This window comes from Cupressus sempervirens, chromosome 1 (genome assembly GCF_028749045.1).
Source record: "Cupressus sempervirens isolate cs-2001-9-10 chromosome 1, ASM2874904v1, whole genome shotgun sequence".
Lineage (NCBI taxonomy): Eukaryota > Viridiplantae > Streptophyta > Pinopsida > Cupressales > Cupressaceae > Cupressus > Cupressus sempervirens.
Genome location: NC_143118.1, coordinates 876,268,498 through 876,556,855, shown reverse-complemented (window position 1 = coordinate 876,556,855; position 288,358 = coordinate 876,268,498). Strand labels below are relative to the sequence as shown.

The 288,358-nt window shown below is 36.7% G+C and overlaps 1 protein-coding gene across 2 annotated transcripts; it reads right to left on the bottom strand.

Annotated features, from left to right (window-relative positions):
- Positions 1-85,151: 85,151 nt before the first annotated feature.
- LOC149580615 (transcription factor GTE6-like) lies at positions 85,152-237,912 on the bottom strand. Of its 2 annotated transcripts, none has more exons than XM_089792406.1 (8): positions 237,478-237,912; positions 177,924-178,124; positions 162,431-162,508; positions 137,447-137,671; positions 107,993-108,088; positions 107,680-107,738; positions 85,836-85,983; positions 85,152-85,564 (listed from the first exon to the last, which is right to left on the bottom strand). In XM_089792406.1, exons 1-8 carry the CDS (start codon positions 237,808-237,810, stop codon positions 85,478-85,480), a joined length of 1,227 nt encoding a protein of 408 aa, XP_089648532.1. In that variant the 5' UTR covers positions 237,811-237,912; the 3' UTR covers positions 85,152-85,477. The 2 variants fall into 2 exon arrangements, with proteins under 2 accessions (XP_089648532.1, XP_089648524.1); XM_089792398.1 differs by having other exon boundaries at positions 85,833-85,983; positions 237,478-237,911.
- Between the last annotated feature and the right edge of the window lie 50,446 nt (positions 237,913-288,358).

Sequence of the window (288,358 nt, the reverse complement as noted above, 5' to 3'; positions counted from 1 at the left end):
TAGTTAGTTCCCTTGTCTGTATGAAAGGATTGTTCATGTCCCATAGAGTCACTAGAGGTCCAAAGTCTAGAGAGACTACCAGGGTAAACTTAGAGGTTACTCATGTGATGTCACTTCTCCATATGCATCTAAGGTTTTGTATTTATATTTATATTTAGATTTATGTTTTTGTCTTAGATTGTCTTTTCATATGAGTAGTACCACTTTTTGTAGAAAGCTTTTAGGATCTTTGCCTGGGATTTATATTGTTAAGATTGTGGTTTGATTGTTCATGTGTGGATCGTACATTATCTCCCCTACACAATGGGAGTGGGAGCTTGGTTAGGTGACCATGAGGTCAAGAGGTAGTGACTTCTTAAAATTTGGGTCCTCATTAGATTGGCATATGTTGAATGTTCATTGATGCAATTGTATTATTATCATTCTTATTCTTATCCTAGAGATTCTATTCATTTGATGTATCTACACATCATATACCTTATATCCTGAGATCTTACAAGATGATGTATTGTTTATTTATGTACTTGTAAATTTTATTACATACCCTACAGCATGTCTAGAGGATATGGTTATTTGGATGTGCTTCATTGAATCAGTTGTACTTATGTATCTTCATATGAGATTATGTATCTACTATTCCTTTATGATTATGTACATTGTGCTTAAGACTATAATTAATTAATAAAACCTTCTTAAACACAACTCAACATGAAGGAACCCTTGAGGAATAAAAACTACATTTATAATTTCTTACATGTACTTGATGTGTATGTGTATATTGCATCTACATTGTTATCTTATGTTATATAAATATTATTAAAAGAAAATTCAGTAAAAGATTATAATATAATATTCTAATTTCTCTTCAGTTCCCGAGTGAGGTGGTACACCTAATACATCAATGACTAGGGATACACTCATCAATATTGATATATTAGGTTTAAATATCCCTACATTTTATGTTGCAGGCAAGAGTATCACCATTCAATCATTTGTGATCTTAATTGAGTTGACATTTGAATTGTGATACAATATTTTTTTCCCCTTTTTTTTCACTTTTCAAGTCTAATACAATGATTAGCATCCCAAATCATGTCACAATGCATGATTACTTGAGAATGTTATTTTTTGCTACAATTATTAGTGAAAAACTCATTCTAATAACTAAATTATCTACAAATACAACTAAAATAAGAATTTCAACACTTTTTTCTTGGGGTAGAGATTGGGATCACAAAAAATTCTAATAAATTGATGATTAGAGATATACTTATTACTGTTGATATACTAGGTTTGAAGAGCCTTACTTCAAACCACAAACCAATTTTCTAAATTTTCAAACTATTTGTCACTATCCAAGTGTAGTATAACCTTATAACCTTAGGCTACCACATACACTTCTTTTAGATCATGTTTAGGTAAAACATTCTTGACACCCATCTAATCAAATTGACAATCACATTGCAGTGTGATGTAGAAGCATCCTAGGGTAGTCTATAATCTTGTATGTAGGAGCATCAAGCTTGAATTTGTGGAGTTATGGTCTATGTGGTTGGGGGTGTATTCGATACATATTGGTAACCTTGTCCTAAGTTTGCAAAATGATTGGAGTAATCATCTTGGAGTTAAAGACTTTTTGGTGACTGTTGGTCACATGTTCCTAATTTTTGATTATGTTTTCTTATGAGTTAATTATGCATTTTAAACTTGGGGTCTATCATAAGTATTTATTATTTTATTTAATAGTTTTTTCCAAACTAACTTGCGGCTTGAGGGTGTATTTAATGCAAGTTTCTATTTAATGTGTAACTTGCTATTGGAAAAATAAGAGGAGTAATTGAGAGGGGAGGGGTGAATCAATTAGCACTAAAATAGATTCCAAATCCCTTAGATGTTAGTACAAAATAAACTCTCAAAACTGAATTTTGCAGATGCTCGACAAACACATAGAAAAATGTTGTAACTTGGTAAACACTGAAAATGCTCCGCAAATACTTAACATGAAAAAAATTAAGATGTTACTTGAAATTTATTATTACTTTAATTTAGGTTCAAACACATAAGAGAAATAGCATGAACACATTTGACACCAAGATTTAAAGTGGAAACCCAATTTGGGAAAAGCCACCAATTGCAACTAGTTACCGATTTTCACTCTTCTAAAGTGAGCCCTATTAGGAGTCAGCCATGTTAAAGGTTAAAAAAAACACTATTAGGTGTGACCCTATTAGAAGATTTAATCACCCTATTAGGAGTGGCCTTGTTAGAGGTCTTTGGACAATTCAATAGAAATGCCACCTTGTTAGAGGATTTACAAATAGTTGTTAAGTCAACTCTGTTAAGAGATTTAGATCACTGCTACAAGGGTTAGAGAGTAACAATGAGATGACTTGATTTCAGATGCAACTAAATTGTTGATTACAGATCTCAATTCTGGCTTGTATACTTGATCCTTCTTGATCAGATGTATCTTTTCAGCTCCACAAGGATGTTTTTCTTATCCTTTTGATTTGCTTCCTCTTAGCATCATTAAATCTTCAATTATCTTCCATGCATTCCTCTTTCTAATTCTCAACTTGACCTTATATTTGTATCTTTCATATTGTCAAGTTGACTAGAATGTAACTTAGAATAATTAATATTCATCTCCTCACTCAGCTAGAACCAACAAATAATTCAATTGGACTTAATATGCCAAAACAAGAAAATCTTTTATTAGTTGACCCTGCTCAGTAGACACTAACTTAGAAATGATTTTTCTATGTTAACAAAGTGAACTCAATCAACACTGCATATTTGCAAGGTTCCTTTCGTAGCTAAGTGAGATTAGTTAACATTGGTTCCATCTAATATTTCCTTCATCAATCGAGTGAGCTTGGTTAACACTCAACTTTTTCAAACTTTCCTTTAACAACCTAGTGAACTCGGTAGATACTATCTTCTGAACTAGGAAAACTTTGGAATTCCTTATAGACATAGGAAACTGTCTTCAATGCTGAGCGAGCTTTGCATACATTGATTGGTAATGATATGACATTTTATGTCACATCAATGACAATACACAATAATCAATTGTTCCAACAATCTCCCTCTTTGACATTGATGGAAACACAACATTCATAATGCAATGAAATTTTTAGAGCAAGAATAAAGTAATGAATTATCCTTAGTTTCATTCTATTTCTCATCCATGAGAACTCTCTCTATCAGTGTGAACTCTTTCTGCTTTCAATTTCTCCTTCTGTCAAAATTTTTTTGCTAATACAACTTCTTCTAATAGAAAACTTTTCCTTTGATATCAAACCAAGTTCATTCTCCCTTTTTACATCTTTCTCTTTTTGTTTACAAAATTTCTATGAGATATGATAGCAAACTTCTCCCTCTTTGACATCTCCTACCAAAGATAATAATTAGTGAATATCAATGTACATCAAGTACCAATTCATTTGCAATATGCCCTTGTTAATACTACACCAACTAATTGATTTTCAACACGCTCTAGTTGATGCATCACTAAACTTCATTTAGTGAGCTTCTAATAGGGGAATGGGCCCTAGCTTTCCTTTTAGATATAGAAATGCATCCTTAGGTAATGGCTTGGTGAATATGTCTACAGTTTGTTCTTTTGTATTCACATATTTCAATCTTACTTCTTTATCTTGTACTAATTCTCTTAAGAAATAATATTTTATAGCAATGTGTTTTGTTTTGGTATGCATCACTAGATTCTTTGATATATTGATTGCATTGGTATTATCACAGTATATAACTATTAGATCCCTGATCTCTATCTTCATACCTACCAACAATTGTTTGAACGAAACAATATTAGAACAATTGACTACTGTTGCCACATATTTTGCCTCTACCGTGGATTGCGAGCTACAATTTTGTTTCTTGCTTATCCAAGACACTAGTCTTTTATCAAGAAAGAATGCTCCACCACTGGTGTTTTTTCTATCATCAATACTTCCTGCCCAATTAGTATCTGTGAATACTTTTAAATCTAAATTCCCTCCTTTTTTTACCATAAACCATATTCTTCAGTACCTTTCAAATATCTCATGATTCTTTTGATTTCCATCATGTGATTTTCTTTGGGATTTGTTGAGAATCTTGCCACCATACTGACTGCTAATGCAATATCAGGCCTTGTATGCACTACAAACTACAATTTTCCAATCACTGATCTATATGTAGTCTGATGTAATGTCTCGTTTCAGGACATCTTCAAATTTTCCTCTTATCTAAATATATTTTATAAATTTTCATATATTTTTCCTCTCAATGTTAAATATAATAATTATATATATATATATATATATATATATATATATATATATATATATATATATATATATATATATATATATATATATATATATATATATATATATATATATATATATATATATATATATCTGCGTGTGTGTGTATGTATGTATGAATGTATGTATTTTTCATAGAGTCACGACCTTTCATTGATAATAATCATATTATATTAAGAATAATATAATTATATTAAATATATATATTTTTATATTAATAATAACATTAATATATATATTATTTAAATATAAGTTTAATAACATATATTATTTATATAGTGATATCGTTATTAATCATATTAGTGTTATAAATATTATTAATCTTATATGTAATAGTATTGATATATATATATATATATATATATATATATATATATATATTCAATAGTATATTATTTTAAATATCATATATATGTATAATAATATATATGACATATAATAATTTATATTTTTAATTTATATACTATACCTATTTATTATTAAATTATATATGTCCAAAATGAGGATATCACAATTCTCCCCTCTTGAATTTGTAGACAAATGAGAACACGATGCAAACAAATGAAAACATAATGCAAATAGATGAAAACACAATGCAGACAAATGAAAACACAATGTAGATAGATGAAAACCCATGTTATGCAATTCCTTGATTTTGAACTTACAACCACAAAATCATTAGTACACATTTATGTATAAATTTTTTTCTTTTAGAAATTTCCTTATATTAAAACCCTCACAAGGTATTTATACCCTTAATTAGAAATAATCAAAGTGATTTTGTTAGATAAGCATAATAAGAAATCATTCAAAAATATAATTCATCATTTAATACAATGTCAAATATTTAATCTATCATTCCTTAAGTATAGGAGGATAAACCATAATAGGGTGTCCCGTTACCCAGTCATGGGCCTCACCATTCTCCCTTATTATTATTATCTCTTTCTAACCATCAATTCTTGAGTATGGGAGGAGAAACTATAATTGGGTGCCCTATTACCCAATCATGGGCCTCACCGTTCTCCCTCATTATTGTTATCTCTCTCAATCATCATCTCCAAGATAGTACCTTTACATGATGTACCCCGGGGTATTCACTCCACCATAGGCCTTACCTAGTACCCTTGGATGATGTAACCCAATGCCCATCTTACCGCAAGCCTTACCTAGTACCTCTAAGTGGTGTCACCCAGCCCATTCCATCGTAGGCCTTATCTTATCTTGGAAGATGATGACCAACATTATAATTTATTAAACCTTCAATTCATACTATTAAAGCAATTTCAAGTCAATCAAGATTTATAATTAATTGACAAATAATAATGTTTGTAACAATCATCTCAATTATCAAATGATATTATTATTTGGAACCATTATGATGCAGGCAAGAGGATGAATAACTAGGGTCAAAGGCTCACCCAGCTATCCAAACCACCCTGCAACAGTTAACACAATGAAAATGGACACAAAGAATAGAAACCAAAGGAGGAAGAAGAGTGAATTACTTTTATTGATTCATCAAGATATCTTCTTACATGCCTAGTTGTAAAGCCTTATGGGTTACAGCCAATTACAAATACATTCACATTCAAAGATCCAACTGCAAATTCACACTTTCAGTTCTACTCTTTAATCTTCTTCCCAAAAGCTTCTCCAAAACTTCTTCTCTTCCCCCAAAAACTTACCTAATTCTAAGCCTGAACATTCTATTTATACTTGCCAAAATGGCTTACAGATCATTCTAGAATCATTACATAAGAGGAAGGTTGACCCAATAATGGTCTGGACTCATCCCAAGAAAAGATTTTAACATAAATATCGTGAATGAAATAAATCTTGCAAGTTGGCTCATAAAATCATGTCTAAATACTAACACTCAGCATACACTGGGTAACTCAACACATGAAGAAACACTCAGCATGCACTGAGTAACTCGGCACATGAAGAAACACTTGGCATACATCGGGTAACTCAGTACATGAAGAAACACTCAGCATACACTAAGTAACTCGACACATGAAGAAACACTCGGCATACACTGAGTAACTCGGCACATGAAGAATCACTTGGCATACATTGGGTAACTCAGCACATGAATGAATGCTATAGTAACTCCGCACATGAAGGAAAATAGGGTTACTAGGCACATGAAGAAAATAGGGTTGCTAGGCACATGAAGAAAATAGGGTTGCTAGGCACATGAAGGACTACTAGGCACATGAAGGAACTACTAGGTGAACAAAATGAGTAGGATAACAAGGCAACCTAGGATGCCTCTACATCAGACAACTAGGGTTGAAAGAAATGATTCTCTTGAATCATTGAGATGTACCAACCTGAGCTGAATCCAACTCAAATTGAGAAATCCATGAAGCATCTTCAATAGGTCTGTTCTTCCACTTTATCAAATATTCATAGTAATATTTTCCTCTTGTACTCTTGCCAACTCTCTGATCCAATATTTGTTCAACTTCCTCAATCTGTTTCTTAGGATAATCATCTAGTACAACAACTTCATCCTCTGACTCCTGATACTTATACAAATCAGAAATATTAAATATAGGAGATATATCCATGTCATCAGGTAACTCAACTTCATAAGCATTACCACTTTCAAACTTCTTCAGGATCTTACAATGTCCAAATTTCTTCATCTTTAGCTTGCTATATATTCCAACTAGGAATCTTCCTTTCTTTAGATGAACCATCACCTCATCACCAACTTGAAAATCATTGTGCCTTCTAGACTAATCAGCATTCTCCTTATACTTCTCATTGCTTTGTTCCAACCTCAACTTCACTTCCTTATGCAAAGACTCCATAAAATCAGCAAATTCTTCTCCTGTAGCACTTTTCTTTTCTTCACCAGCAACATCTCTCAAATCTAATATACCTCTAGGATGCATTCTGGTAACAATCTCAAAAGGTGTCTTCCTTGTACTCCTATTCACAGAATTGTTATATGCAAATTCAGCTTGTGCCAATACCATCTCCCAATTACTCGGCTTATTCCCAACTAAACATCTTAGCAAATTTCCCAAGCTTCTATTCATAGCCTTTGTTTGTCCATCTGTTTGTGGATGGAAAGTAGAACTAAACTTCAATTCAGTACCCATCTTCTTCCACAAAGTCTTCCAAAAATAACCAACAAACTTACTGTCTCTATCTAAAATAATGCTTCTTGGTAATCCATGCAATCTCACAATCTCTTTAAAAAAACATTTAGCAACATGCTCAGCATCTAATGTCTTCTTACATGGTATAAAATGAGCCATCTTAGAAAATCTGTCCACTACAACAAATATAGAATCATTACCCTTCACTGTTTTAGGCAATCCAAGAAAAAAATCCATACTAATGCCAGTCCAAGGTTTCTCAGGAATAGTAATAGGTGTATACAAACTAGTATTTTGACTCACTCCCTTTGCAACTTGACAAACTCCACAACTCTTTACAAATTTTTGAACATCCTTATACATTTTTGGCCAATAATATTTCTCTTTCAACAAACTCAATGTCTTATCAATTCCAAAATGTCCAGCTAATCCACCACTATGCTTTTCTTTAATCAAATTCAACCTCATAAGACTTCTAGGAATACACAACTAAATACCTTTGAATAACATACCTTCTTGAATGAAATACTCATCGTACTTACTTATGTGATCTGTCAAATTTGGTGCTTTGCACTCTCTCCATGCCTTAGAAAAATTAGGAAAAGCATCATATAACTCTTTCATCTCATCAAAACTAAGAACTTCAACCTTCATTTCAGTTAAAAAAGAACATCTTCTACTCAATGCATTAGCAACTTTGTTAGTAACTCCACTCTTATGCTTGATCACAAATGTAAAACTCTGAAAATATTCAACCCACTTCATATGTCTTTAATTCAATTTATGTTGACTTCCCAAGTATTATAAAGCTTTATGATCAGTATACAACACAAACTCCTTAGGCATCAAATAATGTCTCCACTTCTTCAATGCTTGAACAATAGCATAAAACTCTTGATCATACACAAAATATTTCCTTTGAGCATCATTCAACTTTTCACTAAAGAAAGCAATTGGCTTACCTTCTTGACTTAATATAGCTCCTATTGCATTACCACTTGCATCACATTCAACTTGAAATACTTTGTTGAAATCAGGTAAAGCCAACATAGGTAATTCAACAACCTTTTGTTTCAAAGTCTCAAAACTCTTTTCAGCTCCATGTGTCCACTTGAATTCCTTTTTATCTCCCATCATTGTTTCAGTCATAGAATTACAAACACCATTAAAATTCTTTATAAACTTTCTGTAAAAACTAGCCAAACCATAAAATGATCTTACCTCGCCCGCATTCTCAGGTGTAGGCCATTCCAAAATTTCTTTAACCTTCTCAAGATCCATCCTCAATCCATCAGCTAAAATCACAAATCCCAAATACACAATCTCCTCTTGCATAAAAGAACACTTTTTCAGATTAATCAGCAACCTTTCCTCTTTCAACCTCTGCAATACTTGTCTAATATGCTCAAGATGTTCTTCCTTAGTCTTTCTGAATATTAGAATATCATCCAAATAAAAAATCACAAACTTACCCAAGAATCTTTTCAGAACTTCATTCATCAACCTCATGAAAGTACTGGGTGCATTAGTCAAACCAAAAGGCATAACCAACCATTCATACAAACCATATTTTGTCTTGAAAGTAGTCTTCCATTCATCACCTTCTCTAATTCTAATATGATGATAGCCACTCTTCAAATCAATCTTGGTAAAATACTTTTCTTCACTCAAACAATCCATTATGTCATCCATCCTTGGCATAGGAAACCTATATTTCATTGTTATCCTATTAATGGCTCTGGAATCAGTACACATTCTCCATTCTCCATTCTTTTTAGGTGCTAATACAATAGGTACAGTACATGGACTCAAGTTTTCTCTGATCAAACATTTCTACAAAAATTCATGCACTTTTCTTTTAAGTTCTTCATTCTCTGCAAGTGTCAATCTATATGGTGCTTTGTTTGGCAAACTAGCTCCAAGGATCAGATCCATACAATGACTTATAGTTCTTACTGTATATGAGCAATGTTAGTATGCTAATAGAAACCAAATTTAAATAAAGCTTCTACAAACTAAAAAAAATTCATAAACTTCAAGATAGACTAAGATGAACTCTCAATTGAGAATATGAGCCATTAATGGACTCTCTCAATAAGAAGCTCTCTTGTTGAGTAGCTTTATCTAAATGGATAGGATGTATGCTCAATATGCTTCCAAAGGCTTCAATGGATGATTGTGGATTTTTAGTGTGGATAGATGGCTTTAGTATGGATTTGGCTCTCAAAATAGCATTATAACTTTACTTCATGGATTGTGTTAAAATGACTTGGGAGAGGATTCCTTAAATAGGCAAAGGGCTTGAGGGATCAAGGACTAGGATGCAAGGATGGGAAAAGCTCATGGAGGGCTTAGATTGCATGAGAAGAGAGCACATGGATTGTGCTTCCTTACAGCCAATCAAGGAGTGACACATGTCACATGGTGAGAGGATGGAGGAAAGGGGAAGGATGAGTCAACAAAGGAGGCTCAAGGGATAAAATCTTCATAAAGACCCTCATAATGACTTGTAAGAGAAATAAAAGAGCTTGGAAGAGTCATTTATGGCCTAGTGGACTTCATAAAGTTTTGTGGTTGAAGATATTTGTGAGAGATACCATGAAATTTGAATTTGAGGGTTTAGGGAGGTTTTAAGCTTGCTTAGGGTTGTAAAAATGATTAGAGGAAGGGTTAGAGATGGCTTAGGACTAGGCAAGTGGATGGCAAGTGGATTGCAATTAATGAGGGTGGGTGAAGGAGGAGATATTTGTTAACTTTGGCTTGAGTTAGCAAGTCTTAACCCATGTTTAGGGAATGTGACAAGGTTAGGAGGGGATTAGAATTAGGGTTAAAGACATCTTCTAGAAGAGTCTAGGCTTTGGATGAGGATGAAGACTTTCTAGAAGAGTCTAGAACTTCCTAGGATAAGATTTTATGAAATAAATAAAGTTTTATTTATTTCAAGGGTTTGGGTTGAGGAGATATTTATTAAAATATTTTTAATAAACATGAGGATTAATATTTAATCTTGATTAAATATTTTGAGTTGGGATTAGGGGTAGGAAATTATGAGATTAGCCTTTAATCGAAATTAAAGAAGGATTAGAAGATTTTGGAAGAGGTTATTGGTTTTAAGGAAATTGGCCAAGTTTTGGGAAAAAAATAATTTTTTTATTTATTTTGGGTTTTTTGGTCAATTTATTAATTAAATAATTAATAAATAAGGAAATAATGTTTAAATAAGATTTAAACATTTTTGGGAGGGATTTCTTAATTAAATATTTTTAATTAAGATAAAGGGATTTAATGGCATAAAAATAAATAAATAAATTAAATAATTAATTAATTAATAAATGATGATGTCATCAGGAATTTTTTAGAAAATAAAAATACTTTATTTTCTAAAGGTTTTTTAGGTGTCTACACTTACTAGAGGTAAACCATCAGGAATGTCATCAGTAATAATTTCTTTATACTCATTCAACAACTCTTCAATTTCTTCTGCCACTTGGTCAATACTACCATCTATCATTCCGTCACCACTGAGTAACACTCAATTAACACTATTTTCTTGCACTTGATCTCCATTGACAAAACTCAGTTTTCTTGGAATTATAGCAAAATAGACTTGATTCTTTTTCATTTCCTTTTCAAATTGTTTTCGATTAACCATGCAAATTTTTATAGCAGTACAATTAACCTCATCTGGACTTTCGATCAAAGGCAACAATGTTTGTTTCTTCCTATTTACCCAAAGAGTATATTGATTCAATCTTCCATCATGTACAACATATCTATCATATTTCCAAGGTCTACCCAACAAAATATGACAACAATCCATAGGCATAATGTCACACAAAACTTCATCAAAGTAATGTCCAATTTTGAAATTCACAAGGCATTGCTGACTTACCAATATCTTATGCTCATCTTTGATCCATGAAACATGATAAGGTTTGGGATGTTTCAGCCTCTACAACTGCAACTTTGTAACTAGCTCTTCTGATGCCAAATTTGTAGAACTTTCACTATCAATGATCACTTTACAATATTTTCAAGCCATCTTACATCTTGTCTTGAAAAGACTTCTCCATAAAACAAGTTCCTCATCACTTCCCTTATTACATAAGGTTCTTCTCACCATCAAACTTTCTCCAGCCTTAGGTTCACTTGGTGAACTCTTAATGTCTTCTTGAATCATAGCATTTCTATTATTCTGCCCACCTCAGAAGATCTACATTCAAAGGATCTATGCCCTTCTTTGCCACATCTAAAACAATTACCATGAAATCCACCTCTAGAATAAGAATTACGTCTTCCTTGGTAAGAATTAGTGCCTCCTCGTTAAGAATTACCACTTTTCCATTCAATCTTGCTTTTGTCATCATTCTTCCATTCAAATTTTCCTTTATCCTACACAGAACTGTCAGATCTGCCACTTTCTCCATAAGATCTACCTCTGCCTCTCTGGAATCTACCACCTCTACCTCTCTATCTTTGTTCATGCTTCTTTGTCAAGATCTCCTCAGCTTTCAAGGCATATTTATATGCTTCTTCTACACTTTCTAACTTCACAAAACTTATTTCATCTTGTATTCCAGATCTCAATCCATTAATGTACCTTGCAATTTTCTCAACATCATCATCCACATGTCTAGATTTGATGTCTAATCTATAGAATTCCTCGGTATATTCTTTTACAGTCATGTCCTTTCATTTCAAATTTTGCATCTTTCTCAACAAGCTAACTTGGTAATCAGTAGGAAGGAATTTGTTCTTTACCTTGTTCACCATCTTTAGCCAAGTTCTAATCTTCTCCTTTCCTCTCCTTTGTCTATCAGTTTGCAAGTGCTCCCACCATAGTGATGCGTGACCTTTCAACCTAGTGACTGCAATCTTCACCTTTCTATTATTAGGAGTGTTTTCATACTCAAATAACTTCTCCATATCAAAGATCCAATCTAGCACAGCATTGGTATCCAATTTTCCATCATAAGGAACAACTTCTACAACAGGTTTTGAATTTTCCCTAGACAATACTCGTAACAATCTTTCCTCATCTTGATCTTCTTTAGGTTCTAGATTATGGTTTGGTTCTACTACTTCATCATCACTCACATATTCAAGATGTACTCCTCTCCTTTGGGCTATCTCCATAGCATCTAATCTGGCTGCAATTTGTCTCAACTGATCTAATATAGCATTATCAACATTATTTCCTCTACCATGAACCATCTTTACAAATCAAGTTCTTGCTAGATCGTAACCCTCTGCAAGTTATAGGTCAAATCGGCAGATCTGCCACCCTACAACCATATCCAAATTAGGGTTCTACATGATCCAATCTCCATAAGGACAAACCTCAGGCTCTAATACCAACTGACGTAGGCAAGAGGATGAATAACTAGGTCCAAAGGCTCACCCAGCTATCCAAACCACCTTGCAAGAGTTAACACAACATAAATGGACACAAAGAATAGCAACCAAAGGAGGAGGAAGAGTGAATTACTTTTATTGATTCATCAAGATATCTTATTACATGCCCAGTTGTAAGGCCTTATAGTTTACGGCCAATTACAAATACATTCACATTCAAAGATCCAACTGTAAATGCGCACTTTCAATTCTGCTCTCTAATCTTCTTCCCAAAAGCTTCTTCAAAACTTCTTCTCTTCCCCCAAAAACTTACCTAATTCTAAGCCTGAAAATTCTATTTATACTTGCCAAAATGGCTTATAGATCATTCTAGAATCGTTACATAAGAGGAAGGCTGACCCAACAATAGTCTGGACTCATCCCAAGAAAAGATCTTAACATAAATATTGCAAATGAAATAATCTCGCAAGTTGGCTCATAAAATCACGTCCAAATACTGACATGCGGCATACACTGGGTAGCTCGGCACATGAAGAAACACTCAACATGCATTGAGTAACTTGGCACATGAAGAAACACTTGGCATACACTGGGTAACTCAGCACATGAAGAAACACTCAACATACACTGAGTAACTCGGCACATGAAGAAACACTTGGCACACACTGAGTAACTCGGCACATGAAGAATCACTCAGCATACACTGGGTAACTCGGCACATGGAGGAATTCTATAGTAACTCAACACATGAAGGAAAATAGGGTTACTAGGCACATGAAGATAATAGGGTTACTATGCACATGAAGAAAATAGGGTTGCTAGGCACATGAAGAAAATAGGGTTACTAGGCACATGAAGAAAACAGGGTTACTAGGCACATGAAGAAAATAGGATTGCTAGGCACATGAAGGAATTGCTAGGCACATGAAGAACTATTAGGCACATGAAAAAATTGCTAGGCACATGAAGGACTGCTAGGCACATGAAGGAACTACTAGGTGAACAAAATGAGCAGGATAACAAGGCAACCCAGGATGCTCTTGCATCACATTAGTTTTATATGTTTATAATTTCATGCGAATACATGTACATCTTATATACATTATAACATAATCCTTCATTTTAATAATAGAAATTAAATAGCATAATACTTAAAATAGAAATAAAAAATAGCCATACCTTATTTTTACTTTTCATATGCTATGGTGAACTTTTTTTAAATTTATCTCATTTAACCCTTGCTTGGTAGGCAATGGGTCCCACCGTACCTACTTCAAGATCATTATATGATGGTGGAATAGAGAAATCCATTTATCTCTCCCTTATTTTGTATACTTTGTATTTTTTCCACGTATTTACTTGTACAAGTATATTCCATGTCTAGTCGTACCAATGGTATTATATGCATATCATCTTAGCATGAAGAATTATTGAAGATTTTGTTTCTCATTCTCCTACTTCTCCAATTTTTCAATAGTAAAATGCACACATATCTCATACCAATTAAACCCTAGATGGAATCAAAGATAAAGCTCATGTTTCATCGATTTGTGTAGCTACATTGAGGTCCAATTTGTACTTGAGCTATTTTCAATCTTCATTTTGAATCAACCTTATCCTTATTACCTTGGTATTTTGCATTGTTGCATAGCTTTATGTTATTTGGGAAATTAGGGTTTGAGTGAGAGGTTCACAAAATTGGTTAAGTTAGCACACTTATTTACACAAAGTGATAGCTCCCACACTTACTTACACAAGGTGATAGCTTAGTTAAAATCAATTGTTCAAACATGAGCATTAATCAAATGCCTGTAATAATGGGTCATGTTTAGTACTGCCATGTCATCTTTTATTTTGGTGTTTTTCTCCTTATCGCTCCATTCGTGCCCTTATAGTAGATTTCCTTTATAGGTTGTGCAACTATATTCTAGTTTTCACATTTCTTCAACCAATTGTGTTGCATTGAAATATGAGGTACACACTTTACAAGTAAATCATGTGATTTTATTCCCTATAGCTACCACATTCAATATGATGCATCCTACATTCTTTACTTTGATTTTGGAACTTTAAATCCATAGTTCAACATTTTGTATGAATATCTAATAGCACCCATATATGTGACTGCTAACTAGATTATCAAATACATTGAGTTTTGATTGATTATATTGATTGTTGAATGTATTTGGCTAGTTGTAATGTATATCTATTTGTCAAAGTTTTATTATTCTTTCTATTGTGATCCTCATGCCCCCTTTTGTCCACGTATCTCTAAGGGTAGCCTATGTACATTTGTTGTCATGTTTCATAAATCTTTCTATTTGATTCTTACTGTGTATGGATGCTTGATTTTTCTTGGTATTATGTATACATTCAAAATTTCCTTACTTTTATCATTGATTATAATCTCCAACATTCTGCGATTGTAGAGAAGTTGAGCAGGATCTTGTGAAATGGGTAGTCGAATTGGATCATATGCAAACTCTTGATTTATCACATCCTTGTAATCCTCTATAATTAATTCATTTGAATCCATTTTCAAACAGTGATATAGGAAAATTGATGTAATAAAACTGGTGATTCTTTTTCTTTACATATAAATGTCTAATGAATATGGTTCAGTATGATTGTTTGCAGGTTCGAGCACCTCAAAAATTGTAATATCCATTCCACAACTATCATTATAATAATAAGTATACGACTTGATAATATACTCATCTCCACTCATCCATGTATGTAAGGATAGTATGAACCCTTTTTATTTTGAATTGAGGTCATTTTTATTTGTCATCAATGACCAATGCCATAGTTTTGCTATCATTGCATTCTTATATATAAGAATTTGTTTGAAATCTTCTAGTGATATTTTCCCTTGAGAATTTATATAAAGGTGTATTTTCATCTACTATTCATTTCAATAATTTATGATTCTATGGAAATGAACAATTAATAGCTAACAAATTCACACTTGCATCAGTGCATTCACATCTAATGTTAACATTTGTCATCATCTACTAAGATTTTAGCTTATATTTGTCATTTTGGAGCTAGAGCCCACTCTTCCAATGAGATCTATCATCTAAAAAGTGTTAAATTTTTGTAGAAGGGTGTGGCCATCAAATATGATAGTAACAAGCACTTCATACATGATTTCTGAGAAAATTAATTACACAATACACACATTTCCCATATTTATCAATCGATCGGTGTCTTGAGACTAGTCAAGCATGTCTATGCTACTTATTTGATTATTGACCAAGTTGTGTCATCCATCTCATTTATTAACATGTGCTTTCACTATTGAGATTAGCTTCATACAAATTATTTCTTCTTCCTCATCCAAGTTCCACTATCCTTTTTTTTCTTTTTTCTTGATTTATATTTGATGTCCCTGATTATGCCATTCGATTTTAGAAACTGCATATATATTTTCTTTTCTACTAGTGTTTTCATTTCTTGGTCTGATATATTTTAAATCATCCTTTTATGAATGATGATTTTCTTCATTGTTATCATTCCACAGGCCAGCGGGAAGGATGCTCTGATACCACTTGTAATGTCCTGTTTCAAGACATCTTCAGATTTTCCTCTTATATGAATCAATTTTATAAATTTCCATATATTTTCCCTCTCAATGTTAAATATTTTATTTATTTATTTATTTTTCATAGAGTCACGACCTTTCATTGATAATAATCATATTATATTAAGAATAATATAATTATATTAATAATATCATTAATATATATATTATTTAAATATAAGTTTAATAACATATATTATATCTAGTGATATTGTTATTAATCATATTAGTGTTATAAATATTATTAATGTTATATGTCATAGTATTGATATAAATATATATATTATTTATATTCAATAGTATATTATTTTAAATATCATATATTTGTATAATAATATATATGATATATAATAATTTATATTTTTAATTTATATACTTTATTAATCATTTTAATATTATAAAATTTATATACTATACCTATTTATTATTAAATTATATATGTCCAAAATGGGGATATCACATCTGATCTACCTTTTTGGAATCATCATTTTTGGAAATTTTATGTCCAGTAGACATAGGGGTTCCAACTGGTCTTGAATCTTCCATTCCAAATTTCTTTAGTATCTCCTTGATATATTTAGATTGAGTAATGAAGATACCATCTTTCTTCTACTGGATTTGCAATCCAACAAAGAATTGTATCTCTCCAAACATAGATATTTCAAATTCTTTATTTAGTTCTTCTGAAAATGCCTTGCACAAGTCAACATTTCCTGTGAATATAGTGTCATCCACAAATATTTCTACCAACACAATCTTTTTGTCTTGTCCTTCTTTGATATACAGACTATTGTTATCATTTGTTCTTTGAAAACCAATCTATGCCAAGTAGTTATCAAGTCTTTCATACCAAGCTCTGGGAGCTTGCTTGAGACCATATAATGCCTTCTGTAATTTGCAAACCATGTCTCTTTTGCTAGGATCTACAAAACCTTCAAGTTGTTCAATGTAGACTTCCTCTTCAAGAACTCCATTCAAGAATGTAAATTTTACATCCATTTGATAAACTTTAAATCCTCTGTGAGCTACATATGCTAGTAAAGTGCTAACACCTTTTAATCTTGCAACAGGAGAAAAAGTTTCACCATAATCAATACCTTCTTCTTGAGAATATCCTTTACATACTAACCTTGCTTTGTTTCTAGAAACGTTTTCGTCTTCATTAAGCTTATTTCTAAATACCCACTTTGTGCCAATTACATTTCTATCCTTGAGTCTAGGAATAGGAGTCCAAGTTTTATTCGTCTCTATTTGTTCTATTTCCTTATTCATTGCTTCAATCCAACTTTCATTATCCAAAGCATCTTTGATATTTCTAGGTTCAAATTCAGCAAGTAAACATGTACCTTTCAATTTTTTTCTTGTCATTGTTTGATTTGATTTGTCTCCAATGATCTAGTTAGGTACATGATGCCTTCTGACATATCTTGCCAACACAAGTTCTTTGGATTTGGGGTTTTTTTTTTTACTAATATCTTCATGAACTTCACTATTAAGCTTGAGTCCCATTATTTTTTACTCAGGTCAATCATACTCAATTTTCTCTAGTAATAGTTAGATAGCCTCTAACTGTGACTCAAGTCCTTCAAACTATGACTCAAGTTGCATAGATTGCAACTCAGTAGCTATTGGAGATTTTGGGGACTCGAGAGGTGAAGCCTCCTATATACTAGATAGATTTTGTAGTGTATTAGGTTCATAGTAAACAAATCTATTGTAATCCTTAGGCTTGTTGTTGCTTTCTTCTTCACTATTTTATGCAAAATCGTCAATTCTTGCATGTGTACTTTCTATGATTTTATGAGTAGAAAAATTCAAACATTTATATGTTTTACTTCTGTAGGAGTATGCTAGGAATATGCCTTCATCACCTTTGACATCAAATTTATCTTTCCTAGATTCTTTCAAGATATAACATTTATTGTCAAATACTTTCAAGTAACTTACATTAGGTTTGTAGCCATACCATAGTTCATAAGGAGTTTGATTTGAGTCTTTCTTCAGCCATACTCTATTCAAGGTATGTACTACAGTGCTAATTTCTTCCTTCCAATATTTGATTGCAACATTCTTTTCTATAATTAGTGTTCTTGCACAATCCATGATGGATCGGTTCCTTCTTTTAGCTATACCATTATGTTGAAGTGCACCAAGGGCTAATACTTCTCTTTTAATTCCTTTTTTAATTAAAAAATGCATTGAATTCATTGGAGATTAATTCACCACCTCTTCCTGATCTCAAACATTTCAACTTCTTTCCAGTTTCTTATTCCACTCTTGCTAGATACCACTTGAATTTTTTAAAACCTTCACATTTTTCTTTTAGATACATTGCAGTCATCATTCTAGAATATTTATCAACAAAAAGAATGAAAAACTTATCTCTACTGTAACTCTCTATTCCAATAGGTCTACATAAGTCTATATGCAAAAGCCCTAAGACTTCTTCAGAATAATAGTTCTTTTTTTTGAAGCTAGTCTTTCTTATCTTACCAATTTGATAGTTTTTGTATAGACCCATATCAGATTTCTTCAAGCTAGGAATACCTCTTTTGCTTATTTTAACTAGATCATCAAAGTTCACATGACAAAATCTTTTGTGCCATAACCAACTTTCTTCTACATGAGCAATAAAACATGAAATTTCACTAAGATCTAGATAGAATATGTTACCTTTTGTTTGTTTGCTAGATCCAACCAAATTTCTCATTCATAAAATATACCTTGAATCCAATGTTATTCAATTGTGCCACACTCAGTAGATTGTGCTTTAGTCCTTCAACCCAATAGGCATTACCACATATAATTTTGTTGGTCAAAGAGATACATCCTTTTCTTTTTATGCAACAAGGTTCATTATTTCCAAATCTCACACTATCACCATCATAATGTTCCATGTTCTCAAACTTTGTTTTGTCTCCAATCATATGATGTGAGTAGCCACTGTCAATAATCCATGTATCATTTTTTTAAACATGAGAAATAAGTGTCATTGTATCTCCTTCATCATTGAATTCATCTTTTATAATAATATATACCATTTCATCTTCACTATGATCAGAATCTTTGGCCATAAAATAAAATTTCTTACCTTTTTCCTTGTAGTCCTTGTAGTTTTCAAATTCCTTCTTTCCTTTGTACTTATTACTTTTCTTTTCATCCTTGTTTTATCAATTTGGGCACCTTATAGCAATGTGACCAACTTCTTCACAAGAAAAGTAGATTAGAGGAATCTTACCTTTGTACTTTCCTCTGCTTTTGGAATATTTCCTTACAAGTAGGGCTTCAACAACTTCAAGATCATTGTCCAAATTTTCTTCCTCTTCTTCTTCACTTCTTGATTGATTGGCCTTTGATTTCTTACTTCTTTTCTTGAGTTAAAGTTTGGCTTCAAATGGAGACTCAATACTTTTGGAACTAGGAACATAGTTGTCATAGTTATCCAACTCAAAGGCTATCAATCTTCCAACTAGAGCATCCAAAGTTATATTGCTATTTGGATCACATATCATCTCTTGAATAGAAAACACTCTAATTGCATAGATAGGAAGAAGGGTTCTAATTACTTTTCTTGCAACTATTTTATCATCAATGTCTCCTCTAGATGCTTTGATTGTACTCACACTTGCTTTGATTTTTTTCACATATTTTGCTATGTTTTCATCTTCTCTCATGTTCATCTGATCAAATTGTCCTCTTAGACTTTCTACATTGGCTTTTCTTACATTTTCATCTCCTCCATAGATGGCTTTCAGTTTGATCCACATATTATAATTTGTAGTGTAAATTTTGACTTCATCAAATTTAGCATAATTAAGAGAAAAAGCAATGTCAATCATCATGATGTTATGATTTTTCTATTCAGCAATATCTTCAACAGATAATGTTCTAGTGGGAGTCTTGTATTCAGTATCAAAATACTTACAACCTAAGTCATTGATAGTTGCTAGATGTAACTTCATAAGTCCTTTCTATGCTGGAAAATTGTCTCGATTCAAATTGGGAATCTCTCTTCTATAATACATCCTAATCTTTAGCTTAGGCCCTTGAAACCTTCTCTGCAAATACTAAAAGCTTTGATACCAACTGTTGTAAATATAAGAGGAGTAATTAAGAGGGAAGGGATGAATTAGTTACCACTAAAATAAATCCTAGATCCCGTAGATGTCAATACAAAACAAACTCTAGAATCAAAATTCTACTAATGCTCGACAAATACATAGAAAAATGTTGTAACTCAGTAAACACTAAAAATGCTCAGCGACTATCTAACATGAAAATCTTAAGATTTTATCTAAAAAAATTTATTACTTTAATTTAAGTGCAAACACATAAGACAAATAACATGAACACATTTGACACCAAGACTTAACCTAGAAACCCAATTGGGGAAAAACACCAATTGCAACTAGTTACTAATTTTCACTCTTCTGAAGTGGGCCCTGTAAGGAGCCAACCTTGTTAAAGGTTACAAAACACACTTTTAGGTGTGTTCCTGTTAGAGGATTTAATCACCTTTTTAGAAGTGACCTTGTTAGAGGTCTTTGGACAATTCAATAGAAACGTCACCTTATTGGAGGATTTACATATTATTGTTAAGTCAACTCTATTAAGAGATTTAGATCACTACTATAGTGGTTAGAGAGTAATCAATGAGATGACCTAATTTTAGATGCAACTAAATTGCTGATTACATATCTCAATTCTAGCTTGTATACTTTATCGAATGTATCTTTTCAGCTTCATAAGGATATTTTTCTTATCCTTTTGATTCACTTCCTCTTAGCTTCATTAAATCTTCAATTATCTTCCATGTATTTCTCTTTCTAATTCTCAACTTGATCTTATATTTATATCTTTCATATTGTCAAGTTGGCTAGAATATAACTTAGAATAGGTAATATTCATCTCCTCAATTAGCTAGAACTAATAGACAATTTAATTGAACTTAATATTCCAAAACAATAAAATCCTTTTTTAGCCAACCCTGCTCGGTAGACACTAACTCAAAATGATTTTCTAGTATTAATGAAGTGAACTTGATCAACACTACATATTCACAAAGTTCCTTTGGTAACCAAGTGAGGTTGGTTAACACTGGTACCATCCAATATTTCCTTCATTAACTGAGTGAGCTCAGTTAACACTCAACTTTCAAAAACTTTCTTTTGATGCCCAAGTGAACTCCGTAGATACTATCTTTTGAACTAAGAAAACTCTGGAATGCTAAGAAGACATAGGAAACTATCTTCAATGCTTGAGTGAGCTTAGCATACACCAACTGGTAATGATATGACATTTTGTGTAATATCAAAGATAATGCACAATTAATCAATTGTTCCAACACTTGCTCGGCCAACTTTTGGCTTGGTTTACTATAAGTAGAGGGTCTTGTGGAGTCTAGAGTCATCCAATTCAATAGGGGGTAGCTAAGAGGAGTGAAGTTTGACAAAGCTAGTAGAAAAGTTTAAGAGAACACATCAAGGTAGTTCTCGAGAGAAAGAGAAGAATGAACCCTATAAGAAGGATAAAAAAATTGTTGAGAATGAACCAAAACTTATTGAAAAAAGGAAAATAATAGGTAGAGGTGCATTTAAGGGTCATTGTTTCAAAGGTGGTGAAGATGGCCAAATAGATTTTGAATGTCCCAATGTTGATAGGAAGGTTGGTGATAAAAGAGTTGTTATGGTGAATGAGAATTCAATGAATGAGCCTAACATAGAAGGGGATAATTTTTTGGTTCAATGAATATTGCTTGGTAAGAAGACATTGGAACCTTATTCGAGGATGAATTTATTTAGGACTAATTGCAAGTGTGCAAGTAAATGCTAGAATATAATTCTAGATATTGATAGTATTGATAACCTAGTTGCTAAGGAGATGGTTCAAAAAATTGGCTTGAAAAGAGTGAAACATCCTTATCCTTTGAGGATCAACTAGTTGCAAGGTGGACATGCTTTAGATGTGAGGGAGTAGTACCTTGTTGATTTTCAGATTGCACAATATGTTGATCAAGTGTTGTGTGATATTGTGGACATGAGTAGTTGTCACATATTACTTGGTAGACCTTGGTAGTATGATTATAGGGGAGTTCATGATTGTGTCAAGAATCTATCTATTATTGAGAAAGGTGGCATGAAATATTCCCTGATTCCTTTCCAAAATGCAAAACTTGGTAGGGAGTACCTGAGTTTTGGTAGCCAAATATAGATGAGGGATTCTTGAGGGGTTAGAGATCAATGTGGAAAGCATACATGCAGTACAAAGAAAATAGATGTGAACAGTCAAAGAAAACATATGATAGTTGTGGGAAAAGATTTGCAGAAGACGAACAAAGACAAGACTATATGAGTTGATCACTTGGAGGATATGTATGTGAAGAACCAGTTTGAGGTTTACATATTGAACCCTGAAGAATGTTTTACCAGCTATTAAGAACCTCTTTTCTTTGCACTTGGGTTGTGTTAGCCCTACTTTTTGATAGGTTAAAAATATTTTTACATGTCTTAGAGCTAGTCTCCATTTCTTGAAGAAGGTTTTTATTCATATGAGCTTCATCATGTTTTACACTAATTTTAAAACCCTAGGTCTTTCTTATGTCTCATATTAATCCTCAAATTTTTTATTTTTCCAACCCTTTCCTTAACATTATCTTTTCCATAGTCCACAAATTTGCAAGAGGTATAGGGTTTTGAATTTTCTAGGTTGCAAAGTAGTAATGTTCCTTTGATTGTAACATCTTTGGTCTTCTTTCAAAGCTTGAAACTATTATTATGATCTAGCTATATGAAGGATTGTGTAACTTTATAAGCTGTATTTGGTCTTCTAAAATTCAAGTTGCAAAGTGGTGATTAGCAGTTAGTTGTAACATCTCTGGCTTCTTTAGACAATCATATTCAAGGTTGTGAAGTTGTGACTTAAGGAAATAAGAGTGAGAGTGCTACATCACTATTGATTTCCTAAAAATGATCTCAATGTAGTGACATTGTGATGCATTGTGTTGTTATGATGTCATGACTTCTCCATAGTTAAGTGTGAAAGGTATAAGGTAGCTGTAAAGTGGCAACATGAATCACAGTGGTTAAGCACAACATCTCCATGATTAATCCCATAGTGTGTTTTTAAGTTGTGAGGTTGCAATGGTCTATAAAATACATTGAGTGGTATGGTCTATTCAAGAAAAGGAAATTTAAGTCATGAAGTAGCGACAAGATATTGTGTGCAACTTTGTAGGGTTAGTTATGAATGGACATGTCAACACATGGATGAATTAGATCAACTAAAAATAGAAGATCAATGGTGGAAAATAATACTTGTCAAATCATGTGGGCCATTCTTCTTGGCAACCACATGTGTTTACATTGTTATGAGCATTGTTAAAGTTTTAAGTTGCAAATTCATGATGAGTTGTAAAATGCATTGAGTTCAACATTGTCGGTTAGACCTCGTAGTTAAAATTAGGCATAACATCTCCATTTTAAAATGAATTAAGCTCCTCGCTGTCATGATGTCATGATGAAGATTTGAAAAGTGTTAAGTGAAGCTTCATGAGTATAAATTTTATTAGTGAAATATAGTTGTGATCTAGAGACATAAGGATGAGTGTGACTTCACAAGATAAATTGTATGGTAAGACCATGAGGTTGCGATGCTATGCTGTAAAGAGAAAATGTTAAGCACACCTTTGCAGGTTCCTCACATGGTTTGCAAATAATACTAGTGAAGTGGGGATTAATTTAGTAGCATGACTATGCAAGGTTATGAAGGACAATAATATTCAAGGTTGTGAAGTTACAACGAAGTCAAAACTATTAGGGTTGGTAGTCAATTGCTACATCTTAATAGTTAAGGGTCACAGTTAAACACTAGTTGCAAAGTGGAGATGAATATAAAAATGAGTAGAGTGTAACTTTATAGAGATAAAAAGGAAGTTTGAGATACATAGTTGTGAGGATGCGACTAGGTTAAAGGAACTGTTAAAAATAACTGTAAGGAATCAAGAAAAATGAAACCAATAAAATAATCCAAGAGAACTTGATGTGAGGAATTTACCATAAATTAAATGAGGAACCTAGTGGAGTAACAAGAATGGAAACAAGAGATTTTGAAAGGGAAAAGCAAAGAAAACCCATTTGTGTAATATTATGAATGGAAGGAAAAAGCCCTAAGAAAGGAAAGAGAAAGAAGGTGGAACAAATAGCTCATTACAATAACATCAAGATGATGTGTAGAAGAAGTATATTAGAATGTGAGAGAGACATCTCTTTTATAGAGATGAGAAAGGAGTTGCATGTGGTTACATGTGTAATTCCCATTTCTATGAATGCCACCATTCATAATAAGTGTGTGCAAAGTGTCAAGATATTCTTGAGGAGGAATAACTATTTTCCTTAAAAAAGGAATTACAAAAAATGAGTTGTCCCTACACATGGACAATAGGACAAGAAAATGACATGTCCTCCACATGTGGACTATAGGACAAACAATATAAGGATACCTTGGTTTATCCCATATAATAAATAAATACAACCAAGAAAATATTACCAATTCTAACATCCCCTTTTAATCTTTACTTGGGGAGATTACATCAAAGGGTATTAAACCCAAATTTTTACAATGAAATTCTAAATAGCAGCAACTTGATCTTTGAAAATATCTTCAATTATGCAAAAGATCTCTTATGAGTGTAGGTAGAACTTCATAGAGCCAAGAGAGAAGTGGATAGGTAATTTGAATGTACACCAAATAATACTATCTTGTATGTGCCTGGATGGATTACTTGAAAAGCATAAACACAAGAAACAAGACAACTATGCACAAGCAATATTTCATCTTATATTAAAATTAGAAATTCTTTTGAATGAGGATAAGAATACTCTTATAGAGAAAGAGAGAGGAAAATAAAACATGTTACCACAAACCAATGGAGATGACCTGATATCTAGATAAATTATATGCTAAAAAAATTATCAACAAGGATAAATTGAGTGTAAAAGCTTGATCAATATTCTCATGAAAGGTATATTATACTAATGCACTAATGACCATAGACAAGGCCAACTAATGATATTTGCATCAATAGGCATCAATCACGTGGATATAGATAGTTCACTTAATGAATCATCCCACTGCAAGTTAATGGGGGTGTCCCTCCATAACATGCATGACTCATGATCTAAGCAATAAAGTATGCATATCATTATTACATTAATATATGAAAATAAAGTAAAAGGAGAGACATGCTGATCAAATCAGTATTATCATGATTTTTGGTATGATACTAAAAAGGAATGGATTATGAGGATTTAACAACATATTGCCTTCAAATTGGATCAAAGCATCTAAATTTGGAGGGAAAACTCCAATAATAACATTCTCTTCATTGAGGAACAAAATGGAACATGGAGGGAAACTCCATATAAATATCATCCTTTCAAAGTGGAATCAATAGAAGCAAATGGAGGGAAACTCCATATAAAATAAGTGCACACCATTATATGATGGAGGGATACTCCACGGGCTAGATAAGGCAACTATGTATCAGTTATACTAAGGGGACCTTCATGATATGAATCAGATATAACTAAGGGGACCCTCATAGTTAACCTTGAAAAATTGGCTCCCTATGCAACTCAAGATAAAAGTACCTTCATATAAATCAATGGTATAAAACCATAAAGTGCCAACATGGGCATAGAATGATGCTATAAAAGCATAAAATTGCAACTATGTGCAAATCAATATATCACAATGAAGGCAAATGTGTAATATAACTCATAATCCAAACAAAATTGAGGTAAATGCAGAGATCCAAGGAAGATCAATGAGAAAGAAACAATATATGGATATCAGGTAGAAAATTACATTGAGGGTAAACATGAGTACTTAATTCATTTTCTAAAGGAATATACCAATATTTGAATCATCATAGTCATCAAAAATTGTATATTTATCTAGGCATATATGTGTGCACCCATATATAATTGAATAAATATATGCAAATGATAAGTCACAATAGACACAATAGTTTGTATATTTATCAGGATATATATGTGCCCCCCACCACCCCCCCCCCCCCCCCAACACACACACACACACACACACACACACACACACACACACACACACACACATCCATGCATGCACACGAACAAATATACCTAAAAAATCATGGTATGAAATCATGAAAATACAATTAAGATCATATCAAAGTCACAAAAAGTCAATGGTCAATGGAATATAATTATTTGAAGTAAAGTACAATCAAATGATAAATCAACATAATTTCTAGGTTTTCAACATACTAAAGAGAAATGCCAAAGATTTTGAGTGAGGATTAGTAGAATTCATAAGATAAGATATCAAACCATATTTGTACTAATTAATTCTCCTAGGTTTAAGTGCACCCATTCTAGTAATTTGTCTCTTTTACTAAGTAATTTTTTAAACCATTTAGTTTTTCTCTTAGGAGGAATAGATTTATCACTAGAAGAATAGTCATGATCTATAAATGCATCATTAGTATCAACATTATCATCATTACCATCATGAGATGAAATAGGAGGAAGAAAAGAAGATACTTGAGGATTAGGGTTTAGAGAAGGTGTAGGGTTTAGAGGAGGTTGGTCCTCCACTACTACAATCTTACTTTCACTAAATTCTTCATTTTGAGCATTGGAAGACTCATGCACATGATTTTCTACAATACAAACATTTCTTGCAATTTGCACTTTGTTACTAATAGGACCATAAGCTTGATAACCTTTTGTATTTTGCATTTTTTCACTCATGCACCTAGTACATGAAATCTTAGATGCAACAATTGGAGGTAAATTTTCAATCATATTAGATGAGATATAATTAGAATTCAAATGACCAAGTCTTTCATGCCCCATATTAAAAGAAATGTTTTTGTCCAAACAGAGTCTTAAAGAGGTCAACCCAGAAAATTTAAATAAGTTATCATGATCTAACTTAGCAATAGAAACAACTTCATTAGTGTTAGGATAAATAAAAAAGCACATGTCCTAATAAAATTCAATTTTATAATCTTGACATAATTTAGCAACAAAAAGTAGATTGCATTTCAAATCAGGAACATAAAGAACATCATGTAATTTTCCATTTGGAACACTAACATTACTAAATCCTTCAACTTTGAAACTATGATTATTAGCTAATTGAATTGGAATATTAGAAGGATCAAGTTGCAAAGAATCAAACACCTCTCTATGAGATGTAACCTATTGAGAAGCACCAATATCAACAATCCATTCTAATTGTTTAGAAACATTGTAACTAACAGTAAAAGCATGATGAGATGGATGAGAGTTTTGATTATTGTTATTGATAGGTTGCTTATCTTTTTGCTTTTTAAAACAATTATTTGTTACATGACCATCTTTTCCACAATAAGTATAGTGGTTTTTTATATTATATTGATTAGGATGTGTATTATTACAATTTGTGTTTTGATTATTATTATGATTAAAATTATTGTTGGTGTAAATACGTATTTACTATTTACACTTAAGTTTACTTAGGTTAATGCATTATTTTATTATTTTGTGAGACACTTAGGAGTTTGCACACCTTTTTGAGTTTTCATGTTGACAACACAAAAGTACACAACTATATTTTAGCACATGGTGTCTATAACACCAATTTGTGTCTCACACCCTTGTAAGCTTATCCTCTCATCACCGTGCTTACTTCCATGCTTAATGGAGGATAACCCATATCTGGTGAACATGTGCCTAGTTGTATGACTTATCATGATGTTGATTATGAGGTATTCTAGATGTATCTCAAAGGCCTTTATATATAGGCACTCCTAGTGCACTTTAACAATGCATATTGAATAAATATATTGTCATTCTAATCATACTCTCTCTTTTTGGTCTACAGTTGTGCTTGTGCTTGAGTTCTTAGTTCCTAGGTGAATTTTTTCATTAGGCAAATTCTTACATGGTATCAGAGCTTGGAGATTTTCTCATCGCATAGTCATTTGAGACCATTGTTGCTACAACACCTTAGCCTAAATCCAGAGTACTATAGAAATTAGAAGTGTCTAGAGCTAGATCTAACCTCGCCATTGCATCTGGAACACTAAATTAGTGAAGATCAACTATAAACTTGGCTACCTTGGTCCAAAGTCGACCATGAGGCAAACTTTTTTTGCAAATCAAAACCAAGAGGCCTTGATTTACAGTTCGAGTATGGTCATTTTTTGTAGATTTAATTAATTTCTTGGATCTACATTTTTTTTCTCTGTAATTTTTCGTCAAAATTCTCAAAAAAAAATTGTGCCCTTTGGGCACCTAGTAGAGAAAATTGGAAAAAAAAAATTGCCCTTTGGACACCCAGCAGAGAAATATTTTTTAGCAAAATTGGGCAATGACACCCTGGCTCTACCATTTGGAGGTATTATTTATCATAGGAATTTATTATTTAATTAAGAAGGCTTCAAATTTGACTATAACATAGTTGAGGGTATAGTTGAAGGTCATACCATTATACGAATTCAACAAATACATAGAGGGCATTGCCGAAAATCCAGCTAGCAAATATACCACCAATGGCCCACAACTCCCACCGGTGGGTGGTTAAGAATACCATGGTAGAAATTCACTTTATTTTCATGCCCGCAGCCTTCACTATTTAAAAAAGCCACAGTGCCTTCCCACATCAAATGTGGGATCTTTTCAAATAATCTCCACAATGCATTAAGCAACCTCCAGCTACTATGTTTGAAGATTCGGCATCCCTGATTCACAAAATTTCATTTGGTGCCCATGCTTAAAATTTTTGGCCCGACTATGAAATCTTTGGCTACATATTCAATCTCCTGCCCACGTTTTATTCCTACCCACATGTTGACCTGTGAATATGGCCATGTGAACCAATAGTGTTCTGCCACATGGATCGTCAGTCCCCTATGACAGTTACATGGCAGTGCAAAGACATATTTCAGTGATGTCATTTGGAAATTCTAGATCGTAGCATTGAATTTAGCCCACAAACACATTTGCACATACATGGACTGTACCTCCTCTGCCATGTGGATTCATCCCATTGCACACTGAAACTGCCACATTGCCATGTGGAATCTAGCCATGTGAAAAAAATTTGCACAATTAGCACCACATCCTTGGCAACCTCGAAGACATTTCATTGTATGATTTTTTGCCACATGTACTTGTCCATACGGCCACATCATCTAACATACAAGCAGGGGGCCATTATTTTGTTGATGTGAGCCAATCACTAGGTTAAATTTGATGGCCATTTGACCATAAAACTGAATCATTTTATAATTTCTATTACACCCATTTGACCATCAAATTTAATCACACAATTTTCCTACCAAACCCCTCTCTAGATTGCTTTTCAATTTGGTAGCCTAACTTTGTGAGCCCATAACTTGGACATCTAGACTCTGATTCAGGTGCAATTTTTTTTGAAATTGGGTAAAATTTCTGGAATTTTCTAGTGGTGGTGTTCTTTTTTGGTTTTGGTGCAAGGCTTTTACAAAAATTGCATTTTTTGGTGATTGTACCTGCATAATCCTACATTTTGCAACTTCAAATGCTCCATATGGGCACATCTGTTTAGTTTTTCAAGTTCTATTTTTTTTGAAAGTGTGTATTTTTTCATCTACTTTCCAGATCTGAAGTCAAATTCTAGGGTTGTGTGGACTAAAATCTCACTTTCAGAATTAGGCCTTTTTTTGCATTGTAAAGCTTTGATTACTTTTAAAAATTGTTGTATATCTGAGCTACAGTGCTTAGTGATAGATTTGTGCCTCATAAGGTAGTTGTAAAAGAAAAATTAGAAAGTCCACTTTGTTCATTTTGACAAGTGGCCCATTATACACGCACTACTTATAAAGTGCCAAAAGCATCTTTTTTGGGGGGGTCTTTTGATTGAGTGAAAATGGGTGGTGTGTACTATGTTCTTGTGGCTCTCTTTTGTTCTCTTTTCATTTTTTTTATTATGAGTTTTAAATGTCCTTCTCTAACTTCATGCAACTATTCTACATGGAAAGATATTGCATGGAGTAGATTAATGGAAAAAGGATATAGTCTTTATGTTGATGGTACAATTACCAAACCTATTGATGTTAAAGAACTCATTAATTGGCAAGCTCAAGATTGACAGGCTTTAGGAGTTATCAGGAATTGTGTTCATAGAGATCTCTTGTTTCACATTGCCAGTTGTAAAGAATCCAAAGCAGATTGGGATAAACTTGAATCATTATATGATAAGGTGGATGAAGAAAAGGGATTTCAGATTGAGGATGATCTACTTCTTCTAGATTTGAAGAACTTTAACACAATTCAAGATTACATCACTAAAGCAAATGAGTATAGGGCACTTCTTAAAGATTGTGGAAATCCCATGAAGGATGAAAAGTTGATTCATCACATCTTGAAGAGGCTACCTTTAGAGTACACTTCCTTTGTTTTGAGTTTTAATACTCATAGGTTGACCATGGGATCTTCTTACCAGAAGCCTTCATTTGATGCATTTGCAGAAATGTTGATTGTTGAATAATCTCACTTGATGGATTTAGGACTTCTCAAGTCATCAAATACCAAAGCCTTAGTGGTTAGTGATGAACACCAATCAAGTCAAGGAGGGAAAAGAAACAACAATAAGAAGCAATGGAAGCAAAAAATACAATCTGAGACACAACAATCCTCCTCACAACAAGGCAGTTCTTCTTCCAACAAGAAGAGAAGTAATGAAAAGAAGGACAATTTTTTTTGCGCATACTACAAAAAGTCAAATCATGGCGATCATCATTGCAAAACTAAAAGAATCGATGAGTTAGAAAATCTACTCAAGAAGAACATGATTCAAGTGCTAGGTACTTCCAAGGATTCTACTCTAAACTCTTCAAAGGGTAAAGGGAAAGCACTTATGGAAAACATAATTTCTTCTTCAGAATGGATACTTGACTCTGGTGCCTCTTACCATATGGGTTCTTCATAGGGAGATTTTTCTTCATTGAAACAATCAAAGGTACCACACATCTTCATGGGAGATGATACTAAAATGGAAGTTGAAGGGAAAGGACATGTGGAAATGGACAATGGGGAATTCAAAGATATTATCTACATTCCAAGCCTTAGTTCCAATCTCCTCTCACTTTACCAAATCACTCACCTTGGAGATGGTCACAAAGTTGATTTCCTTCCCGATTTAGTGATGGTGCACAGTCTAAGAGATGGATTCATTGGCTGTAGTGGGGAAAGTCAATGATGACAAGGGGCTTTATTCCTTCTCCCACTTTGTGCCTAAGTCTCCTTCTCAAGCCTTGTTAACTCACTCTACTTCACAAATCACATGATGGCATAAGTTGTTTGGTCACCTTGACTTTCGCTCTCTTTAGCAACTTTTCTCAAAACATATGGTCAATGGTCTACCTAATGTCAACTTTTCTAAGGGAGAATGTTCATCATGTTCAGTGGATATGAATCTCAAGGAGAAGTATGATAAAATAAAGTCTTTACGAGCACCAGTTGTTCTCTAGTTTGTTCACATGTTTTTAGTAGGACCCTTTCCAATGACTTTAGTTAGCCGAGGCAGCTACATCCTCACATTTGTTGATGACTTTTCAAGATTCACTTGGGTCTACTTCCTTCATCACAAGAGTGAAGTGGTTCATAAGCTTCAAGACTTCAAGACTCATGTTGATCACAAATCAAGGAAAGCCATCAAGGTACTACGAGTGGACAATGAGAACAGATATATAAACAAAAGACTTAAGGATTTGTATAGACTTGAGGGGATTGATCTTCAAAATCCACCAGCATTCAATCCACACAAGATAGATGTTGCAGCTATGAGGATTAGGACTCTCAAAACCATGACAAGTTGCATGATAAAAGCCAAGTCTCTTGATCCTACATTAGAAGTTGAAGCCATTAGTAGTGCCACTCACATACTTAATAAGTCTCCTCATAATGCCTTAGATAGGAAGACTCCTTTTGAGGCATGGTGGGGCAGAAAACCAGTTGTGAGTCACTTTAGGGTCCGTTTGGTTCCTGGAAGATGACAGGAATTGGATTTTTCAAAAGTCAAGTTTGAAAATTTGTGCGTTTGTTTCAAAATTTGCAAAATGGAATTAGCATACGTGACTTCCAATTTTGCCTCAAAACCAAGTTTTGTGACTTCTTAAAAAAAGTAGGAATTGAAAATCAAAACCTAGTTTTGTTTTTTAAGGAGTGTAAAAACAATAGATTGGACCACTTTTTGAAATTTACCTTCAACTCCAAGCTTACGCATAAAAATGTGTGTTCACATGCATCTTTCGAGTGAAACAAAAGGTTTCAGTAAAATCTCAAAAATTGGAATGAAGATATACAAAACCTTGATTTGGCTAAACCAAGGTTTGTACAAATTTGAGTTTTTAAAATTCCACGAACCAAACGGACCCTTAGAGTCTTTGGTTGTCTAGCATGGGCAAACCTATCTTCCAAGGATTGCAAGGCACCAGCACCTAGGCCTGGTACTTTCATCAGTTATGAAGACAATGCTAAGGCATATAGACTTATGGATCTAGAGACTCATGAGATTTTTGTGGAGAAGAATGTACACTTTGAGGAAAGTTCACCTATCTTATCTTCTAATCCTCTGTGCACTTCATACATTGTGGAAATTGATAGCGACAGTAGTGATAGTGCTTCAATAGATTCAGACATGTGGGGTTCTATTGAGAGTTGCAATGAGTAGTCACATCATCAGTCTAGTCCACATGCTTGCATTGCCAAAGGTCTAGCATAGCATGGTACATCTGGTCTTCTAGCTCTAGCTTTCATTGACTTGGGAAATAGACTTGAGGACTTACATCACTTTGATAAAGGTGATCCTTCTACAGTTGTTGCAAGGGCTCTCTCTGACCCTCATGCCATTCTCTACATGATCAATCTTCACAGGTTGGAATGATTATGGATACATATGAATAGCAGTTGTCAGAGGTCTCTTTGTCATTTGAGGAGACAAATGGTTCATTGGAATAGGTTCAATAGACATCCTTGCCAAATCTGCATTCATTCTTTTTAGCACAGTTGGAAGGGGTGAGCATCAGTATCAGCACAGGGATACTTGAGTAGGTTTCAGGACTAGCTTACATCTTCAGGATTGTACCTTTTCCAAGGTTTCTTCCAAAGGGAAGAAAAATCATCCAGCACTCTTGGACTAGCTTCTTCATTGGAGCGGCTTTCACTAATAGGCATTCTTCATTTGGGGGGGGGGGGGAGACTACCTTATCTCTCTTCCTCTTCTTTCTTATGGGGGGCCCTTTTTCCTCTTATGAGGGTTTGTCTCTCTCCTTCTTCACTTTTGTATATACTAGATGTATGCCATAATGGGGGGGGTCTTGATTACTCCATCCATCCATGCATCCCTATTCATCTCTCTTTTTGGGGGAGGGTTTTTCCCATGAGGTTTTCCCTCTTTCTCTGCTTTATGAGAGATTGCATTTTCATTATGTACATGGGTACCTAACATGGCCTTGTAGCTAGGACCCATCCTACATTTCATCCTAATTTTTGTAAGCTTAAGGGCATTCCCCTAAGTTGCACTTAAGGGGGAGGTGTTGGTGTAAATACGTATTTACTATTTACACTTACTTAAGTTTACTTAGGTTAATGCATTACTTTATTATTTACATTATTTTATTATTTTATTTTGTGACACTTAGGAGTTTGCACACCTTTTTGAGTTGTCATGTTGACAACATAGAAGTACGCAACTATATTTTAGCACATGGTTTCTACAACACTAATTTGCATGTCACACCCTTGTAGGCTTATCCTCTCATCACCGCACTTACTTTCGTGCTTAATGGAGGATAATCAATATCTAGTGGACATGTGCCTAGTTGTATGACTTATCATGATGCTGATTACAAGGCATTCTAGATGTATCTCAGAGGACTTTATATACAAGCACTCCTAGTGTACTTTGACAATGCATATTGAATGAATATATCATCATTTTGATCATACTCTCTCTTTCTGGTCTACAGTTGTGCTTGTGTTTGAGTTCTTAGTTCTTGGGTGAATTTTTCCCTTAGGAAAATTCTTACAATTATGATTATTGTGATTATTATTGAGATTATTATTATTAAAATTTTGATTATTATGAGCATTGGGAGAATTATTATTAGAAGATTTGAAATTTGGATTTTGACTTTTAGAAACAAAGGCATGTTCATTAGATCTAAGAGTATCAAATTGCAACAACTTAGTTTCCTCTTGACATAACAAATTTTGAAAAATACTATAAGTTAATTGAGTAGACAAAGTAGGAATAGCAAGTTGAGAATGAACATTAGCAATAAATTTTTGAAATTGCCTAGGAAGACATTTCTTTAAAATAATGATAATCAATCAAATATTAGTGAGAGTAATGCCTAGACCAATTAGTTGACTTTTAATATAATCAAATTTAAGTAGAAATTCATCCATAGATTTAAAATCAGTATACCTTAAGTCTTCCAAATTGTCTTGTAATTGAATCTTGCATGATTTAGATGGTATGTCATATGTTTCCTTCAAAATATCCCAAGCTTCATGGGCAATAGTGCAGTGAGCAATTAAAACATAAAAATCTAGGTTAAGTGATATACCAATAAGGCCAAGTGCTTCTTCATTATTAGTATTCCATGCATTTTTTCATCTTGTGTTGTCGAGGCACCGGGAACTAAAGAAGGGTCAGTAGCAACATCTAAAATATGCTTAAATCAAAAAATGAAGGAAACATGAGTTTTCTAATTTGAATTATTTAATTTAATCTCAGGAATTAAAGTCAACATAATTACAAAAATAGAAAGCTGAAAAAAAAAATTTTGAAAAAGTTTGAAATACTTTATTAGAAAATATATTTTACAATAATTGAATAAAATATATTTGTTAAAATAAATTTTATAATATTTATTTATTTATTTTTAAATCCTTAATTCAAACAAACTTCAATATTTTGAAAAAAAAACAACAATATTTCAAAATTTTGACAAAAACTTTAAGACAAAATTAAAAGGTATTGAAGAATTTTTTTTTTATAATATAAACGATTTTATCATATAATTTTACTTGCAAAGGTTTATTTAAACAAAATATTTTGAAACAAAAGATTTATTTATTTAAAGTAGTTTAATTAAAAACAACTATTTAGAAAATCAAAGTTCTAACTTTTTACTATTATAAAAAGAATAAATTATGAAAGCACCTTTTGAGTGATACAAAAAGTTTGTTTATTTTTAAAAGAAAGAAACTTTCTTTTTTCCTTACAATCACTTGCCTCCTTTAAAAGGATGGAGAGAATAGTTTTTTTAAGTATATAAATAAATGACACATCAATTTTTCTAAAAAAGAAAAACAAACATATGAAACAAAATGGCTAATAAAAAACAAATTGAAAGACAAGCATAATGGAAGTACTCATATGCATATAAAGTGCAGCAATACGTGTATCTTTTAAATTATTATGAAGCCTTTTAAAGTTTAAAAAATGGAGAATAAAATATGAAATGTTTTCCTTATGAAAAGAAAAAGAAACCGCAAAGTAATCAGAGTTGACAGAGAATAAAGAGCAGAATAAAAAAAATAGTTAGGTAATGATTAATAAGACTGATTAAAAAGAAATGCTAAAAATAAAATGAAGATAAATTAATGGAATGTAGTGAAATAGATGAGAAACCTCATAGAGGAGTAATAAGAATGGGAGGTTGCAAGTAAGGAGAAGATATGAAATGGTAAAAAAAAATTGAAGTGATTAGTGCAGGGTGAGAAACAAAGAAGAACAATTTGTCAGAATATTCATGAGAATAATAATGATGCAAATGGATTGAGAATAAATTGAGTAGCAAACACTAGGACAGTGTTGATGTGCAATGGAACATGTTGATATTTTGAAATGTGTTGATGCAAAGAATGAGAGCGGGCTATAAACTACAAGTTGTAACACCCCGCCAAGGGATCCAAAAGAATTAACATAAATTTTTTACTAAGTTTGCTAACATTTTTATTTTGAAGTAAGAAAGAATAACATGCTCATCAAACACATAGTAGCAGAAGCAATAACATTCAATCAACTAAAACATACATAATAGGTTACATTTCTTAAGGATCCCATGACATTGAATTACATTTAAATTTAACTAATACTAACTCTAACAACTACCACATCCATATGAAAGAATAATAGAAAGTCCAAAGTCCATAATATACATTCGTTCTGAATGCCTCTTGGCAAATTAATTTGGAATGCTCAATCATTCACTATACATGTCACAGGGTATGAAAGGCTAAAACAATAAACATATGTAGAAATAAAGATACATCATCCTCCTGAAATCCATGATACAAAGTACAGTAAAAATAAATGAAACCAATAACATACATGATACATCCATCCATCATAAAAGACATAAACATCTAACATGAAATGTAACCATCCATCATAAAAACACAACTAACTAAGTGTGTGGTTCCTCCCAATTGTCAATAGCATCATATGACCATCGTGAGCCCTAGCCATCCCTCACACTTAACATCCCAATTCATCGATAAGATCATCGATACTATAGTAATAGGGATGTCACAACTAAACATACTACAATATAATCATAAGGAAACCTAACATACAAGAATACAACATAAGATGATCCTACAAGTAGATAACATCACCTATCACATGCTAATCATCAATATAAAGAAATATATTACTAAATAACATCACCTAATCATGATAAACAAGCATCCCAAGAAGCTCCAGCCATGGTGACTACGGATGGATCTCAATAGTAAGAGTAAAAAGAACTACCACATGATCGTGTGGAACCTAAATGGCCCACTCCCACTGTGCTGAGGAGATAGTCTCAAGTCCCAAATAGGATATCAAATCACATAACACAAATACTCTCTAAGTCAAGGAAATCCTAAAAGTATACTAACTCAAAGGTTCCAACACATAGATCAACATCTAGACCCAGAGGCACACAAAGACTCGTAGGAAACCTACTATGTAAGTGGGAAAGTGTCATTGCATGAATCACCTAGAAGTTACCTTGGTAGTTAGCTTAGGACTCAAGGGCCCCTAGTGATCCCTATGCAGCCACTAGTATCCTCTCATACTGACAAGGCATACTATGGAATGCAAGGTCGCAACCAAGTGTTCTCTCTACTCCCATCCTAGTCTATACTAGCACTCGAGGCATGGGCAAGAACATACAATTATCTTATTAGGTTCATTTTAATCCCCATTTAGTGTAATGTTTTCACTTATTAAACAACTTACAATGAGTAGCCACTTAGGGCCCCGATTGCCATTGCAAGCCACTTCCCAACACTACGAGTAGATAACCTACCCTAGGCTCATAAAATCACAAATCAATAATCATAGTAAAATCACCTCAATCCTATACAAGTGATTGGAAACCATCAACATAATCCACAATAATCACATGAGTTTTCAATGAGCAACTGGAAAGCATCGAATGATAAATCACAATATCCATTGGTTCTCAACGAGCAACCAAAATGTATTCCAAAATAATATTGATCAACGACTCAAAATGATAAGTCAAACATGTCATAACATGACATCACCAAGATCAAATCAAACACTTCAGTTCCATCAAGGCAACTGGAAAGTAATCTCAAGTATAACTGATCGACGACTCAAAAATGGTTAAGTCAAGTATCTTATATACATACCCTTAGCTTCACACAAGAAGACTAGGAAGCAATAACAAACAGTAAATGCAAACATGTCATAGAGCATACTTAATCACATTGCCATGGTTGGGATGAAAAGATCGAGATCAATTCAGCATGACATCACAATCACATAACCCCTGAGCCTCTAGTAACATCCTAAAACTGGTCAACACTAAGTTCAAACCCCAAAACCCCAAGGCATAGACAACACATAGAAAGTAGGATAAACTCACAATTCAATTTGATTTGAAATCACATAGTTGAGTTAAACAGTAAGGTAAAATTTCCAATTTTTGTTTTAGTGTAAGTTTTCAAGTAAATAGTTTTTCGCAGTTTCACCCTTACAATTAACCCATTCTTATTTTTAAATAACTTACAAAGTTACCCCTATTTGGTTTGACGTCAGTCTTCTAAATAATCCCAAGATAAATATTTATTTAAATTAATAAAATAAGGCTTGTTGATTTCCAAAGAAAATAATCTACAATTCTATTAAAATCAATATTATAATAATTTAATAAATTTAAAACTTTAAGTAAACAACTTCCCTTATTAATTGATCCTAACTAAATCATGTTTTAATTAAATTAATTAATAAAGTCTATAACTCACATCTATGATTCCAAAACATTTTAATAATAACTTAATTAAGACTTAATTAATTATTATTAAAATTTAAGTCACTTAAATAAATCATTAATATTAATTGTTTATTTAAATATAACTTAAATTATTACTAAACAGATATTAGATTAATTATTAATCTAATGTCTAATAATTATTTATTGACTTTTTTTAAATTAAAAACTCTAATATTTAATATATTTTAAATAACATTTAATACATATTAAATATCATATAAATTAATTAATACATATATTAATAAATAAATTTATATAAACTAAACTTAACATAAATTAATAATTTAATAAACAAAAAAATAAATTAAAAATAATAAATTAAAACATGTGTTTTTAAAAGGCCCATTGGCCTGTCCGCTCACGCGGCTTGGCAGCAGCTCTACTACTACCGTAGTAGAGTACATAGCATTCAACAGTAGGGACTGCTACATAAACCAGTGTGGTGGTGAGGAGAAGGTAAGTGGAGATGGGGTGGGGTTAAACCCCCCCTCCCAAAGTATATCTTTTTAAATACAATTTTTTATATAATTTTTTTTAAATATAATTTATATTTATATAAAATCATTTTTGGTATAAAAATACCTCTTTCCCCAAAGTTGTATATATATATACATTTTTAAATAATTGATTTCATTTTAAATTATAACAAAACAATAACCCCCGTACCCAATAATAATTAATTAATATATATTTGTTTTAAATATATATTTTTTGGTAATATTTACAAATTTAGACTGATAGGAAAAATACTTTTAACCATACAAATTTATAATATTAAAAAAAAAAAAAAAAAATTGTTTTCAACCCTTCCCAAATCAATTACTAAATTCTTTAATCTACAAAAATGAGGGTTTTCTGATTACTTTTCCAATCTCTACGCATGTAGAAGACATTGGCTAGCATTTAACAATTTACAACATTGAAATGTTTAAGTACTCATCACAGAGAAATTTGAATTCACAATCCATAGGCACAAAGAAGATAGGGAAGGAAAATTTGCATAATAATTAGTGATCCAAAACACAAGACCCTACCTGAACCTAATGCTAATACGCAACCACTCAAAGATTATGAGAGAAATTGCTTCCATCCAAAATATTCTCTCTGTCAACTTTCCCAAAAATTTGCTTCCAAAATTCATCTCCCCCAAAAATGAACCCTCTCATTGAGATAAAGGGTTCTCTCCTTAAATTGGGGCACTAATTGTGCATTCACCCAAGAGAACTCCTTGCTCACAACCCTTAACTCAATATTAACTTTTATTAATCTTTCTTTATCTTGCATTAATCTTTTTCATGCACGTTAAAAGAATTATTAAATAACTTTATTAAATTCACTTGTTTTATCTTTTAATTAATTTCTTATATTTTAATCTCATGCATAAATCATACAATCTAACAACTTTTAAAAATTTAATATATTTTCACTTTTAAATTTATTTTTGAAACTTAATTGATAAAATATCTATTAACTTAAATAATAATAATATTTAGCATTTATTTAAAAATGAACTCTAAATATGTTATTATTAAATTAAATAAATATTATCACATTTTAAATTTAAACTATAACTTTTATCTTCAAATTTAATTCCTTTTATTCAATTAATTTCTTAATTAATTACATATTAAAATATCATAATAATTTTTCATTAAATTAAATCATTAATTTATTATTTTAATTAGACTTGATTAATAGAAAATTCACCAAAGACTCATAAAACAACATATGAAAACTCATCAAAGAAAAACACATACAAAATCAAACTAAAGGGTTATAATTACGAATTAACATCATCCGATGCATTCGAAGGGTACATGACTCAGATACTTGTCCTAATTATCAATTAGGACAAATGGCTTAAGGGTTTAGGATTTAGACTTAAGAATTTATCTCCCCTCTCTTACCATTCAGATAGTGCGATAGGGTACACTCATCCTGGCAATTCGGAGAAGTCGATACTTGGTACCTACAACCTACATAAAAACCACACATGTACAAACACAATATATACTAAGCTAAACAGGAAATGGTAGGAAGTGGTGCATCATGTAGATCCTGACAAGCAGGTGACTACAACTCCATTCCTTGACCACACTAGAAATACCATATAGAAAGAAATCAAACATGCACACCATACACATGCAGTATGGGATAAGTATCCATAAGAAAACACATATAATCAACCATCTAACTAATCATCATCAATAATTACAAACACTATGATAATCATCATGCATATATGAAATATAGAGTACCAAATAATTTTATCGTAAATCAACTGAATTTGACACAATATCTGATAATTTGAAAGTAATGCTACTAAATCTCAAGTGTAAACTAGCCTAAAAGAGTCTAGCATTGATAATAGAAATGTGAGCTAGAGGCAGGCACTACACAAGTTGCCTAAGCAATAACAGAGGAAGAGCAAAATAGAGAGGAGTTGTTATTGAGGTGAGACAATAATGGCGAGACAAGATTGAAGTTTGGGAGTTGGGTGCCAAGATACAAGTGCTAATTTGGTTGAAAAATAGACAGAAGATATTATAAATGTTTTATAAGAAAATGAGAATCAAAGAGAAGGAAGACATAAGGGTTTATAGAAACAAAAAAAAAAAATTTAATGTGAAGGGAAGGATAGCAGCATACTAAATCTTTCCCAAAGAACAAGAATCTACTGATGAAAAAAGAGAAAATTAAATAAAATTAATATAGATTATATTTAAAATACAGAGATATATTTATTTCTAGATTTGAGCATTAATAGAACTTGCAACTAAAATAAAGTAATTAGATTTGTGATAAAAGAACTCTTTCGCAGTAAACCTTCCAAAGAGGGTTAGAACAAAAAAAAAACTTTTAAAAAAAATACAACAAAAGAATATAATGAAGCTAATGCCTCTCCTCCTCTCAAAAAATAGTCTCTAATGTGGTAACCTTCATACAAACTGAAAACAAAGATTAGAAAGCTCTGATACCATGTAAGAAATCAAGAAAAATGAAACTAATAAAATAATCCAAGAGAGTTTGATGTGAGGAATTTACCATAAACAAAATGAGGAACTCAATGGAGCAACAAGAATGGAGACAAGAGATTTTGAAAGGGGAAAGCAATTAAAACCACTTGTGTAATATTATGAATGGAAGGCAAAAGCCCTAAGAAAGGAGAGAGAAAGAAGGTGGAGCAAATAGCTCATTACAATAACATCAACATGATGTGTAGAATGTCATGCCCAAACTTCTACAAAGCCAAAAGCACATCTAACAATTTTTTTATATTTTATATTTTAATATGTTTATGTTTGCAATTTAGTCGTATGACTTGATGTTTAATTTGATAAGGATTACACTTGCATTAGGTTGGGAGTATGCTTGAATGATAACTGTTAGGGTTGAAAGTGCATAAGTTACATTCTAAGGTTATAAATTACGATGGAGATTCGGACATTGTCCGACTGTTCTAAATTTTGATTTAGATAAGTAAGGTATATATTCTTAATTTTGTTAGTCAATTTAACTCCTTCATAAGTTATGTCCAAATTAAGGAGATATAGTTATATTGTTCTTAACCTAGTGTATATCGTGTTTCAATTACTTCCAAATTGCACCCTTAATTATTGTTACATATGTCTATTAACTAGCGGCTAATCCTTGGATGAATATGGTGATTCATTAGCTTCAATATCGAGGTTAGATCTCAAATGTACTTACTTAATTAAGCCCTAACCAACATGAGTTCTCCACATGTGAAACTTTGATTATAGTTTCTTTTCAACTCTCTTCTAAACCATAATTTATTAAGGAATTCATTATCCCCTATGTTACCCCCTTTAAACCTTAACCCAAAACTTTGAACAATAAAACTATTCTCATTTTAAAATGTTTTTTTTTACCTATATCCCTATTGCCTTTCCTAAGCACCCCTAACAAATTTTAATCCCCACAATGACACATTAACACTCCAAAAAAAAAAATCTCCTAAAAATTATTCTAAACTAACATACATTTTTACTTTACTTAACATATAACTATGATCTCTCTTTGTTTATTGTCTCCAATACAACATTTCCTAACTCTACTTTTTCCTAATTCCCCATCTATCCTAACATACTTTCCTTTTCACAAAAAAAATAAAAATAAAAAAATTCAAACTTTAAAACTAACCTAACCTACCCTATCCCTACCCCCTAAAACCTACTCCCTTACCCTTCTCCCAACGCCCCCCTTTCCCTCTCTCTTCCCACGTGGGAAGTAGGAGGGAAGGGTGGCATGCCTAAAAGGCTTCCCCCTTCATTAAACGTCCCCAGCTAAACTTGGTAAAACTGCCAAGGAAGTATGGGGAGATTTGACCCCACTTCCCTTCCACTTGCTTGGTAATAAAAATTTTATGATTGAGACTTCTAACATGCTTTAAAAGCCCTAGTCGCCTCCTTCATAGGGGTTAATATATTATTATTATTTTTATGTTTCATATCAATTATTTTATTATTGTTTGGCTATCCAGGTACATACTCATGATCATATATATATAGTTCTTGGGGCCATCATTATCATGATAGTTGACTTATATGTTTTTATATTGCTAATGGAAAAATATGATTATTTTATTCTGATATCATTATTTTATTGACTGTGTTTTTGGGGAGAGTTTTTTTTTTGGATTACCATACATTTTCTAACAAGTGGATACACACCTACAGGCTTCATTTTTTTGGAGTTAATTTTTTTTTTTGCTTAGTTTTCTTTATACATTCTCTATGGCTATTTATATTTGGGTTGATGGAATTGAACATTGTATAATGCATTACAATACCTATTCATTATAGAAATATAATGTATTACACATAACAACTAGCATAATACTATCAAAATCTATTACAAGATACTCTAATATGAAATGAAATTCTTTTTCTTGCAATTCCATGAACATCAAGTATTCAATTTACATTGTTGACATCCATTTCACGACTACAACTAAATATGGATACATTAACTATTGAATTTTCCTATTCTACATCCATATGTATGATTCAATTTTGAACATAAAATGCATTTATCCTATCTATGAGATTGGAGGATAATAGGTTGACAAGAGATAGTTTTTCTTCATCTTACTAGTGTCAACAATGATACTCACTTCTTTTCTTCAATACATTCATGTTCAAGAAAATGAAATAGCAATGTCAACAGAATGAAATTCTCTTTCATGTCCCTTTCAAGCATTACATACAACACATTCATCAAACATGAACATAGGGTGGTGAAATCAATATATCAAAATTTACACAATGGAAATACCTTTTCACAATGCCTAGATGACTCACAACTTCTTCATTGACAAATGAAATAGAATAAAGATAACATTCGGACAATACAATATGATCACATAAGAAGGTGGAGTTCCCTATATTCAATACAAATACAATAGTTTCTTCTTCTCCCTTGCAATGGAAAGAATTACATGAGCTCCAAGTTTCCAAGATCATCAAGTAAAACCTGAGAGAGAGAGAGATGGTGAACCATGGAGGCTCACCGCCCAACCTAGGCTTCAAGGAGGCCACCCCTGAGCTTGGGGAAACAAGGCACAAATGGTTGCACACCTTTACATTCACATATCATGCAAAACTATAACAACACAACTCAATACAACACAATACAACCCATCCCAAGGCTTGCACATAGAATCTACCATAGAATCAAGATATAGGGTGAAGGTGGGCTCTCTTTATGAGGAGAATTTCAAATTCATGAATCAAATATATTCACATATTCTCATAAGTAACATACCCTTTCAAGGCTTAAAAATGTCTTCCCTCATCAGACACCTCCTTATACCTCCAAAGAATGGAAGTAACCATGAAGTCCATACTCCATTGAAAAACATCAAAATCATCTCCACACATGGGAGATTTTTGCAATGACATGGGTGAGCCCAACTAACCCCTTCACCCAAGCATTTGTTCCCTCCCAAGGGTGAGTGATGCTTCACACCCATTTTACACAAACAAACAACATGAACAAAGTAAAATTCAAGGAAGAAATCACATAAACTTCTCACATTCAACACACATAATACAAGATTTTTCACAAAACCAAATCTACACCATATCAAATCTACAATTCAATTAAGAACACATTGGATCATGGATACCAACCTCACTCCAAGAAATGGCTAGTAAAAGTTGTTGTAGAGCTCCTTATCCTCTTCCTCCAAACCGTAAATGTCTCTAAAGTTAGAGAGTGGGTAAGTGGATTTCTAATTTGGTCATGCCTCTATATAAGACTCCCATTTTTGGATTCAATATAAAATGAATTTTTTTAGGGTTTTCTAGGTCTTCTAGGCACCCTATAAATCACTATTATCCCCCTAACTTAAAGTATTGTCATGGGTAGGGTTTATTTTCATCACAAATTCACCTTAGAGCTACTTTTTGGCCCTCACAATGCTAGGTAAAGTCCAGTTTCAAGTTTTCTATGATGGTAACCTTTGTTCCCCTTTCTAAATAAAGGCAATAAGTCTAATTCTTGATTAAGGAATTTAACTTGAGATAAGGTGTCCACATGATCCATCTTCAAAAAACATGTCATTTTCACATAACAAGAACAAGTATCAAGTGACACACATAAAATTCACTATACATCACACATGACATGTTCTGAATCTACTCATGAAATACATACTACACACATACACCTCACATTTATGAAATAAACACATCACAACAAGGTTTAAAAATCTTCTAAAGATTCACCTTGGTAGTGTCATATTAACATGTGTTTATACCTTGTTTCCCCATTATGTTTCCATGGTTCATTTCTTGCATGCTAAACTCGAGCATCAGTAATTTGATGAAAAGTCACATATAAAATACATATAAAAGTAAAGATACATGATAATTCTATTATTCTACAATTCACATATAACACATTTCATAATTAACTTCCTATTCTCTGTCATTTTCTTACAAACATTTAATCATTAAACCTCAAAAATATGCATATTACTAACTTTCCTAACAAGATCAATTTAAGCATTTTGAATTACAACATAATTCCATTTTCTATCATAATAATGAAGTACTGAATAAATATCCATTAATTCATTGATTATGTCAATTAAGTCCTAATACATATCATAATGAAGAATCACAAGGTAAATATCATCGAATAAGTAGCAAAATTTACTATTCATCAAGTATCAAAATATATGTCGAGATATCTTGTCCTAAGTCACAAAATAAAAATATAGTAGCTATGCTATGATGGGTAAGGGTGAGGCCTCACATAGAAGAAGTATATTAGAATGTGAGAGAGACATCTCTTTTATAGAGATAAGAAAGGAGTTGCATGTGGTTGCATGTGTAACTCTCATTTCTATGAATGCCACCATTCATAATAAGTGTGTGCAAAGTGTCAAGATTCTCTTAAGAAGGAATAACTATTTTCCTTAATAAACAAATTGCAAAAATGAGTTGTCCTTACACATGGACAATAGGACAAGAAAATGACATGTCCTCCACATGTGGACTAGAGGACAAACAATATAAGGATACCTTGGTTTATCCCACATAATAAATAAATACAACCAAGGAAATATTACCAATTCTATTAGTAACATCACAATTCCTAGTTGAAAATTTATGTAGTGATTATAAAGATAGGTAAAATAGGGTCTGGACAAATGAGCTAGCATTGTGTTAATAAAAGATGAATTAATGAAAAAGTTGTACAAATTACGCAAATTATAAGTAAAGGTGTTGATATGAGAATTTGAAGGAATTCATGCATGCAAAATTTTAATGACATTAATGATCTAACTTGTGAAAGCTATTAAACTAGTCATCACAAAAGCCATTGCAACACTTTTAGAGCCACGAAACTTGTAGAGAAAAGAATGCACAGAGATTTGTAGAGTTGATTGATCATTTAGAAATGGCAAGACAAGAAGGTGCATTAATTGTAGAGTTAAAGGTTGAAGAAGCTCCAATAAGTCCAACACAAACTATAGATAAGAATTTAAGCCCCTTTGTTGAATCTCCAGTAAGTCCAACAGTCTACAAATGCACATGAGTTAAGGGACCCGTATAGTTTTTGTAGAGATGTTATAGTCCAAGACACTAATGGAGGTGAATTCTTCTGGTTCTTCTATGGCAACAAGTTGAAGAACCCTCTCGCTTCTAACCCATGGTACAAGAATTTGGGTAAGTTAATTGTACTAGAAGTATTTGTTGATGTAGATTTGGTAAAAGCCTTGATCAAGGCTTATAATCTTGCCACCCAATCATTTCATAAAAAAGACAAGAGTGTGCTATGTGCATTAGATAGAGATACATTTACTGAAGCATTTGGTTTTGAGGGACCAATGGGTATAGAAATTGAATTGGAGAAGTTTGAGGAAACTTTCCAATCACAAAAGGGTTTCTTCATTGGTAGGGTTATAAGGCATCATATTCCCAAGAGAAATAAATGGTTGGGAGAGATTCCAAAGAAGGTTGATAAGCTCATGCCACTTGAATACTTTTGTGGATATTTCTAAAAGACAGTCTTTGCTCTGAACAAGGTCTTAGGAGTTAATGGGATTATGAATGCCATTGGTGATACATATATAATGGCTATAAATATTCAAGATCCATATACTAATGTGGGATATGATTATATTAAGCATAAAAAAATTTTCCATATCAATCCAGATTTTATTGAGTAAGCTGGAGAGTTTGGAGAGGCACTTCATGTACAATAATGGACTAGGGTATGTAATTGGTTTTATCTTTATGCCAATTCTATTTCATTTTAAAATGATTTTATTTTTCAAATAGTGAATATGCTAGGAAGTAGTTTGGAGAGAGTTCCACGAGTAGTGAGAAAGTTTCTTAGGCCAACTTTATGCTATGATGATGATGTCAAATTAGAACATAACTAGGGGGATGCATTTTTATTTGGAAACTATACTATGATGAGGGTTTATGAATGTCCACAACCACCCCATATTTTTCTTAAATTTGTACCTAGGATATTAGGAATTATGGAGTTCTTTTGGAAATTAATTTTAATGAGTAGGCAATACCTAGGGCCTAGTAGGCAGAAGGGAACCTTTCTATGTAGAAATTTCAAGATTGGGGACTTCAACATTGTTAAGCATGTTATAGATGAAATTGATGCATTAATTAAACACTACAAATTTCCACCTTCAATTACCAGGACATATGACCTTGAAGATGTTGTTAGGATTGCATGAAGACAAATGAGAGGATATAATTTTCCTTTGAATAAACCCTAGTGGGAAGGGGTGTGATCATAAATTATTTATTTGAAGATATTTGTAGGGATAGAACCCTAAAATATAAATACATCATGAGGGTTGAGGAAGGGATGAAGAGAAATGACCCTAATTTCTTAGGATTTTATAGTGATGCAAAATATTTGGACAAATTCACCAAGTGCATTGAGAACTATTAGAAAATCATGTTCCATGTTCCTAATGAAGTTTAGGAGAAAGAAGAAGAAAGGGTAAAACCTACATCCCCTAAGCGAGATGTATTTCTCGAGGTAGAAGAAGAGGAAAAACAAGTTGAAACATCAGCATGGGCAGAAGGTGGAAGGAAGAAATAAAATGTAATTGAAATTCCTTAGAAGGATAGAGAGAAAGCCCTACATATCTTGTCAAGGAGGAGTCAATATTTTCTAATTTGAGGAAAAACTTTCTAATAAGTCAAAATACTAAAAGTGAAATGGATCTTAGTGAATTGGAGGTGGTTGCTCAAATGTTGGATGATAGAATCATCTAGGCACTTGAGTTCTTGCAAGATGATGATTTTGTGAGTTTAAGAGTTTTCTCTTCAAATTGAAATAGAATGAACTAGCTTTGGCATTGTATCTGAGTGACTTGTTGGTACCTAATATAGACCTAGTATTTAAACTTTTAGTGTGGAGTATTGAACTATTTCAAACTAAGGTTCAAAGAAGTTTGAAGTGGTTTGATGTTTCAAGGTGATTCAATTTGTAGATTCATAGATTCAAAGCTTATAGTTGTGATCAATCAAAAGTTTAAAAGTGTGATTCAGACATTCAGTGATCCAAAATAGATTGGAGAAGACTCATATGTCTAGTTTGAATTGGGACTCAACTAAACTAGAAGGGATTGAAGAATTTGTTCATCTTTGAAGCCTAGCCCGATATAAGGGAGATGTGGGTACCAACATGTATACAACAAATAATAGTACACTCAAATGAAGGCTAGAAGTTGTGTGATTTCAGTCATATGTGCAAAGTAAGAACTCGAGATTGGTGACTCCTTGGGATGGAAACTCTATAGGTTCATGTTGGTACATGAGGACAAGTTAAAATCTTACCAAAGGCCATTGATAGCAAGCATACCAACTATTTGATAGAATGTCAATAATGCTCTAATAGTATTATGCAATGCTAAATAGAAAACTCAACTCCCCATACCTTACATGGAATAGGGATTGAAAAGTATTATGTGTGAAATTAATGGATGTATAGGTGTACACCATGTGGTAACATGGAAGCATGTGACAGTGTGTAGAAGACACTAGCGGATGCACTTTAAAGGCAACCATAAATGGTTTTATAAAATGTTGATATTGCCAAGAGTTTTCTATCAAGTTTTAAGAATAAGCAAGAGTTGTCTTTGTCTATACATTGAGACACGTCAACTACAAGATTGAGAGAGATCTCTATGCCAAAATGAGGGTGCAAATATGAAATAGATAAAAATCAATTCTTTGGCAAAGCGCGGTTGACCAAAGGCCCTGCAAAATGACCAAGGTATGATATGCACATAATGATCCAAAGAATGGAGATTGAGGGGCAGTGATGATATGTCATGGATGTTGGTGTCTATGTTTATCAAAATGTTGCATATACAAAGACATGATGCTATAAATGGTCTTTTGCATGCATTTTCTTTAGCATGGGTATTCTTGATGTTTGGTGGCCCTCATTGATGGAGGCATCGAGGTGAATCTACAGAAGGGGACTATCAACCTCTTAAGCTTTTACACCTTAGCTTGGTTGGTTTCCCCAAAGCTAAGAGTATAAACTTGAATGAGTCACACATTTTGGTATGTTTGAACCTTGCTTGGTGATGGCATCCATGTACACTGTGTCAAGCCATTGTTTGAGTTGTGGTCTTCAATAATCACACTTCCTATAGGTCTAAACTCCTCTCAAAGCTTCTCAATTGAGTCTCGACAAAATTCCCAAGTCTACTTTGAAAAACAATTCTCAAATTCACAGCCATAATAGTCTTATCGATATTTGAATGGCCTACTTGATTTTAATTTATGAAGGTGAATATGTGTTAACGAAGGCACCAATCTACCAAAGATTCAACTAATGATCAAGACATAAAGCTTCAAGGGAGGAAGTGTTAAGAAATCTTCTTCGGTATAATAGTATGTCAGTCATCTTCATGAAGAGATGGATCCATAGTATATATAGATGGAAGGCCTGACCTATCATACTCTACATGGAGCCTCAACTCAGCATGGGTAGTGGGAAGTCAGGTGCGCCAATAATAGATGCATAGGTTTATACTAGGTGGTAGCAAGGAAACACACCGACAGTTTGAGAAAGACCTTCTTCTCTACATGTATTTTCTAATAAGTTAAATAGGATTACCATATAACAAGGATTGTGATCAAAGACGTGAGAGATCAAACAATTAAGTTACAAGAACCAGTTATAAGAATTGAACAAAAAACTTGCCAATGATATATATTGTGAAAGTATCGAACTGAGGGGATTCTAGTTTTGAGGCTTGGGCTTCTTTTTCTAAGACTTGGGTTGTAGGAAAGGGAGTTCTCCTTCGCTATAGACTTTTTGTCATAGGAAGGATTTCTTTTCTATTCTAATTGTAATGCAAGAGAAGAGGACATTTTGTTTTCAGATAATGATTAGCCTACAGAGACAACAATTGCTTTGTTATTTAATTATAATCAGAGAGGCGAAATATCAACATGTTAAAACTTTGAGTTTAGATGCTCATTTTTCTTATTAATATTCATCTTGGAGTGATATAGGTTTTCTTTGAATGTGTCTCTATTATATCTTATCATTAGCACGGTCATCATTAGACTTTGTGCTTGAGTTTTTTGTGTATTTGGAAAGAACAATCTATCTTTCTTTCCTTTTCTTTTGTAATGCAACATTTGGGTAAATGAACTTTTTGTGATTTGCTATTTATTTCCTTTTAGTTAGTTAGTTCTTTCACATCTATATTGTGTTTATGTATAGATGTATGTAAACCTTTTGTACTTTCAAGTTAAAAGCATTCATATTTGTAGTGTAGTTGATTCATTGTATATCCTACACAGGGAGCTATACCTGATAGAATTCAAAGGAAGGTTATCAATCCAATGATAACCTATCCAACTGTTAGTGCTGATTTAGTCTTCTTATCTAGGCATTTAGAGTTAATTTGTATGTATTTTCTTGGAAGACAATCTATTCACTAACATAACTCTAATGAAAAAGTTTCTTAATTGGTGAAGAAATTGCAAGCCTATGAACCCAACAGTGAAAATCTTACTGTTGAAGAGGGTAGACACCTAGTATAGAGGAGTGGGATGTTATTGCTCCCTAGGTGGGATCTAAGCTCCTTCTTCATGTTGGACCAAATTAGGAAACAAGAAAGATCAATTTCTTTTGAAGCTTTTGGCCCATGAAAACTACAAAGAGGATCCAATTTTAACATAGATGCACAGACAATGGTTGTATGGAGATAGCTCTTGAATCAAACAAGCCCAAGATAATGGAGGTAAAAGACACACCTCAATGGAGTTTGATCTTTTGTAATGTGCACTCCACATCTAGTGGAGAAGTATTTAATTTGTTGAGTGTAGTGACAACATTGAGAAAGGACAAAATAGAGCAGATTGAAGATCGGATAACTCAAACATTCAAGAATTATATTGCTACCACAAAGCAGTATGAGGAGGAAATGAAGAAGACTTATGTAATAGAAAAAAAGATCAAACAATTGGAAACATAAATAAAAACTTTAAAGAGTGTTACCAAGCTTGTAACCAAGGTCAATGATAAAGAAGTTCAGACAGAAGGAGAAGGATCAAATCCTATTGAGGTAACAAAGCAACAAGTAAGTATGGATGTTGATGAAAAGGACTTAGGTAGAGATGTAGAAGTAAATGAAATGAAGGGAATTTTACACCACAGAATAAATGTATTGAAAAAGATTTCTAAAAGTTTTGATAGATTTTTGTTTCTTTGTAGGGTGCAGAGCACCAATGTTTTGAGCCTCTTTCCTTATTAACTCCTTTATTTAAAAAGTGGGGTCCATATAGTCAATTTTTGATATGCTAATTATAATAATGACTTAGAAGAAGGAATTGTCAAAAGAAATCATTATTCCTACCACAAAATTGCTTGGCAAGATTTATATGGATTTTTTACTGGTAAGGTACAGTTGATACAAAATAAAATTAAAACTATTGGTGATGGTACACATGGTTCCATACCTCCTATTGTTGATAGTGAAGGAAATTTAAGGGATTGGCAGGAACAGTACACATATTTTGAGAATATTTGGAATAATGAAAGGATTATGGCTTATTTCAATAGAGATGCAGATGTGTTAGTTTTCTATGAAGTCATCAATACTTTGTGTAAAATAGAAATGGATATGAGTAAGGTGGTTACTGATGTGAAAGATATAACAAATGCGAGGTGAACCAAGAGCATGAATAAACCAAATGTTGTTAAGGATGCCACATGGCCTAATGTAGACATAAATATCACTATTTTGGAGGTTATAGCAGAAATAAGGGCCTTTCTTGATGGAGACAATGACTGAACAAAATTAGAACAATGTGAAGAACCAATAGAGGGAGGACATTCATTAAAATAGGGTATTTTACTTTTGCATTTCACTAGCTATGGATACACCTACATTACAAACCAAGAGCTAATCCTAAACTCGTTCATAGTCTCAACAATAGCAAGATACAAGATCTAATACCATACTCAACTCTTTATACATAAGGCAACTAATTACTGCAATGTGTTGGGCGATAAGGCCTTCTTGGTTATGACAAACTACAAAGAAAGTAATAGTTCTTTAAGATCCCTCTAGATCTAATCCAAACCCTACCTAGTCTAGATCTGTAGCACAACAATACTCTAGTAGAAACCTCCAATAAGATTTAAACTTGTGTTCGCAAGCCACCAAACAATCTCCTTGTTTCCCAAGCCACAACTACTAGCTTTGCTACACTTTGCTCCTCTCGGCTACTCCATGTTGAATGAATAATTATTCAAGACTCTGCAAGACCCTCTACCTATACCCAACTAAGCCACATGTCAGCATAGTAAGTTACAAATTAAACAAACTCTTATAATAAATACATATTTGAGCCACAAGTTGGCCTGCAAAAAATATTAAATACAAAATTCCTTATTTGGCTTACAACACCCTTTAAATGCATCTAAAATAAAGATCCAAGGCCCAAATAAGTTCATACACATCTTCAAATTGATCCACATCATGATCACATGCTACATGCATTAAATGCACCAAGTCAATCAATTCAATTTGCAAGAACTCCATTCGATGCACCATACTACCAACAGTTAGGAAAATCACCAAGCATCAACGAGCAACAATATATGTCAAGTAGAATAATATATGTTGATCCCAATATATGTTGAGAAACATAGTATATGTTGAACCCACAAGCTATGTTGAGCTTCATCAATTACTGAGTTCCTTCAGTGACCATGTTCCTTTCATGACCAAGCTCCTCAATCAACACAACAACTCAATAATGACCGAGCATAAACCCCTTCTTCGAACAAGCTCATTTGATAAAACCTCCAATCAAGAAATACCATAGAGATGGCCAAGCACCTCTAATCTTCCACCAAAAATGTCAAAATATTCAAGAATGTCAAATTCCCTGCATCAAACTCTCGAGGTACAAAGAAAAGTGTGTCCCACACTTTGTTCTTTCATGAAAACTTGACATCCACTTCATCTTCGCCAAAGGCTTACAATCCATGACTAACAAAAGGACAAATCCACAAATCACCCACACCTGTGGCATCTGTCCAAATACCAAAATTGCACATATCACCACTAACCAATCAACATACAACTTATCACCATAATCCATCTAATCGACAAGAGCATCAAACTCCACATTCACAATAATAAAAGGAAGATCCAAAATGAAATCCATACCAGAAAAATATGTAAGCCATCACCAATACATGCCAAACTCTTAGCACCAAGATGCTTTGCAAAATACAAATCATCACCAATAGAAACCTAATCAACCACGACCAAGTGCTCTACAATTTCCATGTCAAACTCAACCAATTAATCATGAAAACTAATCTCCATCCCAACATCAACAAGGTTAGGAACCTTTTCAGCAACAACCAAAAGTTGCTTTATAGGTTTTGCATCAAACTCCACAAACTTATCAACAAAACCAACCTCCACCTCAAATTTTTCATGCCCTCTTCTCTGTACAATATTCTTAACCATCCAGAGAAACCTCTTTCGGATTGGTAGACTCTAACTCCACTAGCATACAACTTCTTTCTTCTATTCCTCATCTCATTTAGACAAAACAATGTCCTCCCAAGAAATCGCCTCATTTATTCTTATCTCCACCACATTATAGAGATCTAGAGTCATCCTAAGGTCCAATCTTCTCAGATGCATCTCCCAAGATCTTTGCAAAACCTCTCCAACTAGATCCAACCTTCATGTGAAATCAGCCTTCCATCTATGTAATCATATCTTCATATCAAGATCCATCCATGAGTCCTCTACAGTTGTAAGTTAGAACCATAATTTTCCACACCACAACCAAGATATCTAGGATTCTAAAAAGAAAAATCCACCACAAGATCAACTTCTATTAGAAATAGATAATACTGAGAGGGGAGGTGAATCAATATTCTACAAACTTTTTTCCAAACCTGGATATTGTTAATTACTTTATAATTTGCATATGAAAGTAAACCAGCAATACTAAATAGTAAATATAACCATGCATAGAGAGAAATCATATCACCATTATTTGTTAACTAGGGAAACCTTGGCCAAGGGAAAACCTTGGTGGGGATGATACCCACAAGATGATCCACTAAACAAAATAATCATGTTAAGGATATTGACCCTGTAAGGAGTCTATGAAGTACATATAGTGTCTTGAGTCCTTGTTAGAGGACTAGGCCTTTTTAAATCCTCAACCCTATTAAGATTTGGTAGTGCAATTACAATGAACGCAAAAAGAGCCCACTTCCCTAACATGCAATATAGAATTAATTTTCTTCACAAGAATAGATATACATATAATATTGTCTTGCATTCCTTATCACTCCTTTACAATACATAGCTAAGCTCAAATAATCATGTTAAGGGTATTGACCCTATGAGGAGTCTATGAAAAGGACTAGGCCTTGTTAAAATCCTCAACCCTATTAGGAGTTGGTAGTGCAATTACAGTGAATGCAAAAAGAGCCCACTTCCCTAACATGCAATATACAATTAAGTTTCTTCACAAGAATAGATATACATATAATATTGTCTTGCATTCCTTATCACTCCTTGAAAATACATAGCTAAGCTCCCCCTTACACATACATATACAATTTTACATACTTCTTCCTTACATATACAAACATGTACATATACAATTTTCATTCATACTTCTCCCCCTTTGACATCAATGGAAAAGATGTTAAAAATTTGTACACACAAAAATTGTGTTGCTTTCTCTAATCAATTGACATTCTGGATATACAATCTGTAAAGTCATTTTCATCTTGTCAAAATCCTTCTTCTAGTTTTCCTTGACTATATTAGATATATTGATGAGTGCACAAAGTGCATAGGATGCCACTTCTACTACATTTAAGTTAGTATAGGAAAATTTATCATAGGATGCATTTGTTGCAAGATGCTCCTCCAATTGCCTTTGCAAAATGATAGCTTTAGGAGATAAATATTCTCTAAGGACAAAGAATCTCTTTATTACCTTCTCCTTGTCAGATTCAATGCCTCTGATAGCATTGTGAATTTTCTTCATCTTTGTTCCAATATCTTCAATGCTTGTCTCTAGTTGTTGTAATATGATAGTGAGTTTTTGAAGCTCACTCATTTGGCCTTTAATTAGATTATCAAATTCTAATAGATGATTGTATGAAATTGCATATTGTTCATACAACTTCTTACCTTCATCTATGCTCTTCCTTAGCTCTTTAATGCATACATTTAATGCCTACAAATCATTCTTGACGTTGTTACATACAGTGTCAAATAGTGATGCATCATGTGTTGTCTGTGCTTGTACTGAAGAAATATCAAACAAGGTGGTGAAATCTGCATCAAAAGATCTTATTATTTCTTTAGCCTTCTTCTATAAGTTCGGTTTTGTAATAGTGGACTATATTGTCTTCTGCAATATGTCCAAAACTTGTACCAATGTTCTCTCCAAAGTATTCATAGACTTATTCCTCTCAAGTAGCTTTCTCAAAGAGCTCATTAAACCTTTAAGAGCATCATCATCATCAGATACTATACGCAATACAATAGTTGATGTTGCTACTATTGTTGGAATGAATGAGATTACTTTCAATTCAATACTTTTCTTTTCATCTTCTTGTCTCTTCTTCTCCTTCTCTTCTTCTCTTATTTTTTCTTCCTCGGCTTTCTTTTTCTCTAATCTCTCTTCTTCTTCTTCTTCTAGCTTCTCAACTTGTATTCTTTTTATTTCTTTCTCTTTTCTTTCTTCTTCTTTTCTCTTTTATTCTCTCTTTCTTTCCTTCTCCCCTGACTTCTTTTTTGCAATTTTCTTTGCTTCTTCATCATCCTCTTCATCCAAGCTAGAATAGGCAATAATATTGCCAACAATGTTGGTCCCAAATCATGCAAAAGGATTCTCCTTAGCATATATAGTTATGTGTGTACTATCCACATGCATGGATTTAGTACCAATAACTATATGAGGAGGTGAGTAATTTTGTTGAGTTTCCTCAACCTCTTGTTCATGTCTAGTAGTATGCAAGACTTTTTGTTTCATGCTACACACTTTCCTTGGTGAATTTAGGCATGGAAGTCACATATTTCACTATGGCTTCTTCAGTTTCCTTCTTTACCTCTTCATAGTTTCCTCCCATAAGAAGAACTACTCTTTTTTTGTTCCTCAACAAAGGCTCAATGCCTTTCAAAATCTTTTCTATGTCCTCCTTAGTACTAAATTCACACAGTTTCTAAATCATATTCTCTCTTAGCTTGGTGTCTTCCTTTGCTACTCTTTTCTTCCTATTTAATAATCTATTGTACAGATCTTTTGGTATCTTATTTTGAATATTGTCAAATCTCTTATTCCTCAAAATCATGCTTCTTATTTTAGCATTCTCTAATTGTCTCCTATCCATGTTACTATACAAACTATAATACTTATTCAACTAAACAAAACTATCATTATTTATAATCTACATATTTAGATTTTCAACTTTAGGCTTCCAGGCTTTCTTACCAATTGGTGTCCTTTCTTATCCAACTGCTTGTTCCATTGATTTTTCTTCAATCTCTTCATCAAATCCCTTACAATCACTAATTTACAATCTCTTTCTTCTCTTTATGGATCCACTGATGGTCTACTTGACCCTTTTCTTGGGAGATGGTGTTGGTTCTTTCTTAAATTTCACCAATCTCTTGAATTTCCTCTCTATAGATGTTGTCACCACAAAACCATCAGATTTCTTGTTTTGCTAACTAGATTGTATCCTAACTAGTTGTACTTGTACAACTATTTCATAAGGTGAAGTAGGTATTTGTGAAGTAGACCCTTCTATTGTCACATCCACACATGGTGTTGCAACGGTAATAGGTGTGGCTACCAACACCTCAGATTGCCCATTAGCTTTCATCTCCTAATGGGGACACAACCTGAGCACAGAATGGACACAACAGGAAAGGGAAAATATTATTAACTTTGTAAATAAGCTAATACATTTAGTAAAGAGAAAATAGACTTCAAAACATGCCCTATGGGCTTACAATAGTATAAATCTTGAGATAATTTCTCCTTTCAGTACCTCCTCTCAAACTCCACTTCGAACTGCCTTTTACAATGCCAAAAATGTTCTTAAATAGACCCTGGAGGGTTAAGGATTACGAATACGTTATAGAAAGTGCTAGTTGTCATACACCAACCAAATAGAAGGCTTCAGAAGTCACATTAGAAGTCCACACAAAATTAGAAGAATCCAAAAATGGTAACCGAACTTCTGAGAGGCATAACTTTTGAACCGTAGCTCTGATTGACGAACCGTTTACATTTCCAAAAAGCTCTTGAAGTGCTCTATAGCCCTATGGACTAGCTTCACTCATTCCCATTTTTTGGCCCTGTTCAAGGTCATTTAATGCCCCTAACCTAACTTTAAATAATTCTTAGGAGGTCTCCAAAAATCAAAAAACTACAATAACTTTCAAACCGTGGGGCCTTTTGACCTGATTCTTTTTCTAGAATGCTCTAAATTACAATTACATTCATCCGACCAATTTAAACCCTCTAGTTCACCAAATCATGGCTCAATTACATCCTCTCTTTTTTTGGCATTTACACATATTCCAAGGTGATTAAAAACTCTAACCCAAAACACTGATAGTGGAACTGTGAGAGTTGGAACCTTTATTTGACCCAAATGGGTATCCAGAAATGAAAACACATAAAACAGAAACTAAGTCTAAGTACATTTTTTGGATGACACAGGATTGCCCTTATATCTTCTGATGCTCCTGCATCAGACACCCAGGGTAGATTGAAAAGTAACCCTGTCACTTTATGAATGGTAGAGGAAATCTCAAATGGGAAACTTCAGCTCCTGATATCCAAGTTGAGTCCTCTATCGACCATCCTTTCCAGTTCACCAGATACTCTTCATACTGCCTATTTCTGGTACTCTTGCCCAAACACTGATCTAGAATGTCTTCTATCTCCTCCTTCTTAGAAGCAAGAATTAGGCATGGCCCTAACATCAACTCCTCATCTGCACCATCATCATGATACTCTGTCAAGTCTGCAATGTTGAAAATAGGAGAAATGTGAATACCATCTGGCAACTCCACCTCATATGCATTTCCTGAGTCGTGTTTCTTCAAAATTTTGCAGGGGCCAAATTTTTTCATTTTCAACTTGTTGTAAGTACTAGTTGGAAATATTTCTTTTCTTAAGTGTACCATGACTAGATCCCCTACTTGGAATTCCTTATGTCTTCTCCTTTGATCAGCCCTAGCTTTATACTCTTGATTCATCTTGGTAATGTGTGCTTGAACTTCCTCATGTAGATGCTTGATATGTTCAGCAAATTCTTCAGCTTCAACACTTGTCCTCTCCCCTTGCTCTATCTTCCTTAATTCTGGTGCAGTCCTTGGGCTACTTCCATATACAATTTGGAATGGTGATCTATCAGTACTCCTATTTACAGAGTTATTGTAATCAAACTTTACTTTTGGTAGAATCAAATCCCATCCCTTGGGCTTATCCCCAACTAAACATCTTAGCAAATTGCCCAGACTTCTATGTACCACTTATGTTTGGCCGTCAGTCTGCTGGTGATGTGTGGAACTAAATTTCAAGTCTGTTCTCAACTTCTTCCACAATTTTCTCTAGAAATACCCCACAAATTTAGTATCTCTGTCAGAAACTATACTCCTTGGGAGACCATGTAGTCTTACCACCTCTTTGAAAAACAAGTCTGCAATATGGACAGCATCATGAGTTTTGTGGCATGGAATGAAATGTGCCATTTTGGAGAACCTATCAACCACCACAAATACTTAGTCATTACCCCTTTGTGTCCTTGGCAATCCAAGAAAAAAATCCATACTTATGTCCTCCCATGGCTTTGATGGAACAGGTAATGGTTGATATAGTCCAGTATTGTGACTAAATCCCTTGGCAACTTGACAAATCTGACAACTCTGTAGAAACTTCTTCACATCCTGTGAAATCTGAGGCCAAAAATAATGTTCTTTCAGAATGGAAATGGTCTTATCTCAACCAAAATGCCTTGCCATCCCTCCACTATGTTTCTCCTTAATCAGATTTTCCCTCATGGAACTCCTTGGAATGCATAATTCACTGCCCTTGAATAACATACCATCCTGACTCAGATAGTCTAACCACTTAGTTCTATCTATAGCAACAGGCTCTTTACAAGCTTTCCACGCTTTAGCAAAATCAGGATCCTCAGGGTACAAATTCTTGAGTTGATCAAACCCAACTACTTCAACCTCCATTATTCTAAGCAACAACTATCTCCTACTTAGTGCATCTGCAACCCTGTTAGATTTTCCACTTCTATGCTTCAACACAAATGTATAGCTCTGCAATAACTCTACCCACTTCATATGCCTCTGATTCAATTTACCTTTGCTATTTAGGTACTATAATGCCTGGTGATCAGTATAAAAAACAAATTCCTTTGGCAATAAATAATGCCTCCATTTCTTTAAGGCCTGAACTATTGCATAGAACTCATACTTCTTTTTCGCATCATTCAATTTTTCACCGAAATATGCAATAGGCTTACCTTCTTGGCTTAATACAACCCCAATAGCATTGCCACTAGCATCACAATCCACCTGGAACACGTTTCTAAAATTTGGAAGTGCCATCACAGGCTGTTTTGTCACTTTCTTCTTCAGCAATTCAAAACTTCTCGCAGCTGTCGCAGTCCATTTGAACTCTTTTCTATCCCCTCTTATTGTGTGAGTCAGGGGTGCACATATGCCATTGAAATTCTTAATGAACTTCCTATAAAAACTAACCAGACCATGAAATGATATTACCTCAGTAGCAGACCTTGGAGTAGGCCATTCCAAGATGGCTTTTATCTTCTCTGGATCCATTTTGAGACCTTCAGGTGATATAACAAACCCCACGTAGATTAACTTCCTTTTTGTAAATATACACTTCTTCAGATTAATTAATAGTTTCTCCTCTCTTAACCTTTCAAGGACACTATGAATATGCAATAAATGTTCTTCCAAGTCTTGCTGAAAATTAAAATATCATCCAAATAGACAATAACAAATTTTTCCAAGAACTTCTTAAGTACCTCATTCATAAGCCGCATAAAGGTGCTTGTCACGTTCATCAATCCAAAGGGCATGACTAACCACTCATAAAGACCCTCCTTGGTCTTGAAGGTTGTTTTCCACTCATCTCCTTCTCGTATTCGTATTTGATGATAGCCACTCTCGAGATCTATCTTTATGAAGTACTGAGCTCCACTCAAGCAAAACATAAGATCATCCATTCTTGGCAAAGGAAACTGATACTTGATGGTTATCCTATTTATAGTTTGAGAGCCTGTACACATCCTCCACTCTCCATCCTTCTTTGGTGCTAGTACTGCAGGTACTGCACATGGACTCAGGCTCTCTTGAATCAAGCCCTTCCTCAATAGCTCCTGAACCTATCTATTTAGCTCCTCAATTTCAGTAGGAGTCATTCTGTGAGTAGCCTTGTTAGGAAAACTAGCTCCTGGAATTAAATCTATCTGATGACTGATTTGCCTTACTGGTGGCAATCCTTCTGGAATGTTATCAGAGATGATATCTCCAAACTCACCTAGTAAATCTGAAACTTCAAGTGGAATTTCACTACTACCTTCTTTATCTTTCCTAGGGATCAAAGCATAGTACATACGCTAATGTTTCATGCCATCTAAAAACTTCCTTCCATCAACAAGACAAATCCTAGCACTGCTACATACCTTTTTGCCTTCCTTTTTCATGGGCTTCAGTTTGTGGCAAACTCCATCCTTTGTTAGAGAGTATGTGTTTGCATGACCATCATGTACTGCATGCCTATCAAACTACCACGGTCTACCCAACAATAGATGGCAAACATCCATTGGAATAACATCACAGAGAAATTCATCATGGTACTCCCAATTTTGAACTTCAGTAAACATTGTTCACTTACCAGGACCTTATGATCATCCTTCACCCAAGCAATCCGATAGGGCTGGGGGTGTTTCTCCCTCTTGAGCTTTAACTTAGAGACCATCTCCTCTGACACCAAGTTATTAGTGCTACCACCATCAATGATCACATCACAACATTTATCTTCACACTTGCACCTAGTACAAAGTAGACTCCTCCTTTGTCCTAGTTCAATCTCACCACTTAGTAGGATCCTTTCATTTACTAAAGTCTATCCTCTTTCTGCATCCTCTGAATGTGATGATTGTACATCCTCATCCACATGAGCAAACCTAGCTTGACCCTCAACTCTCCTATCTATCCTTCCTTGTCGCTGAGGGAATTCAAAGGCACAATGACCTTCTTCATTGCAATGGAAATAGGTACCACAGAAGCCTCCTCTTCCTTGTCCATGTCCTCTACCTCTTCCTCTCTAATTTTCAAAGTCTTGATCACGAGAGCGGTGTAAACCCTCATTCCTCTGGTTCCTTCTAGTACCCACATCTTCATTTTTCTTTCGGGTTTCATTTTGGCCTCCAAATGACCTACCACTACCCCTTCCTCCTTGACCGTGCCCTCTTTTTCTCCCTTCAAACTTTTTATTTAGCTTCTCTTCAACTCGTAGGGAAAACTGGTATGCCTGTTCAATGCTGGTCATTCTTACCAGACTTAATTCCTCTTGGATGCTAGGTCGCAACCCACTGATATAACGAGCAACCTTCTCCTTATTTGCTTCTGCATGCCCTACTCTAATCAGAAGTCGATAAAATTGCTCTGTATATTCTTGGACTGATTTTCCTCCTTGCTTTAACCATGCATCTTCTTAAACAAATCAAGCTCGTAGTCAACAGGAATGAATTGCTTCTTCAATTTGTCCACCATGTGATCCCACCTTGTGATCTTATCCTTTCCTCTTCTATTTCTTTCCAATTGAACCTCTTGCCACCAAATTTTGGCATGGCCTTTTCGTTTGGCCTTTACAAAATTAACCCTATCTGGATCCCTGATATCCTCATACTCAAAGTACTCTTCCAGTTCATTGATCCAATCGATCAACTCATCTGGTTTCAAATTTCCTGAAAATACACCCACATCAATTGTAGGTCTTTTCCTAAACTTAGTAATGGCCCTAAAAAGCCTTTCCTCTGCTTGATTCAGAACTTCCCCATCAAATTCCCCTTCTGGTCCAATTTCTTCTTCTTTATTTTCGTCCTCACTTTCGTCGCCTGCGGCAACATTTGTTCCTCTACGGAGCTCCTCCTACAATGCTTGTACCTACCTTTGGAGGGCTCTAACCTCCTCAGGATTAATAGCTCTAGCCCTTCCACCACGCTCTCTTCATGGAAGCATCTTCTTAACTCAAACCCACAACCACACAGTCCTAATGCAAACTGCCTCATAGTCGGCGCTCTGTCTACACACTTAGGAAAATCAGCTCTGATACCACTTGATGGGGACACAACCCAAGCACAGAATGGACACAATAGGAAAGGGACAATTTTATTAATGGTGAAAATATGCTAGTACATTTAGTACGGAGAAAATAGACTTCAAAACATGCCCTATGGGCTTACAATAGTATAAATCTAGAGATAATTTCTCCTTTCAGTACCTCCTCTCAAACTCCACTTCGAACTACCTTTTACAATGCCGAAAATGTTCTTAAATAGACCCCGGAGGGTTAAGGATTAGAAATACATTCTAGAAAGTACTAGTTGGCATCCACCAACCAAATAGAAGGCTCTAGAACTCACATTAGAAGTCGGCACAAAATTAGAAGAATCAAGAAATGGTAACCGAACTTCCAGGAGGCATAACTTTTGAACCGTAGCTCCGATTGACGAACCGTTTACATTTACAAAAAGCTCTCAAAGAACTCTATAGTCCTATCAACAAGATTCACTTGTATCCCATTTTTTGGCCTTTTTGAGGTCATTTAATTCCCCTAACCCGACTTTGAAGCATTCTTAAGAGGTCTCCAAAAACTAAAAAACTACAATAACTTTCAAACCGTGGGGCCTTTTGACCTGATTCTTTTTCTGGAATGCTCTAAATTAATATTACATTCATTCAGCCAATTTACACCTTCTAGTTCACCAAAATGATGTCTCAATTACATACTCCTATTTTTTTGGCATTTACACATATCACAAGGTGATTAAAAACTCTAACCTAGAACACTGATAGTGGAACTGTGAGAATTGGAACCTTTATTTGACCCAAATGGGTATCCAAAAATGAAAACACATGAAACAGAAACTAAGTCTAAGTACATTTTTTGGATGACACAGGATTTCCCTTATACCTCTAGATGCTCCTGCATCATCTCCATTGTTACACCTTTGATTTTATTGAATTCTTCTCTTGTCATAGTTGACTCAATAATGGATTCAACCTTCTTTTCCACATTCTTTTTTATCTAATACTGTGAAGTTCAAAATGAACTTCCCTTATATTCTCTTCATAAGTACCCCATCTTTGCTATCCAGCATCTCTTTCAGACTGCAATATAATATTTGGGTAACCTTCAATGAGTTCTTCACTCATTTCATATCACATGGATTCATTAAACTTTACTCTATGTTCTACTACCTCCATCTAGGAAGTGTCAATCTCTACCATGAAACATATTTCATCTTTATATTTCTCCACCATAGATGGAGGGATTCTATATCTTTGCTTCATCTCATATTCGAAACTTTTCATCATCCTATCAATGTCTCTATCTTTGACATCTTCAAGTCTTTCCCTATAGCACTATGTGACCATCAAGTCATAGAACACGCATTACTATCCCAATTATTAATACCATGAAAGTACTTGGTTGAATAGAAAAAAAATGTGTCAAATAGATATTATAATCTAAAAATTGCATTCTTAGATTTATTCAACTCCACAATGTTATCCAACAACTGCACTGATAATTTCACACATGTTTACTTTCTTCTTCTCAACTACTATTGCATAAACAGTATGTAAAAATCCTATTGGCATTGATTTCACTCTAGAATTGTAATTCATTTTATATCCTACAATCTTCCTCAACACTCTAATTCCATTGTCCTAGATAAGGTCAACTCTCATGTTTCTTCCATCAAACTTAGTCATCAAGTTTGTCTTGATAGTCTTCCTTACAGTCTTGTCACTTACAAGATTACAACCTTGATTTTTTAAACATGTGACCTTATGAATTAGGTCATTATCAATAACAATAGGTACACCACCTATCCAAAATAGTTCTTCACGAACCCTACTTAGAATAATTTTTCTCCACTCATGATTGTTGAATTCTATATAAAAAATTCATACTTAATCAAGTTTATTTCATTCAATTATGCATACTCAAATTTTAGGTCTAGGTCTCCATTACACATAACTCCTAAATCCTTGTGAATATATTCATCTCCAACACTCAAATTTACAATGAATATAGATTCTAATATCTTCTATATGAAGTACATTTGGTGAGGTTTGAGAAAACACTCCTAACAAATCATCAATAAGAGAAACAAATGAATTCTTCTTGAATTTGTACCTAGGTCTCTCACTTATATCACAAACTAGTTGACTTTCCATACTGTTAACTATTGATACTGAAAATTCCAAGTTAAAGCTTCATAAAATACCTTTACTATCATGTATTATGGATTCTACAACTTCGCACTCAAACGCTTCACTTCACACTTGAATTCATTGTAAAATTGCTCACAAATTTGCTCCAAACTCCTCGCGCGATCAAATGGTACTGAATATCTTACTCGCAATCCTTAAATCATTTCAAATTTAACTCCACACTAAATGAGCATTTGCTTCATCTTCAAAAGTTGTCATTGATTACCAGTAAACTCATTTGATTTTGTATGACTTACTACCATCATTAAAACTCTTGCACGCTTGACCATAACTTCCTCTCTATGTTGTCTAGCTTCTATTAACTACACAACTTCTAATTCGCATTCTATCATCGGTTTGGATTAACTGATGCTCTACCTCTATTAGAAATACTTAATTTAAATAGGAGAGTCACAAACAGCTATTGATTTAAATCTTCCATTAGATGCATCGAAATATTGCTCTTCCAAAATTGTATTAGAACTTTTGAGATTAATAGCTTTCATAAATGCTTCCTTGAATTCATCAACGTGTTCTTTAATTTCTTCCTTTTGACTATTGTTGTTGCCATTATTATTTCTTCTGTCATTTTTGTTATTGTTCCTTTTGTAATTAGTATTCATGTTGAAATTCCTTCTATCAATTCTGCAAAATCTTGGTGTGTGTCCAAAGTTATTGCATAACTAACATACAGGTGCATTCCTTGTCTGATTGGTTCCATTCTAACTTTCAAGTGCTTTGCAGTCCCTTGCAATATATCTAGGATTGTTACACTTGTAACATACAAACTCTTTCCTTTCACCATTATATTTCTCTCCATCATTAGATCTCCTTTGTGATCTTCCTCTCTCATCACCTGCAGGGTTAATATTCCTAAACATTATACTATTTGATTTATTATTATCAAACATAGGTTTCTTACAATCTATTATTTTATATCCACAACAATGACAATTATAACAATAAAAATTAGTAATAGGTTTAAAAGACTTACCTGTGCAATCCCTTTTCATATGACTAACTTCATTGCATATGAAACATCTACCTTTGAATTCATGTCTAACTTCCTTAAATGATTCAACTTGATTAGATTCATCAACTTGCTATGTTTTCTTTGGTTCATCATGTTTCATAGACAAATAAACTAGTTCAATTTCTTTAGATGCTTCTGTAGTTATGCTTGATTCAATCTTACTTAGAGCAGATTCTTTAAGGGACTCAACAACTGGATTTAGTCATTTTCTAATTTCAACTTTCTTGGTTGATTTCTCTCCAATAAAATATCCAAGGCATGTTTTATCATAAGAGAGTCTTTGGTAAAATATATGTGCATCAGTTTTCTCACTACTGGAATAAAGCTTCTCTAACTATTGGTTAGCTTGTGTCAATTCTCCTTCCACAATAGTGTTGTACTTTTCTATCTCTGCATGTTCTATCTTAATAGAGTCTAATTCAGATGTTACTTAAGTCAACTGGGATCTAAGGTTTACATTCTCAAATTTTAGATCGGGTTCATTTTTGCTATCATCTTTCTTAAGACTTAAGTTCAACAATTTTCAACTCATGCTTCAAGATCTCATTTTCTTTCTCGAGAATTCCTACTTCATCATTGTCACTAATCTACTCATTAGATTCCTTTCTTAATTTTAGATCATTAATCTTGTCTTTCAATTTGCCAATGTAAAATTTTGCATCCTCATACCTATCTTTCAGGTTATCTCTTCTTTAGTAAGAAGATCAATTTTCTCAAGAGGTTAAGTGTCCACCATGTTCCACTCACTTGCCACCTCGATTTAGGAGTCCACTCTCCTCTCTATCCCCCACCGCTCCATTCCCCGCATCCCTAGATCTGTTTGAACACAAACTTGTCCCATGAACTAGTGGTTTGATGATACTTGTAAAACTTTCCAACGCTCCTTGCATGTGGCTTTTGATACTCATTCCCCCACTTTCACCAACATAAGACTCTCTTACAAATGCTTTCTTCTCCATAAGAAGTGATTATTTATTACTTCACAAGGTAGATCCCTCCATGACATGCTTATACATTATCCCAAGATGTTTTGGCACATCATGTTCCCCCGACCTCCCCAACCCCCATCCAACCCCTACCTTCGCCTCCTCACCTCTTATGTCTCCATGTTGTATGACATCCTAGGTCAGCTCGCTCCCCTTCCCATCCCACCCCCCATTGTCACCTGTTCTCCACCTCTAGAATTTATGAGGCCATCAAACTTATGAGATGCAGCAAGGTGGTTGATGAGGAGGGTTTTCAGGCTAAGCTCTTCAAGCTTGGTACCATGATCTTGGGCCCTTATCCCTCTACACTCTTTAATAGAGTGGTTTGTTGTGGTTTTACGGACTCATGGTCTAGACATGTTAGTCACCTGATCCATAAGTATGGGTTGGCTAATCCTAGAAAATATAGGACCATCATGATTGGGCATGCATTTTCCAAACTTTATGCCACAATATTGAATACTATTTTATCTAGTGAGCTTGATAGAAGGAATTGCAGGGCTAAGGGCCAAGTAGGCTTTAGGGAAAACTACCAAACCATGGATCATATCTTGACACTATGAGCTATTATCAAGGAGGCCCGATGCCACTCAAAGAAATTCTACTCTTGTTTTTTGGATTTGGGTAAGGCTTTTGATTCCATCCCCTAAGAAGCCCTTTTTCAGAGACTTGGAGATATTTTTATTTTTGAGATCTTACTAACAGCTATCATGAGGTTATATGAGGCATTGGTAGGTAGACTCAAGACCATTAAGGCCCTCTCCAACCTTGTCCAGAGCACCATTGAGTTCAAGTAGGGCTGCCCTCTCTCGCCCACCTTGTTTGGGATCTACATTGATGAGCTCGAGGCCTTTCTTAGTGACTCCTCGCTTCCTAGTGACGATTGTCATCTACACCAGGTATTGATCTCCATCCTTCTCTTTTCTGATGATGTGGTTCTTCTTGCTTCTCCTAAGGGTCTTCAAAGGCTTTTGGATAGACTTGCATTTTTTGTGACATGAGACAACTAGTCGTAAACCTGGAGAAGACCCGTGTTATAGTCTTCAACGGTCTGAAGACCTCACATCTCCATTTTCACTTTTAGGGACAGGAAGTTGAGATTACACATACCTTGGGGTTAAGTTTTTAGGTGATGCAGGAGCATCTTGCATGGGAAAATTAAATTATTAGAAAAAAAAAAAATTTAAAAAAAAAAAAAAAAATTATGGAGGAGAGAGAAAGTGACGAAAATGGAAGGAAAACAATTAAAAATAGAAAATAGGAAAAGTGGAGAAAAGAGGAATCTCTATTTTCAAGGTGCATGGGTGGCATAAATAGAAAATAATAAAAATAGTTGTCATTCCATTAATCGAGGTGTGTAGGTGGCATCTTAGAAGTTTGTGGAAAGTTCCTTAAATCATGCATTTAATATTTGTTGGGTGCTTAGTTGTATTTGGGTGGAAATTTAATATTTATTTAAAGCTAGTTATATTTACCTTTTATCCCACATTGGTTGTGTTTGTAATGTCTTGGGTTAGAAGTGCCTATTTAAGAAAGGCTTATAATCGTTTGTAATCAAGTTCAAGAAATAGAAGTTGAAGAAATGGAAGCTCTTCTAATGGAAGTTGGAGAAATAGAAGTTCTTGAGTTGTAAGCTCTTCAAATGTAATCTCTTGTAATAGATTTCAAGTATTAATGGATGCTTTATAAAGCATTTTTGTCATCTCTCTATCTCCATATTGTGTTGCACTTTTGGTTGTGAGTTGGTACGGGTAGTGTGGCCCGTCATCAGTGGTATCAGAGCGGGAGTTCCTGAGTGTACAAGTAGATCGCCGAAGTGTGAGGCAGTTTGTACCAGGACCTTGGTTGGGTGAAGTTTATCAGAGCAGGAGTTTCTGAGCGTGCGGATAGATCGCCGAACGTGAGGCAGTTTGCACCAGGACCTTGAGTTGGGAGAAGTTTGTCAAAAAGTTCTTGATTGTGTAGACAGAACGCCGACTGTGAGGCAGTTTGCACGAGGTTATTTTTTTGGATGAGATTTGTCTTCTAAAGACTTGATTATGGAGAAGAGAAAGAAGAAGATGACTTTTGTGATTGGATGGATTCTGAGGATTCCTCGACTAGAGAAAATTAGAGCAAGAAATCAAGGGGCATTGCTAATTGATTTGCAGAAGCAAGTGAATGAATTAGAAGCTGAGTTGCGGAAACAAAGAGCACGTCACCAGAAAAGAGATGTTGATAATTATTTGGATGTGGAAAAGGAAGATGATCCAGTGGAAGAGCAAGAGGATGTAGAGGAGATGAAAGAGAAGAGGAAGAGCATAAAGATGACAAGACTTATGAACCTGAAATAGATGATTTGAAGATTGCAGCAATGGAGGAAAAGTATAGTGCCTTCGTTGGAGATCAAGCAAGTGAAGTAGTTACATGCATTGTTGACGACATGAAAGAGGCAAGCGCAGATAAATATGTCAAAGATTAAATTTTTATGAATCATGGGATGTTGTCTTTGATATGAGTTTAAAAGATATTAATGATGGTTTGCATGAGGATCTTGTTTGTGATGTATGGTATGCAAAGGAATATTGGTATGGTGTTGTTGGGTTTATTATAGGTGTGATTAATTCAACAAGATTGGATGAGGAAGATAGATTTCAGCAGCAAACACTTGTTCCAGCTAGGTGTTGGAAAAGAAGAAAGAAGAAAATATATCGGCATCGGATACTTGTTCCAGCTATGTGTTGGAGGAAGAGAAAAAAAAAAATGTCAACAGTGCTTGCTTCATTTTGTGAATCCATATTCACAAAATTTTTCCTACCATGGGAGTCGGATGCAGGAGCATCATGCATCAGCAAAAAAAAAAAAATGTGGAAGATTTGCATGTTGGTTTTCTTGTCCCTGTTGAGGTGGAAGCTTGTGGTGAAGATGAAGATGGTTCTATATCTTTCTTTTGACATCAAAGTGTGGGACACACTTTTCTATCTACCAAGGGAGTCTGATGCAGGAGCATCTTGCATGAGAAAATTAAATTATTAGAAAAAAAAAAAAAAGAGAGAGAAAAAAAAATTTAAAAAAAAAATTATGGAGGAGAGAGAAAGTGACGAAAATGGAAGGAAAACAATTAAAAATAGAAAATAGGAAAAGTGGAGAAAAGAGGAATCTCTATTTTCAAGGTGCATGGGTGGCATAAATAGAAAATAATAAAAATAGTTGTCATTCCATTAATCGAGGTGTGTAGGTGGCATCTTAGAAGTTTGTGGAAAGTTCCTTAAATCATCCCATGATTCATAAAAATTTACCTCTTTGACATATTTATCTGTGCTTGCCTCTTTCATGTCGTCAACAATGCATGTAACTACTTCACTTGCTTGATCTCCAATGAAGGCACTATACTTTTCCTCCATTGCTGCAATCTTCAAATCATCTATTTCAGGTTCATAAGTCTTGTCATCTTTATGCTCTTCCTCTTCTCTTTCATCTTCTTCCACTTTAGGTTCGCAAATAATTTCCTCTACATCCTCTTGCTCTTCCACTGGATCATCTTCCTTTTCCACATCCAAATAATTATCAACATCTCTTTTCTGGTGACGTGCTCTTTGTTTCCGCAACTCAGCTTCTAATTCATTCACTTGCTTCTGCAAATCAATTAGCAATGCCCCTTGATTTCTTGCTCTAATTTTCTCTAGTCGAGGAATCCTCAGAATCCATCCAATCACAAAAGTCATCTTCTTCTTTCTCTTCTCCATAATCAAGTCTTTAGAAGACAAATCTCGTCCAAAAAAAGAACCTCGTGCAAACTGCCTCACAGTCGGCGTTCTGTCTACACAATCAAGAACTTTTTGACAAACTTCTCCCAACTCAAGGTCCTGGTGCGAACTGCCTCACGTTCGGCGATCTGTCCGCACGCTCAAGAACTCCTGCTCTGATAAACTTCACCCAACCAAGGTCCTGGTACAAACTGCCTCACACTTCGGCGATCTGCTTGTACACTCAGGAACTCCCGCTCTGATACCACTTGATAGAGGGCCACACCACTCTTACCCACTCACAATCAAAAAAGTAACAATATGGAGACCAATAAAAAAAATGCTTCACAAATAATTTTATTATACTTGAAAAATCCTTACAACACCCACAAGATGATATGACTTCTTCAACAGAAGAGAAATCCTAATAAGAGTCTTCACACCAAGAGCTTCACCAATAACTTCTACTTGAAGAGCTACACCTTTAGAGTTTTCACACCTTGAAGTCTTCACGCCTTCTAGCTTCTACTTCTCAAAACTTCCATTAGAAGAGCTTCCATTTCTTCAACTTCTATTTCTTGAACTTGATTACAAACGATTATAAGCCTTTCTTAAATAGGCATCATTAGGCTTCCATTTCAGCTTGAGATCAACCATTTAGCCTTAGATCAGCAAAGGGTTGGGTTCCCTTGCCATGCTTGAGAGACAGTGCTTTAGACATCGCTTTCAAGACACATTGACTAAGCTATCCCTCCTGGATTCCTTAGTAAGACCCACAATGCTTTATGGTTCGATGGTATGGGGGTCTTCCCTTTTGGACTCAAATTGGGCCATGATCGAGCATTCCTAAACTTTGCTCCTCCGTTAGATTATCAGATGTCATAGATCTACCCACCACAATGTTATTTTGGCTGAGTTTGGAGCCCACCCATTCAAGGTTGCAGCCATTTTTGACCTAATTTGGTTTCTTCACCATCTTTGAGTCTTTGTAGACTTGGCTAATTGCAAACACAAATACCCTTAGCCTATTGCTCTTCAATTGCTATTGTAGACTTTGATCTAGCCACTAGAGCCCGATGTTGATATGCTCAGGCTACTATCTTGTTGAAATTAGTTGGGATCGACATCGACCATCTCCCTCCCTACCAATTCTCATTGGATGCTCCTAATCATCTTCTCCCCTCTCGGCATGAGTTGAATGGGTATGTCAAACTTGACATCTACAGATAGTATATTATCCAAACTTGGGTTGATCCTCCTAGGGGTCTACGTCCAAGGATGGCATTCTATGCCAAACACTTCTTAGATATTTTGGATGGGATTATTGTATACCTTGACTACTTACATAGACATTGGACACATGTCTTGTATTTCTCCCTTGGTTCCTTCAAGGTGGGCTCGCACTGACTCTAGATCTAGGGTTATCACCATATTGATAGAGAGGATCGGGTTTGTAGACTTTGTACCTTAGCAAAGGCAGAATCTAAGACCCATTTCCTTTTCAAGTTCCCCACATACTACGAGATTAGAGGGATATTTTATTCTCTTTTTAGAAATTTCAAATCCCTCTCGAATTTCTTCAGGTACATAGATCAGTGTTGCATTGTGCTCTATCTCCGTGAGTCCTTACAACTTCGCAACCACACTTTACAACTATCATTCCCCACGAGCTAGACCCATATTGATGCAGACACAACCCAAGCACAGAATGGACACAACAGGAAAGGGAAAATTTTATTAACTATAAAAATATGCTAGTACACTTAGTGCAAAGAAAAAAACTCCAAAACATGCCCTATGGGCTTACAATAGCATAAATCTGGAGATAAATTCTTCTCCCAGTACCTTCTCTCAAACTCCACTCCTAACTGCCTTTTACAATGCCAGAAATGTTCTTAAATAGACCTCGAAGGGTTAAGGATTAGGAATACATTCTAGAAAGTACTAGTAGGCATCCACCAACCAAATAGAAGGCTCTAGAAGTCACATTAGAAGTCGAAACAAAATTAGAAGAATCCAGAAATGGTAACCAAACTTCTAAGAGGCATAACTTTTGAACCGTAGCTCCGATTGACGAACCGTTTACATTTTTGGAAAGCTCTCGAAGTTCTCTATAGCCCTATGGACAAGCTTAGGCTGTCCTCCATTTTTTGGCCCTATTTGAGGTCATTTAATGCCCCTAACCTGACTTTGAAGCATTCTTAGGATGTCTCCAGAAATCGAAAAATTGCGATAACTTTCAAACCGTGGGGCCTTTTGACCTGATTCTTTATCTGGAATGCTCTAAATTAAAATGAAAATCTTTCAACCAATTTACACCTTATAGTTCACCAAAATGATGGCTCAATTACATACTCCTATTTTTCTAGCATTTATATGTATTCCAAGGTGATTAAAAACTCTAACCCAGAACATAGTGGAACTGTGAGAGTTGGAACCTTTATTTGACCCAAATGGGTATCCAGAAATGAAAACACATGAAACAAAAACTAAGTCTTAAGTTTTTTTTTTTTGGATGACACAGGATTGCCCTTATACCTCTGGATGCTCCTGCATCAAACACCCAGGGTAGATTGAAAAGTGACCCTATCACTTTATGAATGGTAGAGGAAATCCCAAATGGAAAACCTCAGCTGCTGATATCCAAGTTGAGTCCTCGATTGGCCGTCCTTTCCACTTGACCAAATACTCTTCATACTGCTTATGTCTGGTCCTCCTACCCACATGATGATCTAGAGTGTCTTCTATCTCTTCCTTCTTAGAAGTAGGAATTGGACATGGCTCTAACATCGGCTCCTCATCTACACTATCATCATGATACTTTGTTAAGTCTGCAATGTTGAAAATAGGAGAAATGTGAATACCATCTGGCAACTCCACCTCATATGCATTTCCTAAGTCGTGTTTCTTCAAAATTTTGCAGGGGCCAAATTTCTTCATTTTCAGCTTGTTGTAAGTACCGACTGGAAATCTTTCTTTTCGTAAGTGTACCATGAATAGATCCCCTACTTGGAATTCCTTATGTCTTCTCCTTTGATCAGCCCTAGCTTTATACTCTTGATTCATCTTGGTAATGTGTGCCTGAACCTCCCTATGTAGACACTTGATATGTTCAGCAAATTCTTCAGCTTCAGCACTTGTCCTCTCCCCTTGCTCTATCTTCTTTAATTCTGGTGCAGTCCTTGGGCTACTTCCATATACAATTTGGAATGGTGATCTACCAGTACTCCTATTTACAGAGTTATTGTAAGCAAACTCTGCTTGTGGTAGAATCAAATCCCATCCCTTGGGCTTATCCCCAACTAAACGTCTTAGAAAATTGTCCAGACTTCTGTTTGGCCGTCAGTCTACGGGTGATGTGTGGAACTGAATTTCAAGTCTGTTCTCAACTTTTTTCACAATGTTCTCAAAAAATACCCCACAAATTTAGTGTCTCTGTCAGAAACTATACTCCTTGGGAGACCGTGTAGTCTTACCACCTCTTTGAAAAACAAGTCTACAATATGGACAGCATCATGAGTTTTGTGGCATGAAATGAAATGTGCCATTTTAGAGAACTTATCAACCACCACAAATACTGAGTCATTACCCCTTTGTGTCCTCGGTAATCCAAGAAAAAAATCCATACTTATGTCCTCCCATGGCTTTGATGGAACAAGCAATGGCTGATATAGTCCAGTATTGTGACTAAATCCCTTGGCAACTTGACAAATTTGGCAATTCTTTACAAACTTCTTCACATCCTGTGACATTTGAGGCCAAAAATAATGTTCTTTGAGAATGGCAATGGTCTTATCTCGACCAAAATGTCCTGCCATCCCTCCACTGTGTTTCTCCTTAATCAGATTTTCCCTCATGGAACTCCTTGGAATGCATAATTCAATGCACTTGAATAACATACCATCCTGAATCAGATAGTCTAACCACTTAGTTCTATCTATAGCAATAGGCTCTTTACAAGCTTTTCACGCTTCAGCAAAATTAGGATCCTCAGGGTACAGATTCTTGAGTTCATCAAACCCAACTACTTCAACCTGCATTACTGTAAGCAACAACTATCTCCTACTTAGTGCATCTGCAAACTTGTTAGATTTTCCACATCTATGCTTCAACAAAAATTTATAGCTCTGCAAGAACTCTAACCACTTCATATGCCTTTGATTCAATTTACCTTGGCTATTTAGGTACTGTAATGCCTAATGATCAGTATACAAAAAAAATTCTTTTGGCAATAAATAATGCCTCCATTCCTTTAAGGCCTGAACTATTGCATAGAACTCTTGATCATAAACAAAATACTTCTTTTTCGCATCATTCAATTTTTCATTGAAATATGCAATAGGCTTACCTTCTTGGCTCAATACAGCTCCAATAGCACTGCCACTAGCATCACAATCCACCTAGAACACCTTTCTAAAATCTGAAAGTGCCAACACAGGTTGTTCTATCACCTTCTTCTTCAACAATTCAAAACTTCTCGCAACTGTCGCAATCCATTTGAACTCTTTTCTATCCCCTCTTATTGTGTCAGTCAGGGGTGCACATATGCCACTGAAATTCTTAATGAACTTCCTGTAAAAACTAACCAGACCATGAAATGATCTTACCTCAGTATCAGACCTTGGAGTAGGCCATTCCAAGATGGCTTTTACCTTCTCTGGATCCATTTTCAGACCTTCAGGTGATATAACAAACCCCAAGTAGACTAACTCCCTTTTTGCAAAGATACACTTCTTTAGATTAATTAACAGTTTCTCTTCCCTTAACCTTTCAAGGACACTACGAATATGTAATAAATGTTTTTCCAAAGTCTTGCTGAAAATTAAAATATCATCCAAATAGACAATAACAAATTTTCCCAAGAACTTCTTAAGTACCTCATTCATAAGCCGCATGACGGTGCTCGGGGCGTTTGTCAATCCAAAGGGCATGACTAACCACTCATAAAGACACTCCTTGGTCTTGAAGGTTGTTTTCCACTCATCTCCTTCTTGAACCCATATCTAATGATAACCACTTTTGAGATCTATCTTTCTAAAGTACTAAGCTCCACTCAAGCAATCCATAAGATCATCCATTCTTGGCAAAGGAAACTAATACTTGATGGTTATCCTATTTATAGCTCGAGAGTCTGTACACATCCTCCACTCTCCATCCTTCTTTGGTGCCAGTACTACAGGTACTACACATGGACTTAGGCTCTCCCAAATCAAGCCCTTCCTCAATAGCTCCTGAACTTTTCTATTTAGCTCCTCAATTTTAGTAGGAATCATCCTGTGAGGAGCCTTGTTAGGCAAACTAGCTCCTAGGATTAAATCTATCTGATGACTAATTTGCCTTACCGATGGCAATCCTTCTGGAACATTATCAGAGATAATATCTCCAAACTCACCTAGTAAATCTGAAACTTCAAGTGGTATTTCACTACTACCTTCTTTATCTTTCCTAGGAATCAAAGCATAGCACATACACTGATGTTTCATGCCATCTAAAAACTTCCTTCCATCAACAAGACAAATCCTAGCACTGCTACATACCTTTTTGCCTTCCTTTTTCATGGGCATCAATTTGTGGTGAACTCCATCCTTTGTTAGAGAGTATGTGTTTGCATGACCATCATGTACTGCATGCCTATCAAACTGCCACAGTCTTCCCAACAATAGATGGCAAACATCCATTGGAATAACATCACAGAGAACTTCATCATGGTAACTCCTAATTTTGAATTTCACTAAACGTTGTTCACTTACTAGGACCTTATGATCATCTTTCACCCAAGTAATCCGATAGGGGTGGGGGTGTTTCTCCCTCTTGAGCTTCAGCTTAGAGACCATCTCCTCTGATAACAAGTTATCAGTGCTACCACCATCAATGATCACATCACAACATTTATCTTCGCACTTGCACCTGGTACAGAATAAACTCCTCCTTTCTCCTAGTTCAATCTCGCCACTTAGTAGGACCCTTTCATTTACTAAAGTCTCTCATCTTTCTGCATCCTTTGAATGTGATGATTGTGCATCCTCATCCACATGAGCAACCCTAGCTTGACCCTCAACTCTCCTATCTGTCCTTCCTTTTCTTTGAGGGCATTAAAAGGCACGATGACCTTCTTCATTGCAATGGAAACAAGTACCACGGAAGCGTCCTCTTCCTTGTCCATGTCCTCTACCTCTTCCTCTCTGATTTCCAAAGTCTTGATCTCAAGAGTAGTTGAAACCCTCGTTCTTCTAGTTCCTACTAGTACCCACATCTTCATTTTTTCTTTTGGGTTTCATTTTGGCCTCTAGATGACCTACCACTACCCCTTCCTCCTTGACCCCACCCTCTTTGTCTCCCTTTAAACTTCTTATTTAGCTTCTCTTCAACTCGTAGGGCAAACTGGTATGCCTCTTCAACGCTGGTCATTCTTACCAAACTTAATTCTTCCTAGATGCTAGGTCGCAACCCACTGATATAATGAGCAACCTTCTCCTTATTTGCTTCTGCATGCCCTGCTCTAATTAGAAGTCGATAAAACTCCTCTGTATATTCCTAGACTGATTTTCCTGCTTTCTTTAACCCATGCATCGTCTTAAACAAATCAAGCTCGTAGTTAACAAGAATGAACTGCTTCTTCAATTTGTCCACCATGTGATCCCACCTTGTGATCTTATCCTTTCCTCTTCTATTTCTTTCCAATTGAAACTCTTGCCACCAAATTTTGGCATGGCCTTTCAATTTTGCCTTTGCAAACTTAACCCTATCTAGATCCCTGATATCCTCATACTCAAAGTACTCTTCCAGTTCATTGATCCAATCGATCAACTCATCTGGTTTCAAATTTCCTGAATATACACCCACATCAATTGTAGGTCTTTTCCTAAACTTAGTAATGGCCCTAAAAAGCCTTTCCTCTGCCTGATTCAGAACTTTCCTATCAAATTCCCCTTCTGGTCCAATTTCTTCTTCTTCATTGTCATCCTCACTTTCGTCACCTGCAGTAACATTTGTTCCTCTATGGAGCTCCTCCTGCAACACTTGTACCTGCCTTTGGAGGGCTCTAACCTCCTCAGGATTAATAGCTCTAACCCTTCCACCACGCTCTCTTTGTGGAGGCATCTTCTTAATTCAAACCCACAACCACACAGTCCTAATGCAAACTGCCTCACAGTTGGCGCTTTGTCTACACACTCAGGAAAACTAGCTCTGATACCACTTGATGGGGACACAACCCAAGCACAGAATGGACACAACAGGAAAGGGAAAATTTTATTAACTATAAAAATATGCTTGTACACTTAGTGCAGAGAAACAGACTCCAAAACATGCCCTATGGGCTTACAATAACATAAATCTGGAGATAAATTCTTCTCCCAGTACTTTCTCTCAAACTCCACTCCTAACTGCCTTTTACAATGCCAGAAATGTTCTTAAATAGACCCCAGAGGGTTAAGGATTAGGAATACATTCTAGAAAGTGCTAGTAGGCATCCACTGACCAAATAGAAGGCTCTAGAAGTCGATGCAAAATTAGAAGAATCCAAAAACGGTAACCGAACTTCTGGGAGGCATAACTTTTGAACCGTAGCTCTGATCGACGAACCGTTTACATTTTTCGAAAAGCTCTCGAAGCGCTCTATAGCCTTATGGACAAGCTTAGCTTGTCCCCCATTTTTCGGCCTTGTTCGAGGTCATTTAATGCCCCTAACCTGACTTTGAAGCATTCTTAGGATGTCTCCAAAAATTGAAAAACTGCGATAACTTTCAAACCATAGAGCCTTTTGACCTGATTCTTTTTCTGGAATGCTCTAAATTACAATGACAATCTTCTGACCAATTTACACCTTCTAGTTCACCAAAATGGATGCTCAATTACATACTCCTATTTTTTTGGCATTTACACGTATCCCAAAGTGATTAAAAACTCTAACCTAGAACACTAATAGTGGAACTGTGAGAGTTGGAACCTTTATTTGACCCAAATGGATATCTAGAAATGAAAACACATGAGATAGAAACTAAGTCTAAGTACATTTTTTTTGGATGACACAAGATTGCCCTTATACCTCTAGATGCTCCTGCATCACATACACAGCTTATCAAGACCTTCTTACCCTTGGCTCTGGCTGAAGTTGTGAAGCGACTGTGTTCTTTCCCTAACACTGGTCTTTCCATATCAGTGAGACCCCACAATGGACCTCTTCACTAGCGACACTCCTCTCGTAGCACTTAGTGACACCACAAGGCACCTAGTAGTCGTCAGCCATATCAATCGTTGTTGGATTTTTTCCCTTTGAGGATAGATACCTAATCCTTTCCATGATGTCTCCTACTCTCTTCTTCATTTATTGTGCTTGATCTTCTGTGGACACTGTTTGGTGCTCTGTTTGTTCGCTATCTTCTTGGTTGTAAGCTTCCAATCCCATAGACCCATGTTGTGGTCTTTTGTTGGACATTAATAAAGTTATCTTATCTTATCTTCAAGATATCTCTTCAACTGTTCCATATCTATCGGGATCTTACTCAAGATGTTAAGCCTCTTCTAAGTAACTGTGCTCTAATAACAATTGTTAGAAATAGATAAGGAAGGGGTGGATCGGTGAATCGATATTCTTCAAACCTTTGCCCACAGCTAGATATTGTTAATTACTTTATAACTTGCATATGAAAGTAAACCAACAATACTAAACAATAATTATAACCATGCATAGACAGAGCTCATAACACCATTATTTGTTAACTAGGGAAACCCTGGTCAAGGGAAAACCCTAGTGGGTATGATACCCACAAGATGATTCACTCAAAAAAAAATCATGTTAAAGATATTGACCATGTTAGGAGTCTATGAAGTACATATAGTGTTTCGATTCCTTGTTAGATGATTGGGCCCTGTTAAAAGCCTCAACTCTGTTAGGAGTTGCTTCAACCATGTTAGCAGTTGGTAGTGAAATTACAATGAACGCAAGAAGAGCCCACTGCCCTTACATGCAATATACAATTAAATTTCTTCACAAGAATATATATACATACACTATTGTCTTGTTGCAGTATCTCACACTTGCTCTGATCATACATCAGATTTCGCATCACACACGGCTCACATTTTACTTAAGCTTTCTTCACTATCGTTCGCATCACATTCATACTTCACATTATCTACGCAAGGTATTATCTTTACTTATATCTCACAAATTAACAAACCTCTGCTTGGTCGGCCTTGATGCTTTCACACGCTTGACCAAATATAAAATAACTTTGGGTAAACATTTAGGATGTCGGTGCAACATGATTAAGTAATTATTTTGTTTCCAAAATAATTCCTTAAGCCGTAGACTTCAATTTACTGATGTGCTATGTTCTGCTCTATTAATTACATGTGCTAGAAATCCTTCTGTAACTTACATCATACTGTCTGTATAGATCTATGCATTGACACACGTCATCATGATATTGTCATCTATCACTCCTCAATTGTGCATGAGCTAACTCAAAGTTTGTCATCTGTACATACCATATATGTCTCTGTACTACTACAAATTGCCTAACAATTAGACAATTTTCTAAATCTAATTACATCATGAAATACCAAAATGGATGTTGCCATAAATGACAACACTCATATATCTACCTAGCCATATTGCCAACACCTTCAACTCTGATAATCTCCAATCAGATCAAACCATTGCTCTTATACTACTTGATATAGTGCAAGGTAGGAGAATCCCTCAAAGGAGATGTATGGGCCCCAGTAGTTAACCACAACAAAAACATAACACAAGATACAAGATCTGATACCAAACTCAACTCGTTATACTTAAAACAACAAATTACATGCAATGTGTTAGGCTGTAAAGCGTTCCCCATTACAACCAAATACAAAGAAAGTAATAATTCTGCAATATCCAATCCAAACCCTAGCTAGTCTAGATCTATATGACAATAGTACTCTAATAGAAACCTCCAACAAGATCTAAACTTGTGCTCGCAAGCCACCAAGCAATCTCCTTGTTTCCCAAGCTACAACTACTAGCTCTATTACACTTTGCTCCTCTTAGCTACTCCATATTGAATGAATAATGATTCAAGACTCTACAAGACCCTCTACTTATACCCAACTAAGCCACAAGTAAGCCTAGCAAGTTACAAACTAAATAAAGCCTTACATTAAATACATATTTGAGCCATGCAACAGATATTAAATACAAAATGCCTTAGTCGGCTTACAACACCCTTTTAATGCACCTAGGATAAAGATTCAAGGCGCAAATAAGTCCACACATCTCCAAATTGATCCACATCATGATCACACACTACATTAATTAAATGCACCAAGTCAGTCAATTCAATCCACAATAACTCCATTCGATACGCCATACTGTCTAGCATCGGCAAAATCAAAAAGCATCGTTGAGCACCAATACATGTCGAGTAGCACAATATACGTTGAGCAACATAGTATATGTCATTCCCACAAGCTATGTCAGGCTTCATCAGTGACCGAGTTCCTTCAACAACTATGTTCATTCCGAGACCGAGCTCCTCAATCAACACAACTTTATCATGACCAAGCATCAAAAACTTCTTCAATTGAGCTCATTCGGTCAAACCTCCAATCAAGAAATACCACATAGACGGTCGAGCACCTCCAGTCTTCCATCAAAAATGCCAAAATCTTCAGGAATCCTAGATGCCCCTACATCACATAGGCTGCCATATGTTCATTTTGGAACTATCTCCAATGTTGTTTTTTGTTGTTTTGTTTCATGTAACAAATAATGGTTGTCAAATGAAAATGTGGCATGTTTCTTTTCTCTCCCATGTCTAAAGCTTGTTGCAATCCTTGCTTATAAAACCATTTCCAAGATTGGGATTGTGGGTCCGAATTTTGAGAGAAAAAATATCATTTCATATTTTTATTTAGTCCAAATACTATGTAGTGTTGTAACTTTGATTTTGCTCAGATTGAGAGAAAATTAAAGTTCCAGTGTTATGAGTCTATTTTGAGTTGTTTTATTACATTAGATCTTACACTCCAATTGTATTATTTCAAGCAAGTTAATACAAATGAAGTAGTAAATGGCTCAATTTAGATCTTGTCTTTGATTTTCTATGATTCAATGACAAGCATGTTGAATTTCAATTGTAGTTCATTTAGAATTACATCCCATTTCATATTTTGTTGATAATCAAATTGATAAAGTATATGCTTAATGTAATATGAGAGAATTGAAGGATTTCATGTGGAGATTGTGATAAAGTATGGGATATAGATTGTGTATTGATATTTTTTTTCAAGGTGAAGAAACAAATATGAAGTTGCAATGTCATCTTATAAGTAAATAACCCAATGGATAAAGGACTAGTCATGTCGTGATTCTCAGAAAATTTATAGACCTACATAGTATCAAGTTCATTAATAAAAAATCTTTAATATTTCAGATTATTTTGTAGATCTAAAATGGTTAGCCTATACTCGATTTAGAAAGCTTTAGGATATGTAGGGTTAGTTGTCTTGCATTCCTTTTTTGTCTCTAAATTAGAAGAATTGAGGGCTATTTTCTGCCTAATGGGAATTAATATTAAATACCCTTGTAAAGGGAAGTGGTCCTTGTCCTAAGTGTGCATAATGATTGTAGTAATCGTCTTGATTGGAGTAATCATCTTGGAGTTAAGCATTTTTGGTGACTATTGTTCACATTTGATTTCCTTTACATACCTTGGAGATTGTTTCCGCAAGCTTCAATCCAAGGGAGTTGGTGTGTGCGCTTTTGGATTTGGATAGTTGAATGGCACATAGACCTATGTATAAGTGTGCATACTCTTATGTTGTGTTATGAGTTATTTATGCATTGTAAACTTAGGGTTTGTCCTAAGTATGTAGTTATTTCATTTAATGTGTGTTGCTAAGCCGACTTGTGGCTTGAGGGTGTATTTAATGTGAGTATTTATTTATGTGGAACTTGCTAGGCCAACTTGTGGCTTGGTCTAGTATAAGTAGAGGGTCTTGTGGACTCTAGTCATTCAGTTAACCATGGAGTAGCTGAAAGGAGCAAATTTTGGCAATTCTAGTCGCTAAGTGTGCGCTTGGGAAACAAGAAGGTTGCTTGGAGGTTTGCAAGCACCAGTTTAGATCCCTCTTAGACTTCTCTACCAAATTGTGGGACTAGGCTAACTAGCACTTTGGATCTTGTGAGGTCTTGCAAAATTACTATTGCAATTGCTTTGTAATTGGCCATAGTCGAGAAGGTCTTACAACCGAGCATGTTGGATGCAAATCTTATGATACTATTATGTGGATTGGTGTTATCCTGGATTTAAATCTTTCTGTTATTGTGAATATTCAGCTATGTGGTTAATTATTGGGGGCTAGGACATCTCCTAAAGACTCTCTTGCCTTGCAATGTGTCACATTGCAATCACAAAAACTATTTACATAGTCTTGATATTTGTAGATAGCAAAAAAGTTTCTTAATAGTTAAATCTTTTACTATATATGATAGACATTTTTTTGCTAGATCTTGTTTGCATTGATTTTGGTAAACTTATACCAAACTCTATAAAGATACTTTCTAAGCTTAGTGTTTGGGAGCAACTTATTTACTTTTGAGTCTTCCTCTTTACTATGCTCTCACTACCACAGAGTTGGCCATTTCTCCCACTCATGCCAAGGTTTCCAAGAATCACTTCTTTTTCTCAAGAAGACTTGCTTTGAAAGGAAAGATTTGTGCTAGTGTGTTGATTGTCTTGGTAAGAAAAAATGGCACAGAAATATAAAAGTGGAAAACAACTCAAATAAGTTCTCATGGATGAGGATGCAATAAAAGGAATCTACTATTTGTGTAGTTATATGTAACTTTACCATAATGAAAAAAAAAAAAACCTAAATAGCATTATGAAGCATTACATATAGACATAATATAGTATGCACATAGCTAAAGAATTATTTTATTTGATCAGAAATGTTTCAGAACACATTTGATTAACCAGGTAGGAGCTTCTTGTCAAGGATTGAATCTACATAGTAATATGGTGGCTGAAATAATTGTTTTCAATATTTCTAATGGTGAAACCCCTAACAAACAAGGAAAACCTCTTAAAAGATGCCAACATGTGGCTGTATATGATTGATAAGAACAAAATCAGAAACCTTATAAATCAATAAAATAAAAATGGACAAAACTAACAATACTCGGATGTTTTCCTTGTGCAAATTCCTAAACAAAGTTGACAACAGGGAGACGTCCCCTTGACGTCCCACCATCCCTAAAACGCCTAGGGGATGGGAAGGCCTACTTCCAAAACAAGGGACACATCCCCGTGTATCCTTGTTGAAATCAGTTTATAAACTACATGCTGGATACAACCTCTATCAAAGAGGCGTGTCAATGAGCAAGATAGCTAGAAGCCTAGAAGTGAAGCTTCCGGAGATGCTAATTTGAATTAAGATTTGAGTTTTTCTCATTTGTTTGTCTTAGACTCTCATGTGAATTCTAAGCTTGACACAAATGCTATATTAAGGTTCTATAATATACATATGCACACTTTATCAAATATTTAAAATATCACATGAATATTTAAAATCTCCCTATATATTTAAGAATTTTTGTATCTATCTATAGCCATCCCTTTTGCCATCCTATTACCCCCCCAAAAATGGATCAAAAAATCAGGGACTTGAAAACATGTTCCCCTTGTCTCAGAAACTAAGGGTAACATAGCTATTTTTCGGTCAGGTGCTCATACACAGATGTTGTGTAATTAACAGTTCTGATAAATGCTTCTCGAATCTCTTACAGATACATAGAAAAAAATAATTATACAGACATCAAAGCAATTGAATAAAATGTTAATTTTAATATTAAAAAAATAATTCAAATAAAAATTGCTTGAATTAATTTTTCATATCCAAATCTTCTTCACTCTATAAGCACAAATTAATTAAGAAAACCAGACCTTTTCGGTTGGGAAAATCAAAACCCTGATAAAAATAGTGTTTCAGAGCACAGAAAATTAAGGATATCATTTATCAATTGCTTGGAAACATGGAAGTTTGTACTCACAATAGAAATGACAGACCAATATAGTCTGCATCATATTCAGCAAAAATTCAATTAATCTATTAGCATCTACTGCTGGCTTTGTTACAAAATAATCCTTTAGAAAGTACATGTAAATGTGGGGCAGTCATTCTTGGCTTAGTTTACTATACAAGACCAAATCCATCACGAATTTAGTTAAACATTCGTTAAATATACAGGAATGCATTGAAACCCCAATTTGGCAATGTCCCTTGACACATACAGTATTTGGCAATTACATGGTTGCTCTTAAAACTGATTTTATAAGAAAAATAATGCTGCATGGTACCCGCTGTACTGCCTTCCATACTATTAATAATTGACTAACTCTTTGTCAACTGAACCATCTGGGCTTGTAACTCTACAATAGTAGTACAATCTCCATAATGTTGCTGGATCCTGCAATTCTCTTGAGCTTAGTATCTGATTGTGATCTACTCCACAAGAAAAATTTAAAATAATTTTTAAAAATCTCTCCATTGTTAGTGAAATTATAACAGAGCAACAACAAACTACCTTTCCCTATAGATTGACATTGACAAAATCCACCATTGTCATAAAAGAAAACTAGAGTTCCAAAAGTTCTCTATTTCATTTGGTTGCACCAATGTTGCAACTTATATTATTTACAAATGTTTATGTTCAGATCTTAGGGGTGAGTACATACCACCTTGTTCAAATCTACATGGATTTCGTCGGCTGAATTATCTAATGAAGACTCCGCCTGTTCAATAATCTCAACCACATGATTTAGGCCATTGGGAGGAAAGCCACGAATTCTGTGGGCTAGATCCTGCTTTTCCATCATAGACATTTGCCTGAAAACAAATAGCTAGTAAACCAGCACATAAGAAAAGAGAGCATTTTTATTTGCATGAATGAAAAATATGTTAAAAAATTCTAAGCATGTGAGTGCTGAAGCTCTAAACAAACCTTACTTTTGTAAAATCAAAGTTCTTGTGTTCTCAGTGTGATCAAGCAATGCTTTACAGAAAATAGGGATGAAAATTTGAAAGAGGGACTCTAAATAGAAACCATGCTTTTGGAAAAAATATAAAATTCCAGGCCGTGTAAAACCAAGCCTCCCAGGAACTTCAATATTGATTGTTTCACAGTGAATATGAGGCAACATAAGGTGCACCACAAACCTTAGTAACAGCTAATTTAATCAGAATACTTCCCATTATGCTGTAAAAGATATAAAATTGCAGATATTTCTTCATGAAGCACTCAATTAAGTTCTTCATTCAAATAATTTAAGAGCTGATATGCATAATGCAATTTCAACAGAATGCTCCATTGAGGAATTGGGATTAACAGCACCTGTGGAAGCTTGTCTTAACTTTAGATCTCAACCCATCCTCACTGAATGACAACAAATTAAGCTGCAAACTAAGCAAAACCAAATTAAGTTCTACATGCATCAACCAAAATATGCTATCCAGGAAAGGGCAATCAAACAATCAGGGATTTGGAGGATTTTTATTTTCATCATGGCATTAAGAAAATGTGCATGAAATAGATTTCTTTCATCAGTTTTTTATTTGCACTCTCCACCCACTTATGACAACCAAGACATCTGAAATATGGAAATGCAATGAATTAAAAGGGCAGGAAGTTTTATCAAGAAATATGTGAACCCCAAAACCTATTGATACTACAGCATTTCGAAAAAGAGAACAAAAAATTTAACGATTGTGATAGTGAACCTCATCTTGGACAAAATATCCTGAAAATGAAGTTGTAACATTGTTACTAAAGCGACTGAAGCAAACTATTCATGGACAAGATTCCAATTCACACATGAGAGAGAAACTAAAGGATTGCATAGTAAACTGGACAACAAAAACAAAAAATGATGCTTTCAATGCCACAACTATGGTGAAAACTTCAGTCCGACATGTTGCACAGAAGACCAAGTCAAACATGGCAAATGCACACTGAAACCTGAACATTTTTGTGAAAAAGCGTTTTAAATGAGCGCACATTTTTGTGAATACAAAATCCATTTTTCTCTAATTTATTATATAGTACCTTTATACTAATTGACATGTTTTTCTGCCACTTTAAGTTTAAACCCCACTTATAGAAAAAACCCTGCCATGTAAGCATCATGCTGCCATGATCCAAAATACCTTCCCCGAATGAAAATTAATTCTTGGAGTAACCCCTTGGGTTGCTAAAAATTATATGTTTTCCTCTTCAAATACTTTTCTCTATGCATATGGCTGTCTCAGAAAACAGGATAGGAACTATATCTCTAATGCAGATCCTCTAGGGGAGAAATAAAAGCAGAACAATTTCTGTCTTGCATGAGGAGACGATATAAAATTGGCATTGTTGATACTCACCCTTCTCACCTCTTTTGTGACCATGTAGGACATGGCTGGGGATTGTGGTAAGTAAACATATGGAATTTATTTCCGTGTTGGATTCAAATCAGTTCTTCTAGTTTTTACTGTTGAAAATGGCATGCAGGGATTTCCATTCCCCAAGATCCCCAAGTTAAACACTACTTTTTTTCCATATGGAGGTTACTCATCCTGAAATAAGAAATTTGAGTCCTTCGGTTTTTTCCTGATCTATTTCCCATCACTTTGATGGGTGTTTCTTCTTATGCAAGACTGACATCATTGAAGCAAATGGACACCTGATAGTACTCTGGTTACATTGTTGTGTTTTATTTATTTTGAAGTTCTAAATACAGAAAAAAATATATAGACCACTTTTTCACACGTCTTTAACCTTTTTTATGGAATTGAGTTTTTGCCAAAAATGGCAAGTTTTTGCTGCGAGTTTTTAGTGCAAAGACTCACAGAGAAAAATCACTTACAGAGTTTGCCACAAGCATAGTAACACGGGGACGCGTCCCCCCCTTTTTGCCCTGCGTCCCAGAGACGGATGCACCGGGGATTTGGGGACTTTGTTCCCCCATCCCCAGCAGCGCCACTAGATTCTGCCACCACCACCGAGGATGGGGGGCTGTCCTGACGTTGACTATTTGCTGATTTGACTATTTATGTTCAATGTTTGATGTTCCAATTCAATGCAATGTTCATGTATTTACTGTTGGGGCTCATTATCTGAAGATGTAGGATACTGTGAGAGATGCTGATGCAGAACTTTGCTGTGTATGAATGCTTATAAAGCTCTATCTGGTCATAAATGACACCAGATAAGGCATACATGGACCTGCCAATGAAGCAGAAAGACACCTCACTATGCACCAATCAGATAGGCAGTAGTAGATTTAATCCAAATATATGAACCATGCAAATGATGCATAAAATATATAAGCCATCCATGAGGACAAACAAGTTGCTTTACTGTGATCAATTGGTGACCGATTATGATCAGTAGAATTCTTGTTCATCTCCTCCATAATACGTGCCGAGAGAAAAATCTCTGTTCTTCAGGCTGCATGCCTTCTGCTGTCTTTCCGAAACCAAAACTTGTGAATTAGCACTAGGCAATGTCATTTTCTGCACCTTCATAACAGTGCTATAATCTGTCCTCTCAGCATTCCTATATCTAGTATTTATCTGTTCTTAGCATTGACCGCATCCTTAATTTATGACAGTCATTGCTCTTTGTTCTTAAATCTAATAATATAGAAATCAATGACTTGGCATATTAGCTTTGACCACTAACATCAACAATTTTAATTTTTACTGTTCATGGAATCATGTCATGACTTCCTAGTCTATAACACTAACTATCTTCAGATCTTTGCATATAGCTGCTCTCATATACAAGATCACTCTCTCTTCTTTTGACTGACTTGACGGGGTTGTGAGCTTCTTCCATGGAGTGTCCTTTTCTTTCTAATCTTCTAGAACATATGTTAATGCTCTCCATCTTTGCTCACTTTTCACAAATAAAAGAAAATGGCAACCAAACAACAGGGCTCCATCTGTGGCTCTTGCTGGGGACATATGCCTCTGGTGGGCATGATGAGACTCCAGCTATCTCTGGAGAAGCAGACCAAGCATCCATGCTTAACATGATGCAAGGTGGAATTGAGTGGCCCTAGGCCCCCCAAAAGTGAACCATGCCTCTTTCCTCTATCTAATACATAATTTTGATCATGTAACACTTTGGATCTCCTACATACAATGCCGCCATTCCTATGAACAATACTTATTGCTTCTACTTGATCAATGCAGTCTTTGGTATCTGTCTCATGTTAAGCATTTGAGAGGTGATTAGGTGCACTATGATTTTTGTTTAATGGAGGATCTTTAGAGGCATGTGAACGGTCATACAACCATCAGATTTAGTCTTCTTTGTTTGGTTTTCTACTTGTACATAATCTATTCCATACTGCAGATATTTCTCCTCGCAAGAAAATTTCAAAGATATCTCACACTCAGGAAATATACCTTTTCTTTTATCAGGAATCTGATCTCATAGAACATTTGGAAAATTTTCAGAAGTACACATTCTTATCCTCATGCCTGGCTGATTCCAGCTCATTTTCACATGTTTGATACAACTCCATCTCATAGGATTAACTAATGCCTGTCTCACCTTCTGAACATGTAGCACTAGTTCTATCATCTTTGAAATTAGGACTGCTCTCTTTGTCATGATGCTGATGGATCTGATTGCATAGAAATTCTTCTTCAAATAATGGATTCAAAAACATAGAGAACTCGGGTATATCTTCTTCCGTTTCCTCTTCAAACAATGGATTCAGGATTATAGAGACTTCAGAAGTTCAGACATACCTTCATGGGAACTTTCATCTAAAACTTCCTCCTGTTCATACACCAGATGCAGTTCTATTTCATCTTCACAATTTGATTCCTAGGAATTATCATCTCCTTCATCTAGTACCCCCTGAGAATGCGCTGATCCATTAACTTGCTCACCATGGTGAATTGAGAAAAAAATGGGACCATTTCTTTCAACATGTTTCTGATAATCCAGATCTAACAAAGCTGAAATTTCTTCCGTGCTGAGAGAATCATCCTCTTCATTTCTACATTTGCCAATACGTGCTGATAGAAGTCTCGTCATGGGTGGGTTCTTCTTCAACTTGGTCCAAATTTTCTTCTGCATTTGAATCTGAAACATCATTATGTTCTTGTACCACTTCGGTATACCTTTCTTCATAAATTCCATGTATGGGGGCATCATGTCTGATGGTATCTCATGATAAATGTTTGTCAACCTCATGTACAAATGCGCTGAAGACTCCCCTTCAAATCTCTCTAAACTGAAAAAGGCATTAAGTGGAGACATGTCAAGATTTTCTTCCATGCTGTAATTTTGATCTTCACACCATTCATAACACATCTCATCTCCCTTGCTTGCATCATGAAATTCATATAAGAACCATTGTTCAAATCCTTCCAAGATAAGACACACTATGTCGGTAGTGATTCATGTGCTTGTCTCGCATTGTCCTAGAAAATAGCTTCATTGTGTGATCTTCCACATCGATCTCATAATCTTCTATGAATGTATAAAACACATCCAAATGTTGAAGTGCTAATTCATCCCATTCTCCATGGAACTTTGGTACAGGTTGTGAAAGTTTTGGGGATAACTTGCTAGGTCCATAATCAAAATTGCTGAAATCCAATGGCCTAATGCCATCTAGCATAAAAGGCTTTCTTTGAAATGATCAATACATTTGAAAAGACTATCCACCATCTCCTTCTAAGTCTTCTCCCTTAACAAAGCTACCAAGTGAAAACTTTATCAAATAGAGCTCCCACTTCTTTTGAGGAGTGTATTGATTTGTTGATCTTTCGGGTTCTTACTTCCAGCAAAGTACGCTTCCAAACAAACTGCTTTCTGATTCTGGTCTAAGAAATCTGAAATTCTCGGTAACTTCACAAGAAATATTGTGAGCAACTCTCTCTAGCAGAGTCATCAATTTGTAGGTTCCGAAAACTACAGATTGGAAATCCAAGAGCTTGTCAATTCTCTAACAAATGAATAGGAATGCGTGCAAATGAAAAAAAAATACTTTTAAAATGTGAATTTAAGTCAAAAATGAGTTTTCAAGATGTCATTGCATGACAAATGAATTACATGTATATGTGACATGCAATTAGGAATGAAAAGTGAGATTGCATGTAAATGCGGATGAAAAGTGAGTTTACATGATGCAATGTGTTGTGACATGAAATGGGAAATTACATGTAATTGGTCATGAAGTGTAATGGCAAATATGGAAGGAACAAAAGAAATGCAATGAAAAGATGCACTTGCATTCGTAATGATGAAGGTGGAATGAAAAGATGCACTTGCATTCGTTGATCGAAGATGGAGTGAAGTGAAACGTGATCAAGTTCTTGGGAAAGAACTTGCAACTTCTTCCACATGATGAAGGTGGAATGAAAAGATGCACTTGCATTGGTTGTAATGATGAAGGTGGAATGAAAAGATGCACTTGCATTCGTTGATGGAAGATGGAGTGAAGTGAAACGTGATCAAGTTCTTGGAAAAGAACTTACAACTTCTTCCAAATGAAGAAAAACAAGAACACAAGCAAGCAAACAAGAAAACAAACACAAAAGAAACACATACCTTCAAACATGTCAACAAGCAAGATACCTCAACATGCAAACTTGAATTTGGAATTTGGGAAAAAACCAAAAGTATGAAAATGAGACTATTCATCATTTTTAAAGAGAAAATGCACTTTTCATGGCATCTATATCAACAAATGCAAAACATCAAGCTAAAACATGCATCAAATCAGCAAGATAAGCATGAATTAATTAGCAAAAAGGAAAATGTCTGCTTACTTGAAGATTAATATGCCAAAAATGAAGGGAATTGTAATGTCCCATTTTGAAAATACTTTAATTCATTCCAAAAACTAATCTAAGGTCTTATGAACAACTTCAGCTATTCCCTCTACACTTGGATATATATATTTGTATTATCTTATCCCTTTTTGAATCTACTTCAAATGGCTTTTAATTTCCAATTTAAGGTCTTTGTGAATATAGGATTTGTATTTATCTTCAAGAAATCTCCAATCTTTTGAATAGTTAACATATATATATATATATATATATATATATATATATATATATATATATATATATATATATATATATATATATATATATATGATAGCTTTATATAAAAATAAAAATGTATTTGGATTAGGAATCTTATCCTAATATATTAACTTATAAATTCCCTTTCTAACTATGGGTGCTCTTTGTTACCCTATCCTTTATCATTAATGGTTTGCTTAACTCCCTATTTGGTGTTTATTTAGCAAAAGGTTATGCTACGCACAGCATCCTACGGTTCGGATTTAAAGGTTGACAGGTTTCAATGCAACCGTACCCCCTCCCGCAATGTTTGCAGTGTTTGACTAACTTCGACGTAATCGTTCTTCCTCCTAATGTCAATGTGGTGGAATCTGAAAGTTTTTATCTCCTCCTTAAATGTGCTTCTGCCACGTGATTCCTAATGACCTTCAATCCATGTCCTTACCTTTATAAATACACGATGACCCGTCTTGGAGAGCTGCGAGTGAAATGACGTGATCGCGTTTGCTTATTATCCGCTGCTATGTATTATGAAGGGTCGTGTGTATTGAATATGTGTAAATATAATTTATAAGAGTTATATTGAAAAGTATTGGTAGTTTAAATAATTGATATATTTTATAAAATATTTGATATATAATTATAAGGGAGAAATGATCAATAATAAATGATATTAGTCTCAAGATGTATATATATTACATAATTAATGTTTATATTTATATTATTATGAATAATAATTTATATTATTATGAATAATAATTTATATTATTATGAATAATATAAATAATTAAATAGAATTATTATTATGAATAATATAATTAAATAAATGAATCATAAGTATAGTTTATTAATATTATTTCTTTTGTGAATAATCGATAATAATATATGAATTTATATTTTATCCAATTATGGGATTCTTTTTAGGAGGGGTCATGACAGTCTCCCCTTCTCAAGATTGCTTGTCCTCAAGCAATATCATTCATACATAAGTTCTTCCATAGATAAGAAACATATTTTCATACAAAAGGCCTAGGAGATTTTTATAAAACATACATCTATAGTAAATGAAAACACGGAGCAGACACGATGCAGACAGATGAAGACACGAAGCATAGATGATGCAGACGCATCATACATTCTTTATAATTTTGCACAATGAAGTAGAGTAAAGGGAATGATTTATAACATATAGTTCCCCAGTACACCTTTTGATTGTGGATCCTGCACACAAATAATTATTAGCATGCACATGTATATAATAGCTTCAAAGAAAAGATTAGTCATGATAAATTAGTTCTGAACCAACATCCTACCAAGCCCAAGAGCGAAACTTTGGCCATCTTGGCCTCCATGGAAGACATCAGTCATCCCATGAGGTGGTCTACTTGGCAGATTCTTAACTGAATTACGTTGACATGATGTCAAATCTTAACTTAACCAATCTAAGCCCAGGAGTGAAACTTTGGCCCTCCTAGCCTTGATGGCAGCCTTTGACATCCATCAAGGTGTTCGAGTTAGATGGTAATCTTATTCTTCCTACCTAAGCCCAAGAGCGAAACTTTGGCCCTCTTGGCCTTGATGGCAGCCTTTGACATCCATCAAGGTGGTCTACTTAGGAGGTAATTTGATTCACTAATTATTATAATTTATTTTATTACATACATATATGTATTCTACTAAAATTGCAACTCATCTAGTTCTTGTTGGTCCTTTGCATTTTCATTATGTTCTTGATTATATTTAGGTCTCTTATTTACTTTGTCCTTTGCTTCCTCATCAAGTGTAGCATCCATTTTTCGAACTTGGCTTTTCTTCCCACATGTGTGTCCTGGTTCCCAACTTTCCTTGCAATGAAAGCATAAATTATTTTCTTTTTAGTTCGTCACGATAGCTCTTGAGCTCTCTTCTGCATTTATGGCCACGTTCTCATGGTTCCTTGCAATGGTGACATAACTCATCCTTCTGGAAGTCCTTGGAGTGATTTCTTCCCTTTTCATAATGTCTGGAATGTGTGTTAACTGCATGGTTCTTGGACCTATCATTCATTTGGTGCGTATCAAATTTTAATGCCTTTTGGATGGCATCTTCTAGATGATTTGGTTCATGTGCTCCAACCGCGCTCTTGATTGATTCCTTCAACCCAGCTATAAATAAATAGGTGAGTCTCTTTTGTGATATTTTAGGTACCATGGCTGATAATCTTTCAAATTCTCTAGCAAATTCCATCATTGATCCCTCTCGTCTAAGTTGGGTTAATCTTTTGAAGTACCATTCTGCATCTATTCAATCAAATCGCTTTATGATTTTTTGGGTGAACTCATCATAACTCTTAATTTGTTTATGTCCCTGGTTGTTAAGGCCATGTTGCCACCAGTCTTGCACTACTCCTCTTAAATGAAGGACAGCAAATTGGATAGCACTTTTTTCTGTCATAGGATTTAAGGAAAGATACGTATCCAACATTTGTACCCATGAGCATGCTGCAGTTCTTTCTGTTCTGTCAAATTTTGGAAGACTCACTTTATTTATCTCTTCTCTTAGTCCTTTCTCTTGGTGTATTTGTCTCTTTCTACTCTATATTGACTTTACCCGAGCATCACAATAATCTTTAAATGGTATCTCTCTTCTAAGTTCAAGATCAATTCTTGAGTACTCATTTATAATTTCATTTATATTATTTACTTCATTTACCTCGTTCTCATCTTCTTGTTCCTCTCCAAGTAAGAAGGGGGGTCTTGTGGGTCTATGCTCTGATTCTGGTATATGCAACTAATTATTATCATCTTCAAATTGGTGAGAATTTGTCTCTCTCCCATTTTTGTTTATATTATGAAGGGCTTCTAAGAGGAGTCGATTTGTTTCACTTTGCTTGGTTATAGCTCGAGCATTTCTTTCAATTTGTTCCATAAGTGCTTGAGTAGTTCGGTTCGTCTGTTCCATGAAAGCTTTTAATTCATTACTTAGTTGATTGTTCATTTTGGTGGACTGCTTCCTTCATTCCCTTTCTAATGCTCTTTGATCCCGTTGGTGTTTTTGCATTAATTGTTTTCCACAGGCTGGCAAGAAAGATGCTCTGATACCACTTATAATGTCCCGTTTTGAAAATACTTTAATTCGTTCCAGAAATTAATCTAAGGTCTTATGAACAACTTCAGCTATTCGCTCTACACTTGGATATATATATTTGTATTATCTTATCCCTTTTTGAATCTACTTCAAATAGCTATTAATTTCCAATTTAAGGTCTTTGTGAATATAGGATTTGTATTTATCTTCAAGAAATCTCCAATCTTTTGAATAGTTAACATATATATATATATATATATATATGATAGCTTTATATAAAAATAAAATGTATTTGGATTAGGAATCTTATCCTAATATATTAACTTATAAATTCCCTTCCTAACTATGGGTACTCTTTGTTACCCTATCCTTTATCATTAATGGTTTGCTTAACTCCCTATTTGGCATTTATTTAGCAAAGGTTATGCTATGCACAGCATCCTATGGTTCGGATTTAAAGGTTGACGGGTTTCAATGCAACTGTACTCCCTCCCGCAATGTTTGTAGTGTTCGACTAACTTCGACATAATCGTTCTTCCTCCTAATGTCGATGTGGTGGAATCTGAAAGTTTTTATCTCCTCCTTAAATGTGCTTCCGTCACGTGATTCCTAATGACCTTCGATCCATGTCCTTACCTTTATAAATACACGCTGACCCATCTTGGAGAGGCACGAGTGAAATGACGTGGTTGCATTTGCTTATTATCCGCTGCTATGTATTATGAAGGGTCGTGTGTATTGAATATGTGTAAATATAATTTATAAGAGTTATATTGAAAAGTATTGGTAGTTTAAATAATTGATATATTTTATAAAATAGAGAAATGATCAATAATAAATGATATTAGTTTCAAGATGTATATATATTACATAATTAATGTTTATATTTATATTATTATGAATAATATAAATAATTAAATAGAATTATTATTATGAATAATTATAAATTATATTATATGAATAATATAAATAATTAAATAGAATTATTATTATGAATAATTATAAATTATATTATTATGAATAATATAATTAAATAAATGAATCATAAGTATAGTTTATTATTATTATTTCTTTTGTGAATAATTGATAATAATATATAAATTTATATTTTATCCAATTGTGGGATTCTTTTTAGGAGGGGTCATGACAGGAATGAAGTTCCAACTTTGACAAATTCTCAATCAAACTTGGACCTCTTCAACCTTTCAATGAGGAATAACCAATGAGCACAAACGTGGTCAACAATGTTCAATACATAGAGTTTTTGGTAAATTGCTCTTGCTAAACCCGTTTTTATAAAAACATGGTTTCCCAAGTGCATTACATGCAGCATTTTTGTCTTTGGAATGCAAAAACGTGGCCCTCAATGCAGCTATTACAACATGGAAAGCCAAAATGACCCTCCTTGATGCCAAAACTATAATGTCCCCATCATAAAATAAATGTATTCAATTAAACCTTGTTAATGGGCCGATTGATTTAATATATTTCGGACCCACTTTTATTTTGTTTCTGTAGTTTGTGTCACCATCGGCTATCTTTGTACACCCTCGGAAAGTTTCCCGATGTGTATTTAAGCATGGCTTGTAGGCAATCTTTAGGCACGCAATTTGGATTATTTCTCTATATTGTGAATTCCTGTTGGAATTCTCTGTTGTCGCCATTTCGGAAGTGAAAGACCTTCCCTATTTGGTCATCTCAGTTTCAGTGGGATTTAACCCTCACCCTATTCTATCTGTGTTCTGTCGGCTTGGATCTAACAAATTGAAGCATTTCTTATATGTGAAAACATCATTACTATTTGGTAACAAGTGTGCATCTTTTTGGATTCTAGCTTCTGCAAACTATTTGTGTTTAAAGTATATTGCATTCTGCATTCTAAAGTGGTATCATTGAATTATCCCAACCCTCCATACACTCATCGTACAGACATCGTGGCCTTCATCATCCTGGGTTTAGAAGTCTACACCGTACAGCATCATCATACCCGTACGGCCATTCAGTACAGCCCTTCCAATTGCCATTTCTTACTTCACTCAAAGTCACTATACGGCCCACTTCTACTCATCGTATGGACCATCTCTTCCCACTGTACAACCACTTCCATCCACCGTACCTCACACACTCCCTTTGGCACACTGTACAACCATCTAGATCTTACCATACAGCCATCAATACTCGACCGTACAGCCTTTGTATTTAGCCTCCATTTCAGTCCATACGACCTTCCAATCTATGCATACTTGGTGACATCTATATGGCCATTTTGGGTTCTATAACTCGTACAGTTTGAATTGTTCAGAACATTAAAGTGGTATCAGAGCTTTTGATCTTGCCTGCCTATGGAAGTGAATGCAAATTTATACTCAAAGGAGAAGGTGAAATAACCCTATTGATAGAATGGCAGATCATCAAGATCCTACGAAAAAACTCATGAATCTTTTAAGAGAGCTGAACAAGAATCAAATACAAATCAACGACACCCAAAGGCTTATGCAGAAAACTCTACAAAAATTGGCCGAGGGAAAGACAACAGTAGAACAAAATGGGCATAGCGACGATTATGTTTCGGGAAGGACAAACTTTCAACCCTCTCACTCTCAACCTTCAATACCCATCTTCCTTCCAAGGGCGGAAGCACCATGCAAAGGAAGAGAGCCCACTTTTGAAGAAATGCAAGAAAAACTTTGGGAAGATTGGTGGAACGCGAATATGGAAGGTGATATATCTTACAAAGACTATGTTGATCTAAGAATGAGATATTCTGGTGGGGAAAATCGTGGCTATTTTAATGATGATCTTAGAAGAAAGATCGAAAAGGTAGACTTATCGCCATTTGATGGATTTGGAGACATTACTGCACAATCATGGGTTCTAAAGGAAAATACCTATTTCCAACTCAATCCAATGCCTGAAGAGGAAGCAATCAAGTTCGCAACACTTCATCTGGAAGGAGTGGCGCATGAGTGGTGGCATCATGGATTGGTCACTCTCAGTCAGGACCAAGTGACCTCTTATGTCGAGTTCACTGAGAGACTCATTGACTGTTTTGATGGGAAGGATCTTGGGCTAAACTTCAAGGATCTAGCTCAGCTAAAGCAAACAGACACAGTAGAAAACTACATCACTGAGTTCCAAAGGCTGTCAGTACTAGTCATAAACATCTCTGAAAGATGTCGAATTGTGTTATTCATGGATGGGCTGAGAGAGCCTTTGAGAGGTTGGATCAAAGGGTTCAACCCATGTGCACTCAACAAAGCTATTAAGAAGGTGCATGACACGACCGCATCTTCCTCCAAAACTCACACAGCTACACCAAAAGGACAAGGAGACAGTTCAAAAGAAACCTCGGATTGATGAAGATTCTCGGCAAGAACTTCGGAGGAAAAAGCTTTGTTTCACATGCAAAGAACCATGGGGACCTGGTCATCGCTGCCTTAGGAAGGGAAAGATTCATTTACATTGAGGTGATGCCTGATGACGACAAAGGACAAATACCTGCAGCAACTAATGAAGAAATTACCTAGCAGGAGAGAATAAATGCCCTGATACAAAAAGGGGGTTCCATTGCTACCCTTACTACATCAACTGGAAGTGGTATCTTCAGGGTTCGCAACACACTTCACAGAAAACGAGTCCCAATCATGATTGATAGTGGCGCCACACTCAATTTCATCAATTCATCTTTGGTCACTAGCAAAGGCCTGCGTGCAGTTGAGCATGGAGGATTTGAGGTTAAGGTTGCAGGAGGAACCTTGTTACCTTGCACTCGTGTGATCCCATGCCTACAAATTTCCATGGGAAACTATACCATGGCAGATGATTTCTTCGTCATAGATTTGGTTGATACTAATATCATTTTGGGCATTCAGTGGTTGGAAACTCTTGACCAGTACACCCAAAGTTTCAAAATGATGGACTTTTCATTCGAGACGGATGGCAAGAAGGTGATGCTAAGAGGAATGTCAAATAAAGGATCGAGGGAAGTCACAATCAAGAAGATGGAGGCAATTTTTAAATAGGATTTGGTCCCAAATGCGACAAGTAAAACACGATAGTCAACACCACACCACATTCCTTGGATAATTGGCGGGTCCATCTATTGGTCGAGTATTCCAACGACACTTTTGCATGTGAGTTTGATGGCTATGTACATGATGAAAGATACAAAGTTATTGATGACATCATTTACTTCGGCGGGAAGATCTACTTAGTGCCTAACACAGAACTGAAGGAGTTGGTTACGGAAGTTTTCCTAGAACTGGATGTGCATTTGGTCAAGCAAATTTTGGGACAAGAGGACTGTAATGTCCCCATCATAAAATAAATGTATTTAATTAAACCTTGTTAATGGGCTGATTGATTTAATATATCTCGAACCCATTTTTATTTTGTTTCCGTAGTTTGTGTTGCCGTCAGCTATCTTTGTACACCCTCGGAAAGTTTCTCTACAGGTATTTAAGCATGGCCTGTAGGTAGTCTCTAGGCGTGCAATTTGGATTATTTCTCTGTACTGCGAATTCTTGTTGGAATTTTCTATTGTTGCCATTTCGGAAGTGAAAGACTTTCCCTATTTGGTCATCTCGATTTCAGTGGAATTTAACCCTCACCCTATTTCGTCTGTTCTACCAGCTCGGATCTGACAAATCGAAGCATTTCTTATATGTGGAAGCATCATTACTATTTGGTAACAAGTGTGTATTTTTTCGGACTCTACCTTCTACAAACTATTTGTGTTTAAAGTATATTGCATTCTACATTCTAAAGTGGTATCATCAAATTATCCCAACCCTCCATACACTCATTGTGCGGACACTGTAGCCCCCTCCCCCCCCCCCCCCCCCCCTCTCCATATAATTGTGTGCTCTTCAATTGGTATCAGAGTCGGTACCTTCTATAAAGCCTAACCACTTGAAGGTTGATCTAAAAGAGCACAATGGATGAAATCTTTCAAAGCAAAATGCCAATGTTTGATGGGACGAATTATGCCTTCTAGAGTATAAAAATGGAAACTTATCTAACGGCTATTGGATTCGATGTCTGGCAATCAGTTGTAGATGGTTATACACCGCCACAAAACCCACCAACAAATAGAGTCAGAAAGAGAAAATGTGAAAAAAATCTACAATTGAAGAAAGAAAAGATTTAAATAAATTGACAAAGGATGAATTGCATGGAATTCTTACTGCTTATGAAATGAGAATCGAAACCAATGAATCAAAAAAAGAGATAGCATTTAAAGCATCTAAGAAAAACAATAGCAAAAAGCAAATGTCAAGTGAGAGCTCGGATAGTGAATCAATAAAAGAAGAAGCTTACTTTTTGAGAAAGCAAAAAGGAAAGAATGCAAAAAACAAAGGAAAGTTCAAATGCTTTAATTGCGAAAAGCCAGGCCACTACACATTTAAATGTCCTTTTAACAATAGTGACTCCAGCAAAGATGGAAATGAAGCTTTCAAAAAGAAGAAATCGAAAAAGAACAACAAATTTAATAAAAGGAAACAATTTCAAAAGAAGAGTAAAAAGAGTTTTTACTCCAAAAAGGAAAGTAGCTCGTCGGATGAAGAAAGTGAGGATTGGCCAAGTGATGAGGAGGATGAAGTTCTCTTTATGGTTGAAGCTGATGCAAGTGATAATCATGAGGATGAAGAAGACAAATCATGTGATGAGTATGATGAGGTTGATCTTGAAGAACAACTCCATTACGCATATAAGGAAAATAAAACACCAAAGAAGAAAATATCCAAATGTAAAACTGAATCAGAAGAAAAACTAGCTCTCAATGAAGAAATGAAACAGGTTGAAGATAAGCTGAAATCCAAAACAAAAGAATGTGTCAAATTGGAATTAGAAATTGAAAAAATTTTAAAAGAATTGGAGGAAAGCACCATCAAACTGAAAGATAGTATTAAGTTTGGGAAAAGTTCAGAAATCCTAACTAAAAGCATAGACAGTCAAAAACCCTCTTTCAGCAAAACAGGAGTTGGTTTCAAAAGAAATTCAATGAGTAACTATTCTTTCAAAGGATTCATCAAAGAAGGTGATAAAGTTGCTGAAAACAATACATCAAAAGAAGACAAACTCAAGGATGTGCACAAATTTCATCATACGTCTCATGGTTATTGTTATTCATCCAGTCTTTTTGGACACACAGCAATAGAATGTAGAACAACACAACATCATATGAATGATTGGAAAAGACCATATCATAGACAATATTTCTTCTACACCTTCAATGGATATTGTTACTCTTGCAACAAGTTTGGTCATAAAGCACTAAACTATAGAAGCAAAGAAAAGAACACTTCAAATCTCAGGAATCACAATTATTTTGCTCCATTGGTTGATCTTGATATTCTATGTTCAAATTGTAATAATTTTGGACATGATGCCCATCAATGCAAAACAACTTTTCCTACAAATCCAGCAAAGAAAGAAAATCATGCTAACAAGAAGGTTTGGAAAAAGAAAGATAAATCTCTATTTGTTCAAATAGCCTTACATGCGCAGAATAAGAAAGATAGCATGTTGACAATGGGTATTCAAGACATATGACAAGGGACAAGAGCAAAATCATTTCATTTGAACCAATTAGTGATGGATCTGTAAAATTTGGTGATAGCACAAAACGAAAAATAAAAGGAAAAGGAACTCTTAGTCTAGATCATGGAAAATCCAAAAAAAAGGATGTCCTATATGTAAAAGGATGAAAAGAAAACTTATTGAGTGTAAGTCATCTTTGTGATCAAGGTCATAATTTAATATTTCATCCTAAAGGGTGTGAAATTAAGGACAGGAAATTGATAGCTAATGCAAAAAGAACAGCAACTTATACATTCTACAAGAGATTAAAAATGAGACTTGTTTCCTAGCTCAACAAGATGAAAATTCGCTGTGACACAAAAGATTGGGGCATTTAAACTTTGACAACTTGGTCAAAATTAGTCGTAAATGAGCTGTAAGAGATACCGAAATTATCAAATCCTTCAAACACCATTTGCAAACAATGTCAACTAGGAAAGCAAACCAAAAGCACATTCAAAATAGGAAGTACTCTACATCAAAGCCACTTGAATTTGTGCATTCAAATTTATGTGGACCAACCAGGACAAAAGGTCTTCAAGGAGAAAGATATTTCATTTTATTTATTGATGACTACTCTAGAATGACTTGGGTAGGCTTCCTAAAAGAAAAATCAGAAGAACTTGACAAGTTCAAAGCCTTCAAAGAACTAGTTGAAAATGAAATGGATACAAAAATAAAATGTTTAGAATGGATAGAGAAGGAGAATTTACATCACATAATTTGATATGTATTGTGAAAAAAATGAAATAAAAAGACAATTTTCAGCACCTAGAACTCCTCAACAAAATGGAGTGATTGAAAGAAAGAATAGGATAGTTCAAGAAATGTCAAGGGCAATGCTTAATGAATTTAATATGACAGATACATTTTGGAAAGTAGTACATACAACAGTCAACATTTTGAATTGTGCAAAAATAAGAGCAAATTATGACAAGACACTTTACGAATTATGGAAAGGAAGACCAGCATCAGTCAAATATTTTAGAATCTTTGGAAGTAGGTGCTATATAAGAAGGGATGAAGATGATAGGTAAATTTGAAGCTAGAGCAGATGAAGGAATCTTTCTTGAATATTCCTCTAAAAGTATAGCATATAGATGTTACAATAAAAGACTTCACACAATTGTTAAAAGTGTAAATGTAAAAATTGATGAAGCATTTGAAAAGATAAAAGAAAATGCAGAAATACCGAGTGCATGTCAAGAAAAAGAAGATCCAAAAGATGAAGAAGATGAAGAAGAAATTGAACAAACACCTTTGCAAACACCAGCAAAAACTCCTCTAAAGACACTAGCAAAAACACCATCAAAATTTGTCCAAAGAAATCATCCAGAAGATTTGGTAATAGGAGATCTAGAGAAGGAAGTTCACACACAAAGAACAACAAACAATGATGAGCATGCATACCTTTGTCTTTCATCAAAAATAGAACCAAAGAACTTCAAAGAAGCCAATGAAGACAACCATTCGGTAAAAGCTATGGAGGAAGAATTGAACCAAATCGAGAAGAACAAAACTTGGGAAATTGTTCCAAGGCCAAAAGACAAAAATGTCATAGGAACCAAATGGGTGTTTCGGAATAAAATGAATGAAAATGGAGAAGTCACTAGGAACAAAGCAAGGCTCGTCCATAAATGCTATGCTCAAGTTGAAGGAGTGGATTTTGAAGAGACTTTTGCTCTAGTTGCAAGATTAGAAGCAATCCAGATGTTCCTAGTATTTGCAAGCCATAAAGCATTCAAAGTTTACCAAATGGATGTAAAATCAACTTTCCTAAATGGAGACTTAGAAGAGGAAGTATATGTTGAATTCCTAAAGAATTTAAATTTTATAAAAAAGAGGATCGAGTATACAGATTAAGAAAAGCACTTTACGGACTAAAACAAGCGCCAAGAGCTTGGTATTCTAGATTAGATAATTATCTTCAAAATCAAAGTTTCAAAATAGCAATGGCAGATAGTAATCTATACCTCAAAACTGAAAATGAAAAACTCTTGATAGTAGTTGTATATGTGGATGACATAATATTTGGAGGACAAAGTGATAAAATGTGTAAAGAATTTTCCATGAACATGCAACAAGAATTTGAAATGTCCATGCTTGGATAATTATCCTTCTTTCTTGGATTGCAAATTGAGCAAACAAGGAAAGGAATATTTGTTTCTCAAAGTAAATACATCAAAGAAACGTTGAAAGAATTCGGAATGGAAGTTTGTTATCTCTAACAGCTACAAGGCCTGATATCTTAAAAGTTGTTACATTAGTGGCCTGCTTTCAAGCAATGCCAAAAGAAACTCATGTTCTAGCAATTAAAAGAATATTTACGTACCTAAAAGGTACTATGGATCTTGGTTTATGGTATCCAAGACGAAAGGATTTTTCACTCGCAGCTTATACAGATGCAGAATTGGGAGGCAATATTGATGACAGGAGAAGTACGAGAGGAGTTGTATTCTTCCTAGGTAATTGTCTAGTATCATGGCTAAGCAAGAAGCAAGGATCAGTAACTTTATCTACCACAGAAGCTGAGTAGGTTGCAGCAGTAGCTAGTTGTACACAAGTGCTATGGATGATGCAAACTTTAACAGATGTAAAGGTTGAATTTGAGTGTCCTATTCCCATCTTATGTGACAACACAAGCACGATCAGCATATCAAAGAATCCAGTCATACATTCCAAAATGAAGCATCTTTCAATCAAATATCATTTTCTAAGGGAACGAGTACTTGAGAAACAAGTCAAGTTGGAATACATCAACACAAAAGAGAAAATTGTGGATATCTTCACAAAACTCCTTCCAAAAGAAACCTTTGAGTACCTAAGGGAGAAATTGGGAGTAGTTTCACTCTCATTCATTCACTAAAAGGTTCATATGAAGCATGTGTTCAGGGGAAACTAGTCTCTAGCCCTAGAGACCCTTTGCCATTTATGTCAAAGGGGGGGAGATTGATGAAAGGGGGAGCCTTGCATAATAAAAATAATATATTTGTGAAAATGCCATCCATGACAAAGGGAGAGATTCATAAATAGATTGTCATTGATGTCAGGATACTGATTGTCAAAGTTTGTCAATTGATGTCCATAGAAGAAAGAAAGAGATAACTAATAGAGATGTTTCAAACAATAGTGTTCTAGATCTCTAACATACAATCATAAAAGATCAAATTACTAAAGGAAATAATGACTGAAGGAAATACTATATAGAACCTGCTAAAAGACAAAGTCATGACAGTAAAAATCAGAGATAACAATAGATAGTGATAATATCCTACAGAAATTAAAAGGCAGTATATTAAGCAGGGTCATTTTCAATCAAATCAATCACCCAATAACAAGGGCAGGCAAAGACTTATACAGCAACCAGGTAACTTCGTCAGAGTCAATGATATAATCCATTTTCAAACCCATCAGCAAGCAACTATGTTAATGAAATCAAAGTTGGGCAAATCGCCTGAAATATATGCAATTACCATGAGACTGAATATTAAAAACAAATTAACAGCAGAAACTTATTACACAGCACATATAAATTCTCAGGCTGGCAGCAACGTGACAGTTCCAACTATGACTTCATGTATTGTATGCAATGATTTTATAAAGCTTGGTTTGCAAATACGATTCTATTTGATACCAATATACAGGCATATTCATGGCGTCGAGCTTAGTTCTGGACAAACATGTTGAAGGTTTATATTGATGTGGCAAACTCATATGGAAATACAACAACAGTAAAGTAGCGGTGTATTAAAATTATGGTCAGCATACGATGACAAAGAGATTTGTGTAATGGAGACGATACCAATAAAAGGCCCAAAATAATCCGTCAGAATATATGTAACACATAAGGAAATGATAACTCAGTCTGAGTATCCCCGACAAATAGCATTTCAGATTTTTACATTCAATCTAAAGATATAAAACCTTCAGAGACAATTCGCTTCAAATATATGATTAAAGAATTGAGTCAACAGCAGCAAGCCTTGAAGGGATTGAAGCGTGTACACAGTGATAATAAGGAAAGACGCAATTGAAAGTGTCGTTGACTTCAATAAGCCATATACCATAAATTGGTGGAGTTCCAACTCAGCGGTTGAATGGGCTGGCTCCATATCATCTTCATTGTGCAGAACTTGGGTCCGGAGATTAATTCTAGAAAAGGAGCAAAGGATTTATTTTTGAAGTCTCAGAAGTAATAAACACGAAATAAATTAAAATACTAATTTCTATAAAATGGTGCCATTAGGAATTAAAAATTATAGTTATGAAAAGATACTTTATTTGAAAAGTCGTCTCAAAATGTGAAGATATAAATAAAGGTTATTTTATTTTTCCAAAAAGAAAGTGAACAGCTTGAGCAGCTTAAATGACAGAAGAGCAGAAATAAAAATATATATTCAGATATTATAAATCTGATATATATATTTAATCAGAATTTTTAAAGGAGTGTGAGTGCCAAATTATATACGTAGTGAAAAAGATTGGCTGACTTCAAGGTAAAAGAAATCACATAGTTTCCATCATCAGTTGTGAAAGCAACAAAGACAGGTGGAGTTTCAGATTTAACATCAGAAGTGGGAGTAGGTGCTTCCAATTGGCTGAAGCCTGCAAACCGTGGGAGTTGTAGCTTCTAGCAGGTTGGTGTTAGTAAAATCGAGGTTGGAGCCTCTTGTAGGTTGGAGACTACAATTTTTTGTAAAAGATCAAAGAAATATATATAGGCAAATATTTTGCTGTCTTTTCCCACAATGGGTTTCCACATAAATCTTGTGTTATTGTGTTCAAGTGCATAATTGTCTAATTCAATTATTGTGGTAATTGTTCGTGTAAAAGTTTTAAATTGTAAAATTTGTTATTATACTGATTCACCCCCCCACCCCTCAGATAATCGTGTGCTCTTCATCAACACCCTTCCTTTCCCTGCCTCCACCTAACCTCCACTTTTCGGGATGGCCCCCTTCGTTTATTATACTGATTCACCCCCCCACCCCCAGTATAATGGTGTGCTCTTCATCAACACCCTTCCTTTCCCCGCCTCCACCTGACCTCCACTTTTCGGGGCAGCCCCCTTCATTTTGCTGAATCATCTAACTAAATTAACTAGTTGTTTACTCTAATTACACAAACTTGAATAGGTACAACCAGCTAACAAAGAGGAGTAAGAACCCGACAAGAGAAAATAGAAAGCACAAAGGAAAATTGAAGCACACTATCTTAACTAGGAATGGTGAAGTTGCTACTATTGTCATTGATTGTTGCGAAGAGGCCTATGCACAATTTTCTAGTGCTCATTAGGGAGTGTCGAGGGCAAGGATGGCTACTCCCACTAGGATCATGCCTAAAATCCAAGGTCAATATAACCTTTACAATAGCGAAAAAATCTCATAAAATGCATTAATCCTTGTGAATGGAGGTTAGTTGGAGAGGAGTACATCCATTAAAACAAGACAAAGTTGGTCTGCACCATCAACAAGAAACTAGACTATGACTCTAAGGGGAACTTGTTGAGGCAAAAGTTGTCACAGACACTGTTTTAGAAGTCTACATATGTTAATACTAGGAGATGACCAAACAAGGGGTTTTAGAACTTAAGGATGCAGATCAAAATGAACCGATCGTTTTCAAGGTTTCTATTGTTAGCCTGGCCTAATGTTGTTGAATTTCCTTGTTTTTCCTAATGCCTACAGAAATAGAAAGTCTCTATCCAACAATTGTCAACAAAAATGTTTAGTAATTAAAATCTTACTAAGAAGTTCACTTTGTCGCATACACAATAACTGAAATGGACATAAAATGACAAAAAGTTTAGAAATACTAAGAGGAAATTCCATCTCAAATCACCTGCAATTGGAAGTTGCTGCACTAAGAAATTCTGCCAAGTCCTCCTCAATATTGCTTAGCTGCAAGAAACTCGAATGTTTTTTAACTTGAAGGTTACATAACAAAAGCATAAGTGATGAGCATAATTAAGAATATCAATTTTCTTGCTTTCGTGAAATGTCAACATGAATTACCATATATGTTTTAGGAGATATTGCAATGTCTACTTCACATAAAGTTATGCTTGTACCAAAAAAATAGTTTGTACAAACGTCAAACATACTTAGGCATTAAAACATAGGGGCATCATCCAAAGGTAAAATAGACAATTAACCTTTTGAAAGACTTCCTCTGAATATTTCTTAGCAGCAATTTCTGAATCAAGACAACCAGCATCCAAGTAACCCTGCTCCTCCTCCCTTAACACTTCCTATATCAAACAAGACTGATTTAGACATAGACAATATATTGGAGTAAACATAAATTTGTCGATAAACATGGTTTACTATATGTAATTGCTAAGAACATAGAATTTCCAATAGAACAAAATGATAAGTAAATATAGAACCTATGACCCACTATGATTAGGAACGATGTAATAATACACACGTCAAAATGGTATGTCCAATCAACTAGCAAAGCAAATAATCCTGGGGTATGCATTGACATCCTATAATGTATACTTGTTGGGTTTGTTCTTCTTGATATATTTGTCAACACTAAACTGTATAAAGATTTCTTGATTATAACTATTCTTGTTGTCATTATGGTGATTATTATTATAATGGACACATGATAACATACTATGCTCATATGACTCCCTCCATTTATGCTCCAATACTTGCCAAATAGAACATGGTCTCGAATAAAGTTACCTAGGGACGTATCCACAATCCTATTTGACCTGTCTGTGAAATAGGGATGTCTTGAGGATGTTCCCTAGCCATCCTATAGTACCAATATTTAGTTTTGATTATTTGTTTGACTTCAATTCTCATATGAACTCTCAATTTTAGTTATTGAGTTATACATTAAGGTTGCATAATGTATATATGCACACTTTATCCATATTTTTGTATAAACTTTATATAGCCTTCTCCTTCACTGTCCCCAAAATGGCTCAAAAAATTGGAGACATGGAAACATGTGCCCCTATCCATCCCACCATCCTCGAAATTTAGGATAACATTTGTGTCCAACGCATTATCTATATTCTAAGCAAGATGAAATTCAGTCGCTAGCTATCTCTCTCTAAGGAAGTGTGGAAGCTTCAATGGTTCAAAATTAAGGCCCTTTGATGTCAAGTATTACACATCTAGATATCAAGTTTCTGCCTTATTAGTTGATCTTTATAGTTCTACAAATCTTTAATTGATACAAGAAACATGCATATGGTTACTTAGTTGGAGTAATATGCAGCAGAATCATTACTAATACGAGTATAGATCTTAAGTAGGAGCATCCTAGGAAAGCATATTTTCATTTGTTTCATTTATTAATGTAGGCATGACATACCAAAAGTTTTTTAAATAACATGTTGTTATACGATAATCAATTGGTGATGTAATGTTATTTGGCTTGCAGTTAGTTTTATCAGTTGCCAATGGTTCGTACTCTTAACCAGCTGGTTGGCACTATATACATAATTACTTCCTATCAAAAGGAAACATTCTGTGTATTCTATACATTGTACTTGCTAAGAAATTTTACATCTAACATGTTCTTGTGAGAAACATTACTTTTGGTATTATTACATGCTAAGTTCTAGTTGTTAACAATCTCATATGTTGTAACTTGTAATAGCACTTGTTTTAGTTTGTGTGTGTCTCAAGTTAGCTTCTCAATGAATATGTATATAATATCAAGAGCCATGTCTCTTTAACTCGCATTAGCTATTAAATAATATTTTGTTAAGGTATTATCATGATTAAAATATGTGATAATAATTTATATATACTATATGTGCGTGTAATATATATCTCACACATTTAATATACATACATACACACATACATACATACATATATACATATATATATATATATATATATACACACTTTATTATCAATAATACTAATGCCCCACGATAATGATAGTGTAGGATAGATATCAAATGCTCGAGGCCAATAGGCCATTCAAAAATTTGATTTCATCAATTGGGAATCATCTGATTGAAGCTACAATCATTAACACTCGCTCTTAGCTAGGGAAGATGATTTCTATCCAAATAAAACAACGTAGTGTACAACTATTACCTCGCAGTAATATCAGGAGTACAATATGCCCAAGAATATCAACCATATGATATTCACCATACTCGTATCTTTTCTTGGTATGTCTACTAACATCACATCTCGTTATTCCTACCAAAGAAAACATATGTACATGGTGTCTCCATATACTAAGTCTCATAGCATACACCATGCTATATCTTAGTAACCCAAAGACATGAGATATTCACTATCAAATTGTATGGCATTGTTCACGGATATCTTGATTTGGAGATATCCACCATAATGATATCATCTCATAAAAAAAAGAGTAATGGCCTACAAATATTAAGTATCATGATATTTACCAAGTACTTAGAGTAATGACCTACGAATCTTAGAGTAATGGCCTACGAATATCAATTCTCATGATATTAACTAAGCACTCAAGAAGTCCGTAAAGTATGTGCACACATATCACCCATGTGATACTTCATTATAATCATGGTTTGTTCACAAATATTAATCCCCCATGATATATTTGTACCTAAGTCACAAGGTTCAAATTCGAATGAAATTCGGCAAGCATAAAATTTCGGAAAAAAAATTACATTAAATTTAAGTTATATATATTTATATATTTTTTAATATTAGAAATATATTCAAAAAATGGTCATAATAGTTTAGCGTTGCTAAATAATTTAACTAAATAACTCAATATCATTTCAAAATAAAATAATATTATATTAAATGTCATAAAATTTGGATGAAGTTCGAAAATGGTAAAAATTTGTTGAAATTCAAAATATCCTATGACTTAGATCTGTAAAATACAACTTGGAGATATCTATGTGATGATAAATATCTCTCAATTGATATTGATTTAACCGGTATAATCTATCATGATTTACTTCGATATCAACCATATGATATCCATCATGATAGAAGGTTAGACTATTGTAAGATCATCACCTTCCATGATGTTTCTACAAAGTCATGTAGTAACTCACATGACATCCACCATGAACATTTCCAAAGGGTGGAACAAAGGCTTTCACCTCAAACTTCTCTCACACAGGAAAAAACTCATTTAAAGTACATCTCAGGTAATCACAAGCATTGAGTCTCCCTCTCAATAAGCAGTCTGCTCAATAACTCCAAATTTGCCTTCAATAATGTATAAACTTCACTTTGTCACAAGGATGGAACTTCATCTCATGAATCATAGTACTCTGACTAATACAATTTACTGCTCACTAGAAAATCCATCTCAACATGGTCCACTTCCTTTGAATCAAAATCAACAGAAGCATATCCTCTATCTGCTCCTTTTGTTACAGAAGCATACTTTGAATCATAGTAACATGAGTGAATGTGTTGAATTGTGGGTTTATCCCCAAGTTTGGTTCCATCAAACATTCATGCTAGAGTGGCTCCCTTCTGAAGCTCCAAGTTCATGCATCAACCTCTTGACTTCCAAGTTTGTTCGTTTTTTGACCTCTAACGGATGTGCCAAACTCCCTATTGTTACAGAAGGATACTCATAATTCTGATCATAGAAGATGTCTTGCTCCAATAGCCTCCCTTTATTGAGCATGAACATCAGATGACTAATGAATCCTAGATCAAAATCTCTTTGGAGCTATTGTCATAAGATTGAGTCCCGCACAATTTGGTAGCATGCCTAATGTACCATTCTTCTTTTCTTGCAAGAACATCCTCGGAGTAATAGAGGAATGATTAATTCCTCTCGCATGTCTAACAACATATCTGATAAGTTATCAATTAATTCATAGTGTCATGGGTCACTTTTGCATCTCCTTCGAGTTTAGATTAGTATAATGTTTGTTTCTTGTTTGCATTCCTGCCACTAATATACCATAAATATCTTTGATGACATGAATGTCATACTTTGATACTATTCAAATGTAACATCTACCCGCGTTATTAGTCGCAATGGTTTTATTTATTTATATCTTCCATAGTTCTCAATAAATAAGTTACAGCACACGCTACAACTATATTGATTGCAACCATATAGTTTAATATTCTCCAAATAATTTCCCATGGTGGCCTCAATTAATTTCCACAGATAAATAATTTTGGACACATCCTCAACACAACAAGGAATTCCCTAATATTATGAATGCTACAACTAGGATTTGTGATTTATTATACTCATCCTTCAGAAATATAAATTCCCAGTAAATTGTCGCTCCTCCAATGTCATTATATTGATGATACTGGATCAGCCACCTCCTTACGGTCATTTTTTCACCCCCTCCAGTATCTTTCAGGCCATTAGATCCATGAGATGCAGTAAAGCTGCAGATGAGGATGGTTTCCAGGCAGAATTTTTCAAACTTGGTGCTTCAGTCCTTGCGTCCTACCTTCCTACACTCTTTAATAGAGTGGTTTGTACTAGGTTTCCTGAGACCTTATCACGACATGTGATCTATCCTATTCATAAGTCTGGGCCTGCTCCGGACCCAGGTAACTACAAGACTATCATGATCGGGGCATACTTTTGCCAAACTTTATGCCACTGCTCTAAACACCATGTTATCTAGGGAGCTTGACAGGAGAGGTTGTAGGGCTAAAGGGCAAGCCCGTTTTCGTGCTATCAGACTATGGATCACATCTTCGTGATGAGGGCTATTATTGAGGAGGCTAGGCATCGCTCCGAGAAAGTCTACTATTGTTTTGTGGATTTTCGTAAGGCTTTTGATTTTGTTCCTCAGATGGCCTTATCTCAAAGACTTAGTGAGATTGGGATCTCAAATATGCTACTATTATGAGACTGTACAAGAAGGTGACTAGTAGACTCAGGACTCCTGAGGGCTTTTTTGTTTCGATTCAAACCACCATTAGGGTGAAGCAAGGTTGCCCTCTTTCTCCTACTCTATTCGGATTGTATATTGATGAGCTTGAGGATTTCTTTGTGAACTTCTCACATCCTGGTGATGGGTGTTATTTGCATCAAGTTTTGATCTCCATTCTCCTTTTTGCTGATGATGTTGTTCTCTTGGACTCTTCTCCTAACAGTTTACAGAGGCTCCTTGATAATCTACCTTCATTTTGTGATCAGCATCAACTCATAGTCAATCTGGCTAAGACTCGTGTTGTGATTTTTAACTACTTAAAGACCTCGTCTTCATTTCTTTTTTCAGCGGTAGGAGATTGAGATCACTTCTTACACGTATCTTGGGGTAAATTTTTCGGGACCCCGCTTTAGTTTGAGACTAGCTATTCAATCCAAAATTAGTAAGGGCATCGGTTCTCTGGCCATGCTTGAAAGACAATGATTCAGACATCATTTTCAGGACATTTCATCCAAGTTGTCCCTCTTGGACTCATTAGTTAGACCGACCATTCTTTATGGCTCAATAGTTTGGGTAACTTCTCTTCTTGCTTCTGATTGGGCCTCTATTGAGCGTGTTTAGACATTGCTTCTATGGCGCATCATTAGATGTCACTTACTCGCCCCCCACAGCATTGTCTTAGCTGAGTTTGGAGCTCATCCTTTCAAACTTGCGGCCATTTTTGGCTTGATCTAGTTTCTCCATTGGCTTCATGGATTTATGGATTTCGATGTCGACCAACACAGATACCCTCATCTGGCATACTGTTCTTTAGTTTAGATTATGAGATCTGACACTAGCACTAGGTCTCACTGTTGGTACGCCCAAGCCACCTCTTTGTTGACTTCGATTGGGATTGACATTGATAGTCTTCGTCCATACTAGTTCCTGCTCGATGCTCCTGCTCACCTCCTCCCCTCTCATTAGGAGTTGAATGAGTATGTCAGATAGGATATCTATAGATAGTACATTATCACCACTTGGAGTAATCCTCCTGGTGGATTACGTCCTAAGATGGTCTTTTATGCAAAGCATTTTCTTGAGATTCAAAAGGGTATTATTGTGTGTCCTACTTATCTTTATCGATGTTGGTGTCATGCCCTACAATTCTCTTTGGGCTCCGAGTCCGGATTGATCACCATATGGCTAGAGATGATCAAATCTATAGACTGTGTACTTTGGCGGAGGTTGAGACTGAGACCCACTTCATATTCTATTCCACTTCATATTCTATTCTCCTATCTACTATGAGATCAAAGGGAGATTTTATTGTTTATTCAGAGATTGTTTCTCTCTTTCAGCATTCTTCAACTATGTTGACCAGCGATGTCTTGCACTTTATCTTCGAGAAGCCACTCAGCCTCGTGAGCATACCCTGCAGTCAGTCACACCTCAAAGCCATACCTCAGCCCAGATCACCACCTTTTTCTCCCCCTTGTCTCCACCACGGTGTGTGAAAAGGCCATCCAGCATCATTCCCTCCAAATCAGTCAAATAGTGTACCAATCTGTCCAGGCAGCGACACTCCTCCAATGGTTCTCAGCAATAGTCCATGACTTTGAATTGTCCATAGTTATATCCTTCTATGCCTAATTTCTTTGTACCAAGGAAGGATCCTTAGTCCTTACCTTGGAGTTTTTATGGCATTGTATCTTACTTTGTTTCTTCTCAGCCACCGTTTGGTGCTCCTGATTTTGCTGGCTCTTCTATTTGTATGCTCAGTCCCATAAACCCTTGTGGTTTTTTGTTGGACATTAATATTATTATCTTATCTTATCTTATCTAATTGGAGGCTCAATGTTCCCCATATTGATGGATTTACAGCTCTCGATAATTTCCCAAGATTTTCCTGACATACCTATCATCTTTTGTATCTTTGTCAATGTTTGATACAAAAGAATCAAAAGCATGACCTTTGAGGTAGCCCATCAATTTGAAGATAAATTACTTCTCTAGGATTGTTCCAATCAATTCTTGACTATGAATTTGTCATCCCTCTACATATATATATATTGATATCTTCCAAATTGTGCAAATTAGTATTTCATTTATATGTAGGCAAATTGTTTACTCCTTACTTGTGGTTCAATTGTTCAAATAGATCCTCCACTATGCTTTCCTTATTTGTTGACTACAAAAGAGCAACTTGATCTATATTCTTCTTCTTCTAATTGCTGTCTTCAGATTTTGCTCCGTTCAATACACCACTATGAATCGCTCGAATTGAATAGATATATTGTTTGTTTGGATCTTCCCATTCATTACTAGAACTAATTTGCACCTCAAACTCTTCTCTATTAATGCAACCATTTGAAATTGGCGCAGCTTCTTCGAATTTCCCATGCCCCATTATAATACGCAGATCGTACAGGATGTAGCAAATGTTTTATAATGGCTCACTCAACCTATGCTTTGTATGGTTAGATATGGAGGTATGTTCAATTATGCACTTACAAACGGTGAAATTCAACTTCTAATTTGCTTGTCTCTTCTTTCAAAGAATGACGCTTAGATTACCAAAGCATTCGTGAGTTGATTTCACAATGGCATCCTCTTCCTCCTTCCTTCACTCTATTTCATTAACGATCTCCTCGTCTTTGTACAGTGATGACATTGTCACAGAGGTATGTGTACAAGCATAGTAAGTGCAATTATGTATATCTGAAAATTGAATATCAAGAAGGCCACGTTATTGGATTCCTCACTAAATTCTTCAACTGATCGTACTTCAATGGTTAGTAAGTCTCATAATGTATTCATAACTACACACAAATTTGTGTTCAAAATTTCTCACCATCTGCAAAAAGCCATAGATAGAAGCCTTCTCTAACTAATCGCACTCCCGGACAAGTCTTGATTGCCATAAATCATATGAAGAGTCTCACGCATGTGCTGATATATCAATCTCTGCTATATGAGTAATTTACCAATGTACAAGTTCAAGAATTGACCTACTCTGATACCATGTTAAAGATCTCAACTGCTGTAACTTGTAATAGCACTAGTTTTAATTTTTGTTTGTTTCTAGTTACCTTCTCAATGAATATGTATATAATATTAAGACGTAGATACACGTCTCTTTAACTCTCATTAGTTATTAAATAATATTTGCGTAAGGTATTATCATGATTAAAATGTGATAATAATTTACATTTAATCATATGTGTGTGTGTGTGGGGGTGTGTGTGTGTGTAATATATCTCATATATTTAATATATATACTTCATTATCAATAATACTAATGCTCCATGATAATGATAGTGTAGGATAGATATCAAATGTTTCAGGTTGAAAGGCCAATCAAACATTTGATTTCATCGATTGGGAATCATCCGATCAAAGCTACAATCATTAACACTAGTATCTTGTTTACTTTGTGTAATCAAGTACTTCCCTTTAGGAATAAATAGTTTGGAATCATTGCCATAAAAAGTTTGGAGATCAAAATTGCATAGTGGCATGAGAGCAGGTAATATGGCAGTGTAAATGGGCCAATGCTATAAATAACTAGGAGTCCCTAAATCCGAAGAAGAAAATCCCATAGAGGAAGAGTTGACACAAGAACTTATACACTTATGGGGAGTTTCTATCAACTTGTATGTTCGCTTAGAAGTTGCCCAATGAGGGGTTCCTAAGAGTAAAGTCCAAGAAGGGTTATGAGTGAATGAAAATGTCAAGCGGCCCCTGTCATTTTCGTCATGCCTACTTATACATAATTTAATAACCCTTCAAGATCTTTGATTGAGAACATCGTCAACAACAATTGCATACCATTTCAAAACAATGTTATCAAAGTGATTGAAGAGATGACACAAGACCTTATACACTTATGGGGAGTTTCTATCGACTTGTATGTTTGCTGCCCAATGAGGGGTTCCTGAGAGTAAACTCCAAGAATTGTTATGAGTAAATGGAAATGTCAAGTGGCTCTTGGCATTTTTGCCATGCCAACTTATACATAATTTAATAACCCTTCAAGATCTTTGAGAAGACAAAGATTCAAAACATCCTCAACAATTGCATACCATTCCAAAACAATGCTATCAAAGTGATTGAAGAGTTGATACAAGACCTTATACACTTATGGGGAGTTTCTATCAACTTGTATGTTCGCTTAGAAGCTGCCCAATAAGGGGTTCCTGAGAGTAAAGTCCAAGAAGGGTTATGAGTGAATGGAAATGTCAAGTGATTCTTGGCACTCTTTCCATGTCTGCTCATACATAATTTAATAACCCTTCAAGATCTTTGAGAAGATAGAGATTGAGAACACCATCAACAACAATTGCATACCATTCCAAAAAAATGTTATCAAAGTGATTGATTGATAACCATCCCACTTGAAACTTGACTACAGCAATGGGATTTTGATGTGATGGGCAAGTAGATTCTGAATGAAACAAGTCATTCACACTACACCAACAACATTGCCACGTACTTCCCCCATGCCCATTCTTGACTTCTTGATATTTTCTTTGAACTCAGAGATTTTTTATTCTAATTTGAGAAAATACCACCAATTTATGCACATCTGAAAAAGAAATTCTTCCTTGCAATGCCAACTCTACCCTTAAACAATATAACAAACAATTCATCTCTTCATGCTCAATGGTGTCATGTATTCTACATTGCCTTGATGCTGCGATTTGAGATAATCCTAGTGGATGTGACCGCTTGTTCAAATCAAACCAAACCTAAAGAACATCCACCCGCATGTCCATTGAGAAACCTTTTTCTGGGGGATTTTTTGGTTTTCACTTATTTTCTTGGAGAGATCTTCTATTTCAAATACAACTTTGAAAACCCATTCTTGTTGATAACCTCATCATTGAACTTTATTCATGCCCTCCTTCTAGCACTATTTTTTGTTGATGTGAGTTTTATTCCACTACAACATGCACAATCAAATACTTAACATTTCAAAATGAAACACTAAATACACAATCCTCTCTTGAATAAGGTCACTTCTCATGCTAAGCTTGCAAAGCAAAATCATGGAATGACTTCAAAGTTCCCTTTAATTTTGGATACTTGCTCAATGAAATAATGGGATTTACTGGTGATCACTTAGAGGACTTACACTTGTCCATTCAATGGATATCAATTGGATTCTATAGATTTAGCTTCACAATGTGCAATGAAAAATATAGTTTGATTTTCTAATTCTCATTTCAACTTAAACTTAACTTCTACTTCTAACCATGAATGCAAGGAAGAATGGATGAACTTTTGACTATACTAGATGCAATCTTCTTGGCCAGTCCACCCACCTAGTGCAGGTATCTTAGGTATACTCAAATGATTTTCAAATCAATATCTCCTCTCCAATCCCATGATGGATGCAAGCTAAAGATTGAATATCAATTGAAGTATAGTACCAATCACTAGCTCACTAAACAAGGCACTCCTACCATTAGCAAGAGGCTAGTGGCCTAGTTTTGTTCAAGTCAAACAAGTAAACATCCACAATTTCTTTCATTGAACTAAACTACTTCTAAACAACATGTAACAAAATCTACTCCAAGTGAAAGATTGAGGAAACCATGCAACACTTCGAAGCAACATTAATTAATTCACCATGAAGAACCAACAACGAATCATCAATCACTTTGATGGCATTATAGCAACAATTTGATCAAGTCTCTCCCTTAGCTGACCTACTTCTACTTCTAGCTCTCTAAATCTTATCTCTCCAAATCTAATGAGCTACAAATGAGGAGGAGACCTTGGCCTTTTATAGGTGTTCAATTACAATGAAGGCCAAGATCAATTCAAGATCAAAGGCCAATATTAATGCTTAGAAACCCTAATTAGAGTTGCTAAACTATCAGCCAATTAGGCAACAACCTATTGACCAATAACAAAATTAAAATACTTTGATAGCCAATAAGAAAATTGTACATTTGGCATAATATAATTGAAACATGTGTAACTGGAACTTCTTAATTGGTAGAAGACAGCTAGATGGGACCTCAACATTCTTATTGATAGGGAGTTTCTCACACTTAGAGCCTTCTTGCTCTATCCAAGGCTTTCTCTTAGCCTTTCTAGGGTTCTTCCTTGATACCCTACTTCAGAGGATCCTTTCCTAGTCCTCTCCAACATAGAAACTCACCAATCAACTCACATTACACTCCTAACCCTTCAAACCACAAATATGCAACTTTCTGCTTATCAAGCAGACAGATTCACCAAGGGCTCCCAATAAGGAAAATGAATGTTTTGATCATCCTCTCAACGTTCTTGATCATTTCCCAACCATTCTGCACCATCTTTCCAAGTCCTTAACTTCAAAATCCCAATATTGCTCTTTTAGGCCCTGTAGCCCTATGAGCTCCAATTAGGCCTCCTATAAACAAGGAAAATGAAATAACATCAAAAACTCCTTAACAAGCCCTGATGATGTCTTCTAGACTTTGTTTCACAACAACCTGGCCTCAAAGATTCTCTAGGTTTTAGCTTCCCATAGCATTCGTACAGCTCTTTTCCAAAAAACCCTATTTTTGAGGGTTTCTAGGGCAATGACAAAATTCTTCACAACCAACTAGATTCTTCTTCTTGGACCTTCTCCTCTAGCCTATGGACACTTTACTCCTCCTACCTCATTGCCCCTAACAAGATTTTCTCATGCCAATCGAGCAAACTCATTCAAACTCTCCTACAAGCATCACAATACCTAGCCAAACAACTCCCAACTTGCCTAGGGCTCGCTTGCAAAAATAGAAAACTGACTCCTACTAACTCTTTCCTTCCATATTTAAATTATGTATAGAGTCTACTTCTTGGTTCCAAGAGGCCATCAAGGTCCCATGGCTGGAATTCAAGATGCAAACATTTTCACACAAACTGCTATGTACAAGACAGTAAAACTGGGAAATTAAAACTAATTACAAAACAACAATAGATGGCTTCAGAACTTCAAAACAACCATGCACAGATAGTTTACAAAATCCACACTAACTTATCCATTGGCAGCAAACAGCCTTTCAATCCTTTAAATTATAGGTGAAGGCCAAAAACCCAAATTTATCATTACAGTTAGTGTTGTTCCTGATTCCAATCTATACATAGGTCACTCTCCTTATTTAGGGTTTGGATGGGCTTTTATACTCCTACTCCAACTATCACGACCCTAAGGTCAAGTCTCAGACCTAATAAATGCGCCCTCCAATTTTTGAGGAAAAGTTGCCATGAGCAACTTTGACAATTTTTTGCAAAAATGGCCATGTCATTCCCAACTTGTCAAGTTTGACTCCAACCCATCCAATTTGACCCAAAAACATATATGGACCATATTTTAACAATTATCCCTCATTTTTGAGTTATTTTGCAACATTGACCATCATTGACCCTATCAAGGCCTTATAGCACTAACTAGGTCTTAACAACTAAAACATGACCAACACTTGCACTCAACCTTCTAACACATTCTCCAACACACCTTGGGACTTTATAAGCAGTCCTTATTTGGTCAATGGTTGGCTAGGCCATTTACAAGCCAAAATGTCTATTAGGGTTCCCCATTCCCCTAAGGTGCTCCTACACCACATATCTTGTAAACTTGATCAATCTTTTGTGATGAAGAGAAAATATCTCTTGATACTCAACATTGCCAAGCACTCCAACATGATGGCATATTCCCAAATTGCTTCATCTTCTCAAATCCTCTTCATCTATTTTCCTAGAAATTTTCTCATGGCTATGACTTGACTCACTTGTACCTTTAACTTGTATACTTGTTTCGAATGTCTTTTGATAGCTTTGTTGTTGAGTTTACTTCTCATTGCGAACTTTCAAGCTTAAGTCTTGGAAGTATTGAAATTTTAAGCTTGATCTCACCATAATTTCCTCACCCTCCTCATCTCTACTAAGCTTCTCATTCATCATTGTTCACCTTGAAAAATTAAGAAAGAGGCCTCATTAAGCTCAATAAATGACAAACATAAACAAAAAGATATACCAAAAACTTTTAAAAGTTTCACAAGAATTGCATAAACATCAAAATGAAAAGGACCTCCCTTAGTCTCAAGATTAAACCTCCTCTTCCTCCGGCAAATCTTGATCCGTTAACTTAGGTGAGAATTCATGTTAGATCTTGTTGTATTTTAATTGAATTCCTACCATCTAAATTCCCCTTTATTTGAATTTGATTTCTTTCTTATGAAGCATCTAGCAATTTTACCTTGAAAGAATTGGGAGTTTAATTACAAGTGGGTCAGATCCGCATTAAGAATCAAAATCAAATCTGGAAATGATTGCGTTAGAGTACATTCAGCTTTTGACTTCTAATCTTCCTCCAAACTGATTTGCTCTTGAGCACCCTGTCCAAGCTCACCCCAATGCCTTTCAGATTTTAAAATTGTTGAAATTGCAACCCTTTCAAAATGAAATTCTCCACCTCTTATTGAAGAAATAGCACTGCATGTTTTGATGCCTTAGGAAGGAGAAACTCATTGTCAATCTGGAGGTGTTTGCTGCTAAATTAGAGAGATTGTTGTCTCAAGAGCATAGACAATTTGTTTTGTTTGATGGCAAAATGAACTTGCTTTTACCTCCTTATATAGGCACTTGAAGAGGACAAGGGGCATGTCTTCCTAGGAGGCCAATTTGGGCCTTAATTGGCCAATAGAAATGATTTAGTTAAATTGTTTTATGCCTCCAAGGCCGAACTTGGCAAGGGCAAAGAACTTAAATTAAATTTACAAAGTCTACCTTTTCCTTGTAGAGAAAATCTTGGACAGAATTCCTCTAATCAGAGGAATTCTGCCAAAAAACACTTAGTCTTCTTGGTTTGTCATTTAGCTAAGCTGCCTCTCAGTGATTTAAAACCTGTTTTTTCTAATTGTGTGCCTTGCAGATGATATTGGATCAGATTTAGCAACGAGATTCATGTATAGGTGGAGGCGTAGATTTAAATTCTTGAGGAATTCGGGGGACGAGTTCTTCTAATCAGAGGAATTCCTCCATTTCCTTTTTCATATTAGCTTCACTCAACCTAGATCTCCTAGCCTAAAACTTTCTCTACTTCTTCATCCATTTTCACTTTCAGCACTGTCCATTGAATCTACATCCAACTTTCATCTCTTAACCACGGGGCGGTGTGTGGAGGAATTTCCAGATTAGAGGAATATATTGATGGGCAGTATTCCTGAGATTGGAGAATTCTGCCACTTTCCCTTCATGCTCATTTTTGGCTTAACTCACTCACCTCTTGCCCTTGTTTTCAATTTCTTTGTCATTTGGATGATCGCTGCTATATAGGAAGCTCAAAATCCAAAGGCGTAAAATCCTGGAGTTAAGGAATTTCCAGGGGCAGAATTCCAATCAGACATTATGCAGAAGGATTTCTCTATAAAGAAAATGCTCTCGACTCCACCATTTCACCATTTTGATTCTTAATTCCTATTCTTCTAATTTAGACATCCCTTTTTCATCAAAATCCGACACTTTAGGTTGGGCGGAGTTTTGGGAAAGAGGAATTTCTAAAGGCAGAATTCCTCAAATTAGAGAAATTCCAGTCAGAATTCATGACGCTGCCAAATCAGAGAATACCCACCTTGCAGCAAGAATAAGCCACAGCAGAAATACACAAACAAACTTAGGACAAAGCACACAATAGGGAAGAATATCACCGGATTATCATCTAGTTGACCTGCAAATGCAGTTCATTCATCACCATTATCAATATACAACTACATACAAGTTTGAAGTTAATCATTCCTCAAAACTATAAGCCTTCAACCAAACTAACCTTCCAACTGTTTCTAGACTTTTGCCACACAGTTGAATGCTACCTTCGCACTTCCATGCACATCTAGCACTACTGAAACTAGAAGCCATGCCCTACTTATATACAAGATCGCCAGCCACAAGTCGACTTATCCAATCAGCAATGTCCAAGACAAAAGAAATGTATTACAAACAGATAAGTCATGACCCAAGTCATACGAATAACAACCATATGAATACATCGTTCCTTGTGAACAAACAAGAAGGTGATGCAACGTGTTACAAAATAGACCAATGCACCAGTATGCATCACAAGTCGTGAATCTTCATCGCAAGCCGCATCTCACCAACCTGGCTGTTAAAATAGGAAAGTCAGAATAGGACCAGACCAATCTTAAGATAACTTCATCTGAAAACATCGTATCATGATAGGAAATCCACGATGCCTAGATCACACCAAAGGATCACATAAAGAAATGAGCTAACAAAATCAATCACAAGCTAAAATAACAAGAAACTGTCCCAATGAACAGTGGAACAAATAAACAGAAAGGAAATATTTATGAGTAATGCAAGATTGCCAATGACACAAGGATGCTCCTACATAATTCATGATGCCCAAACCTCCCTTATCTTCCAAGTTTTTAAGCTTTCATCATCCTTACCTTTTGATCTTTCTGTTTCCACTTCCTCAAACAAAAGGACTTGAGCTACATCAAGGTTTTGGTCTTCTATGAGGGCGGAGATTTCAAGACTAGAGGAAAACTTGGGAGTGGAATTCGAAGAGTCAAAGGAATTCTGCCATCTTCTCATAATTTCCCTCAATTATGAAAATTTGCCTTAACCTTTGCTCATTGGCTTAGCTGCAAACAGAACCTTAGGTTGGGTTAAAATGAATTATCTCTTCATGCTCATGATGAAAACTGAATTGGCCCTTTGTTATCCCCTGTAAATCTGATTGACAACCTCCACTCAAGACTTGGCCTCTAGTCTATGTCAAGCTACCCCTAATGACCTCAAGACTTCCAAGTCGAGACACAAGAACATGACTGAATTTGATCAAACTTCATCAAACTCCTCTTCTAAGATTTGGAGACTTGAACTACTACCACCCAAGACTCCTAGACCATCTGCTCCTACAACTGAAGCAAAAAGAAGAGGTACCCATTTGCAATGGGGTGATGGCATGAAAACTTTGCAACAAGTTGATTCCCTTATTGAGCAAAAGGGTGAATATAGAAACCCCCTCCTTGTACGTTGATATCGGGTGATGGGCATTGAAAGTGAAGCCAAAACATTGTGGGGTAAGAAATGATTAAGTGGTGAAGATAGTACAAAGGAAAGGTTGAATGATAGTGAATCAGAAACCATACAAACCCTCCGGAGGGATATGATGTCCATGATGAAGGAATTGAAGGCTGAAAAAGAAAACCCCAAAGAAGCCAAAGAAGTGTGTTGCATCGATTGCAAGATAGAGGGTCACAAAAAAACCACCTATGCAAAGAAGTTTTGTGGAATCTGCCAAATACTAGGACATTCCATCAAGAATGCCTGTAAAACTTGAAGACAAGCACCCAAGTGCTCTTCACGCATGGGCAACAAGGGACCTTGCCATCCACACCACTTAAACCACCTACCATTGCAAATGCATCACTTGATGGATGCCATAACAACAGGTGAGGCAACAACAATAATAATAGCAATAGTGGTACACAAAATAGAATCTTGTGCGACACAAAATGCAAACTAATGTTCTATTGTCGCAAGTGCAATGAATGGGGTCATTTTGCCTATGACTACCAAAGTGGTCAAAATAACTTTGTCTTTCTACACAAGTGTAGACCTAAGAACCATGAAGATGCCAATTGTTTGAAGCAGAAATCAATTAACATATTTGCAATAGATGAGCCAACGAAGAAGTATTGGTGATCACCAAATTATAGACAAAGAAGGTAACCTACCCAAATACCCATATAAAGAAAGAAAGATTATAGGAAGCCATGGTTGACGTCGAATGAGCAATGGTAGAAGAGAGAAGAGCCTCAAATGAAATTGTCAATACATCTTTAAGTTCAAAGTCTGAGAAAACCATATTGAGGCAAGTGTTGCAAACAACAATTTTTGTCAAGATGACAAACCTTCTACAAATCAATTAAAAGTGACAATAAAGAATAGAGTCAGTAACACAACCAACTTGAAGGACAAGAAGTTGTTGGAGGAACCACTGTTTGAAGAGTACATGGCCAATGATCCCATGTTGTTAGCAAAAAGCATCGGGAAGAGGCCAACAATCGTTGAGATGGAAAACATGTGAAGGAAATTGGCAAATACTATCATTGACAAAGGCAACGAAGTAAACATATTGCCCAAACAAACTTGGAAGTGTCTTGGAAAGTTGACACTCTAGCACTTAACCTTTCACTTGGTGGGTGATAACCAATATGGCAATAAGTTATTGGGAAGAATCATGGCACAAAAGGTCACAATCAACACACAACATTTCTTACTTGATTTCATACTCATCCCACTAGAGAAGGCCTACAATGCTCTCCTCGGGAGAGATTGAATGATCTCTACCAAGGTGAATCATAGGTGAAAGTGGAACACCTTGTACATTGAAAGTAAAGGGTAGAAGTATGTCATCGACTCAAGAAATCAAGCGGTAAGTGAGGAATTGGCATCCTCAGACTCAAAATACGACAAGGCGACGTATAGAAAGGTGTCAAAGGGCATAAATTAACATCGAACACTAAAAAGTGCATATTCATGGTGTCGTAAGTTTAATTATTTGGCCACATAATCTGCAAGGAGTGACTAAAAATTGATCCTAACAAAGTAGGGACAACTGCTTAGATGAAGGCTCCAAATAATTTGATAGATCTTATGTCATCCCTCGGCCATGTTAGCTATTGCCAGAGGTTCTCTAAGAACTTTGCCCAAATTTCTTACATGTTGGACAAACTGACAAGGGACAACCTTTCACATAGGGAGATGAGAAAAATAACAATTTGAAGAGCTAAAGTGAAGATTAGTGAGGGCACCTAACCTAGCATACACTACCTAGAACAAAGAAATCCATGTGCACATTGATGCATCTAATAATGCTATTGAGGGGCTACACTAGCAAAAGTGGTAGTACAAGGACTAGACCATCTAATATTCTTTGCCAATCACCTACTCTCGAAAGTAGAGAGGAATTAAAACACGAGAAAGAGGGGGGCATTGGCAATGGTGTACTCTATGCAAAAATTCTATCTCTAGCTTTTGGCAACCCTCTTCACATTCTATGTGGACTACCAAGTCTTGATGTACTTGGTCAACAAACCAATTCAAGGGTTGGGACTAGGATAAAGCCATGTCATCGTTAACTAGTTGCTCTTACTTCCCTAATACACACCTCTTTTAGATCGCAACACTACCACCATGGTCAGAGGGCATTAGGGAGAACCTATCCACCTCAACTTTTCCAAGCGAGATGCCATTGAGTAAAAGGAGGAAGTCGAAACTAGAAAGAGAAACCTTTCAGCTCATCAATGGGATGCTTTACAAGATGAGGCCAAACCACATATTGTCGTGTTGTATCTTGCAGGAGGAAATTCTAAGATCTTGAAGGAAGCTCACGAAGGTCATGTGGCTACATGGGACCTAAAACCACTGCATATAAGGTGTTGGCAAGAATGTGGTGGCCCACATTGCATATTGGCATGCATTAGCAAGCAGGAGGATGTCAGACTTGCCAAGGAGTTGGGAACGCCACTCAAGTGTCACTTTATGACACTATTCCCCTAGCAGCCTCATGAGTTGTTTAAGAGATAGGGATTAAACTATGTCGGACCCTTGAAGGTAAGAAAAGGATACAAATGCAAGCATATTATGTAATGACCCTTCTTATAAAGGCCACTGAAACCCTCAAACTGAACTTAGGAATTTTGTCAAACACTTGGCATGTAATGAATAATAACAGTAACAATATTCAGAATATGGCAATTTCAGATTTGATACTTTCAGAATATAATCGCAGAATTACAATATATATATAAAGCCTTTGAACGATATTTCAATTACAATGCAATAAATTCTGAAATTGTTTTATTACCAATTCTGGACTGATTATTACAATGACTGTATGACAGCAAATTTACCCAAAAAATTGACATATATTTCAGAATGCAAGAACCTGGTTTGAAGAACTATGGAAGAACACCACGTTCTGATGCAAATCGTTGATGAAGACCTCCAACCGCACCCCAAAACTGTCCTTAATTTGCAGCTGCTGTCCAAACTAGCAGGGCCGTACCAGGCCGTACCTGTACGGCTGCTAGATAAAAATAATACCAGGGTTTTGGGACCCCCAAATGCAAGGAAAATGGGCGCCTAGGGTTAGGTAGTAACCCTGTAAAACCATAAAAAATAACTCCAAGGGGTTGAGGAGATATGAGCAATTATGTGGTTCCGAACCCTGCTTTGCCAATTTTGAAAAATGCACCTATTCTGTCTTCAAACTCTTGTCAAATGCTTCTCCAATGATAGGGCAAATCTGAAATCCTTTTTCCAACCAAAACAAACCCTAACAACGAATTCTCAATAAGCTCCAATGAGATGGCTGAATACCAACTCCAATTATGCAACAATTCAGGTGATATTTCACACCCTCAAAGTCGCCAATCCAAGGGAGTGATTCGTTCCCAAAGATCAAATAATAATTTGCAGATCCAAAGTCTACAAATGTCTTCACAATGAAGAAGTAGAAGAGTTCTCAAATCCAAGCATGTCCAAATGAGAGGCCCAGCCCTCTATTTATTCACTTTTCTAAGAAGTTGCTAGAACTTCTAGAAACATCCTTTATAAATTCTCATTATAATGCACTTTTTATAATAAAGTAATTTTATAAAATAAAAAGTGCAACTCAACTTAAAATTATAACATGTAGGCCCCAATATCACATAATGATAAAATATAACCTCTTAACACTTCTTCAAGAGCAAGATATGACCATCTGATCCGCAGAATTGACTCTCTTTCCACACCATTTGCCTACGAGAGTCTGGAATAGGAAAATCCATGATCAATGCCATGTCGAACTAAAGAGGGGACATTACATATTATGGTGGTGACAGAGTACCTGACCAAGTGGGTGAAGGCAAGGGTTCTACTAGACATTGCTTCCATCATACAGTAAGATTTCTTTATCAATAGATTGTCACAAGGAATGAGATCTCGATCTAAATCACTAGTGACCAAGGGTTGCACTTTGTGAATCATTTCATTCAATTGAGGATATCAAAGTTTAAAATCATCCAAACCTTGTCAAGTTTGTACTACCCAAGTGCTAATTGTCAAGCAAAGTCTACCAACAAAGCACTCCTATCCATAATCTATAAATCTTATGGTGTAGTGTAAAAAGACTAGGAGGAAAAATTGTCAACAATACTCTGGGAATACTAGATGACATATAAAGTAACAATTAGACATAAACCCTTCCACCTAATGTATAGGCAGGAAATAGTAGTAAATGTTGAGTACATGGTTCCTAGTCAGTGCATTGCCATCAAGAATTGCCTTAGTGACATAGAGAAATTAAATCAACGCTTGATAAACCTGAACAAATTGGATGAACAAAGATTAATGGCACAATGGGCAATGAAAATTACGTAATAGTGGTGGAAGTTTGTAATGTCCCCGTTATAAAATAAATAATAATTTAATCTTTGTAAACGGGCCCATTGATTTATTTTATCTCGGACCCATCTTTTATTTTGTTTTCGTAGTTTGTGTCACCGTCAGCTAACTTTGTACACCCTCGGAAAGCTTTTTCTCGACGAGTATTTAAGCACGGCTCGTAGGTAGTCTATAGGCATGCTTTGAATTATGTCTCTCTGTACTGCGGATTCTTGTTGGAGTTTGGCATTGTTCGCCATTTCAGAAGTGAAAGACCTTCCCTATTTGGCTCGCACGATTTCAATGGGATTCAATCCTCACCCTATTCCGTCGATTTTCAATTCGGTCTGTATCTAGCAAATTGGAGTGCTCTCATTATTTTGCAAATACTTATCAATCTAGTGAATGTTCTTACATACTTGTTCGGGTATTATTTAGTGTTCGAAATCTACAGTGTGTGCCATTAACATTTTGTATGCAACATTATGTTTCCATACTTTGTATTATCCTTACGGCTCATTCCTCATTGCTCTTTACCTCCGTACGATTTGAATCCTCCATTTGCATATCCATACAGCTTGCTGATTGTCACTGTACGGTCATATGGCCTTTAGTCCACCCACACAGTCAACAAACATTTCCATACAAGCACTTAACTCCTGGTAAGGCCGGCGTAGTTCACCCTTGTCCATCACCGTACGACATTCACAATTATATGCCCATATGGCCTTTTCTGTCCACCGTACGGATATCTTTTAGCACCGTACGGCTAGCTTATATATCCCGTACAGCCTTCTAACTTGCCTGTATGGATTGCTAACACCGTATAGAATGTTTGGTTGATGTATGGCCCTCTTTGCATCCAATTCAATAGCACTATCACTCACGTACGGCTTGCAATTCATTATCCATAACTCCTGCACTGTTCTTCACATCTGTATGGCAATTTGGTAGCCCTCAACTTGCACCAGTGAAATCGCTAGGGATACTACAATGGTATCAAAGCTCTTTGATCTTGCCAGCCTGTGGACAAAGAATGAGAGTTTATAGCCGAAAGAAGACACATTCCGTTGATCGAATGGCTGACGAACGGGAAACGACCGACGCCAAACTTGTCACACTTCTAAGAGAACTTGCCCGAAATCAGGCACAGATCATGGATACACAGCGACTCAAGGAGGAAACCCTCAAGAAGTTGGCGGAGAACAAAATATATGGAGAACAAAATGGACACAACACGGACTCAATATCGGGTAAACCACCCTCAGCCAGCACGCTCTCGACCTTCCATACTGACTTTCCCACCACGAACGGAAGCACATCACGGAGAGAGACTACCAACTTTCAAAGAGATAAGAGAGGACTGGAGAAATGCAAACCTTGAAGAAGACATTTCCTACAAAGATTATGTAGATCTGAGAATGAGATACTCGGGAGGCGGAAACAGAGGAGGATACTTTAACGATGATTTTAGGAGAAAATTGAGTAAGGTGAATCTGTCTCCATTTGACAAATTAGGTTCCATTTCAGCACAAGCGTGGGTGATGAAAGTTGATACATACTTCCAGCTAAATCCTATGCCAGAAGAAGCAATCAAATTTGCCGCGTTGCATTTGGAGGGAGTTGCGCACAAATGGTGGCACCACGGCACCATCACATTAGGGCATATGATCAAATAAAGACATGCAAAATTCACGGAAAGATTAATAGAACGATTTGATGGGAAAGACCCTGAGCTCAATTTCAAAGATCTAGCGCAACTGAGGCAAACCGGATCGGTAGATCAATTCATTGCAGAGTTTCAGAGATTTTTTGTGTTGGTCACGGACATCTCTAAAAGATGGTGGGTCGTGCTCTTCATGGATGGCCTGGCAAAACTGCTAAAAGGTTGGGTGAAGGGATTCAATCCGTCTACCTTGTCGGAAGCAATCAATAAGGCACGAAGTATGGCGCCGTCATCGGCATCGACCTCCTCCTCTTGAAGTCACTCACATCCGAAAACCACCGACATTTCCGAGAGACAAACCTCCGCCCAAGAAGCCGTCATTGGATGAAGCTACCCAACAGGAACTTCGAAGGAAGAAATTGTGTTTCAATTGCAAGGGCCCTTGGGACCCTGGCCACCGATGCCTCAGGAAGGGAAAGATCCATTACATCAAGGTGGTGTCCGTTGAGGACGAACACAAACAGGAAGAAATGTCGGTTGAAGATGACCAACCTAACACTGACACCAACATGGCCAGTTTAAACTATAGGGAGAGAATTTTCGCCTTGGTACAGCGCGGAGGATCCATTACATTAGCTAGCAGTGCGAGGTGCACAGTTTTCCGTGTGTGGGGTACCCTTCAAGGACAAAGGGTTATGGTGATGTTGGATAGCGGAGCTACTTTGAATTTCATGAACTCATCCTTGGTAAAGCGGAGAAATCTTCCTACGGAAGCACACGAAAGCTTTCAAGTCAAGGTTGCCGAAGGGACTTTCCTACCCTACATGCACCTTGTTCCTCAGCTGAGCATCACCATGGCAAATCACACGGTGACGGAGGACTTTTTCATGGTGGAACTCGCTAACATGGAAGTCATTCTTGGCATACAGTGGATGGAGACACTTGATGAGTACCCTCAAAGTTTCAAGTGAATGAACTTCACTTTTGTGGTTGACAGGAAGAAGGTTGTTCTCCGAGGGATGGCAAATGAAGGTCCGAAGGAAGTTTCCGCACATCGGATGGAGGCAGTCTTGCGGCACGATGACATTGCATGGTCTGCGCATTGTTTTGTCTCGGTGGAACCAATAAAGGGGCACCGAACACCTCCACAAGATAAATAACTTCAAGATATTTTACGTAGGCATGAAAAGGTTTTCATGGATATTCCTCCTGGCATGCCACCTCATCGAGGGTTTGAACACACAATCGAGTTGGAATCAAGGGCAAAACCAGTCATAACCACACCGTACCACCACCCCAAGAAATTCAAGGATGAGATCGAGCAGACGATTCAGGAATTGCTTGAGAAAGGATGGATCCAACCCAATTCTAGTTCGTTCGCGTCATCCGTGGTGCTAGTCAAAAAGGACGGAACTATGTGCATGTGTGTGGACTATCACGTGCTGAACAAAAGGACAATAAAGAATAGGCATCCCATCCCAAGGATAAATGAGCTGCTGAATGAACTACATGGCACGGTCTATTTTTCAAAAATAGATCTTCGTTCCGGATACCATCAGATCCGAATGAGGCAAGAAGATGTGGAGAAAACAGCTTTTTGCTGCCACTACGGACACTATGAGTTCTCAGTCATGCTGTTCAGTTTGACCAACACACCTGCTACATTTCAATCATGCATGAACTACATCTTCAACAAACAGTTGCGTAAGTATCTATTGGTATTCTTTGATGGCCTTATTTATAGCAAGACATGGGAGGAGCACCTGAATGAAGTTCTGAGTATCATGGAGGAACAGTCCCTGTTCACCAAGCAGTCCAAATGTGAGTTTGGTATGACAAAGATATTGTACTTGGGTCATGTTCTCAGTAAATACGGGGTTCAAGTGCATCAAGAGAAGATTCAGGGAATCCTTGACTGGCCTCTCCCAAAATCAATCACGGATCTGCGAGGGTTCTTCGGATTGTGCAGTTACTACAGGAGATTTGTCAAAGAATTTTCTCAGCTCAGCGCACGTTTAACGGATCTGACAAAGAAAGGGGTTTTCCAATGGAAGGAAGAAGCACAACTCACCTTTGAAAAGCTAAAAGAGGCCATGAGCACTTGCCCGGTTCTTGCACTACTTGACTTTACCCGACCGTTCATTTTGGAATGCGACGCGTCCGGGGAGGGTATTGGAGTGGTTTTGATGTAGGACAAACACCCCATCGCCTATGAGAGCAAGAAGCTCACACCAGTAGAACGATTGTATTCCATTTACAATAAAGAAATGTTGGCCATCGTACATGCACTAACCAAGTTTCAGCAGTATCTGGTAGGTGCCAAGTTTTTCGTCCATACGGATCACAACAGTCTGAGATATTTCCTAGAGCAGTGGGACTTGAATGAATAGCAACAACAATGGGTAAGCAAGGTTCAGTCTTTTGATTTCGACATTGAATCTGTAAAAGGGAAAAACAATGTTGTTGCAGATGCCTTATCCAGAAAACCCACCCTCTGCTTACTAGACCAGATCTTAGCTGACTAGAAGGCACAACTGTTGGTAGAATATTCCAAGAATACATTTGCCTGTGAGATGATGGATGGTCACATCCACGATGATCGGTACAAGGTAGTGGACGATATCATCTATTATAAAGATCGGATATACGTAGTGCCAAAATCCAAACTGAAGCAGAAGATCCTAAAGGAAGTGCACGACTCCCCTTTGGCTGGACATCCCGACTTCCTTAAAACTTACAGAAGTATTCAGGAGAGATTTTCATGGAAGGGATTGAAAGGGGACGTGTTGCAACATGTGAGAGAATGTACGGTTTGCCAACAGAACAAGTCCAAACACACTCTTCCTGCCGGACTGTTACAGCCTTTGCCAATCCCCGAACATAAGGGGGAAAGTATATCAATGGACTTCATAATAGGTCTTCCCAAGGTGAACGAAAAGGACTATATCTACGTAGTGGTTGACAAATTGACAAAGTATGCACACTTCTTCGCCATTCCCTCAGATCTTCAAGCTGCACAAGTTGATCTTCAAGCTGCACAAGTCGCTGATTTGTTTTTCAAAGAAGTCTTTTGCCTGCACGGGTTACCCCAAAACATCATCAGTGATCGGGATGGACGATTCATCAGTATTTTTTGGACAGAATTGTTTCGGATGGCAAGGACAAAGTTATCACTGAGCACAAGTTACCACCCGCAGACAAACGGCCAAACTGAGATTGTGAACAAATGGCTTGAAGGCTACCTTCGAAACTACGTCTTGGCAAAACAATGCGCGTGGGTCAAATGGATCCATCTCGAGGAGTACTGCTACAATACGATGTATCACATGTCTATCAGAATGGCGCCATTCAAAGCTCTGTACAGACATGAACCCCTCTCCTTCATTGACACAGTTCTGGGTGACAGTCGCGCTCCAAGGGCGAAGGATTGGCTTCAGGAGGGGCAGGACATACTGAGGAGCTTGAAAGAGAACCTACAGTAGGCACAAAATCGACAGAAGGTGTACGCCGACAAACACCGGATAGAGAAGAGTTTTGAAGTAGGGCATCTGGTATATCTCCAGCTTCAGCCATATTGACAATCTTCATTAAAAGGAGCAGGTAAGGAGAAATTGAAGCCACGTTTTTATGGTCCCTATTGCGTGATCCATCACATCGGTGAGGTAGCGTATGAACTGGAACTTCTGGAAGGTAGCCGCATTCACAATGTCTTCCATGTTTCCTGTCTGAAGAAGGCTATAGGGAAAAACATCACCGTCACTACCGACCATCCGTCACTCAATGAGGAAGGGAAGCTCATTCTAGAACCTGCTGAGATTCTCGAAGTGCGTGAAAAGGTCCTACGGAACCGCACTATGAAGGAATACTTGGTATGCTAGCGACACCTACTGTTGGACAACACAACGTGGGAAGGCGAGCACATCCTCCAGCACCCGGCATTGCACTTGCTTGAGGACAAGCAAATTTTGGGATAGGAGGACTGTAATGTCCCCGTTATAAAATAAATAATAATTTAATCTTTGTAAATGAGCCGACTGATTTATTTTATCTTGGACCCATTTTTAATTTTGTTTTCGTAGTTTGTGTCGCCGTCAGCTAACTTTGTACACCCTCCGAAAGCTTTTTCCCAATGGGTATTTAAGCACAACTCATAGGTAGTTTATAGGCATGCTTTGGATTATATCTCTCTGTACTGCAGATTCCTGTTGGAGTTCGGCATTGTTCGCCATTTCGGAAGTGAAAGACCTTCCCTATTTGGCTTGCACAATTTCGGTGGGATTCAACCCTCACCCTATTACGTCAATGTTCAACTCGGTCTATATCTGGGAAATTGGAGTGCTCTCATTATTTTGCAAATACTTATCAATCTGGTGAATGTTCTTCCACACTTGTTCGAGTATTATTTAGTATTTGAAATCTACAGTGTGTGCCATTAACATTCTGTATGCAACATTGTGTTTCCATACTTTGTATTATCCTTACGGCTCATTCCTCATTGCTCTTTACCCCCGTACGATTTGAATCCCCATTTGCATATCCGTATGGCTTGCTGCTTCTCACTGTATGGCCGTATGGCCTTCAATCCACCCACAGAGTCAGCAAACATTCCAGTACGGACGCTTAACTCCTAGTAAGGCCAGCTTACTTCACCCTTGTCCATCACCGTACGACATTCACAATTACAGGCCTGTACGGCCTTTTCTGTCCACTGTACGGACATCTTTTAGCACTGTACGGCCAGCTTATATATCCTGTACGGCCTTCTAACTTACCTGTATGGATTGCTAACACTGTACAGAATGTTTGGTTGATGTACGGCCCTCTTTGCATCCAGTTCAATAGCACTATCACTCACTTACGGCCTGCAATTCATTATCCGTACCTCCTACACTGTTCTTCACATCCGTACAGCAGTTTGGTAGCCCTCAACTTGCACCAGAGAAATTGCCAAGGATAATACAAAGTTATGGCATAACAAATACTTCTGCAGAATGAACTTCTATCCAGGACAGTTTTAAAGTAAAACAATTGCAACAAAATAAAGCTAAGGAAGTTTAAAGTTCATTGGTCGGGACCTTATAAACTGGGTCACTATAGAGAGATAAAACTAGCCACACTTGACAAAAGACAAAAAAAACATGTGAACAGATCCAAGTTAAAAAGTTTCCTACAAGACAAAGGGACCCACAATGGAAATCAATATGTTGGGGCATGTCAACAAGACAAAAAGTTTCAAGTGATCTAAGATGAATCTTACAAACGAGGAGAAGACTAAGTCCCCAGCAAGGAAGAACAATTGGCAAGAACACATATTGAGGGTGCTGCAGAACAGGCTAGGACAAGAGTTGTACAGCTTAGGGAGAATTGTACATGCCATAAGAGGAGCCACACACACAACAAAAGAAGCCATACAGAGCCAAGGAGAAAGAAATTCTATTGTATGAGCCCAATGAAGGAGAATCATTATTGTAAAGGGTCAAGGAGGGAGTCAGCAAACCAGACAAATTTCAATGTGGATCACGTACAAGGGACTCTGGTAGCACAACTTATCAAAGTCATATTAGGGACCCTAATCATACAAGAGAGCAACAGCATGTTTTTTTTTTTTGTATTTTGGTTTTTATATCATAATTGAACATGAAACTATATGGTAGCAGTTTACCCTTTGCGCATTTTCTATATTATTCTTTTTAATATCACATGCATATTGCCAATGAATTTCAAATTAGGAATGCATATTGACTATTGACTATTGAAATGTTATATGTTAAGGTTCTATGATGTTTAAAAGGCATGCTTTAGTCATGTTTTCAAATAAATGTAATGTATATACACAAATTTCCCTATAGATTTTAAATTTTCTGTATATTTTATGTAGTCATCCCCTTTGCCATCCCCAAACTAGGCAAAAGAAATTGGTGTCCAGAAACGCATCCCCTGTTGTCCTTGTCCCAAAAACTTGGGGTAACCTTAATTTTATTGGATCCATCATTTCATTTAATCAATGTGTTTGTGTTTGTGTTATACTATTGACTTCAGCGGTCTCTATCTTCTACTCTAATGGTGTATGTATGTAGTAGTAAAATTTGTTTTTAGTCAGAAAACATACAATCCTTTGTCTGGTATATCTTAGCCTTTTACCCTAAGCAAAATAAAGAATATACTTATTCATATTTTATTCAACATGACTATGAATCACCAGAAAAATATTGTAAAGATGGTAAATTGCAAGTGCATATTGTAGAAATTTAAGTTGGTTACTTTCAAATTTACGCAAAGCTTCTCCTTTTAGTTTTACGAGCAGTGTTACAACACATTTTTTTTGTTTTGTGTCACACTAAAAGGATGTGAAATTATTTTGTTTTATTCTGTGGAACATTAAAGTGCTAACAGATGACTCTACAGCAGATAAAAAAAATATGACTTGAAAGACAGACTGCATGAGGAGCTCTTATTGCTGCAACTGGTGGAAAAATTATAGAACCTAGAAGGAATCTTTCTCTTCTCACATGGAGATTAATCATTTTCACCTACAATGTGGTTGAAGCTCATGCTTTATCTAAAGCTCTAGATTAAAGACTAAGGATCCAAGAGTGTCACTTAGATATTGCTCCAAGGGAAGCACCTAAACAAATTTTGTTGAAAAGAATTATATATGAAATCAACCAATTGTCAAATAGCTTAAGAAAATTCACTATACAAGACTACCTCAATATAAAACGTCTAGAGTCAATAAGCTTAAGGGGATTGATTAATTGATTAATTGCAATAGCATACAATTTTACCAAAATTCAAGAGCTAATAACACCGCAAATAAAGGGGCAAATCCTAAGTAAAACTATAACTACAACTTCTAGATTGTTCTTTCTCCCTCTATTATCAATTCATCTCAATTCTTTTTCTATCAGAGAAAGTTAAGGCAGCAATTTTAAAGGCCAAAAGAAATAGCTCTAAATTGCAGTTCACAGGGCCAAATTTTCATATTCCAGCAAAGAAAGTTAATATATTTTCAAGCAACTAAAGATAACTGAACCTAAAGAAGAATTAGAGAACACATTTTCTTGGCAAAATTTCTTAATTTGAAATAAAAATTGTAATGATGACTTGATAGGGAAAAGTTGATTCACAGGCGAGACTTGTAGAAAGTCCCATATATTGCCAGTTTAGAGAACTCAAGATCTTGAAAAGGCTTGTAGTAATTGATATGCGACTAAGTTACCACAAATAAAGTTTCCACTAAGTAAAGTTATTGATCTGGTGAGGGATGACTAGTTTACAGTTTTTCCTGTTTTGTCAGATATTTACTTTTTTCATGTTTATTTCAATCTGATCTTAAATGATGAGGTGGATTTCCATTGGTACTCTCAGCAAAAAAAGTATGCCAGGACTAGGTTTAGGTGGTTTTGTATTCTCTCCTTTTGCTTGTGGTATTGTCTCTAGTTTACTTGCTAGACTTGTTAACTGTACTCTAGGGATGAACATATGTTAATGTAGCATTTTGACCTATTAAAGTGTACTTGATAAAATCAAGTCTCTGCTGGCAACTACAGATTGCATTAAGCTAACTTATGAGATTCATCAATTCCATCATAAAATTTTAATATATTACAACCATAACTGTTGGATTGAATTGATGAAAAATATCAACAAACATAAAAATAATATACCAGTTCAGTAAGCTTTGGTTCCAAAACAATTCTCCATTTTTCTTCAAACTTCTCCAATAGAGCTTTTGCATACTTATATACATCTGAGCCCACTGGATTGTATGACATTGCATTCCTAAAAACAAGTCTCACATCTTCAGACATTTCATGAACATTATTGTAACCCGAACTTTCTGCCTCCAGTCGATCTAGCACATTGTTCAAGTTTGTGGGCTTTTCATTAATCTGCCATAGAAAAGCATAGAAACAAGCAGACAGACTACCAGTCAACATAAAATAATCAATACCAGACTTTTACAGAATTACTCAAGGGTTTGCCTTTTGTTCTATACAAACCAAGGGTACAAAATGGATTTCAAGCATGCAATTAAGAATTTATCTTAAAATACATTCCAGATGATGATGCCCCAATCGATATGCTAGATGTTGATTACATGTAGTTGTATTGGCATTACAAAAAGAAACAAAAAATTCACATCTTATTGAACAAAATGAACAACAACATAGGTTTTCTTTTTATGGAAACTAAGACTTCAGAGTGTGAAACATTCATTTTGCATGTTGATAAATGTCTTTCAGATTTTGTGCAAAGAGATAGACTTGCCATTACAAAACACATAGAAAGATGTTACTATCAATGGAAAGAAATGCTACTTTCCTTTATGTTTTTGTAACATTGCTTCTGGATCTTTCGCAGGAGTTTATTCAATTATTTTATGGTTTGAGTCTTCGATAAGGATCAAGGCTCTAAAGGTGCAGAGATATTACTGGTTCCATTCAGTTGACTGAGGCAACTCTGTGAACCAAGTATATACAAGCATGCCACACTAATTTTTGGCAATAGTTATGGTATATTTTCATGATTTGATGAAGACTTATGTGCGTTATGAATTTTTATTTTTTATTTTTTATTTTATTTTATTTTGGTAAGAGACCAAAGCCAAGATTAATTATTATGTGTTTTGATTAATTATTATTTATTTATTTTACTCGAGTACATTCAAAGCCAAGACCTCCCAGATAAGAGGCTCGCAATTTACCGTTGTGTTGTAGGCCCTAGCCTATGTGCGTTGTGAAATTAAGTCCTCATTTTAGGCACAAATAGTTCCAAAATTACTTTTGAAATCAAGATATTACCAGTAGAATCCCCTATTGTCCTGAGCATCTCATGGAATACATTTTTATCACTCAGTAAAACAAAAGAACAAGGAAAAATTAGTTCAGTGGCAAAAGCACAACCAACCTGGTTATAAGAATAATTGCATGACAAAGAGGAGGCTTCTGAGTTTTACCATTGAGGATCATTTCCCTGGAGTAATAAAAAACATGAAGTCGTGTTTTTATGGTGATTTTCATGCACAGTCAAATTAATATCTAAAGAGTAGCAGTTGAGCTTAAAAATGTGCATATTCTGAACCTTCGGCACTAGGATGACCCTTATGAATGACTATGAAAGCCTTCCACAGAAATCCCTTCTTCTATGGTTATCCCAATCTAACAATCATGACCACTCCAAAGTCCAAGTGCAGCTTGTTTGACTTAACATGCCATGCATCCAGAGGCCTCATGAGCTCCCTTTATCACTATGACAAGCTATGAATAAAAAGGCAAGTGTCAGAGAAGACAAGCTCTTCTTCCCCCTACCAAGAATCATAAACATACCCCTTTAAGGATATTATTGATTCCAATAAGCTGCTTCAAGTACATAATCATTTGCCTCTATGGAAAAGCCTCCAATGTTAGTTTTGAGATGATAAGTGGTTTGCCTAGAGAGTCAGAGACATTCAATGAGTTTTACGTTGTTAGAATTTAAAAGATTCTATTCCTTTGGAGAATCTTATATGAAAGATGAAAATATATTTTACTTACAAGTCAGCAAGTTAAGCTACCAGAACAAGCTTAGAAGGTATCTATCTTTGCCTTTTTATCTGGCTTCCGATTTATACACTACATCAACTACTTGTTCTTGATTTTACTTCTTATTGTTAACACTGACTATTTACTCAACCTCTATGTTAGAAGAAAGTAGAAGCATTTAAACTGTCGTACTTATAAAGTTATAGATCTTGAAGAGAATTTTGAACCAAACATATAGTGATTAGTCTTTGTAAGATATAACTCAGATATTCCCACGCCAAAGCAGCAAGGGGCATGAATAATTCATGTTGGGTACCCATGTTGGTTATGCTGTTATAAGTTTAGGGCATACCTGAAACCATACTAGCCATAGTGGTATATTCCATGAATTTATATATATAGTCACCCTGATTTGGTGATGCTTAAGGCAACATAGATTATAGAGAAAAACAAGAAAACATATAAATCATCAAGAAAAGATAATCTAACTTTGATAGCTCACTCTTGCCAATGGAGAGCCTTACATCATTCTTTCCATTCCCATCAACAAAGTAATAAATAAACAAATTATTAAGTGTCCAGCAGGCATGTGAAATCCTCCTGCAAAAAGTTCCCTTAAATCAAAATTCGATGGAGCAACTACAGAGAATCCCATTTTGGCTGGAACAGGGGCTGTGGTGTGCTCCTCCTCAGAGAAGTTTCCCTATGGGGTTTTTTCTTGGGCTACAGATCTGATAATTCATTATTTTTTAATTAATAGGCTGCAGTTGAAAACATTTCAGACAATTAAATACTATTTGTATATTCTATCTCATCTCCCGTTTAATACACAATACAGACTTATGGCATTTTATTTTCTTGCATTAAAGGAACCACTCCCATATAATATGAGTTTCTTTAACAACTCATAAAAAAAATAAACAAACACTCCTAAATAATTATTTTCACACCTAAAATAGTTTTGTGAGTCGTTACTAAAACTCATTTCACTCAATATTATTCTAACGATAATATTAAGACCTTTTCCAAAAACTAATCACCCATGTAAGGACTAACACAATTTCCGAACAACCCCTCATTGAGTGACATGGGGAGAAAGTACATCACGTGAATTGAAAATTGAGTTGAAGATCTACTGAAAACTGAATTGAATGCTTACAAAGACTTTCAAGTCTGCAATTGCTACCTGGATCTTGCTGCACATGATCACTTTAGGAGATCTTACCTTCACAGCTCACCACTGGCTGACCACACCTGTAAGAAGTTCAACAATCAAAGGAACTCTATCGTCAGCTGCTCTCCTTTAAAATGGCTTGTTGTACCCCTTTCGATCTAGTATTGGGTAGTAGGTTTTGTTAGTATCTCTCTGTCTATGTTACTGATTACTCCTATGCGACTCCAGAACCCTGTCTGGTCTGAAACGGGTTCAGTGTTCGTACCCAGCACTTGTAGGTGCAACTCAGGTCCTATTGTGACCTTTTCACACCATCACCCCACTGCAAATGTGGACCCTGTCTTTCAGCTCCTATTCAAGGATAGTCATTGTGACACAACCTAAATGGATTCCTCCCTAGCTAAGGGGGAGTGCTGATTTTATTGCAGTTGTGGTCAAAATCCACAAGACAACCTAGATATCCCAAAGGTTGTGATTATGATGTGGTGCAAAACCGGTTTGTACCCCCAAAGGAGGTGATCTAGTTCCCAACAAATATCACCATAGAGGAAACGCAACACAAATATAAGATCTGATACCAAACTCAACTTTTTACATGCAATATGCCATGTTGTAAGGCCTTCTTGGTTACAGCCAAATTCAAAAGAAAATTATAGTAGCAAGGCCTCGCAAGATCCAACCAACCCTAGCTAGCCCAAATCACAGCAATTTGGTAGAAACCCCAAGCAAGATCTAAACTTGTGCTCGCAAGCCACCAAGCAATCTTTTTGTTTCCAAAGCTGCAACTACTAGCTCTACTCACAATTTGCAATTCTTAGCTACTCCTCTCGAGCTGACTCCACATTCCCTAGATGCCTACAACACTACCCAATCCCTCACTAAATACTTGCATGGGCACAAGTTGAGCTTCTGTAAATAGAATCATCTAGAACCCAAACAAAACCCAATATGCCACAAGTTGGCTGACAACAATCATTAAATACACATAGGATAAATAACCCAAACCCAAATAGGTCCACAAACATCCCAACAATCGCTCCACATCACAATCACACGTTACGCACATTAAATGCACCAAGTTTGAGCAAACCACCAAGCATAGGCAACAAACACCGAGCAAGCCAAGCATCGTTGAGCACAGGTTCCATCGATCAAAATATCCACCAAGCACCACAAGCTTCAACGAGTTCCTTCAGTCACTGTGTTCCTCGAGGAACACTATATCCCAAGAACTACCTCATAATGACTCAGCACCAAACCTTCTTCACCTGAGTTATCGAACTCCAAGGTCTAAAGCACTTCCAACATACAAGATTGCCAACTACCCTAGGATGCTCCTGCATCAGACACCCTAGGTGCAAAAAGGTGTTCTTAGTAGCTAGAAGAACATCTTTCAGGATTCAACACATAAACCCCAAGTTGGTTCTTCACATACATGTCCTCCAAGCCTTCAACTTGCACACTCTATCCTCAGTTCCACTTTTGCAAACCCTTTCCAACAATATACAACTATTGGCTCTGCTTCTTCACGTCCTTCCTCGATGTACCATAGGTCTGTTTTCCACACTGATCTCTAACCCTTTCAAAATCCTTTAGCTCAACTTGCCTACCAAAACTCAAATTCCTCCCACCAAGTTCTTCATTCTGCAAAGGAATCAGCGAAAACTTCCTGCCACTCTTCTCAACTATAAATATTTTCTTGACGCAATCATGCACACCCTACAATCATACTATCAAGGTCTACCAAGTAATATGTGACAACTACTCATGTCCACAATATCACAAAACACTTGACCAACATACTATTCAATTTGAAAATTGACAAGACATTGCTCCCTCACTTGCAAAGCATGTTCTTCTTATAACCAACCAATCCTATAAGAACAAGGATGTCTCACTCTTTTAAAGCCAAGTTTCTGAACCATCTCCTCAGCAACTAGTTTATCGGTACTACCACCATCCACAATCACATTCCAACATTTACCACTAGACTTACAACGAATTCTAAACAAGTTATGCCTCTGACAAGGTTCCAATACTTCCTTACCGAGCAACACTCGATGAACCTGCAAGTTATCCCCCTCCTACTCAGGTTCATTCACCGAGCCCACATTCTTATTTACCACAGTATCTCTTCTATCACCGACCTGCTTAGAACATTCAAAAGATCTATAACCTTCTTCACCACAATGAAAACAAGTACCCTTAAATGCAACCTTACCCATTCCCTTCCTTTGCTCAACGGGTTTTGGTTCATCCTCAGCAATCTGCTTATCCTTTACCGAGTGATCCTGCTTCTCCTTCCCTTGGAACTATCTTGATGTCTTCTTTTCAACTTATCTTCTTCCTTTGGAGCATATTTATAAGCATCCTCAACTAAATCAAACTTCAGCATTCCTATCTCATCCTAAATATGTTTACCGCATAGGTTAATTAAGAATTGCACACAGATAATGGACACGAACACGAACAGTAGAACTCTTATTATTATTCGCATATGCCAAGATATTACATTAGGTTCTGATGATTACAATGATTCCGAAGGGAAATATAAATACTTTCTGAGGAACCTTCTCGAAGGTATCCGTCGGCCGCATACAACATGCCAACTATAATAATAGAACCTTCTGGATACATCTCGATACATGTCGGCCTGACGGCACACATCCCGATACACTGACAAAAACCTCCCGATGCACCGTCGGAAACATCCTGATCCACCATTAGGAACCTCTCGATACACCGTCGGGAACATCTTGAAACACCGTCGGGAGCCTCCCAAAACACCGTCAGGAACATCCTAAAACACCGTCGGAAAGCTCCCGATACACTGTTTCGTGATGACATCAAAATATTGAATATCAAACCATTAATGTATCTAGCCACCTTTTCCTTAGAAAGTTCTCTATGTCTAGACCAAACTGTTAACTTGTAAAACTCCTCGGTATAATCCTCATAGACATATATTTTTGTTTCAAATTTTGCAGCTTCTTAAATAACTCAATTTCATAATCAACAAGAATGAACTTAACCTTCAACTTAATCACCATCAACCTCCAATAAGTGATCTTCATTTCACCTTCCTCTTCTAAATCTCTTTGCAATTCTTTCCACCACAAAGTTGCATGTCCTTTCAACTTAGCTTGTGCAAACCACTCTAAGCAGATCTCCAATATCCTCTAACTCAAAGTAGTCTTCCAATTCACCAATCCAATCAATCATGTTTTTAGGATTCAAAGTACCTAAGAAATTAGAAACATCCATCTTATGCTCCAGCTTCAACCAAGTGTCAAATCTATCCAACCGACCAACTCTATCTTCCACAAGTCTCTCAACACAATCAATTCTATCTTCACCACTCAATCTAGCAACCTCAAAGTCTTCAACAGCTTCCTCATAACCATCCTCAATACCCACGTTCCTAAGTACACCAATTATAGCTCTCATGATCTCAACAACCATATCATTCTTCATCAACTCCATCTTAGATCTGAAATTTGAGCGTACCTTCTCTGAAATATTAATCTCCAAAACATCAGAAAGATCTACAATCGCCCTAGGGTCCAATATTCTCGGAGGCATCCTTCAAGATCTTCATAAATCCTCTACAACAAATCCTACTCGAGCACCTTGTGACAAACCCGAGTTGCTTGCAAGTCAAATCGCAACCTGCCACCTCGCACAAACAACTAGGAACAAATAACAAGTCTGGGAATACGGATCTGCAAACCAAATTACACGAACTCTCTACGATCACATACCAATCACCCACCAAATTAACCTTCTCTCTGATACCACCTAATGTAGTGCAGAACCGGATGTACCCCCAAAGGAGGCGATTTAGTTCCCAGCAAATATCACAAAGCAGAAACACAACACAAATACAAGATCTGATAACAAACTCAATTTTTTATTCATTAATTTACTGTTTACATGCAATATTTTACAAGACCTTTTCGGTTACGGCCAAATGCAAAAGCAAATTACAGTAATAGTTCTACAAGACCTCGCAAGATCCAACCAACCCTAACTAGCCCAGATCACAACAATCTAGTAGAAACTCCACGCAAGATCTAAACTTGTGCTCGCAAGCCACCAAGCAATCTTCTTGTTTCCAAAGTTGTAGCTACAAGCTCTACCCACAATTCACAACCCTCAACTACTCCTCTCGAGTTGACTTCACACTCCCTAGATGCCTGCAACACTACCTAATCCCTCCTTAAATACTTGCATGGCCACAAGTTGGCCTATTACAAATAGAATCATCTAGAACCCAAACAAAACCCAATATGTCACAAGTCAACTTGCAACAATCATTAAATACACATTTTCTTAGTTACATCTCTCAAAGGATAGAATCACTAAGTTAGGGTGTGGATTTAAGAGATTAATTCAAGGATCTTAAGTCGATATTTATTTATTTTTGTTAAGTCCTTAAAATACCTTATTAATTTCGAGCCGTAACAAAGGCATGGCGAAAGGAAAGGGGATCATAGAAAGGGCAATAATTGTCAAGAAGCTATACAAAGGTTTCTATCTGAGTCTTCAGTGGCTTCAAAATGGAGAAAAGTTGCAGATACGAATAGGGAGCATATAGATGTAAAGAAATTAAAGAGAAGAATGTAAGGATCAAAATATTGTCTCCCTTCAAAGATAACGGAGAAAACAATGAGAACTGGACTCTACCTAGCTATCTAGTGCAATGAATTCCTGATTGAACGCACAAAAAATTATGATCCAAATACCAAGACAACCAAGGCCAAGGGAAAGGTGTTCGCATTCTTGAATGACGAGGCAGTGAGAGAAACTTTTGGAATCCCATACTTTCCTATGATGCAAATAATAACTTAGGAGGAAGCTAAAGCATTATATGATAAGAGTCCTGACATTTGTATTGACATCATCAACAAGAATTAGATCAGTTAGCCAACAAGGCATCATTTTAAGTTGCCAAAGAAGCTAGGAAGGATTTTAAGGATGAGTACAGTGATTTAATCTTATCCTAAATAAGGTCATGGGAACCCCCTAGGGGACCTTCCTTGGTACTTGGATGTTTTACTTCATAGAGGAGATAACAACAAGGGATGTGATGAGATTTTCCTTTTTCCTTTTTTAGGTTTTGGGAGAAAAGAAGGCTCTGCAGCATAGTACGGCTCTGGGAGTAAAGGTGACATGTTGCCTCTTGAGAGTTGTACCATATTGCCTGGCAGTCCCATCTGTTTTTGGGATGTGTGTTTGTATGCCTTGCATATCATTGTGTCATGCATTCGTTGTTATCTTTGTTTCTTTTGTGTTTTGTTTTGGCTTTGTTTCTCTTTTTTCTTTTCTTTCCTCCATTAACGACTTTTACTCCCTGCATGTGTGATCCCCGTTGGTGCCCTGAGGAGTTCGGCTCCTTGAGCCTTGTTCTCCGGTTCAATTATTCATTTTTTAATGGATATAAATGACCAAGTATGGCAAGGAGATGGTGGGAATGGCATTTATGAGAATAAAGGAGAGAATGTTATTTTGACTGATTCTGGTGTGCAACCTCTGAATTTGGAAAGTAAGGACTCTACTATTATTCTGGAGAACCCCTCATTTTAATAAGTGCTCACTGAAGATACATAGACCCCGTGTCCACCCTCTGTCGAATTGGATGGGGTCATTGTTGTCTCTTAAGTCAATATAGGAGAATTACTAGGGGCCAACCCTAATGGAGATAAAGACGGTAGCCAATTTTTGGAACTGCAAACGTTGAAAAAGGAGGAGACAGTAAGGATTCTTCTGTTACCCACAAGACTTTATCTCTTCCCCAAATAAGGATATGAGAATGACTAATAAAAATGAGCAAACAAGATTGGAAAATGTGGCCATTTTCTTTGTTGCAATGGATTAAGGATTACTTCATGAAAATTTGTTGATGATTGGTTGGTGAATGTGTGGGGTAAGAAATCAGAAATCTATGTTAATTTATGCCGTACAATACAAAAATGTTTTTTGTTATATTTCTAAACAATCATGCTATGCAAGAAAGAGTGTTGAAAAGAACTTTATGGAACATAGTGAAGTGTCAGTTTAGGGATTTCCCATAAGGTAACTTAGATCAAGTGGCTGCTTGTTCATCCCCTAACTGGATTGAACTTAGAGGGCAACAACCAGAACCATGGCATTTTGTTCCCCAAATTCTTAAACCACTTGGCAATGTTCTGCAAGTGGAAAAATCCAAACTTACTTTACCACATTTATATGCTAGAGTACTTGTTACGCTTGCGCCAGAAGTTTGCATACCAGAAAAAATTGCTTTAAACTTTGAAGATACTACTTTCGAGTAGGAACTCATTCTACTCAGTAGCCTAAATGCATGTTTCATTGTAAACAGAATGGGCACACTAGAAAAGAATGCCCCTCTCTCAAGATTAATCAAAAAGGATCAGTTGAAGTTATTAAGCAAAAAGAATTTAATTCCTTGGATGATACACAAAACATCCCTAACAGTAATAAGGGACACATTGACCCTAGCAAAGATTCTTTGGGTTATGCAAAATAATATTTGATCCTAAAAAATTCTGAAGGCACTAATACAGAGGAGAGGAACAAATTTGTTTCTCTGTCAAATCCTCTTTTTAAAGATGAGTAAGTTGTAATCCCTCACACGAAAGGTAGTAAATCTCATCCCATATCCCTAAACCATGATCAAACAGATGTGTCCTCCAATATTCAAAGAGCCCAAGAAAAGAAAAATGCCCAACAATTGGCTCTAGAGATCATCAAAGAGAGTGCTGATAAAACTAGAGGTTCCAAACACACACCTTTGGAACATAAGGATACCCATGGATGCTTCTGCTAACATGGAAGAGGAAAATCCCAATAACCAACTAGCTGTTGTACCTCACTCTTTGGATAATACTAATGAGGAAGGGTTGACAGAAGCTATTAGTAAAAGCTACAAAAAAATAGAGAAAGATCATGGAAAGAAGTTCTAGTTCCAAGTCTGCTAACTTGAGTAACATGTCCAAAAAAGCAGAATTCCCTGATTGCTTCAACAAGCTCTATAGAAACCAAAATCCCTCCTAATCCAAAATATGATGATGGACATTGCAAGCTAGAATTTCAAGGTCTTGAGATGACAGATAGAAAGTATGTTGTTAGAGACTGGAAAAACAAACTGCAAAATATTGACCATGTGTTGTTACAAGAAATTAAGATAGCAGTTTATCACTCTTTTACTATTATAAAGTTCATATGGGGTCAAACCAAACACTTTACATCCTCTCATGACAGAGGGAAAGGGAGAGTTTCCATCCTCGTTGGACCCAAATGGGAAGAATACATTATTGGTAGTGGTGTCTCTCTTTGCAGTAGAGAAGTCTGGGTTGCTCGCAATTGGAAAGATAAAATCCTTAGCATTTGAAAAATATATGCCCCAAATGACTATAGGGACAGAGCATCTCTTTGGGACTGGCTAGCAAGGTCTCTTCCCAAAGCCCACTGGATAGTGGCTGGGGATTTTATTATGGTAGAATTTTGGGAAGACAAGTGTGTAGGTATTAAGAATTCTTGGAAAGGTAATGAGCAGTTCTTTTGGGCCAAGACGAAAAGAAGATTGAATCTTGTGGAACTAATCAGTAGAAAGAAAGACCTTTTTCCTGATATATGGTTCACTTGGACCAATGACCAGATGGGTAGGTAAAGAGTCTTCTATAGACTTGACAGAGTATATGCTGATTCTTCCTCGTTTTCATTCTTTGCCTTTGAAGGTTTGTCTCCCATTAAGGTCACTCCTGCTTCTATATCAGATCATTCTCCAATCACGTATTCTATACCAATTGAGGAGTCCTGTGGAGGGTATGCTAGACCCTGAGCCAAAAGTAACTTTAAGCTCAATATCTCCTTGCTTAAAGATCATGATACTTTGGAAGCTATCAAAATGGTAACTCAACTATCTAAATTCTGTAATTAGAGCCTTGATTGCAGAGAACGGTAGACTGATCATACGTTGGTCTGCAGAAAAATGGTCCAAATCGTGGGACAAAAAAGAGCTAAAGACAGAATAAGGAAGAACTTCTTTTGCAATCCAAGCTAATTTCCCAAGAAACAGGTCTGCAACGACAAAGAAACAATAATGATAATTGGCTACTAGTAGAATCAGACTCAGATGAAATTGAGGAAGATGCAAAATTATAAATTCTAGAAGCAAAAAAAAAGAGCTAGGATGAATTGGATACATGAAGGTGATAAAGGAACAAGCTACTTCAATTTGATCAGAGCCAAGCAAAAAAGGGAACTCATTGAAGAAATTCAAGATGATATGGGGCTAGCCTGAAATGTAGACGAAATTAAAAATATATTTTTTAATTTTTTCCAAAATCTATTCTCTTCAGAGCACTCTGCTGAAAACATGGAAATCCTTGATAAATGTCTGGGATTGATCCCTAAAAAGATTCCCCTTTAGCACAAAAAACTTTAGATGCCACATCACAGTCTAGGAAACTGAGGCATCTATCATAGACATGGTCAATGACAAATCTCTCGGCCCTGATGGTCTACCTGCTGAATTCTATTAGCAAAACATTGATTGGGCCAATCTGGAATTGTTTGATCTTTATAATGAGGCCTTTGTAAAAGGTACGCTGGGTACACAGATTAATAGAAGACTTATTAAACTCATTCCAAAGAGTGAAGATAAGTCTCGGTTTAAAAATTGGAGACCCATAACATTGTTAAATTTATCTTATAAGATCGTTGCTAAACTTCATGCTAGAAGAATAACTGGATTTTTAAGAAATTATATCCATTACTCAAACTGGCTTTATATAGGGCAGATATATACTTGAAAATCTTATCACCAGTTGGAAGGCTCTTCATTGGCAAAAAAAGATGGGCAAAATTCTGTGATTGTTCTTCTGTATTTTGAAAAGGCCTATTAGCAAATAGAAAGGTCCTTTGTTATTGAATTCTTAAAGCCTTTGGGTTTCCAGCTATGTTACCCCAAGTTTTCGGGACCGGGGGACGGGAGACAAGGAAACGGGTTTCCAGGACAGTTTTGTTTTTTGGATGGAGCAAGAGACGACAGGGGACAGCTACATATATATATTATAATATAATGTAAATGTAAATTTTCAAATATATTCATGAATTTTATAACCACATAACATTGTCGCATTCATCATAGCAACATAATTTATAATTATCAATTCCATTCATCAAATCAGCATAGAACATAGCATCAAATCAAATCATCATCTAAAAATAGGAACATAAGATGGCATCAAATGATAGAATCCATCTGCCATATATGGGCGATATGTTTAGACTTTAGAGTCCTTGCCTGTGGTTTGTGGAGGAGAATTGAATTTATTGTGCCAAATCTTTCCTAGACAAGTAGTAGCCATCATGTCTAGGTAGTAATCAGCAACAACAATGTATTCCTAGATGATTGTTGCTACTATCAGAGAATTATCAAAGCTTGTAACCAACCTAAGTATTCCTCAACCCAACAATAGTCATTTCCAAGTCTGCAATATGAATATCAAATAGAAGTTTAATTTATAGTCATTTTGAGGTCTGGTTTGTTGAATAAAAATTTGGACTTTCGGTCATAGTTCAAAGCTAAGTTTGTGGTGACTTCCAAAAAAACAAACTTTCAACATATGTTATGTTAAACATAACATGTTTTATTATTTTAATGACTTCCACTGCATGAGGCCCGCGAACGGGCAAAAAATGACCATTTATTAGTATGTTTGGAAACAATTTTATTTTGAAATTGGAAACTCCAATCAGTCCCCACGACGAATGCGAAATGGATACGTAGTCCCCGGGACGATAGACGCCAACTGGAAACACATAGATTGTTTCCAAAGTTTCGGGGATGCTTTTCCGATTTTCTTGCTTGTGTGGGGATGGCTTGGAAATGTTTCTGGCCATCCCCAAGTCCACAAAATCGATACCCAAGACTCAGGGATGGAAACACGTCCCTAGGTAATATAGGTTTCGAGCTTACTTGTTTACCGTATGGGGTAAATAGATTAATACATACAAACAATGAACAAGAACTGCAATACTCCTTTTATTATTCGCATATGCCAAGAGATTACATAATGCTTTCAATAATGATTTACAATGATCTCCAATGGGATATATATACTTCCCGCCGAACCTTCCTGAAGGGGTCCGTCGGCTACATGACAATGCTAATCTACCCGTCGGCTACCCAATGTTTACCAACGACATCAACCCGTCGGCTACACAATATCTACTGACAACTTCATCCCCCCAAAAGAAAAGTCGTCTCCTGGCGATTTCAAAACTAACAAAAATAGGAGACTACAATATACAATATAGAAGAAATATGTGCTAGAGAGGAGGTTGTGATCCTAAAGAATGCTGTTGCCGACGCAATTCATACACTTGATCCGTCCGGATGCTCAAATCCTTTTGAATCCGCATATTAACCTCTACAACTTCCTTTAAAAGAAGCGCTACATCTATAGCCTGGGCCTTAGCTAACTGCAATTCTTGCTCAGCCGCTTCCTTATCCCACAAAAGTGCCGCCCACTCTACTGCCCACGCTGCTTGCTGGCTGGCCAAGTCTGTATTTAAATTTTCTCTAGCCTCCCTCTCTGCTGTCAGAGACCTCTCAACTGTGACCTTGTCTGCTACTCTGTCCGCTTCTACACGCTTGCGAGCATAATAGACTTCTTTGTACAATCTCACTATCTCGTGCACCAACTTCTCCATCAGAATGGTGCACGGCTTCAACTCAGGCTCAGTGGCTCAACCCGCCAACATCTCAGGTGGCTCAACTGTTGGCCATCCCCTGTCCTCAAAGCATGAGCGAAACCACTAAGGACAAACCCACTAGATATAAGCCTGGACCAAATGCAACTCTTTCCGACGAGTCAAAGCCTACAATGCAATGGCGTGTCCTTTCTTCACTGCAACCCACATGGCTCTGAGGTAGTCCCTGCATCTATCCTCATCTGACCCATAATCCTCCTTCGCCACATCGTCCATGGTCCATTCCCCATCATTACTCATCTCTGCCACTCCTATGGTAACCATGTCCACATCTGGTGCCACCTCCTTCCTAGCGCATCCTCGAACTGTGAAACTGCCACCTCCTATGGCTCCGATATGGCGGCTGGTCCTAAGGAGACCCCTCCATGCCTCGGGGATTGGATGGACAGACCAACCTCTACAGGAATGAGTCGAAACTGTTGCTGTAGAAATGCACTCACTCTATCCATCACCTCCATCTTCTCAGGTTGCTCTGTCTGTGTTGGCTCAATGCTCTCCTCTTGCTGTGCTGGCTGTGTTGACTGTGCCTCCGTCAACAAGGAAGACGAAATAGTGACCATGGCATCAGAGCCAATCACATCCAAATGAACTTGAGGTTCAGGCTCTGGCACTGGCAACTCTACCAACTCCGGGGCTGACTCTTCTGGTGCAACAGGATCTGGTGTACAATCCTAGGAAGGCATGCCCTCGGTCATGGCCATAGGAGAAACAACATCCGCCGCGGCCATCGGAAAAGCAACATCTGTAGTGGTCACCGATGCAACATCTATCATCCATGGGACACCACCTGCCACTGCCCCTGGGACATCTGCCAGTGTCTGTGGGACAACATCTACCACTGTAGGTGAAGTCATAACGACCGGTACATGACGCTGGCCAAATGGAGGAATGTGCGAAGTGGTGGTGGACAAGTGTGTCGAAGTTGGCAACTGTGGTGGGGTGAAGAATTTGGACTGACTCGCTAACTGCTAGGTCACTGCCAACTTTCGCAAAAGTACTCTCTTCCTCGAACTCAGCCCCACTACTCTCTGAAGTGTCCTCCCGTCTGTTGTTCGTGTCTCCATAAGCCTCCAATCCTTGGAATACCTTCTTCTGCCCCGCTGTTGTTCCACCTGTGTCCAAATGTCTTGAATAGAACATTTGAGGCTCTCCTGGCGCCAACTTTCCCCTCGGTGGAACTTCAAAATCATCCATTGGTATCTGATTAATGGCTGCCTCCAAAAACAGGCCAATGGCATGGTGCGGCATAAAGAACGGCCAGTGCTGAAGTGTCGTGAACTTCTCCATCCTGTCGGCGAGGATCGTAACCCAATCGTACATTATGCCATTCATGATGTCGTTCATGAATACAATCTGTGGTAAAGCTATATCCGACGCCCCTGTCAACTTACTTTTGATGACATCCATAATGCATCTCCAGTGACCCTCCCAAATAAAATCTCGCCGAAGCCCTTTGCATTTGGCACCCTTGACCACTGATTCCATTTCTTCAAGCATAAGATCGCAGCCTACTAACTTCACCCAATATTCTTTTTGTTCCTGTGACAACTTGTGGTTCTTGATTTCCACTTTCCGTCCTCCTTGGCCAGGGATACCAAAAACCCTAGTGAAGTCCTTTGATTTGAAGGAAATTGTCATGCAGTGCTTCTTGTACAAAAATGTACTGGCTCTGCTATGCCTACTGTATGATTCTATCATGGTTCGCAAAACTGATTCAAATAATCAAATGGAAAATACTGGAAGTTGTATGGCCCAATGACTTGTGCTCGCACTAGAATTTGTTTAATTACCTCTATGTCCGGAGTTTCTTGCCACCATTTCTGACATTTGCTGCCATTGAGCCCTTCAAAGTAAACCTGTATTCGCCAAGGGAAGAGAACCCAGAAGGAAGGGAATTAACTCGCACAGCGCGAAGTGCCAAGAGAGCACAAGCATGGAGTGAACTCTTCGTCCGCAATACACTTCTGGAACGGACAATTTCACTTAACGAAGACCCTTCTTCACCAAAGAACACAACTGTTGGAAATAAGACAACTGTCAGAGAGAGCGCCGATGTGGGAGTACAAAGCATCAGTGTAGGAGCACAGAATAGCCCCGGTGTGGGAGTGCAGAACAGCGCCGGTGTGGGAGTGCCGAACAACGCCTATACACACAATCAAGTAATAATGGCTAGACCGAAGGAAAAGCTGCCAAAGTTTGATGGTGATGGAACAGCCGATCCAATCCGACATTGTAAAACATGTGAAACAATTTGGAGGGTGAATGGCATAATAGATACAAATGAATGGGTCTGACAATTTCCGGCAACCCTAAGGGGTGTAGCAATTGATTGGTTTGCCGATACAGATCCTCAAAAATTAACAAATTGGGCGGACGTGAAAAAGGAATTTACCACCGAATTTCAACTGCTGTGTGACAACAATGAGATCGTAGCAAAGATATACAACACAAAGCAAGGCAAAAATGAAACAGCTCGAGTATATGCCAAGAAATTAAAAGACTTAATAAACAAGATGGAAAGTAACTCGGCAGATGGGCTGCAAAAAAGATGGTTCATTGAAGGACTATGCCCAAAGTTACGGAAGAAAATGAAGATTGTGTCGCCATCGTCATACACTGAAGCATACAATCGGGCAATGAACTTAGAAAGTGAACAGAAAACAAAAAAGAAGAATAGTAGCTCATCCAATTCAGATGACGACGCATCTTTGAGAGAAGATAGCAGCGATGACGAAAAGAGCAGCAAGAAGGTCTGAGCTCTCCAAAAGGATATGATCCGAATGATGAAGGAATTTAAGAACATGCAGAAAGAAACGAAGGGAAACGAGCTATGGTGCACAAAATGTAAGACAGAAGGTCACACAGAGGGATCTTGTCCAAAGAACCAGTTCTGCGAGATTTGCCAGATCATGGGACATTCCACAAAAGAATGCCCCTTCAATATGAAAACAAGAGGACCTCAACAAGTGCTCCTGACCCAGGAGGCTTCCACGTCAAGAGGGAGCGGAAACACCAATAATGAGGGTGCCATGTCGGGAGGGTATAGAAATAATAGGCGAGGGCAAAACAACAACAATGCCAACAATAATAATAGAAGCCGCAACCGAATTTAGTACGATGCAAACGGCCAACTGATGGTTCAATGCCGAGCATGCAATTTGTGGGGGCCACTTTGCCCGAGACTGTACAACGACAAACACACCAAAGTTTTTATGCAGATGGTGCGGTCCTGGAGATCATGAAGATGCCAAGTGCCCGAAATTAGGAGTGAATTTGATCACCATCAACACGAACGAAGAGGAGGTTCTGGGAATCACACGGAAGCAAACAAAACTGTACCCCGACCTGACAAAGGAAAAGAAGAGATTAGAGGAAACAAAGGTGAAAATTGAGAAGGCGACGCAGGCGGAGAAAGCACACTTGAAGGACACTACTAGTACCTCAGCAAGGAACTACACGGAACAGAACATCGTATGACAGATTCAAACTGAAGTACCAGTCAAAATAAATGATCTGCTGCTCACAATGCCTCAACTCCGATCAGCACTCACAAACATCACTCCAGCTGCTAAATTATCAAGAGAACAAAGAAGGGAGAGGGCAAGTGGACCACGTGTAGAGGACTTGATGCTGGTAGCCCTTACATCTGGACGGCATCTGGTGGTCATCAAGATGGGGATTCTAGGAACTATTCTGATAGACACAATTGTCGACGGAAGGTCCGGCATGAATGTGTTACCGAAGGATACCTGGAAGAAGTTGGGACAGTCGACGTTGGGGCCACCTACATTCTAGTTGCTAACAGTGGACCAGCACGGCATAAACCTCTAGGCATCCTGATGGCACAACCAGTGACTATTGGAACACAACTGTTCCTACTCAACTTCGTTGTCATCCCGCTGAAGAGGAGAGGATATGACACCATTCTAGGCCGAGGATGGCTTGTACAAGTAAAGGTTAAGCATGACTAGAAGAAGAATACACTATCAATAGAAAGCAAGGGACAACGATTCATTATTGATTTACACACACAAATGGTGGGCGAAGAAGTCATATCATCTGAATCCGAAGAAGAGGATGAAGGAAAACAACGATTGGAACCCAATGAGGAAGGAGTCCTACAGTTGGAAGGTGGATCGACGAATGATGATTTGGATTCGGTGAGCAGCCTTTTCCACTGGCAGATGGAGGATTACGAGCTCTTTCCAAGCTGTAATATGTTAAGGATCAACGAAGGTGAGAAAGAAGAGGGAAATGAATGTCCGAAGGAATACAGAGAAGCGGAAGAAGGGTGGTTACGGCTGAAGCTGAAGAGAAGAACATACAGTACGAACTCAGAAAAAGGAAAGATTTCATTGTACAAAACATAGTGAACGGATCGCACGGAAAGAATGTTACATCGAACCACGGATATAGTAGAAAGGTGTCGACAACAAGGAAAACACATCATATGATCTGCACAAGAAATAAAGAGGAAGGGTTTAATAAAAACTTCAACAGTACAGAGTGAAGGTTTTAAAATCAAAAATACAGCTATTGACGGCAAGGAATGGCAACCGACAGAATTCATGGTATGCAACATAGAAAGCCTAAGGGAAAGGTTGTATAATTTGAACAAACTCGAGGAGAAGCGATTGCAGGCACAATGGGCCACGGAGGCGACACAAAACAGGTGGAAGATAGGGCATGAGAAGCATTTGAAATTGAATAAGTTTCAACCGGAACAGCTGGTGCTGAAGTATAGCGGACGGAACGAAATCAAACCGGGGAAGTTTAAGGTCAAATGGGTGGGACCATACCAACTACGGGAAGTAGGCGACAATGGAGCAATAAAGTTGTGGACATTAGCCGGACAAGAAATACCAGAGGCAGTTAATGGTTCAAAGCTCAAGATGTACCGTGCTAAAACGATCCCTTCATCGTTAGAGAGGCAAATCTTGGAGGGAGAATTGATTTTTTTGTAAAAAAAAAATTTGAAAAAAAAAATTAAAAATAAAAAATTTGAAAAAAATAAAAAATAAAGAAATAAAAAGTGGAAGTGTGTCCCGCGGACACATGTCCTGCGAACGGGGTTTTCCGTGAACACTGTGTCCCGCGGTCACGTGGCCGTGAACACAAAGTGTCCTGCAAACACATGTCCGCGGACACCTCTGCCCACGATTTTGCCTTGAAATGCCCACGGTTGGTCTCTTCCTCCACGGCTCATCTCTTCCCGCGTACTGGGTATAAGATTCCGCGGACGTGATTTAATTCCCGCGGGCTGTGCCTTCAAATTTGGTGGCTTACGTTTCAACCTTCCGTGGATTGCGTTTTTAATCTCCATGGGATGTGCTTTCCATGTCCATGGCTTGACTTGTTTAAATCTCCATGGGGTGGTGGCGCAGTTGGCTAGCACAAGTGTTTTGACGTCCCGCAGGTATTCGCAGTTCGCGATGAAGAATTTTGTGGGTAACCGGGCTGCCATTGTTCGCCGTAGGAGAAAGAAAAGTATTAAGGAAAGGATATTTTCAAGAAAGTTTCGGATAGCTAAGAGGACATTGTCAGAACCTTTGTCGTGGAAGACAGGAGAAAAGAGGAGGAACCCTACATTATAGAGAGGCAAAACAAACAAAAGAGGCACAGCAACGGACGAGCAAAGGACCAAAAAAAAAAAATGACAACTCAAAAATGTTCAGAATGAATAATGTATGATGCCGACGAAAAGGGAAAGACATGAACTGGTAGAAAATGCAAGTGGTTGGCAAAAAGAGTGTGGGATCAGAAGAAAATCACGAAAATGGTGTGTTCCATGGAGTCTTGTGTGGCTTTGAGAGTGCTAATTTGGTCTTGGCGGCAAGGGCGATGCCCCTTGACCCCGCCCTGTATCACGACAGGGAGCGCGCCTGGGGCGCTACCCCAAAACCCTGCGGGCTAGGGGCGATGTCCCTTAGACCCCCATTCAAAGCAGTTATCAGTCATGGGAAGTGTGACCAATTGATGAGACTTGGAGTTGTTGCAGGCATAGTGTGCCAGAGGTGGAAAGATCAACGAAGCAAGCCTTTCAAAAGGGGTGATACGCTTTGAGGCACTTGGAGTAGGTGTTGGACGTGAAGCTGTCTTGGTGGATGCATAGAGAGCTCGGGAGGAGCTGACCATCCAGTTGAAGGCAGTGTAGCAACACTTGGCTCAGGGTACCCAGGAGTTGGAAGCAAAGAAAGCAGCACCGGTGGCTATCAAGGTCAACTTGATTAAGGAGACATTATTGTGTTAGCAGAGGCTACAGATGCAACGTGGTTTGGAGACTAGTTTGATGCAGGCACGAAACGAATGTGAAAGTGGGGTGACAGAAACAGATCTATCTTGTTGTAGTTAGTCAATTAATGTATTTTGTTTCTTAATTTGTCTCGGATATTTTGTAATTGTCGTCCGGAGACGACTTTTTCTTTGGGGGGGATGATGTCATCGGTAGATATTGGGTAGCCGACGAGTTGACATCGTCGGTAGATATTGTGTAGCTAACGAGTTGATGTCGTCAGTAAATATTGTGTAGCTGACAAGTTGATGTCATTGGTAATTGTTATGTCGCCGACGGACCCCTTTGGGCAGGTTCTTCGGAACAATATATGTACACCGTGGGAAATCATTGTAATCATCATTGTAAGCATTATGTAATCTATTTGGCATGTGTGAATAATAAAAGGAGTATTGTTGTTACATGTTCTGATTCATTGTCTGTATGCATTAATTCATTTACCCATACGTTAAATAGATTAATGCATACAGACAATGAACAAGAACAGCAGTACTCCTTTTATTATTCGCATATGCCAAGAGATTACATAATGCTTTCAATGATGATTTACAATGATCTTCGATGGGGTATATATACTTCCCACCGAACCTTCCCGAAGGGGTCCGTCGGCTACATGACAAAGCTAATCTACCCGTCGGCTACCCAATGTTTAACGACGACATCAACCCATCAGCTACACAATATCTACTGACGACATTACTTTTGTAAATGGATTGAGATCTTGTTCAAAGATTCTTCCACTGTAATTGATAGCAATGGGGAACTTTTAGTCTTGATACACCTTCAAAGGCCAATTAGGCAAAGGTGCCCTACCCTGCTCTCTATGTTATAGGAGCTAGTGCACTATTTTACCCTAGTAGCTGATGCGCTAAAGAATCTGAAGAAAAATCGAGATCTTTCATATAAAAACACTCCTAGAAAGCTCAATGAGTATCCTCAATCATGGCAGAGCTCCTAATAAGAATCAAGTCATTTACAAGAAGAACAACAATGAGAAGATCTCTTCCTGCCTTTGAATGTAAACTACAGGATCAAAGTGGCATCTAGTTAATCCAGCACGAAAAAATTGTTCATCTTCTCATACCAAGCTTTGTTACCGCATGGGCTAAATAGATTAATGCACACAAACAATAGACAAGAACAGCAGTACTCCTTTTATTATTCGCATATGCCAAAGAGATTGCATAATGCTTATGATGATGATTACAACCATGATCCAAAGTTGTGTATATACCATTCCGAAGAACCTTCCCAAAGGGGTCCGTCTACTACATAACAATTACCTTCTCGAAGGGGCCCGTCGGCTACATAACAATTACCGACAACATCAACCTGTCGGCTACACAATATTTACCAACGACAAGCTTTAGGATCTTGTTTGAAACCATAGAATGAATGACATAGCCTACAAACAAGTGAAAGATCTTGCACAGTACTTGGCAGTTGCTCCATATAGATCTCCTCTTGAAGATCACCATGTAGGAAGTAACTCTAGAGATCCATTTACTATACCAACTAATCCTATGATGCAACAATAGAAAGTATAGGATAAATAGAAACCATCTTGGTTATAAGAGTAAAGTTCTTGGAATAGTCAATACCCTCAATATAGGAAAAGTACTCAACCACTAGAAAAGCCTTATAAACAAACATTAATTACAGGCTCGAACAATACACCACTTTCATCATATCGATTTTCTTCCCTTAGGAAAGAGCAACCAAGTCCCAAGTATGATTCTTCATCAAAGAAAAATACTCTTTTTCCATAGTACTATCCAATTCCAATATACCCAAAGCATTATAAACGTTTTGAGGATCAATAGAAACTACATGACTCAAAGACTAATATCTGAACTGTGGGAACAAGTGCAATGAGTGGGATCACCTAGAAGAGGTCTAGCGTCCTCAAGAATTACACAAGTCGATAAAGGTCAACTAGGTATAGGCAAAGGAGAAGATGGAGTAATGTTAACAACTAGATCAATATCATTCATTAGGAACATCATTATTATGAGGATTATCAACATCATCCTCTGAAATCAAAAAATCCTATGAAGAACTAGGAAGAAGAGAGGAAGAGGCATGTGATGGAGAATCCTTAAAAAGTGAAAGAGTCATCAAAATGAACATCACAGTAAAAATGTACCTCTCGAATGAGAAGATCAAACAATCAATAAGCCTTTACATACTCACAATAGCCAACAAAAACAAACTACCGATTCTTCTCCATTGCCTTAGGTCTACCATTTAAAATGAATGCCAATGCATCACTACCAAATATTTTAAAACAAGGCACCTTGGGCTTCATGTGTGATGAAGCCTCCTCAAGAGTCATATTTTTCACTACCTTGTGAGAAATAAGATTTTGATTATAGTTCACACGAGGTATAAAGGATTTCAACATTGTAAACTTTACCTTAGGCTACGATTTTAGGTAAACTTTCTTCCCATCTATCAATTTGTGGCATAAGACCAATCCATTTGAATCTCCCACAATGACTCTACAAAAAAGTTACTCAACAATATCTAATAGGTCATATGTCAAGATGGAGTTGCGGAGGTGTTTGAAGACTTTAGGGTTTGGGAATAGGGTTTTGACTTCTAGTAATGTAACAGCATTTGCTTTGGCCCTTTTTTGCACTTTGAAAATCCCATCTTGAGGACGTTGAATCATAACATGATTAGCACTGGCAATGCTAAGAAGAAGTTGGTGTCATGGATGCAGCAAAAGGAGTTTAATGGTCGTAGAAGAGGAATCTTCCCTCAAGTGGGCAGACCCCAGAGTTTTGTAGATATCAAACAATGACCGCAGTCGCCTAAAGCTATTGCGTGTGAGAAGCTTGCATTTTTAAGGAGTGGAGTCACTGGAGGAGAGCAACAAACAGATGCATGGAGAGGACCAACATGACAAAAGGTTTGCGATCATTGGCAAAATGGTGGATGGCATGGGGACAACTAAAAAGGGACAGGGGCATGGCCATGGTTCCTTGCAGAAAGTTGAGAAGTCACATAGGCCCTAGCAACAGTTTAGGGGTCCATCTAGGGCCTCATTTCTCCCTACTTCTAAGGCCATCTATTTGGATTTGAATGTAGTGGTAGTGGAGAAAGGGACTCATAATGTGTTTGTTTTCTCTAAGTTGGGTGTGATTGGTCATTTTAGGGGCTAGTGGCCAAGTCTAAATGACTTGCACTCTTGGATAATCAGTAACTAGGAACCCATGCTTGAAGGTTGTATCCAGATTTACCCTGTAGCAAAGGGTTTTTTTATTGTTGTTTTCGAGAATACTCGAGACAGAAACAAGGTTTTGAGTGAACACTTTTGGAGCTTGGAGGAGAAGCGTTGGCATCCAGATTTCTGTCCAGCTATTAAAACTTTTGACAAGACACCACTCTAGGTAAGGCTATCAAATCTTCAATGGGGTGTTGGGTTCAGCCCCTAGACTATGAATGGGTTCCCTTCAGGTGTAGACGATGTTTTCAAACTGGGCATATGGCTGCACAGTGTGGTAAAGAGAAAATGCACAAGGAAGCTTCATGGTGGAAACATTTCTCAACATTATACAGTTGAGAAGAAGGATGGAAAGAAACAAAAAAAATTCTGAGGTTATTGTTGAGGAAATGGTGTCAGAATCTGCTGCAAAGGATGTGCAACCAATGAATCATAGTGAAACTGGCCCAATTGGAGCTACAGGGAATCTGCAAAATGGTAATTTGGTTGGAGGTATAAGAGAATCGGTACAAGTTAAGGATGTGACCCCTGAGGGGAGAGGGGGAGAGGGAGAGAGAGAGAGAGAGAGAGAGGCGGATCCTCCAAGTTGCAAGGGATGGAGAGGACTACGCGGCCAGTGGATGGTATGGTTCAGCAGGAAGATGACTGTTTGGAGAACCATAGGAGTACTCCCAAGGTTGTACCTTTGGGTTGGCAGAATGAAACTGCGAAAATTGAAGATGTTTGGCACATTGTGAAAGGTAAAAAACAAAGAAAAGTGAAGAAAGACAATTCTGATAGGATACTCCAATCTCACTCAAAAGGGGCTGTCAGTGTTAAATCTTAAACTTCTGTATTGCTGTTTTTTGGGATATTATGTTTTTTCAATGGATCCTTCTGGTATTAATGCTCTTCGAGATGATGGTACCCTTGTATGTTACCACCCTTGGTCCGGGCCAAGCTTTTCCCAGTTCTTTAATTAAAAAAAGTCAAAATTACCAAGAAAAACAAGCGCAACGTATAAACCCATACACCAACCGTTATTGTGTGCTTAAACTATTATTTCATTTTCTAAATGGTAGAACAAACCATAATATGTAGATAGATGAACTCACGTTAGCAACTAAGATAGAATAACATTGTCCTCTAGTATATTGAAGAGATCAATCAGATTACATTCGTGGGTTTCAAGATTTCGAGCTATAAGAGGCTTCTCTTAACTTATTTCCATAGAAACCTTGACTACTTCAAAATCCAAATATTTATGCATAGAAAAAAATTATTCAGAATATTTCAACTCAAAGACTCTATGCTGCATGAAATCTTGTGATTCAGTTCATACATGTAGTTAACCTAGGCATTCTCTCTATTGATGAGGTTGTACATATGGATATCAACATACATTTTTGTGACTATTATTATCATAGAACTGAATTTGGGTTTACAACTTTACAGCTCTCCCAAAGATAAGCCATTATTGCAAAGATGTGATAAAAATAAGATTTCTGATGTGTACTAGTGGTAGATGTAACTTGTCAGAAACATACTCTTGTTCAATCCATTTGTTAATGACTTTGCTTCTAGTCTTTAACAGTAATTTTTGTCCATATACTTTCTTTTCTTTCAGTATAAGAAAAAGGGGGGAAAATAGAAACAGAGAGATAGGCGTACATCATTGTAGTTACTCAAACCCTTGTCTGAAACATCAAACGGTTGAATAAATGGCCAACACCATTTGTGTTGCATGATCTGTAAAAAATGCACCAAGAAGTTAATCGGGTAAGTAAAAACTTGTGCAAGCAAACAATCTTCCCATTGTTATACTTCAATGCACTATGTTAAGTGTTCAAGGTGACACAAAATCAATATGAATTATTTTCAGTCCTCATAGTTGATATTTCTGCCAACAAAGTACTAGAGAGCTTGCATTTTCAATAAATAACAATAAATCATTCTACAAAACTTTCGAACATTGTAAATAAAATTGCAGAAATTCTGAGAGAGCAACAATTAGTTAAATCAACAGGCTAAACAATGACTAGAATGAGTAGAAACTCAGCTTACACACTTTCATAAGCAATCTTTAAGGTCAGGCACCTAAAATGGTTATGGAAAGAAAGAATCATGGAGACATGTCACATTTCAAGAAATTGAGACCTTAAAAAAGGAGAAAATCCCCTACAGAGTAGCCTAAAGTGATGACATTATAATCAACTGTTTAGAGTCCAGAAAACATGCAAAGCTTACAATGTAGAAGACAATAATTATCAGACATCTGAGAAATATGCTTACCCAGCCCTTTCTCAGAAGGGGGGACTGTCTGGATTCTTGCATTGTTAGTCAGGATCCAAGACAAAATGGTACTGTCTGCTGATATCCATCCTATAAGCAGCAAAAAATTTAACAGTGGGAACGGAGTTGATGGAGAAACTTTGCTGAATTTTAAAAGATTTTCAATTTATCTGAAAAAGAATCAGATACAATATGAAATGTATATAGGATGGAATCGAAGTCTCAAAAGATAGACAGCTAACAAAAGAAAATAATCTTCATGACAGCTACCAAGCTGAATGTAAGGAATTCTCGTTTCAAGGTAATTTCACTAGAAAATTAGGCAGGAATAAATTTGAGCAGTTCATGAAATTCCATAAAAAGCTCTGTCAAAGTATAAGGAAGTCAAAGGAATCACAATATGGCCCTTGAATTTATGGACCCTTGTGAGCAAAATACATCACAATGATATCAGTGTTATACCCATATGCAGGCAGGGTATCCAGGTGTAGTTTGGGTACACTAACATTTAATTATTTCATTTCAATGAAGCTCTCCATAGGATAAGGAAAAGAAAATCAGAGTTGAAGTCAAAGTAATCATAATATAGAGCTCTCCATAGGATAAGGAAAAGAAAATCAGAGTTGAAGTCAAAGTAATCATAATATAGAGCACTGGAATCCATTATGGACCTATGTCACCAAAATGCATCATGATGATATCCCTGTTATACACCTATGCTACCGAGGTGTCCAGGTTGAGTTTTGGTACACAAAATTTAGAATTAGAGTAACCAAATGTTTAACCTAAACTTAAAACAAATTAATTAAATATTAAAATGAATTCTTTTAAACATTGATCATAAATGCAAAATGAGGTTACCCCTCACAGTTTCTCTTTGATGAGTGATCATCTTCATTGCAAATTTATGCTTCTCAAAACCTGAAAAATGCTTTTTATCTTCATCACCTCTTGCTTAAAACCGGCCAACATCTTTGCATGCTCTTGAACTTCCTTGTTATTTGCTTTCTTTCAACAAGAACCAAAGGGCTTGGGTGGGATCTTGTTACCATTTTAAGGCATAGCTATTTCTGACTATGGCACAACAGGCCCATTGAAATACTATAAGACATCAGATGATATTCCCGTTGTTTTCATTTACTACAGGCATAGAGAGAAAGTATGAAAGATACCAGAGCAGTGAAGGGGATTACGATCTCCTCACTTAGCCTTGGAATTGGTCCAGCTTGGGAATGATTTTACACAACTCAAATCTTAAATCTAAGCTACAGAGATTAAAACACGAACTTAAGCAACCTTAAATCTGTCCTAATAAAATCGAGAAAATTGATTATCCAATATATATAACCAAAAGGCCCGAATTATGCCAGAGATCTTAACAAATGAATAGAACAATAGTCAACTAGCACTAGTAATGCACAAAATTTCTAACCTGAAACGCATTTAAGATTCTAAATAAAACATAAACTGTTTCTCCTATTTTAACATTTCTCTTTTGCACACACTATTTGCTGGAATTAAAAAAGAAACAGAGAAAAGAACAAAATTGTCCCAATGCAAATCCTCTTATAATTGTAATCTGACTTAATCATCATAAAGAGTGCATTCCACCTTGGGCCAAATTGATCCAGTTGTAGCAGCCTTAAAAGTTTAAAAACAAAAAAACTTAGGTTGAATTCTGTGGCTGCTCTTGTACAACAAAACTGAATCCAAGAACTGAAAACAGCAATAATTCTGGATAAGTGCAACTTATTAACATTTTCATGCTTCCACAGTGTTAGCCCTATCATAGTCTTAATCGAATTCATGGTTTGGAACCATTCATCTGATCCCTGATCTCACAATACCTTTCGGGTCAGTTAGTCCTCATCTTTGGTCTTTGTCAAGCCTTCTCTGAGTCGGTTCCTTTCGTACTGAGTCTTGGTTATTTTGAGTTATCTTTTTTAAGGCTTTGAACCTTCGAACCTCTTTGAACTGTTTGAACCACTTTGAACTCTTTGAACTGTTTGAACCACTTTGCACCAGGTTCAAAATGGTTCAAACGGGTTCAAGTGGTACAAACACACTCCAAATTGCTGATGGTGGTGGACCCCATACTCCAAGTTGGATTGACAGTTACAACATCATCATAAGGTGAAGTGGCAGAAAGCTCAGGGCAGTGTGACGAAATGTTATGACATGACAGAACCTCATGAAAAGCAAGACATTTTTGACGGCGCTAACCTTTAAGGGTAATCATTAATTAGAGTGGTTATGGATAATTAATGCATCTCAGGCGGTTTAAGTGATAAAAGGGCTTCTCACATGTGGGTGAGTCATAATATAGTAAAGGAACATAAAGTTAAAAGATAATTATTTATTTCGCCAGCCCTAAGTTGTTAAATCCATTAAACTTCATGGCATGCAAATCTTTCCTCTCCGGCCTCAAGATTCACTATTAGTTATCATTTTAGTTTAAAAGCTGCATTTTCAAGACGACAATTTACTAAGTTTTAAAATTGGCGACGCAAGAGGTGAGATACAAAGGTTTGAGGGAGTTTTCTTTGAGTTTTTTTGGCTAATTCAAGGTAATTTCTCTACAGCCCTACTCATTATTGTTTTCCTACAATTATCATTCTATAGAAGCTAGGTGTTGTTGATTTTCTGTTAAAAAACTATTAGGTCATCTTTGCATTCTCATTTGGTAGTGGTCACACTATGAAGTGTAAAGAGCCCCTAGTTATAGATACAGACCTAAAGGGAGTAGAGGTAGAAGCCATTTTGACCAAATTGTGTAATCGGGCAAATAAACCCTATCCTAGTGAAATTCTTGACACCGGTCTATTATCAGTCGCAACTTTTCCACCAGACGTTATAAGCCCTGAACTAATTATGGAATGCGGAAGGCATTATGATATTTGGTCCAAATGTATCAGGGGGAATGATGGCAAAGTATTGCTTTGGGTAAACCAGGAAACTATCATATATGTTTTCAAAATTCCCAATGAGACCTTCTCTAATTATAGCCCTACCCAATCCCTAGTTGTGTTCAATGAAGCTCCTGAGAAAAACCATAGTGTCATAGCTAGGACTTGGCCAGAGAAATTTTATAAGGGAGTTTCATGTCTACCCAGAAGTTTGAACAAAGATCACATGAAACCCCATAGACATGATTTGGTTTTGCTTTTGCATAGGGCCAAAGGATCTATCGAAGCTTACATTTTTGAAGATTGGATGTATGGCTATATAGAAATCATATTAGATGGAAAACAATATAAGGATTGGGGAGATTTAATCACGTGTTCACTAAGGGAATAATTGAAGCTTACTCAAACAATCGAGAAGGATTTTTTCATGTCATCATACCTGATGTATTGTTTAGCTTGTATACAAAATTTGATAGGAATCCCCCATGAACCCTAGACCGATGACATTGTCATCTATGATTACTGCCCCTTGTTGAGGAAAGATCGTGTCCTTACCAGTTATAGAAGGGTAAATGATGTGTTCATGGGCAAACTATGTTTTGAGTTGGCTGGTATGTCAAAACAAAGGATTTCCCTTGAAGTCTATCAACTAGTTCAAACCTATGGTAGTGTATATATTCAGTTCCCTAGGTTCACCTACATTAGAGTAGGAGGTTTTTTGATGATGAACCCACAAGACTACCTAGGTACTCTGCAGATTGTTTTGTACTAGAAAAAGTATGCAAACAAATGGCTTTTGTAGTAAACAGATACCTTCCAGAGGAAAATTGGCAAACCATTTTCCATATTAAACTCGGCGAACTCTCATGCGAATCAATGAAAGATGCAATCAGCATCGGTTGTGCTTTGTGTACTTTTGATTTTAAGTTTTATGAGGGACAAGAAGCCTTTGATAATAAAGGGTTTGTAAGGACAACCTTGGAGCTAGAAGGACAAATAGCATCTTCTCCCCACACAGAAGATTTTTGGGAAGATTGCCTCAATAAGAGTGAAGATGATGAAAGGGATCATTCGAGGTTATCCCTATCTCAAATTGTATTTCAAAAGTTGTTGAACCAAAGTATAAAAGAAGAGACTTTGCTTGTTGTAGAATGGATAAAGCACGAAGAGGTTTATATCACTCAAAGAACTAAGCCTATTGTTGAGCGCACAAGTGTCTCGCTGAAACAAAAGAGAAAAGAACAAGCACCTAGCACACAATCAAAAGAATCAAAGAATAGTTCACAGCCTTCTCCTATAGCTAAAAAAGTTCTCCCGGTTGATCATGCAAGTGTAAAAGAAGGTTCAAGTGAGACAAGTCGTGAACAAACCAGCAACTAACCTATTGTCCACAGAACCCAATCCCATGCTAAGGTTTGAAAGCGCGCGGGAACGGCAACCCAGGACTCCACCATGGTGGACATAGACCAAGATAAAGAACAAGATGTCGCTTCCATGGACAGCAAACTCCAGGTTCAAGGGGCTATGGAGGCAGTTTCACAGATGATTGACACTCTAGTCACCCTGGTTAAAGATACATCAACGAAAGAAACCTCAAAAGCAATACCGAATTGGTTATCTAACTCCATAAGCAATAAGCGCAATCTAGTACCAACATCAATTCCTATAAAGGATGTTGTGAATAAGTACAATGTCAAAACTCGCGGGACTAAGAGAACCAAGAATGTTGCCAAGATGATCGCTGACTTGAAAACAATGGAGGTAACAACTAAAATTGCCCATTACAAACCGAAAGGAGATTTTGCTGGTTTAAGTGTTCATGACATTGAAATAACTGGAGTGGATTTAGGGTTACTCAACAAAGAGACCAAAGAGCACTAGTTGGAACAATCTACTCAGATCATGTTGGTTCAATCAGAGAAAGATGGGAAGGAGATAAAGGAACTTAAACATATTATCAACGTCCTTGCTGAATACCTAGATTCTGTTGGCAGATTTGGAGCATTACCCCTAGCGCAGGCTCCACAAGCTTTTGATCCAAACTCCCCTAATAGAAAAAGGCTATTTAAGAAACTGCAAAGGGGAAAAACCATCATTCTCGTGATAAATAGTTGGATTGCTGAAATAACAGATGATGGGTGAAGCTCATTCACGAATCTAGTATGGTTTTCAACGATGCAAAGGCTTTGGTTTACAACAAAAAAATAATAACTAATTCAAGCTTCGGTCCATTAGCTATCAAAAAATAATAATATAAAATTAATATTAAAAACAATAATTAATATTTAATTATTAAAAACCATATTTAAAAAATTAAAATTTAATTTAATTTTTTTCAATTTTTTTAAAAGCGATGGGTCATTGTCCCATGGGTTCCCCACGAGCACACTACAATCCGCAATTTCGTGAACCCCTACAGGTCATGTGTCACAACGATGTTACAAATATTGCAGATGCAATGGCCTCACAGCTTGTACATTGGGGCAGATAGTGGTCTCTACTGTACTCCCTATATTATTTTAATTTTTTTTTTTTTTTTTTATTTCAAAAAAACCCAAAAATGTCATTTACACAAATAATTTTTTTAATAATTTTCCTTCTACAAACCCTATATATATATATAACACCCCACAAGGGTACCCATGAGAAATTAACCTAAAATATGATACTAACTATATAGAATAAAAAAATTCTTACAAGTTTAAACAAAAACTATGAATAAAAATACAACATAAGACAATACATACACATAAATATATCTCAAACCACGTATTACATTCTTAAGGGTTTCATAAAATAGAATTACATTTATGTTGATTAAATATTCAGATTAACTACAAGTACAAAATCTCACATATGCAAATGCATAATCATAACAAGTACATCATCTCATAAATGTGAACACATAGATACAACATAAAGTACAAAGTGAACTAACATCAACTGCATCTGCCACAAGGTATGCAATAATAAATCAAATACAAATACATATACAATATCTCAAAAAGATGTCACAATCCAATACATTGATACAAGATACAAACATACAACATATAAAAGATAGAGGCAAGTCTCCAGTGATGAATAAGAAAAATGTACGTACTAGAAGGATCATCCATCACATGAACAAGAATGTTAATCTCAAATGGTAATAGAACCACTACCACCCGACAACTTAGTACTCGGAGGCCTGCTCCCACTGTGTTGAGGAGATAACACAATTAGAAATTTGTTCAGCGCTCCCATTAAGATTCATGACAAGGGATTAACCGCCTCTTGTGTAATATAAGTTGAGTGGTTGTATCAAGCATTAATAGATCAGTCTTTTGGGGCAACAGAAACTCCATTCTAACAAGTGGTATCAGAGCTTGGTCACAGGTTTGAATCCTTAGACCCTCGGGTAACACTGAGGGGGAGATTGTTAGAAATTTGTTCAGCGTTCCCCTCAAGATTTATGACAAGGGCTTAACCACCTCCTATGTACTATAAATTGAGTGGTTGTATCAAGCATTAATGGATTGGTCTTCTGGTGCAACGGCAACCCCATTCTAACAAACACCAGACCCCACTATGATATCAACCACAAAATCAACAATAGCACAAACCCAAGCAAGGGATCCTAGAAGCTCTCTATCACAAGATGTACTACACATACTGCAAAGGTAAGGCACACTAATCTAGAGACATCTAACACATGTAGAAAACGTGAGATGCATATACGGAAGTGTCATCACATAAGTCACTCTCGAGTTACCCTAGTAGTCTCCTTAGACCTGTCTCCAAGTAACTCTATGTGGCATCAGTAACCTCTCATACAAACAAGGATACTAACAATGCTAGACCTTGACATCTCACTAGATGGGCAAGCATATTCTGCTTCTCTCAATCTAGTTTGTAACCTAGTTTGTACTAATACTCAAGCATGGGAGAGGAACACATAACATCTTATTAATTCATTTTAAAACCCCACTTAATGTACTATGTTACCATTTTATTAAGTCACAATGAATTACCCTGGTAGCCACTTTAGGGCTCCAACCCCATCACAAGCCACTTCCCCTCTACACACCTAGAAAACCTATCATTGGCTCATTAATCATATAAAAACATAATGATAAAAATTAGTTCCATAAACTATAAGAAACACATACTAGTTCTCAAAACCATAACATCACAAATTCTCTCTCAAAGTGTTCAAAATAACCATAAGCTTAAGATAGAACAGAGGTCGGATAAAAAGATCAAGACCATAACCAACATCATAAAGCATGTAATAAAACATATTCAATAACATAAAACAATCCCCAATCCTGTGGTATACAATTCCTAAAAGCTAATTTATTTCCCAAATACACAACAAAATCACAAAAATCATACAATCAACATGATTCAAAATTATAATTGAATTGATTATATTTTATCAATACAATAAAAATCAATAATTGGTTTAGTGCATCAGCAACTATTTTCCTCGATACCTCTGTAATCACGCATTAATGGGGTCTTCGTGAGAGCACATTAGCAACTACATTCTATGTATCTTTAATATTAGAAATGTCAAAGTCATATGACTGAAGTTTGTTGACCCCCTTTTGTTGCATCCCATTAAGATTTTGTTGTGCAAGGAAATGCTCCAAGCTATTATGATTTGTTTTGATGCAAAATTCGCTACCAACTAAGTACTGACTGAATTTGGCCAAGTCATGTATAATGGCAAACATCTCCTTATCGTATACACTGAACGATCTCTCAAGACCCTTGAGCTTCCTACTCTCAAATGCAATGGGATGGTGATCCTGGGAAAGAACAACACCAATGTCCTTACCTGAGGCATCACAATCTATTTGAACTTCTAAAGGCTACTCCTATCTCTAAGCAGCCCACTCAAATGCACCCTTATAGGTTTGTTCAATAAAGGGAGTTGTGTGACAAGAGAAACCTACCACGAATTTAAGGTAGAATGCACACAACCCAATGAAACCTCTAAGTTGTGTCAGATTCTTTCTTATAGGCGAATCACTATAGCACGAACCTCATCAAGGTCCATGTGAACTCTCTTTGAACTGGTAATGTGCCCAAGATAGAGAAACTCTATCATGCCTAAAAGACATTTGGACTCCTTGGCATATAAGGAAGCCCTATCAAGAATGTCCAGTACTGTGTCCTAAGTGTTACATGATCATCCCATGTCTTACTATAAACAAGTATATCATCAAAAAACACTAGAACAAATCTTCACAACTGACTATGGAGGACTCTATTTACAGAAGACTAAAATGTAGTTAGTGCATTAGTCAAACCAAATGGCATTACTAAGAACTCGAAATGACCACAGTGACACACCTAAAAGCTAGTTTCTCCACATCTTGCTCTATAATCAATCTAATGAAATCCTGATCTCAAATCAATCTTGGAGAAGAAATATGCCCCACACAACTCATCTATAAGCTCATCAATACATAGAATAGGATATCGGTTCTTAATAGTTCTCTTGTTCAACATCCGAGAATCTATGCATATTTTGAGCGTCACATCCTTTTTCTTCACCAAAACAATTGATAAAGCAAAAGGAGACTTACTCAGCCGAATATTTCCCATAGTGAGTAGCTTCTGAATGGTCTTCTCTATCTCATCCTTTAGTTACTTAGGGTGTTGGTAAAGAGTGACCATAACGGGCTTAGTGTCCTCCTCTAGCTCGATAATGTGTTATATCCCTCTATCAAGTGGTCTACCAACTGGTATGTCCTTGAACACCTTTGAGCATTTAGTTTTAAGCTGCTGAAAGTCTACATCGTAGGCCGGTTTTTTTGTCCCATCAAATGTAGGCAAAATCCTACACTATGTTGCCCAATCAATTGTGTCTACAACCTAGCCCCTGTATCAAGTAGAGCAATAACATCTTGTCCTGCCAAGAGATCATGCATCCTAAACACACCTTCCTCTCTCAACCTAGAAAGGTATACCACCTTGAGATTAGAATCATCAATCACCTCATAACCATCACCCAAAGCCTCGTGTGTCTCATGCTCATGATTAGTTGGTTGTCCAAAAAATCAAAACTCTCATCCTCATCATAGAACCACTTCATCATCTTGTTTTTAACCTTAGGCTTCAAAGGGCAATCATGTTTTTCATCATAGGGCCCTCTACAATAAAAACATAGTCTTCTCCTCCTTTAGATCATTAAGAGTCTCCTGATCCAAAGGGGCTGTCATAAGACGCTTAGAATCAGTTATGTCATCATTCTTAGGGGCTTCCCTATTACAATATGATGAAGTAATAGGCTTGGAAGCAAACTTGCTTCGTGGGGTAGACATCTCAAGGTTCCTTTCTTTTTCATGGCTTCCTACAAGGTAGGTCGATCCAAGGACTTAACCCACCTTCTGAGAGGCTCAACTAAACCCTCTACAAATAACATAACCTGTCTCCTTTTTGAAATGTCGTACACCATCTCAAATAGACATTGAAACTTACTAAATAAATGCCTCAAGGCCATGTCTCTATCTCAATTGTGTTAACTCTCGAAAGTAAGTCTTAGGGTCCTCCCTATCAAATCTTTTTACCACCCTACCAACAAATTCGTAGTAGGATACTATCTAGTCATGATGCAATGAGACTAGCACATGGTACCACCTGCCATGAGCTATCCTGTCAAAATGCAACACAACAAAGTGAATGTTGTCCTCCTCAATCATGGGATGCAATGTAAGATAAGTGTTGAGTTTATGTATCCAAGCTCATGTTGTAACCTTACCACTACCATCAAAGTGATTCAAGGTCATTTTGTTGGTTGCCTCTCTTAGATCAATCTTAGGCCTCTGTCTCTCAGGTGAAGGTCTACCTCTAGTGTGCTCCTGCTTTTGTGTCAAGAACCTATCAAAATTCAGATTTTGCTTGATGGCCCGCAGTAGAGCATCCCACTCAACATAGTGTGTCACCACATCATAGACAAATGGTGCAGCCTCAATCTCAGTACTAGCCACGTCAAATGCAGGTATTAGGAAAGTAGGTCATTGTGGCCTATCATATACACGTGCTCAATCCTGTCAATCCGGCCCTCATCTCTAGACCTGTGAAAGCTTACTGAAATACTCTTGGTATCTCTATCTTTGTTTCGTCCTCTAGGGAGAGAGATGTGTTGCAAGCTCTCAGATAGTTGTTACAGTACATCAGCAACATGTTGATGACCATGTACAAGGTCTCTCAGTTCCTCCCTAGCATCCCTGTCAATCTCAAAACCTATACCAGCATCCCCGAAACCTGAACCACCAGCACCCCTATTGCCTATGTTGCCAGACTATATCTCAGATTCTCCACCACCAGGTGGAGAATTTCTACCTCTGCAAGAGAAATGCATAAGAGGTAATAATATCGGTGCCATACTGAGCCTAGTTTCGCTGCAGATTGGCAAGAAACCACTCAAATACTACTATAAGAGCCCTGCTAGCTCACTCTAGAACTATGTTGGCTAGATGTTTTTGTTTTTGAATGTTTTTGCAAAAAAATTTTGGTTTTTTGTATATATATGCTTTTTTGGTATTTTCTAAGTAACAGAAATGCTTGCATGATAATATAAAATTCAAACTACCATGCATGCTAGCATAATTTTCAATTGCAATGATATATGCAATTATTACAGTCATAAGCTATAGATAAACAGCCAATTTTTAAAAACATGTATTTGATGTTGGGTATGTTGCAGCAGAGGTAGATGATTCTTTTACGCCAAAAACCAAAAGATGGCAGCCTTAAATGTGAATGCAGCTTGTACAAAATTACACTGCCTAGAACCTCCATGTTAAACTCAGTAACAGATTGCACCAGGAGTGATCTCTAACGCTACTCTATGGATTATGCAGTCCACAAAACTTGCCCTCTAGTGGCAATAACAATGGCCATGGATCAGTAATTTAGGTACACCCAGAATTCTAGTAAATCCTTCACTTAATGCAGCTACAGCGGTATGGAATAAACCCTTCTCTTTTGACACCAATTTCAGACCAGGTGAATATCAAATTGATATACAGCAGCATCAATTTGATGGCAAATAAAATCAGAACCCAATCACAATTCACTAGATCCCTTACCAGCTCAAAGTGCAATTTAATAGAGTTCCCAACGCTAAAACCCTTCAAAAGTTCACAAATTCATAAAAATGCAAATGACAAGAGATGGTTTGATCTCTACAATGAGTCCGTGTTATAATAATAAAATGAAGAATGGCTTCTCTCTCACACCAAAGCCCATTAGCTTCATGCTTACAATTTTCATTAAAGAGTCTTCAACTTAACACTTTCAGATTAGAACAATGGAATAACAAAGTTATTCAAACTAGACTTAATAAAAAACTCGTAATATGAAACTCATTAAGTAATCCAATCAATCACTGAAGAAGCCAAGTCACTAGGTACCTCAACTACACTGCTAAAAGTAGAAACTATAGTAGAGTCTAGAACTGATTTCCTATAAATAGCAAGTCACTCCACTGAGACCCTCAAAACACATTGTCAACTCACGAGGGTCATGATGATGAACTGACATTGACAATCTACTAGAACCTGCTACATTAGGGACATTACAAAAAACTATCATCAAGAAAGTAAAAGAAAAATTCCTATACCAATCAAAGGGTTTTGAATGCAGGAATAACAACTCTAGTAGCTGAAACCAACAAAATACTGCTTGACAAGAACAAGATGCATGCAAATCTATGTATTGGTAAATCAGCAAGGATGGATTAAAACCCTAAAAGATCTCCTTCTGAAATCATCCTGAAAAGGAAATGGTTTCTAAAGCGGATTTGGTGAAAGGAAATCATTCCAACCCTTCAGCAAATCGAGATTATATGATAGCTTCTAAAGAACTCTCTGATGGTCTTTGAGAGTACTGCAAAAATATGGCCTTCTCAGATTTTTTTGGGGGGGGGGGGGGGGGTGGTATCTCTAACTTCAATTTCTCCAGCTAGTTCTCAAATTCATTCAAAGGACAAGTATCACAAACCTAAATAATAACTTCATTTTCATTGATTGCAAAAACCGTTTCTTAAAAGAAACTCTTTTGAAAAATTGCGCGCATTGGGTGAACTCGATCCTCAAAGTAAGATTGGATGTTAATTTATGTGGTTGAAACTATAAGTGTGAAACCCTATTGGGAGGTTATAAGCTGCTAGTTTATGGATTGGACTATTTACCGTACAAGGTAAACGGATAGTTATTGCATTAAGAGACTAGAATATGACACAAAACAAGATAGTACCTTATTTATATATAAGCAGAGTATACAATCACAACTACAATAATGCTGATCCACAGTTCCATCGATTGATATGCATATATATCCCGAAGGGGTGACTCAACCCTCACACAACCTTTCACTACTAACTAATCCATCAACTGTGTTAGACTTTGCTGATAACATCATCCCCCCCAAAAGAAAAGTCGTCTTCGTACAACAAAATAGAGAGAACTAAGTGCATCAAAACAAGACTGAGAAGAAGATGGGTGCATCCTTGGTGGTGTGGGTGTAGTAGCCTTCAACTGTGCTCATAACTCATGCACCTATTGGGTCCGAGTGTTCAAATCCACCTTAGCCTGCATCTGAATCTCTAAAGCTCTCTTCATCATCTCTGCTATATTCCTGAGCTCCACCTCTTTTGCACCTGACTCCATCTGTAGCCAACTATTTGCTTGCTTTGCTTCCTCAAGCTGAGATAAGAATGTCGCCTTCTCTAATTCCCTTTCCTATTTAATTGCCTTCAACTCAACAATGAGTGTTGCCCACTCTAACTCCCAAGCTGACTGCTACGTAGCAAAATTGGCTTCTACTGCCACTCATTAGGTAGTTGTCTCCTCCCGAGCCCTCTCTACTGCTACTCAATCTACCTGACTCTTCCGTAGAGCATAGTATGCATCTAAATAAACCTGTATTATCTCCCGTGTCAAGTTCTCCACTTGACTCTCTACTACGGGCTCTATAGCAATCCACTTGTGCCTCCTCTCCGAAGTCTCTGTGTTAGGCCACCCTTGTGCCTCAAAGCATATTGTAAAGGCAACTGGGCAAACAACTCACATGAAGGATAGAACCTGCTCCAACTCCTGCACCACTATCTCTAGTGCGCGTGCCTGCACAAAAATCGCCACTTGGCGACCTCGAGTAACCATGTCAGCCAAGTATGCCTCCACATCCTCCCCAGGGCTATAGATGGGCCTGATGTGGGCTACTCCTGTGTGCCCATCATTGTCTCAACTGCCTCTAACATCCTCTCAACAATGCTATCCACCAGAGGTGGAGGTGGTAGCTCAACTATATCCAGTGGGGTAACTCTCCTTCTCCTATGGAGCTATAGGATCCACCTCCTAGGATACTTCTCTCATAGGCAAGAGAATATCGGATGTCAGCACCACTGGTTTAATGTTAAACCTCTGATTCAAATACGTACTCAAGTCCTGTGTTGTACTCGCCCTACTACCCTCACTGGTAGCCAATAACGCGGCATCTATAGTGACCATAGCATCTGAACCAACTACATCCAATCAAACCTGCAATGCCCTCAAACTCTCAGGTACCTCTTCCTGCACCAGTATCTCCATCACCTCTTCCAGTAAATTTGTAGGCGGCGATGGATGATGCTCTATCTGTACTGCAACGGCTGCAAGCTCCGAGATCCTTGCAGGGACTGGCTGGGTTGCTACGGTAACTGGAGTCACCAGAGTCATAACTATGGGTTGTCTGAACTGTCCAAAACTAGGAATATGCATACCTACAAAGGCCAAATGAGATGCCGTTGAGAGGGCATGTCGTGGGAATAGCAACGGTGTCGCGGTGATGACTTCGACCTCTTCATCATCCTCCATATCCTCTTCTTCTTCCTCTGTCCCATTGGTATCGTCAGATGAAGTCTACTGTCGACCACTATTTGTATTCCCATGTTCTGAGCCTACATCCAACTCCTGCCTGGGTCACTTCTACCCAACCATGGCCTTCTGCTCGCCTGGTGTGTTTAAATGCTTCCACTACATGATGGGGGGCTCACCTAGAGTGAGTGGGCCAGGCTTGACCTCCAACTTGTCAAGGGGGATCATCCATACCGTAGCATCAAGGAACAATCCAACAGCGTAATGTTAACTGTTAATCCAATAACATGGACCACGTTACAATTGTGAATGTTGTTCAGCTGATCTTATTTTTCCATAAGGATTTCCCACATAATTTATACCCCATGTTTTCTTTGACTTGTATATTGCTTCATCTGCTTCCTTTAATAATGTACGAAGCTTGAAATTATTTACCAAGCACTCATTGTTATATTAATTTATGATGATATTATAAATATCAACCTCAGAGTATGGAATTCACATTGGCAATCAGTCACAAAAAGGGTCTTTGGACATTAAAAAACTTATGCAGCTTCCATCTGTACATATTATTAGAGAGAAGATAACAGCCTTAGTGGACATAGGACTCAGTTGCAACTTGGTCATGTTAACCTTTCCAGTCTAAAAAGTTAATTTATAAAAACATGGTTACATTCATTAATCAAGTAGATTTGATTTCATATAGCCTCCTCAATTATGGTTATTTGGTAAACTGTAAACTTATTTCACTTTCTCCCTGCATTCTTCTCTTTAATCAAGTTATATGCTCAAAACACATGTATCTCTAATAGTTTTTCCTATCCATATCTAGCAAATTTTGATGTTTGCTCCTAATTAAGAGTGTTGATAAGATAGAGAAAGGAAATTCAAAACCAGATGATTAAAAGGTGATTTTGCTGCAAAAGCACCAAATACAACACTTCTAGCTCCAGATATAGGAGACCAAGGCACTGCATGCATAATAAAATTGTATCCTTGCTGCATTTAATTGGAAGTCATTCACATTAAGTAGCATAACAGTCTATAAGGAAATAAAAAATTTGCATTAAAAACCAGAAAGAAGACACAAAAAAATGGATACTAAATATATACCTGTTTAAGAATAGAACTGCACTCTCGGAAGATATCTGACATACGCCTTCTGTGAGCAGCCTCAGAACGAGCCAGAAATAGCATTTTTTGTTTCTTTCTTGCCTTAACTCTGTCTGCATTTTTTGAAGATATAGCAGCCCTGGATCTCTTTCTTTCCAAACTTGTACGCATGCGACACACATGAAGAACTTGTTCTGTCACCTGACAAACTTAAAACTTATCATTATTTTTTTTGCACCAGTCAAATTACAGTAAACAAAGATTTATGTGAAAGCACAAATGAGCAAGTCAAACATAACTCTAGTCTTACATAGTACAATAAACGAGATACAATTATCCTGTAAAGTAATATTGTTCACAAAATTAGATAATGGCCTGCCCAAACTGGAGTTTTTTCTGCTCCATTGTTGGTACTATGCATTTTCTGCATTAAACTGGCTGAGGTAAAATGTCAATTTATTTCCTAGGAAGATATTTTATGCTTCTATTTAAAGAGAATGAACTGTCATCCTTACCTATTTTATGAAGCAGTTGAAATAAGTAATATTTTGTTCGTAGGCCAGCATTGTTATGTTAATCCTTGTTGTCATTAGGGGAGACATAATAACTAGAAGTTCAGTTGTTGGCAGTTGTGTTAACCAAATCCAGAAAGTCCTGTAATTTGATTAGAAAGTCTTATATTAAGGTAGCAATGTGGTATCTCGGGTCCTTATACTGAGCAAGCTGTATCAAGTACCACCTTTATATGAAAGCATTAATCACTCTAAATTCTCTGTAATTTACAATTACTTCAGTTAGTATTGCAATTGATATTCTCTAGTAGTGTCTAGCTGATTAGCAAAAATCCTCGTCACTTCCTTCTTATAGATGTTAAGCTATCATGAAGTATCATTCTTATCTCCTTCCATGTATTTTTTATAAATGCAACTTCAGGGAATTTATCGTTTAAGCACTTGCTAAATGAATAATGTTTTCTGCTGAATTATTGCTTTTGTGTCTGTTTTATTTTGAACGACTGGGTTATTAATAAATAGCTTCATGTCATTACTTTCATGATTATGCTTTCATGAAGTAATCTAAATCTTGAATCTTACATCCACTGTAATGTCCCCTTTTTAGCATTCATAGCATGATATTGTCGTTAGCCTATTTCCCCACGGTCCCGTAGGCTAACCAGGACATTAAAGGGGCTTAGAGGCCATTTGGCCTAGATAGTTTCAGTTGCAGGTCTTTTTGAGGGGTTTTGAGGCAACTTTGGGCATACTTACTATTTATAGTAAGTCATCTTGGATATGGTCGGACATCCAGTGGCAGCGGTATGTCAATGGTAATTGTTTAAAATCAGCAAGAAGACTTGTTTATCATTGATAAGATTTCTTATGCATTGATAAAGCTATTTTATAAAGTTAAATTTAAATATTTAACTTTATTAATGCATAGACTATAGTTTGTGGGAAATATTTAAATTAAAAGAGTCCCCTTTATTTTATAACACATTGGAGACATAAGTTACATAAAGGGAGTGATGTTTTATCCCACATTGGAAAAACGAAGGATTGAGCTCTTGTGAGAACACTATAAAAGAAAAGGAAGAGCTTCTTTTTAATATGCTTGGAAATATCAAAAAAATTGAGAAATTTTCTGGAGATTATGTCTCTATAGTTTGAAGGACGAAATCCCTTCAAACTGGAAATCTTGACGCCATTGAAAGATATGGTCTTGAGATTCAACATAGTAGCAATCCGAAAAAGCAAATACGAAAAAGCAGTCCGAAAAAGCAGAACCGAAAAAGCAGCCCGAAAAAGCGGGTACGAAAAAGCAGCCCGAAAAAGCAGAACCGAAAAAGCAGGCCAAAAAAGTAGTTTGAAAAAGCAAAGCAGAAAGGGCAGCATGGAAAGAAATTATTACAGCCATGTACAACCAGGGTCTTTTGTTCGTATTGTTTTTTAGGGTGTTATAAGCTTTCAGCTATAAGTGCGCATTATACCAACATTATCATTTTGTAATCCATGTAAATGCCAAAGTCTTGGCCATATTTCATGAGCATTGTAATTTTCATTGCAATTAAGAAGATAATAGTTGCTGGTGTCATTTAAGCAATTTAATATCATTATTTATCAGCTAGTTAGTTTGCATACCAACTGTTTGTAAACAATGTCAGTTGGTTGTAGATGTTCATTTCTCATGCTTAGATCATATATATGCACTGAATATTGTCAAAATTAGAAGCACACTCATGTTAGATCATTGTGTAGTCCATTGTAGTCTTCTAGCACAAGATTCTCATTGATGCAAATTGAAGAAAAAGTCATTTGAAGCTAGCTGAAATACTATATCAGTCATACGTCCCTTGCATATGAATTGTTTGATGAAATTCCTTGAGCTTTCATCAGTTTTTTTTGAGGGCAGATTTGAGGAGGGTTATTACAGTGGTATCAGAGCTTGCTTGCAAAGTGTTTGACGAAATGTCAAACCACTGAAGCATAAAGATTTTTGGTGTTTGAAGAAGTTATAACCTATTGGGGTTATTATAGTGGTATCAGAGCTTGCTTGCAAAGTGTTTGACGAAATGTCAAACCACTGAAGTATAAAGATTTTTGGTGTTTGAAGAAGTTATAACCAAATGGGGTTATTACATCCACCAAATAGGATTACAATTTTCGGGTTAGCGTTGTCAATATATTAAATAATTTCAGCCATAGAGTATGCGGAGATTTGGAATTGTGCTTTCAAGATCAACCACCCTTTTCCATCAATGGTACATGATCAGCAGTTTAGCTTTTGATTCCAAGCCTAGAGTCTAGTGCAATATTTCCTATCTTCCAGATAATTTATCAATACTAAACAGATCATTAATCCTATCTAGAAGAGCTATCGACATCATACAATAGATAGTAATTAATAAAGTGTATTAACAATACCAAAATTCAAATTTCGAACTGACCTCACCTAGTAGTTCTTTCTATAAACATTCCTCAAATTGATGGTCTAGCTCCTCATCATTTTCACTAGTGTGTTCCTTAGGGAGGTCACATACCTCCTTCATTTGATCAAAAGGGATCCCACTCTCCCCAATAGCCTTCTTCTCATGTCCTTGTTGTTTGAATGATTTCCATAAGATACTCTATGCCTCTTTTATCTTGATTCAAATTGCTTTCGATTTCCTAATTTTCTTCTATATTAGTTGCCTTCATGATCCAACATTCCAATTACCCATGCCCTTTTTGACTTGTAATTATGGAGAAGTATTAGGTTGTCTCTTTCAATTTTTTGCCTCCATACACCCCATCCTATGTGTATTTTGATCTCGTACATGTTAGCAAAGCAATTTTTCATCTTGAATATTAGATTGAAAATTATTTTTACATTTAAATATTTATTTCCTCAAAGAATCAAATATTTATCATAATGTGCAGAACAGTTAAAATAAATATGTGGGTGAAATTAAATCTCATAATTAGTGCTTTCAAGAATTAATTATGATTATGGTGTGCATATATTAGCATAGTTGGAAAACTCTCACTCAGCAACAACTTGCCAAGCCCCTGAAAGTTTTAATCAGGAAAAAATCGGCCAATTTTTATAAAAAACTTGGAAAAACTTGGTAACCTAAAAAAACCGCAAAAATTTAATTAAAAATACTTTTTTTTTTGAAATTTCAATGAGAAGATGCATTTAATGAGTTAATTAAAGAGAACACAAAAGAAACAAGCAGAGTTTAGATATATATAAATGCCTCCCAACACAGAAAATTAACTAGCAAACAAAACAATATCATTTTTTCCCTTTATCCTATTGTCTTCTAATGTAGTTGGGTCATTTTCAAAAACTTGCCGATTACTTTTCGATTAAACGGCGATTAAATGCAAAAAAAATGGGGAGTTTTTACTCTGCGATTAAATCTGCCAAAAACTCGCCTGAGTAAAAAACTCAATGATTAGTAGCAAACCACTGATTATTCAGCGATTGTGCCAACTATGTATATTAGTATACACAATTTCCAAAAGATGGGTGAAAGTGAAAAAGACAAAGTGGGAAAGTTAGAGAGATCTGTTGATGTTTTAAAAATACCAGGCAACACAATAGCTAACACCAGGGTTCAGAAGACAAAAACAAGCCTAAGGGTTAGCTACTTCTATATTCAACATGAATTTCTTCAGATTTGGACCAACTTCAACAGAATTTCAAGGATTCTCTGCTCTTTTGGCTCTATAGGACCAAGGCGGGTGCACCTTAGGGATGAAATGGCTAGATACTCGATATTTTCTTCACACTTCTCTCATTCATAGATATTCTTTCTTCTAATTTATCCCCTACAGCAAATAATGGTCACAATTCTTCCGACTTTTACAAGTAATTCCTGGTTACAGCAGCTAACTATAACACACCGAGATTTATTACAAACAAGTGTTGACCAGCAATTAAACTCTTCATAAAAGAAAATAAAGATTGATTTGATTCTAAATTTATGCTTTGTGCAACCCCATGATTTATTCAATATGCAACTAAATAAATGATCAATGCCCTATCCATTGGTAATCAAAGTCTACCCAATAAAACTTTGACCTAATTAATTGTCTTGCAATCAATTATATCAGCAATTATCCCTAAACCCCATTCTTATGAATATCCTTCTTATAGGACTGGAAATCTTACCAATTTATTGAAGCATTTACTTAATTCCTTGAATTAAAAGCAACAGCAAATTGATATACAACCTATCCTAGTTGCATTAACTTGCATAAACCTTGTTCATACAATCCCAACATAACCAGCACATAACAATGGAGACAGAATTTAGAGAGAACAAATATGGTAAAATATTCCTTTTGTATTAATTCTCCTTGAAAATCATACAATATTGATGTAAACTCAAAAATACTTCAAAACATGACAGCTTATCATTCAATGTTCACTTGTATTCTCAAATTTGCAAAGATAAATACATCACAAAATTTTACACAAAGACTAACTAGACCAAATGCAAGCAGCATAACACTAAAAATTACATGAACTTCGGACCTCTCCTCTAGCCTTGGGATCTCATTTATATAATATGAGATGCAAGAAGCTACAGGCTTAGAGGGAAAAGGTCAGCTGTCCTTAGCACAAAAAGATTTGTAAAGGGGACAAAGATGTCACTGTCACAAAAAGACAAAAGAATTTGTTCACTTGCACTTTATAATAGAATGTCTTTATCATTGATCTTTTTGTGGTGGGGGCATTTCTGTTATAGCTTCTTGTTGCTGCGAGGTCTTATCTGATGATTGGTCCATATGTATTTGTTGCTCCTCCAATAGTGAGACCATCTGATTTGCACATGATGTACCAGGTTCTGATATCTAAAAATTGATTGCAACCCGTTGCTCTCCTCCTAGATCATCAGATTGAACTGTCAGGTCCATAGTTACCATTGGTTGTTCTTTTGTCAAGTCACCAATTTAATAACCATGCCTGTTGTTACAGTTATTTGCTCTTCTTTTCTTTCTTCTGGTGTATAAATTATTTGTAATTCATCCGAGACCACATACTCTTCTTCAACCTCCTCAGATAGCAACTGATTTGTTTGAGCGAAATCTGTCATCCACTTGTTGAAAAGTGCATCCTCTGGCCAATTGAAGCTCGGTACCTCTTGTTGTTTCTTCAAGATACCTTCTCCTAATTTCTCTATCTCAGCAAAATCTTTCTTGAAAGAATCAAAGAAAATATGCACCTACACAACTTCCTCAACTATCTTGGCAAACCATATGTGATCTTTTTCATTTATGACCTTATTCAATTTAATAGCTATCAACTCATCTAACTTCTTAGCCGATTCTTCTTTATCCTTTAGTTTATCTACAACCTTGAGTGCATGAGGAAAAAGCCCAAAACTTCTACCAAGATATTTTGAAAAATAATTACTAATTCTCCTCTGTAGCATACTTCTCTTATTATCAAAATCAGAAAAGTCATTAGTCATATCAAATGTTTTCTTTATTGGTTCACAAGAAAGATTAGTAATTGAACAGCATAAAATGGCAACGTCATTGTCCCTACTGATCCATTTATTCACAATTGGCCTCAAAACCGCCTCATTATTTGTCAACTCATTCCACATATCTATTAATTTTGACAATTGCAAATAAAATGTAGGCCAGCCTACCTTGTCTACTAGATACATAATTGTATCTCTTATCTCGTTTTCATATTGAACACCCAATTCCACATGCATTGACCATAATTTAGTCTTTTCTTCTTCAAGTTCTTCAGCTGTATACAATTGGGGTTCCTATGGAGTACTTGGGATTTCTATGATTGGAAGTGTATTGAAAGGTGCTACTAGAGGACGAGGAGGATAAGTAATCCTGAGCTGGCTGGATTCTACACCTACTTTCCTTTTCCCCAATTGTTTCTCCATTTGAGCAATCACACCTTCTAGCTGGTGTACCTTCATTCCCCTTTCTCCATATGCTTCCAACACCCTTTCAAATTTATTATTCAATTCCAAAAAATTGTTTTTATCCTTGGCAGGAACTACTACTCCGAAGTCAGCCATTTCTTTGGTCATCCGGGCAACTCTGTCACTGTCTACCTCATCTACCCTGTAGACCATAAGACTGTCTGTATGCTCAAAATCTGAAACATCTTGAATTTTGGCTTTATCTCTTTTTTGAATGGATCATATTACCAAGGCTTGATGGTCATCACTATACTTTAACCCCTTATGGGCTTGTAAGACTTCTGCCTTGGTCTTAAACTGGATGTCTTTTGCCTTCCCTACTATGTCAAAAATCATTGCATTGGCAATGTCCCATTCAGGTAATATCATAACCCCTAAATCCTTCAGGAGCTGCCTACCCCCTTTAGGGGTTATCTGAGCAAATTCTTCTATGAGGTTAGCTTTAACCTGTTCCTCAATTTCAGAGTCCTACTTATCAAGTTGCTCTATTTTAATCCTTTTGCATTTAGCCTCAAAATTGCTAATGTTTCTTCTCCACAAAAATGGAGTAAATGCTCTTGATTTTACAAAGCTTTCATCATCTAAAAATTTCTTAGATGCCTATTCCACCACAGGATCAATTTCTTTACCTTGATAGTCTCCTACAGTGAGGGCTAATGTTGGCATAAGGGGCTCTTCGGGCACTCCTATATATGTTGTAGTTATAACAATGTCCTTCTCTCCTCCCATCTGTTTCAGTTGCTCCATTAAGGAGTCCTCATCATATACTGATTGGGGTTTGTGTAGGAGAATACTCCTCAACCCTAGAAGAGGAACACTACTCTATTTTTTGTTTCTTTGCAGCAGGTTCTGCAGGTGGGCTTTCAAACAATTGTCTTTTATAAAGAGCTGTAGGTTGTACACTTTTGGCCACGACATACCCAGCCCTTTTTTGTAATGTATATTAGCCTGGTGATTGTTTATCGTACAGGTAAAGTAAATGAACACATACAGGAAGTAACAGTAGAATAGTAGCATAATATTCGCAACAATAAGTGATTGATGAACTACAATGATCCCAAACGGGATATAAATACTACCGCCGAACCTTCCCGAAGGAGTCCGTCGGCCACAAATATTCTATCCGCTACAAATTATTTACCACCGGACCGTCAGCTACAAACTATTTACCGCCGGACCGTCGGCTACAAACTATTTACCGCCGGACCGTCGGCTACAAAACACCGCCGGACCGTCCAGTCGGCTAACACCATCCCCCCCAAAAAAAAAACGTCATCTCCTGACGACTGCACAAAATTAGGAGACGACTTACAGACTACAAGAAAATCTAAAGAGAAGGGGGCGTCCCAGAGGTGTGGTGCTGGCGACGTAACTCATACACTTGTTCTGTTCTGATGCGGAGATCTGTCTGGATCTGAGAGTTGACTTCGACGGCTTCCTTTAGAAGAAGTGTCGCGTCCATGGCCTGCGTCCTGGCTAACTGCATCTCGTGCTCAGCCGCATCCTTATCTCGAACCGCTGCCTCTGTACTTTGCTTAGCCAAGTCCTTCTCCTGCGCTGCGGCTGCCAAATCTGCCAGTAGTGCTGCCCGTTCTGTGGCCCATGCCGCTTGCTGGGCGGCCAAGTCGGCGGCTAGTTTCTGTCTAGCCTCAATCTCCGCTGCCAATGATCGCTCTGCTGCAACCCTGCTTGCCTCCGCACGCTGAGGCTCATGTGCCAGCTTCATCATAGGAGTGTCAATGGGTCCCAATTCCGGCTCCATGGCCCAATCGGTCAGCATCTCAGCTGTCTCCGTTGCCGGCCAGCCCCTGTCTATAAAGCAAGTCTCGAATCGCCGAGGACAAATCCCACGGATATACGCTCTGATCAAGTGCCACTCCCTCCGCCGAGTTAGGGCTTGAATTGCCACATCGTGGCCTTTCTTCAATGCAGATTTCATAGTCCTGAGGTAATCCCGACACCTGTCCTCGTCTGATCCATAGTCTTCCTTGGCGAAGGCCTCCAATGACCATTCCGCATCACTGTTCCCCTCCTCGTCAACGGGAGCCATGCCCACATCCGGTGCCGCCGTCTGTGATGTTGGCGCAACCACGGCATGTGGCATTCCCTCCTCCTGAATTTGAGGCTGGGGTTCCGCTGGCCATGTTTCTGAACGCCTAGGAGACTGAATGGAGGGACCCCGCTTCGTCGGAGTGAGTCGGAACTGCTGCCTCAGAAACTCACTAGCTCTATCCATCACCTCCGGTTGGTCGACCCGCGCAAGCTCCATGTTCATCTCCGGTATGGGCTGGGCTGACTCGGCCTCTGCTAAAAAAGATGATGAAACGGTGACTACTGCATCACAATCAATGACCTCCAACCGAACCTGCGGCTCAGACTGGGGTAGAGGTGGCTCTGCGACAGTGACATCCGTTGGTGCAGCTGGAACCACTTCTGCTACAGCCGTTGGCAGGGCAACTATCTGTGGGACGGTATCCGGTACTGTGTGCGGAACCACCTCAGCCACTGTTCGTGGGACATCTGCCTCCGCTGGGGAAGTCATAAGAACTGGGGCATGGCGCTGACCAAAGGCCGGAATGACCGTCGAAGTGGCAGTCAAGTGCGCTGAGGTTGACAGCTGAGGCGGGGTAAAGAATGTAGGCCCACCACCTGCTGTCTCTCTGTCAACTTCAGCCGATGTGCTCTCCTATTCTTCCCCAGATTCAGCCCCATCACTCATCGAAGTGCCCTCTCGTCCGCTATCTGTCTCTCCGAGAGGGCCCAATTCGCGGAGTACTTTCTTGTGGCCCGCTGCTGACCCTCCTGTATCTAGGTGTCGCCAGTAGAATATGGGAGGCTCTCCGTCTGCCAACTTGCCCCGTGGAGGAGCCTCAAAGCCATCCATTGGGATCTGGTGAGCTGCTGCCTCCAGAAACAACCCGATGGCATGGTGCGGCATGAAAAACGTTCGGTGCTGAAGCGTCATGAATTCTTCCATCCTGTCGGCAAGCACAGAGGCCCAATCATATACTACTCCTTGCATGATTCCATTCATAAACACAATCTGCGGCAATGCGATATCTGAAGCTCGGGTGGCACCTGTCAACCTGCTCTTAATGACGTCCATAATACAACGCCAATGACCCTCTCGAATAAAGTCCCTGCGAAGCCCTCTGCACCTCGTCCCCTGGACTGCTGCCTCCTTCCCTATGGGTGTAAGGTCCCTGCATACTAGAGCTATCCAATGCTCCTTCCGTTCCTGTGACAGTTTGTGATTCTTTATTTCCACTTTCTTCCCGCCAGGGCCAGGAATGCCGAAGACCCTAGTGAAATCTCTTGGTTTAAAGGACACCGTCATCCGCTGCTTTTTGTACAAGAATGTACTTGTTCTGTTCTGGACACTATATGTCTCTATCATGGTGCGCAATACTGATTCGAACATCCGAATGGAAAAGATGGGAAGCTAAATAGCCCAATGTACCTGTGCTCGTATCAAAATCTGTTTAATCTGGTTTGCCTCCGGAGTCTCCTGCCACCACCTCCGGCATTCGCTTCCACTAAGACTCTCAAACTGGACGGTGAGATAAGTGAGTTCTTCCTTGGTCTTTTGTTTCTTGCTACCGGACCCGGAGGGGCCTGCAACTTGAATTCCCGACGCCAAGACCCTTGAATGCTTTTCCATATTTGCTACCAGCTGACTTTTCCACGGCTTCCGCTTGCCTGCTGAATCCATTCCCGTAGGCTGTAAATATCCAACGTATTTCAATAGTGAAAACAGAGCCCAATATCATGAAGATCACCCGCGGTTAATCTCCTTCCCGCCCGCGGCCCCTGTGGTGGAGACGTAATGGGTTGAGGGTCTATGGGACTCTATCTTCTCCCGCAGACCAATAGCTTCAATTGCTTTCGCGCTGACCGCCCCTACACTCTCATAAACTTTTGTGCACTGCTGCACTTGTCATCCGGGAATTAAAAACGGCTTTATCTACTAACGGATTTTCTTAGCGGAAGCTCGTCGAAGTTCGTGTGAGGTAGCCGCTGGTGAGTTGGAGGAAGTATGGCCGCGTTGGGGTCTTTGTTCGGTATTGTCCGCGGGACCTTCGGCAGGTTTTGCCGCGGGGTCTAACTTGCGTACGATCTGCTCTTAATCTCCATCGGCCTTGGTGGTAATTTCACCAAACATCATAACCATGTTAGTCTTGGTGCAAGTCTCGCATGCTACCTTGCTTTCAGGATCCTGCTCCAGGTACGCATTGGAAATTCAGGAATCGTGCCTGTGGTATAGGTGTCAACAAGGAGAGGCTCTGTCACGCCAATAGCATAAGAAACCTGCACAAGGCATCGCCTTGCAAGCCCAGCTGCTACAACACTCTTGGCAGCCTGCCTAACTATACTACGATCCACCTTTGTTGGATCCTTGCCAGAGAACGCACCTCCTCCATGAGCTCCCCACCCTCCATATGTGTTAACGATAATCTTTCTGCCAGTACGTCCTGCATTTTTATGGGGCCTTCAATTGGTGTTGCCCGCGGGTAGACTTGCCCGCGGCAGGTGTTGCCCGCGGGGCCTCCGGCAGGTGCTGCCCGCGGGGTCTCCGGCAGGTGTTTCCCGCGGGGCCTCCGGCAGGTGCTGCCCGCGGCCCTCTGGCTGCTATTGCCCGCGGGGCCTCCGGCGGGTGTTGCCTGCGGCATTTTTTTTTTTTCTTTTTTTTTTTTTCTTTTTTTTCAAATTAAAGATGTACCTGGGGCATCTTTGGATACCGCCGCCAAAGAGTGTTGTGCTGACGACAAGGCAGTATTCAAGGATGGCGAGAACTTCCTTACATGATATAGTTTCAACTTGGACCCGTTAATCGGCTGAGCTATCTCCTGGCCGTCCAAGGTTGCCAATTTCTTTGCCCAAGTGTCGCCAATTTTTTGGATTTGATACGGTCCAACCCATCGCACTTTGAATTTGCCCGGCTTGATTTCATTACGGCCGTCATACTTCAGAACTAACTATCCTGGCTGAAATCTGCTACGTTTTAGATGCTTATCATGCCAGAGTTTGTGTCTGTTTTGCGCTACTTCTGTTGCCCACTGTGCCAGCAACCGTTTCTCCTCCAGTTTATTCAAATTATTCAATCGCTCTTGGAGGCTTCCGTCATCATCCAGTTTGTTTTCCAACGCTATTCGGAGACTTGGAATCACGAATTCTGCGGGGACCACTGCTTCCTGTCCAAACATTAACTGGAATGGTGTGTGCCCGGTCGTTACTTTGTATGCCGTGCGGTACGCCCAGAGGGCAGCAGGTAAGTTCTCTTCCCAATCCGCACCTTCCACCGCGCAGGATTTGTAGATGATGGATACCAGAATTTTATTGGTGGCCTCTGCCTGCCCGTTTGCTCTTGGATAGTATGGAGTTGACAGTGAATGATAAATCTTGAACTGAGTGGTGAGCAGTCGAATAACATGATTAACAAAATGACCTCCCCTATCACTTGTTAATTTTAATGGAATTCCATACCTTGTGATGATTTGTTCATAAATAAATTTCGCAGTACTGACGGCCGAGTTATCTGGTAGCGCACGGGCCTCCGCCCACTTGGTCAGGTACTCCGTTGCAACAATGATGTAGCGACACCGTCGAATCTTGCTCACCCTCAGTGGTCCAATGAAATCTAGTCCCCATCGCTCAAATAGTTCCTGCGCATGAGAGGGTTGAAGTGGCATGAAATCTCTCTTCAGCGGCTTCCCAGTCCGTTGGCAAGTATCACATCCGACGACCCATTCCCATGCATCATTGTACACCATCGGCCACCAGAGTCCTGCGAGCAATATCTTCCGTGCAGTGGCGTCAGGCCCCATGTGTCCTCCTGCGGGACCCTCGTGCTTCTTTTAAAACCTGCGGTATCTCTTCTTTCAACACACATCGTCGAAGAATATGATCCGGCCCCATTTTGTAGAGCAACCCATTGATTAATTGAAATGTACGACTCCTGATTATCAACTTGCGCTTATCGTTTGGTGACATCCCCGTGGGGAATTGTCCTGTTGAGAGGTATTGACCAATATTCCTGTACCACTCCGGCAATACCCCAATCTGAAACAATTGTGCGTCAGGGAAGTCGTCATTTACACCATCCGCTGGTTCCCCTGTTTTGATCCGTGACAGGTGGTCGGCACTGACGTGTTTCTTTCCTGGTCGGACAATGATTTTGAAAGTAAATTCTTGCAACAGTAGCAACCATCGGCTGATCCTCCCTTGGATGACGGGCTTGTTAATCATATACAATAGGGCCTGGTGATCAACATAAAACACAAACGGTGTAGCCAGCAAATAATGACGGAATTTTTGCACAGCATAAACCATTCCCAAAACTTCTCTTTCAGTCGTACTGTAGTTCTGCTCGGCCTTTGATAGCAATCGGCTGGCAAAGTATATTGGATGATCCAATCCGTGATTACCAGTCTGTGCCAGGGTTGCGCCGATCGCATAATTGGAGGCATCCACATGAACATGAAATTCTTTATTCCAATCCGGATATGCCAGGATGGGTGTCGTAGCTAGTCGTACCTTTAGGCCTTCAAATGCTTCATCCTGCTCTTTCTCCCATCGGAATGCTTCTTCCTTGCACGTTAGCTTATCTAACGGGTGGGATACTTTGGCAAAAATTTTAATAAATCTCCAATAATACCCTATATGTCCGAGAAAAGATTTTACCTCCGTGACATTAGTAGATGGCTGCATTTCTAGAATGACTCTCACCCTGTCGAGATCCGTCTTTAATCCTTCCTTACAGAGAATGTGTCCGAGCAGTCTGCCGTGTGGAACCATGAACCGGCACTTCTTGGGGTTCAATGCTAGCCAGGCCCTGCGACATCTCTCCATACACTCACCAAGTGCTGCCAGGTGTCCGTCTTCTGTGCTAAATATGGACCAATCATCCAAGAAGGCCTTGAAATTTCCGACAGACATCTTGTCGAAGATATGCAGTATAATCCGCTGGAATGTGGCCAGTGCATTACACAACCCAAAAGGCATCCGATTGTACGCGTAGACCCCATCTTCAACAACAAACGTCGCCTTCAACTTATCTTCCTCCGCTATAGAAATCTGATTATATCCAGAGAACCCGTCCATAAAAGAGTAGATTTCATGCCCCGCGACCTCCAGAATGGTATCTGTGAATGGAATCGAAAAGGGATCTTTGATTGTTACTGCATTCAGGCATCTGAAATCAACGCATATCCGGATCTGAATAGTATCCTTCTTCAAGGAAATGACTATTGGTGACACCCATTCGCTGGTCTGTACCTTGAAGATAATGCCAGCGTCCAGCATCCGATTGATTTCCTCCGTAACGCGTGTGGCATAGTTCTTATTCATCCTGTAGGGTCGTTTCCGTACAGGTACAGCTTCGTCCACCAGCGAAATGCAGTGCACACACAATTCCGGCGGTACTCCTTTGAGGTCCTTGTATGTCCATGCAAACACATCCTTGTAGTCCATAAATATCTTGAATGCCGCAGTTTTCAGTACTGGATCCCAATTATCTCCGACTAGTATGTTCTTCGGCTCTGTCTCGTCCCCCAAATTCATTGTTTGCAGTGGAGCTTCGTTGTACTTAATTGTCTGTCCTTTACTGAATGCATGGGTGGGTGTAACATCCAACGGTGCCTCCCCCTCCTTTACTTCAGTAAACTCCTTCGGATATTCGTTCTCAATTGACAGAACATTACAGCTATGAAATAATTCATAGTCCCCCATTTGCCAGTGATAGAGACCGTTGACGGAATCCAAGTCGTCATCCGTTGTTCCTCTGTCTAATCGGAGGACACCCTCCTAATCCGGTTCCATCCGTTGTCTACCTTCATCGTCCTCTCCGTCAGAATCTGATGACAAAGCCTCTTCCCCTACCACTTGGGTATGCAGATCAATGACAAATCGGCGGCCTTTACTTTCCAGGGATAAAGTGTTCTTCTTCCAGTCATGCTGAGCTCTTGCTTCAATAAGCCACCCGCGGCCCAAGATGGCATCATATCCTTTCCTTTTCAATGGAATCACTACAAAATCCATGAGGAACGGCTGGGTGCCAATGGTTACTGGTTGTGCCATGAGGATCCCTAGTGGTTTAATTCCATGTTGATCGGCGGTTAATAGCTGGAACTTTGGAGGCCACAATGTCGGTTGTCCAAGTTTCCTCCAAGTTTCTTCTGGCAATACATTTACGCCGGACCCTCCGTCCACTATGGTGTCTGTCAGAACATGGCCAAGTATCCCCATTTCGACAACTGCAGGGTGTCGTCCGGATGTGAGCGCCAACAACATCTGATCTTCTCCGTCGGTAACAATTTCCTTTTCTTTCCGTCGACTTGATTCTCCCGGTAGTGTTTCCCGCTGCAGGCTTGATTCCCCTGCCATATTTGAGAGAGCAGAACGAAGTTGGGGCATGGTGAGAAGCAAATCACTTACCTTTACTTGCACCTCCGTTTGCAAAATTTGTCGTACTATGTTTTGTTCTGCGGAATTTCTTGCTGAAGTGGCGGCGGTGTCCGGAGGAGTTACTGTTTGAGATACTTTTCCAACCTCCGCTTGTGCTGCCGCAAATTTCTCTTTTTCTTTGGTGGGGTCTGGGTATTCTTTTGCTTGTTGCCGTGTAATTGCCAGAACTTCTTCCTCCTCGGCTCCAACAGTGATCAAGTTCACTCTGGATTTTAGACATTTTGAGTCATCGTGATCGCCGGGTCCGCACCATCGGCACAATAGTTGAGGTGTATTTGCTGTTGGACATTCCCGCGCAAAATGTCCCCACAAGTTACATGCTCTGCACTGAATAATTGGTCGTCCGTTTGCATCATACTGAATCCGGCTTCTGCTTGTATTGGTATTATTATTGTTGTGATTTTGTCCACGCCGATTATTCCTATAGCCTCCAGATGTAGCGCCGACGACATTCGTGTTTCCGTTGCTACCTGACGGGGAGGCCTCCTGTGTGAGAAGCACCTGCGGCGATCCTCTTGTCTTCATGTTAAACAGGCAGTCCTTTGTCGAATGTCCCGTGATCTGACAGATGTCACAGAATTGGTTTTTCGAACACGATCCTTTAGTATGACCGTCGGTCTTACATTCCGTGCACCACAATTCATTACCTTTGGGCTCTTTTTGCATATTTTTAAACTCCATCATTCGAACCATATCCTTCTGTAAGGCACGAACCTTTTTGTTACTACTTTCGTCATCGCTGTTATCATCTCCATCAGATTCGTCATCATCAGAGTCAGAGGAGCTGGTTTTCTTCTTCTTTGTCTTCTGCGCACTTTCAAGGTCCAGTGCTCTGTTATAAGCATCGGCATATGATGACAGTGGCACAATTTTCATTTTCCGCCGCAACTTCGAGCGTAGGCCGTCCACAAACCACCTTTTCTGCAATCCGTCCGCTGGCTTGCTTTCCATTTTGTTTATTAAGTCTTTCAATCTCCTGGCGTAGACACGGACAGTTTCGTGCTTCCCTTGCTTGGTATTGAAAATTTCCGCTACAATTTCATTATCATCCCGTAAGAGTTTAAATTCCGCCAAGAACTCCTTTTTAATGTTATCCCATGTATCCAGCTTCTACGGATCCATATCCGAAAACCAATCAATCGCGACACCCCGTAGGGTTGCCGAGAATTGCCTGGTCCATTCGTCGGCATCTGTGATTCCATTTGCCCGCCAGATCGTCTCACATGTCTTACAATGTCGGAGGGGGTCGGCTGTACCATCGCCTTCAAATTTTGGTAATTTTTCTTTGGATCCCGCCATAACTCTGGAGGTCTGCACTCCTAGAATGGTCAGCACTCCAACACCGGCAGTCTGTACTCCCACACCGGCGGACTGGTCTCCTACACCGGAGGTGTCAACAGCTGCAACCCTTGGTGAAGACGGAGGATCCTCCGAAATTGTTTCCCGCGGAAGTCTATCCTGGATGAAGAGGTCACTCCACACTCGTGCTCCGTCTGCACCGCGAGCCGTGCGAGTTGATGCTCTCCCGTCTGAATTTTCTTCCCTCGGCGAACACAAATTCAAGAATTCCTCCCGTGCTTCTTCCACCAATTCCACCCGCTGCCGAGTCTCCTCCAACAATTCCTCCGCACTTCGGTTTCCGTCCGCAATCCTTTGAAATCTTCGTCGGCGTTCGGGTTGCTATGCTAGAATTAAATTCTCTTGCGCAATACGGATTCCATCTTTTCCCTTCACCTTATTCCGATCCTTATTAAGCTGATTTGGCATTAATCTTCATTCCTCCCACCTTCCAGATTCATAAGGCAACGGCGCCAAATGTTTACCGTACAGGTAAAGTAAATGAACGCATACAGGAAGTAACAGCAGAACAGTAGCATAATATTCGCAACAGTAAGTGATTGATGAACTACAATGATCCCAGACGGGATATAAATACTACCGCCGAACCTTCCCGAAGGAGTCCGTCGGCCACAAATATTCTATCCGCTACAAATTATTTACCGCCGGACCGTCGGCTACAAACTATTTACCGCTGGACTGTCAGCTACAAACTATTTACCGCCGGACCATCGGCTACAAAACACCGCCGGACCGTCCAATCGGCTAACAGTGATATGATTACTCTATTAGCCAACCTAGTTTCTACCTCATCTGCCTTGTTTGGATAAGTATGGGTTAGGATTGCTTTCTTTTCATTCAAGGTTTGCATAAAACTAGCAAAATTGTTCATAAGCAAGTCCATTTTGGCACCCCAATATTTCTTATCAGGAAGGGGATTATACTTTGGCTCAAAAACTTTTACAAATTCAAGCACCTTACTGTACACCTTCCACTTTTCTTTCCTAACCTTTCTTGCAAGGAAAATTGATTTCTAATTACACCTTCCGGCAAGTAAACAATATGTTCATGAGATTTGGCTCTTGTTCTCTCCTTGAACAAATCATAAAAGCCATTAGGATCTATGAACCGAGAATGGGATTGGGCCATCTGATATTTATCTAGAAACTTTTCTAAATGGCTCCAACCCTTTTTGACAAAAACGAAATTATGAGCAATAGTAATCTGAGGAAAAAAGGTACCTTTAGATCTGACAATCAAATCCTTTTCTTCTAACACTCCTATCTGCCATAAGAGCTCCGCAATCCCCACCTTTAAAGGCACTTGATAAAGCGGTACTTGTGGTTTTCCAAGGAAACCATATACTCTAAATATAGTAGATACGGCGTATGGGATAATGTCCCCCAAATTATGGCTTACCTTCAGTCCTTTAGCATGATCCTTTGGTCTAACTAATTCCAACATGGACTAAGGTATCCTAGGGTTATCTCTAGTCAGTAAAATTTTGAGCTTGGAAGCAAAATACCTATCAAATCTGACGAAGCTAGCATCAGTGACCTCCCATGTCATGTCTGCACTCCATAGTTGAACAGGGAGCTTTTCTCCATCTTTCTCTAGCTCCAACTTCATTTCCTTGGAGAAAAAGGTGACACTCTTGTATAGACACATATACATCAAAATAGAATACCAACAAAAAGGTTTTTCTACTTTGCCCTTACTGATACCTATCAATCCACCATGAATTTCCTCCACTAAATATGTGGTAAAATCAAAAATCGAACTCATGCCATATTGTAATGTTTGAGCAATGATAAATAGAATAGATCCTTGGATGTGCTCCTACTCATCCATTCCTACTATCTTGCAAAGGGAAAAATAGAGTGCCTGAGCCCTAGGATTATAATACTTTTTTAACAATGGCTCTGGGGTATTTGTTGTTACTAATGGCAACTGTCCTATCTTGACAAAATGTTCTTGCAATGGCCCACCTCATAGGTATATTTTCTAAGTATCATACCTAGCTTGCAAGTCTTCCAAGTCAATCTTCTCATGAACTGCACGGTTAGGGTTCAAACTGAAAACCTCCCTAACTACTTCTGCGGAAACTTTGAAAAGGTTATCTCCAATATGATTTTTTACCATCCTTGAAATAGGGTCATACCTCTTTGCTATCATGGCCAATAAATCATTGTTGAAGAAAACCCCTACAGCAACCAACTTGCCAATATCAAACTCCCACACGTTGCTTAAAGGGGTCTTCTGTTTTCTTTCTGAAAACCATTTACAAAAAATCCCTAAACCCCCGGCAGATGTTTCAGCATCCCTTAATCAATTTGCTTTGTCGTAGAAACCCTCGTTCACCAATAACCTAGGGTTCTTTGGAATTAATTCTTTTCCTTTGGAGAATTCATTAGTAGATTGTGGCAATTGTTCCAAGAAATCATCATGCACAACCCTTAATTGGTAATCTACTTTTCCTGAGAAATCCCTTCGTGGAGGCATCTTGTTTATATTATCTCAATATAACTGCAATTTCTCAATTAACCAGAAGTTTTAGTACTTACTCAATTTTCCTATTTGCTTCACTGAAAAATTTGTTTGCAATGATTTGCAACCCTTAGAAAATGCACTTTGAGCTCTGAATATTTCCACTCTCTGAGAATTCTGTAATCTGGTATTCAATAATAAGAAAAATCGTAAATTTTATGGCAATTGGTCTCACATGAAGTTGCATTGATCATAATTAATACTCTAACAGTCACATTTTAGGTCGCGCTGCCAAATTTGAAACCCAGTCGTTGATTTACATCAAATCGAATGATCAAGCTTTAAAACTAAAAAGGTTGCATTACCTTTTTGGAAACAGGACACGTGTCGAAGCCTCGCTTCCCCGCTTTGCTTAAAGTTTGATCAATTTCATACTGCGGGGAAGCGACGATCGTCGATCTCCAAATGATCAACAATCGTAAAAGATTCTTATTTTTACTATATTTGCTTTAAGATTTCGGGCCCACTGAGCCAACTCAACATCCATCTTAACATACACGCAATACCTCTGGCAAATCAAGATAAAACGTTTGGTACTTTATCCAACTCAGCATTACTTGGCAACTTTCACAACAGCTGACCCCACATGTCCACATATCGCAATGTCGTTTCCCCACTTTCTTAAAACTCAATTACCTTCATAATGCCGGGAAGTGACAACCATTGATCTCCTAATGATCAACGGTTCCACAAGATCTACTTTATTTTGATCCAATCATCAACTATATCCAATAAGGTAAAGCCAATCTGCCAACTTGTTCTAACACATTTCCTTTTTGTAGCCCACAAAAGAAATGACCCCACTAACTTCATGTGGCATCACAGTGCTTCTTCGCTTCCGTTAAAGTTCTACCATCTCCATAATCCGGGGAAGCGCCAATTGTTGATCTTCTCAAGATCTAACGGTTAGGAAATTGTTCAATCTACAGTGTTTCAAAAGATTGAACGGGACCCACAAGGACAAGTGTCACAACCGCGCTTCCCCACTTTGCTTAAAGTTTTGACAATTTCATAATGCAGGGATACGCCCACCATTGATCTTCTTTAGATCAACGGTCAGGAACTAAACTTCATAAAGGTTAAGCCTTTTCAAAATAACACTGTGGCAATTACCTTAAAGTACAAACCCATGGTTAAAAGGAAAAACACGCTGAGTTAAAAAGATTTTCAAGAAAAATTTAAAAGATTTGTGCAAAAATTATGAAATAAAGGTTTTCCAAGGGCATTTAGGGCTCACAAAATGTTTCCCACGTACTTTTGAAAATTCAAACAAATGCAACCCTATTTCTAAAGCTTAGGGCACAAACAACATTAGGATATCAGAAAATTAGACGTTTCACTTAGGGCAAACAACAATTTGAAACATAACCCTTAATCACTAAAGGCAACTGGATTTTTACTATAATTTTCAAATTAGAAGGTCAAAAACTAGGCTAACAAGATCAAATAGGAATATTCGGCAAGAAAAGTTGAGGTGGTTATCCAACTTCTTGATCTTGTAATTTCTCTAAAAGGGGAATTTTTTATTGTAAAAGGGGTTCTCTCTTTCTCAGGAAAGGTAAGAGTTTTGTAACCAATTTTCAGTTTTCCATTGAAATGAATACTTTCCAAAGTATTTTACTTTTTCATGAGTTTATTTCTTTTAATAGTCTGTGTCCTGTTAAAAGGAAGTGATTTGTATATCACAAATATGGAATATATTGGTAAACTGTGTTTTATCAATATTTGCAAATTATGTATTTGAAGATTTGTGGAGATATTGAGAGATTGTGTGCTGCCAATATTTGCATACATTCTCATTGATAAATATTTGTTCCATTTTCCTAATTATCAATAGACTTTATGTTGTTGATAAATGTTCATATCTATTTTGGGTTACAAGCATTTATTTCCTGAAGAAGAGGGACTACTTTAAACTCAAATCTGAATTTGAGGGAGTTGCCCCTTTGAAGAAGAGGAAAATCACTCTTTTCATGATGATTTTGCCAAATATTGCAAGCATTTATCACTTTCATTGGGAAAATTTATAGAAAAAAGCACAGTGATAAGTATGTTTGCCAAAATATTTTTGGCAACTATTGGGGATCAAAGTGTCTTGTGCATTCAATTTTTAGAAATTTTGAGGTACCTCCCCTAGGATGGAGGTTGGCAGCTCTATTGAAGATCAATACCAAGAGTTATTTCAAATATACCTAGAAATTCTAAAGGATTGGATTCCTCTTTATACCATCATTCAGAGAGAATCCAATCATTGAGATTATAGGAGATTTGGTGAAAGAAGTAAAATTTTGAAACTCTTTTTATGGTGTTGTGCCAATCCAAGAAAGAAAGTCTCTTGTGCAAGACATAGAAAAAGAAGAACAAGTATGTACAAAAGGGGAAATTGGTGAAATGGAAGATGAACAAGAAAAGAATTTTGAAGGGAAATCAAGTCATATTCAAGAGCAAGAAAATGATCTCAAAAATATTCAAGCTCCTACAACTTCATTTTCAATAATACCTTTGGGAGAACCAATGCAGCAATTAGAAGATCAAGGTATGACGAAAATCATTGACTCTTCCACTATTTTTGTGAAAGATAATATGGGAATAGAGAACATTGAGGAAGATGTGTTCCTCATGCATTATGTTTAAGGAAGAAAAAGCATATACATGTGTCCTCTCATGAAAAGATTTCTTTTGTAGTTATCTTTCCTCCCATAAACCCCTCTCAAACAAATGAGATAGATATTATACTGTATCTAAGATAAATATTATACTGAAGTTGTTGCTTCTCCATTTTCAGAATCTGACTCCATTCTATCAAAAGATCATACTTTGTTCATCCTGTAAATGGTCACATTTAATCTTAGCTGGCATTTCCCCTTTCATTGTAAATAACCATTCCATTTTGCAATTCTGGCTAGTCTTTCTTGTTCCTATTGTTTAGTATGTTTTGCCTTCAATAAGGTTACATCAAGAGCTTTTCAATTTTCCCCTTTTTAATCAACACTGATTTAAGAAGTTTCATATAATAAAGGCCATCTTTACTCTGTATTTTCACATTCTATTTGTGTTGTTGAGATGTCCCCGTTTTCCCATTAAGTTCGAGAGCTGTAACCTGCAGCCATTTGTTAGTGCAATATCAAAAATTGTATGTAAAACATATTAGCAATATTAGATTTAAGTACTAATCTAAATACTAGCAAGCTACCCTTCCTAATCCTTCAAGAGAGATCCTTTCTCTATTCACCTAACCCTTTGGTGAGACTTTATCTCGATTAGGTAATTGTTATACAAAGAGCCTCTCCCTTAGGCCTCTTTGGGATCTCTAATAACACTACTTCGTAGAGATCCCACCTCTACCAAGTCTCTTATCTCTGACATATGCATATGTTTGACCACTACAATATATATTGCCTCTAATGGATCCTCTAAAGATCCCTCTACGGATCCCAATTTGGGAATCCGACATTCTACTTAGAATGCCCTCTAGACCTTGAGTTCTTTCTCCTTTAGAGAAACTCAACATTCTAAGTGAATGCCCTCTATTCTTTGAGTTCCCTATTAGAGAAACTTGACATCTATAATTAGATGCCCTCTACAAGATTAACTTGGTCATTCTTATCCACCATAATTCATATTCCTCCATCCCCTTTGAGTTGCACTTTTACTCTATAGCTATTGTGTTGCTTTTAATTTTCATTTCTTCCAAATATTTGCTAAGCCTATGATTATCATAGTAGCAATAAAGTATTTACAAACTACTACTTGCTCTGATCTCTTTATGACATATGTAATAAAGGATTCTCATTGCTCCATAGGGATTCGGTGATCACCTTCTCTCAATTTAATAATATGAATGATGTTTTTGTTGTTTCTAATAATGCTCTGACTTGCCAATGCATTTGTCGATTGGTACCTTATATACATTTGTCTCTCCAATTGTGATTACTATCAATTTATAAGGTATCACTAAACCTCTCACTTCTCTGATTCCATTGCCTTCTAGGAGGTGGTTGTATTTATTCTAGCTTATGTCTAGAGCATGTCGCATAGTCTAAAGATCCACATTATGGTTTTTTCTAAGCATGTGCATAAACTAAGTCCGTCGATATTTGTATGTTAGTTCGTGCTTGCCATATTCCTTATCCACATTGATGATAATAGGGCTATGACTCTGTCAATCTGTTAGGAATACTAGTCTTATGTAGTCGATGTTTGTCTTCCTATATTCCTGAACTCTGAGATATCCTCTTAACTTGCGTGTAATGACTCCTACCGATGTGTAGTGTTTGATGGCGAGGTGATGATACCCATAAATGTAGTTATTCCTTATTCTAGCCTCTGGTCAATTCCTTCTCCCTCCTCATCGTTCATACTTCTCTGTATATATATATCATTTTTCCTTCTTATGAGAAGTCGTGTCTCTTCATTCGTTTGGTGTTTGAGACGTAATAATTTCATATTAACAATCATTAATAATATTTCACATCATATGACCTTTAGACATTAGAAATATTTCATACAATCATTGAGTTGTATATTGAAGTCAATGTCTGATTAGTCTTTCATCGTGATTCAACATTTGTTTCTTCTCCTATTACATTGTGCACGGGGGCCTCTTCTTATTCGTCCTTACTCTATATAACATTATCTGCACCATTTTAGGATATACATTTTCTATTCATTATCTCTACTTGTATTTTGTTCTCCCTTATATTTTGACGTATATCTTTTTCTCCTCCTTTTTTTCATTCAATAGCTATGCGGATATAAATACTACTGCGTGCTTTGACTCAAGGGTCGAGACCTTATAACTTATCGATCATGATATGTATTATTTTATTTAGAAATTTGCTTAAGTAATTATACATACAAAATAAGTATTTAATTATTATTATCATTTATTTTGTTTTATTTAATATTAAATATTTTTTTTGGTATTTAATGACTTATTTATTTATTAATCGATCGATCTAATGTTTTATCAGATATTTGATTTATATATATTCTTAGAAAAAATAGTAACAATAGATCATCTGAGGGGATATTATAGTTGGTCCCACTGTTCCTCATGGAGACCAGCAGATTCTTTGGTAAAATGGAGAAGTTTCAAGTAGATTGCATGATGGCCAACATAGAGTATTGTGGAAATAATGCATTATATATAGTTGTGACCAAAATGATTGTGGATGCGAGTATTTGGGAAGATTCTCAAATGATTGAATATGATGTGAATGAATCATGGCCATAAATGCATGAAAAACTTTTGAATAGATGGAGCTGAAATTGTATGGCTAAGCATCATTCCATTGCCAAGAATATGAAATAAGTTCTATATATTTCACATTTTGGAATAAAACAAGCTACGAAAGAGTATCTAGATGCAATAAAAATGCTTGAGCAAGACATCTTTAAAGTTTTATATATCTGGATGTCCAAATTTGTATCACATTTCTCACTAACAGGTCATGGTATTTTTCCTTATTCATTGAATGAATTAGTTTACCAAAAAGTGAGATGCAAATAAGTACCAAATTGAAGTGACTGCAGCAGATCTTGGACCTTTGTTGACCAAGTATTCGCTACCAAACTCAAAGTCTATAGTTACAGCTTGCTCAGAAAATCTATCTGCAAGCTTCTATTCTTTATTACATAGCCTTCATTCTAGAATAATGAGGTGTATTCCATATATTTTGAAGGCAGTTGTGTTTTATTCTTAGCACCAAATCGATGCCAAAGTTGAACACCTCCACATCTTGGCCTGTAAGCTCAAAGTTGAAATGGAAATTATGGTAATCCAAGCATATGCGGAAACCCCCAATAACAGCTTAGAAAATGTCCAAACCCATCATCGGCCCTAACACTGTGTTTGGAACCCTATGTAATCTGAAGTCAATATTTGAATCTAAATTTATTTTGGCATCATCAGTATTTTGGTGACCATCTATTTTGTGTTCATTCTTGCACTATCATTGTTGGCAATCTTCTCGGAACCAATATATTATCAGTCTCTATGTTCTTGGCAACACTCTACTATTCCCACAGCTAACATAAATATCTTGGAAGCAAATCAGAACACCAATGCCATACTTGAAGTGTCAGAGGCAAGTACCACCGTAGGTGTTAGCAGATCCAAGAAACCCACTATACGGCTGGTAGCACCTGAAATCCCCTTCAGACTAAGATTGTTGTTGAACCAAGATAGCCTTCGGGCCGAGATCACCTTCCAAACAAGATTAACTTCAAATAGAGATTACCTTCCAAAATAGATTACCTTCCAGTCAAGTTCACCTTTTGATCGAGTTCGCCTCCGGAACGAGATCACCTATTGGATTACCTTCGAACCGAGATCACCTTCGGGTCGAGATCACCTTCTGACCAATGTTACTTCGAGCGGAGATCGCCTTGGGACAAGATGAAGTCATACAAACATCAAAAGATGTGGACAAGCAAAAGATTATAGCTGCCCCTTTAGATGGAGAACAAAAACATTCTTAAGACAATTAGAAGATTAAAGAATCATGGATGACTCAAACAAGGTTGATGATGGAGAAATCATTGATGATTCAAACAAGGTTGACGATCGAAAAAAGTAGACATTAGTGAACGAGACATAGTAGATCTAAAACAAGATTACATTCAAGTCAACGTTGAAGTAGGCCCTCGGAATGTTATGAATCTACAAGAGAGCATGGACAATGATCTAGAGTCACATAAAATGAATTATGGAATTAGAGCATGGGATGAAGTTGTAGGCATTGTCGATAATCATTTTCAAGAACAATTGTTACCATTATTTGATTATGAAGTCTAACCTCCGATGGCAATCTTGAATAATTACATCAATGAATTTCAAGATTGGCATCTTTGGGATCCTGCTGACTACGAACACGACAATCTTTATATTAGAGTAGCGCAGCGAAAGTTTGTTGATAGTGTGACACAGCAAAGGTTTGATGTCAGTTTACTTAATCCACCAACATGGTTGGTTGGGGCCCTAGAGCTAATCGCCTTTCTTTCAAATATGGATTTCTTGAGAGCAAGCAATCTTTGGGCGGCGAGGATTTGTGATGTCCCCAATTTTAATGTAATAATTTAATTAATTAATTGGTCCCAAAAATTAATTTAAATAATAAAGGACCTTTAATTAATTAATTAATGCGGGACCCAAAATAATAAAGTGAAAATATTTTTTTATGTTGGGTTGTTGTAAATTTCTAGATGTTTCCAAGAGGCCTTTACAAGGAGATGGTTGGACATTGTAATCATCATAGATTGGTTTTGATTCTTCTTTGTATTTTCGAAGGCTAAAGGCTAAGGAAATTTGTGCGCAATTTCGAAGGTGGAAGGCCCTCCCTATTTTGCCTATTGTCGTTTCAGTGGTTTAATTGTTCGAAGGCAAAGTCCACCAATATAACTAAGAGGGGGGGTGTGGGGTGAATCAGTTATACAACTATTATAACAATTATCAACCTTATTAGTCCTTAACCATGCGAGCAATATAATCAGCAACCATAACAAGAACTCACACACAATAACACCAACTATGTTAATTAGGGAAACCCCGGTAATGATGTACTAATATAATTGTTCCTTATTAGAGGATGGACTCTATTAGGAGCCAATGAAATACATTCAGTACATATTAATCCTTGTTAGGAGACTTTGAATCCCTATTAGGAGTTGTTGAAGGCAAATGGACCCATTGTTCAAACAGATTCAAGGGCAAGACCATTGAACTCACTATTCAAATGGTCTCTGTATGATTCCTTGCAGAATAATAGAAATGAATTGTACTTGTACTTCCTCTATCCTATCAACCAGACAACCTCTTCTGATCTTGTCACCAAATCACAAACTTCGCATCCAATAATCCCTTGGATCGCTTACTCGCATTTACCAAATACTCTGCTCTTGTTTGCATAATCCACACTTCATCCAATTTGAAACAAGGAAAAAACCCTTCCTTTATACCATGTCCTCAAAACAATTCTTTGAGTCAGCCTTGAGGCTTTCCCAATTAATTATAATAGTACCTCATTAAATAATTAATTATTTTACAATTACACAACTCTGTCAGCTAACAGTCTTTACAACTTCTCACATGTGCGACCTCAAACCTTGCGCACTCACTGACATCATAATCAGGGTGTATACTATCACTATCTAACTTCGCATATCAAGATTCTATTTCTATTAGGAGATACAATCCAAACATCAGAAACTGCTTCTTAGATAATTTGTTTGCATACTATCCTCTGTAAATCTTGAATATCTTTTACATGTCTTCAACTTTCTCCATGTGCACTTGATGCAATGCAAGGCAGGAGAATCCCGAAAGGAGATGTCCTAGCCCCCAGCAATATAACCACAGAGCGGAAACACAACACAAGATAACAGCAATGCAAGATCTGATACCAAATCACAACTCTTTATTTATAAAATAATTGTTTGCATGCAATATGCCCGACTGTAAGGCCTTTCGACTTTCAGCTAAATACAACAACAATTACAATAACAGTTCTGCAAGATCCAATCCAAACCCTAGCTAGTCTAGATCCACAACTGGATAAGAACACCAAGAAGAATCCACACTTGTACCCTCAGGTCCACCAAGCTATTCTCTGGTTCTCAAGTCACAACCCTAGCTCTACTCACAACTCACAACTCCACCACAATCCTGCTATAAATTGCCTCACATTCGGCACTCTGTCCACAAACTCAGGAAAAATCGCCCTTCAACTACTCCCAAAATCGCTCCTTTCAAATCACTGCTTAACGCTAAGCCTAAACACCCTATTTATACTTGCCAAAACAGCTTACAGAGCATTCTAGAACATTACAAAATAGAAAGGTTGACCCAACAAAGGTCTAGACACATCCCAAGACAAGATCTTATCATAAATGTCGCGATCAGAATAAATCCCGCAAGTCGGCTTGCACCAAAAATGTGGAAAACGCGTCCAAAATGCTAACACTCGGAAGCAACAGGGAACTCAGTGCACGAAGGATCACTCGGCACCAAAAGAATCACTTGGCACACACTGTGGAAGTCGGTACATATTGACAGAGTGAGATGGGATAACGCGCTAACCGCAGTGTTAACATGACGTGGGATAACTTCAACTCGACTTAAACTACAAAATTACTGGCACTCAGCAATTGTTGTAACTCAGCAGCAACCAACAAAATCGGCGGGATAACATGATGGCCAGGATGCTCCTGCATCAGACTCCCCAGGTAAATAGAAAAGTGTGTCCCACACTTTGATGCCCAAAGAGAGCAACAACCATCTTCATCTTCACCAAAGGCTTCCACTCCAACAGGGAGAAGAAAACCAATCTACACATCATCCATATCTGCATCACTCTATCAAACACCAGAATCTCAACCATCCAATCAATATGCTCACTCCCAAGAACAAACTAAACATAATGCTTCATTAGCAAACCTTCATCCACAACAGCAACTAGTGAATCCAAACCAATAGCAACAAACTCCATATCAGCAGCAATATGTAGATCTCCATCAACACATGCCAAACTCACAACACCAGCAATCTCATTGCTCACAACAAGATGCTCTGCAACATACAACTCATCATCAACAGCAACCAGATCATCCACGAGCAAGTGCTCTGCAATTTCTATGTCAGACCCAACCAACTGATCATGAAAACCAACCTCCATTCCAGCATCAACAAGATTAGGAATACCCCCAGCAACAACCTCAAATTGCTCTGCAAGTTCTGTATCAAACTCCACAATTTGATCAACAAAACCAACCTCAACCTTGCTATGCCATCTTCTCTCACAAACAAGTCTCTTAACCGGCCAGACAACTCTCTTTCGAATCGGTAGACTCTAGCTCCACAAACATCTACGGAATTCCTTCCTCACCCCATCCTTAACTCGATCAACCAAGCTAGCTTCAAACCGAGCAGACATCTCAGAAAACCTCCACCACATCACGGAGATTTGCAATCATCTCAGAGTCCAATCCTCTTGGAGCCATCTCCCAAGATCTTTGTAAACCCTCTGCAACAAATCTTTCCTACACTCCTTGTGATAAAACCAAATTGTTTGCAAGTCAGATTGCAACCTGTCACTTCACACGAACAATCAGAAACCAAATCACAAGTCCAAGAACACGGATCTGCAATACACAAACTCTCTACGATCATGCCTCAACGAGATCAATCTTTCATATTCGCATCCATCGATCCATCTGCAAGCCCTCTGCAATTGCAAGTCAGAACCACGATTTGCCACCTCACAACCAAGAGATCTAGGACTCCAGAAAGAACAATACACCACCAAATCAAGATCTTCTCAAAACTACTTCTCCAACCCAAGTCCTGGTGCAAACTGCCACAACTTCAACAATCTATCTACACGCTCAGGGACAACCTTTGCTCTAATACCACCTGATGCAGTGCAAGGCAAGAGAATCCCCAAAGGAGATGTCCTAGCCCCCAGCAATATAACCACACAGTGGAAACACAACACAAGATAACAACAATGCAAGATCTGATACCAAATCACAACTCTTTATTTATAAAATAATTGTTTACATGCAATATGCCTAGTTGTAAGGCCTTCCAAGTTACGGCCAAATACAACAGCAATTACAATAACAGTTCTACAAGATCCCTCAAGATCCAATCCAAACCCCAGTTAGTCCAGATCCACAACTAGATAAGAACACCAAGAAGAATCCACACTTGTACCCTTAGGTCCACCAAGCTAATCTCTGGTTCTCAAGCCACAGCCCTAGCTCTACTCACAACTCACAACTGCACCACAATCCTGTTGTAAACTGCCTCACATTCTACACTCTGTCCACGGACTCAAGAAAACTCGCCCTTCAACTACTAAAATCGCTCCTCTCAAATCGTTGCTTAACGGTAAGCCTAAACACCCTATTTATACTTGCCAAAATGGCTTACAAAACATTCTAGAACATTACAAAACAAAAAGGCCGATCCAAGAACGGTCTGGACACATCCCAAGACAAAATCTTATCATAAAAAACGCGTCCAAAATGTTGACACTCGGCATTAACAGGAAAACTCGACACACACTACAAAATGAGATGGGATAACACGCTAACCCCAATGTTAACATGACGTGGGATAACGTCAACTCAGCTTAAACGGCAAAATTACTGACACTCAGGGCAATTGTTGTAACTCAGCAGCAACCAACAAAATTAGCGAGATAATGTGACGAACAGGATGCTCCTGCATCAGCACTTAACCACTGTATCAGGATACAATGTAGAACATGTCCTTAAACGCACTTGATCTGATCATCAGTTCTGAGTCCGTACAATCTCATTTTCTGTCTATTACTTTGCCAATCTTCACAAAAACCACATTATGTTGACATCAATGACAAACATAGTCATGAATGCAACATGTCAAATATGCTAACAATCTCCCACATGCTTTGGCAATGCTTAGGATACTAACCCAAGGGAATAACATTAGCATTCATGCTAACAATCTCCCCCTTTGGCATTGATGGCAACATAGATGAAAAACATCTAAGTTCGAAGAATACCAAAACAAACTCTGTTGTTGTTGTTGTTGTTCTCTTCTTTTCAAATCCTCTTCGTTAATCAAATCTCAAATCCTCTAGAACACTGCTCTGTCTGCATCACTTTCTTAGGATCTGCATCAGTTGTTCACACTTTGACTCTTAGGAACAACTCTCACTCTTACATGCATGACATCAATTGTTCACAACTTCTCTCCCATAATCTCTGCCCCATTGCACTTAGAAGATCTTCTCCCCCATTCATGATACTTCTCTATGCAATCTCTCCCCCATAGTACTAAAGAAATGTTTTTCATGCATTCTCTCCCCCATTGACATCAATGACAAAGGCTTCATAATGTCAATCATCTACTCCAAGTCTTCAATTAGCTTGAGTGTCCAAAGACACTGTTCTAGACCAACTACCAAGAGTCCTAGATGACTCTGCTCATCTATGACACTCCCCCATACAAGAAGTATCAACATTCAATCCAGTTAAACAATAGTGCTCTATACCACTAGACTGATGCAATCTCTGCATAATCTACTTAGAAGTAGGCAAGGGCATAACCCCAAGCATACCTCGCAAGTACTCAAATGTATCTTTGGCAAAGTCTTCGTAAAGATATCTGCAATCTGATCTTTTGTGCTGCAATACTCCAATCTGATTTCTTTTTCTGCCCTTAAAACATGATATTTAATAGATATATGCTTAGTCTTAGAATGCATTACAAGATTCTTAGACATACTCACTGTACTTGTATATTCACAATGTATGATAACAGGTTCTGAAAATTCTATCCTAATATCTTTCAGCATCTGCTTCATCCATATGATCTTATTACAATTGTTTGTTGTAGCTACATACTCTGCTTCAGCTATACTCTGTGAAATACAATCTTGTTTCTTGCTCAACCAAGAAACCAACCTTCCTCTAAGGAAAAATGCTCTGCCACTAGTTTTTTTCTGTCATCCATATTTCCTGCTGAGTCCACATCATTATAAGCACACAAAGTGAAATCACTCAATCTATCATACCATAATCCAAAATCAGGTGTAGCCTTTAGATATCTAAATATCCTCTTTACTGCTACATAATGACATTCCTTAGGATCAGCTTGACATCTCGCTACTATCCCAACTACATTTGCCATATCTAGTCTGGTGTGAGTTGGATATTGCAAACCTCCAATCATAGATCTATACTTTCTCTGCTCAACTGTAGGTGTCTCTTCTTTGCCAGATAACTTGTGACGAGTTATCATAGGTGTACCAATAGGTTTACAACTTTCTAAGCCAAATCTCTTCAACAAGTCCTTTAAATACTTAGCTTGTGATATGAAAATACCATCTCTGTTTTGCACAATCTGTAAACCCAAAAAAAACTTCATCTCACCAATCATACTCATCTCAAACTCATTCTTCATCTCTTCAACAAACTCTTCTCTCTAAAATGCAGTTGAAGGCCTACAAATGGGTGAAGCAAAATGTAACTACTAATTTGTACAAGATCTTGTATGTGCAACCTTGATGGTTGAAATATCGAATGTCAGATAAATTAATCACCTTGAATGTTGCAAATATGCTTTGTTGGGTTCTAGAATTTGTATGATATTTAGATGCATTGGAACTCCCGTGAGTTTGAAGATTGGCTTTGAGAAAGGGTGACAATAGACTCCATCAATAACATTGGATAACTATAGACAATAATTTTAAGGAGGCATTCCCTTTGAACGTCAATAAACATATTGACTAGTAGCAAGGGAGGGAATCATTAGACTCACCGCTAAGACTTCGGGTACCGAGCCAATTTTAATGGTAATGATGATTTTATATTCTTTTATAAGAAATAAATATCATATGAGATATTATAATTGATAATATGATGTGGCAATACATATATTGCATAATAATTAAAATTAATGTTATTTGTGATCAATAAACTACATTGATTATTGGAATAGAATAAATTCATCATGAATTATGCATAGAATCAAATTTATGATGTTCTTATAATAATAATATTATTATTGAGATTAATTATTGTGTGATTTATATTACTATTAGAGCTATTTATCTTGATCTTTTCCTCCAAGTATGTTATCGTAGGAAGAGGACGACTGAGATTCAAAGGGACCCTGAAATTTCATTAGAGGCAACCTTGAAAAACAGGGAGCAAATAGAGGATATGGTACAGCCAACCTTCAGTGCTCTTGGTCATATTAATTTAGAGGGAGTAAGATCACGTTGAAGATGGATTCCCCAGTGATCAATACATTGTAGCAGTCAAGAGGACTATGATTCATGAATATACTTCATGACCATTTTGATGGGCCTAACCTTTGTGTACATCATGAGGAAGTGACGACTTCCAAATGATCATCACTTGTACAAGTTATTGAAAGGTGACATTCTTTTAATTACTTAACATTCCATTATGATAGACATCTTATGATGGCTAAAACAGATTATGATAGATCATGCTTTGCATTGTGGATGTTCATATGGTACGCATTTTGAGAATGTGCATGCACATACCTTATGAACATTTCAAGAACTTGGTGAATGTTATGCAAATTAATGTTCAAAAGGCCATTACACATAGTACTTGGTGAATATCAAATGAGTCGACATTCAAGAGGCCATCGCTCACAGTTCTTGGTGAATATCTTGCAACTCAATAGGAGGCCATTGTTCAAAGAGTATGTGGTAAATGCCAAATGAGTTGACATTCAAGAAGCCATTACTCCCAATATTTATATATTACATTGAGGTAATATATTGTCATGTGTTTATCCTCTCTAGCTAAGATGGAGTCTTGATGTTTGGTAGCTTCAATTGGATAAACAATGAGACTAAAGTGCAGAAATATATGTGTGTGTGTGTGAGATAATATATATATATATATATATATATCAACTATATATTAAATATATGAGATATTATATAATTAAATAATCATTTGTTATTATATTAGTTAGATTATAATGGATAGACATGTCTCATGAGGAGACATGTCTCTTCTTTAGCATAAATAAGAGTGATATTGCTGCCATTGGAAAACATATAACAAGAAGGCTACGATCCTCCAAAAGTCAACACTTTTCTTGTTATGCAAAGACATTATGTTTTCTATTCCTCATTCCTCTAGTGACATGATCAGCAGATGCTTTAGTGTTTTTCGTCTTAAGTCTCTTGGGCAGATTGTTCCTTGTTTTCATCAAGTTTGGATTGTGCTAATTGAGCAGTGATTCAATTCCCTATTTACATTACAATTTAAAGTTTTCAACTGCAAAAAAATAATTATCGGGACATCTTTGTAGTTGTCATGATAGAGTATTGCAGGTATGGGATCTGCATACAATGTGAATCGGAACTTTTTTATTCTCTGAAATCAGGAATTTTTTATTCTCTGCAGCTATCATTGGATAGAGTTCATACCCAAACATTCATAGCGAAAGCAAGACAGGGACAGCATACTCAGGACCAACTTAGACACCTAATATAGTGGAGTCTCTAAGAATCTTGGAATTCAATTTATCATGGCATGCGAGTTTGGTTACATGGTATGTGAAACAAGAGTAACACCGCTTTTGATAACAGTAGTCTTAATGTTCCTCCTTCAATTGAGAAGTCTTGTGTAACAGTAGTTTTCTTGACTTGTGCTCTCAGCAAGTAAAACCTTTTTAGAGAGCCGGTTGTGATGTCGTGTTCTGTTGTTCATTAGCTCGTGATGAATTTTTCTTCAATTACGACTGCCTGCATTCTAAAGCTAGCATTGAGGCTTGTGGGTTACTAAATTCTATAGTTTGTATTGTAAAGACATTGGTTCGAGCAGAGTGTGTGGTCTATTAATATTATCGAGCAGTCATTTTCTTGAATAGAAGTCAAAGCCTGAATCTGATGACCATGATAGTATGGTAATCAATAGGAGTGGCAATTATGGGTATAGAGGAAATTCGTCGGTGGTATTCAAACGTTGATATTAATGATGGAGCATATTGTAGGAGTTGCTCAAACAAATCTTTGATTAATGACATTTGTTATCTTGCATCCACTCTCTTAAGATTGATCTTACAGCCCTTGCAAAGACATTCACCGTCGTCACAAACAAGAGCTAGGAATATGTGGAAATCCCAAGGATTCAGGAGATAGTATTTTTTTTGTTGTTTGCCTTCAGCATTACTTATGATAAGTTGATTTTATTAATCTTTCTTGGCTGCAAGATGCAATGAGATTCAACGGGAGATGTTCACCTCCAAAGGGAGTTGTTTAAATCCTTTGTAAACTTTTTAGAATCTAATACTTTATTGTTGTGATTAAAGTTGTTCGGGAGTGTTTATGGAATCCCCGTCATTTTTATATTGATAAAATTTTGGTGTTGTAAAATCTGAGACTATTTTGGAAAAGAGTTCCAACTGTGATTTTAAGGGTTATTATGCATGTGATTGTAAGAATCACCTATGATAACTCTTTCACTCTAGGAAGTGGATATCATGTTGAGAGAGTCCATGATGACGTCATGTTGAGAGATTTTGCAATAGGAGTTAGATGCCATGTTGAGAGCTTCCATGACAGTTAACGTTGAGAGAGTCTGTAATTAAAGGCTTAGTTGTGATTCTTACAAATCTATCATGTTGACCAATTCCATAATTATGAGTAATTTTTTTAAGTCTATCATATTGAGTGATTCTGTGATTATCAGTAATTGTTACAAGACTATCATGTTGAGTGATTCCATGATTATGAGTAATTGTTATAGGACTATCATGTTGAGTGATTCCATGATTATTAACAATGAGTATATTTTTCTCTTAGTGTCATTTTGAGAGATTCCATGACAACACCATGATAAAAGCTGATTGTGTTTCTTGTTGGATTCATGGGATCGATATGATTAGCTTTTATCATTGATGTTTTTGGTTGCAACCTTGTGTGACTGTTCAGTTAAAGATCTCTCTCTAGCTAAGAGGGAGTGTTGGGGTTCGTAGCTGCGATAGAGATCTTTATCTCTAGGAAGATGGACATTAATTCCATTATAGTCACCTTCAGCTGAACAGGATGTTTATGATAATTGTAATATGAAATATAATGACATCTAGCATTCTACATGCGTTGAGGCATGGAAATGCATAGAGTTGTATTTAAAATAAAGAGTTATGTTTTAGGAAAAACAAGGGACTTTATGTTGTAATGTAAAGGGTCTCTCCCATTATTATACGTATCATATCAAGCGAAGGATTTCTACGATTGAATTTCATTATCAATAAAATTATCTTTTGTTGTGTGTGGTTGGGTTTTTCCCTTTGTTCTCGAAGGGTTTTCCCACGATACTTCTACATGTCTCTTGCATCTTTTCTAGTTATTTGTTATTGTTGTTTTTATCTGTTTTCTAGGCTAAAATCTAATACTTTGTGCTATTGATAAACGTTCATATCTATTTTGGGTTGCAAGCATTTATATCCTAAACAGAAGGGACTACTTTAAACACAAATCTGAATTTGCGGGAGTTGCCCCTTTGAAGCAGCGGAAATTCACTCTTTTCATGATGATTTTTCCAAATGTCACTTCCATTAGGCAAATCTATTGAAGAAAGCACAATGACAAGTTTGTTTGCCAACACTACGGTAGCGAAGGATAGGCATTAAGCAAAGATGGATTCTAACATATGTGCCAAAACATCTATCTTCCAATTTTTTATCCACTTGAATGAAAGGCCTCAGATTCTTTTTAATTTTTGTCAAGATCTCCTCTTGTCAATACTCCCTCAGCTTCTTGTTTTCACGGATCAAATTTTGACATTAATTCCTTCATAAAGTGCCAATGACGTCCTTCATATAGGGTCCATGATTTTGAACTCTGCATCTATCTATTTGGGATGGATTATCTTCTATAAAAAATCCATTTATCACACCACTTCCTCATCTTACCTAGTAATAGTATGTATGTACCCCAATAATTATCACACCACTTCCTCATCTTTCCTAGGAATGTCCAACCACCAACCCATTTGATTAAAAGCCCCACATTTTTCAGCCTTGCAACTAATTCTTCTACCAGATTAATTTCCCAAAAAAAATGCAATGCACTTTTCAAGGGTTTTGCCAAAGCTATGGGACTAACCTTTGTTATTTGTTAGATGAAACTGGCGAGTCGGTTTCAGGTGGGCCTTACCTTTTCCTTTACAAGGTTTGCTTGTTCTACTTCCGCTTGGATACCGCTTATTGATAGGTTTGTTGGATATCCATTTCCTAGAGAAACTTGGATTATTGTAATCTTGCCAAAACCATCTTCCTTACCCTCAGTCTAATTCATTGCCCTATTTAACGAGAAATTCAAACTACCAAAGCCTTGCATTCCCAAAGTTAGTTCTAGTGAGGTATCAATTATTATACTCCTTCTTAGAGCAATATCCACCACCCTACTCCTTTGTGGTCCTAGGTCCTTTGGTGTGGAAACTCTAAACATTGATCTCATTATCTCCATAGATTGATAGTTTATTGGCTTTGGGAGTGGGAATTCTACATCTACCTCCTGTCACCACCATTTAGGTCTTCCTATCATTTTTGCTTGGCCTTACCTATCTCCCAAAGGAATCCTATTTGCCCCTGTCAAGACAACTCGGTCCTTGTTCATGGGGTAGGAAAACTCCAAATATAAGGCTTGCCTTTCTCGCTCAACATTTTTTCACTCACGATCACACGTCTTCCCTAAATTTTAAGCTAGTCATGAAATTCTGATACCAAAAAAGAATTTAGACTTTAGATAAAGGAAAACTAAAACAGTTTCAAAAATAAATAAGAAAATAAAAAACATAAAAAATTAATTGAACTTCATCCATGAAATTGACCTGATAAGGAAGTTTTACAAAGGTTGAGTTCTTTCTTTATAAATAAAAATTTTCTAATTTTCAAAAAAATTAGAAGCCATTCTCTTATGTATAAAAATGGGTATAAAGAACCTCTACAAGACTTACTATCCATTAAGAGCATTTTCCTGACCTGATTCAGCATTCTCTCTCGTATAGATGTGTTGGTACCCAATATGGACTCGGTATTGAAACTTTTGGTGTAGAGTCTTGAACTACTTCGAACTAAGGTTCAAAGCAGTTCAAAGTGGTTCGATTTGATTGAAATAGGTTCAGTGTTTCTTTTCGCTCAGGATGGTTCATCTTGTAGGTTCAATACAGAAGCTCGGCTGTTCGAAGTTCAAAGATTGAAATGTGCAAGCAAAGTTCAGAGTTTAAATCTTGCGTTGCAGATTCAAAGCGTCAAGTCTTAGATCAAAGTTCAACTCCTGACACACAAATTCAAGAATCATCTCAAGGTTCGACACAAGGTTGTGGTTCTAATTCAATGATTCAAAATGTTAATTCAATGGTTCAGATTTCAAGTTTGGGACAACACATGCCAATGCTCATGATCACATTATTAATATCAATTAAGCTATAAGAAACATGAATGTCAATCGTTTTATGATGTATAGCTTAATCAGTCGAGCACATAACTGTATAAATAGATTGTATGATTGGAATCGGTACTAAGATTACACTTAGTATTTTTTGCAACAGAGCAGGCTCAGAGTGTCGGGTGAAAGTTCACTTGTTTCAATTCATCTTCGCATTAAGACACATTAGGTTCATTTTTGATGATTTAAAAGGCAAGCACAAGGCCATCTGAGATTCTAATCAGTCCCCAAAGATCAGTCAAATACCGATCTTCAGAAGATTTAATACTTCAATTATGGTCAACACAATGAATAAAGATGGCATCCTAAAGTAATATCAGCAAGGCTTAACTTCCTTAGTCCCATATATCTTCATAGTGATATGTCTGACAAAATGTAAGCACCATTATTGAGGGGATGCATGATATTCTCAATAAAATAACAATGATTTCCATTCATTGAGGTTGAAATAAGTTCATTAGAAATAATAATTTTGGGCATCAAAATTATTTGCATTTGGTCTCGAATAGATGATCATTCTGAAAACCAGCCTCATCAAAAGATGACCTTCATAATATGAGACAATTGATAACAAATTAATAGCTCTCTGCTCATTTTGTTTATGATTGACTTATGAAGGAAGCATTGTGAAAGCTCGAGACTCCCAAATCAAGAGAAATGAATCAAAATAATTCACATATTGCAGGCTTCCCAAACACATAGGTGTCGACATCTGTGCTACGGCATGAAGGAAGAAGAGGCGAAGCCCTCCTGCCATGTTCAAAGAAATAGTATGCGAAGGCATTCGCGGGTCATGATGGCAATCTCACAGGTTCAAATTCCTTGATATAGCAACCGGCAGTTTTTTTTTTTTAGCTCATATGCAGTAGGCACACGTAATATGTTGCGCCAAATGCCCAAGTTTGATGAGCATGTAGCCAAATGTAATGTCCCCTTTTTAGCATTCATAGCATGATGTTGTCGTTAGCCTATTTCCCCACGGTCCCGTAGACTAACCAAGACATTAATGGGACTTAGAGGCCATTTGGCCTAGATAGTTTCAGTTGCAGATTTTTCTAAGGAGTTTTGAGGCAACTTTGGGCATACTTACTATTTATAGTAAGTCATCTTGGGCATGGGCGGACATCTAGTGGCAACGATATGTCGATGGTGATTGTTTAAAATCGACAAGAAGACTTGTTTATCACTGATAAGATTTGTTATGCATTGATAAAGCTATTTTATAAAGTTAAATTTAAATATTTAACTTTATTAATGCATAGACTATAGTTTGTGGGAAATATTTAAATTAAAAGAGTCCCCTTTATTTTATAACACATTGGAGACATAAGTTACATAAAGGGAGTTATGTTTTATCCCACATTGAGAAAACGAAGGATTGAGCTCTTGTGAGAACACTATAAAAGAAAGAGAAGGGCTTCTTTTTAGCATGCTTGGAAATAACAAAGAAATTGGAGAATTTTCTGGAGATTATATCTCAATAGTTTGAAGGACGAAATCCCTTCAAGCTGAAAATCTTGACGCCATTGAAAGATATGGTCTTGAGGTTCAACATTGTAGCAATTTGAAAAAGCGGATACGAAAAAGCAATCCGAAAAAGAGGAACCAAAAAAGCAGGCTGAAAAAACGGGTACGAAAAAGCAGTCCGAAAAAGCAGAACCGAAAAAAGCAATTCGAAAAAAGCAAAGCAGAAAGGGCAGCATTGAAGGAAATTATTACAGCGATCTACAACCAAGTTCTTTGTTAGTATTGCTTTTTAGGGTGTTATAAGCTTTCAGCTGTAAGTGTGCATTATACCAACATTATCATTTTGTAATCCATGTAAATGCCAAAGTCTTGGCCATATTTCATGAGCATTGTAATTTTCATTGCAATTAAGAAGATAATAGTTGCTGGTGTCATTTAAGCAATTTAATATCATTATTTATCAGCTAGTTAGTTTGCATACCAACTGTTTGTAAAAATGCCAGTTGGCTGTAAGTGTTCATTTCTCATGTTTAGATCATATATATGCACTGAATATTGTCAAAATTAGTAGCACACTCATGTTAGGTCATTGTGTAGTCCATTGTAGTCTTCTAGCACAAGATTCTCATTGATGCAAATTGAAGAAAAAGTCATTTGAAGCCAGCTGAAATACTATATCAGTCATACGTCCCTTGCATGTGAATTGTTTGATGAAATTCCTTGAGCTTTCATCAGCATTTTTTGAGAGCAGATTTGAGGAGGGTTATTACAGTGGTATCAGAGCTTGCTTGCAAAGTGTTTGACGAAATGTCAAACAACTGAAATATAAAGATTTTTGGTGTTTGAAGAAGTTATAACCTATTCGGGTTATTACAATGGTATCAAAGGGGTTTCCTGCCATCCTGTGGAGGTCTTATTGGGAATTTGGATTAGCCAGATAGAGAGAAAAATGTTTGACAAAATGAATGCCAGTCCAGATCAGGGAAAGGAAAGATTCTTACAGTTATTAGACACCTTAGCACAGGGACAGCGATCAGCAGAGCAGAGAGCACAGGAACAGAGTCAGAGATTGGAGCTTATGATGCAGATGATGGCTCGTCAGATGGGGTTGAATGCTAACGTAGGTGGAGGAAATAATCGGAATAGTAATAATCAAAATGGTAACAATCAGAATGGGAATTATCAGGATGGGACACATAATGGAGGTGAACAAGTTGGGAACAATTTCGATCATGCACCCCAAAAAGCTAGGACAGTGAGTTCGAGGCCCATGATTCCCACATTTCCTCCTAGAGCTCCAAAGTAGCCCGTACCAGAGCCCCAGATCACTGATATACAGGACCAGCTGAGGAGAGATTGGGAAGCCGGAGGTCCAAATTTTACTGCTGCAATTACCTTTAGGGAGTATATAGATGTGCGGATGAAGCATATGCCTCGTGGACATGACAAGAACCAGAGCTATGAGCTACGGAAGAAAGTAGGGAAACTTCAATTACCATATTATGATGGCTCGGGGAAGTCTACAGCAAGAGCTTGGGTTCAAAGGCTTGACACATACTTTCAAATGAACCCTATGCCTGAGGAAGAAGCTATTAAGTATGCAGCAATTCACCTCGATGGGTTAGCACACGAGTGGTGGCATCATGTTATGGTCACTATGGGTCATGCACACATTACCTCATATGTGGAGTTTAAGGAGAGACTGATTGAACGTTTTGATAGGCCTAAGGATCGTACCTTCCCTATGACAGGCAGAAACTTGTATGAGGAGTTTAACAGACATGCTGATTCGATACAGGGAGACATTAGCACATCTTCAGGTAATGGTTTATCTGCATCATCTTCACAGGTAGAAAGGGTTACAGACGTTGTGCAGGTTGAGCCAGAAGGTGATATCACAGGCACACCGGATTGTGCGATTGACACAGATAGTGATTCCAGTACAGTTGGGCTGGATGAAGTTACAGCAGTTGAGGATACTGTCATGTTTGAGGATAGTACAGTTGATTAGAAAGTGAGCATTCAGGACTTTGCAAAAAGTGATTATCAGGCATAGTTGGATGCTTCTTCACATGAGATAGAGGCTAGTAGCTCTTTACTTGGTTTGGCACGCCAGCTGAAGACAAGGGACAAGAATATTGTCACGGTTTTATCTCATCATGATAGGATACATGGATTGATTGAGAATCACATTTAGATGATTCAACTGTAGGAGAGACAGAAAGGAGTCACAACAAGTTCTTCTTGTGACGACTTACAACAGATCAAGGAAGGCATGGAGGCAATGAAGTTGGCTCTCCAAGATTCTGAGAGACATGTGGACGAGCGTTGTCTTGAGGTGAGTTCAGTTCGGGAGTTAGCGCATATAGCAAGGACTCAGTTTCCTTTTACAGTCGGGTCACATATTGATGATGATATGAGTACATCTAGCATTCACACTCCGGATTCAGAGACTGTAGACAGGTGCGTGAAGTCAGTTGGTATTGTTCACATTACTCAGGTGAGAAGTTTACTTGAATTGCCAGTTGGTTTCCATTCATGGATTAGATGTTGGGATCCTTATCTTAGTACTTGAGATCGTTTTGACTGGAGATGTTTATCATTCTTTGGTAGTAGTATCTATTGCACTATCATGGACTTGATTAGTGGCTTGCCAGTTGTAGTTCTCATCCATGCCAGCAGCTTGTTTGATGCTGAAATTAGTTTTTACACACTTTTGTTGGGCATTGTTCATGTATCCAGTCGACCATTCTTGTTGGAATGGGTTGATGATCTCTCAGATATGACAAAGTTTATAGAAGAGTCCTAGGATCTGATTATTACAGATGACACCCAGGGGGATGTTGTGGACAGTTTTGAGGAATTAGTCTCCTCAACAGTTTCCTTTGATACGGAGGTTTATGTTGATGCCTCAGTCACTCCGTTTGATGATACAAGTTCAACAGTTGGACTGCAAAATTTGGATGGCAGTATTACAGATGATAGCCATTCTGAGGTTACTCCTTTGGACAGTGTACCAAGGGTAGAGTATAGGAGTTTGACCAGTTAGCACAATCATGTGTCTAGTCAGCTGAGAGTTTGCGAGCGAGACATTTCTATCGCTTGCGAGCATTTCGATGCTGCTCGTCAGTTGTTAGCAGTTTATGGATGGGGTTCTCCTGCTAGTGATGAGCAGGGAGGCAGTTATCTTTCCTTGACAGAGATCCACTCTTTATGGGAGGCTATCCGGATTTTGAGACAGAATTATATGCAGTTGGTAGCCGATAGAGATTATCTTATGGAGTGGGGCAGTACAGCATATGACGCATTATTGGTCAAGGAAGATGAGGTGAGTAAGCTTACTCAACAGCTTGAGGTGACTTCTGAGTTTCTTGAGAGTACACAGTTGGCTTTCGAGGAGTCACAGTTTCATTTAGCTGAGGTGACCGTGGAGTTGGAACGACTTCAGTCTTTACCAGATTCTGTACAGTCACTGACCGTGGTGTTTGGTGATCCGAGGATGTCCATGGTCGAGGTTGATAGAGGCAGTGGAAATGAGGATATATCTATCCATGACACTAGTGTTGGCATATTTGGTTCGTTTCCACTGGAGGCAGGTTCAACTGAGTTGGGTGCTGCAGCTGAGCATTGTGATATGTTTGACTTGGAGGGCACAAAGACTAGTGATGTTGTTGTTGATTCTGCACTCTTGGCTATATCATCCTCTGACTTAGCTGATGATCAGTCACAGTTGGTTGTATCACGTCTGCAGGACGAGTCTTTGACTGGGATTGGTTCTTTTTACCGGCATTACACTGTAGGATATGTTCATCGGTTTGCTTTTGATCCATGTGTTGAGGAGTTGATGGCAGACAAGTTTGGTCTGGGCTCTCGTTTTTGCTATCTACTGTGTAATGACTATTCACCATCAGCAGTGCATGGGTGTTATGGTTATGAGATAGTGACCGGTGATCTGCAGAGTTGTGTTAATTGCAGTAGGTGTGTAGTGTGTGGATTCTCTGTATTTGGTACAGTTTCATGCAGGAGTATTCATCGTTGTTGCAGAATTGTATTGTACATTCCACATAGGCTAGTGGGATGTGTTGATGGTATTTACTATGTTGGCAGTTTGGGTTATCTACTCTACTTGGGTTCTGATATTTCGAGAGCTTGTTTCTCATGGGTTCCTGACTTTGGAGTTTGGGTGAGTTGTATTCGCCAATTTGATTATGGATTCCTCTTGGTTAATTTTCAGAGGTTGTTGCAGGAGCCTATGTTGACTGACAGCAGTATAGTTCATGACTACATTTGGGATCCAAGTGGATTGATTGGGTTGTTGTTCGACCATTGCTTGGGGACAAGCAATTTTGAGAAGGGCGGACTGTAATGTCCCTTTTTTAGCATTCATAGCATGATGTTGTCGTTAGCCTATTTCCCCACGGTCCCGTAGACTAACCAAGACGTTAATGGGACTTAGAGGCCATTTGGCTTAGATAATTTCAGTTACAAATTTTTCTGAGGGGTTTTGAGGCAACTTTGGGCATACTTACTATTTATAGTAAGTCATCTTAGGCATGGGCGGACATCCAGTGGCAACGATATGTCGATGGTAATTGTTTAAAATCGACAAGAAGACTTGTTTATCACTGATAAGATTTGTTGTGCATTGATAAAGCTATTTTATAAAGTTAAATTTAAATATTTAACTTTATTAATGCATAGACTATAGTTTGTGGGAAATATTTAAATTAAAAGAGTCCCCTTTATTTTATAACACATTGGAGACATAAGTTACATAAAGAGAGTTATGTTTTATCCCACATTGAGAAAACGAAGGATTGAGCTCTTGTGAGAACACTATAAAAGAAAGAGAAGAGCTTCTTTTTAGCATGCTTGGAAATATCAAAAAAATTGGAGAATTTTCTGGAGATTATATCTCAATAGTTTGAAGGACGAAATCCCTTCAAGCTGAAAATCTTGATGCCATTGAAAGATATGGTCTTGAGATTCAACATAGTAGCAATCTGAAAAAGCGGATACAAAAAAGTAATCCGAAAAAGTGGAACCGAAAAAGCAGGCTGAAAAAACGGGTATGAAAAAGCAGACCGAAAAAGCAAGCCGAAAAAAGCAGTTCGAAAAAAGCAAAGCAGAAAGAGCAGCATTGAAGGAAATTATTACAGCGATCTACAACCAGGTTCTTTGTTAGTATTGCTTTTTAGGGTGTTATAAGCTTTCAGCTGTAAGTGTGCATTATACCAGCATTATCATTTTGTAATCCATGTAAATGCCAAAATCTTGGCCATATTTCATGAGCATTGTAATTTTCATTGCAATTAAGAAGATAATAGTTGTTGGTGTCATTTAAGCAATTTAATATCATTATTTATCAGCTAGTTAGTTTGCATACCAACTGTTTGTAAAAATGTCAGTTGGCTGTAAGTGTTCATTTCTCATGCTTAGATCATATATATGCACTGAATATTGTCAAAATTAGTAGCACACTCATGTTAGGTCATTGTGTAGTCCATTGTAGTCTTCTAGCACAAGATTCTCATTGATGCAAATTGAAGAAAAAGTCATTTGAAGCCAGCTGAAATACTATATCAGTCATACATCCCTTGCATGTGAATTGTTTGATGAAATTCCTTGAGCTTTCATCAGCATTTTTTGAGAGCAGATTTGAGGAGGGTTATTACAGTGGTATCAAAGCTTGCTTGCAAAGTGTTTGACGAAATGTCAAACAACTGAAATATAAAGATTTTTGGTGTTTGAAGAAGTTATAACCTATTCGGGTTATTACACCAAAGGTCTAAGAGAAATTAGTGAGGGATCCTTAGCATAAGATGCTGATGGTGGAGAAACCTGAGTCCCCTCACATCATCTATACTCTGTGACTTAGAGTGAAGTATTGAACTGAAGATCCGATCCCCGCCCAATGTGGATGCATTCGGATAAGCACATATATGAGGTCAAAAAGAAAGTACAGGTTGTGTTTGTCGATTCAGTAACACCACCACGACACTTCAACCCGATATCTCTTCACCTATAACAAGTTTGGTATACCGAAATACATCCACAAATGGATGCATCATTGCCAAATGCTTTTACACAAAGGAATCTTCGCATGCCGCATGTCTACCCAAATCAAACAGAGAGAGAAACTCGATGCTCTCCTAAGACAGCAAAATTAACAATCAAACTTCATAAAAATACTAAGATAACAGTGTCGAACAGAGTAAGAGAGAACTATGGAAGGATCACCAATTGACATCTGTCAATTGGTTTCATATATCTGTCCAAGCTAAATGCAACCACATAGGAATATTGCAACATTGGTAATGAGCCTTGAAAGCCATTTAATATATGATAATATTATAAGTTTAAGGAGTCTTGTGGAAGTAGTGTTTAATAGGTTGCTGATAAATATAAACTTGTAATAAAGTTTTTTTTATAAAGGTAAATAGATTCAAAAGTAGAAACTTCTCGAGAATGTAAACAGACAAGGATATTTAAGAAATAGTTACGTAAACTGAAAGGGGGCTATTCAGAATTCTATTTAATCAAGAAGACAAAACATAAATGGGGTTCCAGTGGTTCCAATTAGGTTGGAGTTTTTCCCAGTTTTTCAGTGTTTCAAACGGGAAGGGAAAGCAGACTTTGGGTTGTAGGAAGAGCAGAGCTCATCTTTTTTTCTGAATTGTGTGTTAGGAAAAGCGGGTGAAATTTTGATTTAAGCACAATATAAGGGAGGGATTTTTTGTTTCTTCCAGATAGTGATTCTAATGCAACATGTAATGAGATATGTGTTATCTTTTACATTTTAGAGAAGGGAGACTTGGGAGATAATTACACACCAAAACTTCGAGTTTGGGCAGTTTTCTTTCCACTAATTGTTATCTTTGTGTAACTTTCAATTTTCTCTAAACGCATTTTAGTGTCCCTGTTTTTTGAATACGTTTAATTTCAAGATGCCTTTGAAGCTTTGATTCTTCGCTTTCTCAGGTTTTCATTCCCTTTGTAATGCAGCAGTCGGGTAGATGAACTGTGTGTCATTTACTGTTTATTTCCTTTCAATCAGATTAGTATTTTGCATCTATTTTGTGTTTACGGATAGATGTTTGTAAAACTTTTGTGCTTTCTGGTTAAAAGCATCCATATTTGTATTGCTATGAATTCATTGTAAATCATGCATAGGGAGTTGTACCCAAAAAAATTCAGAGGGCATTTACACTTTTCAATAGCGAAATGACCCAACTGTTAATGCATATTTGGTCTTCCTATCTGGGCTTTGGGGTTAATTTGTATTTATTTCTTCGGAGGACGATATGTTCACTAACAAATTTTTGGTGATTCTATTGGGGAACCGGAAACAAAGATCAGTATTAATATTTGTTTCCTCAGTTTTTTGATTAAATCTGTGTGCAAGAGATTGGCAACTCTATTGCGAAGATCATGCTGACTATAGAAGTCATGAGAAGATCAAGGCCAAACCCTTCTCTCCCAGAACTTTTATCAAATAGATGATAAAGTGTTATGCGAATTTGTGGACAGCTATAAAGAAAGCATTTCCTAGGCTGTCCGGAATAATATAAGTCTTGAAGATGATGCCACGTCTTGGCTGCTATGGAAAAGCCTCTGTGCGAGATTTTACAAGTTGAAAAACTTGCAAGAGCTTGAAGAGAAAGCATTTTGATTGAAGAAACATTTGGAGGTAGATGATGATGAAGCCCCGCTTATATCTTCACATTTCGTCTCATGCAACTATTCAGTTCTAGGTGAGAAAGGAGTCCAAACAATGTTGTCAATAAATTCTATATTGTAGCTGATGGGTAGAATAGTATCCGAAAGGGCGCGTGACAATTGAGTCACCCCTTCGGGAAGGTATATGTACACCGTCCGGAATGGACTTTATAAACATCATCATCATTGGAGTTATTGTAGTAAGCATATTGCGTATATGAATAAAGTATCTATTATGCATTATATCTTACTATACTACATGCATTAAGTATTCTTTTACCCTGTACGGTAAACATTTGGCGTCGTTGCCAATCGAACCTCGAACAAAGGAAGTGTGATGAAGATTAATGCCTAATTTGATTAACAAGGATAGGAACAAGATAAAAGATAAGGATGAAATACGTCCAGTACAAGAAGTTTTAATTTTAACACAACAGGCGGAGCGCAGACAAAAGCTTCAGCAAATTGCCGACAGGCACCGAGGGGGTGAAGGGGCATAGACGAAGTGAGTGCATTCACCTAGCAAATCGAGGAGTGCCGAGGAATTGCTAGAAGACTCGAGAGCGATTGAATTTGGTGGAAGAGACAAGGGAGGAGTTCCTTAGCTTGTATATGTCAAGGGTAGAGCATCCAAATGGAAGGGAAGCAACTCGCACGGCTCAAAGTGTCGAGGAAGTACGAGCATGGAATGAGCTCTTCGTTTCCAATACACCTGATGAACGGATACAAGCAAAGAATCGAACAACTTCGCTTGAGGAAGATCTTTTCTCGCCAGATAACGCGGTTGTGGGAAGTAAGGCAATTATCTGAAGCAGCATGGTTGTGCAGAACAGCGCGGGTACACAGCAAGTACCACAAAATCAAAAGAAAGCAGCAATGGCATGACCAAAGGAGAAATTGCCAAAGTTTAATGGAGACAGGACGACAGATCCAATTAGACACTACAAGACGTGTGAAACAATATGGACGGAAAACGATGTAACAAATGAAGATGATTGGGTCTGGCAGTTTCCAGCAATCCTACGGGGCGTAGCAATTGATTGGTTTGCAGACGTGGATCCTCAGAAGCTAAATACATGGACAGAAGTTAGAAAGGAGTTCATAGCAGAGTTCTGACTGCTAAGAGACAACAATGAAATTGTAGCAAAGATACAGCACAAAGCAAGGAAAGAATGAAACAATCCATGCCTATGCAAGACAATTGAAAGAGCTAGTTAGGAAGATGGAGAGTCAACAAGCTGACGAATTGAAGAAACGATGGTTTGTTGAGGGGCTACGGCCGGCTCTAAAAAAGAAAATGAAGATTGTACCACCAGCATCATACGCCGATCCATATAATCGCGCAATGGATTTGGAAAGTGCACAGAAAACAAGTAAGAAGAAGAAGCACAAATCATCAAATTCAAACGATTCATCATCCGAAAGTAGCAGCAGTGATGAAGAATCAAACAAGAAAGTTCAAGCATTACAGAAAGATATGCTACGAATGATGAAAGAATTTGAAAATTTGAAAAAGAATTCGAACTCGATGAAGGGAGAATTGTGGTGCACAGACTATAAAGAGGATGGCCACACAAAGGGCTCATGCCCAAAGAAATAGTTCTATGATATCTGCCAAGTTGCCGGACGTTCCATAAAGGAGTGTTTGTTTAACATGAAGCCAAAAGGAACCAGCAAGTATTACTGACGCAGGAAGTGTCTGCCAGAACAAACACAAACAGCGATGCAACTCCGGGAGGATATTGCAACAATAATCAACACGAAAGGGGTGGCAATAATAACAATAATAAAAATGGAGACCGGAGTTGGATACAGTACGATGCGAATGGACGACCAATGATACAGTGTCGTGCATGCAACCTTTGGGGGCACTTCGCCAAAGATTGTATGATGAAGGAGACACTGCAGCTATTATGCAGATGGTGTGGTCCGAGAGACCATGAACATTCAAAATGCCTGAAGCAAGGAATAAATTTGTTAAGCATCAAAGCATGTGATGAGAAGATACTAGCTATTACACGTAAGCAAGCTAAGAAGGCAAAATACCCTGATGCAAAGGAAGAAAAGAAGAGGTTGCAACAAGCATGAATGCAGTTGGAAAAACAGATGGAAACAGAAAAGTTGCAAACTACCAATACCTTGAAGAGGAACTTAGTTAAACAAAACATGATAAGGCAAGTAATGCAAACAGAAGTCCCTATTAAATTAAATGACCTTCTTACAATGCCCCAGTTACAGACGGCCATTCTGAATATGACACCACTTCCGAAAGCGATAGAGGAAATAGGAAAGGACGGTAGTGGAATGACGGCAACAGACCCAATGCTACTAGCACCCACGACAAGAAGGCATCTGGCAATAGTCAAGATGGGTATTCTAGGAATTGTACTTACAGACATAATTGTGGACCGTGGTTTAGGCGTGAATGTGTTACCAAAAGATATATGAAAAAAGTTAGGACAACCTACGCTGTGGCCACCTACATTCTAGTTGCTCATGGTGGATCAACACAGGATCAAACCATTGGGAACCTTGATGGCACAGCCGATAACTATTGGAACACAACCATTTTTATTAGATTTTGTGGTTATTCTAGTGAAAAGAAAAGGGTATGACGCTATCCTTGGATGGGGTTGGTTGGTGTAAGCAAAAGTGAAACATGACTGGAAACGAAATACCCTATCCATGCAATACAGAGGCCGAAGATTCATTATTGACCTACACACACAGATGGTAGGTGAGGAGGCGGCGTCGTCAGATTCTGAAGGTGAAGGTAACAATGAAGGAAAGAAGAGAATGGAACCGGATGAAGGAGTATTGAGATTAGGAGAATCGAATGATGACAACCTAGACTTGATGAACGGCCTATTCCGTTGGCAGATAGAGGATTACAAGCTCTTTCCGAGCTGTAATATGTTAAAGGTTGACGAAGGTGAGAAAGGAGAGGAAAATGAATGTTTGAAGGAATACAAAGAAGCGGAAGAAGGAAAGGAGGTTATGGCTGAAGCTGAAGGGAAGAACATACTGTACGAACCTAGCAAAAGGAAAGATTCCATCGTACAGTACACGGTGAACGGACCGCGCAAAAAGAAAATGTTATGCCGCACCACAGATTTAGTAGAAAGGTACCAACAGCAAGGAAAACACATCATACAATCTGTACAGGAAACAAAGAGGAAGGGCTTAATAAAAACTTCAGCAGTACAAAATGCAAGTTCTAAAATCAATAATACAATTATTGACGGCAAGGAGTGGCAGCTGATGAAATTCATGGTACCAAGTTCGAGGATTGCAATCGAAAACAAGCTTGGAGATATGGAAAGTATGAGGGAGGGATCGTATAATTTAAATAAACTTCATGAGCGACGATTGCAGGCACAATGGGCCGCAAAGGTTATACAGAACAGGCATAATGCATGGCACGATAAGCACTTGAAGTTGAACAGATTTCAATCGGGACAACTAGTGCTGAAGTATAATGAGCGCAATGAGATCAAACCAGGCAAATTTAAAATAAAGTGGGTCGAGTCATATAAAATCCGCGAAGTGGGCGATAACAGAGCAATAAAATTATGGACGCTTGATGGGAAGGAAGTAGCTGATGCAGTGAATGTGTTGAAGCTCAAAGTCTATCATGAAAGAAATAATGCACCTCCATGGATGAACAACTGAGGGACAGTATAAAAATAATAAATTATTATGTATATATGTAAGATAAGTAAATGTAGCTAATATATAAAGTTGAGCATAATTTTTGAGTACGGACCCGGAAGTAATAAAATGAGGAGTAAAAAGAATAGGAATAATAAAGTAAAACAAAATAAGTGCCGTATGACCTTTACAGTAGCAGAAAGGGGAGAAAAAAAACAGAATCGTACGGCTATTAGGGGAATGGAAAGCCTACCGTACAGCTTGTGAAAAAGAAAAAGGAATTTGTGGATACAACAGAGACTGTACAGCCTTGCAGAGGAGAGGTAACATATGGCAGTCAAAGAAGGGTGAAATCTAGACACTATACGATAGATTGACGATATAGAAAAGCAGCATACAGTCCATCAAGAGGACATAAACAGGGAGGGCACTGGAAAGCAAACCCTGTACGGCCACATGTGGAGGAGAATAAAAGGGGATACGATCACATCAAAGCAGAGTCATACAGCCTAGCAAGACATAAATTACTAAAACAATCATTGTACGAAGAGCATCTGAAGGAAAATCCATCCTGTATGACGAGCAAGAAGCCAGAGAATTGGAACCATACGGCCAGAAGGGAAGGAATAATTCACTATACGGCTTGCAAAGAGAAGTTTTGTTTAGTTTTGACCATACAGCTCGAGGGAAGAAGAACCATACATACAAAGCAATAACCGTACAGCCGTATGGAAGGAGGACGGTGATGCACCATACGATGTATGGCCTGTACAGAAGAGAGGAGGAAGAGAGGAGGAAGGCACTAAAATGGCAAAGTGGAACAATAGAGAGACGTATGGCATTTTGAAGCACCATATGACGTTTTGGATGACAGCATTTTGAAGGATCGTAAGGCATGTTGAATGCTAGTAAAGGGTCATACAAACACGCAGAGAAAGAAACTAACAATACGGCAACAAGAAAAGACCAACTGTACAGCAAGACAGTATAAAAGACAATTGTCGTACAACTATCATAAAGCATTACAAGTGATTATTCACAGTATGGTATTTTTAAAGGAGGAAGTGGAAGTCGTACTCTTCAGGAAGCAAGAGCCATAAAATAATTTTTTTTTTAAATGACAACAAATCAAAACACTTCACAATGAATAACGTATGATACTAAAGAGAAGGAAAAGACATAAACAGGTAGTAAAACGTAAGCAGTTGGCAAGAAGAGTATAGGATCGGAAGAAAATCATAAAAATGGTGTGTTCCATAAACTTTTAGGTGGGTTTGAGAGTGCTAATTTGGTCTTGGCGACAGGGGCGCTTCCCCTCGACCCCGGCCTATATCGCGACAGGGAATGCACCTGGGACTCTGCCCCAAGACCCCGCGAGGGCGCTACCCCTCGACTCCGCTGGAGGCATTGCCCCCTAGACCCCCAGTCAATTCAGTTATCAGTCATGGGAAGTGTGACCAGTTGATGAGACCTGGAGCTGCTGCAGGCATGGAGTGTTTGTATGCTAGAGGTGGAGAGGGCACTGGAGCAAGCCTTTCGAGAGGGGTGTTACACTTTGAGGCACTCGGAGTACGTGTTGGACGTAAGGCTGTCTTGGTGGATGCATAGAGAGCTCAGAGGAGCTGATCATCCAGTTGGAGGCAATAGAGTGACACTTGGCTCAATGTACCTAGGAGTTAGAAGTAGAGATGGTGGCACGGGTGGCTATCAAGGTCAGATTGGCTAGGGAGACAGTATTGTGTTAGCAAAGCCTACAGATGCAACGTGTTTTTGAAGACCAGTTTGGTACAGGCATGAGAGGAATGTGAATGTGCTATAACAGACAAAGATCTATCTTGTTATAGATGCACATTACACCCTTCGGAGGAGCCAGGCAGACCTGATAGCAGTTGAGAGGGCTCGGGAGGAGTCAACTACCAAGCTAGCCACAGAGAGGGCAGCCTGGGAATCCGAGAGGGCAACTTTGTTAGACAAACAAAGTCAGCTACAGAAATTGACAGCAGAGAAGGAACAGATAGCAGCAAAGGAGAGAGTAGTAGATGAGAAGGAGAAAGAGTTGGGAGAGATTCCGAGGATGATGCAGTCAGCTTTAGAGCTTCAAATGGAGGTGGAAGCGGAATTGAAAGTCAAGAAGGAGCAAGTCTACAAGCTGCGGGCAGAACTGAACGAACTGAGGGCACGAACAGCCACCACGCCAGGGACACATCTTGCTGTTTAGTATCTATACATTGATGTAATTAGTTGTTTATTTTTGAGTTTTGTTGTATTGTCGTCCAGAGACGACTTTTCTTTTGGGGGGGATGATGTTGTCGGTAAATTCTATATTATAGCTAATGGGTAGAATAGTATCCGAAAGGGCGCGTGACAGTTGAGTCACCCCTTCGGGAAGGTATATGTACACCGTTCGGAATGGACTTTGTAAGCATCATCACCATTGGAGTTATTGTAATAAGAATATTGCGTATATGAATAAAGTATCTATTTTGCGTTATATCTTACTATACTACATGCGTTAAGTATTCTTTTACCTTGTATGGTAATCAAACAGCCATAGCTCACCCACAAGAAAACCAGACATGGGAGAACAAGAACACTTGGGCTGAGAGTGAGAATTCTAGTAGCAATGACGGCAAAGACAAGGAAAGCAATCTTGAAGCTAACTTCCAGCCTGTGGATAACCCATTGGAAATGTTTCATGTTACTCTTCTTGATAAAGAAGAGGAAAGGTTTCACAATCAAGAGAATCCCTCCAAGAATGTTTCAGTTATTGATTCAGATCCGGCTGAAAGTTAAAAAGTGAAATCTTTTTCACCATGCATAAAAGATGAGGGAGGAGAAGACTCTCCCGCTGTTTTTGAGAAGTTAGAATCACTGGTTGAGTTTGGAAATGGTAAGTTTCAGCATGAGACTTCCTTTCAAGATTATAAGAATGTTGAAACAAAGATAGATCTGTACACCTCTTAGTTAGGCAGTTTTCAAGAAGATGATCATCTTGCACTTCCAATAGAGGCAATCCGATTTCAACCAAATATAGAAACAGCAAGAAAGAGTGAAGAAAAGTCTGAAAATCTGGAAGGTAAAGTCATCTGGAGTGAACTCAATCCACTATTCTTGCCAAAGGGGTTTTGTAAAAATACTATTATAAAAGAAAACCTTCTATTTCAGCCTCAAGGTTCACCATTAAATGATGAAAATCTGTTCACTTCTTCCATTTCAGAAAGTGTTGAAACTCTGATGGAAGGAGGAAAGGTTGGAGTTAGTTCCCAGCCGGTTGGCCACTCAGTTGAGACATTGGGTGATACTCTCATTTACAAGGAAGAAGAAGACATCATATGCAGATTTTTATCATCTCTTGGGCGAGAAGACCCCTCTTTGGACAGTCAAGGTATGAACATAAAACAAATAGGCTGCAAGAGTTTGTTTAGTAATTCATTTCAGTCTTTTGAGGGTGAAGTCTGTAATAATGACAAGGTGAAAGTACATGTGGAAAAGCTTCCTTCTCATGCTAAAACTCTGTTTGAAGAAAGAGGTGCTAAAGTTAACACTCAGCCTATAGATTACCCAGCTGAAACATGGAGAGGAATCCTCCTTGCTCAAGAAGAAGAAATCATAAGCAAGTTCCTATTGTCTCTTCAACCAGAAGACCTCTCTCAAGTTAGCCCATTTGATGATAATCTAATTCTCTGTAGCGATGAGGTAAAGATGCCTTTGGATTAAACTCCTCATGCTGAATTTCTTCTTGAGGAAAAGAGGTATGAAACTGACTTCCGACCTAGTGGTGACTCGGCTGGTATGTTGAAAGATGCTTTTCTCAATGAGGAAGAGGAAATTATAGAGAGATTCTATCATCACTCAAACCGGAGCATCTCTTTGATGATAACTCAGGTATTCATTCAAATCAGATTGACAATGGAATGTTCATTGATAGTTTTTCTTTTCATTCATCTATGTATGGCTTTGCTGATTTGGATTGTGGAAGTAGTGCCAAAAAATGTGATGACACCTTGGGAAAGGAAAATGATGGAATGTATGGCACATTTGATGACAGTTTGGTTCTTGAAAGGGATGAGGAGATCACATACTCGAGGATTGATCCTATGTTGGATGAGGCATCTCTTTGTCTACAAATTGATCACGATACTAAAAGTCATATGCAAAAGGTGACTTTTGAGAACAGCATTTTCAGACATTATACACCACTTCTTGATGAGGTTTCTACTTTTCATTTTTTTCAATTTGAAATGAAATCTGATCTAATGAATGTGGAAGATCAATTCTCGAGTAGAAAAGAGTGTTATGGTAAGTTATGGTTGTTCGGGAAGAAATGTTGGGTCAACATATTCACATGTGTTTTAAGTTTGAGGTTTGGCATTGAAGAAGTCGCTAGCCGGCAGTGGTGTGTAGCTGCTCTATTGAGACATGGTTCACTGATGCGAAAAGGCTCCTACTTCTCCCAACCGGTAAATGGACTCACGTGATCTTTTTCTTTCTTCTATTTCTTGTGGTAGGCTTTCTCCCTACCTTTGTATATATTGTAAATATGTTTTTGGTGTGCATAATGTTAATTTGAATAATCTGCAAGCTTCGTGCTTGCTGGTAGTTTAGGTGTTTAGGTTGGTTGGTTTTGCCCTGCTCCCCTTTGTCCTCTCTACAAGCAGCTCCCAGTTTTCTCTTCTTGGTGACTCGATTCGCCCAATGGATAAGGCACTTGTCTTTTGCCAGAGATTGCTGAAGTTTTCTGCTTTTGAATCAAAATCAATCCCTCAATTAGAGCCCCTGTTAGTACCCAATATGGACTCAGTATTGAAACTTTTAGTGTGGAATCTCGAACTACTTCAAACTAAGGTTCAAAGTAGTTCGAAGTGGTTCGATTTGATTGAAACAAGTTCAATGTTTATTTTTGCTCGAGATGGTTCATCTTGCAGGTTCAATACAGAAGCTCGGCAGTTCGAAGTTCAAAGATTGAAATGTGCAAGCAAAGTTCAGAGTTTAAATCTTGCATTGTAGATTCAAAGCGTCAGCTCTTAGATCAAAGTTCAACTCCCGACACACAAATTCAAGCATCATCTCAAGGTTTGACACAAGGTTGTGGTTCTAATTCAATGATTCAAAATGTTGATTCAATGGTCCAAATTTCAAGTTTGGGACAACACATGCCAATGCTCATGATCACATTATTAATATCAATTAAGCTATAAGAAACATGAATGTCAATCTTTTTATGATGTATAGCTTGATCAATCAAGCACATAACTGTATAAATAGATTGTATGATTGGCATCGGTACTAAGATTACACTTAGTATTTTCTGCAACAGAACAGACTCAGAGTGTCGGGTGAAAGTTCACTTGTTTCAATTCATCTTCGCATTAAGACACATTGGGTTGATATTTGATGATTTAAAAGGCAAGCACAAGGCTACATGAGATTCTAATCAGTCCCCAAAGATCAGTCAAATACCGATATTCAGAAGACTTAATACTTCAATAAGGTTCATATTTGATGATTTAAAAGGCAAGCACAAGGCTATCTGAGATTCTAATCAATCCCCGAAGATCATTCAAATACCGATATTCAGAAGATTTAATACTTCAATAAAATGGTCAACACAATGAATAAAGATGGCATCCTGAAGTAATATCAATAAGGCTTCACTTCCTTACTCCCATATATCTACATGGAAGATATATGTGATATGTTTGACAAAATGTGAGCACCATCATTGAGGGGATGCATGATATTCTCAATAAAATAACAATGATTTCCATTCATTGAGGTTGAAATTAGTTCATTAGAAATAATAATTTTGGGCATCAAAATTATTTGTATTTTATCTTGAATAGATGATCGTTCTGAAAACCATCCTCATCAAAAGATGACCTTCAAAATATGAGACAGTTGATAACAAATTAACAGCTTTCTGCTCATTTTGTTTATGATTGAATTATATGAAGGAAGCATTGTGAAAGCTCGGGACTGCCAAATCAAGAGAAATGAATCAAAATGATTCACATATTGCGGGCTTCCCAAACACATAGGTTTCAGCATCTGTGCTACGGCATGAAGGAAGAAGAGACAAAGCCCCCCTGCTGTGTTCAAAGAAATAGTATGCGAAGGCACTTGCGGGTCATGATGGCAATCTCACAGATTCGAATTCCTTGATATAGCAATCAGCGGTTTCTTTTTTTTAGCTCATATGCAGTAGGCACACGTAATATGTTGGGCCAAATGCCCAATTTTGATGAGCATGTAGCTGGAGGTCAAAGAGAAATTAGTGAGGGATCCTTAGCATAAGATGCCGATGGTGGAGAAACTTGACTCCCCTCGCATCATCTACACTCTGTGACTTAAAGTGAAGTACCGAACTGAAGATCCGATCCCCGCCCAATGTGGATGCATTCAGATAAGCACATATATGGGGTCAAAAAGAAAGTACAGATTGTGTTTGCCAATTTTGTAACACCACGATGACACTTCAACCTGATATCTCTTCATCTACAGCAAGTTTGGTATATCGAAATACATCCACAGATGGATGCATCATTGCCAAATGCTTTTACACAAAGGAATCTTCGCATGCCGCATGTCTATCCAAATCAAACAAAGAGAGAAACCCGATGCTCTCCTAAGATAATGAAATAAACAATCAAACTTCATAAAAATACTGAGATAACAATGACGAACAAAGTAAGAGAGAAATATGGAAGGATCACCAATGGACATGTGTCAATTGGTTTCATATATCTGTCCAAGCTAAATGCAACCACATAGGAATATTGAAACATTGGTAATGAACCTAGAAAGCCATTTAATATACGATAACATAATAAGTTTGAGGAGTCTCGTGGAAGTAGTGTTTAATAGGTTGTTGATAAATATAAACTTGTAATAAAGTTTATTTCATAAAGGTAAACAGATAAGAGAAAACATAGAAACTTCCTGAGAATGTAAACAAACAAGGATATTCAAGAAACAGTTACATAAATTGAAAGGGGGCTATTTAGAATTCTATTTCATCAAGAAGACAAAACATAAATGGGGTTCCAGCGGTTCCAATTGGGTTGGAGTTTTTCAGTGCTTCGGACGGCAAGGGAAAGCAGACTTTGGGGCTGTAGGAAGAGCAGAGCTCGTCTTTTTTTTCTGAACTGTGTGTTAGGAAAAGAGGGTGAAATTTTGATTTTAAGCGCAATGTAAGAGAGGGAATTTTTGTTTCTTCCAGATAGTGATTCTGATGCAACATGTAATGTGATATGTGTTATCGTTTACATTTTAGAGAAGAGAGACTTGGGAGATAATTGCACACCAAAACTTCGAGTTTGGGCAGTTTTCTTTCCACTGATTATTATCTTTGTGTAACTTTCAGTTTTCTCTGAACGTAGTGTCGTCGTTTTATGAATATGTTTAATTTCAAGATGTCTTTGAAGCTATTCTTCGCTTTCTCAGGTTTTCATTCTCTTTGTAATGCAGCATTCAGGTAGATGAACTATGTGTCATTTATTGTTAATTTCCTTTCAATCAGATTAGTTTTTCGCATCTATTTTGTGTTTACGGATAGATGTTTGTAAACCCTTTGTGCTTTCTAGTTAAAAGCATCCATATTTGTATTGCTATGAATTCATTGTAAATCATGCACGAGGAGCTGTACCCGAATAAATTCAAAGGGCATTTACGCTTTTCAATAGCGAAATGACCCAACTGTTGGTGCATATTTGGTCTTCCTATCTAGGCTTTAAGGTTAATTTGTATTTATTTCTTCGGAAGACAATCTGTTCGCTAATAAGATGTAACCTTTACCATATCATTTGATAATAATGACCCGGCCTTAAATCAGGTACACTACCAGACTGCACCAAGATAAATAATAACAATAACAAGCATAATGAACACGATAAATACCAAATAATCATATGTTTGCATATAGCTATTGGCTTAACAATGCAGGCAGTTCAAAATCTACATCTCTCTCCTGACATACACTTATTTTTTAAAGGACAATGCTCCAACTACCGAACATCAGAAGTTACATAAATATTGACAAAACATAACAGTTCAGCTATAGCAAAACATATATTAGATTGTCAATGGACCCTTGGTCTACCAGTGAAGTTGAAAGGTTCTTAAAGGATCAAGTCTCGCCGAGTACGTGGCTCCAACATTGAAAAAGGATAAGGTAGGGATCGTGCCCAAGGTAAATTTGCCCGGATGCTCTCAAAACTTGTAGGTACAAAACTTATGTGGAGGACCTCCATCAAAAGAAAAACATATATTAAATCAACGGTCTAAAAGAATCACCCACCAGTAGGGACCTAATCTTTTATTTCCGATAACTTGGATTTAGAACTAATTGGAGGAGAAGAAATGTACCATATTAACGTAAAAATACAATAGAATACAGAAAGTTGACTCTGCATACCCAACAAGATGGTTTGGTACCACTGGACAGGTAATACACCAACCAGACCCTGTATAAAATAACCCAACAATAAGGTCTGACCTTTGATCACCTATGCTTCATGGTACACATACATATAGATCGTGACCTGTGCAGCTGTGTCATCATCATTTAAATATGGATCTTCCATCACAGCTCGAAAAGATATACGCGAACAGTACAGTTCTGCCAATCTTAGGTGGCGCACGTCAGTGAGCTTGAGGCCTCCATGCACGTTAGATCTTGACCGAAGATTAAGCAAATTATAAAATTCAGTCACGATAAAAGCATCTAGACTTTCAACGACAAAAGAAAGGGAAACTTAAACAGACGCAAAAAAATAAGTGAAAAAAATATACGAATTATTTGAATTTCATCCATGAAAGCGACCTGATATGGAAGTTTGAGACCGGCTTGTGTTCTTTACAGTAGAAGGTTCTGCAATTTTCAAAATAATCAAAGCCATTATCTAATGCGTAAAAATGGACATAAAATTTCCAGTACCTCGTCTACTTCTTTGATCATCAATTGAGCAGCATCTCTGAGATAGCCCTTCAACAACTCATTCTCCGTCACTGAAAGTCCAGCCCCCACACCCTGTTTAAACAGACGCCCATTTTCAGCCGCATCATTTCCCCTTGCTTTATGATCCCTCACAATCATATTTGCAGCACCATTTTCGGACCTCTGAATATCTGAAACATCAGAAGACTGCCGGATGATTCCTGATATTCGATTTTTCAAATATCCAACAATGTCAGGCTCTGCCTTTGCTCCGCGGTCTTCTTCGTGTCCGTGATTCGGCAAAACTTCCGCACCTGCTAGAATCTCGGACATTTCCTTTCAACTGGACCGTTGGTGGGTTGAAGCTTGACGTCCACGAGGGAGATCCAATGTTTGTGATACGAGTTGTTCATTTGATATTCACTTTTTTTTGACAATATTGTACCAATAATTGTGACTTTAAAGTTGTTGTTAGTACAATAATTACCCATAATATAATGTACCTTAATTATAAAAAACAACCAATGATGTGATGTCACATCATTCAAATATGAAAATCTTTTTTTGCATGACTATTAGTCTCATTTTTTATTTGGGTTGTTTTGGACAACTTCACAAAAGACATGTCGATGTGGCATCATAATTAATGATGTGGATTTGAAACTTTAGTTATAAGTAGACAACTCGTCAAGTAAGCTATTATAAAAATTTAGAATTTTTAAAAATTTTCAGATAGGATTTTGATAAGTACAAAGTGTTAACATGAATGTTGATAATACTACATTGTGGGAGTATCCTAAGCATTGGAGAGTATTGATATGTTGCATTCATGACTGTGTTTGTCATTAATGTCAACACAACATGGTTTTCTATAAAAGTTGATAGAATAGCAAATAGAGATCTTGATGGTACAAACAATGGTTTGATTGTCTAAGCATGCGCAGTTATGGACATGTACAACATAATGTCTTGATGACGTGGTTAAGTGCATAGAACCTAAGTCAAAGATGTACGAAATTTGTACATGATTTACGAAGAGCAATTCAGAAACAAAGTATTGGGAAAGCAGTTCCTAATGTTTATTGGTTATCTTTCATCTAAGATGTAATGAAGAGATGCGTAGTCAAGTAGTAACAAAGGTCAATTAGGTGATGACATCGATAAGTGTGCAACCCTTAGTATCGCACGTGTAAAGTTTTGTATAGATTGTGAGCCGACAATGTTATTGTAATTGTAATTAATTAATTATATTATTTTAATTGATTTGAGAAGCCTCAAGGCCAACTCAAGGAATTATTATGAAGATGTGGTATAAAAGAAAGATGTTATCCTTGATTGAAAAGAGTATTATTCATGTATCTATTGATGTAAGAAGTGCGAAGTGTGAAAAGAAGCATAGTGGTTACTAAATGTGTGTAAGCGATCTAAGAGATTATTGGATGTGCAGTTTAGGATCTGATTACAAGATTTGAAGGAGCAAAAGTCTAGTTGACAAAATAGAGACAAAGGAAGAAAGTACAATTTAGTTCTATTATTTTGCAAAGAATAATACAAAGATCATTTGGATATTGGATTCATTGATCTTTCCCTTGAAGTTGTTTAGGTAGTGGGTCTAGTTGTCTTCCACAACTCCTAAGAGGGATTCAAAGTCTCCCAACAAGGACTCGTATGTACTGAATGTTGTAAAAGACTCCTAACAGGGTCTATCCTCTAACAAGGAATATTAATATTTAGTACATCATCTTGTGGGTCCAAGGTTTTTCCCCTGATCAAGGGTTTCCCTAGTTAACATATCTAGTGTTAATTTATATGAGTATCTTTGTTATAGTTTCAGTTTATATTACTCATATGGTTAAGATTGTTTAAAGTTGTTATCTGTGATACTAGTTGGATAACTGATTCGCCCCCCACCCCCCCCCCCCCCCCCCCAGTTATATCAGTGGACTATATATTCTAACACGAAGTTAGGGTGCTCAAGTACTAGGTCCTCTCCCCTACTACTCATTTTATATAAATTCAATGTAAGGTATTTTTTTGTGTTCTCAAGCTTCAATAAAATGCCTATCATATGTTTTCAAGCTTGAAAAATGGTTACAAAATGAAATTTAGTTTTTTATTTATAGATATTATATTGATATATAACATCATAATAATATAATATATTTATCATTATAATCAATAATTTCAAAAAAAAAATTAAATTATATCACTAATATGATTCACCATTTATCTCTATATAGAAATATTAGATATAGATTTACTAGAGTTAAAGAATAATCATTTTTTTAATTTTAAAATCAATTATTGATTGGGAATCACCATATGGTGCATTAGTTAGGTGGTTGCATTGTTCATGGTGCAACTAAGAGCGTGTCCCCATGCGGTTGCTTAGCTTATTTTTGCTAGCAGCAACTGCTCATTGTTTTATGGCACAATTTATGGAGCTTGTGGTCGCATGGATCAAAATATTTGCTGCATAATTTTAAGCAGTGTTCTAAAAAATATTTTTTAATTAAATTTTAATCATTTCTCTTGCACTTAATTATAAAAACTAAAATATAGGCAAATAAAAAGGGGACAAGATAAATGTGGTGAAGACATGTGTTTCTTTTTTCAATAAGTAGTCATTGCTTATTTCCAGCCCCCCCTCTTTTCCCACAACTTATTTTCATTTGTTTGAAATGTTAAATCTCAAGTCCTTTGAATCTAATTTTAGTTATTAGTTTTAGTAGATTCCCCAGTTACAGATTAAATTTTGAATACATACTCATTGAATTCAACTAAATTTATTTTTTCTTGCTGAAGGAAAAATATATAGAAAATTGGAACTCTGAATATGGAAATAATATTAGAATTATTTTCCATAGATAATTTGAGTGATTAAATATCAAATTCAAATGTGTACCTAAATTCTCTATTTGTGAAAGACAAGGAAACTCCTTCCAATATCATTTCTAATATTGTCGCTAATGAACATTCAGTTCTGGAAATGTCTAACTATGTGATTAGTGTGTTCTCTCTTCCCAAATTCCTAATCTCCCTTGATGATGCTTGCGATGATTCCATCACTTGGCTCTTCTGCAGGCGGTTTATGAACTTTCTCCTACTTCTCTGTCATTATAAGAGTAATCACAAACTCCTTTGCTACTAGGATAAATCCACTTGATTGGTCTGTTACATGGTGGATATGGAGAAGCTGAAAGACAATTATTTCTTGTCTTTTCTGAAAGCTCTTATCATTGAAATATATTAATATAGTTATCGCTTCTTCTCAAATCATAGTTTGTCTTGGATTCACATTAACAACATGTCTAGACAAGGTTTGAATAAATAATTCAAGAACAAATTCTCATTGTCGTTCCTCATTTTGAATAACCTTGTCGTTGATTGCAATTATCAACAGATATGCAAGATTTCGGGTAACTTGTGCAAGAGTCTCCACCTGCAAATACCACTGATTATATAATATTTCCACTACCTCAAAATTAATTCTCTCATAAAAGGAACTTTACTTCCTTGACCGTAGTCACTGACCAACAAACTTATATCAATTCCCCCTTCCTTTGCGAGATCAATCGATTATTTAAATTTCTATCATCAACTGAACTTCCTCATCTCAATTGGTATTCCCATGAAAGGGAACTAATTATTTAATTAATAATCCTTGTTAATTATTAATTAAATAATTACTTTATTTATAACATCATGAATTAATTGTTTAATTTATATTTATTTAGAATATTTAAAAAAATATTAAATAATTAATAGATTTATTTTGAATTTTTAAAATTACTTTCAAAGGGACATTATAGTCTCCCTTTCTCCATGTTGCTTGCCCACAAGCAACTATAAATTGGGATGTTGTACACCTGTTTGCCCTCCCAAGTAACATCATCTATAGGTAAATTCTTCCATTGTATTAGATATTCCTTGATGGAGCGATTGCGCAAAAGCCTTTCTTGTGTATCCAAAAAAAAAAGGGTATGGTTTCCAACTTTCCTTCTGAATCCAAAGGTGGTAATTCTTTAGATACTGTCACTTGTTTATGCAAAGCCTTCTTGAAGCAAGAAATGAAAAATAAATTATGTTTGTGATTGCCCTTTTGTAAATTCAATTCATAAGTGATTGCACCAATTTTTTTGACAATTTGATAAAGCCCATAGAATTAGGGTTTCAATTTCTCAGCTCCACTATGTTTGAGAAAAGATTGTCAATATGGCTGCAACCTAAGATACACCAACTCTCCTTCAAAACTGCGCTTACTACATTCCTACATGCATAATTTTGTATTGATTTTGTGTAGCTTGCAAGTTTTCCTTAGTGCTTTTAAAATATATTGACACTCCTTAAGCCAATTCTATGACTTGGGCACATTACTGTGGTCAAAAGCAAGATCAACAAAAGATGAAGCATCATACCCATACAAAGATTTGAACAGAGTCATACCAATGGACATATGATAAGTAGTATTGTAACAATATTCTTCCAAACATAACTATTGAACCCAAGATTTTCAGTGTCCAAAAACATAATTGCGGAGGTACCCTTAAACCCATTTCATTACAATTTCAATCTGACCATCTATTTGTGGGTGGTAGCTGGTGTTGTGATTCAACTTTGTACATGTTAACCTAAATAATTCCTCCCAAAAGATGCTTAGAAACCTATTGTCTTTTCTGAAAGCTCTTGTCATTGAAATATATTAATATAGTTATCACTTCTTCTCGAATCACAGTTTATCTTGGATTCATGTTGACAACATGTCTTAACAAGGTTTGAATATATAATTCAGGAACACATTCTCACTGTCATTCCTCATTTTGAATAACCTTGTCGTTGATTTCAATTATCAATGTATATGAGCAATGTTAGTATGCTAATAGAAACCAAATTTAAATAAAGCTTCTACAAACTAAACAAAATTCATAAACTTCAAGATAGACTAAGATGAGCTCTCAATTAAGAATATGAGCCATTAACGGGCTCTCTTGTTGAGTGGCTTTGTCTAAATAGATAGGATGTATGCTCAAGCTTATGCTTCAAAAAGGGCTTCAAATGGAGTTGGAATTTGGGTGTGAGTGTATGGTTTTGATGTAAAATGGCTTCTTAAAATGGCATTATGACTTTACTTCATGGATTGTGTTGTTTTGCAAAGGGGAAGGATCCAATTTATAGACAAGAGGCTTGAGGGATTGAGGGCTAAGATGCAAGGATGGGAAAAAGCTCATGGAGGGCTCAGATTGCATGAGAGGAGAGCACATGGATTGTGCTTCCTTACAGCCAATCAGGAAGTGACACATGCCACAGGGTGAGAGGATGGAGGAAAGGGAAATGATGAGTCAACAAAAGAGGCTCAAGGGATAAAATCTTCATAAAGACCCTCATAATGGCTTGTAAGAGCAATAAAAGGGCTTGGAAGAGTCATTTATGGCCTAGTGGACTTCATAATGTTTTATGGTTGGGATATTTTAAAGGAGATGAGAGGAATTTTGACTTGGGCTTGATTAGGAAGGTTTTAAGCTTGCTTAGGATTGTGCAAATGATTAGAGGATGGATTAGGATGGTTTAGGATTAGCTTAGGGATAGGCAAGTGGATGGCATTTAATAAGGGTGGGTGAAGGAGGAGATATTTGTTAACTTTGGCTTGGGTTATTAAGTCTTAACCCATTTTTAGGGAATGTGACAAGGTTAGGAGGGGATTAGGATTAGGTTTAAAGACATCTTCTAGAAGAGCCTAGACTTTGGATGAGGATAAAGACTTTCTAGAATAGTCTAGAACTTCCTAGGATGAGGATGAAGACTTTCTAGAAGAGTCTAGAACTTCTTAGGATGAGGATAAATTAGATTTTTAGGAAATAAATAAAGTTTTATTTATTTCAAGGGTTTGGGTTGAGGAGATATTTATTAAAACTTTTTTAATAAACACGAGGATTAATATTTAATCTTAATTAAATATTTTGAGTTGGGATTAGGGGTATGAAATGATGGGATTAGCCTTTAATCAAAATTAAAGAAGGATTAGAAGATTTTGGAAGAGGTTAGTGGTCTTAAGGAAATTGGCCAAGTTTTGGGCAAAAAATAAATTTTTTATTTATTTTGGATTTTTTGGTCAATTTATTAATTAAATAATTAATAAATAAGAAAATAATGTTTAAATAAGATTTAAACATTTTTGGGAGGGATTCCTTAATTAAATATTTTTAATTAAGATAAAGGGATTTAATGGCATAAAAATAAATTAATTAATAAATGATGATGTCATCAGAAATTTTTCAAAAAATAAAAATACTTTATTTTCTAAAGGTTTTTGGGTGTCTACAATCAACACATCTGTAAGATTTTGGGTAACTCATGCAAGAGTCTCCGCTTGCAAATACCATTGATTATATAATGTTTCCACTAGCTCAAAACTAATTCTCTCATAAAAGGAACTTTACTCCCTTGATCGTAGTCACTGACCAACAAACTTATATCAATTCCCCCTTCCTTCATGAGATCAATCGACTATTTAAATTTCTCTCCTCAACTGAACTCCCTTGTCTCAATTGGTATTAATAATCCTTGTTAATTATTAATTAAATAATTACTTTATATCTAGCGTTATAAATTAATTGTTTAATATATATATTTATTTGGAATATTTAAACAAATATTAAATAATTAATAGATTTATTTTGAATTTTTAAAATTACTTTCAAAGGGACATTATAGTCTCCCCTTCCCCATGTTGTTTGCCCACATGCAACTATAAATTGGGTTGTTGTACACATATATGCCCTCCCAAGTAACATTCTCTATAGGTAAATTCTTCCATTGTATTAGATATTCCTTGATAGAGCAGTTGCACAAAAGCCTTTCTTGGGTATCCAAAAAAAAATTGGGTATGGTTTCCAACTTTTCTTCTGAATCCAAAGGTGGCAATTCTTTAGATACTGTCATCTATTTACACAAAGCCTTCTTGAAGAAAGAAATGCAAAAGACATTATGTATGTGATTGCCCTCTGGTAAATTCAGTTCATAAGTGACTGCACCAATTTTTTTGACAATATAATAAGGCCCATAGAATCAGAGTTTCAATTTCTCAGCTCCACTATGTTTGAGAAAAGATTGCTGATATGGCTGCAACCTAAGATACACCAACTCTCCTTCTTCAAAAATATGCTTAGTACGTTCCTATATGCATAATTTTTTTATTGATTTTGTGCAGCTTGCAAGTTTTTCTTAAGTGATTTTAAAATATACTGACACTCCTTAAGCCAATTATGTGACTTGGGCACATGGCACATTACTGTGGTCAAAACAAGATCAACAAAAGATAAAGCACCATACCCATATAAAGCTCTGAACAGAGTCATTCCAATGGACATATGATAAGGAGTATTCTAACAATATTTTCCCAAACGTAACCATTGAACCCAAGCTTTTTGGTGTCCAACAACATAATTGTGGAGGTACCCTTCAATCCATTTCTTTACAATTCCAGTCTAACCATCTATTTGTGGGTGGTAGCTAGTGTTGTGATTCAACTTTGTACATGTTAACCTAAATAATTCCTCCCAAAAGATGCTTGGAAACCTATTGTCTTGATCACTTATTATATTCTTCGATAAACCATGTAAGCAAAAAAAATCCTTGAAAAATAGTTTTGCAATTTGAATAGTTGTAAACTATGTAGTGATGGAAAAGAAATGTGTGAATTTCGTTAACCTGACAACTATTACAAAAATACAGTCTTTACCTTGTGCCTAGGGTAACCCAATAATGAAATCTATGGGAGTAGTTTTCCACTTCTATTCTAGAATAGGTAAAGGTTGTAATAATCCCATTAAATATGTGTGTTTGGATTTATTTTGTTGACAGGTAATGCATTCCTTGACATACCACAACACATCTCCCTTGAGCCCTTTCCATGTGAATTGTTCACAGATTTTCCTATAAGTTTTAAAATATCCTGGATTATGTGCCGAAGGTAAATTGTGAATTGGTTGCATGATTCTCAAGGTTAGTTTAGACCTCAATACCAAAAAAAATCTATCTTTGTAGTAAATAATATCATGTACAATCTTGTATCTATCATCTGAACATGATCATCCAATAAGTCACATGAAAATTCATTCTTAGAATATTTCAATAATAAAAGAGATTTCCAATCTATTGTTACCCTTGATATAACATTTATTTTGAGTTTCCTGAATAAAGCATCAGCAACCACATTGTTCTTTCCTTTAACATATTCAATTTCAAAATCATAAGCTTGGATCTTACTGATTCATTTATGTTTCTTGTCATTCAAATCTTTCTAGCCCAAGAAATATTTCAAACTGTCATGATCAATTCTAACCACAAATCTACTACCCACCATTTTATTATCAAAATTTAGCCAATGCATGCATTATTGCTAACATTTCCTTACATATATTGAATACAACCTTTCATTACTATTGCATTTCCTACTCTCATAAGCTATAGGATGTTTGTTCTACATTAAAACAACTTCTATTCCTTCACTAGAAGCATCACATTCTAATACAAAAGGTTGATTGAAATTTGGAAGTGCAAGAATTGGGCAAGAGCTTATTACCCCCTTGAGTTTATCAAATACATGGTGTGCATCCTCTGCCCATCTGAACGCCCCCCTTTTGGTATGATCTATCAATGGTGCTCCACACTGTGAGAATCCTCTAACAAATCTCCTCTAGTAACTACATAAGCCAAAGAAACCCCTTAAATCTAAAATATTTCATGGAGGTGGCTAGTCTAAGATGGCTCTAATATTTTCTTGATGTACCTACACACCTTTAGCACTGATCATGTGACCCAAATATAGAATTTATATCATACCAAATTTACATTTAGAGGCTTTTTCATAAAGACACTATGATTCCATTATACCCAAAATCACACTGATATGTCTCAAGTGTTCCTCCCAAGTATTCTTGTAAATCAATATATCATCAAAGAAAATTAGCAAAAATTTCCTCAATTATTTATTAAAAATATTATACATAAAAGATTGAAATGTTGCTAAAGCATATTTCCATCCAAAAGGCATGACTAAAAATTCATAATGACCATATTAACAATGGAAAGCAGTTTTACAAATATCATGTTCCCTTAGTTTAATCTAATGATACCCTGACCTCAAATCAATTTTAGAAAAATACACAACATCATATAATTTATCTAATAATTCATCAATTTGGGGAATCAGATACCTATTTTTTATGGTCTTTTTATTGAGGGCACAATAATCTATACACATGCACAGAATCTCATCTTTCTTTTTAACCAACACCACGAATGAAGCAAAAGGACTTGAACTAGGCCTGATATGTCCCATATCCAACAACTCCTTAATAGCCTTTTCTATTCCATCTCTGAATGCCTTAGGATGTTTGTACGGAGTAGTGATAACTGGCTTTTCCCCTTCTTCCATTTCAATAATATGTTCAAAAGTTCTATCCAAAGGTACTCCTAGAGGTCTATTACTGAAAACTAAACTATGTGAATCTAAAATCTGCAACAAGTCATCTTGATAATGTTCAGACTCAAAATATGTTACCTTGGTAGAGAAAAAACATTTTGTTGACCAAGTAGCATCAACATGACAAAAAAATAGCTTCCAACCTGTTAGTAGAGATGATCTTGGGTCCACCATTTAATATTACCATGAGAATTACCTTTTTCCCATCAATTTTGAAAGAAAAATCCATGCATTTGAAACTCTGTGAGTATTTATCCAAATTGTCTATCCATTGAATTCCCAAAATAATAGTAGTGTTAGCCAAATCAACCACATAAAAATTATAAGTTACTATATAATTACCAAGAGCAATACTTAGTTGAGGAACCTTATGTGTGCTTACTAAAGTAGTACCACCTACTACTCAGACATCAAATCCTTCATGCTTCTTTGTATGTAAGCCATTTTTAACAAGAGCAATATTAATGAAATTATGTGTAGCACCAATATTTATTATGACAATAACTCATTGTCCCTGTAAAACCCTTCTTAATCTAAAAATATTGTAATGCAGAGTCCTTGTCATAAATGTTATTTCACATTTCCCTTATTTATTTTCATGAGCTTATTCAGTGGTTTTTTGGCTAAGTCCTAGACTTGGCTAAGTTTTGGACCTCAATGTAATTTATTTTCCCCTTTTTGAAACATCCATGACTCGGTGCCCAAGCTTCTTTACAATGGAAGCATAATTTTTTTCTCCCAAGTCCATCTCACTCCTCTTTATCCAACTTATTTCTGGAAGGTGTGTCATTCATGAAAGACTTCTTGTCATTATTTTATTTTGGTGGTGGTCCGTTGTTAAAAGTTTTTCCCTTAGAAGAAGGCTCTAATTCTCTTGCCTTTTTAATGGCAGTCTGCAAAGATGGAGGGTTTAAAGATTTGACCCAACCTTTAAGTGCATTAGATAACCCATCAATAAATATAATAGTTTTTTGTCTCTTAGTAATCTCGATTACTAGGACTACTAACTTCTCAAATTTAGAAATGTATTGTTCTAATTTCCTTATTTATTTAAGTTGAGTTAAATCCTTAAGGTGAAGTTCAAGGTTCTTAGAATCAAGCATGTCTATGAGCCTCTCGGTGAAGGTATCATATGTGCTAATATGGTTATGACCCAAGGTTATTTTCCCATGGTGCCACCATTCATGTGCCACCCCTTTTAAATGCAAAGCTACATATTTGATTGCTTCATCTTCCATCATAGGATTTAATTGAAAATAAGTGTCAAGTTTTTTCACCCAAGCTTTGGCAGTTGTTTTCCATGGTCCATAAAAAAAGGTATATACATCTTACCTAATTTTCTCTGCAACTCATTGTTATAACCCTATTGTCCTTTAGGCCTATGTTTCATCCTGACATCCAAGTATTCTCTAAAAATTGTTGACGATCTAAATTCATCCCTAACTACAACCAATCTTGGTATATTTCTTCTTGTAATTCTACAATAGAGGACTATCTTCAAGTTGTGGATTCCTAGGGATGAAGGTAGGCATGGAAGGCCTTGAGGTTGTAGAACCCTTGGGTTGGCTATTTATTAAATGATCCTCTTGACCACCATTTCTCCCTACATTATTCTAATTTTTATTAAGATTGTGGGGCATAAACAGAGTCAAATTAGTAATGTGATTAACATTGTTTTGCATATCATATTGGCTCCTAAGCAATGTTGCTATAAGATCCCTAGTATTATCTGCCTCCCCCATGTTATTATTATTTTCAAAAATTATTTCTTTGTTTGTTTCTATACGACTATCTTCAATATCCACATTTATGGATGAACTAGATGACTTTACTGAAGTGTTAAGATCCTTGTTTTATCTAACTCGGGTATTATAGAAATTATAATGTCCTTTTTGCATATTTTTGGTCTATGTGATTTTCCCCACAAGTTGGCAGGAATGAAAGCTCTTATACCTATGTAAAATCTTGTGTTCTTTGAATATAATTTTAATTATTAATTTTAGTAGATTCTCTAGTTAGAGATGAAATTCTAAATATAGATTTGTTGAATTCAACTGAATTTTCTTTTTCTTACAAAAGGAATAATATATAGAAAATTGGAACTCTAAATACATAAACAATATCTGAATTATCTCCCATAGATAATTTGAGTATACCTGAATTCTCTATTTGTGAAAGATAAGGAAACTCCTTCCAATATCATTTACAATACTGTCACTGATGAACATCTAAATCTAAAAACTTATGACTATGTGATTGGTATATTATCTCTTCCCAAACTCCCAATCATCCCTTCATGATGCTCACAATGATTCAGTCACTTGGATCTTCCACACATGGTTTCTGAACTTTCTCCTACTTCTCTATCGTTATAAGAATAATCAAAAACTCCTTTGCTACTAGGATAAATCCACCCAATTGGTTTCTTATGTGATAGATATGAAAAAATTGAAAGATATTTATTTCTTATCTTTTCTGAAAGCTCCTACCATTGAACTATATTAATATAGTTACCACTTCTTCTAAAAACAAAATCTATCTTGGATTTACGTTGATGACATGTCTATACAAGGTTTCATATATATAATTTAGGAACACATTTTTAGTGTCGTTCCTCATTTTGAATAACCTTGTCATTGATTTTAATTATCAACACATCTGCAAGATTTTAAGGTAACTTGTGCAAGAGTCTCCACCTACAAATACCACTGATATTATAATGTTTCCACTACCTCAAAATTAATTCTCTCATAAAAGGAACTTTACTTCCTTGACCGTAGTCACTGAAGTTTCCATTGGGCCAGAATTAATTCTCTAATGAAAGGAACTTCACTTCCTTGAATGTAGTCACTAACAAACAAACTTATATCAATTCCCCATTCCTTTACGAGATCAGTCGACTATTTAAATTTCTCTCCTCAAATGAACTTTCTCATCTCAATTGGAATTCTTGTAAATGGGAACTAATTATTTAATTAATAATCATTTTTAATTATTAATCAAATATTTACTTTATTTCTAACTTTATCAATTCATTATTTAATATACGTTTATTTGGAATATTTTAACAAATATTAAATAATTAATATAATTATTTTGGATTTTTAAACTTACTTTCAGAGGGGCATTACTTAAAGAGGTGGTAGTTTTGGAGAAGTAAGTAAAAGAAGGTGTACTATTTGTGTCTAGCAAGTCTTCAAAATCAATGATTGGCAAGCAATATGAAGGAAGAAGAAGTAAGGATTTCCCTAATACCTCTCTCGTTATCTAGCCTAATGTTCACACAATTGAAAATGAAAAGTCTAGGCTTTGAGACACTATTGTATTTTACCAGCTCAAGGCATAAACAAATTGTCTTCTTGTAATTTTATGAATTGATGGATGCATTATGTAAGGAATAATAAATTAGGAACCTTCATTGTTCATATATTAGGATGGTTCAAAAGGATCTTTTTCTTATTTTTTCAAGAATCTTCTCACTTGGAAAGAAGTTGTAAAAAAATAATTGCATAATTTTGGCTCTAGTTCTTTTAGGGCTACAATTTTGTTTCAAGAAACCAATAAAGATGAAATATTGTCTTTATATTTACCTAGATGGGTCATGATTAGGAATGTCTACATATATTGGTGTAATTTGATCCCTAAAATCTTAGAATTAGTTGGAAGTGTGATAAGGATCGAAGAATTACCATCACTACATTTTTACATTGATGTGAGGTTGTTATTATCCATCAACTTTGTCTTGACACTATATGTGTCTTATAGAGTCTATGGGTGGAACTAATGCACTTTTTGTGTAGGAGAGAATGACATCAAAGATGAAATTTCTATTTATCAAAGACTAAAAAATAACCTGGGTAACCCTAATGCCAAGGGATGAACTTTCATTATTCCTAATAGGAAGAATACAACTATCAGTATGTTGAGCCCGTAGTTGGTCCCCCCTAAATATTTCTCTAAAAAATAGTTTGATGGTACATGATAATCATGATAGGAATGCAATTAATAACTCTAATAGAGAATTCATGATTGAAAGAATAAATGGTATCCATGAAGCACTAAGAGAGACCCACCATTCCCAAAATATGGACCAAAATAGCAATTCTCTTAAAACCACCTCATCATATAACAATTCTTGCCCTAGTGGGCTCCCTAAGCATAAAATATTGAATGCTCAACAACTCATTATTAATAAGCTAAGATGAATATCTAATACAAGGAAGAGGATTGAAGACACTATTAAGATTGAAAGTTACTTTTAAGTGACCTTGAGAGTGAAGATTGAATCAAGTGGTGCACTTTCCCAATGATCTCATCCTCCAAAGAGAAGGATAACATAGTTGATGATGTGATCTCTAGTATTTACAATGGTGGAGAGAAGACTAGAAGAGGGGATAACATTGGGGAGGAGCTTCTCATGGCTCAATTAAATTATCTACTTGCCTATTGAAAAGTCTATACATGAGGCCCTTGAACCCACTAAAAATGTTAATGATTGATAATTAGCTCTCCAATTGCTCTCTTATTGTAATCCTTACCAATACCCCTCACCTTAAGGAATTTGCATGCCCCTAGTGGAAGCATGGACCCTAATATCCAAGGCAATGTGCTTCTCACTGAAGGTAGGGATGTTGGTATGGGCCTAGAGGATTAGAGCATAAGTGTCACTTGTTTTGCTAAAATAGAGGTCTCGGAAGTGGTGAATGATAGCAACTAGACTATTTTGATGTATAATAACAACCATGAAATGGATATTATTTAAGAGGCAATTAAGCCAATGGGCATAAGGAAGGATAGAAAAAAGACCAAGGCCAAGGGACACAATAGACAAGAGGCTTAATAATCTTAGACTTCGATTTTAATAGACTTATAAATTCAAAATAAAGATAAAGAAAGGTAGACGCATTATATTTTTTATGAATAAAAAATATAATAAGGCCCCCTAATAGAGTTCTACCCAAATGCTACAAGAGCTTCAAAGCATCCATGGACATCACTCCCTAAGTTTAATGGATATGAATTGTGCATCTTGAAATGTAATAGGACTAGAGTCCCTATATAGGAAATCTATTAGGAAAATATTCTTAAATATGAATGTAGAGATATATATCCTCCTTATCCAAGAAGTTAAATCAATTGAATTTACTCTAGATGCTAACTTGAGGAGTATATGGAGGGAGGAATACTATCATACCACTAAACATACAAGAGGAAAAGGTAGAGCTACTATTTTGGTTGGTACTAGATGAAATAAATTTGTTACAAGATGTAGATGTTCACCATTTAATAAGCTATTATAGATTAATCTAAAATCTTAGGAGACGAGGATAGAAATCTATTTCATATATGTCTCTAATGATCACATGGAGATATTTGAGTTATGGAAATGGATTTTTTGAATGGATGAGGTACATTATCCATTTTAAGTGACGACTTAATATGATTAAGAGGCCTCAAGACAAATTCAAATGAGGAAATTTTGATTGGAAAGGTAAATATATGTTCTACAAGTATAGGATATTGAATAAAAACAAATTATTTGATTCTTTAGATGATAATAAACATGACTCACAAAAAGATTTAGTATACATGGTGTAATTTTCAATAGGGGGACAAAAGGATATAAAACAAGTTGGATCTTTTTTTATAATAATTTAGATGCCCTTAAATTTAAGAAAGATAAAATTAGATTACATGTGAATGGACCATTCCCTATATACTCTATGATCATCAACCTATCTTGGTTGGGATTTCACACAATAGTGTCCAATTAGCTTCCCAATGTAAACGAGGGGCTTTTTCTCTTACTATTAGTTTTCTGGACGAAGAAGATGTTCAAATTGTAGTTAGAATTATAAGGTGCTTTAACACATAATATCATATTTAATGTAGTTCCATGGATAGGTGGGTCCAAAATACAAGAAGTTAGAAAGTACTATTTTAGGTTGTGGGAGGAAAAAACCAAATAGGGTTAGAGACAAGAGACTCAAATGTATAATAGGATAGTATCTATTGAGGGTTATCTATGAATGAACCTTTTAATTAGATTACTAAGGAGGCCGTCATACAAGTAAGAGACTCCCTAAGGAGGATCCATAATGTAGAGATCAAAGATGCTAAAAATAGAGCCAAAGTGAGTTCATTAAATCATGGGAATAAAGGGATCTAAGATATTTTTTTATTTTCTCAAGAACAAAGAAGTCAAGGAGAGAATTGATAGAATATGGGATGGTGAAGTCAATCTTACCAACCAACAGAAAATCTTGAAATATTTTTCTTGATTTTATGGAAACCTTTTCACCTTAGAGGATCATGGGTTGGTCATGGAGAGGGCTAGGGTCTGATTAGTATATCATCCCTAACAAAGGTAGTAAAGAGGTTGTTGTTATGTTGGATAAAGATATTGTTGTAAAAGAAATTAACTAGGCCATTCTATCTCTTATAATAATAAGGCCCTAGGGTCAAATGAGATGCATGTTGAAATCAACAGAAACAATATAAATAGATAGGAGAGGAGCTAAAGAAGTTGTACGAAGAAGCCATCACACAAGGATCATTAGTTAGAGAATATTATAGTGGTCATATAAAACTCATCCTTAAAGGTTTAGATAGATCCATAATTAAGAACTGGAAGTCAATTACATTGTTAGATTTATCATAAGATATTGACTTAAGTGTTGGCTAAAATATTAGAATATATCTTACCTAAAGTGATTAATCCTACCCAAATTAGGTAAATGTTACATGAAGGTATATTATAGTGTAAATGAATAGATTTTTCCTTCAAAGATAAAAGTGATAAATGACTCAAGATGCCCCAAATGAAGAACAAATATCACTGACAGTCGGAGAAGATGTCACAAATTTCCTCTAAATTTGAGAGGTAAATGAGGTATGCAATGAATTAAACACAAGGTTTTCCGTTAACTTAAAAGTGTGAAAGGATAATGTAATATTTACTCATAACTATGGAATTAAATGCACAAAATGAAATTTAAAGGAACAAATATGAATAATCAAGATAAAATTTAACAATCTATACCCACAAAAATATCAAGATTAAAGGTAAACAAAGGACTCTTTTGTTTTGGTACAATCAAATTACAAGAAACACCCACTTGGAATAAATTCTTAGATGTGATCTATTTTAACAAGATAGATATTAATAACTAACTATAGTGGCTCAAAGTTCAATTACAATCAAAAGAACTATTAATAACACAAAAATTATAGATATCATCTTCATTTCATTAATATCCAAAAACAAGTTCAAAGACTACAACTACTATATAATAAGGTTATTCCAAAAGGACCATTTTTTAGAATAATAACTCTTATAAATATGAATTCTACCCCAAGGTAATTGCTTATCATTTTTACAATGATTGTTATAAAACAAGGTAGACAGAGTGAAATTTTCAAACTGTTACCAATATTAGCCATCAATATTATAATCATATGATTAAGGATTGAAAATGGGACTTCATCCACCTAGATCATACCAAAAAAAAATTTGTGGCTCAAAAATGTCACTTTCATAGCCAATTTAACTTCTCTTGAATTCACATGCATTTGTGAAAGGACTTGAAATGATGTCAAATTGTTCAAATTCTTTTTTTTAGTCTAGTTAAGCAATTGGTCGAGGATATTAATTCTAGATATCGTCATTTGTAGAAAGTCCAATTTGTAAAAGAAAATCAAAAGTCAATGATGGCACACATGACATGCCTTAGCAATAAAATGACATAATTATTTGTGTAGCCCTTATTAATGGTATGTTTTTTGATGGATAAGTGTGTGACACCTTACCATTTGGGAATTAAACAAATAGTACCACCTTAATTTCAAGAAAATAAATTTTTTATGCCCATTATAACCATATTTTCAACTAAACATGACATCAAATATTTGGGAAGAAAATTCAAATTAAATTTTATCCTTTTATTAGTTTTTAAGAATCAATATGCCTTGATAAGCCTGTTATTAGGTGATCACAATCTTTGAACTAGAGGATTCAGAGTTGTGTGGTTTCAAAAACTAGCGCATGGAGACATGGTCATGGGATCGGGTGAAATAACAAGTTAAGAAGTTGGTTACTTATATTAGGACTTTTAATAAAGGTTGACCATCTCATATCATATGGTCAAAGGTGTTTTAAAGTTGTTTATACTTAAGGACATCATAGAGGTAATTTAGGGATTTAGTCAAACCATATAGATGTTCTCTTGGTTGGGCTCAACCTCAAATCATCCTATTGAGATATTGAACCAGACAAAGTTTTTAGCCTTTCTTTCCTAAGGAGATACCATTAAATATTCAGATTGAGAATGGTGTCAATCCTTGTAGTCCACATTAGAGTTGCTAAAAAAAGGTTAGTGAATAGAATTTTCCTTTAAAATAAACACAAAAAATAACTCAAGATGCCCAAAAAGAAGAATCAATAGAACTAAAAATTGAGGAATTGGTCAAGGGATTGACAACTTTCCTCTAAATTTGAGAGATACAACTCTCTCTTACTAAGATATTCAATGAATTAAAGGTAGGATTTTCTTAGAACTAGGAAAAAGAAAGGAGAATTCAATATTTACTAATAATTTGGATAGGAAATGCATAAAATTGGATTTAAAGGAATCAATATGAATAATCAAGATAAAACTTAACTATCCATACCCACAAAAAAACTAAGGATGAAAGGTAAACAAAGAACTCCCTTGTTACGGGATGATTAAATTACAAGAAATACAACTCCAGAATAAATTCATATACACAATCTATTGTAATAAGATGGATATTAATAAATAACTACAAAGGCTCAAATTATAATTGAAATCAAAATAAAATATTAATAACACATATTATGAATATCATCTTCATTTCATTCATATCTAGAAATTGTTGAGATAATGGGTGTTGCACACATTGCATAATATTGTTATATTGTATTGTTTTATTTTATTATGTAATGTTGTACCTAGATGGATGTGCAACATGTAAAGATTCCCATGGGATATAATTGATGATTTGTATGGTAACATTGTGATAATATTTAATGTAATTATTTAATATTGTGGAAAAGAATTAAATTTTCCAATATTAAATGTCAGGTCAAGGGGTTAGGTAGCACATGGTTTATGTAATGCCACTTAGTGGTTTTGTGTGACTTGCTACTATATAAGTAGCCACAAGGGTAGTTGTTGGAGCAAGTAGTGAGAAGAAAAAGGAAAAAGGGGAAAAGAGTTGAGTGGAACAAGGCTTGACAGGTTAGCCAAGGGAGCATTTGTGAAGGTTGGAAGCATGGCATGGGATGTGTGGATTCATGTTTGTTTACATGGTTTGTTTGTCTGTGGCTATGGCATTGAAGGCTTCCATGATTATATTGCAATGGTATTTTTGCTGAATAATACATGGTGATGGATGTTTTTGGAGGCTGAGTTTTTCCCTCAATGAAGGTTTCCCAGGGTATATCTTGTGTCACATTTTGTGGGTATGTTGTCTATTCTCTTGCATGTGGATTTCAATTGCATATTTAGTTTAGATCTGTTATGGGTTATGTGCAAACAATTATATTATTTCTTGCAAGTTTCCTTACAAGTGGTATCAAAGCAATGGTTTTATTATTGTAACTCTAGATTGAATCCATGGGAATGCATAAGAGGATAAAAGAAAGGGCAATAAATATGAGTTGTTTATTGCAGATTTGAGAGTTTTGGGTTCGTTGTTATGATGGGATATTGGTAGATTTTGGGCATGTAAAATTATTGGACAAAAGGGTTTTTGGATGTTTCATTTAAATGAAGTTTTTAGGGGGTAGCTTGCATAAATGACCTCTTGGATAAAAATAGACCTCACCATTGGTTTCAAGTTGACATTTTCCTAAATTTTGATATATATTATGCCCTAGTTTGACCATGTTCAGAGAAAATGAAAGTGTTTTTTTAGTTTTAGCCTGTGATGGCCACCAAATTTAATCCCGTCGAAATTTTTGTCACAAAAAAAAAATCGCAAGGAAAATGGTAAAACAACTATCTTAGTAAAATGACCATAACTTTATGTCAGGATATTGGATTTTAGATTTCTTATAGGCGTTGGAAAGCTAATTCAAAGCACTACAACTTGGTGTAGGTTTGCTTATGTGATTTTTACATTTTGTCAGGTTTTAAGAGCTTAAAAATTAGATTTTGTTATTTTGAGCACATATTAGGGCATAATTTGGAAATATAGAGTCAGATTTTAGACTTTAAGTAGTCAACAAAAAGCTCTTGGAGAGCTCTACACATTGATTTAGATATAGTGTGGTTCGACATGGTTTATTTGGTGATATATTAATCTAAATAGTTTATGATATATATTAATTATGGTAGCATTGTGTGTTTATGACATTGTACATTTGGAGATAAAAGATTTGATTTCATTGTATGCTCAGTTCATATTTTAGATTGGTCTCATAATGTTATGGTTATCATTGTTTCCTTTAGATATGTATGATGACTTGTTGGGTCTACAAGTCGTGCAATGTTTTAAGCGGTCTATACTTACATGTTGCATTTATAACTTGGTTATGGGTTGTCTTTGCCCATTGATCTTTCATTATTGATGCATATTCAGATTGGTGGCTTGGATTTGGGTTGTTCATGCCTTATGTCACATGATTTGCTGATATTTTCTTCATGTATAAGGGATCAGATGTTGTTACTAGGTACAGTCATGACAGAGGATTGTGGTTGACTATTTTATTTTGACAGGTTGGATACTTTGAGAGTCAGATGCTCAGTTCATGGATGTGATCATGGTGTCATGGATTTTGGCATAACATGATTGGATATATAGGTATATCCTTGATGTTTCATTAGTTTGAATTCCTAATTTGGTTATGGTGACATATCTTCTTTTTTGAGGATCATAGTTATTTGGTTTCTTTTGAGGACCTCATGATGTGCACTTTGAGTTCTTTGATAGTTTGATGCCTTGGTTGATTCTCATGGTTAGATGATAGTTTTTTATCATGATGTCATGGATAGCTTGGATACATGGTTTAGTGGGATCTTGTGACAGTGATGAGGTGACAATGTAGGATTGGTTTCTGGTTAGGTTGTATCTTCTTGGTTTGGAGATCTTGGTTTCACTTGGTATTGACACTTTGGTTGTGTAAGTGTAGATCTGGAGGATCTTCATGTAGGAGATGAATTTTATGATGCCATAGGTGACTTGGTACCATGATTGAGTGGGAGTTGTTGGCATTGATATATATTTATTGAGTGTTTGCAGATGTTGGAGGTTTGTCTTAGATCCTATTGCTGCAAAAGTGTCTTTGACATTTGCATAGTGCACTTGTTATCTTCATGATGTGTAAAGATGGTTAGATCTTGAGAACTCATGGAGTTCTTGGTTATCTTCATGGTGTGTGAAGATGGTTCTTCATGGTATGTGGAGATGGTTTTCTTCATGGTGTGTGGAGATGGTTGCATCTTGAGGACTCAAGGTTCTTGGTAAAGGTGCGGTTTATGCTTTCATTTGACATGTTATCCTTGTCATGAGGATGGTTTCATTATTATGTCACGGTATACTCTTGCTATACATTTAGAGTTGTGACATGTTATAATGTGTTCATATAAAGCATGTTATCTCTCTTTGGTTGAGATGGTTTAGATCATGTTGTCACGTTTATGTTCCTGAGGCCATGGTTGGAACTTTGACATTGATCTTGGTTTAGTTTCTTGGTATTGAGTACATTGATCATAAGTTGGATGCTTCATGATATTGCTATGTTGCATTTGGAGTTGGCATGGATTGATTAGTTACAGGTGCTCATGGATACTTAGAGATGGTGGTGATGTTGATTTCTCTTGGATTAGAGATGTGTTTGTTGGGACAATTGATGGTTTCAGTAGGAAGTCCGAGGGGCATTTACCTGATATGGACTTGAGAGGAGATTGTTCTTAGATGAGTCTTGGTTGGAGACTTGGATATCTTGATGAGCATTCTCATTCCTTACTCTTGGTCTACTCAACAGTTTTCTACTTCAAAGGTATAGCCCATTGTTTCTCTTAGGTATATCATGGATATGGATCTTGAGCTACAGTACATGAGTTAGTTTTGGAGGGTTCATTTGAGAGATGGTTTAACATTGGTTATCTTCATTTTTATATGTTGTTATGCTGGTTGAGTTTGGGGGATGGTTTTATATTGGGCATATTCCTTGAATTAGGAATGGTTATTCCTTGATTTGGGAATGGTTTATGAGTTTGATCTTCTTGTGAGAGGCTTACATCCATGAGTAGTTATATGGTACGATTTGGGTGCTATTGAGGCTTCTTGGTTGGGGTTTTATGAAGGAGATCATACTTGCACAATTTACATCTAGAGGTGTGTGTAGAAGGACATGATATAGGTTATGATTTGCATGGTTTCTCTTTGGTCTTGGTTATCTTCCTGGATGTTTGATTTTGCTTACATTGGATTTGATATTGGTTAGAGATTATGATCATTGGTTTGTGCTTATGTATGTCATGTAAGAGATGATATGGTTATTCCTTTATCTCTTTCCTCTGTTGGTTGTGGAGAACTTGGGAGAGTGTTGGAGACTTGTTATGAGAGTTTTTCTTGCAAATTATTGGTTTATGTGCCATGGATATCCTTGATACTACGTGGATTCACTTCTTTGAGATGTTGTGAGTGGATTGGTTATAGATTCTGACATTATCTTTTGTAGTGGGAGCTTCTTGGTATATATGTGGTAGGTATTGCTCTTGAGGCTTGTGATTGCAGGTTATAAATTGGATATGTTGATGATGTGAGATTCACTTGGTATACCTTTGGAGGTACAGATAGTTCGATGGGTTTGGTACTTGCTATGGGTCCTATTTCAGTTATGGATATTTTGACAACTACGGATGCATGCTATTACCTTTGGATTAGGTTTTTGTGCTTGACATTTTAGTTGGTACAAGATTTTATGATCTTTTAATGTGACAGGTTGGGTGGCTTTCTCTTTAGATGGCTTCTATGTATTTTTGGTGGTAGTGACATAATAGGAGGTGAGATCATTCATGTTTGAGATGTTGGATACTTTGATTTTCTTGTGAGTGTAAGAATTTTCCTTAGGGTAAAATCACCCAAGATCAAGGAACTCAAGCACAAGCACAAAATAGACCAAAGTATGATCAAAATAGCAATATGAAATTGAATTCATGTAATTGCATGTACATACACACTACGAGTGCCTGAATATAAAGGCCTCTTGAATGCTTCTAGAATGTCTAGGAGTCAGCACACTAATAAGTCTTACAACCAAGCACATGTCCACTAAGTGTGGATTATCCTCCATTAAGTATAAGAGTAAGTGTGATGATGAGAGGATAAGTCTACAAAGGTGTAGCATGTAAAATTATGTTGTAGACACCATGCACTAAAATAAGAGTGTGAATAACTATGTTGTCAACATGACAACTCAGTTAATTATGCAAACTCTAGTGTTGTAGACACCATGTGCTGAATTAGAGTTGCTTACTTCTATGTTGTCAACATGACAACTCATAAGAGTACACAAAATCCTAGGTGTCAAACTAATAAATAATAAAATAATGCACTAACCCAAGTAAACTTAAGTAAGTGTAATAAGTAAATACTTATTTACACCAACACCCCCCCCCCCCCCCCCCCCCCGCTTAAGTGCAACTTAGGGGAATGCACTTAAGGTTACAAAAGATATAATGAAAATGCATGATGGGTCCTGACTACTAGGCCATGTTAGGTACCCATGTAGACAATGCAATGCAATGAAATCTCTCATAAAGTAGAGAAAGAGGGAAAACCTCATGGGAAAAACCCTCCCCCAAAAAGAGAGATGAAAAATTAAGATGCATGGATGGATTGAGTAATCAAGACCCCCCCATTACGACATACATCAAGTATATACAATAGAGAAGTATGAGAAGAACACAATCCCAAAAGAGGAAAAGGTCCCCTCCCACAAGAGAGAAGAAGAAAGGAGACAAGGTAGTTCCCCCCCCCCCCCCCCCCCCCAAACGTAGAATGCCCATCAGTGATAGTGGCTCCATTTTAGAAGTTGATCCATGATTGCTAAATAATGTTCCTCCCCTTTGGAAGAAATAATATCATAGGTACAAATGAGATGCTTCCCCAATGTGTAGAAATAATCTTGAAGATGAATGGAGTCTTTGAAATCTACTCAACTATCCCTGTGTCGATACAAACTGGTGCCCCTTCCAATGCTGCTGAAAAGAACAATGTGGGATTAGCAAGGATGGATGTAGAACATATTCCAAAGAACTATGTGTCTCCTCAAATGATAAAGAGACCTCCAACAACTGTTGTACATAAGGATCCATAATCATATCAACTTTTGAAGACTAATCATGTAGAGAATGGACAGGAGGGTCGAGTGAGCCCTCACAACAACTGAAGAAGGATCTTCTTCATCAAAGAGAAGATGTATAACATCAATGATGTCTCCCAAATTTACTATGTATGACTTCACAAAAAAACCTAAAATATCTGCTATATAGTCATCCCCTGATGCTGGAACTGGAAGACAAGGTGTACCTAACTATAGTAGATTGCATGAACCTATCACTGTAGTAATGTATGCATGTGGAATGTGCTGATGTTATGATGTCGTGTTGTATCTCTCAATAGGATCCCACATATCTGAATTTGTTGAATCACTATCGCTGCTGTTACTATTAGTTTCCACAATGTATGAAGTATAGAGAGGATTAGAGGATAAGCTTGGTGAAATTTCCTCAAAGAGAACATTCCTCTCTATAAAGATCTCATGAGTCTTAGGATCCATAAGTCTATATGCCTTAACATTGTCATCATATTTGATGAAAGTACAAGGCCTTGGTGGTGGTGCCTTGCATTTCCTTGAAGATATGTTTGCCCATGTTGGACAACCAAAAACTCTGAAGTGTTTCACAACTAGTTTTCTACCACACCATGCCTCAAAAGGAGTCTTTCCATCTAAGACATTATGAGGAGACCTATTAAGTATGTGATTGGCACTGTTGATAGCTTTGACTTCAAGTGATGGATCAAAAGACTTGGCTTGAATCATTCAACTTGCCATAGACTTAAGAGTTATTATTCTCATTTCTGCAACATTTGTCTTTTTGTGGACTGGATGCTACTAGATTCTAAAGATCAATACCCTCAAGTTCACAAAAGTCTCTAAGTCTTGAGTTCACATATCTACTTTCATTGTCCATATGAAGAACTTTGATGGCTTTCCTTGGTTTCTTTTCAACATGACTCTTGAAGGCTAGAAAATTGTTAAACACTTCATTCTTGTGATCAAGAAAGTAGACCCATGTGAAGCATGAAAAGTCATCAATTAAAGTAAGATTGTTGGAATGTTTAAAATGGGAATAGTACTTCTTAGAGGGGTGAATCAGAAGTATCACACTTTCAACCTTTTCTAAACCTTTCAATCAAATAACTGAAAAGTAAATTGCATGCATGTAAACATATAAATGAATATAAAGTAAACACATGCAATAACACATAACACCAGATTTGGTAACTCAAAAACCCTCCATAAATAAGAAGGTAAAACTGGGGTGGGGATGATACCCACAAAAATTACTGCAACAATAAATGTTTGACCACTTTTGATGGTCTACCCTGTGAAAGGCCTGCCTTGTTAAAGGCTTTACATTGTGTCAATAGTGACCTAGTTAGAGGATTTACAAACACTTTACATGAAGTGCCACCCTATTAAAAGATTTAGTCACCTCTTCAAAGGATCTACAAAATAGTTGTTAAGCTAACCTATCAACATAGGATTTTCTCTTATCTAATACAATGGCTAGAAAGTATTAGGATTCTTTGACCTGATTGCTTACAATCTTCAATTGTTGATTTCAGGCACTTGATCTGCTCCTTTTTGAGATCTGATATCTGACCATGTCCCTTATGCTATTCTGATCAACTAGATATGTACTTGCTGCTCAGTTCCTCTAAGTCTTTCTCCCTTCACACTGAATTTTGCTATAATTTACTCATACACTGCTCTCTCTCACACATGGAATGGGGTTTTTGACCTCCTTTTAAAGATTGTGAAGACTTAGGGTTAGGTGTGGATCTATGATCCATATTGAATCTTAAGTTCCCACTCATTCCTTTCATTTTCCTCATTAGTTGCATGCCTTCTCCATTTTTTTGATTGGCTGCATGCTGATTGCATAGGAAATGTAAAAAATTCATCCTTATCCTTTTTCTCCTTCGAAATCCTTCTATGTCGGCTCCAAAAATGGTTTACATTTGAGTTTGTGAGGCCACAAACGCATATGTTGATTCTGTGTTACTTGGCACATACTGGACTACTGGTACTCAACACATATACTATCCTGGATTGCTCAACACCTATTACACTTTGTCTTGCTTGACACATATATGATTCAGGCTCACTCGACATATGAAACATTTTGACTTGCTCGACATCAAATGTGACTCGACACCTATATATCACTCGACACTTATATACTGCTTGAAAACTAAAGTCACTTGGCAACTATTGAAAATCTGACTTGGCACACACTATGGCTTGGCATACATAGTGTGCTCGACATACATAGTGTACTTGAATTCAATGTAGAAAGTGGTTGAGTGTATTGACACTCAAATTTCAAAACCTTCTAAGACCAACAATCTCCCCCTTTGACATGAGTGTCAAAACCACTTAACTAATCATTACTAATCTATCCTTATGAGTACCTTATCCACAAAATTTCAAAATTTGTTCAAAATTTGTTCAAAATACCTTATAACTCCCCCTAAGCTAATTTGTGCCTTGACATTCTTGCAACCAAAATTCTATGTTGAATGTGCTTGATACTCCTTGTCTTCTGCCATGTACCTATATTCTATACCTATGCTTTTGTATCTGATCTATCAGAGCTATGGAATTCTTTCATTTTGTATCAGATCTTATATGGAATAGAGTTATTTTCCATATGATTGCCAAAATTTTGTATCTCCCCCTTTTGACTATATCAGAATGAATGAAAGAACAAAATTTATAGCATTCTCCCCCTTTGATATATCTTCCTTACTGTTATTTCTCCCCCTATCTTATTATCTCCCCCTTTTTGACACTTATGTCAAAGGGTTCTAAGGAGAAATACCATACTTGGCCAAAAAATCACCATTTACCTCCATTATTGTTTTTAGAGCTGCATCTGAATTCTCCAAAGCAATGTCAAGTGACTTGTGCTGGATGGCAGTCTCTACAGCGAGGTGTACAAGTCCATCAATTGTAGAAAGATTTGGATCTTTCTTTAAAACTGTTTCTAATATACTTGCTCCTTGTGGAGGACTTCTAAATGTGGAGTGATGGAGGATTGGATTTGCATCAATTTAACCTTTATATTCGCTTCCTCTACTACTAGTATAACTAACTCCCTTTGAGTGTGAAGTGATTGTGCAAAATGTTTCTCACTTTGAGCTAGATCCTTTGGCAGTTGTATGCTATAAATTTTCAAATTTCTTTCCAAGCTCATTATTCTTTGATTTGTTTCTTGTGTGAAATTGGAAAAATCACACAACTTCCTGTATAATGAGATAATGTTCTCAAGTACAACTTTGACCTTGTCTATTTTCTTATCTAACTCTACCTGTTCAAGTGCTATTCCACTTGATATCTTCTCATTCACTTTTCCTTGAAATTTTCTCTCTAACCATTCCATTAGTTTAACATTGGTATCCTAGTCTTCATTTGTCACTTGGTCAACTATATCTAATAGTTTCTCTATTATTGGCTTTGCTTCATCTGGTGACTGCAAGCTGAAGGCATCCATAAAGATGTACTTATTATCATGAAGTGCTTGCTTATGTTTGAACTCCTTCCTGAGTATTTCCTGCTTCATCCTTTTATATGTAGTTTGCATTTCATTAATTTGTGCCATTGTGATGGTCTTGGAATTATAGGAAGGTATCATAATATCTTCATCTAATTCAGGGTCTCCATAGTGAAGTACTCTTGCCACTCTAGTTGAACTCAAGCTTGGAGTTGAGAATTGCAGAGGAATGATTTCAGTGCTCAGCTTTTGAATGGTCTTTTTAGGAGTGCCTATCTTTGGTAGTTCTACCAATGTTTGTATGGCAGCCTGCTCCTTTTCTTTTGAGGTATCCTCCTCCTCATCTGATTTCCCTGCCACTGCACTCGACATCTGAACAATGTCACTTGCTGCACTTGGTGGAGGTGGTGGTGGAAGCATCAAAATCTTAGTGCAAGTAGATATATATGTGAAAGATGGTTCCTTTGGTTTCACCTTTTCTTTTTGTGGTGATGTTACTACCTTTTTTAACTCATCAACACTCACCAATATAGGGCTTGTGCATAACTATGCCTATAGAGTGGATTGGTGAAGGATCTTGTAGAGATTCTCTACAGTTAGATGATTGATGTTCTGAGTTGAATTATTAGGAACATTCTTGATAATTATTGTCTTTGCAGGTGTAATGGTTATATGAGGTGGCCTAGGAGGTGGCATTTGTATGTCTTGCACACTTTGTCCTTCTTCTTGTTGCTGATCAGCTATTGCCATAGTTTCTTCCTTCTGTTTTTCTTCCTCCTCACCTTTTTCTTTATCCTTCTCAACTTTCTTATCTTCATCTTCTTTCTTTTCTTCTTCTTCAGCTCTTGCTATTGCTTCCTTCTCCTCCTCTTGCTTCTCTTCTTCTCCTTTCTTCTCCTATGTTTTCTTTTCCTCTATCTTTTCTTTGGCACTAGTTTCTACCTTATTTTCTTCCTCTACCTTGTCATCAGTTATCTTATAAATTGCTTTCCACAAATGTGTGGATTTATTCACAACATCCTCAATCTAGTTTTGAAGGATGTTGAAGGCTCAATACTTAGGTACAAACTTGCCACCATGTTTTTTGTTTACCTTTTTCATGTCAAGCTTTACTTGAGCCAAGGTGGATTCTCTGATCTCCCTTTCCATTTTTTGACAATAATGTCATTTATTCTCAATTATTTCATATAGTTCCTTGGGCATGGTATTGTCAAGTTCTAGAGGTGTGTAAAAAAAAATTCTGCCATTATGGCATACATAGATTCCTCTAATTTATTTTGCTCTTCCCTACTGAGCTTATTGAAATTAAGAGACTTTAAATCATTCAAATATGCATTTTTAATCTTATCACAAAGTTTATCAATTGCAGTCTTAGGAGGATGGCTTACCACTTTAAATTCGCTAATGTCCTCTGATTATGTTCTTTGTTCATCATCTATATCTGGCTGTGCCACATACCGTGCTCTCTTCTTTGGCTCTTCAATAGACTATTCAGTGGCTTTCTTCTTCTCTTTTGATACCTCTTTAGCCTTTTGAGTGGATGCTCTTGTAGTAGCCCTTGTTGCTGGAGCTGGCTTAGTGACCTTCTTAGGCTTGGGCTAAGCTGTTGGCTGAGTTTTTTCCTTTTTCTTCTTTGTAGGTGCTTCCTCGACTTCTTCTCCTAAGCCTTGTGTTAGCCCTACTAGGCTTTGCCCTTGCTCTTCTTGTTCTTTACTATCTCCTTTTACTTCTTCTTCTTCTTCACCTATTTCACCTTCAATTCTTGCTCCAAATTGCTTCTTTATTTATTTCACTATTTTGTCTTTCTTTTTGATAAATAAAGCTATCTTTAATTCAGTTTCAACTTTGGACTTGACAACATCATATGTTCCAAAGTGAGGGGTTGCCTTATCTATTTCTTCTGCAAGCAATGCTGTGATTGTTGTTGAGGCTGTTAGCTTAAAGAATAAATTTGACAACTGAGTGTCAATACACTTAACCAAGATCAAGAATAGGTGCCAAGTGCAATAGATGCCGAGTAATCTTCAGGTGCCGAGTAAAGTGTAAATGCCGAGTAAAGTGTAGGTGCCGAGTAAAGTGTAAATGCCGAGTGAAGATAAGGTGCCGAGTAAAGTTTAGATGCCGAGTAACACAGTTTTGTGTAAGTGCCGAGTAACTCAGTAGAATAGCATGTGCTGAGCAATAGAAATATTTCAGGAGCCGACTAATCCAGGATATCGGCATAAGAGTTTGGAATCGCACAAACTATGATGAAAACAGTCTTTACAGACGACATAAGGAAATCTCGAAGGATTTAATGATTAGATCGAATCTTTTATATTTCCTATGTAATTTGCATGCAACCAATAAGAAAAATGATAAAGACATGCAACCAATCAACAAAAGATAAGTATTAAGCAGAAATGAAGATTGAATATGGATCGTAGATCCAGACCTAACCCTAAATCCTCGAATGTCTTATAAGGAAGATGATATCTCATAGAGAAGATATGATAGAAAAGGAGATGATGATATAGAGGAGAAGATATAGAATGGTTGATATACTATTTTCAGAAGTGAAAGATATCAGATCACAAAGGATCAAGATCAGACGAAGCAGAACAGAGCCAGCATTCAGCAATCAAGGATTGTAAACTATCAGGTTCATTTTACCTAATACTTTCTAGCCATTGTATTAGCATGGAAATCCTATGGTGATAGGTTAGCTTAACAGCTATTTCATTGATCCTAGAGATAGGTGATTAAATCCTTTAACAGGGTGACACTTCATGTTAAGTGTTTGTAAATCCTCTAACCAGGTCACTATTGACATAGTGTAAAGCCTTTAACAGGGCAAACCATCAGAAGTGGTTAAACAATATTGCTGCAGTAATTTTTGTGGGTATCATCCCCACCCCAGTTTTACCTTCTTATTCTTGGAGGGTTTCTAGGTTACCAATTTTAGGTGTTATGTGTTATTGATGCATGTGTTAGTTTCATGTTTACTTAATGTATTTACATGCATGCAATTTATTTCCACATAAAAGTTTTATAGGACAAATTTTAGTACTTCTGATTCACACCCCCCCCTCTCATAAGTACTCTTTCCACATTTGAATATTCCAACAATTGGTATCAGAGCGTTACTAGGTTCTCATAAGGAAAATTTTAATAGCTTGGAGGAAAAGATCTAGAGATGGAAGCTTTCAAACTTGGAAAGATCATTGAAAATCAGGTGATAGATGTGCAACTTGCTCTGCATAGCTTGGAGGAATTTAGAATCAATTTGAGAAACTCATTAAAAAAAAAGAAAGATCTGGCCATAGCTGAGAATGATATACACTACAAGGAAATTGATACCACCAACATATTTTCCAACGGAGATACCAAAGAGTTTGATGCAGCAATAGTAGAACTGATGGAGAAAAACAAAATTCAAGCAGAAGAGATTAGATCTCTCAAGATGGAACATGAATCATAGGCCATAATGATATGTGAAATTACAGAACAAAAGAAAAGAGCAGTTGATGATAAGGTCATGATGGAAAATGACAAAAGAAATCTTGCAAACAGACTTGAAGAAAAATGTACTGAACTGACAAGGATCTCAAACATGTAGATGGATACACTTGCTCAAATGATGAACCTTCATCATGAACTCAATGTGAAGGACATTGAGATCTCTACTCTGAAGATGCAGAATGAACAAATGCAGAATGAATTGAACAGAGAAAAAGAGGTAGTAGAAAATCTCAACAAGTCAAGTGAAGCCATCAAGTATTTTGAACAGATGCTGAAAACTCCAAGATCTGCCCATGATACATCAGGACTTGGTTATAATAGCACTGAAGTTGGAGAATCATCAAAAAGTGCTGAACAAAGAAGTGAAAAAGGTAAGAATACTAAACCCACTTGTCATTATTGTAATAAGAAGGGACATACTGCTAATGTGTGCAGGAGCAGAAGATTCAATCAACCAAACACACCCAAGAGTAAGAGTTTCTGTCACAAGTGCAACATGCAAGGACATATGACACAAGATTGCAGATCCAATTTCACAAGGACTTAGAGATTTGATGGACATTGTTATAATTGCAATAAGTATGGACATAGGGCATTTGAATGCAGATCAAAACCTATGTGGACATTAAATCAACCAGCAAAAATAGAAGGAAAAGAAAGTCATCATTATTGGGATTACAATACCAGGTACAGTTGTCATTATTGTCAAGAATATGGACATACACCATAGAACTGCATAAGAACACATTTCAGAGGGAACTACAAAAGATGGTTGAACCAAACCACATGTTTCAGTTGTCTGAAAACTGATCATATCAGCAAAAACTATCCTACAAGATCAAAGGCACCCAAGTCTGAAGAGAATAAAGGCAAAGAAAAGATTGATATTGAAAAGATAAGGGGGAAAATGAACAAGACTTGGAAAAAGAGAGATGAGTGCAATACATCAAGTGAAGGGATCACTTCACCCAATGGGTCAAGTGATCACACTTCATCAAACTAAGCATGAGAAGTGTATGGGACTGATATACAAAGTTATATCAGACATCAGTCCCAAGACAAAGAAGCAATTCAAAGTATAAATCTACATGAAACAAGATGTCAAGACGAAAACTAAATGTTGATGCCGAGCTACCTTTGGATATCGAGTCAAAACTCAAAACAGATGCCGAGCTCCCAACAGCGACCGAGCTGATAATTGATGCCGAGTTAAAAAAACTCCAATGGAAGCCGAGTAGAAAAGAAATTTAGTAGATGCCAAGTTAGGTTGAAATTTCTTCAGAAGCCGAGTTGGCAGTTGAGCATTTAATGCGATGAAATCAGGGTATATTATCATGATTTCAATCAGTTTTTCGCATCGCGATCAAGAAGCAAAGCCGAAAAAGGAGCGGAGAAGATCAAGAAAAGTTCAGAAGCAATTCGTGAAAGATTCCAACAACGATCTCGTCGATTCAAGGTATTTCTCTTAAGTGTCGAGCTACGTAGGTCTCACAAACTTGTTTGAATTATAAAACCCTAGTTTGGAAAACGGCATCCGGGTCAGGAACCACCAAGGGTTTAGAAAGCCATGAAGTTCAATTGGTCAGCAACGAAGTAAAACAACCTGAATTTAAGCCCATACCTGAAGTAGCATACAAGAATGATCCTGCAGGTGCATTATCAGTTATTCCGGATAAAGTTGTTATGGTAGAAGATGTTCGCAGATGCTACAATTGTAAAATTGGTGCCATAGGAGACTTAGAAATTCATAATGCATATGATAAATTATGTGAAAACAAAGTACTAAAAAATGAGTTTTCCATTGTAGAAAGAAAAGGATTAACCAAAAGCCTAGCATTTTCGACTGTCTTCAAAACAGAATGGGTACGGATAGTTTTGAGCCGAATACATAACAGAGCTTTTTGGTTAGAGTCAGGGCCAGTAAAATTCACCAAGAAAATCGTTCATAGGGTTACTGGTATTCCAACCCTAGATCGGCCAAAGACCCTGCGAAGTGACAAAAGGGAAGTAATTGAGAGAAATACAGGTGCAAAATGGAACAATAGAGGGATGACTATCGACACAATCACTGATCCTCTACTAGACTTTGCTATAAGAATTATTTCACACAAATTATATCAATCAAGCAGATTAAATAGTGTACCTTGTATAGCAGTTGATGTTGCATACAAGATAATAAAAAGGGATCACACTTATGATTTGGCAGAGCTCATGTTTCAACAGATTAATGAAAATCTGGGAGCTATAAGGAAGAGCAAAGGAGCTCAATGTAAATTTGGATCAGTTTTGATATGTATGTTTTTCTATCTGATGAAAGAATTTCCTTCTATAGGGAAAGTTAAATGGAATCCAGACAAAACAATTGTTGAACAAATTAATGGATACATTGAACAGATGGGTGAAAATTTTGATGCCCAAATGACTGGTTATTTTGAGGACTTCAAAAAGTCCATGAAATAAAGAATGAGAATTCCAGTTTCAATGACTGAGAAATATGAAAAAGATATTTTTTTTCTTGTAGATATAGATTATACTTATGTGCAAGCAATTATACCTAGAATAAGATGGCTTAGGCCACTAGGATATGAACTTGATGTTGATCAAGCCTCTGCAGCAATAACAACCTTACTTGCAGAAGAAGTAGACAAAAATGAAAAAATCTTTGGAACTTATGATGTTGTCAAATCAAAGATAATAACAGAGTTGAAGACTGCTTCATCAGTAAAGAAGAAAGAGAAAATGGTAAGACAAATCAAAAGAAAGTTTGGTGTAGAAGAAGAAGGGACAAAAGAAGAAGAAGGAGATGAGATTGAAAAAGAAGAAGAAGTCATTAAAGAAGAAGAAGACAAACTTCAGGATCAGACTCAAGGGTCAGAAGGAGACAAAGAGGAAAGTGTTGAGGTTGAAGTAGCCAAGGAAGCACCAGTCAAGAAAAAGACCACAACTCCATCTGCTCCTAAATCCAAGGGGAGGAAAGTAGCTGCCCCAGCACCAAAAAGGCCAACCACAAGGGTCACAACTCAAAAAGCAAAAGAAGAGGCTAAAGGGAAGAAGAAAGACTCAAAGAAGATTGCTGCTGAGTCAAAGAAGAGGAAGTTCATTCCCCAGCCTGAAACAGATGAGGAGGAAACAAAGTCAGAAGACAACAGTCAATCTCAAGAGGTAAGACAAATACCCCAGATTGATGTTGATAAATTATGTACAGAAATTAGAAATAATGATTTGAAAGGATTAAAGAATTTGAATTTTTCTAAGCTCACCAAAAGAGAGCAAAATAAATTAGAGGAGTCTGTGTATGCTATGATGGCTGAATATAAGCACACACCTCTAGAATTAGATGACTCTATGCCGAGAGAACTGTATACAATCATAGAGGATAAATGGCATTTTTGTTTACAAATGGAAAAAGAAATAAGGGAGTCAACATTGGCAAGATTGTTGCCTGATTTGACTAGAGATCAAATAATAAATGCCATAAAAAGGCATAATAATAGATTCACTCCCAAGTATAGAGCATTCAGTATTCTACAGAATAAAATTGAAGAGGTAGTTACCAAATCCACAAGATTGTGGAAAATAGTTTACAAGAAGATTGAAGATGTATATAATGAGGAATATAAGGCAGAAGCAATTGCCAAGATAAAAGAAAAGGGAGCATCAGAAATAAAAGAGAAGAAACTAGTGGAGAAGGAGAGTAAAGGAGAAAAGGAAGGAGAGGCACTCAATGAGGAGAAAGAGGAAGAGAAAGATACAGCCGAGCCACAAGATCAAAGTATGCAAGACATACAGGTATCTCCTCCTAGTCCTCCTCATGCCACCATCACACCTGCAGATTTCATAAAAATAAAGGATGTTACAGAAATTTCAGTTCAAAACATCAATCCATTAACTGCAGAGGATTTGGAAATCCTTGACCAATCATCTTTAGTAGCAAAATTAAGTTCAAATCCTATATTGGTCAGTGTTGATGAATTACAGAATCCAGAAGTCAAAGCAAAAGCAAGGGTAAAAGCACAAACGCCACCTTTGATCACACAAACTACTGGTATTCTATTCCTTCCACCACCACCTCTACCAAGTATAAGTACTGATACACTCCAAGTGCCAAGTACAACAGCAGGGGAAACAAAAGAAAAATCTGAAAAGCCACCAAGTTCAACCCCATCTAGCATTCAAAAAGGGGATACTCAAGCTAAAGAAAAAGAGACACAAAAAAAGAAGGAGACTGCAATACAAACACTGGTTGCGTTACCCAAATCTAGGACTCCAACACAAACTCTTTAGCAGCCGAGCACAGATGGATTACAGCTGAAAATCAGAACACCAAGCTCGAGTTCATCAAAAGCAGTCAGGAGACTTCACTATGGAGTTCCTAAGCTTGATGAAGAAATTAAAATCCCATATTATGAATCTAGCACTCTTACAGAAGAAAAGATTAATGAAATTCAGAATGCACTAGAAAAAAGGAGACAAGAAGCACTAAGAAAGGAATACAAGCATAAGCGTACATTGAATGAAATTAAGGACATATTCACGAAAGCTTTTTGCTTACAATCTCCAGATGAGTCAAGACCAATCATGGAACAACTTTCTGATATAGTTGACCAGGTGACTAATGAAGACCAGGAAACAAATGTAAAATTATTTGAATGGTCAGAAAAGAAGTTCCAAGGAAAAGTAAACAGTAAAATATCTAGTGATATAACACTAGCACAAGAAGAACTGGCAAAGAAAGTTACAACAGTTAAAATTGTACTAGGAAACATCTTTTCCCTGTACAACAAGTTGTGTAATTTTTCAACATTCACACAAGACACTAGCCAGAAAATACTGAGTTTGAAAAGCAATCTGAAAACTTCTAGTATGCAACTTCCTACAGATCCAGCTCAGAGTGAGAAGCATTTTGTCCAATCGCTTCACACACAAAGAGAGCTAGCCATTTTGGCAGCAGAGGAGGCGACTACAAAAGCCAAATTGATACAAATGCAATCATCAATTACTCCTCATTTGGGATTACTTCATAAGGAGCAAATAAATGCAGAGACAGTCCTCAGGAAAGACCCCAATCTTTCTTCATTTGATGGACTTGTACACCTAGCAGCAGAGATTGCCATCCAACATAAGACATTAGATGTCGCATTAGCAAATTGGGATGCAGCTCTGAAGATACTCCTTGAAGTAAATAGCACATTTTTGGCCAAATATGGCATTTCATTGTAAAGACACTTGACATAAGTGTCAAAAAAGGGGGAGAATAAGTAAATAAAGAAAGAAGTTGAGTACAAGAATGAAATGATAAGTATAATAAAAGGGGGAGTAAGTATAATAAAAGGGGGAGATAGCAGAGATAGCCAATTTTGAAATTTTGACAGGGAGATAGCAGAGAAAGAAAATTTTGGGAAGCAAAGTTTGAATGAAGGATTAATTACTGAGTCACATGGGTTAAGTGTTTTTTCCACTCATGTCAAAGGGGGAGATTGTTAGCTTAAAGAATAAATTTGACAACTGAGTGTCAATACACTTAACCAAGATCAAGAATAGGTGTCGAGTGCAATAGATGCCGAGTAAAGTGTAGGTGCCGAGTAAAGTGTAAATGCCGAGTGAAGATCAGGTGCCGAGTAAAGTTTAGATGCCGAGTAACATAGTTTTGTGTAAGTGCCAAGTAACTCAGTAGAACAGCATGTGCCGAGCAACAAAAATATTTCAGGAGCCGACTAATCCAGGATATCAGCATAAGAGTTTGGAATCACACAAACTATGATGAAAACAGTCTTTACAGCCGACATAAGGAAATCTCGAAGGATTTAATGATCAGATCGAATCTTTTATATTTCCTATGTAATTTGCATGCAGCCAATAAGAAAAATGATAAAGGCATGCAACCAATCAGCAAAAGATAAGTATTAAGCAAAAATGAAGATTGAATATAGATCGTAGATCCAGACCTAACCCTAAATCCTTGAATGTCTTTATAAGGAAGATGATATCTCATAGAGAAGATATGATAGAGAAGGAGATGATGAAGATGATGATATAGAGGAGAAGATATAGAATGGTTGATATACTATTTTCAGAAGCAAAAGATATCAGATCACAAAGGATCAAGATCAGATGAAGCAGAACAGAGCCAGCATTCAGCAATCAAGGATTGTAAACTATCAGGTTCATTTTACCTAATACTTTCTAGCCATTGTATTAGCATGGAAATCCTATGGTGATAGGTTAGCTTAACAACTATTTCATTGATCCTAGAGATAGGTGATTAAATCCTTTAACAGGGTGACACTTCATGTTAAGTATTTGTAAATCCTCTAACCAGGTCACTATTGACACAGTGTAAAGCCTTTAACAGGGCAAACCATCAGAAGTGGTTAAACAATATTGCTGCAATAATTTTTGTGGGTATCATCCCCACCCTAGTTTTACCTTCTTATTCCTGGAGGGTTTCTGGGTTACCAATTTCAGGTGTTATGTGTTATTGATGCATGTGTTAGTTTCATGTTTACTTAATGTATTTACATGCATGCAATTTATTTCCACATAAAAGTTTTATAGGACAAATTTTAGTACTTCTGATTCACCCCCCCCCCCCCCCCCCTCTCATAAGTACTCTTTCCACATTTGAATATTCCAACAAAGGCTTCATCTACATCAAGCTCATATCCCAGTGGCCTTAGCCATCTTACTCTTGGTATTATTGCCTGAATATAGGTGTAATCAATGTCAACCAAGAAGCATATGTCATTGACATGTTTCTCTACCAATGAAATTGGTATTCTCATTCTTTGCTTCATGGATTTCTTAAAGTCTTCAAAATAACTTGTCATTTGCGCCTCAAAATTGTCACCCATTTGATCAATGAACTCATTGATTTGTGTAATTGTAGTTTTGTTGGGGTTCAAATTCATCTTCCCTATAGAAGGAAATTCTTCTATAGCATAAAAGAATATACACATAAGAACTGAACCAAATTTGCATTGAGTACCTTTTGATCTCCTTATTGCTCCTAGGTTTTCATTAATTTGCTGGAACATGAGTTTTGACAGATCATATGTGTGATCTTTTTTCACCAGTTTGTAGGCTACATCAATTGCTAAACATGGCACATTATTTAATCTATTGGATTGATAGAAATTGTGAGATATTATTCTCACAGCAAAATCTAGAAGAGGATTATTTATAGTATCAATAGTCATTCCCCTATTGTTCCATTTGGCTCTTGTATTTTTCTCAATGACCTCCTTTCTATTGCTTCTCAAGGTCTTTGGCCGATCTAGGGTTGGGAATCCCATAACCCTATGAACTATCCTCTTTGTAATCTTAATAGGTCCTATCTCCAACCATAGACAACCATCATGAATTCTACTCAAAACAATTCATATCCATTCAATTTTGAATCCTATAGGGTAGATTAGGGCATTGGTCAAACCCTTTTTCTCAACTATCTCGAATTACTTTTTCAAAATCTTGTTCTCACATAGTTTGTCATAAGCTTGGAATATTTCAAAATCACCTATGGCACCAATTTTGCAGTTGTAACATTTTTTCACATCTTGTACCATGACTACTTTAGGTGGAATGATGGATAATGCACCAGCTGGGTCGTTTCTGTAGTCAACTTCAGGGATTAACCTAAATTCAGGTTGCTTTACTTCATTGCTAACTAACTGAATCTCATGACCTTCCTTTTCTTTGGGGTTTCTTGAACTAGAGGCCATTTTACCAAACTAGGGTTTTAAACGTATTAAAAACTTTAACTCTACGTAGCTTGACACCTGATAAATACCTTTAAATCAATGAGTTTTTGCTGAATTACTGTTGGAATCTATGCAAATGGCTATTGGGTTGCTGCTTGATCACTTCTTCGCTCTTCTTATCTTTTCTTCTGTGTTCAAATGGCATGAAAATGAGTGAAATTGAAGCTTATACCTATCAAAACCTAGCATTAAATGCTTAGTGCATACAACTGTCAACTCGGCACTTGAAGGCTTCACCATGATTTGGCTCCCATTGTATTTCATTTACTCAACTTCAACTATCAACTCGATCGCTATTAGAAACTCAGCATCCATTGGAGCTTTACTCAACATCCAAGGGTAACTCGACAGTTTCCTCAAAGTTTTTGACTTGGCATCTTTGCTCATGCAAACTTCTTCCTTGCAATACTTCTTTGTCTTGGAACTGATATATGATATAACATTGTATATCAGTCCCATACACCTTTCTTTTGCTTAGTTGCATGAAGTGTGATCACTTGACCTTTTGGGTGAAGTGACCCCTCCATTTAATGTGCTACACTCATCTTTCTTTTTCCAAGTCTTATTCATTTGTCCTCTTATTTTTTCAACATCAACCTTCTCTTTTCCTTTGTTGACTTCTGTCTTGGGTGCTTTTGACTTCGTTGGGCAATTCTTGCTGATATGAAAAGTTTTCAAGTAGCTGAAACAAGTAGTTTGACTTAACCATCTGTTGTAACTCCCTCTAAGATGTGTCCTTATGCAATTTTCAGTAATATGTCCATACTCCTAACAATAATGACAGCTATACCTAGTATTGTAATCCCAATTGCAGTGATGATTGTAGTGATGACCATGGTTGTTTCCTCTTATAGGCTAATTAGGTGTCTACATAGGCTTTGATCTGCATTCAAATGCTCTATGTCCATATTTTTTGCAGTTATAGTAGTGCCCTTCAAATCTTGGTGTCCTCATGGTCTTGGTTCTACATTCATGTGCTTGATGTCCTTGCTTTTTGCACTTGTGACTTAAGCTTGCATTTGTAGGCTTATCATGTTGATGGCTATTCTCTCTCCTGCATACATTAGAGGTATGTCCCTTTTTACCACAAAAATGACAAGTAGGTTTAGTGTTCTTACCTTTGTTACTCCTTTCTTCTATAGTCTTGGATGATTCTCCTTGTTTAATGTTGGTGTAACCATGTCCTAAAGTATCATTACTAGACCTTGGTGATTTTAGTAGTTGCTTAAAGTACTTGATAGCCTCATTGGGTTTTTTGAAGCTTTCTACTATCTCCTTTTCTCTCTTCAATTCATTTTGCAATTGTTCATTCTGCATTCTCAAAGTGGAAATCTCAATGTCCTTCATGTTTAGCTCATGATGAGCATTCATCATCTGACTTAAGGTGTCTAGCTACATATTTGAGATCCTTTCAAACTCAATTGTCTTCTCCTCTAGTCTATTGGTAAGATTTCTCTTGTCATCTTCTATCATGGCCTTGTCTTCAATGGCTCTCTTATTTTGTTCAGTCACTTCAGAAAGCATTGTAGCTTGTGATTCTTGTTCAAGCTTGAGTAATTTGATTTCTTCAGCTTATGCTCTATTTTTCTCCATCATTTTTGCTATTGCTGCATCAAATTTCTTGGAATCTCCATTGAAAAATACTTGTGTGGTATCAATCTCCTTGTAGTGTATGTCATTTTCAGCTATGGCTATATCCTTCCTTCTTTTTAAGGATTTTCTCAATTCTTCTCTGGCTTCTTCCAATTTGAGTAGAGCAAGGTGCACATCACTCACCTGATTGTTTATGATCTTCCCAAGTTTGAAGACTTCCATCTTCAGATGTTTTCTCTAAGTTGTTAGGCTTCTCCTTGTGAGAACCTTAGTTCTGATACCAATTGTTGGAATGTTCAAAATGGGAAGAGTACTTCTGAGAGGGGTGGGGGGGAGGGGGAGGGGTGAATCAAAAGTATCACACTTTCAACCTTTTCTAAACCTTTCAATCAAATAACTAAAAAGTAAACTGCATGCATGTAAACATATAAATCAACATAAAGTAAACACATGCAATAACACATAACACAAAATTTGGTAACCCAGAAACCCTCTAGAAATAAGAAGGTAAAACTGGGGTGGGGATGATACCCACAAAAATTACTGTAGCAATAAATGTTTGACCACTTTTGATGGTCTGCCCTATGAAAGGCCTGCCCTGTTAAAGGCTTTACATTGTGTAAATAGTGACTTGGTTAGAGGATTTACAAACACTTTACATGAAGTGTCACCTTGTTAAATGATTTAGTCACCTCTTCAAAGGATCTACAAAATAGCTGTTAAGCTAACCTATCAACATATTATTTTCACTTATCTAATACAATGGCTAGAAAGTATTAGGATTCTTTGACTTGATTGCTTACAATCTTCAATTGTTGATTTCAGGCACTTGATCTGCTCCTTCTGATCTTGATCCTCTGAGATCTGATATCTGACCATGTCTCTTATGCTGTTCTGATTAACTGGATATGTACTTGCTGCTTAGTTCCTCTAAGTCTTTCTCCCTTCACACTGAATTTCACTATAATTTACTCATACACTACTCTCTCTCACACATGCAATGGGATTTTTGACCTCCTTTTAAATATTGTGAAGACTTAGGGTTAGGTATGGATCTACAATCCATATTGAATCTTAAGTTCTCGCTCATTCCTTGCATTTTCCTCATTGGTTGCATGCCTTCTCCATTTTTCTGATTGGTTGCATGCTTATTGCATAGGAAATGTAAAAGATTCATCCTTATCCTTTTTCTCCTTCAAAATCCTTCTATGTCAGCTCCAAAAATGGTTTACATTTGAGTTTGTGAGGGCACAAACTCATATGTTGATTTTGTATTACTTGGCACATACTAGACTATTAGTACTCAGTACATATACTATCTTGGATTTCTCAGTACCTATTACACTCTGTCTTGCTCAACACATATATGATTCTGGCTCACTTAGCATATGAAGCATTCTAACTTGCTCAACATCAACTATGCCTTGACACCTATATATCACTCGGCACTCATATACTGCTCGACACCTAAATTCACTCGACACTTGTTGAAAATCTGACTCAACACACACTATGGCTCAACATACATAGTGTACTCGACTTTAATGTAGAAAGTGGTTAAGTGTATTGACACTCAAATGTCAAAACTTTCTAAGACCAACAAGGATGTAGCAACCCTTGCTAACAGATGTTATTGCAAAAGGACCTGCTAGAACCATGTGAACCAATTGAAGAACAATTGATGCTCTCGAAGACTTCCCTTTATCATACTTCTCCTCTAGATGCATATCCATGGAACAAGTTGAACATTCACCCTTAGAAAAGTTGATTGTAGATAGAGCTTTGACCATATTGCTTGAGAAAAGTTGATGAAGATAGTGGAAGGAAAGATGTCCATACCGCTCATGCTATAATTTGCTTTGTAAATGATATTGAGTCAACAAGGAATATGAAGGAGACTTAGGCACAAAGTGGGAGAAAGAATAAAGCCTTTTGTAATGATTGACTTAGCTACTGCAACCAATGAATCATCTTTAAGATTGCGCACCATTACTGAATCAGGAAGGAACTCAACTTTATTGCCATCTCCATAGTGAGTGATTTGGTAGATTGAAAGGAGATTAGAGCTAAGGTTGGGAACATAGAGAACTTCTTTGAACTCCTCATTTTCCATCTGAACTTGTCCTTTCCCTTCAACTTCAATTTTTGTATCATCTCATACAAAGATGTGCAGTACCTTAGACTGCTTCAATGAAGAAAAGTCTCCTTTTGAAGAACCCATATGATATGAGGCACCCGAGTCAAGAATCCATTCCCTTGAAGAACTTGAACCAACCATAAGTGCTTGAATCGTTGGAAGCATTTGGCACATTGATTTTGTTCTTCATGAGTAAGTTTTCCAACTCATCGATTCTCTTAGTTTTGTAATGATGCTCATCATGATTCAGTTTCTTGTAATATGCACAAAATAGTTTGTCCTTCTTATCATTATTTCCCTTCTTTTTGGAAGAAGAATTACCTTGCTATGAGGAGGTAGATTGTTGTGTCTCTGATTGTGATTTTTGCTTCCATTGCTTCTTCTTGCTGTTGGTAAAACTTTTTCCACTTTGATTTGAGTGGTTTTCATTGCTAGCCACCAATGCTTTGGTCTTTGATGAATTGAGAAGTCTCATATCTATCAACTTGGATTGTTCCAACATCAACATTTTTGCAAATGCATCAAATGTAGGCTTAGTAAAGGTACTTCCCATGGTCAACCTGTGAGTGTTGTAACTCGAAACAAAAGATGCATATTCTGAAGGTAGCCTCTTCAAAATGTGATGAATCAATCAATCATCCTTCATGGGATTACCACAATCTTTAAGTAGCACTCTCAATTCATTGGCTTTGTTGATATAGTCTTGAATTGTGCCAAAATTCTTAAGATCCAAGAGAAGTAGGTAATCCTCAATTTGGTATCCCTTTTCCTCATCCACCTTACCATACAACCCTTCAAGTTTGTCCCAAGTAGGCTTGGCTTCCTTAAAGCTAGAAATGTGGAAGAAGAGATCTTTATGAACACAACTCCTAATAATTCCTAAAGCCTGATCGGCTTTAATTTTCCAAAAAACTAGTGGTGTAGCATCAATGGTTATTTAAACCATTTTCCATTAATCTACTCCATACAATATCTTTCCATGCAGCATAATTGTGTGAAGTTAGAAGTGGAGTTTTAGGTGAACCCATGATGCAAAAAATAAAAGGAGCACAAAAGAGAGACACAAAAACACAAGAGACACCCCCCCATTCACTCAATCAAAAGACCCCCCCACCCAAAAAAAAAATTATGCTTTTGGTACTTTATATGTAGTGCATGTACAATAGGCCATCTATCAAAATGTACAAAGTGGACTTCTAATTTTTCTATTTACAATTACCTTTTGAGGCTCAAATTTGTCACTAAGTACTATAGCTCAGATGTACAACAATATTGAAGAGTAATCAAAGCAATACAATGTAGAAAAGGACCTAATTATGAAAGTGATATTTTGGTCCACACAAGCCTATAATTTGATTGTAGATCTAGGAAGTAGACAACAAATTAAGCACTTGAAAAAAAATAGAACCTAAAAATGTGTCCAGATGAGCCCGTACGGAGCATTTGAAGTTGCAAAATGTAGGATTGGATAGGTATAGTCATGAAAAAATGTAATTTCTAACAAATTTGTGCACCAAAACTAGAAAAGAACTGTACCACTGAAAAGTTCAGGAAATTCTACCCAAAATAAAACAAATTACACCTGATTTGGAGTTCGGCTGATTGAGTTATGGCCTCCCGAAGTCAGACTGTCAAATCAAAACTGAATCTAGAGAGGAGTCTGGGTAGAAAACTATGAGGTTAAATTTGATGGTCAAATGACCATCACAGTGGTGTTATTTAGCCTAGAATGATAGCCAGACAACTGTCAAATTTAGCATAGTAAATTATTGATGTTAGCAAAAATATCCCCTTGCTGACGTGAAATGATGTGTCATATGGACTGGTACGATCTTTCCATGTAGCATACAGATCTCAATGACTAGGATGGTATGGATGATGAGGTGGTGGTGATATGTGGTTGACTTCATGGAGCTCTATTATCACTGGCAGGTGAGGACATAGCAAAGAGATGTGTTGGCTGGCCTGTTGACTGGACGTCGATTCATTTTGGCTCTAGACACTCCATATGACTGTGATACTTTGGATCTAGGTCAAGGTGTCCTTAGAGAGGTGAAGCAAGATCAATCTCCAACAACTATGTGAAGAGAAATTCCCTCAGCTCTGATAGCATGAAAGAATTTGCCTTAGGGTAAAATCACCCAAGATCAAGGAACTCAAGCAGAAGCACAAAATAGACCAAAATATGATAAGAATAGAAATATGATATTGAATTCATGTAATTGTATGTACATATGCACTAGGAGTGCCTGAATATAAAGGCCTCTATAATGCTTCTAGAATGTCTAGGAGTCAACACACTGATAAGTCTTACAACCAGACACATGTCCACTAAGTGTGGATTATCCTCCATTAAGCACAAGAGTAAGTGTGATGATGAGAGGATAAGCCTTTAAATGTATAGCATGTAAAATTATGTTGTAGACACCATGTGCTAAAGTAAGAGTGTGAATAACTGTGTTGTCAACATGACAACTAAGTTAATTATGCAAACTCTAGTGTTGTAGACACCATGTGCTGAATTAGAGTTGCTTACTTCTGTGTTGTCAACATGACAAATCATAAGAGTACGCAAACTCCTAGGTGTCAAACTAATAAATAATAAAATAATGCATTGACCTAAGTAAACTTAAGTAAGTGTAATAATTAAATACTTATTTACACCAACAACAGGTACCAAGATGAAAAACATGGTGTACTTTTGATGGTGGATGTGCTAGGAGGGATTTTTCCCTTGTTCATTTATGTGGCTAAGGATTGACCCTATGCAATGTATACAACAAGTGGGAGATTGTTTAGATAATGGGTGTTGCACACATTGCATAATATTGTTATATTGTATTATTTTATTTTATTATGTAATGTTGTACCTAGATGGACGTGCAACATGTAAAGATTCCCATGGGATATACTTGATGATTTGTATTGTAACATTGTGATAATATATCATGTAATTATTTAATATTGTGAAAAAGAATTAAATTTTCCAATAGCAAATGTTGGGTCAAGGGGTTAGGTAGCAAATGGTTTATGTAATACCACTTAGTGGTTTTGTGTGACTTGCTACTATATAATTAGCCACAAGGGTAGTTGTTGGAGCAAGTAGTGAGAAGAAAAAGGGAAAAAGGGAAATGAGTCAAGTGGGACAAGGCTTGAAAGGTTAGCCAAGGCAACATTTATGAAGGTTGGAAGCATGACATGGGATGTGTGGTTTCATGCTTGTTGACATGGATTGATTGGTTGTGGCTATGGCATTGAAGGCCTCCATGGTTGTATTGCAATGGTATTTTTGCCGAATAATACATGGTGATGGATGCTTTTGGAGGCTAGGTTTTTCCCTCAATGATGGTTTCCCAAGGTAAATCTTGTGTCACATTTTGTGGGTATGTTGTCTATTCTCTTGCATGTGGATTTCACATATTTATTTCAGATCTGTTATGGGTTATGTGGAAACATTATATTATTTCTTGCAAGTTTCCTTACAGGAATAAGTTCAAATATTGTAATTCCTCTATAATAAGATTGTTCCAAAATGGACTCCACTCTTTAAAACAACAACCCCTCTATATCTAAATTCTACCCCAAGATAATTGTTATTCTATTGTACAATGACCATTATAAAATGGGGTAGATGGAATGGACTTTTCAAACCATTGCCAACATTCACCAAGAATATTATATTCATTAAATTAAGGATTAGAATATGGGTCTTCATCCATTTGGATCATACTAATAAAGTCTTGAAATGATATTAAATTATTCAATTTATTCATTTGTTAAGTATGGATAAAAAATTAGTTGAGGATTTTTGTTCCAGAAATCTTCATTTGTAGCAAGTCGCAATTTTGAAAGAAAACCAAAAGTCAATGATGACACACATGAAATGAATTTATTAACAAGCTAACAAAATGAAATTTCTAGTCCTTAATCATGGCACATTTTTTCATGGATGAGTGCATGCCACCCTAGAAAATAAACCCAACAACACTAGGAATCAAATAAGTTGCACCACTTTTATTTCAAGATAATAAATTTTTAAGCCCACTCCAACCATATTTCCTACTAAACATCACATATAATATTTGGGAAGAAAAATTAAATTAAATTATATCATTTTCCTAGTTTTCAAGAATCAATATGCTTCGATAAGATCATCATTAGGTGATCATCATTTATCGCAAGCTGAGGATCAAGAGTTGCATAGTTTGGAAAACTAGTGACATGGTCATAGGATCTAGTGAAATCAAAATTTAAGAAGTTGTCTTTCTTATTTTAGAGCTTTTGATAAAGGTTGAGTCTAATGTCATATGGTTAGAGTGGTTTTTAAGTCATTTTCACTCAAGGGTATCATAGGGTAAGTTAGGGATTTAGCTAAATCATATAGATGTATGCCTTAGAGTTTTAAAATTGGCCATGTTTAAAATTCAGGGTAACATCTAGAAAACCTCCTTAGTTATTGGGAAGCCATGTGTTACGATAAGGATACCAACCAAAGTATGAGTATATTTTTGATTGACTATGAAAGAGCATATGATACAATGGAATTTTATTCTTATGCTGATGAAGAAACTTGGTGCTCCTAGAATTTTGTGCGAAATGGTATGGGTTTTAATGAATGATGCAAGTGTAAGGGTAGAAGTAAATGAACGTAAATCATGTTGTTATTCCCATCTAGATCTATTAAGGGTATATGTTTTTCTCTTGCTTATTTATTTTAGAACCAAATGCACTTTATTATCTTCTCAAATATAGTTCCATTTCCCCTAGAGTACATAGAATTACCTTTACAAATGGGGAAGGCCTCACAAAATATAATTTGCGAGAAATATTGTTATCCTTATTGAATTGGAGAAGAACAATCTTGGTGGCTTGATGATTGAGATGGAAACATTTTTTAATCCTTTTAAATGTAATATACCCATCTCTAGATCTAGTATGTTAGGATGGGAGGAGAATAATCCACCCTAGCTCAATAAATATGACTTAACATGTTTGTGGGGGGGGGGGGGGGGGGGGGGGCATTGGGAATCCCCTTTATTATTTTCCCTAATGTGAGAGAGATGTGGGACTAGATTAGGGATAAAAAATGCATAAGAAGCTAAGAAAATAGAGCAAGAATTAACTATTAATGATCGAGAGATATCAGGTGTGTTAAAAGATCATATCCTCTTATAACATTTATTATGCATCTTCCTTGTCATTTACTCAAAATCAAGTCAATTAGAAAAAAAAAGATTAGAAACTACCTATAGTGAAATGATAAGAGAAATAATAAAAGGCATGTAATGAGATGGAAATAGTGTACCACAAGCAAAGGAAAAGGAGGCATATGGTTAAAAGACCTGATGGGGACACAAACCAAGAACAAAATGGACACAACAAAAAGGGAAAAATTATATTAACTAAGAAAATAATCTAGTACAAACAGTACAGGAAAATAAACTTCAAAACATGCCCTAAGGGCTTACAATAGCGTAAATCTGGAGATAATTTCTCCTTTCAGTACCTCCTCTCAAACTCCACTCCGAACTGCCTTTTACAATGCAAAAAATCTTCTTAAATAGACCTCGGAGGGTTAAGGACTAGGAGTACATTCTAGAAAGTGCTAGTAGGCATCCACCGACCAAATAGAAGGTTCCAGAAGCTACGTTAGAAGTTGGTGCAAATCTAGAAGAATCCAGAAACGGTAACCGAACTTCTGGGAGGCATAACTTTTGAACCGTAACTCTGATTGATGAACTGTTTACATTTTTGAAAAGCTCTTGAAGCACTCTATAGCCTTATGGACAAATTTTCTCATCCACCATTTTTTGGCCCTTTTTGAGGTCATTTAATGCCCCTAACCTAACTTTGAAGCATTCTTAGGAGGTCTCCAAAACTCGAAAAACTATAATAACTTTCAAACCGTGGGGCCTTTTGACTTGATTCTTTTTTTGGAATGATCTAAATCACAATTACATTCATTTGGCCAATTCACACCTTCTAGGTCACCAAAATGATGGCCAAATTGCATGCTACTATTTTTTCAGGATTTTTTAGTACATTGATAGTTGAACTGTGAGAGTTGGAACTTTTATTTGACCCAAATGGGTATCCAAAAATGTAAAGACATGAAATAGAAACTAAGTCTAAGTACATTTTTTTTGGGTGATACAGGATTGCCCTTATACCTCTGGATGCTCTTGCATCAGACACCCAAGGTAGATTGAAAAGTGACCCTGTCACTTTATGGATGGTAGAGGAAATCCCAAATGGGAAACCTCAACTGCTGAAATCCAAGTTGAGTCCTCGATTGATCGTCCTTTCCATTTGACCAAATACTCTTCATACTGCCTGTTTCTGGTACTCCTACCCACACGATGATCTAGAATGTCTTCTATCTCCTCCTTCTTAGAAGTAGGAATTGGACATGGCTCTAACACCAGCTCCTCATCTACACCATCATCATGATACTCTATTAAATATACAATGTTGAAAATGGGAGAAATGTGAATACCATCTGGCAGCTCCACCTCATATGCATTTCTTGAGTCATGTTTCTTCAAAATTTTGCAGGGGCCAAATTTCTTCATTTTCAGCTTGTTGTAAGTACCGGCTGGAAATCTTTCTTTTTGTAAGTGCACCATGACTAAATCTCCTACTTGGAATTCCTTATGTCTTCTTCTTTGATCAGCCCTAGCTTTATACTCTTGATTCATCTTGGTAATGTGTGCTTGAACCTCCTCATGTAGACGCTTGATATGTTCAGCAAATTCCTCAGCTTCAGCACTTGTCCTCTCCCCTTGTTCTATCTTCCTCAGCTCTGGTGCAGTCCTTGGGCTACTCCCATATACAATTTGGAATGGTGATTTTCCAGTACTCCTATTTATAGAGTTATTATAAGCAAACTCTTCCTGTGGTAGAATCAAATCCCATCCCTTGGGCTTATCCCCAACTAAACATCTCAGAAAATTGCCCAGACTTCTGTTTACCACTTCTGTTTGGCCATCAGTTTGTGGGTGATGCGTGGAACTGAATTTCAAGTCAGTTTTTAACTTTTTCCACAATGTCCTCCAGAAATACCCCACAAATTTAGTATCTCTGTCAGAAACTATGCTCCTTGGAAGACCATGTAGTCTTACCACCTCTTTGAAAAACAAGTCTGCAATATGGACAACATCATGAGTTTTGTGGCATGGAATGAAATGTGCCATTTTGGAGAACCTATCAACCACCATGAATACTAAGTCATTACCCCTTTCTGTCCTTGGTAATCCAAGAACAAAATCCATACTTATGTCCTCCCATGGCCTTGATGGAACAGGCAATGGCTGATATAGGCCAGTATTGTGACTAAACCCCTTGGCAACTTGACAAACTTGGCAACTCTGTATGAACTTCTTCACATCCTGTGAAATTTGAGGCCAAAAATAATGTTCTCTAAGAATGGAAATGGTCTTATCTCGACCAAAATGTCCTGCCATCCCTCCACTGTGTTTCTCCTTAATCAGATTTTCCCTCATGGAACTCCTTAGAATGCACAATTGACTACCCTTGAACAACATGCCATCCTGAATCAAATAGTCTAACCACTTCGTTCTATCCACAACAACAGGTTCTTTACAAGCTTTCCATGCTTCAGCAAAATTAGGATCCTCGGGGTACAAATTCTTGAGTTCATCAAACCCAACTACTTCAACCTGCATTGTTGTAAGCAACAACTGTCTCCTACTTAGTGCATCTGCAACCCTGTTAGATTTTCCACTTCTATGCTTCAACACAAATGTATAACTCTGCAAGAACTCTACCCACTTCATATGCCTCTGATTCAATTTACCTTGGCTATTTAGGTACTGTAATGCCTGATGATCAGTATACAAAACAAATTCCTTTGGCAATAAATAATGCCTCCATTTCTTTAAGGCCTGAACTATTGCATAGAACTCTTGATCATAAACATAATACTTCTTCTTTGCATCATTCAATTTTTCACTAAAATATGCAATAGGCTTACCTTCTTGGCTTAATACAGCCCCAATAGCACTGCCACTAGCATCACAATCCACTTGGAACACTTTTCTAAAATTTGGAAGTGCCAACACAGGTTGTTCTGTTACCTTCTTCTTCAGCAATTCAAAACTTCTCGCAACTGCTGCAGTCCATTTGAACTCTTTTCTATCCCCTCTTATTGTATCAGTTAGGGGTGCACATATGCCACTAAAATTTCTAATAAAATTCCTGTAAAAACTAACCAAACCATGAAATGATCTTACCTCAGTAGCAGACCTTGGAGTAGGCCATTCCAAGATGGCTTTTACCTTCTCTGGATCCATTTTGAGACCTTAAGGTGATATAAAAAACCCCAAATAGACTAACTCCCTTTTTGCAAAGTTACACTTCTTCAGATTAATTAATAGTTTCTCTTCCCTTAGCCTTTCAAGGACACTACATATATGCGGTAAATGTTCTTCCAAAGTCTTGCTGAAAATTAAAATATCATCAAAATAAACAATAACAAATTTTCCCAAGAACTTCTTAAGTACCTCATTCATGAGCCGCATGAAGGTGCTTGGGGTGTTCGTCAATCCAAAGGGCATGACTAACCACTCATAAA

What these genes read in the sequence shown, in the direction of transcription:
- LOC149580615 (XM_089792398.1), bottom strand. Translation starts at nt 237,810, where the DNA reads ATGTCCGAGATTCTAGCAGGTGCGGAAGTTTTGCCGAATCACGGACAC. An exon ending in GCAGTTCTATTCTTAAACAG is followed by an intron (nt 162,509 to 177,923) that starts GTATATATTTAG and finishes CATTTTTTACAG; the next exon opens with ATCATGCAACACAAATGGTG. An exon ending in ATGTAGATTTGAACAAGGTG is followed by an intron (nt 85,565 to 85,832) that starts GTATGTACTCAC and finishes AGAGAATTGCAG; the next exon opens with GATCCAGCAACATTATGGAG.